The sequence below is a fragment of the Staurois parvus genome, unplaced genomic scaffold (assembly GCF_062004578.1).
Source record: "Staurois parvus isolate SC_StPar_1 unplaced genomic scaffold, SC_StPar_1.0 ptg000394l, whole genome shotgun sequence".
NCBI lineage: Eukaryota > Metazoa > Chordata > Amphibia > Anura > Ranidae > Staurois > Staurois parvus.
In genome coordinates this window covers 9,457,864-9,746,221 of record NW_028318190.1, presented here as the reverse complement: position 1 = coordinate 9,746,221, position 288,358 = coordinate 9,457,864, and the positions used below count along the sequence as shown (strand labels likewise).

Sequence of the window (288,358 nt, the reverse complement as noted above, 5' to 3'; positions counted from 1 at the left end):
GTGTTGCATGACCGCGCAATTGTCATTCAAAGTGCGACAGTGCTGAAAGCTGAAAATTGGCTTGGGCAGGAAGGGGGGTATAAGTGCCCAGTAGGCAAATGGTTAAATATGGTTTTGGTTAAAAAAAAAATTTTATCTGGACAAGTAGATTGTCATGAGGGACAAGTAGATTGGGGCACCGATTTAGTCCCTTGGACAAGTAGTTTTTGCAAATATTTCCACACCCCTGTTATTCAAATAGTTTACAGCATTTACTGTATAGAAATTCCTATTCATGATAAAGTTGTAAAGTGGACTTTTTTTTTTATATAACTGGCATTCTCAATTTCTTTGAAAACATTTTTGGGCACACAATGCTCAAAAGGATGCCTACCCCTGGTCTAGACCTACTTACCCACCTCAGGGAAATTCCTCATGTGACCACACACTGCAGTAAAGGGCCAATCGCAGTGGCCATTTACTATGTGATCAGCTGTATCCAACGACAGCTGATCACAGTTTAAAACACACTTGCCAGTTATCGGCTTTTCCTTTCCCTCAGCGCTGTCACAGTGTGAGGAGAGTAGAGCTGGTAACCGGCAAGTCTAACAGGGGACATCTACACTGCTAGTCAGGGCACTGATCAGTGCAGCCCCAACAGTGCCAACCATCAGTGAAGGAGAAAAATTACTTATTTGCAAAATTTTACCCAGTGGTAATTAACCATTAGCCGCCCGGCCTATAGCCGTTTGGCGGCGGCAAAAATGCATCAGCTTTCCGGGTGCACGCCATTTGGCGTGCTCCCGCACATGCGCAGTTTGCGCGTTCTGTCACCGGCCGTGTACCTCGGACACGGCCGATGACAGATCTGAGTACCGGCCCCCGTTGCCGGTACCATGTGACCTGCTGTGACCAATCACAGCAGGTCACATGACAGTTGTATACAATGGATGGCTTCATTCATGCCATCCATTGTATACTAGTGCCTAGCTGTGAATGGTCACAGCAGGTCACATGTCATGTGATTAGCTGTGGCCAAATCACAGCTAAGCACAAAAAAAAAAAAAAAACCAGAATGAATCGATTTCATTTAGGTAAATGCTTGCTTATAGCAAAGTAATTCTTTGCTATCAGCAAATTGTGTAAAAAAAAAAAAAAAAAACTGATCACTTCCCCAAAGTAGTACAATGTTACTATGGTAACATTGTACTACTTTGGTCATAGTAAAATATAAAAAAAAAAATCTTAAAAAAATAAAAACAAATGTAATAAAAAAAAATATATATATATATTTTTTTTTTTCATACTGTCACCAGTCAGTGTCCCTGATCACCGCCATGCCAGTTATATGATGACGCTGTACTGCACTGGTGACAGTATGTAAAAAAAAATAGTGAAAATAATTTTTTTAATTTTTTCATTTTCCGAAAAATTATGACAAAAAAATACAACTTCAAAAAACTCGCCATTCCTCTTATGAAGTATGTCCGACTGTCTACTCTGCAAAAAGGGGTCATTTGGGGGATATCTGTACTGTTCTGACATTCTTGGACCTCAAGAAATTAGATTGGCTGTCAGTACTTCAGGATTGATCAATATTCAGATCTATACCGTAGTTTGTGAACTCTATAACTTTCCTACAAACTAAATAATACATCCTAATTTGGGTTATTTTCACCAAAGACATGTAGCAGAATACATCTCGGCCTAAATTTATGAAGAACAATTATTTATTTGCAAACTTTTATAACAGAAACAAAGAAAAACGTGTTTTTTTTTCAAAATGTTTGGTCTTTTTTTGTTAATTTAGCAAAAAATAAAAACCCCAGTGGTGATTAAATACCACCAAAAGAAAGCTCTAGTTGTGTGAAGAAAAATGATAAAATTTTAGTTTGGGTACAATGTTGTATGACCGTGCAATTGTCATTCAAAGTGTGAGAGCGCTGAAACGTGAAAAATGGCCTGGGCAGGAAGGTGTAAAATCGCCCGGTATTGAAATGGTTAAACACCACCAAAAGAAAGCTCTGTCTCAAAAAAAAAAAAAAAAAAATGATAAAAAAAAGTTTTGTTCGGGTACAGTGTTGCATGACCACACAATTGTCATTCAAAGTGCGAGAGCTCCAAAAGCTGAAAATTGGCCTGGGCAGGAAAGGGGTAAAAGAGCCCAGTATTGAAGTGGTTAAAGCAACCCTTTCTTAAACAAAAAAAAAAGCCCTTAAATGCTTTACCTTTACCCAAGAAACTAAGCAAATACCTGCATCTCCTATCTACTAATACAGAACACAATATGGCATGACATGGAGCTTGACGCAAGAAACTAGTGAATACGAAGGGGTGATGAGGAGATAAGACACCCCCTGATCTGCTGGTTCCTATAATAGACTTTTACAGGAAACCCATTTATGGACATTTATAACTTAAATAGAACGCTGCAATACCCAACAGTGCCACAAAGCCCAAAATACTGCCCACGCAAATTCCAATTAATCCACTTCAGCTCCAGGCTAATTAGCCGCTGTGATTGCTTGTACAAGAGCTGACTGCCAGCTCTAAAAAAAAACAGTACCGGGGTGATGCCTACAGCTGCAGGCATCTCAGTCTTCTTTAAATCCAATTAAAGCCTCCACATTTTTACTTTCAGAGTGGCACACACACATTTTAATGCACGTTGTCATGTTAAAATATAGTTTAAAAAATAAGATTGTAAAGGACCTGTGTCTGTGTCTAAGGGCTTTGAGATTTTGTAGACAGCCTAAGTTTGAGACACATCTGAGGTCATTTCAAAATAAATGACAGGTTTATTGATTTCCATCTAAACGGCATGGGGGGACCCCACCAACTTATGACATCACTGACCGAATATAAACGTGGTCAAGGTCACCCGGTCACCCTTGCCCTTTTATTTACTTCAGTGGTAAAGGGAAAAAAGGGTGTCATTCAGTGAGAGGCAGGCAACGGGAGCAGTCGGTTGGCGACCATCATTCATTGTGAATGACATGGACACACATTGCTGGACAAGGTGGTTGATTATGGATGTACAATGGGGGACACTTCCTCATCCCCCCCCAAGAACTTGTCAAACAAATGTGTTTCTATTTATTTTTTTGCAAGCTCCAAGCAGGCTTTCATGTGTTTTGCACTGAGGAGGGGCTTCCATTTAGCCCCTCTGCCATAAAGCCCAGATCGGTGGAGAGCTGCAGTGATGGTTGTCCCACCTCCAAACAGGATTTCTGGAGCTCGGTCAAAGTGACCATTGGGTTCTTGGTCACCTTTCTTACTAAGGCCCTTCTCCCTTGATTGTGCAGTTTCGCCAGGCAACCATCTCTTGGAAGAGTCCTGCTTGTGCCATAATTCTTCAATTTGAGAATTATGGAGGCCACTGTGCTCTTGGGAATCTTCAGTGCAGCAGAACTTTTTTGTAGCCTTCCTGAGATCTATGCCTTGCAATAATTCTGTCTCTGAACTCCGCAGGCAGTGCCTTTGACCTGATTTCTTTTGCTGCGATACCGTATGCGTTGAGAAAACTACTAGTCCAGATAGCCTTAGCAAGCTGTCAGCTTATAGTTCTCAAATGAACTACCACAGTGCTGTTCGAGTTCATTGATTTGCTTGTCAGTATGTCTGCTTGCCCCTACATCCCGTAAGGGCAAGCAAATATACTGACAAGTTTGCAAGAAACATGAATCTGCTGATCGCTGGTACAATGCTTTCCAGGATCCTGCAACAAAAAATAATAAATGCACATTTTTTCACCTTCAAAAAATGTGCATTATTTGGGGAAAAATTATTCATTACTCTAGGTCTGCTAGTAAAAATCTATCTTTAGGTCATTAGGGTGTAGGCTCTGGAGTGCTAGTCTTTTTTTTTTTTTTATTATTATTATTACTACTATATGGAACATTCCACTATCTTGAGGGCAAAGTAAAAATTTGCATAACAGTGCTATAGATTATGGGGCTCCCAGGCAGGGGTCGACTGACAACTCATGGGGCCCCCGGGCAATAGGGGATCATGGGGCCCGTGTCCTCGCCAACACCCAAAAAAGCATATGAAAAAGCCAATGAAAGGTACCAAGGGCATCTCATGGGGCCCCCTACTGACACCGGGCCCACGGGCAGTGCCCGAGTGCTTGAATGGTCAGTCCGCCCCTACTCCCAGGGCATTAAAAGGAAAAAAATAAAATCAAACCACCATGAAGGTCCTTTGAGAATCCTGACTCACAGTGTAGCTGCATAGCTGCAGTTTAGGAAGATTACCTTTGGAGCTGTAAGATACTTTACCTTTTCCCCTCATCTTTGTAACAACTTTTTGTTACATTGTAGAAAAAAAGTTTAAAAAGAGGTATAAAGAGATTAGTTTTGCAAGGTACAAGAATGAAGGTGTTTGAACTATTATTGTGGATTAATGCTTATTTATTTTGCTACTGACATATTTTGTATTGCCTTTGGTTCTGTCTGGGTGTGTATGTGCATTTGTATGTCTGTATCTATAATGTACAGCAGGTAAACTAAGTATTGAACGTGTCACCATTTTTCTCAGTAAGTAGATTTCTAAAGGCGTTATTGACATAAAATTTTCACCACGTCGGTAACAACCCATGCAATCGATACATACAAAGAAACCAAAACAAATAAGTTCCGAAAGTAAGTTGTGTGTAATAAAATAGAATGACGCAGGAAAAATGTATGGCAAACGCTAACTGAAATATATTTAATACTTCGTACAAAATCCTTTGTTGGTAATGACAGCTTCAAGACGCCTCCTGTATGGAGAAACTAGCCGCATGCATTGCTCAAGTGTGATTTTGACCCATTCTTCCACACAGTCTTCAAATCTTGGAAGGTTCGTGGGCCTCTTCTATGAACTCTGATCCTTAGTTCTTTCAAAGATTTTCTAATGGATTTAAGTCAGGTGATTGGCTGGGCCATTTTAGCAGCTCTATTTTTATTTTCTTTCTTTGAAACCAATTGAGAGTTTCCTTGGCTTTGTGTTTAGGATCATTGTCTTGCTGAAATGTCCACCTTCGTTTCAGAAAATTTTTATCAAGAATGTCTTGGTACATTTTTTTATTCATCCTTCCATCAATGATATGAAGTTTGCAAGTACCATTTGCTGAAAACTGCCCCACACCATGATGTTCCCACCTCCAAACTTCACTGTTGGTATGTTGTTTTTGAGATGATGTGCAGTGCCATTTGACCTCCAAACATGGTGTGTATTATGGCATTCAAAGAGTTCAATTTTGGTCTTAATTGACCAGACAATATTCTCCCAGTATTTCACAGGCTTGTCTAAATGTTGTGCAGCAAACTTTAAACGAGCTTCAACATGCTTTTTCTTCAGCAATGGAGTCTTGTGTGGTGAGCGTGCATACAAGCCATAGCGGTTCTGTGTATTACTTATTGTTTTCTTTGAAACAATAGTACCTGCTAATTCCAGGTCCTTCTGAAGCTCTCCACAAGTAGTCCTTGGCTCTTGGAGAACTCTTCTGATCATTATTTTCACCCCTCTGTCAGAAATCTTGCAAGGAGCACCTGGGCATGGCCAGTTTATGGTGAAATTATGTTCTTTCCACTTCCGGATTATGGCCCCGACAGTGCTCACTGGAATATTCAGAACTTTAAAAATCCTTCTGTAGCCAACAGTATGTTTTGCAACAATAAGGTTGCAAAGGTCTTGAGAGAGCGCTTTGCTTTTACCCCTCATGAAATGTTTCTTGTGTGACACCTTGGTAATGAGTCAGCTGAGACTGAACAAGCTGATAATTTGAACTGACAAGGGGCAGGATTGCTTTCTAATTACTGATAGATTTCAGCTGGTGTCTTGGTTTTCTATGCCTTTTTGCACCTCCCTTTCTTCATGTGTTCAATACTTTTTTCCCTATGTCATTCCATTTTATTAGACATAGCACCTTTAGAAATATAATTACCTAGAAAAATGGTAACGTGTTTAATACTTATTTTACCCTCTGTATATATCTATGTATGTGTGCATGCATATATGTAAGTATGTATGTTTGTATGATTGTATAGTAAGATTATTGGTAATTAGGATAATATATTTGAATAATTAATTATTGTATAACTTTATACTGATGGGAAGCTAGATAATTTGTTATTAATTATGGAGAAGGGGAGTAAATAAGTTAGTACTTCTTCCCACTCCTTTTCAGATATGTAAACTAAATCATTTAATTTTGTTTACGGTTTTGTTTTTTTGTAATAATTTTTAAAAAATCTGTTTATTACTGTACGCTTACAGTGTTATTTCTTTTATTTCTACAGGTTCAAAATAAATTACTAATACAAAATTAGTTTACTGTAGACTTGCCCTTTGACAGTTAAAATATTAAACATTCAGGGCTTGTTGACACTATACATGCATGAAAACTGATGCGCAGAATTTACTTGCAGAGACATCAGTTTACATGCACGTTTCAATTAGTTTTATACACGTTGCAGATTGTGCAGAAAAAATCTCCACATGACACTAGTGTTGTGGTGTGAACAGGGCACACAGAGAACAATTGTTATCGTTTTGCCTTTTCAGAACACTTTTAGAAAAACTGACATTTCCGAACCAAGGTGTGAACAAGGCCTCAAACTGTAAGAAATACCCCAAACATTTTAGTGTGTGCTTTAAAATGTTATTTTTTGCGCTATAAGCAAAAAAAGACCGACAATGTTGAGGAAAAAAAAAATATTTTTGGACTTTTTGCTATTAAACATGTCCAGTAAAAATGTTTAAAAAGAAAAAAAAAAAAAAAAAAATCACATTTTAGGCCAAAATGTTTTCTGCTACGTCTTTGCTAAAAAACAAAATCTCAATATATGTGTAAATTAATTGGTTTATGTGAAAGTTATAGCATTTACAAATGACGGTATAGATACTGGGATTTTTAAATTTTTTTAAAATTACCTATTAGTAATGTCGGTGATCATTGACTTTTAGAGGGACTGTGGCGGGCATTCTGACACTGGGGGGAAACCAACTTGGTGTCACTGATATCCCCAGTGATCAGTGCTAAAAAACAGCACTGACACTGTACTAATGACACTGGGCAGGAAGGGGTTAATGTGAGGGGTGATCAAAGGGTTAACTGTGTGTTGGGAGTGTTTTACTGGGGGGGGGGCTTCACTGTAAGCACACTGATCAGGATGGCTGTGCACAGGCATCCCGAGCAGTATGCCCTAGCTGATAGTGAAGAAGATTGTTTGTAAACAAAACAGTCTTCCTCCCCGTTGGTGATTATCGGCAATCACCGGCCGGGACCCGGTGATTGACATCCGCAGCCGTGAATGGTGGCACGGCTCACACAAGCCCCACTACCCGGAAATGCAAAATCGCGTATATATACGTGATAATGCGCACCCGTGCTGCTGTGTAACAGTATATCTGCTATACGGCGGCAGGTAAATGGTTAAACAACTCCTAGTTCCGTCCCAGTTACATCACTTTATAAAACTGTATACTGGAATTCTGCACATAATAAAAACCGAGTACTACTTACCTTGCTTAGTGTTAAAACTTCCTCTCAATCTGGACTCTGGCTCTCTGGAAAGTGTGTCCTGGAATATCCGTTCACGGCCTGTTTCCTTAGTTGAGTATGTGTCCTCTGTTTCTCTCTCTCTAGACAATTTGAAGTCCGTTCTAATGGACTGTAGCATGGACTGCTTATTTAGCTGAGGAATGAATTCTGTAAGTCTCTGCAAGTTGCTGATATGTATTTCCCTTTGTTCAGTAGGAATTCTCCCTTCTTCCATACTCCCTTGGGAGTACAGACCAGAAGAACTGTATCCCTTCAACAAGTTATTTTGCTCTTCATCAGCATCAGGAAATGGAACTTTTGTTAGCACCTCTGAGTTCAGAAAATAGTTTTCATCTAGTAGCGATTCGTCTGGTACTCTTGGAGCCTGCTGACTGTTTGTGCTTTCTATGATCTCAGGTCTCAAGCTTTTATTAAAATTGCCATCCATACTTCTGTCTGTATTAAAAAAGAAAAACATTATTTTAGTTACATTTGAATACTATGGGGACAATTTAAGTATAAAATAAATAAATAAATTGCCACTCATCCAGCAAATCTTCATGCAAGTTCTTTAGGGATGTTTTTTCTTCTGAACAAATGTTCTTTTATTATGGGCATCAATAAAATCCTGGCCACTAGAAGGTGCTCAGTAACAGAGAGATACAATGAGGTACAATGCAACATTTCTAGACAACCCTAGGAGGAATGAACAAATACATGTAACCAATTATCTGCCAATTCCCTCTAGTGTTCTCCAGAGTGGCCACTTTGAATCTCTTGCTACAAATAAATGTGTATTTTTTAAGTTCCACAGCTCCATCTAGTGGCCATGATGTGGTATTTGCTAATGTCCAAAATAAAAACATTTGCTCAGAAAGGAATATGCCCAATTTGCACAGAAGGAAGTGTGTATGCAGATTCACTTGACAAATGGCCATACCATTTTTTTTTTACTAAAATAGACCCCTTAATGTGCGATAGTATTTGTTACATCAGCCTGCCAATACATGAATAGAAATTCAGCTGGTCCCTGCTGAAGCAGCCAAAGTTCAATCCACATATGGCCAGCTTTAGCCTTGCCAATAAGGGTACCAATTATGGGATGGACATAGGGACAGCGGGTTAGGTTACAGAGCAAGTCAGGTTGAAAAAAAAAAATACCCATGGAGTGCAGCCAATAGACAAAACTTCTCTGAAAGCACATTAAAAATGAAACAAAACAAAAATGAAACATACAAGCAATATGCTTAACGCGGTATTAAACCCAAAACTGAAAATGTAATAAATTGCAGCTCACCAATCATTAGATGTGGTGGCTGAATTAGTTTTTTGTTTTTTTTTCTGATCTGGTCAGTAACACACCTCCTGTATTCTACAGATACCATTCTGAAGGAATGAGCACAGGGGCAGATTTGTACAGCAGCATCATCGGTCAGAGAAGGGGAATGTTAGAAGTACTAGAAGATTTGAATACAGTGAAAAACTGAAGCTGAACTCCAGCTAATACTTTATAATCTGTTACAGCAAACAGTTTTTCCTGTTGGGTTAAAAGGTGTTACATAAAAAAAGCTGATCATTGTAAGCACCCCTTCCATTGTTAAATGGTTTGTCTCATCCCTGTAACTGCAAGAGAGCTTTTCTCTTGAAAAACAACAGACTCACTGGCCAGATCACCAGATGAAAATAGAAAAAAGAAAAACCTAAACAAATTAACTAATGCAGCCATCACATCTAAGAATTGGCAAGCTGTGCTTTTGGGTTTAATACTGCTTTAAATATATGACACAAGTTAGAAAAAAAAAAAAAACAAAGTAGAAAATATTTTCCTCCTGCTCAGCGGGGTATCTGTCAGCTGATCCTAACGGATGAGGCGGATAAAAGGTCTATTTCCACTCCACTTATGCAGCGTGAACACAGACACAGCCGCTTTCCTCTATAGGCAGTTGAATGTAAACAGATCACCTGTGTTTACATCTGTCACCAGATGGTGAATGGATCCCCGTCTGTTTTCAGCAGATCAGATCAAATGCAGGCGATGTAAATGGACACACATCTGTTTACAGCCGTCATCCCATAGAGGACAATGGGGGCATAATTACAATGACCACAATAGATGTGTGCCTGTCCCCCCCCCCCCCCCCCAATACTGAACCCTGAATTTATAGATAACCTGGCACTATGCATAGAAAACTAGGTCCAGATCCAAGTACCAAGACTTTCCTAAACTATCATGCCTGAAGTAGCTGCCTGTTTGCTTTATTAACCAAAAATGACGCTCACTGTTATATGCGATTGGGAAAGGAAATTTTCATCAAGTTACAAGGTTTTTGTTTTTATTGATACAGAAGGTTACAGCACAGAATATAATATAGATTCTCTTAAAATGTATCCATGGTCAAAGTTTACAAAATAAACAAAAGCCTTTGTGAGCTGCTATGTGATAATAGATCAACAATACCAGTCTTATAAAACATGTGAAAGCTGCCTACATCCTTCACATTCCCATATATACAGTCATGGCCGAAATTGTTGGCACCCTTGATATTTTTCCTGAAAATCAAGTATTTCACACAAAAAAGGTATTGCATTAACACATGTTTTGCTATACACATGTTTATTCCCTTTGTATGTATTGGAACAAATATAAAACAGAGGCAGAAAAGCAAATATGACATAATGTCACACAAAACCCCAAAAATGGGCTGGACAAAAGTATTGGCACCCTTAACTTAATATTTGGTTGCACACCCTTTGGAAAACATAACTGAAATCAGTCGCTTCCTATAACCATCAATAAGCTTCTGACACCTCTCACCCGGAATTTTGGACCACTCTTCCTTTGCAAACAGCTCCAGGTCTCTCTTATTGGAAGGACACCTTTTCCCAACAGCAATTTTAAGATCTCTCCACAGGTGTTCAATGGGATTTAGATCTGGGCTCATTGCTGGCCACTTCAGAACTCTCCAGCGCTTCTTTGCCATCCATTTCTGAGTGCTTTTTGACGTATGTTTGGGGTCATTGTCCTGCTGGAAGACCCAGGATCTTGGACGCAAACCCAGCTTTCTGACACTGGGCCCTACAGTGCGACCCAAAATCCTTTGGTAATCCTCAGATTTCATGATGCCTTGCACACAGTCAAGGCACCCAGTGCCAGAGGCAGCAAAACAACCCCAAAACATCATTGAACCTCCACCATATTTTACCGTAGGTACTGTGTTTTGTTCTTTGTAGGCCTCATTCCGTTTTCGGTAAACAGTAGAATGATGTGCTTTACCGAAAAGCTCTATCTTGGTCTCATCTGTCCACAAGACGTTTTCCCAGAAGGCTTTTGGCTTACTCAAGTACATTTTGGCAAACTGTAGTCTTGCTTTTTTATGTCTCTGTGTCAGCAGTGGGGTCCTCCTGGGTCTCCTGCCATAGCGTTTCATTTCATTTAAATGTCGACGGATAGTTCGCGCTGACACTGATGCTCCCTGAGCCTGCAGGACAGCTTGAATGTCTTTGGAACATGTTTGGGGCTGCTTATCCACCATCCGGACTATTCTGCGTTGCAATCTTTCATCAATTTTCCTCATCCGTCCACGACCAGGGAGATTAGCTACAGTGCCATGGGTTGCAAACTTCTTGATAATGTTGCGCACTGTGGACAAAGGCAAATCTAGTTCTCTGGAGATGGACTTGTAACCTTGAGATTGTTGATATTTTGCCACAATTTTGGTTCTCAGGTCCTCAGACAGTTCTCGTCTCCTCTTTCTGTTGTCCATGCTTAGTGTGGCACAGACAGACACACAATGCAAAGGTTAAGTGAACGTCTCTCCTTTTTATCTGCTTTCAGGTGTGATTTCTATATTGCCCACACCTGTTACTTGCCCCAGGTGAGTTTACAGGAGCATCACATGCTTGTAACATTCTTATTTATCCGCAGTTGTGAAAGGGTGCCAATACTTTTGTCCAGCCCATTTTTGGAGGTTTGTGTGACATTATGTCGAATTTGCTTTCTTTCCTCCCTTTTTTTGTTTTGTCCCAATACACACAAAGGGAATAAACATGTGTATAGCAAAACATGTGTTAATGCAATACGTTTCGTGAGAAATACATGATTTCCTGGAGAAATATCAAGGGTGCCAACAATTTCGGCCATGACTGTATATATATTTGTGTACACTTCAAATAAACCAAATCAGGGTTCCTCCTTATCACAGCATTGACTTCAGCCCCCTGATGACGTCACGTGACCCTGTGACGTAAAGCATAGGGGAGGGGCTGGATGACATCACGATCCAGGCTGGGGAAAGAGCCTGACCTTAATGTTGGGATCCACCCCAGAGGCTGGAGGGGCACCTTGCTCAGCCTCTCAGAAAAGCACTGAGAGCCTGAGCCAGCTGCATAAGTGAGTGCTTGGGGGGGCAGAGCAGATAGCTATAACTGACAGTCACTGCTCTCTGCTCAGAGCAGATGTTCTGACACTTTAAGCTGGCGGGGGACAGATGCAGCATCGGTAGGTAAGTATAACTGGGGCAAAAAAAAACCCATACTTTTCTTTAAAGGATAAAGCACAATTGTTGGACGTTTTTTCTCTCTATATGTTGCTGAGTGGAAGAGCATATTGGAGAGAGTCTGGAGATCACAACACAGCAGTATTAAGGAACAGTGAAGAGTCCATTCATTGAGAAGAAACAACACAGTCCACATTGGGGGACACAAGCGCTGTATGACCCTAAATAACCGTAAGGTCATAGGTGAGAACGCATCTGGTGATGGTCACACAGTAAATAAAAAGGCACAAGCACAGATGGGTGATTCACTATAAAGAAGCTATATTTGAGGAGGAAAGAGCACTAAAGTGACTGCAGTTTTGGACTTTTGGATGTTTTAATTATCTGTGTAAAGCTCAGCACATTGTTTTATTTTATGCTCAAAATGTTACCACTTAAGCTCCGGAAGGTTTTAACCCTTCATGACCAGGCTATATTTTTGCTATTCAGCACTGCGCTACTTTAACTGGTAATTGTTAAACCACCCACTGTACCCAAATGAAATTTATATAATTTTTTTCCATAGAGCTTTCTTTTGGTGGTATTTGATCACCACTGGTTTTTCTTTTATAATTTTCTTGTGTAAAAGAAAAAAACAAACATTTTGAAAAAAAAAAAAAAAATTCTACTTTCTGTTATAAAACATATCCAGAAAAAAAAAAAAAAAAAAACACACACACAAAAACCCAATTTTCTTCATAAATTTAGGCCAAAATGTATTCCACTCCATGTCTTTAGTAAAGGAAAAATCCCAAGTGTATATTAATCAGTTTGTGTAAAAGTTATTGTGTCTCCAAATTATGATATATATTTCATTAATTGATCATTCCTGATGTACTGACTGCCTATCTCATTTTTGAGGCCCTAAACTAAAGGACAGTTCAAAACTGAAGTTGTAATTCATTTTCTCACAATGTTTTGGAAAATGAAAAAAATTTAATTTTTCACAATTGTTTTTAACATACTCCCACCAGTGCAGTACTTCATCATCATATGGGATTAGAGTACCTTCTTTGGGTAGTGCCCTGTCACAAAGCTCTTTTTCCCCACCTCTAGAGAGCCACACCTGGCTGGATTTCAAGGGTTATTTTAGAAGTGGAGTGACTGATTGCCCCTGTTGTCCACGTATTGTTGGAGAAAACAAATTCACTTCAACAGTGAGTGGGAAGGGATAAAATATTATTAGGTCTATTAATTGTAATACCACCCAATTAATATATTTGGCTACTTGTGATGTCTGCTCCATACAATATGTGGGCAGACCTATTAGGAAGTTGTGTGACCGGCTCCATGGTCATGTGTATGATATTAAAGTCCCATTTTTCTAACGTTGCTCGTCACTTTCATGAATATCATGGGGGAGATCACGAAGTGTTACGTATTCAAAGTATTGAAAAAGTAGTCTGCTCAAGAAGGGGTGGTGGTACCTTTAGACTTCTGTGTAAAAGAGCTCTATTTAATCTTTCACCCGCAAACACGAATCCCTAATGGCTTCATCTTTAAATGGGACCTCACACATTTTTTTTTTTCATTGAGTGAAGTCCTGTATACATTCATGGGTCTATCTGGGTGTGTATGATTAGCTTATTGGCTTTGATATTGTGTGTGTGGCATGCATATCCCTGTGAATGTTGTCTTTACGGGTTTGACTCTTCGGAATTTTGGGTGCTTTAAAACTAGTGGTGCACCAAAATGAAAATTCTGGTGCTGAAACAGAAAATTCAGGATGCACTTGGTCGAAAACCGAAACCAAAATGTCTGCATATGTGGGGCTGGGAAGGCTAATTTTTTTTCTTTTTTTTCACTTTTAATGTGTGTGTCTCTTATTTTTTTTAACTTATTAAGTGTTCTTGCAAGAACACTTATTGTTATCTCACAAATATATTCTTATTTTTATTCTTATTATAGCCAAATTTGCCACGCTAACTCCTCCCACAGTTTTTACACTACAAAGACAAGTAATATATCAAAACGTGTGGATTGTTACAGATCGGATTGCTATTACTTTGTGGAACGTTTCACCGAATGGTTCACGAAATATCACGGTTTTTGTGGTGAAATTTTCCCATAGGAATGAATGGAGCAACTAGAGTGTGAGCTGACAAAGCTAGAGTGTGGAAGGAAAAATCAGAACATGATTTCTAAACTGCCATCACTCCCTCATTTTCAAGCCCACCTACACAAATCTTATATCAAAACGTTCAGCTAACCCTGCTGCCACTAAAAATGTTCATGGCTAAGGCATAGTCCTGATAGTTTTCACAATATCACCTTTTGTTTGCAACGCACGCCGCCCATTGACTTTCATTGAAACTTCTCTCACAGCCACCTGAAATTTGAAGGGACATTTCTAAACTGAGACTGTGCCTTCATTTTTAATATTTCAGAGACATAGTATACATACAGCTTTTCACTGTAGGATTTATAGTTTTAAAACTACAACCATTTAAAGATGGCAACCGCCAGTGAAGTGAGAAAGTTGGAGCAGTGTGTTTATAAAAGCTCCTCTCAGCTTCCTGTGAGTGAGTTGCCATAGCAACCGAAGGTGAGTCACCAGGAAGCAGAGTGACCAAAGCTACAGTGTGAGCTGCAAAATAAAAGTTGAAATGCATTTCTTCATGCTTGCCATGTGCACTGTTTACATTTGATCAATTTCTTGGTTAGGGTTGGATGCAAGAACACTTCACACAATTTCCCCAGAAATTGTACCTTTTCTAGTTATTTTATTACTATCACATAGGAGACCAATATTCCCCTATGTGATAGCATATAAGTGACAGGTCCTCTTTGCAGGGGGGCAGAGTGCGCAAGAAGGGGGCAGGAGAGGAGCAGTGTGCAGTGAGGGAGCAGTGAAAACAGACAGGCTCCGCCTCACTTGCCGCCTCTAAATGCAATTGCCGGCTTGGTTTTCTTCACTTTATAGCGCCGAGAAGGAGCTGTTATTCGTCCTGCCACTAAAGTAAACAAAGGGGTGCCAGACCCAGCCACTTTGTTTACTTTAGCGATTGGGCGAATAACAGCTCCTTCTTGGAGCTATAAAGTGAAGAAAAAAAAAACGGCAATTGCATTTAAAAAACGTCAATTTTTTTTTTACTGGTGGCAAGTAAAGGAGCCTGTCTGTATACACTGCTTCCCCACTCTCCTGCCTTCCTCCGCCCCCCCCCCCATCTGTAGTACACACAGCTCTCACAAACCCCGCAATTATTGGCACCTGTATTGGCTCACTTTTTCCAATCAATAAAATGCTGAAAGGGCTATCAAAGTTTCAGTGCATCCCTATTTAACACTGCTGTCATGTTAAGTTTTAGGTCTATAGTGCTTGTTTATTATTTCATACTTTGTCTTTTTTCATTTTTGATATAAGATTTTTTACTCTGTTTACACGATTTAGTGACAGGTACCTGTATCGTTTTTAGGCAGTGATGTAGATCAGGTAGTGGCTAACAAGAGTTAATGCAGCGGGTCCAGCTGCAATTAGTAATGGATGATTGGGCTTTACATCCCTATATAAGTAACTATAGTAGACTGTGATATTATCTCTGCTATGGGTTATGATTAAGCACTGAGGCTGGAGCAAAACACGTGAACCTTTCTTCCCCCAAGGGTCACTGCATGGCGATTTATGCTGTTTTTCATATGCAATAAAATGGACAAGTGTTTCAGTGCGGCTCTTTGGAATTTCCATTGATCAGCGCCATCATAGGACTGGTGTGGTGATCAAGTATGCTGACTGATGACTGTAAAATAATATTTTTTTGATTACATTCTTTAAACTTTTTACACACACCAAGTTATGACACTGTACTACTTTTATTTTGGGGGGGGGGGGGGGGGGGGTTGGGGTGTCTACACTTTCTGCTTATACAGTGAAGATCACTGTATAAGCAATAGTTTTAGCTATCATGAATGGGTTAATTCATGCAGTTTGCTCTTGGTTGTGAACTGGGATTAGCTACAGCTAATCATATGGTACCGGTAGCCAAGTACCATGTGATTGCTGTGGGCCAATCACAGATCACAACCAAAAGCAAGCACTTCATGAATGACAAGCAGTTTACATTGCTATCATGTGATCACCATGACCAATCATAACTATCAAATGATAAATGATTACTGGTAACAGTGATCTGCTGTATGTCATTGTGCAGCCCACCCACAGAAAAATTACTATGGGCGGTCGGTCGGCAAGTGGTTAAAAACATTAAATCCCACATTGTATTTCAATCATGTCAGTCTACTGTAACTAATCTGAACAATCTTAAAATGGAGGTTCAGTCAAACACTACCTACACTTAAATATATTCCCACCCCCATTCTAAGCCTATTCTATCTACCCTGTGGAAGGAAAGATCTGTATTTTTATCTATTTTGATGGCGCTCCGGTCACATGATCAGGTATCTGCACCGGCTTCAATGTAGAGGTGGGCCAGCCGACAACGGATGCACATAGTCACCCCATTTGTGACGTCATCTCCCACTGAAGCCAGCTGCTGGAGAGATCATGTCTAAAACTTAGTTTGTAAAGCTCCCCCCACATTTACTTTGGCATGTATCCAATATGCCCTGGGAGCAGGTACTGCGGTGTCACAGAGCCTGACTCCTGAACTACAGAGGTGCTAAAAGGAGGAGTTTCAGGAGGCGGTACAAGAATCAATGCTTGCAGACAGCAAGGTACCATGGGATATGTATTCCTTCGAAATTGAAAGCAAACAGCAGAGAAGCTGCAAAGTATGCAGGGAATCCAGGGAGTTGTGCAAAGGCCAGTAGATCCCAGAACTCACAACACGCCAGACTGGATTGGCAGAGTCTGTGAACAGCAATTTTCAGGTCTTGCCACAGATTCACATTTGGATTTAGGACTTAGCTTTGACTTTAAAACCATTCCATCATAGCTCTGGCTATATGTTTAGGGTAGTTGTCCTGCTGTTAGGTAAACCTTCGCCCCAGTCTCAAGTCTTTTGCAGACTCTCGAACAGGTTTTCTTCTAAGATTGCCCTGTATTTGGCTCCATCCATCTTCCGATCAACTCTGACCAGCTTCCCTGTCTCTGCTGAAATAAAACATACCTACAAAATGATGCTGCCACCACCATGTTTCACGGTGGGGATGGCGTGTTCAGGTGGATGTGTAGTGTTAGTTTTCCGCCACACATAGCGTTTTGATTTTAGGCCAAAAAGTAAAATTTTGGTCTCATCTGACCAAAGCACCTTCTTCCACATGTTTTCTGTGTCCCCACATGGCTTCTCTCAAACTGCAAACAGGATTTCTTATAGCTTTCTTTTAACAATGGCTTTCCTTCTACAGCTCTTCCATAAAAGCCAGATTTGTGGAGTACACGACTAATAGTTGTCCTGTGGACAGATTCTCCCACCTGAGCTGTGGATCTCTTCAGCTCCACCAGAGTTACCCTGGGCCTCTTGGCTGCTTCTCTCATTAATGCTCTCCTTGCCCGGCCTGTCAGTTTAGGTGGACAGCCATGTCTTGGTAGATCTGCAGGTGTGCCATACTCTTCATTTTCGGATGATGGATTGAACAGTGCTCCGTGAGATGTTCAAAGCTTGGGATATTGTTTTTTATAACCTAGCCCCACTTTAAAACTTATCCACAACTTTATCCCTGACCTGTCTGGTGTGTTCCTTGGCCTTCATGATGCTGTTTGTTCACTTACGTTCTCTAACAAACCTCTGAGGGCTTCACAGAACAGCTTTATTTATACTGAGATTAAAATACACACAGGTGGACTCTTTTTACTAATTAGGTAACTTCTGAAGGCAATTGATTGACTAGATTTTAGTTAGAGGTATCAGAGTAAAGGGGGCTGAATACAAATGCATGCCACACTTTTCAGATATTTATATGTAAACAATTCTGAAACCCCATTTATCATTTTCCTTCCACTTCACAATTATGTGCCACTTTGTGTTGGTCTATCACATAAAATCCCAATAAAATACATTTAGGTTTTTGGTTGTAACATGACAAAATGTGGAAAATTTCAAGGGGTATGAATACTTTCAAGGTACTGTATATTGGATTGTAAAAAAAAAACTATTGTTTGTATTATTACAATGCAGGATATTATGAAGTTAAATGCTGTGATCATTGAAGCCTTAATAAACAGTAGTACCACTCTTTAGAAAAAGTTCTTTGAAATCAAAGAACTCTTGTATTTGCATGAAAAAGCCCTTCAAGCCAATGATCTAATACCATTTCTGAAGTAAATAATTCACACAATTATTGGAAACTGGCTCAGCTGACTTTAACAGGGACTCATGAAAATAAACACCTGGGCAATTAGGCCTTGGCAAAAGTTATTTCCAGACTAGTACATTTGTTCGAAATACAGTGATTCAGTGAATAGGTTTTGCTGCCCCTAAACAAAAAGCAGGTAAATCAGAGAATACTTGAAAGAAAAATGTAATTTTACTGCACTATACTTGACAAGAAAGTCAACTCCAAATTCTCCAGCTTAAATGCAGTATTGAAGATGTGATAATCTAGTGTCACATTCATCCCATGTCTACCCCCCCACCTCTAAAGTCTTAGCCCAAAATCAGCAAGCCTATCCATGTCAGATTATCTACTCACATTCCTTCCCAAATCTGACCATATTTGGTCAAGATCACAATAAATTCTGACCAGCCCTTTTCTAAGATCTGGAACAGGGGCAAGGGGAAAAATGCAATACCTTAACAGCAAAAGCAATCAAGCAGGAAAAGGGCCACACTTTGAATTATTGAAAATAAGCACAAGGAAATATCAAAACCATTTTGCATGGTGTGGCTTAGTAATAGAATATTTTTCCATGATGTAGCTCAAGCTATTCATGTTTTTGCGTATAAAACATGTCACGTCCTTTAAAAATTACCAAGCTACACACAAAATGCAACAGCCAGAAATTTTCTACATGAAGGCTTCCTACATGCAAAACAGTATAACCAGACTGTGGCAATAAGCCAAAAACGACCATTTCATCCATCAAGCAGAAATAATATAATCCATGGCCACCATCAAAGCTTCAAGATTCTCCAAATGCATAACTTTCCTTTCTGTAGCTTGCGAAAGCCCGTGAACCACCAAATTTAACCACTTGACGACTGCCCGTAGTAATTTTACTGCAGGTGGCGGCTCAGTCACAGCTCACCATCTGAGCACCAGCCGACTCCCACTGTGATTGAACATAGTGGAATTTTGTTATCAGGTTTCAGCCAATGACTCATGGTGGAGACCTATTGATCGGAGGTGTCAAAAACACAGCCCAGAGCCCTGTGTTGACAAACAACACAGGGCTTTATACAAAGGGAGCGATCTGTGTGTTTCTTCTCTCTGCAAAGTAGGGAGAAGGAACAAACAGATTTCTAGTAAAAAGCAGCACATAATACTCACATTAACACTTGAGATGTGACCCCTTCCCAGCCAGTGTCATTAGTACAGTAACAGCATACAGTATTATCACTGATCACTGCATTAGTGTCAGTCTACCGCCCACAGAGTGTAAGTTAGTGTCAGATTGTCTGCTGCATTATCACAGTCCCACTACAAGTCACTGATCACCGTCATTACAAGTATAAAAGAATAACTAAAAATTCCAGTATATATACACACACACACACCATAGTTTGCAGATGCTATAACTTTTACAAATCCAATCGATATAAACTTATTGGGATTTTTTTCACCAAAAGACATGTAGTAGAATACATTTTGGCTTAAATATATGGAGAAATTTGATTTTTTTAAATTGTTTTATTGGATATGTTTTATAGCAGAACCTAAAAAAATATTATTTTTTTTTGCAAAGTTATCAGTCTTTACTCATTCATATAATGAAAAAAAAAATTGGTGATCAAATACCACCACAAGAAAGCTCTAGTCATGGGATAAAAATGAAATATTTCATTTGGGTACAGCATTGCAAGACCACACAATTGCCAGTTAAAGTAGCAAAGTGGAGGTGCTAAAATATTGCACAAGTGCTTAAACTAGGGCTGCAACTTATGATTATTTTCATAATCAATTAGTTGGTTGTTTCGACTAATCGGATAAAATCCTGAAAAAAGTTTGGGACATAATTTAGTTACAATGCAAAGTTAAAAAAAAAAAAAAATGTATTCCTAAATATCTACAGTATATGCTGTGGTAAATATACTGTAAATAACCAGCTATATATTTAGGGAAAACAATATCTAATCCACTCTGAGAACAAGATAGAAGAGATGTATATACTATTAGAGGTTGAATCCGATACATATCATCGAAAAATGAAAACTTTTTTTTCTTAAAATAAAGAGGACCTAAAATGCTGTTTTGCAGATTTTCAGATAGGACTGTAATTTAATATTATGCATGATAGACTCCCTTGTCATAGGCAGGTAGCTTGGGAGCATTCGTTCGATACTCTAATTCGGGGGTCAGCAACCAATAGTTCGTGATCTAACAGTAGATCTCAGCCAGGTGACTGGTAGATCAGTCAGAGCTTGCTGACCCACCATCCCAGAGCATCAGAGTGCAATGCAGAGGGACTACTTGTGAAGTTGAAGATGTAGTAGGGAGCAAGAGCTGCATAAGTTGATGTCTGCTCTGTAATGCTGGCTCCTACACCCTGTCATGGTTTGGGTTAAACAGGCAGCGGTCTGTTGCTTTCTCACCACATGCGTTACCCCTTGAACCCTGCAGTTGTGAGGCACTTGCAGAGTGGCCCCATTTACTTGAATAGGTCTCGAATGACAGGTGGTAGAACCCATTGAAAGCAACAGGGGATGTAATTCCTGCTGTGGAATGTGTATACCTTTGGCTGCTGCCTCAGCAGCTAAAGGGGGTAGGGATTGGGGCGGTAAAACCATGAATCAGCTGCAGGGTTTTATTACCTGCCAACTTTATACTGCATGTGAACAAGCCCTAAGAATGCAATTGCTGGATGCAACTAAGAGCTCATTCACAAGTGCAGCAGACACTACTGCTCCTCTGCAAAGCGATCCAAGTGTGTTTGACAGATGTGAGGAGGAGATATGTTGCCTTCTCACCACGTGATTTAAATCCACAATTGTCATGGAAAGCACACGATTGTGACGCAGTAGTAAATTAGAGATTTAAATCCAGTGTGAGGAGGTGACACTGGTCGACACTGTGCCCAATGATCTTTGAATTCTCCCATGTTGTTCAGGTAGATCTCCACCTCTCTAAGGTTGCCTACCCCTGCTCTAATTGCCAGTGGGGTCAAACTGATGTGCATTTTCGACCGCAGTGGTTGGAAAAATCGAAGGAGTAGAAAAGAAAACGCTTGTCAGTCAAACGAATTTTCAGACAGTATATGTGGGTTTTCGCTCAAAGATTACATTCATTTTAAAACTGAATGTTAAAAGGATGTGAAATTTTCAAACGACATTCATCCACTCATTAAAAGCACAAAGAATTTTTGTACAAATATTCTCCAAAAACCAATATGTGCATGGCCTGCATAAGTCATTTAGAAGCAGCAACATGCTTTTTTTTAATCACCTGTCATGATGGGGTCAAACCCCCCCCCCTCCCCCAATAGCCCTTTATAGTAAAAAAACAGCCAATAATCACTACTATAAGGGGTTAATTTACACTGTGAAACAGTGAAAGTAATTATATATTTATTAGAGATGCACTGAAATTTCAGCCGAAATAGCCGATAAGGGAGACTTGGTACTACAGATGTAAGGGGGGGGGGGGGGGGCAGGTTTGGGACTGCTAAGAAAGGCAGGAGAGGAGCAGTGTATACAGTGAATGGCTGTCACTATGGGGTTTGTTTACTAAAGCTGGACAGTCCAAAATCAGATTCCCTTCTGCATAGAAACCAATCAGCTTCTAACCTCAGCTTGTTCAATGAAGCTTTGGCAATGAAACCTGGAAGCCGATTGGTTTCTATGCAGAAGGGAGTCTGATTTTTGACTCTCCAGCTTTAGTAAATAAACCCCTATATGTCAATGCTGGTTTTAAATGTAATTACCAGCTTTTTGTTTTCTTCACTATAGCTCACAGAATTAGCTGGCACTTTCCCCCCAGCTAAAAGAAACAAAGTTTCCTTTTAGCTTCTTTCCAGAGATAAAAGAAACAAAGTTTCCTTTAGCTCTGGGGAAAGTGACAGCTTATTCTGTGAGCTACAGTGAAGAAAAAAAAGCCGGCAATTGCATTTAAAAATCGGCACCAAAATATATGACAGCCAGTGAGGGAGCCTCACTGTATACACTGCTACCTCACTGTATACCCCCTCACCCCTACAAAGAGGACCTGTCACTCATATGCTATCACATAGGGGACTATTGATCCCCTATGTGATAGCAATAAAATCATAAGTGAAAAAACAAATTATATACTGTATATAAAATTTTTTTTTTTTTTAACTTATGATTTTATTGCTATCGCATAGGGAACCAACAGTCCCCTATGTGATAGCATATTTATTTATTTATTTATCGAGTTTATATAGCGCCAAAGGGTTTGCTCAGCGCTGTACAATAGAGGGGGGACAATACATGAAACAGTACAGTAACATCAAACAGCACACAAGAGGTAAGAGGACCCTACTCTTTCGAGCTTACAATCTAGGAGGGAGGGAGTAGAGGTACAGGAGGAAATGGCTGTGGGGGATGGAGTGGTAGGAGGAGGGAAGGGCAGCGGCTGTTAGGTGAGGGTGGGGTAGGCTTCCCTGAAGAGGTGGGTTTTCAGGGAGCGCCTGAAGGTGAGGAGGGAAGGTGACAGTCTGATGGATTGGGGTAGTGAGTTCCAGAGGATGGGGGAGGACCTGGAGAAGTCTTGCAGTCGTGCGTGGGAGGAGGAGACCAGGGAGCAAGATAGAAGGAGGTCCTGTGAAGAGCGAAGGGTACGGGTAGGGTGGTACCTGGGAATCAGGTCGGTGAGGTAGTTAGGGGCAGTGTTGTGAATGGCCTTATAAGTCAGAGTGAGCAGTTTGAATTTAATGCGTTGGGCAATGGGGAGCCAGTGGAAGGAGAGGCAGAGGGGGGTGGCAGAGGTGGAGCGGCTGGTGAGGTGGATGAGTCTGGCAGCTGAGTTCAGGATTTTCTGAAGCGGGGAGAGTTTGCACTGGGGTAGGCCGGTGAGGAGGGAGTTACAGTAGTCAAGGCGTGAGATAATCAGGGAGCGTACGAGTAGTTTAGTGGTGTCCGGGGGAAGGAAGGAGCGTATCTTGGCGATGTTCCGGAGGTGGAGCCTGCATGTGTTTGTAAGTGATTTGACATGAGGTTGAAAGGAAAGGTATAAGAGCGACAGGTCCTCTTTGTAGGGGTGAGGGGCAGTATGTGCAAGAAGGGGGCAAGAGAGGAGCAGTGTATACAGGGAGGCTCCCTCACTGGCTGTCATATGTCGGTGCCAGTTTTTAAATGCAATTGCTGGACTATTGCTCCCCTATGTGACAGCAATAAAATCATAAGTTAAAAAAAAAAAAAATATATATATATATATATATATGAAAGTAGAAAAAAAATACAAAAACAAACTGGAACCTCCCCACACACGCAGACATTTTGATTTGGTTTTCGGCCACATGCATTCTGAATTTTTGGTATCAGTTTCAGCACCAGAATTTTAATTTCGGTGCACCATTAATATACACACACACATATACATACATACATATATATATACACACACACATACATACGCACTCTCAGGATGGATGCACAGGGTATTTTAACTGGGAGTCAGAATTGAAACTGTATGAAGGGAAGGGTGGAGGGGGGAGATATAAATCTTTAATATTAAAGTAGTACTAAAGGCTGAGACTTTTTGCATGGATATAATAGTTTTAATTATAACGCACAATAATGGTAAACTAAATTTTATATTTATTTGTAATGCCTTATATTACCTCCAGTCTACAAACTTGTACACCAACAGTGTACAGAACACCTCCAGGTTGCTATATTGCATTATAGTGGTGCACCGAAATGAAAATTCTGGTGCTGAAACCGATACAGAAAATTCAGAATGCATGTGGCCGAAAACCGAACTGAAACGTCTGCGTATGTGGGGGTGCTGCAAATTTATTTTGTATTTTTTTTCTACTTTCATGTATATATTTTTTTTTCTTAACTTATGAATTTATTGCTATCACATAGGGGACCAATAGTGTGTGTAAGGAGAGGAAAGGTGAGGAGCAGTGTATACAGTGAGGTAGCAGTGTATATAGAAAGGCTCCCTCACTGGCTATCACTATATGTCAGTGACAGTTTTTAAATGCAATTGCCGGCTATTTTTTTTCCTTTACCATAGCACAGAGAATGAGCTGTCACTTTCCCCTGGAGCTAAAGGAAACTTTGTTTCTTTTATCTCGAGAAATAAACTAAAAAGAAACTTTGTTTCTTTTAGCTCCGCAAAGAAACTAAAAAGAAATGTTTATTTTAGCTCAGGGAAAGTGACAGCTGATTATCTGAGCCATAGTGAAGAAAAAAACCCGCCAATTGCATTTAATAACCGCCACTGACATATAGTGACAGTCACTGTATACACTACCTACTCCTCTCCTGCCTTTCTCCGCTGCCCCCCCACCCCACATCTGCAGTACACACATTCCCCTGTATCAGCTAAGTTTTTCCTATTGGCAAAATGCAGATAGAGCTATTTTGAGCAGATATGTTTTGTTGGCCGAAACTTCGGTGCATCCCTATTGCATTACATTTCATTTTACAGAAAATTACAGCTCTTTAATGCCTTTAGTGATATTCAAGGCATTTTATTAAATAATAGACACATTCCTTCCCCCCCCATCGAATGACCCCAGAGCAAGCAGCTTGCTCGGCCCCGCCCCCTCCTCATTGGCTGTGATTGATAGTATACGAAGCCAATGGCTCACACTGCTGTCTCAGCCAATGAGGGAGGGAGAGTCCCTGCTCTTGTGCACATTGCTGGACTGTGATGGGGCTGCTGCACACAGAAGGTTTTTTACCTTCATGCATAGAATGCATGAAGGTAAAAAAAAAAACCTTGAGCCTTTACAACCACTTTAAAATTACAATATGGTTTGTGTAGCAACTGTATATGCTATATTGTTTTATTTGCCATTTTCTTCCTACGAAAGTGGAGTTATCCTTTAATCCAATTGGAATTGGTTCCAGGTAGGGGTGTACCGAAATTGCAGTGGCCAAAACGTTTCGGCCATAAACACCCCTATCGACCGATATGAGAAAAAAAAAAAAAGCACCGATACAGGTACCGAAAAACCCCGCCCCTTCTCGGTACTTCTCAGCCTTATCTGAGAAACCATCGACCGATACTGGTGCTAGGCATAGAGATTAGTGAAGGAAAGATGGCCTTCACTCATCTCTATGCCCTTGGAGGACCGGAGCGATGTCACTTCCGGTTATTTAAAATTTTTTTTTTTTTAAAGCACTAGATCAATGCTCTTTTTGATCTAATGATTTATATTGCAGAGAAGAGATGTGGGGTCTTATTGACCCCATATCTCTCCATAAAGAGGACCTGTCACTAATTACTTCTATCACAAGGGATGCATGCATTCCTTGTGATAGGAATAAAAGTGATTTTTTTTTTTTTAAAGGGACAGTGCAAAAAAAAAAAAATTTTAAAGAAAAAAAAAAGTTTAACGTGCCCCCGTTCTCGCGTGTAGTGGTGACCGCATATGTAGGCCACGCCCACATATGTAACTGATGTTCAAACCATATACATGAGGTATCACCACGAACGTCGGAGCAAGAGCAATAATTCTAGCACTAGACCTCCTCTGTAACTTTACACTGGTAACCTGTAGAAATTTTTAAAGAGTCCCTCATGGAGAAGTACCGTAGTGAGACACCATTCCATGATTGTGCGCAATTTTAAAGCGTGACATGTTGAATGTCTATTTACTCATCTTAATATCTTTCATATTTTATAAAAAAAAATGGTGTTTATATTGTGGGGTTTTTCTAATCATTAAAGTGTATTTTTTTCCAAAAAAATATATATAAATTTTTAAAAACCGACCATTTCGGTTTTCGGCCAAGTGCATCCTGAATTTTCGATTTCAGTTTCGGCACCAGAATTTTCATTTCGGTGCACCACTAGTGAAAAGGGTGGGCATAGTTGGCACTTTTGAGTGCTTACAACAGGTCCAGTGCTCATGTTACTTGTTCCAGGAGAGGGACAGGAAATTCCCGTCTTGCTGTCGGAACACAGAGCTGTATATTACATGTAGCTGAGGCTACATACAAGTTTATACAACACACATAGTCACTGCATCTATTAGTAAATAGCACGTTTGGACCAAACAAACTATTTAAACTTCACTGAAACATGGAAATCAGCTTTGAGGTGACCATACTCTGGTAGATTTTAAAAAGTGAAAAATCTCACCAGTACAGTCAGTAATGTCAAAATCTGACAAATGTGTTTCGAAACTACTTCAAAATTTTGATTGCTTTCAACATTCAGTTTCGGCATGAATGGCTGCATACATTTGTACAAGATACATTTTCAAACCGGCTTCTTCCAATTTTCTCACCACTACGGTCGGAATTGAATGTCAACTTACAATTGAAAAATCAATCAAATGTTCTGAAAATGAGAATTTTTGAATATGCTCCTTAAACTTGTACCTACAGGTAAGCCTATAATAAGGTAGGTACAGTAAATATCTGCTAAACTTGCACCGTTTAGGAGATATTTACAAAGCATGCAGCCGGTGATGTCACCGAATCATGCGCTCTGAAGGGACGGTATGCTGTACTGTCCCTTCAGAGCTCCATGCCGCAGCTTAGGGCTCTCGCACGCATGTGGGGAAGTGACGTCACTGTGGCTCTGGCAACTCATACTGCCAGAAGGAAGGCCGGGTGAAGATGGCGGCGCTGGGGAACAATGACAGTGCAGCACAGGAGGACTCCATGCACAGGCAAGCCTGTCATAATGTACTAATATGCGGTGCAGTTTACTACCGCTTTAAAGCTACATACCTTCAGAAAAAAATGCAATGCGGTTTAGGAAATTCATGGGGGTACCATTAAGGTGAAAGTAAAGCCACTTTTGTATCTTTTACCTACAGGTAAGCTTACAATAAAGCTTACCTGTAGGTAAAATGAACATCTCCTAACCCTGCACAGTTTAGGAGATATTTGCTTTGTTTGTCCGCTGGCGCATGTGCTCTGAAGGAACGGCATATCTGTGCAGCTCCTTCAGATCACTGTGCTGTGTCCCGAGAGTGACGGCCAGTCAGGCAGCCAGGACTCACGAACCCAGAAGGAAGACCAGGTGAAGACGGAATCCTCTGCAGTGGGGACACTGCACCGCTGGAGGGCTTCATTTTAAGGTAAGTCCTGAATAATGTGCTAGTATGCATTGCATTACCTTTCAGGGGATTGTTTTTTTTCTTCTCAAGCTGCAGTTTACTACCGCTTTAATCGTAATGGTACCCCCATGTGTTGGGAACAGCACTGAACTATGTGGATCCTCTGCAGCCATGTTTTCTGAAAAGGTGCAGAGAACTTTTCCCTGCATTTTCAGTGGGTACAACAGTCCATCCAAACAAATGGGCTTCTGTGCCTAAGCAAATGCAGCCATGGGGAAACCGCAGAGGTGTGGACCAATCCTTATGCTTGCCAACAGTGTCCATAAGAACCCATTTTTAAATACACAAAATATAGCAAGGTATACCTAAAACAAACTGCTCATGAAGCACAACAATGATTTATATACAAGAATAAAAAGTGGAATCACTTTCCTGTGACCTGCATTCACAGGTAGGCCGTACATACAAATTTCAATGCATGTACGGCCTAAAAGAGAAGTGCGGTATATGAAAAAAAACAAACACACCTATTACCCTGGCAGGAAGCAGCCACAGACCAATGCTGCATCTGTCCCACACCACCTCTAAGACCAAGAACTGAACAATCAAAGACCGCTGATAGATCAGTTCCCAGTCATTTGTGAGCAGAGTGGTGACCGTCAGTCAGTCACCAGCTCTCTACTCTGCTCCTCTAGAACTCACTGGAGCGCCAGGCTATGGAGGAGGGAGTGTGTGGCTGGCTCAGGCTCTCAGTGGAGCACTGAAAGAGCCAGCTGCCAGTCAGGCATCTAGGTGGATCTCGACATTACAGTCAGGATCTTTCCGGCTCAGTGATATCACACAAACTTTGTCCCTACTCCTCCTTAAAAGAATAAGTTCACCTTTGGGAAAATGTTGCATGCTCCATATGTTTTTTGGGTGGAACATGTAACATGTTGCCAATGCTGCCCCCCCCCCCCCGGTGACAAAAGTACAGAAAGAAGTTCCACGTACTAACGGTCACTTTTTAAAAACAGCCTGGTCGAGCGGGGCTGCACCCTCAGGGCCGTATCATTCATTCATAGTGTTCTGAGAATGAATGGACTACAAGTCCAAACAACCGTAGTAACTGTCGACTTGTAGTTTTCAATAAACTACCACGGCACCATGGTAGCTCATTGAATCTTCCTGTCTGCAAAATATCTGCTTGCCCATATATCCCGTACGACAAAAAGATAAACTGACAGGTCTGCAGAAGACCTGCATGGCACCAGTGATCTGCTGATGCCATGCTTTACAGCCTCCTGCAACCAAAAATAAATGCACATTTACCAGCAAAAAAAAAAATGCGCATTTATTTTTGGTCAAAAGGTGAACTTATCCTTTAAGGCCGAATTAACATCAGAGGGCTGTGGTTTGGCTGCAGTGCAATGTATGTGTGTTTTACATGCAGTTTAAGGTGCACTTCCATTGACTTCTAACAGACCAGACATTTTCTGAAAGTGCAAAGATGGATTTTGATGCACTTGCCTGAAACCGTCCAGTCTAAGACCTCATGTACACAAGCCTACCCACACCGCCGGTCGTGGAAAAACGCAAATCGCTACAAAAACAGGGTACTGCAGTTGCCGCGTTTTACGATTTCCCGTGGTCAACACATTCCTATCCTGAACGCGTTCAGGAGAGAGGGAGGTCTAACCTCACCCAAGCATGGCAGCTCCTAACATCCGGTAAAGGCCTATGTATACATGAACACACAGGCTTTTATGGAGTTGAGTTTAGAAGCTTTGGCAAAAAAATACCAAAAGCTCCTAAAGGCAAGTTTAGGAGCTGCTCGTGTACATGAAGCCCAAGAGAATTTAACAAGAATGCACCAAAACTTGCCTAAGCGGTAGCACACCGGCATAAATCTGGCCTAAAACCGGAGCAGCTGTGCATGGCAACCAATCAGCTTCTAGTTTTCATTTTCAAAGCTTAACTCAGCAATTTGAAGCTAGAAGTGGATTGGTTGGCGTGCACAGCGGCGATACATCCGACTTCTCCAAGTTTCAAAGTGCCCAGGGAGGGATGGAGAGGATCTGGAGAGGTAAGTGATCAGATGATGGTTTTATTGTTTTGTTTTCAGCACGTGTTACCTAAGTGATCACTGTATGTAGCCGGATGGCATTCTGTACACAGACAAGCAATGTGTGTACATACAATGGGTGACCTTTCAGAAAGATCCGGCCATAGTATGACAATAGAACCCCCCCACACACACAGCCTCCTATGGAGAGCTATCACTCTCGCACGCCGCCCGTACAGACAATCCCGTATCCCCCCTCCAGCCACACAGAGGTCCCGTCTAGAACAATACATGCGGTCCCAGGTCACACAGTGCGCGCCTCCCGCTCTGGGCCCCCAGTACAGGGGTGCCGGGAGCACCCATCACAGGGTACGCTCACAGACACAAACAGAGGGCCACCCCACATACAGTCTATGCATAGTACAAACCGGCTCCCGCCATTTTATCTCTTACTTCTCCCCCAGAAAACCACCAACCCCTCCCACAGCACGTTCCCTTACCCCCCGGCCAACCCGGGCTCAGTATCCCGCCGTTCCGCCATGTCGGCCCCGGACCCGTCCAACTGCAACACTCCGCAGGGGGGGTGAGAGAGGGGTGGGTCAAGACACGACCAAAATCCCACAGAGGGGGCTTTGTAGAACATACCAACACATTTGGTAGTACAGCGCACGGAAAAGAAGAGTTACAGTTACCCGTCTACGGTGATGAGCTTAACAACGCAGAACACCTAGCGACACTTCCATGGGTAAGGCACTACTGAGAAAACATCGTTACAACTGCGGGGGAAAACTCCCCATTCCATTGTGTGAATTAGTTCAATCCGTGGAGCGGGAGAAACACGCAAGCGCAGCACAGCAGGGCGGGAAATGTGCAAACACGCAGGCGTGGGGAGGAGGGTTCTGCGCGTGCGCAGTACTGGAAAAAATGGTCTAGCAGCAATGCACTCTTAAAGAGGTAGCAGCACATGACTGCTGCTTCCATTTTGTTTCTTATCTCAAGGCAGGTTTTTGGTCATTCAAAAGAGAGGCTCTTGGAAAACGAATATAAAGCCTGAAAGGAGAAAAATGACATTTGATGTGCAAATGAAAACTCATTGCATCAAATTGAAGACTACTGGATTCAATTCAGAATGTAAAAGAGCTTCTAAAGTGTAATCTGCTTTATCAGTAGAACAGTGAAATGAAACAAAGGTGTGCAAAGTGCACTGATGGGTCAGGAATAATCTTTCACACATACTATGGTAAAATGAAATTAAACATTTTGAAATGTAAACATTTATGGTGAGATATTTGCATATCATAGTTATTCTTGGTATCGTATTGCTGAGTACACCCATATGCCTTGTTATGTTTATACAATACATCAGCGAAATGTGCAGAATCACGCTTGCCATGTTGGCGCAATGGTAAATATTTTAAAATGGAAAAAAAATTATAACAAAAACCCATCACTACCCCATGACTAACAAGATGATCTTGCAAGTTTAAGGTACATACATAACTATAAGTCAATGGAGCTATTATTATTTTTATTATTATTATACAGGACTTATATAGCGCTAACAGTTTCCTCAACACTTTACAATATAACGGGAAACAATACAGTTCACTACAAGAGGGTTAAGAGGGCCCTGCTCCTTGGAGCTTACAATCTAGGAGGGAGGGGCTAGTGGTACAAAAGGTAGTAACGGTGGGGGGATGGACTGGTAGGAGGAGTAGAAGATTCCATTATTAGCTGAGGGCAGGATAGGCTTCCCTAAAGAGATAGGTTTTCAGAGATCGCCTAAAAGTGAGCTATATCAGTTTCACTTTCTCCACTGTGCTGGAAATAGACAATTCCTGGAATTCATAGTTTCGTAGACACTGGTTCTGTTGTGCCCCTCCCAGACACACCACCCTCAAGGTAGATTCTGCTCCATATCCACAGATTCTAAAATCTAAAAATTAATAAGAACCTGGATCACGTGTCAGAAAGCTTTACAAAATTGCCACAAAGCTTTACCAAATTTGGCACAGGCCTTTTTAAAAGGGCCACAACATCAAGTAAGTGTTGTAATTGTTTTAATGAATCCCCCCCAATATAATCTTAAACACCTCTGTCACTTCCAGGAGTGTCAGAGTCACTACATTCCAGATGATCCAGATAGTTGCTTCCCTTTACTGGCCCTTACATTAGCCAAGGAACTTATAGAGGTTTATTTACTAAAGCTGGAGAATGCAAAATCAGGCTCACTTCTGCATAGAAACCAATTAGCTTCCAGGTTTCATAGCCAAAACTTAATTGAACAAGCTGAGGTTAGAAGCTGATTTGTTTCTTTGCAGAAGTGAGCCTGATTTGCTCTCTCCAGCTTTAGTAAATATACCCCATAGTGTCCAGGAAAGACTTGTGTGATCTGCAGTACATTCTTTGCACCTTCAGGGTTCCCGGGTCACTGTCAAGACCTTAGCTGACAGTAGGACCACAAAATTAGCTGGGGATCTGGAATGCTAAGCCTCCAACACTTCTGAAGTCTACCTGCTACATTGTGAGAGGGTGACTTTGATATATAGGTATCTTAAATGGAAATAAACCCTCCTATCCTTTACAGCCAAGGAACTTGTCTTGGATCTAAATGTTTTGGGAAACAGTAAAATCAATGGGTTTAGTTCTGTTTTAATATAGTATGTTTTTCAGGTTAGGAATGAGGTAGTGACAAGGTCTATTTAAAGTAGAACTATAGGCAAAATTTGTTTTCATGTTGGATAGAGTAAGGGAGAACTATAACCCCATCATATATTTTTTTCTATCTCATTGTCCCATTGGAGAGATTTCCCTTCACTTTCTGTCCCATAGCCAAGCAGGAAGTGAGAGGAAATCCCTGCAAATTAAGGGAATTCCTTGGGAAACCCCATGTCACCATAACTAGTGTCCCGATTGGGATATTTCCACCCTATTACTTTTATGGGGACAACCCAAAATTTGGCATTTTCTTTGACTTTCAATTATAATGGTAAACAGGATAAAAAGAGAGGATGAATCTTCTTCACAATGGCACAGGCAGCAATAAAAAGTGACATGTTTTCTAATCTCTATCAACTCTATCCAAAACAAAAAAAAAGTTTTCCCTTTAGTTATACTTTAAGTGATATTATTTTTATTTATTAATTACTGGTACTTATATAGTGCTGTCAATTTATGCAGCACTTTACATATATATTATACATTTACATCAGTCCCTGCCCTTAAGGATCTCACAATCTAAGGTCCTTAACTCACATTCATACATACACATACTAGGGCCAATATGGACAGGAGCCAATTATATTCTTTAATTAATAATTTGAAGATTTTTTTTCCTTCCAGTTCAAGTTTTATGAGAACTTATGCTGAACACACAGCACAATTTTGAGGCCAAGCAGATGATCGTATCCTATTGACAATGGTTCTGTGAATTAATCTAAATTGTTGGTAGGTTGCGCAGTAATTTTTAGCATTAAAAGAGGTTGAACTGACTGGAATGCACCTGAAGGCTTGACTATTGTCCATTTCTATGCACCACAGCCAAGCTTCAGTACATAGAAAATTTACATCACCGGAACTGGCGTAACAAGAACCGAAAGCGCCGACCAGAACTCTCAACCTGCAGGACATCCAGTTGTCCATTCCAGTGATGAAAGTTCTGATTGTTCTGGTGCCGGTTAAAGGCAAAAATAAATGTGGAGTGGAGAGAAGTGATCCTTTCTTCCCATAAAACAAAGCGTACATTGATCTGTTTATTTATTAAGAAGTCATTAACATCAAGAAGTCATCATCTGGTGAGTGAGCACTTGTGGTTGGATTCAATGGTGGATTACAGTTTGGCACAGTGGTTGAGGAAAGAAAGAAATAAGTGGCTTAACAACAATACTGGGCATTTATTTACCCACTTGCCAACCAGTCACGTACCTGGTGCGTCACTAGTAATCAAGTGGTTGCACCGGGATGATGCCTGCAGCTCTCGATACTGTTTATTTGGTGCATCACTAGTCATCAAGTGGTTGCACCAGGATGATGCCTGCAGCTCCTGGTACCATTTATTTGGTACCATTTATTTAGAGCCAGCGGTCGGCTATCTTGTAATAAAGAGAAAAATTGGGTTATGTATTGTGGGGTTTTTTGTATTAAAATTAAAAAAGTGTATTTTTTCCCAAAAAATTGCATTAGAAAAGCACTGCGTAAATACCGCGTGACATAAGAAATTTCAAAACCCACCAATTTCTTCTCTAGGGTCTCTGCTTTAAAAATTTATAAACTTTGGGGGATTTTCTAGCGAAAAAAAAATGGTTACTATTGTAAGAATATTGTGAAAATGTGCTTGGAGCACAAACATTTTTTCACTTTGAGTTTACGTTATTTTTTTCATTTAATATAGTGCCTTGAAAAAGCATTCATAGCTCTTGAAATTTTCTACATTTTGTCATGTTACAACCAAAAACGTAAATGTATTTATTGGGATTTTATGTGATAGACCAACACAAAGTGGCACATAATTGTGAAATGGAAGGAAAATGATAAATGGTTTTCAACATTTTTTACAAATACATTTCTGAAAAGTGTGGCGTGCATTTGTATTCAGTCCCCTTTACTCTGATACCCCTAACTAAAATCTAGTTGAACCAATTGCCTTCAGAAGTCACCTAATTAGTAAATAGAGTCCACCTGTGTGTAAATTAATTTGAGTATAAATACAGCAGTTCTGTGAAGCCCTCGGAGGTTAGATAAAGAAAATGAGTGAACAAACAGCATCATGAAGGCCAAGGAACACACCAGACAGGTCAGGAATAAAGTTCAGGTGGGAGAATCAGTTCACAGGACAACTATTAGTCGTGCACTCCACAAATATGGCCTTTATGGAAGAGTGGCAAGAAGAAAGCCATTGTTGAAAGAAACCCATAAGAAGTCCGGTTTGCAGTTTGTGAGAAGCCATGTGAGGGACACAGCAAACATGTGGAAGAAGGTGCTCTGGTCAGATGAGACCAAAATTGAACATTTTGGCCTAAAAGCAAAACGCTATGTGTGGCGAAAAACTAACACTGCACATCACCCTGAACACACCATCTTCACTGTGAAACATGGTGATGGCAGAATCATGTTGTGGGGATGCTTTACTTCAGCAGGGATAGGGAAGCTGGTCAGAGTTGATGGGAAGGTGGATGGAGCCAAATACAGGGCAATCTTAGAAGAAAACCTGTTAGAGTCTGCAAATGACTTGAGACTGGGGTGAAGGTTCACCTTGCAGCAGGATAACAACACTAAACATACAGCCAGAGCTACAATGGAATGGTTTAGATCAAAGCATATACATGTGTTAGAATGGCCTAACCAAAGACCAGACCTTAATTCAATTGAGAATCCATGGAAAGACTTGAAAAGTGTTGTTCACAGATACTCTCCATCCAATCTGGCAGAGCTTTAGCTATTTTGCAAAGAAGAATGGGCAAAAATTTCACTTTATAGATGTGCAAAGCTGGTAGAGATATCCCCAAAAAGACTTGCAGCTGTAATTGCAATGAAAGGTGGTTCTCGGGGGGGATGAATACAAATGCAAGCCACACTATTCACATATTTATTTGTAAAAAATTTTGAAAACCATTTATCATTTTCCTTCCACTTCACAATTATGTGCCACTTTGTGTTGGTCTATCACATAAAATCCCAATAAAATACATTTACGTTTTTGGTTTTAACATGACAAAATGTGGAACATTTCAAGGGGTATGAATACCTTTTCAAGGCACTGTAATTGTATGAAATTGTATTTATTAGAGTTTATAGCTCCTACTTTGTTTTAATTTATAGAATGAAAAATAGGGTTTATGTCTTACTCTTTCCTGGAGTATATTACAGGACACAGGAGTATAGTTTTGGGCCATGGGTCATGAAGCTCCCTTCATGTGATTGGATACTGGCAAATAAAGCTTTAACCTCCTTGGCGGTGTTCCCGAGCGTGACTCGGGGTTAATTTTCATGTCCAGGAGCGGTAACCCCCGAGTCACGCTCGGGGTAAAGTGCAGAGGATACAGCGGACTTCCCCTACCTTCTCCCCGCGATTCCCCGCTGTGATCGCCGGTGAGAACGCTGCCCGGCATCTGACTTCCTGGTTCCTCTCTCTGCGAGCAGCCGCAGTGCAGGAGAGTGGAACTGGGAGGGAATATTAAAATTTAAAGTGACACACACACACACATACATATAAAAGAGATGATACATTGTAATCTGAGAGGATTACAATATATCACCTCAGATCACCTCAGATCTGACATTTTACTGGCATTTGTGCCCATAAAAATAAAACATGGCATCAAAAATGCCCCCATTTAGGTCCAAAGCACTTTTAGACCAACTGAGTGACATCGACAGCGACGTGGAGTAGTGGGGAGATTTGTCGTCTGACACTGACACCGATCTGGCAAGTGACAGCGGCGATGATCCTGCTCCTGACCTCAGCAATGTGCGCACTTGGTGCCCTATTGCCTGCGATACGGACCATGTAGCGCCCCCAAGATTCCCATTCATTGGATCACCTGGGATGAAGGTAGATGTTGAGCGTAACAACCCTCTGGCCTACCTGCAATTATTCCTCACTGAGGAGATAATTGAAAAAATTGTCACGGAGACCAACCGCTACCAAGAGCAGCAACCCGCTACACTGCAAGCCAGGTTTTCCAGAAACCGAAAGTGGGATCCGGTGAGCAGAGAGGACATCTGGAAATTTCTGGGACTCATCATTCTGCAGGGCGTGATAGGAAAACCGCTCCAGAAATGGTACTGGACCACCAATAAATTACTGGCCACTCCGGTTTTTGGCACCGTTATGTCCGAATATCGGTTTTCCCTCAGCATGAAGTATTTACACTTCACTAACAATGAGGAATTTGATGAGGCCACGCATCCTCAGCCCAAACTTAAAAAAATCTGGGAGGTGTACCAAAATATTGTGTTCAATTTCCAGTGGACCTACGTGCCAGATAGGGACGTCAGTGTGGATGAAAGCTTGATGGCCTACAAGGGTCGCCTAAGCTGGATCCAGTACATAGCGTCCAAAAGAGCACGGTTTGGCATCAAATTCTACATGCTCTGTGAGTCATCTCCCGGGTACATTTGGAATTCGGTCATTTACACTGGTAAAGGCACGCAATTCAACCCCAGGTACAGCGACTATGGGATGGCCACATCATCTGTCCTTACACTGCTGGAGCCGTTGCTGAACCAGGGATATTGTGTGACCACGGACAACTTTTACACGTCTCCGGAACTGTATGAGGTTTTGATAAAAAACAAGACCGATGCTTATGGTACAGTCAAGTCTAATCGACGTGGCATGCCATCTACGTTTGCCCAGAAACAACTCAAAACCGGAGAAATGGTTGCCTGGCAAAAGGGTAAGATGATGGCAATGCGATGGCGAGACAAGAAGGACGTGTGTCTCATGAGCACTGTGCATAATTTGTCCACTGGCATGGTCCACACAAGAGGTGCGAAAGATGTGCTGAAGCCGCAACTCGTGATAGACTATAATAACACCATGGGAGGTGTGGACAGAGCCGATCAGGCAATGACATTTTATCCGGCTATGCGCAAACAACAAAAAAAAATTATAAGAAGATATTCAGGCATCTTCTTGAACAATGCCTTTGGAACTCGTACATCCTTCACAGAGCAAAGAGTGACAAGCCTCTTATTCATTCTGAGTTTATCTGGAAGGTGGCTGAGCAGATTTTTATCAACTACCAAACGCCATCAGTAGCCATGAACAGATCTGGACGTCGTGCTGTTGTCAATCCAGAACGCCTGACTGGTCGCCATTTCATGGACTACATCCCGCCAACCACAAAAAAGGCAGCACCTACCAGGATGTGTGTGGTGTGCTGCTCAAGGAGAGATGGCAATGGAAAGAAAGTTTGAAAAGAAACCAGATTCCATTGCCCTGACTGTGACGTCGGATTGTGTGCAGTGCCATGTTTCAAAATTTATCACACTCAGGATGTTTACTGAATTTTCTTTGTTTGACAAATTTCATTATTTTTTATTACATTATTGAATAAAATTATATTATTTATTAGATTATAATTCATGATTTTGTGTTTCATACTTTATCACATCCAGGTTGTCTACTAGAGTCTTCTTTGCTCAGGTTTAAGTAAGTAATTACTAAGAATTGCAGGCCTACAATACATAACACCAAATTTCCATGCAAAAAAATGGTACCGCTTTTGGTACAAAATTCCTGACATAATCATACCGCCAGGGAGGTTAAGGATAGCCCTGGCATAAACCTTGCCACTTCCAGCAAGCCTTGGTTTAGTAGCAAGCAATAAGGAGTGAATCATAAGGAACAGATAAGAAGGACCTGTGTACTATAATGTTCTCCAAGAAAATTATTTTACAGATAAGATAAAAGCCTATTTTCGTACATTACACAGTATCTTAGACTTGGAGCAGCGGACAATCAAAAGCAATGCAGCTGAGGGGTGAGCAGCACAGCAAACAAGCGCCAAGAGGCCCACACAACAATGAGCCAATAGAGATCTCTGAAACACAGAGCAGCCTGAAGCACCTTATGCTTGAAAAAACATCAGAAGAGGTCTGAGGTTCCAGGTGCAGTAACAGATTTGGTAAGAAGTAAATTTCCTGACTTTCAAGAATGTAGGGATGACTAAATCAGACAGGCCCCTATTCCTCATGACCTGGGCTTCTATGGCCAAGCGACTGAGAAGCAAGATGGTGGACCTGACCCTGGGGCAGATGATATGGGTAATCCAGAAAGGTGCACAGAGAGTCTGCCAGGAGCCTGAGTATGTTCAAGTGTCATGTCCTCGTGGGCCAGTTTGGTGTAATAAGGATCGCCATCGCATCCTGCCTCACGATCCTGCAAAGCAGATGAGAAAGAAGCTTTAGTGGGGAGATTGGTGAAAATGCATAGATTGACTTGAACTAATCCCATAGAATCACCAGAGTCACCGATGACAAACCTATCCAGGGGCAGACTGACCAATTGGAAACTCTGCCACTGCTGAGGCCCCGGGGTCAGTAGGGGGCCCTATGAGATGCCCCTGGTACCTTTTTCATAGGCTTTTTTTAGTTTGGGCAAGGACACAGGGGCCCCATGATCCCCTATTGCCCGGGGGCCCCATGAGATTTCAGTCTGCCCCTGAACCTATCCAACTTGTTTTTGAATATGGATGTCAAAAGAACCAGGTCTTGAAATACTTTTTGGTTAAGGGACTTTTCACCTACATCCAGACACTGATGAGAAAGTTCGCCTACCAATTTTTTTGGAATGTGCACTGCACTCAGGATCGAAACATGGAGGTCAGGTCCAGTAGAATTAGGTTCATATTTCTTTGAGCTGCCCAACTTCTGGTTCCTCCTTGATGGTTGAGGTAGGCCACAGCAATGGCATTGTCCAACTGAATTTGGGTTAGGTAACCTTGTAGATGAGAGGCTTAGCATTGTAGAAACAACTGAATTGCCCTGAGCTCCAGGATGTTGATCAAGAGCAAGGCTTCAACCAGCGACCAAATCCATACTGAAAAGGCACCAAAGACTCCAACCTCAGCCTGACAGGTTTGGCAACCATCGTTAGAACCTGCCAAGGCATTGGGAGAAAAGACATCTCTGCTTCCAGGGTTGGTTTGTAAACCTGATTCTTCTGGTCAGGCTAATGGGATGATCCAAAGGGGTGAATACTTGCAAAATGTGAAAGAAACTCACTCTTCTATTAGTGGTCCTTTCACACTGGCGTTCAGCCTGGATCTGTCTGTCAGTTTTTCACATGGAACTAGACTGAACCATAATATAATGTATGTCTATGGGCGGATGGATGTAAAAGGACATATGTCTGTTTATAATCATTTACATACAAGTCAGTTTATGTCTGCAAAGGTCTGTGCAAGTTTATGTCCGAAAAGATCTGTGCAACTGTTGCAGTCTGTGCTCCTTTTTAATTTTATTTGTTAAGTTTGTTGGGCTGTTTTTTAAAAAATCAGCCCCAATATGTTTCTCCTCTGGGTCTCCCAGCATGTTTAAAATCCTAAACATCCATTGAATTTGACAATAGAAAAGAATGGCAGCGGGTACTCACTACACCAGCCCTGAGCAGTGTAAAATTCATGTTGGAGTTATGTCCTTCAATTGACACTTGTGCCCGGTAGGGAGATATGAATCACTAAAATGGGTGCATTTATGCTATAATGCTCACAAATCTGCATACACCTGTGCAGGGGAGCACCAAGCAATCCTAAGCATAGATACTAGAAGTGACACCATAGGTCACATAATAGTGCTACAAATGAATGCCCTGGATACTCTTTAGAGTAGGGGTATCAAACTCAATTTCATCACGGGCCACATCAGCATTATGGTTGTTCTCATGGGGTTGATTATACAGTATCAATAAGACTAGATGTCCAGAGCACCCCACCCCCCTTACATCAGATGTCAAGTGCCCCCCCACCATCAAAATTCAAGAGTCTCCAACCCTCCCTTACAACACAGGGCACCTCCTTACCTTGTACTGCTGCTGGGAAGAAGCTGGGGTGGAGCTGGGTAGCAGAAAGTGCAGGGTCTGGAGGAGGACCAGAGGAGGGCTGGACAATATACATACATACATACAGCAACAGCACCACAAACTATTATATTGCAGCTTAAAAAAAGTTTTTTTTCAGGTAATTTTAGCAGCAACACGTACTGTTTCATCACTTGGTAAATGGTTCACTTTGACCAACAGATATAAAATTGTCCAGTAGTCCACTAAGGCTGTCTCTGGTCTTGCTGATGAAAAACTGTTCTGATGCTAGCCAACTTCTTTTAAATGCCCTTTAAGAATGAAGAGACCACAAATGATACAGTGTGTAATTGGCCAGCAGCAGGGCATTTTTAAGCACTTATCTTCCTGCCCTGTTTTTAAACAGTGGATGGTAGACAGGGATTTTAAACGCATCCTGATTCTTCCACAACCTACCAAAGGCACTGCAACCCTCCCCCCTACCTCCACCCCACCGGACTGTCTCTGCCTGACTACCCCCTCTGTGTATCCCAGGCTCTGCTGTCCCGCCTGTGGAACTGGGAACAGCATGGCAGGTGTTGGCGGTTGGAACAGAGGGAGGCCAATGAGCTCGCATTCACTGTTCACGAACATAAATGCAATGTGTATTACATCACTTCCAGATTTGTGTGTCGCTTTCCCGAGTTGCTGAGGAAGAAGCTAATGGAACACAACCAGTGCTCCATTAGATTTCAGTGGAAGGCAGGGGAGGTATCAGAAGTCTAATAGACTCCTGAGGTCTTGGTAAAGAGGAAAATATCACTTAGGGCGCTCTTGGCCTGCTATGCGATAGTGTTGAAGTTCATTGTAAAAAATAAATAAAGAAAAAAAAGTAACACATGAAAAATAAAAAGCACAAAAATACATTTTTAAAGTCCCCTGCCTCCACATCCACACAGAAAAAGATAAATGAAAAAAGCGCGTGCACCTATGATTGAAAACAAGAATTGTGCTACAAGTTACATACTGCTGTGACATCATTCGGGGTTAACTCCAAACTGATAACCTATAAAGTCTTTTAAAGCCTACAGTGCCTTGAAAAAGTATTCATACATCTTGAAATTTTCCACATTTTTCATGTTACAACCAAAAACGTAAATGTATTTTATTGGGATTTTATGTGATAGACCAACACAAAGCGGCAAATAATTGTGAAGTGGAAGGAAAATAATAAACAGTTTTCAAATTTTTTTACAAATAAATATCTGAGACGTGTGGAGTGCATTTGTATTCAGCCCCCCTTAGCCAATACTTTGTAGAACCACCTCTCACTGCAGTTACAGCTGCAAGTCTTTTTGGGTATGTCTCTACCAGCTTTGTACATCTTTACTCTGATACCCCTAACTAAAATCTAGTGGAACTAATTGCCTTCAGAAGTTACCTAATTAGTTAATAGAGTCCACCTGTGTAATTTAATATCAGCATAAATACAGCTGTTCTGTGAAGCCCTCTGAGGTTTGTTAGAGAACATAAGTGAACAAACAGCATCATGAAGGCCAAGAAACACACCAGACAGGTCAGGGATAAAGTTGTGGGGAAGTGTAAAGCAGGCTTTGGTTATGAAAATATATTCCAAACTCTGAACATCTCACAGAGCTCTGTTCAATCCATCATCCGAAAATAGAAAGAGTATGGCACAACTGCAAACCTACCAAGACATGGCTGTCCACCTAAACTGTAAGATCAAGGACAGCATTAATCAGAGAAGCAGCCAAGAGGTCCATGATAACTATGGAGGAGCTGCAGAGATCCACAGCTCAAGTGGGAGAATCTGTCCACAGGACAACTATTAGACGTGCACTCCACAAATCTGGCCTTTATAGAAGAGTGGCAAGAAGAAAGCCACTGTTGAAAGAAAGCCATAAGAAGTCCCGTTTGCAGGAAGCCATGTGGGGGGACACAGCAAACATGTGGAAGAAGGTGCTCTGGTCAGATGGGACCAAAATTGAAATTTTTGGCTAAAAAGAAAAACACTATGTGTGGTGAAATACTAACTACACATCATCCTGAACACACCGTCCCCACTGTGAAACATGATGGTGGCAGTGTCATGTTATGGGGATGCTTTTCTTCAGCAGGGACAGGGAAACTGGTCAGAGTTGATGGGAAGATGGATGGAGCGAAATACAGGGCAATCTTAGAAGAAAACCTGTTATAGTCTGCAAAGGACTTGAGACTGGGGCGGAGGTTCACCTTCCAGCAGGGCAACGACCCTAACCACACAGCCAGAGCTACAATGGAATGGTTTAGATCAAAGCATATTCATGTGTTAGAATGGCCACGTCACAGTCCAGACCTAAATCCAATTGAGAATCAGTGGAAAGACTTGAAAATTGCTGTTCACAGATGCTCTCCATCCAATCTGACAGAGCTTGAGCTATTTTGCAAAGAAAAATGGACATAAATGTCACTCTCTAGATGTGCAAAGCTGATAGAGATATAACCAAAAAGACTTGCAGCTGTAATTGCAGTGAAAGGTGGTTCTACAAAGTATTGACTCAGGGGGGCTGAATACAAATGGGGGCAGAATACAAATGCATGCCACACCAATTTGTAAAAAAATTTGAAAACCATTTATCATTTTCCTTCCACTTCACAATTATGTGCCACTTTGTGTTGGTCTATCACATAAAATCCCAATAAAATAGATTTACATTTTTGGTTGTAACATGACAAAATGTGGAAAATGTCAAGGGGTATGAATACTTTTTCAAGGCATTCTATGGACGATTTTGGATACCGAAGTTTGTTGCCATTTCACAGGCATGAGCAATTTCAAGGCTTGACATGTTGGATATCTATTTAATTTTCACAACCTCGTTTTTTAATTGTACAAAATAAATGGGTAATAAATTGGATTTATGTGCACCAAAATTAACTTTAGTTTATTACTAAAAATGTGTTTGCTAAACTTGTGCGCTAATATCATGTGACAAAAAAATGCACTACTACCATATTCTCCAGTGTCTTTGTTTTCAGAAATCATATACAGTTTTGTGGTTCAACTGATCTTCAGGCCTAAAATGTGCATTTTACCAGATAGATGTGCAGGAATGGAAAATATGGCCATGGTAGATAGGTGGTTAATAAGGAATTTGGCCACAATTTACTAGAGACTAACCCCCCCCCGGTCACATCAAGCCCGATTTTGAAATCGTGCGACTTACAGTGAAATCACACAATTTCAAAGTCGGGTGAGATGCCGATTTTAGATGCGATTTGCAAGACATCTGACACAGATGTCTATGAAAATCGCACCCAAAGTAGTACATGTACTACTTTAGAAATTGGTGCGGCTCTGACCAAGTCGGAACCACACTGATTTGACCGCTGTAATTGCGGACAATAGGGTGCGACTTGGCATACAATTTGCAAGTCGCATGGCATGCAAATCCCATGCCAAGTCACACACGTTGTGACTGGGGTGAAAGTGCATGTCAAGGAGCTTTACTGCATATAGGAAGGGGTTGGACTGCGTTACATCCACCAACCTGAAGGCAGCACTGTGCCAATTCCTCAGGCTGGAAAAAAAACTATTGAGGACCTTTTTGTCCACTGCTATGATTTCCAGACAGCCATCTTGGAGAGGATGACATATCTCAGGATTTGGGTGGCTATCATGGCACAGAAGTCCTTAATTAGGAGATTCTACATCATTTTGTGTACCTGCAATGTGGGAGCCCTTTCTGTATTGGGAGAAAGCAGGAGTAGCATTGGGAGATGTACTTGTTAAGGAGGGAGAGAATAGATTCCCCATTACAGGGTGTCTCTTCTCTCAACTTCTCAGCACAGTCTCCCACCAGCAGCTGGGTATTTGTAGAGATGTTAAAGGATCGCAGTGCGATTGCAGTAACCCCACAACCCCTCTAAGTGAAGTACTCTTCTGGTATCCTGCGATCTGTAAGGCCACGTTCACACTGTTGTGGGTTTGCGGCTTGAGCGGACATGGAAGCCCATTAATCTGAATGGGCTGCTGTGCCTGCATTTCACAAAGGAAAAAGGTTCCTGCAGCATTTATAAACTGCAGCAGCTGGGAAATTGAATGGTGCGTTTGCACCATGCGATTTCCCTGCAGTTCCAACACCTGCACTGCGGTTTAAACATGTATGGGGGTGCCATTAAGAATTAATAGAGCAGCACATTTTGGCTGCAGGTGGTTGCGGGAACAGCTGTGATTTCCACACCCGCAACAACCTGCAATAGTGTGAACCAAGCCGTAGTGTGTATCACTGTTGATAAACTACCTTGTTGATGAACATTACTTTCTCTGCCTGAAGAACTGTATTGTTTGCACCATATATAAGCACTTGCCCTCCAGAGGATTTACCCCCCTTAATGACCAGGCCTCTTTTTGCTACTCGGCGCTGCACTAATTCAACTGATAATTGCGCGGTCATGCAATGCTGTATCCAAACAAAATTTACGTCCTTTTTTCACACAAGTCGAGCTTTCTTTCAGTGGTATTTGATCACCTGTGCACTTGTTTTTTTTATTGCTATATACAAAAGAAAATCGAAAATTTTGAAAAAAACTGTATTTTTTACTTTCGGCTATAAAAAATATATATTAAACTCAAAGTTAGTTATAAATTTAGACCAAAATGTATTCTGCTACATGTTTTTGGTAAACAAATCCAAAGAAACGTATATTGATTGCTTTGTGTGAAAGTTATAGCGTCTACAACCTATGGTATAGATACTGCAATTTACACCATTTTTTTGCTATACAGCGCTGCACTAGTTTAACTGACAATTTCGCGTTCATGCAATATGGTACATAAATTAAATTTATGTCCTTTTTTTCACACAAATAGAGCTTTCTTTTTGTGGTGTTTGATCACCTGTGTGCTTTTTATTTTTGGCGTTATAAACAAAAAAAATTTTGAAACAAAAATTTTTTTTGAACAGAAAAACTATATTTTCTCATTTCTGTCATAAAAAATATCCAAAAAAACTAAAATTTTGTCATAAATTTAGGCCAAAATGTATTCTGCCACATGTTTTTGGTTAAAAAGATACCCAATAAGTGTATATTGATTGCTTTGTGTGAAAGTTATAGCATCTACAAACTATGGTATAGATAATGGAATTTACACAGCTTTTACTTTCTGACTGCCCATCACATTTCTTGAGGTGCTAAAATATCAGGATAGTACAAACACCCCCAAATGACCCCTTTTCAGAAAGTAGACACCCTAAGCTATCCGCTGAGAGGCATATTGAGTCCATGGAAGATTTTTTTTTTTTCCACAAGTTTCTGGAAAATGACAAAAACATTTTTTTTTTTTACACAAAGTTGTCATTTAAATTATATATTTCTCGCACAAGCCATGGGTATATGTGGAATTACACCCCAAAATACATTCTGCTACTTCTACCGAGTATGGGGATACCACATGTGTGAGAATTTGTGGGAGCCTAGCCACATACAGGAGCCTGAAATCCAATGACCACTTTGAAAGCCTGAAGGTGCGTAACTTCCTCATTTCACTTCCTCACTACCTATCTCAGTTTTGAAGGCCCTGAAATTCCAGGATAGCACCAAACACCCCCAAATGACTCTTTTTTGGAAAGTAGACACCCCAAAGAATTTAAAAAGAGGCATGGTGAGTATTTTGCAGATTTAATTTTTTTCTCACAAGGTTTTGAAATATAACAAAAGAAAAAATATGTTTTGTTTTTGTTTTTTTCATATTATTTTCATTCTTGTTGCAACAAACAAGATCTGCAAAATACTCAACATGCTTCTTATCAAATTCCTTGTGGTGTCTACCTTCCAAAAATGGGTCATTTGGGGGGGGGGTTGGTGCTATCCTGGCATTTTACGGCCTCCACAACTGTGATAGGTCCTTTAAAAGCCTGAAGGTGCCCCCATACTCGGGAGAAGTAGCTAAATGTATTTTGGGGAGTAATTCCACATATACCCATGAGATGTGTGTCTAATAAATCATTTAAATTATAATTTTGTGTAAAAAAAAATTTTTTTTTGTCATTTTCCAAAAACTTGTAAAAAAATAAATTATTCTATTGATTCATCATGCCTCTCAGCAAATAGTTTGGGGTGTCTACTTTCCAAAAAGGGGTCGTTTTGGGGGATGGGGGTGTTTTATGTCCAGCATTAGAAGTTTATGCCACACATCACTCGCTCTTCTAACCACCTGAAGATCAAGCCTTTTCTGACACTTTTTTGTTCACATGAAAAAAAACTGTATTTTTTGCTAGGAAATTAATTTAAACACCCAAACATTATATTTTTTTAATGCAAACACCCTAGTGAATAAAATGGTGGGTGCTGCAATTTTTTATGTTACATAGTACTCTCGCAGCGATTTTTCAAACGCAATTTTTTCTAAAAAATACACTTTTTTTACTTTTAATGCACAAAAACGCAATATTACGCCAATTACTTAGTAGAGTATAAAAGAGGATGGTATGCCGAGTAAATTGTTTACAAATAAATATGTGAACAGTGTGGTGTGCATTTGAATTCAGCCCCTTTACTCTGATACCCTTAACTAAAAAAAATGGTTATTACATGTGAACAAAAAGGTGCCAGGAAAAGCCTGGTCCTTCAGTGGATATACTATAGCATGAATATTGTGAAATTGTGCTTGGAACACAAACATTTTTTTCATTTTGATTTTATCTTATTTTATTAATTTAATACAGTGCCTTGAAAAAGTATTCATACCTCTTAAAATTTTCTACATTTTGTCATGTTACAACCAAAATGTGATAGACCAACACAAAGTGGCACATAATTGTAAAATGGAAGAAAAATGATAAATGGTTTTCAAAATTGTTTACAAATAAATATATGAAAAGTGTGGCATGCATTTGTATTCAGCCCCCTTTACTCTGATACCCCTAACTAAAATCTAGTGGAACTAATTGCCTTCAGAAGTCATCTAATTAGTAAATAGAGTCCACCTGTGTGTAATTTAATCTGAGCATAAATACAGCTGTTCTGTGAAGCCCTCAGAGGTTTGTTAGAGAACATTAGTGAACAAACAGCCTCATGAAGGCCAAGAAACACACCAGACAGGTCAGGGATAAAATCGTGGAAGCAGGGTTAGGTTATAAAAAATATCCCAAGCTTTGAACATCCTCAAGTTTTTCTGTGGTTGTTTCTGGGGTATCAAACAACAAGCAAGATGGCAAACAAGCAAGATGGCAGCACTGTTCAATCCATCATCTGAAAATGGAAAGAGTATGGCACAACTGCACAGAGGCATAGCTAGGATATTTTGCGCCTGGGGACAAACTATTAAATTAGCGCCCCAGCCCCCCTCCTTGTTTAATCACAGATTATGCTCCAGATATTTTAAAATATCGATATAACAAATTTTATTCTATACGTAAAAAAATATTGCAGATAAACCTTGTTAGCTCGCCACCGTTGGTCCAGCTTTTAAGTATGACCAGAGGTGTCTTGGAAATTCGCTTTAACGAATTTCTCCTTACCGTGAGTACTCGCAGTTGGATGCGCAGAAATCCCCCATAAAGCTGTGCGAATCTCGCTTACCACGACTGCAGCCAAACTACACGATTCCTGCCCATCCAAATACTTTGGTTCTGTTGAATTTGTGGGTGATTGGAGCTCCGTTACCCTAGAATGATCACACGACACTCTAAGGCTGGTTGCAACTCACATAAGGGCCGGCTTTAGGCTCAGCTCTCTGTTTTTATTAAAAATACACACATGCCCCCCACATGAATAAAGTCAAACCCTCCCACCGAACAATACAATGGGGATTGCCTATACAGAGGATATACATCCCAATTGGAGCATAGCCTTTGCTATTATCTATCACTGGTCCTCCTCCATGAGTCTTCTGAGGTCAGCAGACTTCCTCCCCTTCCCCCCTATGAGCCATCTGAGGTCATATTTCCTGTCCTACTAGCTTCTATTGGTATGTAAAATTCTCTGCACAAGCACTCCCTAAAAATATCAGTCTGTACCTGGATGGGCCCGATACGATCTTTATTAAAACACATCCATCCCAGATACAGTTCAGATTAGTAATGGGTTGTAAGATATGCATAAGCCTACACGTGGAGTTCACACCGCTTGCGCATTGCGTTATGAAGCCCATGTGGTACCATGCTGCTGATATGTGGATACAGGCCCACGGTCTACTGACAGCAGCATTCGCATGGAATGCCGTGGTGGTATACACGCCGGTCTATAAGCGCAGATCTGCCATCTCATCCATTACCAAGCTGAGTACTGTAATACATACATTGTACATGCGCATGGCCCAATTGCAGCCTTCAGAGCTTTAATTAAGCCACACGAGAGACATATGAATAACACGAATATATGACACATTTAAAGTTCGACCAACAATACAAAATTTCCATGACATTCCCTCCTGTTTTATCATATTCTCCTCGTGTCCCTTCTTGATCTTCTTCAGCTTGATGGGTGTAGTCTCAAACTTCAAAGAGTTCCTGTAGTTGTCCCTGAGAATAAAGCTCCACGGGGTACCTGAAACAACAAGACCCGACGCAGACTCGACGCAAACAGGCTTGATTGAAGCGATGATCCTCAAGAGCGTTGGAACCTTCACTACAGGAAGGCTCTTGCAAAAACCACAAACAGACTTGTGGTATGAATAAAGCTTGTGATCCCACGGTGGTCTGGGGAGATCCAGCAATAGATTCTCAAATTGCCCCTGCAGACGGGGCCACACAAGGCTGGTCTCGACCCAGACAGTTTTCCAAATCGCAGACACAAACAATGATGAGGCTTGAAGCTTGCTTGAAGGTCTTGGAGAATGTGGTCTTCAGAGAGATAAATTAGAGGGAAGCCAGGACGTAATCTGTAGAGAAGGTGGTTGGTTGGTGAGGTCTTCCCCCGATCAGTGGTTGGAGTGGGATCCCCGGAGCGGGCATGGAGATGTGGTCGTCTGCCCGAGCTTGGCTTACACGGTCGATGAGGCAACAGGAACATCTCACCGCGGCATATAAAAGGCAGATGAAAAAGAGAAGCATCAGGATATACACTCCCACTTCCTTCAACCAAGATCCGATGGAGAACAGGAAATCTCCCAATCCTCCCAAACCCTTGAACGGATTCCAACCCTCACTAGCTATAGCTCTAGCTTTTCCCTGTAGTTCACTAACTTTGTCCATATGGGCCTGGACCTTGTCATCGGTGTCTTCTATCCAAGTACAACAATCCTCTCCGATGAACTCACAGAACCCCCCTTTGGCGGCTAAAAGATAATCGAGGGCCATCTTCTCCTGAAGCACTAAAATTCCCATCTGCCGTTGTTCTTGGGCAATTTCTCTGACAGCCTCTACGGTCTCGTTAAACATACTATCCACGATGACAGAAAAATTGTTCAGGCGCTTCATAAGTTCTATTCCCCATCCTGTCCATGAGGGGAACCAAGCCCATGCCTGGTCGCCCTCAGAGAACAGTTCCCTGCGAACTCTCCCTGCCATCCTTACCTTCTTGTGGACCATCAACTCTTCATGGTCCATCACTACATAGGATGCGGGGACTAGCTTTATGAGGGCACACGAACCTTTCGCGTTCTGGGGGAATGTTCTATAGGCTGCCGAACCACACAGAAAATAGTATGGACCTGTCAGAGCAGAGCAGGAAGAGTTCCTCGTTCGGCCTCTGGCACTGAGCAACAGTTGCACAGACTGGGGGATTGCTCCCTCAGTCTGCACATCACATCCGTCCTTCCAACACACGTGGTCTGGTCGGTCAGTGTGGTTACTCAGAAGGGAAGTCTGGTTAGTCAGATTGACAGTTATACCTCCCTCACAGGTGGTAGTCCCAACAAACTTGTTACCTGTGCCAAAGCTGATGTTAAAGCACACCTAGCTGCCTAGCTGCCCAGTTACCCATAATGGACTGGTGAGGGCCCTACAGGAGCTAGAGCTAATATTGGTGCTGAAACTGATGTTACCTGCTAAAAATGTGTCATTAAATTCTACCGACAAATGTCTACGTGGGGGCTGACCAGGGGTCCCTTGCTTTTTCATGCCGACGCGGATGTCATATAGGGCATGAACAGCGGCCATTGCGGACATGTGATGACTGGGTGGGGGCTTAGAGCATACCCAACAGTTGGTTTTGTTGGCGGTTCTGGCTAAACGTAGGTGCATTTTAAATAAAAGGTTGGGGTATCTGCCATCTTTTCCTCCGTTCACACACATGTAAGACATACAAACAAAAAGAAAAAGGAAAATGACACCCCTCATTCTCTGGTGTAGCTGAGAAGCTTCTTGCAGTGGCTTGCGTGCACCCAGTTGTCTCGTCCCTCGAGCTTGAGTGAGGTAGGTGTCGTCAGCTGGACTTGGTATGGTCCGGTGAACCGTGGCTCGAGTCCGGTTCTTTGATGTTTCTTTAGGACGACCCAATCACCTGGCTCAATAGAAAGAACACCTGTTATTGTATTTGGATCGGGGAGCGATTCGCGAACCCGATGGTGTATCTTCTGCAGCTCCCGTTGCAGAGATTGCACATAACCTGTAAGCTGTGAATGCAAAGACGACAACTGTTAAGGAAAGTACAACCCCGTTTTGGGAGGTCCCCCAAACAACACCTCGTAGGGTGACAGCCCATGTGGTTGCCGAGGGGCATTCCGGATGGAATAGGGGGCAATGGGGAGACACTCAGGCCAAGGTTTTTGGGTATCGGAAGACGTTCAACCTTACCGCTACTCTCGGGGTGATATGGGGTGTGTCGCCGCTGACTCCAGTTCCACCAAAGAGATGCAGTCGTGTCCTTTGGAAGAGAGATTAGTAGTGGACAAAGAAGACATGTTAGCAGAAGAGGTGTTAGTATTGTTAGTCGTGTTGCAAAATTCAGCACTGTCATTGCTGTCCTCCCCCCCCTTCTCATCTTCCGACACAGGAAGAAGAGAAGCTGGGTTAAGAATAGTGCATCGTTTGATAGTGAGGTTAGTAGGGGTTAGGAGGGTTTTCCCCTGAGAGGGGTACCTTGCCTTGGATGTCCTGTTTTCGCAGGACCGTTCTTGCTGCACTGGTGTCGGTGAGGCAAGGGAGGGGATATTTTAATTCCTCTAGAAAAAGATGGATCTGGGCCGACACCGATTTGTCAACTTCCTATGAGAATTCATAGGAGTTACTTACCATGGTGGTCATAGGGGCGGAGGACTCATCAGGAATGAACTGCCACCGACCTTTAGGTAATTGGGGACAGCTCCTCCTCATGTGCCCCGTTTGGTGGCACTGGAAGCACCTGGGTGGGGGCCTATCCTTCCTGTGACCCAGATCCCTTGGTTTTTCGTGTGGGGTCTGGGACATAAGAACTTTGGCCTTGTCTTGTTTTCTTCTATCCATTTCCCTCTCTATTGCCGCAAGAGTGGAAAGGATAGCAGGGATAGACATCTCATTATATTCGGGTCGGGCCAGAACCAGCCTTTCCCGAATTTTAATATTGATGCCTTCCAAAAATTTGGCCCGCAACAGAATGTGCGTCGCGGTCACCTTTACCCCTTCAGTTGGAGCATCAGGTCCAACTTCCAGATCCGCATCCAGTGCCGTCTGCTTGAGACGGCGCCAGAAGCAGGCGCTTTCCTCATTAGGACCCTGGGTGAGCTTCATCATGTCCGTAGTAGAGGTAGCACCATACATTTCTGGAAGCTTTGCCTTTAGCTGTGTACAGAACTCTTTGCCCCCTGAAGTCATCTCCTCATGCGTGGTTATAGAGCACCCTGCAATCACTGTACTGGCCACTTCCATGCCCACCTTTGCCCGTAGGATCTGTGCACAATCTGACCCGCTCATACCATAGCTGAACTGGTTTTGTCCAAACATTCGAGCAAATCCTCTCGGATTGACTCGATAGTCCGGGAGCTCAGCCAGAATAGTGCGGATCTCTGCCGGGGTGAAGGGGACATGCCAAACTACCCGTTCCCCTAAAGTCCGTTCCCCCTGTGCATTGGGAGGACCTTCAAATTGCTGCACCCTGACTGGATAGGCCTCGGTCCGGGAAGAGTGCAAGGGCTGGCCCAGCATCATCGGTGGGCTTAGATTAACCACCTCGCTTACTGCACCTTCAGGTTTGAGGTCCCTCAGATCAGGGTATAGCTGGGGGGCAGGGGTCTGATCAGTGGTTCGTAGCGCTTTGATGCAATCCGCCCTGTTTTTTTAACCGGGTGTCTATTCCCCTTGATTCACAGATAGTCTGCAAATCGGTTGTTGAGTAGGCTTCATAGTTGGAAACAGAAGGAGCTGGGGTGAAGCAGGGAGAAGGGAGAGGTAGAGGCAGAGGCTGAGGCATAGAGACAGAAGACACAGAAGGTATGTCAAGAGTGACGTCACTAACAGAAGAGACAGGTGCAGTTATACTTATCTCAGCCACTGTTGGTTGTTGGGGGACCCCAGCAGACCCTGATCCTGCCTGCCTTAGTAGAGTCAGCCCTGAAAGAGCTTCTTCCACCTCTGACACTGGATCCTCCTGTTTTATTCCCTCTGGAGGCCAGGTATACATCACCAGGTTCTTCCGGACAGACACCAGTTTATGTATGCCTTGCTTCCCTAATCGGATTGACCTGTGAAGCCATAGCTGTGCGATCTCTAGTTCTGACGCCTGCATCCGTGGTCCAAATTCAGAGATGAATTTTTCCCACCTCCATGCGTCAAATGTACCTTCCCGGGGAATTTCCCATCTGGTACCCTTCGACCATTTATTCCACCTTTTGAGGGGTTCTGTAGACTTCCCCCCCAAACTCACCTTCATCAGTTGTGCAGCTGTCCTTACCCTGAAGAGGGCTGGTTCCCCCTCTCTCTTCATGGACTGACTACTGCCCATCGTGACTAGTCACTGGTATATATCCCGCGTCCGGGTACCTGTTTACCCCCTGGAGCACTCGGTGGGATCCTACCGAGAGGCCTGATTCCACCACTTTCCCAGCACAGCGTAATTTATGTGATACTTATCGATCACCCGAAGCGCATCAAGTGGCGGTCAGACTGAGAGCACACCTCCCACTCCCACAGCGCAATTTGTGTGATCCTGACCACCCGAAGTGTTTGTGGTGACCAGGATTTCCCTGGACCGCCCACTCACACAGCGTAATTTATGTGGTTCTCATCACCCACTGTGTTTGGCAGGCCACACCGCACAATGATGAAAGTGGCTTTTCTCTCCCTGCACACAGTAGCTAACACAAGTCAAAACAAAAAGAGGGGTTCTTGGATGTTACTTAGGGGTCACTGGTTGGGCAGAAACCTGCTAACTGACCTTTAGGAAATTTGTGTAAAGAAAAAAACTTTCCTAATACACACAGAAAAACCCTTTTTCAACCTGAAAAACTGTTAAAAAGGACAAAGTGGATCCTTATGAAAAACACGGGACGTTTCACAGTAAAACAATTACACAGAGGTAAACCGAAAAACTGCGCCAAAAGTAACCTTGTTGCTGACGCAAAAATCACTCCTATCAGCACCGCTAAACGATCCACATTATACACGCAATCTTTACTGCAACCACCTAGAACCGTTTACACAAAAAGTCTGCTGGACGTGAAACACGCGACACAGCAGCTTAAAACAAACCCGCTTTACAATAAGGAACTACTTTTAACAGGAAAAACACAAGAAAAACATAATCACTATACAAGAAATCTATGTGCAAAAACCCAGACTACACCGCGCTCATTAAATGTGGAACACGTGAAGGGAAAACTCGCTTAATACACTTTAAATTGGCTGGCAATACGCAAATTTAAAGCTAAAAGCAAACAAATGAAACTGTAAAAAATTTGGATTAAAAACACAATATGGGTCAAATGCATATAGGAAACTTCATGCACATTGCATAGAGATTACTGCACATTTGGTAGCCAACAAAATGGCCACCAAACAAAAGGAGTCCATGTGGTTTGTCAAGAAGATGACCCCCCACAGAGGAGCACATGGCAGATACTAGAATGACCCCCCACAGAGGAGCACACGGCAGACTCTAGCCTCAAAATTGCCTCTTACATAAAACAGACTTTTAGACAGAACATACACTGGACAATTACACAACAATATGAAGCACACATACAACACAATTTGGGCACAATCACAGAACGGACATAAAACACCAACATATCACACTAACATGCACATGTAACAAAAAGGACCCCCTGCTGCATGCTTGCTGGGAGCAGTAGTACCACAAAACATTGTACAGATCACATACACACAGAGATCTTACAACAGTTAACAATTAACCTAAGCCTTTCAGCACTGTAATAATTACCTCACGTGGAGGGGGGTAGAGCAATCACCACAGTACCTACAGCCCACAAATACTTACCTAACACTATGCAACAACTTTTACCCACTAAAACATATACCCGTTTAATTTTTGGTTGGAAGATTTTTAAACTTGACCAAATCCAGCCAACCAAACCCACCCCCCCTGCTGCTCTCAGCAGAGACAAACCCTCGTCTTTTCACCCACAAATCAAGAGTTTAGGACAAAAAACGAGGTCCTTGTTAAGCGGTATTTCTTGTTAGCTAACAGAGAGCGAAATCAGCCACACGAACACGCAAAAAGCGATCCTCTTAATGGCAGAGAGACCTGAAATGTGCCGGCATACTTTTTGCTAGTTCATGATGGCCATTCCCCCCTCGTTCTAGGTTAGCTACGCAAGAATACGCGTTAGTATCCACCAGGCTCGCCAAACTGTCTTGGAAATTCGCTTTAACGAATTTCTCCTTACCGTGAGTACTCGCAGTTGGATGCGCAGAAATCCCCCATAAAGCTGTGCGAATCTCGCTTACCACGACTGCAGCCAAACTACACGATTCCTGCCCATCCAAATACTTTTGGTTCTGTTGAATTTGTGGGTGATTGGAGCTCCGTTACCCTAGAATGATCACACGACACTCTAAGGCTGGTTGCAACTCACATAAGGGCCGGCTTTAGGCTCAGCTCTCTGTTTTTATTAAAAATACACACATGCCCCCCACATGAATAAAGTCAAACCCTCCCACCGAACAATACAATGGGGATTGCCTATACAGAGGATATACATCCCAATTGGAGCATAGCCTTTGCTATTATCTATCACTGGTCCTCCTCCATGAGTCTTCTGAGGTCAGCAGACTTCCTCCCCTTCCCCCCTATGAGCCATCTGAGGTCATATTTCCTGTCCTACTAGCTTCTATTGGTATGTAAAATTCTCTGCACAAGCACTCCCTAAAAATATCAGTCTGTACCTGGATGGGCCCGATACGATCTTTATTAAAACACATCCATCCCAGATACAGTTCAGATTAGTAATGGGTTGTAAGATATGCATAAGCCTACACGTGGAGTTCACACCGCTTGCGCATTGCGTTATGAAGCCCATGTGGTACCATGCTGCTGATATGTGGATACAGGCCCACGGTCTACTGACAGCAGCATTCGCATGGAATGCCGTGGTGGTATACACGCCGGTCTATAAGCGCAGATCTGCCATCTCATCCATTACCAAGCTGAGTACTGTAATACATACATTGTACATGCGCATGGCCCAATTGCAGCCTTCAGAGCTTTAATTAAGCCACACGAGAGACATATGAATAACACGAATATATGACACATTTAAAGTTCGACCAACAATACAAAATTTCCATGACAGAGGCGAGTATGGCGAGCTAACAAATACAGCCCACCTGTTCATGGAACAGAAGCACTGCCGTGTCCATGTTGTAATCATAGCACGACAACAGACATTACCCAGCAGTTATGGACTGTTTTATACTAGAACAAGTACTACTAATTTAATAAACATTTTATGTACGCAGAATCCGTATCTCAGGTGGCTGCAGTGGCTGGCAGGCAGCATCATCACTGTGGATGGCAGACCTATCAGATGACACATCTGCTGCAGCCACTGCAATGATATTGTGACCGATTTATTACCCTTGTTCACTTATTATAATGTAAAGTTGTAAGGCTCATTTTGGCTCCCCTGTACCTTGGTGCCTGGGTACATATGTACCCCCCTGCCTCCCCCTAGCTATGCCTCTGCAACTGCAAACCTACCAAGACATGGGTGTCCACCTACACTGACAGGCTGGGCAAGGAGAGCATTAATCAGAGAAGCAGCCAAGAGCTCATGATAACTCTGGAGAAGCTGCAGAGATCCACAGCTGAGGTGGAAAAATCTATCCACAGGACAAGAATTAGTCATGCACTCCACAAATCCGGCCTTTATGGAAGAGTGGCAAGAAGAAAGCCATTGTTGAAAGAAAGCCATAAGAAGTCCTGTTTGCAGTTTGCAAGAAGCCATGGGGAGGACACAGCAAACATGTGGTAGAAGGTGCTGTGGTCAGATGAGACCAAAATTGTACTTTTTTGGCATAAAAGCAAAACATTATGTGTGGTGAAATACTAACAATGCACATAATCCTCAAAACACCATCCCCACTGTGAAACATGGTGGTGGCAGTGTCATGTTGTGGGGATGCTTTTCTTCAGCAGGGACAGGGAAGCTGGTCAGAGTTGATGGGAAAATGAATGGAGCCAAATATAGAGCAATCTTAGAAGAAAACCTGTTATAGTCTGCAAAAGATTTAGGATGGAGTGGAGGTTCAGCTTCCAGCAGGACAACGACCATAAACATACAGCCAGAGCTACAATGGAATGGTTTAGATCAAAGCATATTCATGTGTTAGAATGGCCACGTCAAAGTCCAGGCCTAAATCCAATTGAGAATCTGTGGCAAGACTTGAAAATTGCTGTTCACAGACACTCTCTATCCAATCTGACAGAGCTTGAGCTATTTTGCAAAGTAGAATGGGCAAAAATGTTACTCTCTAGATGTGGAAAGCTGGTAGAGACATCGCCAAAAAGACTTGCAGCTGTAATTGCAGTGAAAGGTGGTTCTACAAAGTACTGACTCAGGGGAGCTGAATGCAAATGCACGCCACACTTTTCACATATTTATTTGTAAAACATTTTGAAAACCATTTATCATTTTTCTTCCACTTCAAAATTATGTGCCACTTTGTGTTGGTCTATCACATAAAATCCCAATAATATACATTTAGGGAAACCTGGAGTTTCCTAAGGGCCTGCAATGGAATTCCTGCTCTTTGTCTCATGTGCTCTTGCTCCTGAGTGCCTGTAATCTGCCATTACTAAGTGAGGATCTTCTCCTGCGGGCTACTCATGGAATTATTGTAGACTGAGGGAGTTCAGCATGTCCAGTATGAAGAAACTGGCAGTTTTTCTGTGGTTGTTTCTGGGGCATCAAACAAGCAAGATGGCACACAATCAGCTTGCCTCTTCAGCAGAATTGGCAGCCAGAAGTGTGCAGTTAGAAGTTTATATAAGTACTATATCAGTATCCAGAGAAAATTTTCCGGTAGGGAGGTATAAGAAGAGACAATTTTAAATAAGTAAATGCTATAATAATGTTACCTAGAAGGCCAAGTAAGAGAGACAACAATAGCCACAGAAAAAACTAGACATGTGCAAGCTGGAAATTTTCATTCCGTTTCTGATGCATTTGTTCATTGAAGAATTTTATTTCATTATATGCATATAGCACTACCCTCTGAGTTTGATTTTCGTCCTCATATGCTCTGCATGGCCAGACAACATGCATGTTCCACACTTGCACTTTTAGAGTCAGAAAAACAGTCCTTTAGCTGGTTTTTATATTTTTTTTTTTATTAAGGGGTTAACAACTTGAATGGGGTCTAGGGGTATATGGGATGCCCAATGATCTGTAGAACTCGTGGACAAACTTCTTAGCAATTATGTAGTAGAAGGGTGGACTGGCAAAAAATAAAGGGTCCCATTTTTGGTGTACCTCCTCAGACCCTGGATGAATCCTCTTCTTCACCCACTGTGCTGAGGGTTTCCCTGAGCAAGGGGGTCCCAAGAGCTTGCAGTTAAGTAGTCCCAGGAGAAAACTAGTTGGGTATTGCACCTGACCGCCATCTCCAGTTATCTAGCCCAGGGGGTGTAGGAGTACTCACAGTGTTCTGTCCTGTCCTATCATTTTGGAGGGTTGGTAGCTGCTTTCAGGCCTTTATCTGGGCTGCCATCTTCCCTGCTGTTCAGGAGATCCTCTCTAGGAAACTTTACGCAGTGGAGATCCTCCGGTCCAGCAACCAGAATGTAGGTAGGCTCCCCTCCCTGGTGCCCTGTCCCAGGCTCCACACTCCAGCCTTTTTTCAATCCATCTTCCACCTGACTCTCCTTGCTACCTAGGCTCTGTCATATTTGAGGATTGCCCTGGTTACCATGGCCATCCCCCTGCCAGGGGATTGGCCAAGGTCCTCAAACATGCAGATCAGGGCTTTCTCCCCTCATCCTCCCCTGTTCCAGAAAGTTATCAGGTTTCTGGAAAGGTGGGAGGACTCTAGAAGCCCTGATTTGTAGAACCTTCCAGCCTGTCCTGAAGTGAACTCCTGCCTCACTCCCAGGCTGCTACTCAGCCTCTATCTAAAAAAAGAAAAAAACAAAAGCTATCTCACTGACCTGGAGGGAGTTACATTTGTTATGTTGAACCGAATGAATTTAATTTAATTTTCAGAATTAATTTTGTATCTTCACATTCGTTTCATTTATTTTGTTGGTTTGGGAGGAATCAAAAATTTGGTAGTTTTTTTCCAGAAGACTGCTATATATTCAATATTATCAAATTGGATGGATTTAAATCGGAAGGATTCAATATTTTCAGACGCTAGTCCAACCCACCAAAACCAATGGCATGAGCTGGTTGGACAATATCACCTAGCATCATGTGCATCCAAATTATTGAATGGAACAAAATTCGGATCCATTCGTTATCCGAATCCAAATTATCTAACATTTGAAAATTGAATTAATTTCCTTATGGGCCCAAACTACCATTGCAACATGTGATGTCATTTGAATGAAACAAATGGATTTCTTAATTTCGTTGACATTCGTTACTATGTACATTCATAGATTCGTATACATGTGAATCTCCAAAAAAAGAATCATAACGAAACATAATGTACATGTCTAGTGAAAACACTCAAGTTCTGTCCTCACTACTCATTTCCCTGTGTGTAACTCGACATGCAGCTAAACCCTCCTATTCTGCAATAAGCCAGTCTGAATCTAATCTTGAAGCTTTATTATCAAAGCAGAGTGGGGAGAAACTATTAGGAAAAATAGATAAGAACACATAATCAATATATGAAATATACAGACACAATGAAATGGTTGTGGATGGCAATAAGTCCATGCTCACCAGTGATGCTGCCTTTAGTGGATGCAAGTGTTCATCCACAACGCTACAATGGTGATTCCTCAGTTCCTAAAATGGAGTCTGAGCTCCCAAGATGCATCTCTTTCTTTTTCTTAAAATTAAGGATTTTTTTTTATTAAGCTAAACAAACTCTAGTTTCTGTGAAACAGTAAATTTATTCTGGTCTCCATTTAGTGTCCAAATGTAATACTGCAGGCAGGCGAACACTGAATTTCCCTGCTGGAGGCAGCACACATAGTGTAGATCACCCCATAATCTGTGACCTCAAAACCACTTGTGTGCTGAGCTGTGTCCTGTAGAATATAGTTTAGTGTTCATTACGTATCCAGGTAATAAACCAACAAGATATATGCAAGAAACAGGTATGTAAAGGTATACAGAATACAACTTTGTAAGTGATGTAAAATGTTGTATTGTAATGTATTATTTTGTTTCCAAGCATGTGTGGTCTTGGTCACTCGATTTTTTTTATACAAATACTATACTAATTAATTAATGAATACAATTAATTGTTAATTCTGTTATCTTATGAGAAACGTTTTGGTGCCAGTCCTTTTGGATATTTTCGCAATAACTGTAGTGATCGACTCTCGAAAGCTGTGTACTAACAATCAGGATGATCGCTCCAAATGCTTTTTTTTTTCGTTTGATTTTCTCATTATGTGTATTAGGCAATAGATATCACTCAGGTTTCTCAACAGGTTTTCCAGTTTTTTCCAAGATTGGTAATACCTGGATTGAGTCTACATTTTTCAGGAAACTAGCTTGCTGATTGTGCAGGTATGAACAGGCCATTCAGTCAAGGGGCTGTCTATGGCTCAGGGCTCCTTCCCCTGAAGACAAACTGTCAACTGAAGAGGTACTAAGGTATGTAATTAGGAAGGAGCCTGTGCACCTGAAGTGGACAGTTTGTTACAAAGCTGGATGTGACAGTATGGGGAGTCTGTGTGGAGACAGATTCAGGGAAAATGTCTGTTTTGTTGTGATGCTGAAAACCCCTGTGAGGGTAACCTTGTATGAGTTTTGAACGTTCCTATTAAAATGAAGAGGGGAAATAAGCCCTGAAACGTACTTCGTTGACAGGACTGAAGTTGATAATAAGTGTTTGAGTAATCCCCCAAAATATTTAATAGACCACGGAGTCCAGCATATCACATATCTGCATTTGTGTGCTAATATTTCACCTATATTCCCAAAACCAAACAGGTAGGCTGGCACATATACAGTAGTTACATAGCTTTACCTTGCAAGCTTCTGCTATTACCTGTTATCCATCTGTTGTTGATTTGATTAGCTATACGCCCACCCAATTCCCTGAGGCATTGCTTCTGCAACAGCTAGTGTTTCTAGTGTCAAGTCCTGTGCTTTTGTATTTCCAAGAAGAATGCTAGTGTCCTCCAGTGTTTCCTAGCAGAGAGGATTGCGAGTGTCCTCCAGTGTTTCCTAGCAGAAAAGATTGTGAGTGTCCTCCAGTGTTTCCTAGCAGAAAAGATTGTGAGTGTCCTCCAGTGTTTCCTAGCAGAAAAGATTGTGAGTATCCTCCAGTGTTTCCTAGCAGAAAAGATTGCTAATGTCCCTCAGTGTTTCCTAGCAGAGAAGATTGTGAGTGTCCTCCAGTGTTTCCTAGCAGAAAAGATTGTGAGTGTCCTCCAGTGTTTCCTAGCAGAAAAGATTGCTAATGTCCCCCAGTGTTTCCTAGCAGAGAAGATTGTGAGTGTCCTCCAGTGTTTCCTAGCAGAAAATATTGTGAGTGTCCTCCAGTGTTTCCTAGCAGAGAAGATTGCTAATGTCCCCCAGTGTTTCCTAGCAGAGAAGATTGCTAGTGTCCTCCAGTGTTTCCTAGCAGAAAAGATTGTGAGTGTCCTCCAGTGTTTCCTAGCAGAAAAGATTGCTAATGTCCCCCAGTGTTTCCTAGCAGAGAAGATTGCGAGTGTCCTCCAGTGTTTCCTATCAGAAAAGATTGTGAGTGTCCTCCAGTGTTTCCTAGCAGAGAAGATTGCTAATGTCCCCCAGTGTTTCCTAGCAGAGAAGATTGCTAGTGTCCTCCAGTGTTTCCTAGCAGAGAAGATTGCGAGTGTCCTCCAGTGTTTCCTAGCGGAGAAGATTGCGAGTGTCCTTCAGTGTTTCCTAGTGGAGAAGATTGCAAGTGTCCTCCAGTGTTTCCTAGCAGAGAAGATTGCAAGTGTCCTCCAGTGTTTCCTAGCGAAGAAGATTGCGAGTATCCTTCAGTGTTTCCTAGCGGAGAAGATTGCTAATGTCACCATGATCCCCAACCATACATGACATTCCCAATTCAAGACACAGCGTTGTCTTGCTTGAAGCATAAGCCCCCCCTATGCCACTCCTCTCCATTGCCACCATCTTTAATGGAGAACTGGAACATGTGCAGACATGCTATGAGTCTTTACCAGGTCTACGTAACCTGATAAAGACCCCACAGCATGTTTGCAGATTCTCTGAAAATGCGCAGACACACTGCTGGTCTCTGCCAATTTTCTAGCATAGACTGCGTAGAGCGTCTGCTCATGTGTTATGTCTCAAAGTGTTCCATGAGATCCCATGCATATGCAGGAAGCCTGTGGCTAGCCTGCGCTTCCACCTTAGCCTAGGCTGGGAATTAAGAAGCAAAAAAAAACATCTTTCCTTTTTTTTGGCAAATACCATTAGGGAAGGAGGGGAAAGGGGGTTGACAGGACAGCATTACCTTCCAAAAATAAATAAAGGCCTGCTCTTTAAATACTTAAAGGAGAACTACAGCCAAAGCTAATTTAACTGTACTTCTGCGGATTACAGGAGTGCAGTTTGTTCCGTGCCCCTGTAACCCATTTTCAGCCAAGGGGGGCAGAGCAGACAGTGGTGTCTGATCGCTCAGTTCTTTGCCTTAGAGCCAGCAGGAGACCAATGCTGCATCCACCTAGGTAGGTATGATTTGAAAAAAAAAAAAAAAAAGAATCCCAAACTTCTCTTTTAATCAAGTGTGACAATGTTGTTTTCTGCAATGTTTTCATTTACTTTCTGCCTACTAGCACATATGCAGTGTATGCTATATTCAAGGTATGCCCTTGGTGAAAGCTGTCTCAGTTGCTAGGGTGCATGTGTCAGCTTTCAACCAAACCTTTAAGCACCCATTTGGCTGGGGTCATAGCTGATCACATGTGGGGCACAATGGCAACTGCAAAACTATATAGAGGTTTAGATGGCACCTTGATTAGCAGACAATGATAAGAGGGTTTAGTTCTGCTTTAATATCCTCCTTCCCCGTAGAGTCACCTATGCACAGAAAGAATCAGCACTGGTTGGTAGTAACTAACACCATCTGTCCACAGTTTAGCTGTAAAGATTTCTCCAGCTGCTTTCATGCAGGATTCACTGAATCGGTTTTCTGTTCAGAGGGTAAACATATTATCACACTAAAAATTATGTGAAATAAAACCCACGCCTGGACCCAACAAAAACAAAAAAATTAATTAGTGCTGCTGTTCATCAATGAATGAACATCAAAATAAATATAAACTAAAACCACAGCGCAAAAATTAAGTTAATCATAAATTAAAACAAAACATAAACATATAAAAATATATAATATAAAAAAAAAGTCCAAAATATGAAAAATTGTCCAAAAGTCCCAAATCAATAGTGAAAAATAAAGTATAAAGTGCTCCAATCAACGAAAACAGTGTTAAAAGAACTCCAACATGCCCACACTATCCGTGACGTTCAATATAATCTGCACTCACCAAATAACATGGACTCTTAGCTGATAGGGCTTAAGAGTCAAACACGCTTTTGGGTAGGATATATCCTCCAAATAGAATCCCATGCAAGGAGAGAGAGTTCCTGCTTGATTAGCTCCAAATGACCACCCACAAGGTAGATAAATGCAAAGAGATAATAGAGACACTAACAGTGTAGTACTGCAAACAACTCTTTAATTAATTAAAACCGATGCATAATATGCACTCACATTGTACAATTGAATAAAAAGCCTTTTAAACCAGTTATTTTCATAAGAAAGATCATCTCAATCATGGCTCCCACAACAAGTGAACTGGCAGCAGTGCGTTGAGGCTCAGACCAGCTACAGTGTGTCCTCCACTACACCGATAGCTCTGGAGCGCCGTAACTAGCATGCGATCCACTCACCCGATGTGACGTGGTGAGTGCAGATGATATTGAAAGTCACGGATGGTGTTGGCACGATGGAGGAGGTCCTTTAGCACTGTTTTTTGTTGATTGGAGCACTTTATACTTTATTTTTCACTATTGATTTGGGACTTTTGGACAATTTTTCATATTTTGGACATTTTTTTATGTTTTTATATGTTTATATTTAGTTTTAATTTATGATTAACTTAATTTTTGCGCTGTGGTTTTAGTTTATATTATCACACTGAGACAGTTGGTTTCAGAGTCCAAAACTGAACAGCTACAGGGATAAACTTAGCAACCAAAAGAATCATCACTATACTACCCAACAATGGTAAAGGGACATACAACTGGAACATTGCATACTGTCAGACACCGCCTGGCGGTACCTCTAGCAAACCACAGGACAGGATTCCCCAGAGCACGGAGTCTAAGCCCCAGTCTGCTTGTTCACCAGGGCCCCTGATGGTGGGGATGGACTTGGAGCAGACAGTGACCAGGTCGCTGCCCTTGAGTACACCCGCCAGATCCGCCAGAGGTATATACTGGTAGAGAGCCTGACGTGAAGAGGCGGGCAGGCCTGAGCAGTGGTGACCGAATCTGTGCAGGACAGATGGATGGCAGAGTAGCAAGCGTGGTCAGACAGGCCGGGTCGGTAACAGTGGGGACAGCATGGTACAAGGCAGCAGGCAAAGAGTAGTCAGGTCACACGCTGCGTTCGGTAACAGGAGTTCAGATCAATAGGGATATCCAGGAGCGTAGTCAAACGAGCCAGGGGTCAGAGCAGGAGATGGTCAGGAATCAGGATCAAGCAAGGCCGGCAACAAATCAATCAGCAGATACACAGGAACAGGGTAAATAGACCATACGGCATCTAGTGTTTGTGCAGAGCTGGTTTAAATAGCGCTCCCTGCGCTGTCATTGGTGCCAGGCGCGCATCCGTGATCGCGAGTGCGCATGCGCGAGCTGTTGCTGTCGCGGGTGCCCAGGTCCTAGTGCCTGCTGATTAGGTCGCATTGGCGTTCTGCGCATGCGCAGAACTGTGCGCCGTCGCGTTTGCTGACATACTTACCTGTCAGTAATTTTCCATTCCTGCCACATGAGCATGACAAAATATATAAAAAATATAAATGATGTAGTGCTGCTTACTGAATCATATAAGCATAAACATATAACATCTGTACAAGAAAAAATATCAATATATCTTAAAAAAATGCAAAAGTGAGGCTTCAATAAATCAGTCACTCCATTCTGAGGAGAAGTCAAGTCATGCCTGCTAAAGATGAAAAGGTTGAAGCAAAAGAAACAAACAAACTCCATTGATCCACTGTGGTGGAGCTTTATTTGGGTGCAGAGTGCCATTATTTTATTTTATTTATTTCAGGTACTTATATAGCACCATCCATTTACTCAGCGCTTTACATATATATTGTACATTCACATCATTCCCTAACCCTCAAGGGGTGTACAATCTAAGGTCCCTAACTCACATTCATACATACACATACTAGGGCCAATTTAGACAGGATCCAATTAACCTACCAGCATGTCTTTGGAGTGTGGGAGGAAACCAGAGTACACAGAGGAAACCCACACATGCACAGGGAGAACATGCAAACTCCAGGCAGGAGATGCCATGGTTGGGATTTGAACCAACGACCCTAGTACTGCCAGGTGGAAGTGCTAACCATTTAGCCATTTTTCATCTTCTAATGGTCCGTCTCTTCTGGAGTATAGTCTTTACAGCTACTGGCCTGCTATGGTGAAGTTGTGATTGCACAATCTTTGAGCTGAGCACTTTATGACCATTTGGAACTTTATGGTCCACCTGGTCTGGCTTAAAGGGAGTCACAAAAAGCAAGAAGCAAATGTCCCCAACAACATATTGGATATGGTGGCTGGAAAATACCATATGATTTATAGCTCAGATACAGCTCATCCATAGTAGAAGGGGTGCTTCTGACATAAGCAGGCATTTATCTAAGAGGAGAAGAGGTGTATGGAGTATCCATAAGGAGTGGAGGAGAACAACGGAGATATATTCATATATGTTATTTGAAAGAGAACTGGAGGTGAGAGTTCGGGGAGCACTTAGGTGGCACAAGATTGCACAAAGTGAATTTTAAGCATGAGCACTTTGAATATCAGTAGTGTTGGACACTTATGTGATATATAGCTTGATATATTGAAGCCTTACTTTTGCATTTTTTTTTAAGATACATTGATATTTTCTCTTGCACCCATTGTTGACCCAAGACTTGACTTCTCCTCAGAATGGAGTGATTGATTTATTGAAGCCTTACTTTTGCATTTTTTTAAGATACATTGATATTTTCTCTTGCACAGATGTTATATATTTATGTTTATATGTTTGAGTAAGCAACGCTACATCATTTGTATTTTTTTATATATTTTGCACAATTATGTGGGAACACATATAGATGTCAGCAGCAGCATTCATTCACTGACACGTGTATGCACTTTATTTAGTTGGCGCAGGAGTTTTTTCACCATTCTGTCACACTCATAAGTAAGCTCTTCTTCCTGTTACCCAAAGAAATGATTACCTTCTAAGTTTAAGCCTCACACCACCACCTGCATTCTAGTCACAATACAAGCTGTGAACAAGGGTGGGTCTCCAATACTGCAATGCCAATGTGCCAATCATGAAAAATAGGTAAGTATGCAATTTTCAAGTTTTCCTGGCACAATTATGACAGCACACATGTGGGATGTGGAAATGAAAAAAGGAAAAGTGATGCAGAAAATATTTATTCAGACAGTTCTTCAGACTGAAGACTAGAGAAATGCTCTCTGAAACTGAAATAAAAAAGATGTTATACTTACTTGCTGTGTGCAGTGATATTGTACAGAGTGTGCAGCGCTGTAGGATGATAAGGCAAATAATACTATGATATATGAAACAACTATATATCACTAGATCAACATATAATAGTCCTTATATAGAGACTCATATAACCAGATGATCAGGAAAAAGAGTACTTAAAGTGATAAGTTCATCAAGCGATTTTAGCTGATATATATGAGAAGATATATAATACACAAGGTGATATCAGAAGCAATTGGTGCTTGGTGTGTTCCAAATCCAATATATACTTCCAGAAAATCTAGTGCAATTATGCGCTTACCACAGGAACATACAAACGCATAACGTAAGCGCATAATTGCACTAGATTTTCTGGAAGTATATACTGGATTTGGAACACACCAAGCACCAATTGCTTCTGATATCACCTTGTGTATTATATATCTTCTCATATATATCAGCTACAATCGCTTGATGAATTTATCACTTTAAGTACTCTTTTTCCTGATCATCTGGTTATATGAGTCTCTATATAAGGACTATTATATGTTGATATAGTGATATATAGTTGTTTCATATATCATAGTATTATTTGCCTTATCATCCTATATACTTTAAATATATCATCATCTACAGTACATAACGTCATCAAAATATTTACCGTAGTTAATCTGGAGAAATTACTGTGCGTAAGGGACAAGGCTGAATGCAATATTGGATGCCTGTGATCTTTGGGCCATCAGGCAGCACTGAATTAAAAACAGGCATGATTTCTGTGATGGACATCACTAAATGGGCTTAGGAATACTTCCAAAAATCAATCTCTGTGAACACAGTTTTCTGTACCATCCAAAAAAAATGCAAGTTAAAGCTCTATTGTGCAAAGAAGAAACCATATTTGAACATGATCCAGAAACACTGCCATCTTCTCTGGGCTAAAGCTAATTTAAAATGGTCTTTTGCAAAGTGTAAAAACTGTTCTGTGTCCACAAGAATCACATTTTGACATTTTTTGGCAACCATGGGCACTGTGTAATCTGGATTAAAGAGGAGAGGGACCTTCCAGTTTGTTATCAGCACTCAGTTCAAAAGCTTGCATCTATGGTATGGAGGTGCATTAGTGCATATGGAATGAGCAGTTTAAACATCTTGTAAGACACCATCAATGCTGAAAGATATATCCAGGTTTTAAAGTAGCTTATACTTAGAATTACAAAAAATGTAAAATTACATAAGAATGAAAATTCATAAATGTCCTTCAAATGGAATAATGTGTTAATAGTCCATCCGGGGGCGTATTTACCACAAGGCAAACAAGGCATTTGCCTAGGGCGGCATTATTCAGGGGGGCAGCGGCATTTTTCAGGGGGGCAGCGGCATTTTTCAGGGGGGCAGCATTGACCCCCGGAAGAAGGGTTGAAAGAAGGGACACACGCAGCATAGGGACCAGTTAGGATCCAAGAGAGGCTGTGGGCTGCATAATGGTGTACACAGAGCCTGACTCTTGTTCCTGGGGATGTCCGGAGCTGTGAAGATGAGTGTCTTCTCTCTCTCGCTGGGGTGGGGGTGGGGTGGCAAGTGTATGGGTGGTGGTGATAGTAGAAGGCTCTCTCGGGTGGGTCGGGTGGACTGGGGTGTTGTTGGTCCATGTCAGGCTCTCTTCCTGGGGGAGGGGGGTGTTGGTCAGTGTCAGGGTCTCCCCGAGAGGGGGAGCCGATTTTTGTGTTGCCTAGGGCAGCACGAAACCTAAATACACCACTGAGTCCATCACCAATGTAAACATTTATTATGTCTTTAATACTCTTCTTAACACTTCTCTTCTCAGCTAGTCATCACTCAAGTGTAATGTGCATGCTCACCTTCTATAAATAAAGGTCTAAAATGCATGTGTCATAATATCCAGGGAGATGTTCCAGACAATGAATTTCCTTCTTCTTTCCTTTCTTCTACCATAGCTCCACTCTCATGGGTATGAGAACATGTAAACAAAAAGAAACAAAATAGTGCTTTCCGTGCACTAAATATACCAAACCTTTCAGTGGTGCACTCACATTATATTAGTAAACATGTGCCAATATGCAATACTCATTCAGTGCAACTAGGCCGCTCACCTCCTCCAATGGACCTTAATATACAGTACATATAAAAAAGCATGTGCAAGTCCTTCATAAACTGTTCTCCCATCACTCCTATCCACTATTCTCATCCTTTACCACTCGACAATCAGAAACTTGACCACATAGAAACACAGAAATGGAAACAACAGTGTACTTCTGCTTAAAAACAACTTTTATTACAACTTCAAGTATTACACTCACATAAAAGAGCACCCAGAGTGCTATGCCATGTGTTCTACAGATGCAACATCTATAGGGACAATATACACATCACATCCCACAACCAGGAACATAAACTTCTTACAGACTTGTGCAGCGTGGCTCCACCCCTATACGCGCTATGCCCTCTGGGTTTTGTATTTTCTATTGTGAATAATATATGGGTTTATGAGATTTGCAAATGATTGCATGCTGTTATGTATATTTTAGACAGCATCTCAACTTTTTTGGAATTGGGGTTGTACTTTAAGAGTGTTCACTGTCAATTCCATATCCAGTCCTAACTGCAGAGACCTTAGGATGTTGGAAACTTCCAGATTCAGTGGATTGAAGGTGGCTTCACTGGTGAATATGACAAACTTGACTAACTCTTTGGCGTAGACTAGTCTGGTGGTTGCTTCTTACGTTTTCAGCAGCATTTCAATGGCTTGGGAAAACAACACCAAATCTCTGGTTTCCTTCTCTTAACCTCAATGCTGCCTTGTGCACCCTGGCGGGATGGGATGAAGGACTTGTCCGTGGGTTGATGTTGGCGCATGAAAAACATCACTGCAACATAACTATCACCCACAACTGCATCAGAGGGAACCTGGGTCTGCAAAGTGATAGTGAATGGACCACTATTACTTCTGCTGGAAGAACTGGATTCTGTACCCTGGAAAGAAAGCAATTTTCACTAAATATCCCAAATTGAGCTTCCGTATAAGAGCATTCACTTGTTTCACTGAAGGAACTCCCCCTGGCCATAACATACTTATACTTGGTGTTGGATGGAGGTACCATCAGATCTGTTTGGGGGTAACTGCATATTTGAAAGAAAAAGTCTTTCTTATTTCACGAACCATGCTTTTTTTTTCATGCTGAACATCATCTCCCAGCTCAAGGAGTCTGCCACAGAATTCTAAAGGAAGAGGATTATACGTGGCTGTGAAGTTTGTTAGACCCCTCTGTGCCCAAAGCATGATTGCATCACCTCCACCAATAGAAGGAAGCTGTGAGTGCCACTTTGACAACGAATATATGAAACTGCTGGGTAATTGTCAAAGTGTAACGTCACAGTTTTTCTGTGATGTGGGGGGATAAGTTGTCCTCAATTTATTTTTTTATTATATTTTTATTCTTGTTTCTTACAAAACCAACATAACATTTAATACGTAATTATCAATCATTTATTATAATTTTCCTAAAAGAATCACCCTCCCTCCCCCCTTCCCTCTCATATTTATTTAACTAGTAGTTTTCTCTCTCTCCAACATTAACACCATTGACTCTTCTTATCTTTATATCAATATACAGTTAGGTGCATATATATTTGGACACAGGCACAATTTTAGTTTTTTTCAGGTATTTGCCAAAACCTACTCAAGCTATAGTTATATAATGGATATGGGCTGAAAGTGCACACTCTCAGGTTTAATTTGAGGGTATGTACATCCAAATTGGATGAAAGGTTTAGGAATTACAGCTCTTAAGAGTAGCCACCCTCCTTTTTTCAAGGGACCAAAAGTAATTGGACAATTGAATCAAAAGCAAATTCATGGTCAGGTGTGGGCTACTCCAAAAATATTTAATCAATCAATCAGTCAATCAGGTAAATAGTCTGGAGTTGATTCTAAGTGTGGTATTTGCATTTGGAATCTATTGCTGTGAACCTACATCATGTGTTCAAAGGAGCTGTCCATGCAAGTGAAACAGGCCATTGTAAGGCTTCACAAACTAAACAAATCCATCAGAGAGATAGCAGCAACATTAGGAGTTGCCAAATCAACAGTTTGGTACATTCTGAGGAAAGAAAAACGCACTGTTGAGCTCAGCAACATATGGCATGGACGTCCATGGAAGACAACAGTGGAGGATGATCTCAGGATCCTCTCTCTGGTAAAGAAAAACCCATTAACAACATCCAGACAAGTGAAGTACACTCTCCAGGAGGTGGGCGTATCATAGTCAAAGTCTACAATCAAGAGAAGACTTCACGAGAGCAAACAGAGAGGGTTCACCACAAGTTGCAAACCATTCATAAGCCTGAAGAATAAAAAAGCCAGATTAGACTTTGCCAAAAAACATCTAAAAAAGCCAGACCAGTTCTGGAAAAGCATTCTTTGGACAGATGAAACTAAAATTAATCTGTACCAGAATGACTGGAAGAATAAAGTGTGGAAAAGGCTTGGAACAGCTCATGATCCAAAGCACACAATGTCATCTGTAAAACATGGTGGGGGCTGTGTGATGGCATGAGCATGCATGGCTTCCAGTGGCACTGGGTCATTGGTGTTTATTGATGATGTGGCAGAAGACAGAAGTAGCCGGATGAATTCTGCAGTGTTTAGAGATATACTGTCAGCCCAGATTCAGCCAAATGCAGCAAAGTTGATTGGACGGCGCACAGTACAGATGGACAATGATCCAAAACACACTGCAAAAGCAACCCAGGAGCTTTTGAAGGAAAATAAGTGGAATATTCTGTAATGGCCGAGTCAATCACCTGTTCTCAACCCAATTGAGCATGCATTTCACTTGCTGAAGGCAAAACTAAAGGAAGAAAGACCCACAAACAAAGAGCAACTCAAGACAGCTGTAGCTAACTACAAAGCCTGGCAAAGCATCAGAGAGGAAACCTAGTCTTTGATACTGTCCATGGGTTCCAGACTTCAGGCAGTCATTGCAGTAAAGAATTCTCAACAAAATCTTAAAAATTAACATTTTATGATTATATTCATTTGTCCAATTACTTTTGGGCCCTTGAACAAGAGGGGATGGCTACGCTTAAGAGCTGTAATTCCTGAACCCTTCCTCCTAGTCCAGGATATATGTACTGTATGTAACGAAGATGATGGAGAATTTTTTCCAGAAATATGTTTGCTTAGACTTATTAGGTGGCCCAATTAAGAGATTCTCTATTCAAGTGTATTGATTGTTCCCTTAGTCATAATAACGGTGGAAGGTTATTGGGACAACTTTATAAAGAGTCTTTTTTTTCCCCATTACATCTTCTATCATATGATCATTCTTTGGAACCTTAGGCCTAATAGATCTATTTCTTTTTCTTTTTAGAGCTTTTTCAACTTGTACTGGAAGCTATATATGCATTACTTTATATCATCTGTAGGAACCCTTGGATGTGACCGATAGACTGGAAAGGTGCTATTCCCTCATTATATCTGCGATTGTGTGATTGGTTGATGGCATTTGAGAGTTAGTAGAGTTATTTGCCCCTTTTCTTTTCATTTACTTTTAATGATATTTCCAGCTTATATGGGATTTGCTACATATGCTACTTTATATTATTTCTAGGGACTTAGACAGTAGTTATGGTAGTTACATTTGGAAACTGCCCACCCAGGCATTTGGTGTCGTAGCTTTCGGTGAGTGACTGTTTTTAATTATAGGTAATTGTTGCTATAATTATCTAAGACCCTCTCCCTTTTCTTTTCCCATTTTTCTATGAGTATACAGTGCCATGAAAAAGTATTCAAACCCCTTGAAATTTTCCACATTTTGTCAAGTTACAACAAAATTTGTAAATGTATTTTATTGGGATTTTGTGTGATAGACCAACACAAAGGGGCACATAACTGTGAAGTGGAAAGAAAATGATAAATGGTTTTCAAAATTGTTTACAAATAAATATGTGAAAAGTGTGGCATGCATTTGTATTCAGCTTTGTAGAACCACCTTTCGCTGCAATTACAGCTGTACATCTTTTTGGGTATGTCTCTACCAGCTTTGTACATCTAGAGAGTGACATTTTTGCCCATTCGTCTTTGCAAAATAGCTCAAGCTCTGTCAGATTGGATGGAGAGCATCTCTGAACAGCAATTTTCAAGTCTTGTCACAGATTCTCAATTGGATTTAGGTCTGGATTTTGACGGGCCATTCTAACACATGAATATGCTTTGATCTTAACCATTCCATTGTAGCTCTGGCTGTATGTTTAGGGTTGTTGTCTTGCTGTAAGGTGATGTCAGGGCTCTGTCCTCGACAGAGGTGTTAGGAGACCTGGCACCCCTGGTCGCAGAAGTTCACATCGGCTCAAATTTGGCGGCAAATGGCCTTTGTAAGGAAGCCCTGCACTACTTTCAGGTGCTGGTTGATCTCTGGCTCCCCAGTACCTTGTTCCTGTGCTGTGATTTCCTGTTCCTGAGCTACTGTGACCTGTGATTTCCTGTTACCGACTCGGCTTGCTCCTGGACCTGTCTTCTCTGTTTAAACCCTGACCTGACCTCAACTTGGCTAATGGATATTCTCTTTTGCTAATCTGTGTATAACCTCGGCTATCCCATCTGACTACTTCATCTCTGATCTCCACCCGGTACTGGACCTTGGCTTTGAACCAGCTATCCAGTAATCCTCTGTTCCCCGGAAGGGCTTGCATACCTCGCACAGGCACCACCTGTCTGCAGACCTCACCTCAGTGCATCAGCTGTGCTCCTGGGTGGACCACCAAGCACTCCTACAGGTGACCTGTGCCACTTTGGGCCTGACTCCTGCTGTCCCACTCTCAGGGGAGTCTGGAACTTAGCAGCAAGGGAAGCCCACTCTCCACTGGCCTCTCACACCAGGTACGTGACAGGTGAACTTCTGCCCCAGTCTCAAGTCTTTTGCAGATTCTAACAGGTTTTCTTCTTAGAGTGCCCTGTATTTAGCTCCATCCATCTTCCTATCAACTCTGACCAGCTTCCCTGTCCCTGCTGAAGAAAAGCATCCCCACAACATGATGCTATCACCACCATGTTTCACAGTGGGGATTCTGTGTTCACAGTGATGTGCAGTATTAGTTTTTCACTACACATAGCAATTTGCTTTTAGGCCAAAAAGTAAAATTATGGTCTCATCTGACCAGAGCACCTTCTTCCACGTTTGCTGTGGGGGACATGGCTTTTTGCAAACTGCAAATGGGATTTCTTGTGGCTTTCTTTCAACAATGGCTTTCTTCTTGCCATTCTTCCATAATGGGCAGATTTGTGGAGTGCACAACTAATAGTTGTCCTGTGGACAGATTCTCCCACCTGAGCTGTGGATCTTTGCAGCTCCTCCAGAGTCAGTATGGGCCTCTTGGATGCTTATCTGATTAATGCTGTCCTTGCCCGGCCTGTCAGATGGACAGCCATGTCTTGGTAGGTTTGCAGTTGTGCCATACTCTCTCCATTTTCGGATGATGGATTGAACAGTGCTCTGTGAGATGTCCAAAGCTTGGGATATTTTTTTGTAACCTAACCCTGCTTTAAACTTCTCCACAACTTTATTCTTGACCTGTCTGGTGTGTTCCTTGGCCTTCATGATGCTGTTTGTTCACTAATGTTCTCTTACAAACATCTGAGTGCTTCACAGAACAGCTGGGATTAAATTACACACAGGTAGACTCTATTTACTAATTAGGTGACTTATGAAGGCAATTGGTTCCATTAAATTTTAGTTAGGGGTATACAAATGCACGTCACACTTTTCAGATATTTATTTGTAAAAAAGTTTGAAAACCATTTATCATTTTCCTTCCACTTCACAGTTGTGTGTCACTTTGTGTTGATCTATCACATAAAATCCCAATAAAAAACATTTACGTTTTTGGTTGTAACATGACAAAATGTGGAAAAGTTCAAGGGGGTATGAATACTTTTTCAAAGCACTGTATATTTAGATCTAGTTCTCCATTCATATTTGGTATTATCTTTATTGGTTGAAAGCTGTATGGAAGAGCTTTCTCCTGCCTGACTGGTTCCCTAACTGCTCCCTACAGCCTGTATAGATGTGAGGCCCCTCTGTTTTTCTCTGTTCTGTTTACTTTTTGTAGGTATGTGTATGTTGTTGTGGTTTCTTTTGTCTTTGTTTTCCCTCCCCCACCCCTTTTTTTCCTTTTTTGTCTCCACCTTTTTGTCTATTCCCTTCCTGCTGTTGGTAAGGTTACTCCCATTTAGAAACTTTTGGGAGAAACGTTATTTTATATGTATCTTTGCATACTCTGGTTTCTCTTCATATCAAATAAATATACTGTATGTACCTATGCATGGTTGTACTATTATTGTTGTTTTTTTTTCTGATCTGTTAGGAACAAAGAAGTAATCTGTGCATATATTTTGTCATATGGGAACATGAAGCCCAGAGGAAGCCTTTTTCTTACCTCAAAACACATTGACAATGCAATTTATGACAATATTGCTCTTATTGTCAATATCTATGTGATCAATATGAATTGTAAACTTTTTCCATTTGGGTGTTTTATGCTAGTTTTGTAGATACATTATATATATATATATTATATAGGTTTTATAAATTGATAGTCTTTATCTATTACCGGTAGGTCATCCTAGATCACCCGTTATCTTTTTGTCTACTTTGTATCTAACTTTTAGGTTGGTGACAAACCAGTAAAACCTTTAACACTCTCTCTCTATATATATATACATAAATATACACACACAATTTCTTTACTGTATCTAGGGCTGATTACAAAAAGACCATTCATATTTAGGACTAGCTGGCTCTTCTTCCAGTTGATGCTCCAACCAAACATCTTCAACTCTTCAAGGTTCAAGTCAACAGACTCCTGTGTTCCAAGAGAATCTAACAACACTGAATGACTAGTAGGTCATGCAGGTTGTGGTACAACCCTTGTTGATGAAGGAATCCTTGGTGATGTTAATAGGCTGAATGGGAGAGTATTGAACTGAAAATGGATGTTGAAGACATAAAACCGTGAGGAATCTGTGCAACTGTGGATTTATTCTGATGTGCAAATAGGCATAAGAGAGACTGACTGAAAGGAATCAGTCACCAGGGTGGACAACCTGCACTATCAACTGGAACAATAGTTCCAGTTCTTCTATTACTCCCTGAACCAATTGCTGGCTTGGCTTTTTTCTTGAGGACTGTCACTGTCTACTGGATCCCTTTTCATGATGTATAAGCCTTGGCATGGTTGAATATCATACCTTCCGTTGATGGCGGTGAGCAGATAATGGAAAGTTGAAACAATGGACCACACTAAACCCCCTCTATGGAATATTCATAACAGGAGCAGGGGTGGACTATTTGGGCAGTGCCCGAGCTCAGTAGGGGGCCCGGAGAGAGGCTAATTTTTTAAACAACAATTAACGGCTTCCCGACCGCCCTATAGCAGAAATACTGCTACAGGGCGGTACGGGTGCGCAAAATCATGTGTATGTAAGTATGTAAATATATATATATATATATATATATATATATATATATACGTAATTTTGCATTTTCGGGTAGGAGGCACGTGCGATCCGTGCACGCACCCTACCCACGCCACCATTAACGACCATCAGTTTACGGGTCCTGGCCAGGGATTACCCGCAGGCGCACGGTGATTACCGAGCATCTCTGACGGGATTTTGTTTACTAACAATTCTCCTCCCTGTCAGCTCGGGCACACTGCTTTGGATGTCTGTGCACAGCACAGTCATCCAAAGCAGTGTGCTTACAATGACGCACACTGATACGTCCCCTAGTAAAACATTCCCTGCACAGAGTTAAGCCTTTTATCGCCCCTCATGTTAACCCCTTCCTGTCTAGTTCCATTAGTACAGTGTCAGTGTTTTTTTTTTAGCACTGATAACTGTACTGGTGTCATTGGGATGTCAGTGACTCCAAGTCAGTTCCCCCCAGTTTCAGAATGTCTGCCGCAGTCCCGCTACAAGTCGCTGATCGCCGCCATTACTAGTAAAAAAAAAAATAAAAAAATAAAATCTATATTGCCATTTGTAAACGCTATAACTTTCATGTAAACCAATTACTTTACACGTATTGGGATTTTTTTTTCAGCAAAGATATGTCGCAGAATACATTTTGGCCTAAATTTATGACGAAATTTGGTTTTTTTTTATTTTTTTACTTGACATGTCTAATAGCAAAAGGTCAAAAATATATATTTTTTTCTCAAAATTGTTGGTCTTTTTTATAGCGCAGAAAATAAAGGACTGCATTGTATGACTGGGTATCTCTTGCTTTCTAAACAATATGATAGTGTGACAAGAACACGCCTATCTGAAAAAGAAGGTTTCTAAAAGATCCACGCGGAGTAGTATGAATTCAAATGAATTTAACAATACTTTATTTGATCACATAGATCATGGGGAGGTTAAACATGAGCACGGTGTACATATGAAAAAAATAAAATCATGTTTAAAAACACTTAGCGTCTTCAATTTAGGGTCATCTTAGCCAACAGAGCACCATATAAGGCAGAGTAGTGTAATGATGGAATAGTTAGCCTGGATTTCCGTAGGTTTCCTGCTTAATATTTGTGTGAACCGTATATTCAGTGGGTGTGTTCCCAGTATATGTCAGGGACCTCCTGGAATGTACAAGCTGGAACACAAAAATACATGGTATGTATCTAGCAATATGGAAACCAAATCACATCCAAAATTTACCAGGCCTCCCTCCACAATAGTCAATGGATACTACTGTTACCTTCTCAGAGGTGAGACTATCATACCCGCCTCTCAAATGTAGGGACTTCCTGGATAGCCACCCCAAATGGAACAAGGTCCACAGTACCAAATGATTCTGAGGATATACATAGAAAAAGATAATAAATGTGTAGATCATGGGCATCAGGTAACCCCGAAAACAAAACACACATAGAGATGTGGATATATTACCATCAATGAGGATCAAGAAGACTCCTGTCGACTTGAACTAAGATCAGGTCCTTGATGCTTTTCCAAAAATGCATATGGGGGTGAGGGACCAGGTATACACGATGCGTGGATTTCAAACACATATAGTGTGTATATAGCATATAGCAGGCCGTAGATACCTGAATTTAATATACCCAGTAAAGGGTTTCCAAAAATTGCTCAATTTGAGAAGGTTATTTGCGGTTTTTATAAGGATGTGGCTATGTCACAGCAAAAAAATACCTGAATAGGATAGCGTATATATATATATATATATATATATATATATATATATATATATATATATATATATATATATGTAGATTCTCCTCCTGAGAGGATTTCCAAAGAATTCCCCGAGTATACAGGGTAAATTAGGCCCATACAACATGCCCTATGAACACCATGTAGGCTCTGTAAATCTCAACAGCCGTAAGCTTTTAAATAACTTGCCACCGGTGGAAGATATGTTTCCCTGAGGGATTGCCGTTTGCGAACCGCTGTGATAATAGCCCACTGGTAGTTCTCAAAAGGTCTTGGGCCTACCTAACAGGGAGCTGTGACACTGCCGTTCCTTCCCGCCTCGTGGGCGCCGCACCCTGTGAAGACGCCGAGCGTAGTGACGTCAATACGTTGACGCGTTTCGTCCGCCAATCACCGCAGACTTCGTCAGAACTGGGAGGGGACTTCAATCCTTTGCCTTATATGGTGCACTAATTGCATACCAAAAAGTCTCCACCTCGCCATCTTGTGTTGAAAGAATATCACTACATTGGGAATATCCAAAAGTGAATTAAAACATATATCTTGAATTTTAAAATGATTGCTGGATGTGGAAGAGGAGCCTAATTACTATGGATCAAATCATCCTCCAAGAGACTGATAAACAGGAGATTATTATTAGCATATTTCACTTTCACATAGGGAAACATAAAAACCAAGTCCAGCTACCAAGATTTCAAAAACAGTCCTATTGTTCTATATGCTCACCACCTAATAAGAGTAGAAAGAATTGAACAATTAGGTTCATATTTTGTCCACAGAGGCCCATATTTAGTTCATATATAAGGTATCGCAATGTAGATTATAACTCAGGGTATATAGAGAGTTCAAGGGAATTTATTTCAAAAACACCCCAAAGTTAAGTTCTGTGTTTAGTCCAGATGGGACCAGTGCCCCTAGGGTATAAATCCAGAATTTTTCTTTTTGTAGGAGGACTTTATCAAAATCACCCCGACGAGCCGAAATGTTCAGCAGAAAGATCCCTTTTACTTTTAGACCATCTGTTTTGCCCCCGTGTACTTCTTTAAAGTGTTGCGCCAATGGGTTCACTTTTTCTCCCTTTCTTACATTCCTATTTTCATTTCTAATGTCTCTCAGATGTTCACCAATCCTAGTCCTAAGGCTTCTTTTGGTTTTACCTATATAAATCTTTTTACATGGGCATTCTATCATGTATATCATTTTACTACTAGAACAGTTAATGAAGCTTCGTATTTGAAATATCCTAGAGTTATCATTGTTGAAGAACTGATTAGACTTATGTACAAATGGACAAATCTGACAATGACCACATGGAAACATACCATATACACCAGTCTTCCTAGTTAGCCAGTTTCTCTGTGGTACCCTCTGAAATTCTGATTGTACTAATATATCATTTAGATTCCGAGTTTGTTTTGCCACCATATGGGGGCTCTCTCCTACCACTTTCGCTATCTGCGGATTTTGAATTAGTAAATGCCAATGGGAGTCCAGGGCCTTCTTGACTTCATCCCATTGTTGTCCGAATTTAGTTATGAATCTTACCGGTTGGTTTTCAGTATTCGCAGCTGCCTTTGGTTTTGATTTATTAATTAGTTCCTCTCTTGATTTACCGAGGGTTCTTCTTTTTGCTCTTCTTAGGGTTCTATGTGAATAGCCCCTCTCTCTGAACCTTTTGTAGAGCTGGATAGATTCATGTCTATATTCTAATTCTTCTGTACAGTTTCTTTTTATTCTCTGGAACTGACCAATAGGGATTCCCTGTTTTAGACTCTTTGGATGGTAGCTATTAGCATGTAGAAGTGTATTGGCCGCTGTTTCCTTTCTAAATGTTTTAGTGACCAGTTTATTTTCGTGGACAGAGATTGACAAATCCAAAAACGTTATCACCTCTCTATCCACTGTATAAGTAAGTTTGATATTTCTATCATTCTTGTTCAAAAATTCCATAAAGCTTTTAAGCTCATCCATACCTTCATCCCATACCATTAGGACATCATCAATGTATCGCAACCAGGTTATTGCATATTGTTTATAGGGAGTGGAGGGATATACTAGCTCCTCTTCCCACATACCTAGATGTAGACATGCGAATGCCGGGGCCCAAGGTGCTCCCATGGAGGTACCACATATTTGCTGATAGAAGAAGCCCAGAAACTGAAAACAGTTATGGGTCAACATAAACTCAAGCAAATCCAATATAAATTCATTTTGGGCCTCCATTTCAGGAAAATATATCTCGAGAAAATGGGCCACCGCTTTTTGTCCCCAAACGTGTGGGATGGAGGTATAAAGTGATTCCACATCGATGCCCACCAGGAGTGCACCTTCTGGTACTTTTACATTTAGAATCTTTTTAAGTACATCCCCCGTATCTCTTACATAAGATTTGAGCTCCAAGACCAAGTCCTTGATCAAGTCGTCTACAAATTTACCTATTGGTTCCAAAGGGCCACCAATAGCAGATACTATAGGGCGTCCCGGTGGTTGAGAGGGATTTTTATGTATTTTTGGGATTACGTAGAAGGTGGGGATATTATATGTATCAACTGTCAACATATCACATTCCCGTTTGGTTAATAGGTTTGCTTCACGTGCCAATCCCACTTTTTTATTTAGATCAACCACCAGTTTTGGGAACGGGTTATTATGTAGTTTGCGATATGTATCCAGACTCCTCAGCTGTCTAAACACCTCCTTCTCATATTCCACACTCTCTAGTAGTACTACATTCCCCCCTTTATCACTCTTTTTAATCACAATGTTTTTAGCATTTCTAAGTTCCCTAAGGGCTATTCTTTCACCCCTAGTGAGGTTATCAGCATTCCTCATTGTCCAGTCTATTTTTCCAAGGTCATCATGTACTAGATCTAAAAAAGTACTTAGCCATTTATTTTCCCTGATATTAGGCATTCTTCTGGAAGGAGTTTTAAGTCTAGTATGTCTTTTCCACTTGTTAGAAACATCTCCCTCCCCAAATTCACTGTCTGTGGGAGTCTCATCAAGGAGACTAATGAGATCTCTTAATGCCTGTTGTTCTATCTCTGAATTCAGATCACAGGGATTTTGTTCTTCTCTAGATACATATGGAATTCTTAAAAGGATCTTTCTCAGAAACAAGTTTAAGTCTTTATAGACCTCAAACAAGTCCATTTTGTCCGTAGGAGAAAAAGTTAGACCTTTCCGCAGTAAATCATAGTGTCTTTTTTTTTTCAATACAAAGTTAGATAGATTTATTACCTTAAGGTCATTCGTTCCCCCCTCTTGGTTAGTTTTTATCTCTTGTGACTTCTGGTTCGATTTTGATTGGATGGTTTGAGGGCAATTGGGGTGTTTCTTTCTTCCTTTGTCCCATTCATTTGTTTGTTTGTTTTAGTATTCCATGGTTCTCGCCATCTGTTTTTTCCTCTAAAAAACTGACAGATCTCTTATTACTTTCATCATCATCCTCACTCATTGATGAATATCCTCTATTATTTCTAGAAAAATGTTTTTTACGTTTTGATCGACTCCTTCCTCTACTATTAGTTAGGTCAAATATCTCACCTTTCTCCCAGTCCTCTAGGTCTCTTCTAAATTTTTGTTGTTTCGTAAATTTCAGATTTTTTTGTATTTTTTCTATCTCTTTTCTAAGGAAATCATTATGTTTATCAAACTCAGGATCATTCTTCAGAGGATCAAGTGATTTTGCGCTCTCATTAATTTCATTAGAGAGTTCATTTAATTGAACCTTCTCTTCTTCCACAATTAATCGCATAATCTCTATGCCATGTTTTATACAACATTATAAAACATTTTTCTAGAAATAATAGAGGATATTCATCAATGAGTGAGGATGATGATGAAAGTAATAAGAGATCTGTCAGTTTTTTAGAGGAAAAAACAGATGGCGAGAACCATGGAATACTAAAACAAACAAACAAACAAATGAATGGGACAAAGGAAGAAAGAAACACCCCAATTGCCCTCAAACCATCCAATCAAAATCGAACCAGAAGTCACAAGAGATAAAAACTAACCAAGAGGGGGGAACGAATGACCTTAAGGTAATAAATCTATCTAACTTTGTATTGAAAAAAAAAAGACACTATGATTTACTGCGGAAAGGTCTAACTTTTTCTCCTACGGACAAAATGGACTTGTTTGAGGTCTATAAAGACTTAAACTTGTTTCTGAGAAAGATCCTTTTAAGAATTCCATATGTATCTAGAGAAGAACAAAATCCCTGTGATCTGAATTCAGAGATAGAACAACAGGCATTAAGAGATCTCATTAGTCTCCTTGATGAGACTCCCACAGACAGTGAATTTGGGGAGGGAGATGTTTCTAACAAGTGGAAAAGACATACTAGACTTAAAACTCCTTCCAGAAGAATGCCTAATATCAGGGAAAATAAATGGCTAAGTACTTTTTTAGATCTAGTACATGATGACCTTGGAAAAATAGACTGGACAATGAGGAATGCTGATAACCTCACTAGGGGTGAAAGAATAGCCCTTAGGGAACTTAGAAATGCTAAAAACATTGTGATTAAAAAGAGTGATAAAGGGGGGAATGTAGTACTACTAGAGAGTGTGGAATATGAGAAGGAGGTGTTTAGACAGCTGAGGAGTCTGGATACATATCGCAAACTACATAATAACCCGTTCCCAAAACTGGTGGTTGATCTAAATAAAAAAGTGGGATTGGCACGTGAAGCAAACCTATTAACCAAACGGGAATGTGATATGTTGACAGTTGATACATATAATATCCCCACCTTCTACGTAATCCCAAAAATACATAAAAATCCCTCTCAACCACCGGGACGCCCTATAGTATCTGCTATTGGTGGCCCTTTGGAACCAATAGGTAAATTTGTAGACGACTTGATCAAGGACTTGGTCTTGGAGCTCAAATCTTATGTAAGAGATACGGGGGATGTACTTAAAAAGATTCTAAATGTAAAAGTACCAGAAGGTGCACTCCTGGTGGGCATCGATGTGGAATCACTTTATACCTCCATCCCACACGTTTGGGGACAAAAAGCGGTGGCCCATTTTCTCGAGATATATTTTCCTGAAATGGAGGCCCAAAATGAATTTATATTGGATTTGCTTAAGTTTATGTTGACCCATAACTGTTTTCAGTTTCTGGGCTTCTTCTATCAGCAAATATGTGGTACCTCCATGGGAGCACCTTGGGCCCCGGCATTCGCATGTCTACATCTAGGTATGTGGGAAGAGGAGCTAGTATATCCCTCCACTCCCTATAAACAATATGCAATAACCTGGTTGCGATACATTGATGATGTCCTAATGGTATGGGATGGAGGTATGGATGAGCTTAAAAGCTTTATGGAATTTTTGAACAAGAATGATAGAAATATCAAACTTACTTATACAGTGGATAGAGAGGTGATAACGTTTTTGGATTTGTCAATCTCTGTCCACGAAAATAAACTGGTCACTAAAACATTTAGAAAGGAAACAGCGGCCAATACACTTCTACATGCTAATAGCTACCATCCAAAGAGTCTAAAACAGGGAATCCCTATTGGTCAGTTCCAGAGAATAAAAAGAAACTGTACAGAAGAATTAGAATATAGACATGAATCTATCCAGCTCTACAAAAGGTTCAGAGAGAGGGGCTATTCACATAGAACCCTAAGAAGAGCAAAAAGAAGAACCCTCGGTAAATCAAGAGAGGAACTAATTAATAAATCAAAACCAAAGGCAGCTGCGAATACTGAAAACCAACCGGTAAGATTCATAACTAAATTCGGACAACAATGGGATGAAGTCAAGAAGGCCCTGGACTCCCATTGGCATTTACTAATTCAAAATCCGCAGATAGCGAAAGTGGTAGGAGAGAGCCCCCATATGGTGGCAAAACAAACTCGGAATCTAAATGATATATTAGTACAATCAGAATTTCAGAGGGTACCACAGAGAAACTGGCTAACTAGGAAGACTGGTGTATATGGTATGTTTCCATGTGGTCATTGTCAGATTTGTCCATTTGTACATAAGTCTAATCAGTTCTTCAACAATGATAACTCTAGGATATTTCAAATACGAAGCTTCATTAACTGTTCTAGTAGTAAAATGATATACATGATAGAATGCCCATGTAAAAAGATTTATATAGGTAAAACCAAAAGAAGCCTTAGGACTAGGATTGGTGAACATCTGAGAGACATTAGAAATGAAAATAGGAATGTAAGAAAGGGAGAAAAAGTGAACCCATTGGCGCAACACTTTAAAGAAGTACACGGGGGCAAAACAGATGGTCTAAAAGTAAAAGGGATCTTTCTGCTGAACATTTCGGCTCGTCGGGGTGATTTTGATAAAGTCCTCCTACAAAAAGAAAAATTCTGGATTTATACCCTAGGGGCACTGGTCCCATCTGGACTAAACACAGAACTTAACTTTGGGGTGTTTTTGAAATAAATTCCCTTGAACTCTCTATATACCCTGAGTTATAATCTACATTGCGATACCTTATATATGAACTAAATATGGGCCTCTGTGGACAAAATATGAACCTAATTGTTCAATTCTTTCTACTCTTATTAGGTGGTGAGCATATAGAACAATAGGACTGTTTTTGAAATCTTGGTAGCTGGACTTGGTTTTTATGTTTCCCTATGTGAAAGTGAAATATGCTAATAATAATCTCCTGTTTATCAGTCTCTTGGAGGATGATTTGATCCATAGTAATTAGGCTCCTCTTCCACATCCAGCAATCATTTTAAAATTCAAGATATATGTTTTAATTCACTTTTGGATATTCCCAATGTAGTGATATTCTTTCAACACAAGATGGCGAGGTGGAGACTTTTTGGTATGCAATTAGTGCACCATATAAGGCAAAGGATTGAAGTCCCCTCCCAGTTCTGACGAAGTCTGCGGTGATTGGCGGACGAAACGCGTCAACGTATTGACGTCACTACGCTCGGCGTCTTCACAGGGTGCGGCGCCCACGAGGCGGGAAGGAACGGCAGTGTCACAGCTCCCTGTTAGGTAGGCCCAAGACCTTTTGAGAACTACCAGTGGGCTATTATCACAGCGGTTCGCAAACGGCAATCCCTCAGGGAAACATATCTTCCACCGGTGGCAAGTTATTTAAAAGCTTACGGCTGTTGAGATTTACAGAGCCTACATGGTGTTCATAGGGCATGTTGTATGGGCCTAATTTACCCTGTATACTCGGGGAATTCTTTGGAAATCCTCTCAGGAGGAGAATCTACATATATATATATATATATATATATATATATATACGCTATCCTATTCAGGTATTTTTTTGCTGTGACATAGCCACATCCTTATAAAAACCGCAAATAACCTTCTCAAATTGAGCAATTTTTGGAAACCCTTTACTGGGTATATTAAATTCAGGTATCTACGGCCTGCTATATGCTATATACACACTATATGTGTTTGAAATCCACGCATCGTGTATACCTGGTCCCTCACCCCCATATGCATTTTTGGAAAAGCATCAAGGACCTGATCTTAGTTCAAGTCGACAGGAGTCTTCTTGATCCTCATTGATGGTAATATATCCACATCTCTATGTGTGTTTTGTTTTCGGGGTTACCTGATGCCCATGATCTACACATTTATTATCTTTTTCTATGTATATCCTCAGAATCATTTGGTACTGTGGACCTTGTTCCATTTGGGGTGGCTATCCAGGAAGTCCCTACATTTGAGAGGCGGGTATGATAGTCTCACCTCTGAGAAGGTAACAGTAGTATCCATTGACTATTGTGGAGGGAGGCCTGGTAAATTTTGGATGTGATTTGGTTTCCATATTGCTAGATACATACCATGTATTTTTGTGTTCCAGCTTGTACATTCCAGGAGGTCCCTGACATATACTGGGAACACACCCACTGAATATACGGTTCACACAAATATTAAGCAGGAAACCTACGGAAATCCAGGCTAACTATTCCATCATTACACTACTCTGCCTTATATGGTGCTCTGTTGGCTAAGATGACCCTAAATTGAAGACGCTAAGTGTTTTTAAACATGATTTTATTTTTTTCATATGTACACCGTGCTCATGTTTAACCTCCCCATGATCTATGTGATCAAATAAAGTATTGTTAAATTCATTTGAATTCATACTACTCCGCGTGGATCTTTTAGAAACCTTCTTTTTCAGATAGGCGTGTTCTTGTCACACTATCATATTGTTTAGTATGCTGTCCCCTGGGTTTATGTATCCACATTTGTACAAGTGAGTCGGAGAGGTGCTTATGACATTAACAATTAGTGTCATTTTTGGTGGCTTGCTCTTGCTTTATTGTTGTGATATCTCTTGCTTTCAACCAGTGCAGATGAATATTTCATCAATTATTCTTTGATAAGGAACCATGGTTTGTTCCAAAGAGCTCCTGTAGGTGTGACTGAACAGAGCATAATCCTCAAGGCACAGTGCAATAAATCATTAGTCACTTCTCCTGAGTCACTGGTCAGCTTGAGTTCATGTAACACTGTCTTTCTTTTACAGCTGCTTGGATATTTTCCGACCATACTCTCACACCCTTGGTGACACAGGTCAGTGCTATTGCTGGCTTACACACACTGGCCATAGTTGTCTAGACTTAATAATCAAAATAAATTTTTCTATCTAAGGAGTCTTTAAATGAGAATACAGCATTCATCAGAAGAGTAATATGGCATGCCAGAAGCTTAACTTGAAGGTCAACCAGGGAAGCATTAGCCAAACAGCAAGTATCTTGTAGTGGACATAACCTTTAGAAGCTATTTACCAATGTGGATTTCTACTCAACCTTCCTCCATTCTTATAGCATTAGCTCAAATGCCCTCCTTTAGAGATAAAGAGGGACAAACCCCTTTTTCAACTGTGGATAGTATTTTCTGAACCTCATAGGTGCCCCTACGAGCTCCTTCCAAATGTTCACCTTAATAAAGTGCTGCATAATTGCATGGATGGTCCAGGAACTTAAAGCAAGGTGGGCAACTGAAAGGAACAAGTGAGACTCAGAACACATAAAACCACAGTAACCAGCCAAGGTAGCGCAGGAAAAGAACTGATGCCAGCAGCAAATCAAGGAAAGGTGGCTGACAAACTGAGCAGTAACAACTCAAACTATATGCTACCCCAGCCGAAGGGATTTAAATAGGGCTGCCAATGTTAAGCCCCTCCACCACTGCTTGCTTAAACATGTTCATCTATCCTGGGGAAGCACCTTCACGATACCAGAATATTTCCCCAAATACGAGGGGCATTCAAGTCAAACCGTAAATTTAATTTTACAGGTATAAAAAAGGGATGGTAGCATGGCAAGTGTGTCCTATTACTGATAGGCATGTCGCAGGCCAGTCCAGAGACCGTTAATCAAGATGGCAGACAACAGTGTTAGTGAGAGCATGGAACAGCATGTTCTGATGAAGTTTCTTGTGAGTGAAGGTGTAAAACGCGCAGATATCTACAGAAGCCTTCAAGCACAGTACAGTGATGAGACGCTCAGCCGCAGTAAGTCATTTGAATGGTGTAAACATTTCAAAGATGGTTGTACGTCTGTCAGTGACTATCCCAGCCGTGGTGGTTCCCAGCCCACAGCAGTCATCCCCGTGAACATTCAGTGCGTGGAACGCCTGATCCTGGATAAAAAATGCATAACCTGTTGTGAAATTGCACAAGAGACTAATTTTTCTGTGTGAACAGTGAACAAGATGACGAAGTGAAGCAGGCTGTCCTAGGATGGTTCGGGCGTACTCCCCGAAGTGATGTCACATCCCTGGTGTGTGCCCATCTTGGGGGAGGCAGCCACGCTGCCTTCCCAAAATAGCAGGCTGTCTCCTTCCTAAAAATATAACAAGAAGGAGGGGGTAGGAAAGGGAAGCTCCAGCTTTACCAGAAGGGAATGCAACTTGCCCAAACTTTAGAAAGGAGAACAGAAAGCACAGGAAGGTAAAATTACCTGACTTGCCTGCCTCTGCCTTTGGATAACAGGCAAATGACATCCTCCAAGGTAATCATGTACTTGACCCCCCATGACCACCAGAATAGGGATCCCCATATAGCGTAATGTTTAGGAGCTGTCCAGTGGGGTTTACCTGTATTTTTTTGAACCAGAAGACCTACTACTAATATTCCTCCCCCCCTCCCCCTTTTTGCCTTGGAATCGGTTGTGATTTATTATCACCTTTTGTTCCTATCCCAGGGTGGGGCTCCAGCCACACACACCCAATCAGACCCTGGTATCTCATCCTGGGTCAAAAATTCGGCAGCCTGTTTGGCCTCCTGACAACCCGCCATATGTATAAAAAAAAAACAAAGCAAAACAAAAAAAAAACCAGAAAACCCTCATCTACCCTCAACCCTGTCTGAGATTTATTCTTTTACTCAGGATGTTGAGGAGGTGGATGAGGGAAATCTCGCACAGAGAGGAAAAAAAAGGAAAAGGGGGGAGATGGAGAGAAACGCATGTCTGAAAGTTCAACCCCACACTCCCTCCTCTCCCCTCACCCCTCTCTGCCCCAAAGCCACCTCCCTCGCATCATTTTCCTATTACTATCTCTTTTTAGGTACTCGTCGCCATTTCTCTTTTCATAGAACAACATTCTCCTTCAACCCCTCTGACCACCCTTTAATGTCCGCTAACTGTAGTTCTAGTCTTTCACAAAAGTCTCTCATATCTTCTGGGAATCTCAGTATTGCCGATTTGCCATCCTTCCACCCGATCAAGTATGGAGGGAAACCCCAACTATAACGGACTTGTTTCTCTTCATCTGGTCCAATAGTGGTTTTAGGAGTCTTCTTGCAAGTGTCTCTGGGGATATCTGCGAAAAGTTGTACTTTATTTCTCTGAATTTTACTTCTGATAGCCCACGCAGCTTCTACCAGATGTGTTCTTTATCTTCGTAATGATGGAAATGCACTATCACGTTTCTTGGGGTATTTGATGTTACTCTTTGGGACCTGCTTATCCTATGCACTCTGTCTACTTTTAGCTGTTCAGTCTCTGCTCTCCCTATTATTGGATTAAATAATTTCTTAATCTTTTCCGGTAGATCTTCTCCTTGAGAAACCTCTGGTAAACCCTGAATCCTCAGATTGTTTCTTCTATCTCGATTTTCCTGATCCTCCAATTTATATGAGAGCACTCTCTGTTCTCATTTCTTCCATTTGCCTTTCTAATTTATGAATTATCTGATCTTGTTTCTCAAAATTTCTTTCAGTTTCTTCTACTCCTGACAGAATTTGTCCCATATCCTTATGTAATACTGCCATATCGCTCTTTATGGAACTTTCCAATTTTGCAAACATCTCTGCAATTTCTAATTTTGTGGGCATTTGCTCTTCTGATCTTTTTCCTTTTTCAATTTCCGCATCTGTGACTTCTTTAGACAGGTTCTTATCTATTGCTCCGAAAGATAATCTCATTTGATCTCCAATGTCGCTTACTTATCCTTGTCCTTCAGGGACTAAGTCCTCTGGGGCTTTTCTCCTGTAAAGACATGTACCTCTTTATTGTATTTGTATTTAGGCTCGGTTGGGGAGTTTGTGTACCTACTCCTTTAGCTGATCTGTTCTTCATCTTTTCAATGCTATTCCTTGTCTGCTGGCAGAATGATACTATCAGAGAAGTTAATCCAGCTTTTCCTGAGCCCCTTTTAGTTATAGTCCATTTGCCACTTACTGGGTGCCCCCTTAACCATTAAATACTTTTCACCATTCCACCAACCTCTGAGACCGTTTGCTTACTTCTATTGTTCTCCTCTCATCTTCCAGTAACAGTAGACAGTCATAATAACAAAGGGGATTTACCACCTTCTGCGGCAACTCACCCTCTCCGCCTTCAAGGCACTTCCTCCAACTTCACCTCCGGCACTGGGGTACTGGGTTTTGATCTTCCATGGTCTCCAGAGGTGCCTCTGGTGTCGGGGGTCATCCTCCACACAGGCCACCGCTCCACAGAACCATACTCTGTCCTCCGGTTACTCTAAGCTCCGGGACTCCCCTCATCCGACACCTAACCGGTCGCGTGGTCACTCCTGGCGTCTCACTCTCCTCTGTCGGACCTTTCCTCCCCCTCAGTTGCACAGCAGCTCACCGGTCTCCCTCTGCTCCAGGGCCTTGATTCCTAGGGACACTCCAGGCCAGGCATACAAGCCTCTCTGGTCAGGACTCCCCTCAGACGTGTGCAGGGTGAGTGGGAAGGTGCTTAGCTTATTGGCATTCTACTGCGGGTGTCAGGAGCTCCTAGCACCTACCACCTCTGAGCTCCATGTTTGCGCCCCACCCGGGGAGCTGTCCAGTGGGGACTTTTACCAGGAGAGGGACAGAACCAAGGTGGCAGACCCCAGGATATTTGTTAGCAAGGTAGAAAGAAAAAAAGGTTCATGTTGGATCCTTGAGCAGCAAAAACAGAAAAAAGAATGCAGGCAGTTGGGTGGGGCTTAAACTTATAAGGTAGTCAGCCTTATGAGGTAAGAGGTGGTGGAGCTTACCCACAAGTATGCTACCATGACTGTGCCAGGAAATTAAATGGTGTGGTGAAAAGCCGCCAGACGCAAACTTAGTGGGAATGAGTGCTTAGGGCCCACAAGATACGAAATCTGGCTTTGCCACTGTACATGGCTTTTTATAGCAAGACTTGCCTCTCCTTATTAAAGCTGAACATGTATGATCTTAATTTTATACTTACATTGGTCCAGCAAGGACCAATGTAAGTATGCATATCTTATTCCTGAAGGAATGCTGTGGAAGCTGACAATTACTGTAGTAGCTGGCACTACTACAATAATCGTTGCAATCTTCTAAGTTCTGTGTCAAGGGGCTGCCCTACTGTGCACTGCCCACTGCTCCCTTGGCACTTTTAGTGGTATTTAATAACCACTAGTCTTTATTTTATTTTTTTGCTATACAAATTAAAAAAAAAACTAAAAATTTTGAAAAAAAACAAGTTTTCCTTAGTTTCTGTTATATAATTTTGCAGATAAATAATCTTTCTTCAAAAAATGTAGGCAAAATGTATTCTGCTACATTTCTTTGGTAAAAATAACCAAAATCAATATATATTATTTAGTCTGTGTGGAAAATTATAGAGTATACAAACTATGGCATATATATATTTGAAAATTGTACTGACGGTCTATCTCATTTATTAGACAGTCCAAAGTATTTAGTAAGAGGCATAGCAAGTTTTATAAAGTTGTAATTTTTTTTTTTTAGTCACAATTATTTGTAAAACGACAAAATTATTTTTTTTTTCTACTTACTTTTTCCATACGGTCACCAGTGCAGTGCAGCATTATCATATGACTGGTGTGCAGTGATCAGGAATACTGACTGGTAACAGTATTAAACATTTTTTTTTCTTACTATATTATACATATATATCTTTTTAATATACAATCAGGGGTGAACACTGTAGCAGCAATCGTTTGAACTATCATGAATGGATTTAATTCTTAACAGCTATGATATCTCTAGTGATGCTGTGATTGTTCCACAGCTATCACATGGTACAGGGTGCTGTGAATGGCCCAAGTACCATGTGATAGCTTTGGGACAATCAGAGCATCACTAGAGATATCATAGCTGTTGTGAATTAAATTAATTAATAACAATTTTATTGACAAAGTGTTCATGGGATCGCATAACAATCAGGATTCCCCAGCCGCTCTATTCGGCTAGGTATGGGGAACTGAAATCGTTAACCGGCATGGAAGCAGAATGCTGAACGCTCCAGGGGGCCTTTTAGTGCTCATCAATGTATACGTATATTTATGCTGCTGAGCCTGGCCATGTCAACTGCCCACAGTAAAGCCCTGTACGACAGAATACAACTTTGGAAGTGATGTGATGTATTGTATTGTAATGTATTCTTTAGTTTCAAAACATGCTTGGTCTTGGTCTTCCGTTTTTTTTCAGATGATTTTTTTCTCGTTCTGGTATCGTACGAGAAAAATTTTCATGTTTGTCCCATCAGATATTGTCGCATGAACTGTACCAACGATTATCAGATTGCTCCTTGTACGGAAATTTTCATACGATTTTCTTATCATGTATATGGGCCTTAAAAGTACTTTGACCGGGCGGAAAGAGGTTAAAGCAGAACTGTGGCCAAGTATGGACATACAAATATTTACATATTCTAAGCAAGCAACAAATAAACGTTAACACAAACCCACACTGACCTCTGTAGCTTTACCAGCAATGTGGAGTAGGTAATCCTTACATTTCAAAACAAAAGGTCATTAAAGTTGGGTCTCGGCACTCAGATGTCTCCTATCTTCCTGTGCACAAGCTCACTAAAGCTGGCTTTACACCTATATGTTGTGGTAATGCACGCCACTTTGAGTGCACTCTACCTGACTAAAGCAATACATGGTAATGCACTATCGTGTGCTGTAATGCGCTGATTTGGCAAAAATCGTGCAGGTCTGAATTTAGGTCTGTTGTGGACAGCCTTAACATGTGACATAACACACATACATTAATACACCCCACTAGACCACCCAGGTGTGAATGGGGCCTTAAGATAAATGAAAGTGAAGGTGCTTTGCTGCAAAATTTGAGGACAAATTACTCCTCAGTGCTTACAGTTACATAGGTAAGCAAGAACTTTTTCTAAAGCTTATTTCCTGCTTTTTAAGAATATGTGCATTTGACTGTCCATAGACTGGCAGAGTTCTAGTTTTATTGTCCTTACTACAGCTTTCATATTGAATTGTACTGTATTCAGTACATGTACTGGTGTAGTTTTAGATGTGTGCCTACAACCAAGAAGAACCTTTTACTTTTTATGTAGTAAGATTTGTGAATATAGTTTTTAATTCAGTGTTTGACTTTATTGAACACCATTCATATTTTTGCTTCTCACATCTCTCCTTAAAACTGGTTTGCAACAAGTTATTTTCCTTTTGATGTACATTTCATTTGATGGCCAAGATTTGTGAACACATAGAAATCAATGTCAACATTTTTGGAAAATAAATGTCATTAAATAAGGGAGAAACATTTGCTGCAGATAAAGGAAAAAAACACAGCTCAAAGATCGGGCTACAGTAAATGCCCAGTGCATTTCACATTTTATCCTTCAATGCCATCAGAAAACTGGCAGAGTAGTGCATTTAAAGTGGTGTAAGTTTACCAGTGTGGCTCATTCCTGGGGGTTGTTTTCCCAAGATCATGTGCAGAAAAAAACTCATTAAATTAAAAAAAAAAAAAATGTTCAGAATAAATCCAGTAGTATTTCCCATTGAAAAAAATCAGTTCAAGTATGTTCAGCCTCAGTTCTCTCAGAAGAGCAAAATAGTTGGTAAATCTACTAAAATATCCATTTATTTAAAAGCAGTTCAAGGTAGCAGCTTTGTCCACAAAGTAAACCAGCAGTGGTGAAAAGGACAGTTCAGCAGCTTTAACTGCTGCACAAGTGAAATAAATTCCTGGGCGGAAAACAAGATTATAGCACGTCAGCTATAATAATTCCTCTCTTTGGTTTTTGTTTTTGTGAGAGGCTTGTCCATTGCGCAAAGAACCATTCTGAGGTCGGAGCAGTTTTCCCTTCTCTCGATCTGACCAGGTGTAAGCATTGTCATCACTGTCTATCTCAGATTCAGAATGCATCAAGCTTGTATTTTGAACTGGAGATTTCATTTTTATACCTGTTGAGGGAAAAAAAGGTTAAAATAGTCTAACCAAAAGCAAAGAATATTAACTATGATGATGGTTCCCTACAGTCAAATGTACATATAGACCTAAAGTAGAACAAAACTATAGATCAATACAACTAAAGTTCGCCCAAAGCATCCCTGTCCAATGCCAACACTGCAACAGGAAAAAAAACTTGATATTTCTAGGCCATTAAAAGAGTTACTGATAGTCAATGCTTGCTTCTAACACTCAAATAGCTGTAAGCAATAATTATATTTATAATCATCAAGCAAAGTGTTAAAAAAATCAATATGTTTCGCAGCAATTTATGTTGAACCAAGCCAAAAATACTTAAAGCAGAGCTCTACCCAAAAGGGGAAGTTTCACTTTAAAGACTGGTCTCCTGCTCCCCATTAGAGATTGGCACCTTTGGGGAGCGGGTACCTGAAATTGACAGGTACTCACTCCCACTTCTGCTACGATCACCTATGCAATCGGAAGTGGAAAATGTCCTCCAGTCCTCCCTCCCCGTAGTCTTCTGTGACACGTGACAGGTCCCAGAAGACTACGGGACCATTCAGAAAGCGCAGCTCTACTTGCATGTGCGCAGTGGGCACCCATCTGTGAAGCTGCAAGCTGTCACAGCCAGGTGCCCACATTGAAGATGCTGACGCTAGGAACACAGCACGGCCGGTAAAATGGGCTGCGAGGAGGATACCGCGGGATCAAGGGACAGGTGACTGTTTAAAAGTCAGCAGCTACACTTTTTGACTATTTTTTTACAGTGTGACTGGAACTCCGCTTTAACTGTTACCATTTTTTTTTTAAACTACTGTGTAATGAAGTACAGTTGTTACGCATACCTGGTAGCTATAAGGTTCCATTCACACTTGTGCAACTCCAAAGTTGTGCAGTTTCCATTGTGACTTTGATGCAACTTTGGATGGGTGTGACTTGGATGCAACTTTGGCTGTTAACATTGGCTTTGACTGTTGCACAACTGTCACATTGATAACATTAAGATGCGACTTTTGAGAATTTACATTGTAGCCTATGGCACTCAAGTCACATGGAAGTCCTATCAAAGTAGTGCAGGAACCTTTTATAAATTGCACAGATTTGAACGGCTTCCATTCAAATACTGTGACTTGTCATGCAGCTTTATGTGTCCAAAGTTGAATGACAAGTCGCTCAAGTGTGAATGGAGCATTAAATGATGATGTACTGTGAAAGAACTTTGCTTCTACTTGTTAAAATGTTTATTGGGCAGCATATATTTTCAATAAAAGATCCATGATTTAAGTATAATAGGGTTATATAGCTCTGCTCCTGTCCCGAATAAAATATTTATTTATTGTGTATCAGGAAGAAAATACAGTGAAGGAAATAAGTATTTGATCCCCTGCTGATTTTGAATGTTTGCCCACTCACAAAGAAATGATCAGTCTAAAAATTGAATGGTAGGTGTATTGTAACACTGAGAGACAAAATAGCAACAAAAATTCAAAAGAAATGCATGTCTAACAAATTATGAACTGATTTGCATGTTCATGAGGGAAATAAGTATTTGATCCCCTATCATTCAGCAGGATTCTGGCTACCAGGTGTCTTTCATTCAGGTAACAAGCTGAGATTAGAAGCAGTCTCTTAAAGTGAGTGCTGCGAATCTCATTTTGTTACCTGTATAAAAGACCCCTGACCACAGGAGCAATCAAACAATCAGATTCCAAACTCTCCACCATGGCAAAGACCAAAGAGCTGTCCAAGGATGTCAGGGACAAGATTGCAGACCTACACACGGCTGGACTGGGCTACCAAACTATCGCCAATTAGCTTGGTGAGAAGGTGACAACAGTTGGTGCAATCATTCGCAAATGGAAGAAACACAAAACAACTGTAAGTCTCCCTAGGTCTGGTGCACCACGCAAGATCTCACCTTGTGGAGTGTCAATGATCATGAGAACAGTGAGGATTCATCCCAGAACTACACATGAGGATCTTGTCAATGATCTCCAGGCAGCTGGGACCACAGTCACCAAGAAAACAATTGGTAACACACTACGCCGACAAGGATTGAAATCCTGCAGTGCCAGCAAGGTCCCGCTGCTCAAGAAAGCACATGTCCAGGCCTGTGTGAAGTTTGCCACTGAACATCTCAATGATGCAGAGGAGGACTGGTTGAAAGTGTTGTGGTCAGATGAGACCAAAATCAAGCTCTTTGGCATCAAATCAACTCGCCGTGTTTGCAGGAGGAGGAATGCTGCCTATGACCCCAAGAACACCATCCCAGCTGTCAAACATGGTGATGGAAACATTTTGCTTTTGGGTGATTTTCTGCTAAGGGGACAGGACAACTGCACCTCATCAAAGGGACGATGGACGGGGCAATCTACTGTCAAATCTTGGGCGAGAACCTTCTTCCCTCAGCCAGGGCATTGAAAATGGTTCGTGGGTGGGTGTTCCAGCATGACAATGACCAGAAAACACGCGGCCAAGGCAACAAAGGAGTGGCTCAAGAAGAAGCACATTAAGGTCCTGGAGTGGCCTAGCCAGTCTCCAGACCTTAATCCGATTGAAAATCTGTGGAGGGAGCTGAAAGTTCGAGGGTGCCTTGCATTGCTGTGTGAATACGTGCTGTGTGTTGCTGTGTGAATCTAGCAGCTACTGCTGTCAAAAAAGGCATCCTGCTCAGTGTTTATTAGCACTGCTCAGATGTGATATAGACCAATTCAATGTAATGACATGATAACCCTATAGTTTAACCTAATCAGCACAAACTAACACCTTCTTCCCCTTCTCCTGTCAACTATTATTTTCCTGCTAATGTTTTTTTTATATTTTTATTTTATCGGCTTTTAATATTTAAACGTTTTTCATTTTTGTTATTTTTTTTGGTGTCACATAAAAAAAGAGCTAAATTGAACCAAAAAAAAATGCTTTATTTAATTTTTAACTTTGAACTGCAAAGGAAAAAAAAGACCGAAAAATTAAAAAACAAAACAAAACAAAACAATACTTGCTGCTTTCTGTTATAAAACATATCCAATAAAAAAAAATAAATCACATTAGTTCATAAATTTAGGCCAAAATGTATTCTGCTACATGTCTTTGGTAAAAAAAAAAAAATATATATTAAGTATATTAATTGGTTTGTCTGAAAGTTACACGTTGTACAAATTATGATATATATATATATATATATATATATATATATATATATATATATATATATATATATATATACATATATATATATATACACAAAAGTATTGGGACACCTAAATCGACAGGTGGTGTATAAAATCAAGCACCTAGGCATGCAGACTGCTCCTACAAACATTTCTGAAAGAATGGATCGTTCTCAGGAGCTCAGTGAATTCGTGCGTGGTACAATCATAGGTTGCCTCCAGTACAATAAGTCCATCCATGAAATTTCCTCACTACTAAATATTCCACGGTCAACTGTTTGTGGTATTATAACAAAGTGGAAGCAACTGGGAACAACAGCAACTCAGCCACAAAGTGGTAGGCCACGTAAAATGACAAAGCGGGGTCAACTGTCTTCAGAATCAACTAAAGACCTCCAAACTTCATGTGGCCTTCAGATTAGCACAACAACAGTGCATAGAGAGGTTCATGGAATGGGTTTCTATGGCCAAGCAGCTGCTTCCAAGCCTTATATCACCAAGTGCAATACAAACCATCGGATGCAGTGGTGTAAAGCACGCTGCTACTGGACTCTAGAGCAGTGGAGACGTGTTCTCTGGAGTGACCAATCACGCTTCTATGTCTGGCAATCCGATGGACATATCTGGGTTTGGCAGTTGCCAGAATAGTACTTGCCTGACTGCATTGTGCCAAGTGTAAAGTTTAGAGGAGGGGGATTATGGCGTGGGGTTGTTTTTCAGGGGTTGGGCTTGGCCTTTAAGTTCCAGTGAAGGGAACTCTTAAGGCATCAGCATACCAAGACATTTTGGACAATTTCATGCTTCCAACTTTGTGGGAACAATTTGGGGATGGCCCCTTCCTGTTCCAGCATGACTGCGCACCAGTGCACAAAGCAAGTTCCATAAAGACATGAATGAGCGAGTTTGGGGTGGAGGAAATTGACTGACCTGCACAGAGTCCTGACCTCAACCCACTAGAACATATTTGGGATGAATTCGAGTGGAGACTGCGAGGCAGACCCTCTCGTCCAACATCAGTGCCTGACCTCACAAATGCTTCTGGAAGAATGGTCAAATATTCCCATAGACACACTCCTAAACCTTGTGTACAGCCTTACCAGAGGAGTTGAAGCTGTTATAGCTGCAAAGTGTGGGCCAACTCAATATTGAACCCTACGGACTAAGACTAGAATGCCATTCATGTGCATGTAAAGGCAGGCGGCCCAATACTTTTGTCAATAAAGTGTGTGTGTGTGTGTGTGTATATATATAAAAAATGGAATTTATGCAGCTATGGCACTATACTGGTAATGGCAGTCATCGGCCACTTATAGTGGGATGACTGTGATAGTGTCATGGGCTTGCTGGGAAGTACACTAACTGACACTGACATCAATAGTGACACTAATACAGTGATCAGTGCTAATACTGTACACTGTCACTGTACTAATGACACTGGATGAAAGGGGGTTAACATCAAAGGGCAATCAAAGGGTTAGTTGTGTGCCTAACAAGTTTAATGTGTGTGATTATGAGCTGCTTTTTCTAAGAGGTCAGGCTGTTTTTTTCTCCTTGCTTTGCAGGGAGAAGAAATGGCAAAATTGCAGCTCTGTGTACAGAGCCCTGTACTGTTGGTAAACACAGGCCTCTGGACTGTGATTGGACACAGCCGATCAGCAGGTCCTGGCCATAAATCATTGGCCAGGACCTGCTGACAAAATCCCACTGTGTCCAATTGCAGCACGGAATAGCAGGGGGCACGCATGCCAGCCCCAAACCCACAAGCATGCTCACAACATTTATTTACATTGCGCCTGCAACTGCTGCCCAGGGGAAGTAGTAAAAAAAAAAAAAAAAAAAGGGGTGGGAGGACAGTGAAAAAATAAAGTCTCTATTAAAAATTAGAATAAAGTTTATTTTTTGTAGTCTTCTGTATTAAAGAGTAACTAAAGTTCTGCAGTCACCAACAGAGAGAAGAAAGGCTCTTTATTGCAGAAGAGACATGCTGTGGAGCTGATTTACTAAAACTGAATAGTGTAAAATCTGGTTCAGCAGTACATGGTAGCCAATCGGCTTCTAACTTCAGTATGTCCAATTAAATTTTGATTTAAAGAAAAAAAAAAAAAAAAATCCAAAAGCTGATTGGTCTGAGCTGCACCAGTTTTTGAACTCTCCACTGTTAGTAAATCTCCCCCAATGTCTCCTCTGCAATAAGATGGCACCTGAATTTCTAAAGGCAAGTAGAGCAGCGCCAACCTCAAAATGCCCACATAAAAGAAATTCCATTTATTGCAGCTGAAATAAGGTGATTTTATATATATATATATATATATATATATATATATATATATAAATATATATTATTTATTTAATATATCAATACCTTATGATAATTTATATAATTTGTGGCCCAATTTCTTTTTATACTATGTTTACACAATGATTTTTTAACACAGCTTTTAGAGTATAATATCACTTTATTTACAGTATATAGGATTTATTTCTATTGGACATTTTGAGGTTAGCACTGCTCTACTTGCTTATTTTTGCATTCAAGGGGGTACACATTTTTTAGCAGCAGCTGGACACAGGTTTAATGTTATTTTAAATTTCCTTTTATTTAGGGATTTGATGGTGTAGCACGGGTGTTTTATCAAACTATTTAATAACATGAACCTACCCACCTGCTCGCTGTCTTCGCTGGCATGTAAACTGAGCTGCTCAGCTTACAGTAGTAGCCTGATACCTGTGCTCTACCCATCTCACACCAGCCAATGAAGATGGCTGAAGACCAGCACACAGTAGAAGATGCCAGTGCTGGTGAGGGACAAGATTATTGGAGCAAAAATGTAAGATTTGTTCTGCTTTAAGTTTAAAATTACTAGTTTTTTCCTTGTGTATTTTTATAAAAGTGTACACACCTCAGCTAGGCTACTTTAACTAGTATTGAAAAGGTAATACATTAAACAAAAATTTCCAACATAATATTACCATAGCAAAATGGATTCTTCCAGGGACTGCTTCAGTACTAATTGATATAAACAACAGTCTATTCAGTGATGGTGGGAATATCATTACTTTACGTGTATTTAAACTCAAGAAAAAAAACAAACAAAAACTCAATAAATTCCAGCTTGCCAGTCCTTGGGTGTGGTGGCTGCATTAATTTTATTTATTTTTTCAGGTTTTTATTCCTTTATTTTCACCTGGTGATCCCGTCATTACCACACTTCCTGTCCTGAAAAATGCTCACTCACTACACTGTAGCTATGGAGGAGCAGCATTTCACCCTAGGTTTGGAAATACAGAACGCTTTCCCTTCTCCTCATCCATAGTAGGAAGGTGTTAATGTGGAGAAGACTCCAGATTGGGCAAATTGGCAACAAGCCTGCAGCCACCACGGGCAAAGGTGTTATGGCTGAGAAACGGTGCTAGAGTGCTGTTTTTAAAAAAATGTTTGGTTATGGGTGGTTAAGAACAATCTCTGTTGGTATTAGCTTGCTCAAAGACCACTGCAGTAACTTTTTGGGTCATTTAAATACATTATTACCAGTTTTGATGCTTGACTTTAGCTCCAAACTCTCTTGGTCATCCGTGGCTTCAAGAATTTTATACCTGCTCTTCCTCTTTGGTTTTCCTTTTTTTCTGCAAGGAAAAGCATAAATAGGGATAGCATTATAAGCATGGACAGATTTCAGTTGAATTTCCTCTATGACCTTATATCCCTGTGGATGTCCAGCTTGATTTAATGTAGTTCTAAAGTCTGAAAGTTTTTTACCTTCATGCATTCTAAGCATGAAGGTAAAAATCCTTCAGTGCGCAGATTCCCCCTCAGCCCTGCTAATACTTATTTGACCCTGATCCAGCGATGTGTAGGACAGCAGCATCTCTCCCTCCTCATTGACTAAGACACAGCAGCGGGAGTCATTGGCTACTACTGCTGTCAGTCACAGACAGTGAGAAGGGAGCGGGAGGCCAAGCTGTTCTCTGTGTGTCTATAAGGCAGCTCAGGAGCGAACACGCACAAGTGCTCCCAGAGCAAGCAGTTTCCTCTGGGGGCACTCTGCAGGCGAGGGGGGAATCAGGAGCGCTGGCGAGAAGAGGTGGATTGGGGCTGTTCTGTGCAAAACCATTACACAGTGCAGTTAAGTATGACATGTTTGTTTCCTTTTAATTGCACTTAAAGTTTTAAAATATAAACTTTAAAAAAATGTACATATGATAATTTCTAATTTCCTCCAAGTAGTGACAGTCTGTTCCTCCTTTTCATTGTAAAAACCTGAGCAATTTTCAATACAACAGGCTTCACAAACAAGCTAACAGGTGTTATATGTTGCTTTATAAGACTTGAATGGCTGAACTCATGCAGTGGCTTGCTGTAATACGGACAAAAAATATATTTTGAAGAATAACACTCGTAAGAACATTCACAGACTACATTTACAGGATAGGTTATAATTTCCCCTTGCTTGATTTTGTGTCTGATGAAATAAAAGCCTGCATTAAAGGATAAGTTCACCTTTCAGGGTGTAACACTCCTTGATTGTAAGCTTGAAAGAGTAGGGCCCTCTTACCCCTCGTATGCTGTCTGTTTTTGTTGTACCATGCCATGTATTGTCCCCCTATTGTACAGCGCTGAGCAAACCCTTTGGCGCTATATAAACTCGATGTAATAATAATAATAATAACACAAAACATGTTATAATCAGACTGCCCCCCGCTTTGACAGTCAGCGGGGGTACTTCTCCCCCTTCACTAGCTGTCAAATTTTTAAAAAAGGTGGCCGTGCTGGACTCTGCCAGCCTGTCCATGTCACTTGTTCACTGTATTCTGTGAATGAGAAACTATAAGTCCAGACAGCCTTAGCGGTTGTAGGCTTGCAGTTCTCACGGCACTTTGGTAGTTCATTGAGTCTTCCTGTCAGTATATCTGCTTGCCCATACATCCTGTACTGAGAGATCTGCAGGAGACCTGCATGGCGCCAGAGATCTGCTGATCGCTGGTGCAATGCTTTACAGGCTCCCCAATAAATAAATAAATAAATAAATGCACATTTTTTTTAACCTGCAAAAAAAAATGCTTTTATTATTTTTTGTATAAAGGAGAACTTATCCTTTGAAGAAAAGTAAAATGGAAGTTTTGTCTCCCCGAAACAGTGAGATGTTATTTTCTTTAAAGTTTTTTTTTTTTTTTTTTTTTAAGATCAACCTATAAACTTTGATAATGATGTGCTCGATAAACTAATTGTTGTTAGTTTTAAAAAACTGAAAATAAGTATCCATATATTTGCTCACTGAAACCAATCTGATGTTAAGTTTATTTTTTTCCCTGCCACACACAAAAAAAATAACAGAAAAATATTGTGCTTGCACCCCATTTCTCAGCCTATAATTTCATTTGTGATGATTCATAGTGAATCATTATATTTTTAATAATCACAAGACCACTTTTTACCTTTTACAGCAACACACCATGCACCACGTTAGCAGTCCCAATGCCACAACACAGAGGAAGCTTGTGATAATGACGTATAGCACGCTCCAGTCTGCAATATTTAAGATATTAAATAATGAATAACTAAAGAATAAAGATGTTGGTAACACAATAAATAAACAAATGAAGTTATCCAAACAACATAAATGGTTAACATGAAAAAGAAATATTGTGCAAAAGAAAAACAGTGTGATGGGTTAACAGACAGTTATGTAAGGTGGTGGTGGAAGAAAAAGGGGACGTCCTAAATGAATATGACATTGTCATTATAGAGACCATTGAATCAGCGCTACCAAAGTGCTCTAAGCAAAGCAGCCAAAATAATGCACCTGCACTACCTTTGGATAGCGCAACACACCACAATACACAGAGCTTTCATGTATGTGCTTTGTGGTGCTATGTAGTGCAAGTGCTTTGAAGCATCGGCCTCAAAGTATATGGGCATCGGGGTGTTACTTAGCATGAATGGTAATGGAAGAGATTCAGTATGTGTCTAAATCCAAATAGCTTCCATATGTATAACACATGAGGAGCTAAAGGGGGTACAAATACCTTAAAGCAGAGCTCCATCCAGGTGATCTGAAGCATAAGTTGTCCTCCCTCCCCGTAATCTTCTGGGACACATGACAGGTCCCAAAAGACTACGGGACCATTCACAAAGCGCAGCGCTACTCGCACATGTGCAGTGTGCACCCGGCTGTGAAGCCGCATGCTGTCACAGCCGGGTGCCCACGCTGAAGAAGCTAGCGCCACACATATGCTATACACCCTTACATATTTATAAAGTTTGCATAATAATAAGGATCCCTTATTTGCATATATTGCAATACCTGTTCAAGCTGGTCAACTGCTCCAAAGTGATTCCTCCCTGGCTAGTCTAAGAATCCCTATTTTATGCAAAGGTTTGCTAGGAATACTAAATATAAGGGTGTATTAGCAGTGTGCAGAGGGTTAATTCAGAATTTTCAGAATTAATGGCGACGCACCACGCAATGCTTTTAAAAACAGGTTTTAAAATTATTTTCCACAAGGATAGATGTGAAACCAGCCTAAATAAGTTGTAGGCGATCAGAACTTGCTACGGTCCATCCAGAAATTGGTAATTGCTTTTGTGTGGACTTTATCTGTAATATTTAAAAGCCATTTCAAAGAGAAGTCAGCCATTTAAAGAAAAATTGCTATCACCTTGAAAATCAACATTGACAATACAGATTGTTCCAGGTATGAGAGAGTATGTGAGCTCTTCTCATGTTACAGTGCACCAGAATGGCAGGCAATCACTAGGCCTAAGGCAGTGGCAGTAATGTCACCATTGCCTTTAGAGCCAGAGACCAGTCAACACTGGGTATTACAGTTTTGGCTGCAAGGGGCAATGTGATTATCAGTGGGTTGGGGTCTCTTTGTAAACACACTGTAACTTTGCCCTCAATGGGTAAGGTGGCAGTGGGATTACTTTACTTAAACTGGAGAGTACAAAATCTGGTGCAGCTCTGTATAAAAACCAATGTCAAAGCTTAAATGAACAAGCTGAAGTTAGAAGCTGATTGACTACCATGCAGATCTGCACCAGACTGTGCAATCAGCTTCTAACTCCAGCTTGTTCAGTTAAGTTTTGACATTAAAAAATGGAAGCTGATTGTTTTTTACGCAGCACTACACCAGATTTTATACTCTCCGGTGCTAGTAAATCAACCCCATAGTTCTTTAACCACATCCCGCAACGGGTTGGCTTTAATGCTGGGTGGATCTGGTGCGGGCAAATGCACTGCATTTGTGACCTGTGTTGGGGGTGTCATTAACTTATTATTGACAAAGCCCAATACAGTTGCGCTGTGTTAAAGAATGAATAAAGTGATTCAAGTGTAATAAATAATGTCCATAAATATTTGTAATAAAATCCAACACAAGTGCTGTGTGAATACTAATACATTAAAAAAGTCCACATCAAGTGTATATATATATAGTGTCCATCAAATCTTTTGTGAGACCCAACGATGTGTACCAGTGAGCCCACCAGCTCAAGCACACCCAGCCTCTTACCAAATTGTCAGACCCCAAATTATGGGAAGTCTAGCATAGCGTGAAGCTGCGTGGGAACTTCGCTGAAATCTTCCTCTCCTGCTTTGTAATTAAGCTTGGCAAGAAAAAGATAAGCCTCTAATTTTGTAGTACCATTATATATTATTTATTAAGTATCAACCAGAAAACCACTTACAAACATCTTCAGATAAACGCATAAAACAATACAAACACAGCTGGTGCTGACTCCTGCCTAGCATGAGTGAAGTCAGCACAAGCTCCACATCACCCTGATGTACGTTTCGTCCAAATATATGTTGTCAAGGGGATCAGCTTAAAGTGGTTCTAAAGCCTTAAGGTTTTTCACCCTAATGCATTAAAAGCATTAGGGTGAAAAACCTTCTGTGCTGCAGGATCCCTCCCCTATACTAACCTAAGCTCGATCCGCTCCAGTGATGTGCACAAGAGCAGCGGCTCTTGACGCTGTCTCCCTCCTCCCTGGGCAGATCAATCTGTCAATCAAATGCTGTGCCGTGCCAGCGAGGGGGGGCCAAGTTGCCTGCTCTGTGTCAATGGATGCAGACAGAGTGGCTTGGGAGTAAGCCTGCACAGGTGCCCCCATGGAAAGCTGCTTTCCATGGGGAGACCCGCCAAAAAGGAGGAGTCTGGAGTGCCGGCGGGTGAACCCAAAAGAGGAGGATCCAGGCTGCTCTGTGCAATACTATTGCACAGAGCAGGTAAGTATACCATATTTATTATTATGGTAAATAAATTAATAAAACCCCAAAAAATAAAGGTTTAATTTTGCTTTCATTGCGACGCAGGAGAGGAAGATTACAGCGAAATTTAAATTTCTATCAGAGGTCACGTGTGTGTTTCTGTGCTGGATGATCCATGGTGCAAGACCCACGTAGCTTCACACTGTTAGACCTTCTACATTTTGGGGTCTGACAGAGAGGCTGTGTGTGCATGAGGTGGTGGGCTCACTGGTACACATCATCCGATTTCACAAAAGATCTGGTGGACACTACAGTGTTTATTTATATATATATTCACTTTGACGCTTGTTTTTCATTTATTAGTATTCACACAGCACTTGTGTTGGATTCTATTACAAATATTTATGTACGTTATTTATTACACTTGAATCACTTTATTCATTCTTTTACACAGTGTAACTGTGTTGGGATTTGTATATTGTGCATTTGTATTTTTATGCTTCTGAGTACAACTGTGATATTTTTATTTTTTATTTAGTACTGAGCGCAGTTTCTTTTTGTTTAGTTTGATCTTATTATTGATACCAGGTGCAGATTGTAACAGTAGTGTGTTTTGAATGTGGTACGGGAAAAGCACATGGAACGTGGATTTCCTGCACCAAGTTTCAATGTGAACGGGCCATAAATACACTGACAGTTTTATTTTAACTCACTTGCTGATGCTTCAAGTGTATGTTCCCACAATTTAAAACTGTCAGGGCTCATTCACATGTGCTTCAATACCCTGTGTTTATGCATCATTTATTCAGCATTTTTAAAGCCTCATAACCACCCGTCAATGGCTGTTATGAATATTACAATAGCACCACACAGTGTTGTTCACACAGGAGTAGAGCATTGTGTTAAAAATTAAGCAGCATGACGCTTTTATGAGGCATCACCACATGTCAGCCGCCTCCATTGGTTGCAATGGTAATGACCTGTAACCTCACTTTAAACACACCTATAGCATTTATGGAGCGGTGATGAAGCATTAATGAAGTGTTAACTGAGTACTGGGGGGACAGACACTGGAGGTTCCTGTAACCCAGAATGCACTGGGAAATAATAGAGAACTAGGACAAAACAGCCCGACGCTTCCTGTTTGTACAGAACAGCCGTGTGGTAACACCATTGGCCTCTGTATGCACGCAAAAGCATCAAGCCAGCCAGCAATACTTGATATCATTTTCTCTACATCACGTCTCCTTTATATATTTCCCACTATAAAAGCAACACTTTCATCGGCATTTATCAAGCATTCTTGAATTTTTCAACGCTTCATTGATACAATGAAAACAGATCAAAATTATTTCATAAATGCTATAGGCGCATTAATGAGCATTGCTTCATTCTGTGTAATCAACACACGTGTACAAGCCCATAGCGTATAACTGATGGCTACGTATAATTCTATTTTTACACACACTTTAAATTACATTCACACTTTAATTTATGTAATTCACATTTTTTAAGTGGTAAAAAAACAGGAAAAAATACACACAAAATACTTTATGAAACTTACCACAGTTGCTTTCTCCATCACCAAACTGTCGACGAATAAAATTCTCCATCCAAAAAGGGTCACAGACACAGCGCTTGGTAACAGAGTTGCAGTGACCATGCATAGAACAATTTAACTGGCAAGCTAGGGAAGAAACACACAGTGAGTATCTGCTAGGTTTACTGCCTGTAGACAGCAAACACATCTGGATCAAGACAATCGTTGCAGCAATGTTTTTTTTTTTCATTAAGGAAAGGGAACTAGTGATGAAAAAATAAAACACATATACTGCAATAACAAACTTACGGCCACCATTCATACATCCCTTGGGAATGCACAGTGCTTCTTTTTAGCTCCTAGTGAAAATCTTTAGGAGTCTTAAGAAATTGCAAATTTTTTTATTATTATTATACAGGATTTATATAGCGCCAACACTTTGCACAGCGCTTTACAAAATGAAGGTAGGCATTACAGTTACAATACAATTTGGTACAAGAGGGCCCTGCTCGTTAGAGCGTACAATCTAGGAGGAAGGGTTGAGTGATACAAAAGGTAATAGCAATGGGGGATGAGCTAATGGAGGAAATAAATAGCAGTTTACTAATTAGAAGCAGGATAGGCTTCTTTAAAGAGAAAGGTTTTTAGGGATTGTCTAAAGGTGGATAGATTAGGAGATAGCCAGACAGATTTGGGTAGGGAGTTCCATAGGATAGGAGAAGCTTGGGAGAAGTTCTGGGGGCGAGCATGGGAGGAGGTGACACGGGCACTAGAGAGCAGAAGGTCTTGGGAGGATTGAAGAGAGAGGTTTGGTTGATATTTTGAGATCAGGTTGGTGATATGGCTGGGGGCAGAGTTGTGGATGGCTTTGTAAGTTGTTGTTAGTATTTTGAATTTTATTCATTGGGTGAGTGGAAGCCAGTGGAGGGAATGGCAGAGAGGGGTAGCAGACACTGAACATTTGGTAAGGTGGATGAGCCTGGCAGCAGTATTCATGATGGACTGGAGGGGATTGGCCTATGTAAAGGTAAGCCAATGAGGAGGGAGTTGCAGTAGTCAAGGTGGGAGATCACCAGGGAGTGAATTAGAAGCTTTGTGGTGTCATTGGTTAAAAAGGGGCGTATTTTGGAGATGTTGCAGAGGTTGAGGTGGCATGATTTGGACAAGGATTGGATGTAGGCCTGAAAGGATAGTTCAGAATCCAGGGTTGCAGGGATGGGTTGATAGTGGTGCTATTGATCCTGACCAAGAAATCAGGGGAAGAGGCACGTGGGGAAGGAAATATTATGAGCTCAGTTTTGGATAGATTGAGTTTTAGGACTCCAGTCTGATATGTCTGTTAGTAAATCAGTGAGAATTTGGATATAGTTTATCTGTGACATTTGGCTATACTGTAGTTTAAGATTTTAAATACTGGTACAAAGATCCCAGGAGACCAGCTGTCTATACCACTACGCAGTACTAACTCTGTTAAAGCCTAGCTCCAGGAAAATTTTAAATTATCACTTGCAGTGGGGCTGCAAGGGTTATTAGCTTGTTTTGTTTAGTTTGTTGTTTTGTTTAGGAGATAGGATAAACACTTTTATTTGCCTGATCCTCTGTACCCTCAGCAGATGGTGCTCCCCCAAGCTCTATCGGTGGTCCCTCAGGGTCAAGGCTATGGACCCTGCTTTGTCTCCAGTCAGTGTCCCTGATCACTGGCACGCCAGTTATATGATGACGCTGTACTGCATTGGTGACAGTATGTAAAAAAAAAATTCTGAAAATAATTTTTTTAATTTCTGAAAATTTATGACCAAAAAATTACAACTTCAAAAAACTCGCCATGCCTCTTATGAAATACATAGGACTGTCTACTTTGCAAAAAAAAAAAAAGGTCATTTGGGGGATATCTGTACTGTTCTGACATTTTTGGGCCTCAAGAGGCTGTCGGTACTTCAGGATTGATCAATATTCAGATATATACCATAGTTTTTGAACTCTATAACTTTCCTACAGACTAAATAATAAATACTTGGGTTATTTTCAGCCAATGAAATGTAGCAGAATACATCTTGGCCTAAATTTATGAAGAACAATTATTTATTTGCAAAAACAAAGAAAAATGTGTTTTTTTTCTTCAAAATTTATGATTTGTTTTGTTAATTTAGCAAAAAATAAAAACCCCAGTGGTGATTAGATACCACCAAAAGAAAGCTCTAGTTGTGTGAACAAAATGATAAAAATTTAGTTTGGGTACAGTGTTGCATGACCACGCAATTGTTCAAAGTGTGAGAGTGCTGAAACCTGAAAATTGGCCTGGGCAGGAAGGAAGGTATTGAAGTGGTTTATATGATGTATTGTATTTGAAAATGATGCTTCATTTTCTAATAAAATGGAAGATGAAACCTCATTGATTTGTCTTAATAAGACAGCCACAGAATGCTATGAGCATACATTTTCACAAGTAACAGTGGAAATACTAGAACAGATTTTAAAAATTGGAAGGCTTTAAAGCTGAACTCTAGACAGCTAGAAAATAGCCGTTTAAACCAGCTATACATTCATTAAACATATTCATGCTTCCACACTAGAGCCATTATTTGTGCTTTCATGTACCATAAAATTAGCATGCCCCAGAATATTATATTATATATATTCTGAACAGAATAGCCTTGTAGAATAAAATTATGTTAGTTTAAATTTTTTATGCTGCATTGTCTATGTGCAACTGCTTAAAAATATACTGAAATTATTTTAGTGCACACAAACACAGTTTAAAGCAACACTATATATCCTATTTCTCCACAAATAATCCACAGACATCCACGATTTAGTGGCCCTGTAATCTTATTTTCATGAAATAATTTCTTACTGTGTTTTTCTGTTTCTTTGTAACATCCTCTGTGAGCTCCATAATCTCTTCTTTTCCCACCTCACTTCCATGTGTTTGGAACCAGCACTGCATGTTAGTTGTGGCCATTTGCACTGCTCTATGCACACTACAAAGTTCATAGAGTTCACAGTCCCTAATCCATCTTGGAAGTGAGCAAGAGAAAGCTACTACATGCAGTGAGACCATGGAGATTGAATGTGGCCACCCTCTAACAGGAAGACAGATCACAGCAGCAAGAAAAAAAAAAGAAAAAAGAAAAGGGAATTTGGAAATTTGAAAGAGGCTGAGAGTAACAGAACATTCTTTTTTTGCATTAATAAAATTATACTAGAACCACATTTTTTTGTTACTAAACCATAGTTTTTAGTATCACTTTAATCTCCAAATTTTGTTTTACAAAATAAAAGATGATGCCACAGCATGCCACCTTGTAACGCAAAGGAAGTCAGGTAAATAGGTACCAAATATGTAAAATCTCAAAATTTATTGTGCCCATGAAATGGTGAAAATGACGGTACTTAAAATTATCAGTAAATTACATTTTGAATGTCTTTACAGCTCATCAGTTTGGAGATGATGTAGAATTTTTGCTCTCACTCTGGTGTGATTGATGATGGTGCAACTGTTTACATGCACTCTGTGTGTGTTTACGCTCGTATGTGTGCATGTGTGGGGCGATTAGGGTACTTTTGATTTTATTTTATTGTATTTTAATATTTTTAATTTTGTTTATTTTTTTAATTTTAACTATGTGGTAGCACTGGGCAAGTGACAGGTACTCTTTACAGAGACATCTAATAGAACCCTAATGCCCCCCCTTGCCCTCCAGTCCAGTTGATCAAGCACAGACTGTAGTCTGGTTTTCTAGCCAGGAATATGTCATTTGTGAAACCAAAATGCTTACAGCCTTGTGCTTCCTGGTTCACATGGATGTTCCTTGATCTCTTCCCATTCACCATCCTGACGTCATCTTTTGGGGATCCCGGGAGGAGTGGGAACTTTCAGGAACCACAGAGCTGAAGCATTTCCAGTACTAAGATGGCCACCTCCACACAGAGACACAGTGCAGAACAAGAAAAGATAGACAGTAATGGGGAAAGACAAACTGCAGAAAAACCTCAAGCAATACAAGTAATTAATGCTTTGTCCTCTTTTTGGGGCACAGGTTCCACAATTCAGGTCGTCTTTAAGATGGGTATATTTGGTTAAATGGGAACCAAAATATTAGTTCAGCAACAAAATAATTAAAGTGTAACTCCACCTTTGTTGAAAAAAAAAATAATCCCCTCTGGGTAATCAATGTACATTGCAGGGAATTTAAAGCCTAAGTACCAGAGTGCAGTAGTGAGTGGATTACTACTAGAAGATGACAAATCAACATAAGGGACATATCAGACTAACTGTAGGTTATGCCTCTCATGCTAGTTGTTCTGTTTTTGGCTGCAATTAGGTGTTAAAATATTTTTGTAGAAGATTCCTACCTTTCTCTGTTCTGAAGAAATAGCAGTTTGTTTCACCAGGCTGATTGCAGACTAATTCTGAATTGGAGGATCTGGGTAACAGGAATTGCCTGGTGCACCCTCACTGTACTAATGATGAAAGCTTCAGTGTCTGCAACTCTTTAAAAGTATTTAACCTTTTCCCGCCCGGCCTATGGCCAGATGAGCACCTTGCCGTTCCGGGTCCTTTTGGGCATGCGCAGTTTGCGCATCCGCAGAGCCTGCGCATCCGCAGAGCCTGCGCAGCGGCGCGATCTGTCACCGGCCGTGTACCTCGGACACGGTCGATGACAGATCTGAGTACTGGCCCTGTTGCCGGTACCATGTGACCTGCTGTTACCAACCACAGCAGGTCACATGACAGTTGTATACAATGGATGGTTTCATTCATGCCATCCATTGTATACTAGTGTGTCTAGCTGTGAATGGTCACAGCGATCACAGGCACAAGCTGGGCCAATCACAGCCCAGCTGTGTCATGTGATTGGCCGTGGTCAAATCACAGCTAAACACAAAAAAAAAAAAATAAACCCTGAATGAATCGATGTCATTCAGGTAAATGCTTGTTTATAGCAAAGTAATTCTTTGCTGTAAGCAAATAGTGTAAAAAAAAAAAAAAAAAAAAAAAATAATGATCACTTCCCCAAAGTAGTACAATGTTACTATGGTAACATTGTACTACTTTGGTCATAGTGAAATATGAAAAAAAAATCTTAAAAAAAGAGAAAAAAAAATGTAATAAATTAAAAAACAAATTATAATTTGTTTTCATACTGTCACCAGTCAGTGTCCCTGATCACCACCATGCCAGTTATATAACGCTGTACTGCACTGGTGACAGTATGTAAAAAAAATAGTGAACATAATTTTTTACATTTTCTGAAAAATTATGACCAAAAAATTATAAGTTCAAAAAACTCGCCATGCCTCTTATAAAATACGTTGGACTGTCTACTTTGCAAAAAGGGGTCATTTGGGGGATATCTGTACTGTTCTGACATTCTTGGGCCTCAATAAATTAGATTGGCTGTCAGTACTTCAGGATTAATCAATTTTCAGATATATCCCATAGTTTGTGAACTCTATAACTTTCCTACAAACTAAATAATAAATACTAATTTGGGTTATTTTCACCAAAGACATGTAGCAGAATACATATTGGCCTAAATTTATGAAGAACAATTATTTATTTGCAAACTTTTATAACAGAAACAAAGAAAAATGTGTTTTTTTTTATATAAATTTTCATTTTTTTGTTATTTTAGCAAAAAATAAAAACCCCAGTGATTAAATACCACCAAAAGAAAGCTCTAGTTGTGTGAAGAAAATGATAACATTTTAGTTTGGGTACAGTGTTGTATGACCGCGCAATTGTCATTCAAAGTGTGAGAGCGCTGAAACCTGAAAATTGGCCTGGGCAGGAAGGGGGTAAAAGTGCCCTGTATGGAAGAGGTTAAAGTGTTATTAAACCCCGAACCCTGGCATTTACTATATCTGGCCTCTCATAGTACACAGAACATAGAAACCTCATTAGCAATACACACTAAGCTGAGCATGTGAAGAAGGGCTACGGGTTCAGTCTGTTTTATCAGCATGGACATTTGAACAAGAGGAGGGGCAGAGAGATCAGGATCAAACAGCCTTTTTACACAATGCAGAGGATTAACCCCTTAGGTTCCATAGTGAGTATAACAAGCTTTACCGCATATACAGACTGATTTTACTTTTGTGGGTTTAGTAACACTTTAACCTTTAGGGAGTATACAACCAAAGCTAAAATTCCTTTTGCAGGGGTTGCCTAAAATGTGTCTTGTATCTTAGAGCAGACATCTGGGGAAATCAATCAGTCAATGACACAAACAGGAAATTACATTTCTGGGGAAGTGCTGTGCACCAACTGTGTACAGAACACCTCCTGGTTGCTGCATTGCTTGAGTGCCACAGAAAACTACAGTGACTGCAGGCTGAAAAGAAAAGGTAGTTTTTAATACCATGAAATTAAAATATGACTTGTGTTGCAATTGTATATGCTTTATTATTTTTTCTTACTTGCTATATTTTTTCCATAAAGTGGAGTTACCCTTTAATATAAGTAATATGAAAATATTAGTTATTTGGTTTTCACGAAAAGTCAAGAAAAAAAAAAAGGAATGCAGTTGAGTGTAGTCCATCACACACTTACTGAAAGTGTCAATCTCAAGTGCTCTAAAGATCAGGAAATCACTCTGCTGCTTGCGAAGTTCATTGCGAAGAGTACAGGCAACCTGGTAACCTTTCATGACCAAGTGAGGAGGCTGGTTCTTGACATAAAAGACTACCTTCGTGCTGTAATAGGAGGAAAAAATACTGCATCAAAAACACCACTTCAAAATGTAAACAATGTAATAGTATTGCAAGAAGAAAACAGATAGAATCCAGGAAACTTCAACTTCAGGAATTCAGTCACTAGGCTAGACCTAAATAGCAAAAGACTCATCTAGTTTCTTTTACAAACTGGTTTACTCAAGGCTAACCTCTTTTCTGTGTAGAGTTGGATGTTTTGCACAGTAATGTCAGAGTCCAGAACCCCAAGAAGAACTCCAATCTGTCTCATAAACATTCCTTTCTGTCGCTCAGTCAGCTGGCTGACACTCACATCCAGAATCATTTCAACCAAGTTGTTCTTCATTGGGTCTGAAAGTAGAAATAAAATGGGGAGAGGCTGTTACCAGGCAATGTGGTTATGGTGTATCCAAACCCTTACAATGAACTTCTCCTATTTGCTCCATTTTGGTTTCCTAAATATACCATTGAAAGTGAGGTGTTCAACAAGGCCACAAATATAATATTGATCCTGACAGAAATTGTGTCAGCTGATAACTTCCTGTGCTCTCTGCCTGTGCTGCACTCTTATCAATTACATTGCTTCTAGTTTTCTATGTGGACTGCAGTTCACCACTCCCCTATGGTATAGACAAGAGGGGGGTGCTTTTAAGTCCTGACAATGCTTTTCCTCCATAGATATAGTATTGTATTGTCATCCTAGGACAGGAAGTGTGCTATTGGCAAAAGAACGAGGTGAAATTCAGAGGAAAAAAAGTGCCTGAAAATGGAAACTAACTCAGTAATCACATCTAAGGACTGGTAAGCTGCAATATATTACATTTTTGTTTTTAAAGCAGAGTTCCACCCAAAAGGGGAAGCTCCGCCTGTCTGCATCTCCCCCCTCCGCTGCCACATTTTGGCACATTTTTTTTTGGGGGGGGGGGGAATCAAAACCAGGTACCCACTTCCAGTTCTGGGTCAGTTTGCTACATTTTTGTTTTTAAAGCAGAGTTCCACCCAAAAGAGGAAGCTCCGCCTGTCTGCATCTCCCCCCTCTGCTGCCACATTTTGGCACATTTTTTGGGGGGGGGAATCAAAACCAGGTACCCGCTTCCCGTTCCGGGTCAGTTTGCTACGGCAAACTGACCCAAAAGTTTGGCACCCCCACCCTTCCCCCCGCAGCATTCTGGGACACTTCACAGGTCCCAGAAGACTGCGGCCCATTCACAAAGCACAGAGCGCTTCACGCATGTGCAGTAGGAAACTGGCTGTGAAGGCTTCACTGCGGTTTCCCTTACTCAAGATGGTGGCGCCAGCACCCGATAGCAGATTGAAGAATCATCTTGGGTGAGGACACTGTCGGATGCATGGACTGGTAAGTGCCTTAATATTAAAAGTCAGCAGCTCCAATATCTGTAGCTGCTGACTTTTAATTTTTTTTTTTTTTGGGGGGGGGGGATCCTCTAAGTTTAGATATAATGTAAAGGTTATTTGTTTTCTGTAATGCCATCTAATGAGGAGAAGTGTTTAATAATCAAGTGTTCATCGGTCTCAGAACTATAACTCTAAAGCCCAGAAAAGAGATGCAAACAAAAGATTTGAGTTACAATGTATGTAAATCTTAAAGTATATGTAAATCCTGAACTTGTAAAACAACCCATTCAGTTTACATAGAAAAAAGGCAAAACAATTGTGATATACAAAAAACAAAATAGTGATCACATTCTTCTTAGCTGCATAAGGAGTTAGGGGAGGAGAAACAGCATCACAATGAACTTCTGAAAAGCTGTTCAGGGGTGTGTGAGCAGAAGTCTGACCATTGGAGGAGAGCAGGTTCAGTTCCCAGCACAGCTAGAGAACTGATCATGGTATGTTCTCATGCCTATCATGGTCAGCTTTTAATAGGAAAGAGGGACTGCCAGGAACACCAGGGATTTCACACAGAGGAAGGAATACAAAGAGAACAGGATGCTTTTTCAGTACATGGCACAGCAGGCATATATTAGAAATAGGAAATGTTGGGTTTATATATTCCTTAAAGTTTCCTTCATACTGGCACTGTCAAACCTGTGTTTATATGCGTTTAGAAGACATTTCATGTAATGATTATTCTGTGGTACTATTCACACTGTGTGTGTACATGTAGTCATTTTAGCTGCAATTAAAATAGCATTATGTACATCCAGGATTTGACACAATTAAAGCGGAGTTCCACCCAGAAGGAGAAGTTCCGCTTTAAAGATTGGTCCCCCGCTCCCCATTAAGGATTTGCACCTTTGGGGAGTGGGGGGGGGGGGGAACAGGCACCCGCTCCCACTTCCGCTGCGATCGCCTAGGTGATCGGAAACGGAACTTGTCCTCCTTTCCTCCCTCCCCAAAGTCTGGTGAGACACGTGACAGGTCCCGAAGGGCCATTTAGGAAGTGCAGTGCTACTCGCACATGCGCAGTGGGCAACCGACTGTGAAGCCGCAAGCTGTCACAGCCGGGTGCCCACACTGAAGATGCCGGCGCCTGGAATACAGGATGGCCGGTGAAATGGGCTGTGGCGGGGGCAACGCGGGATTGTGGGACAGGTGAGTGGCTTTTTTTTAAAAAGTCAGTAGCTACAGTTTTTGTAGCTGCTGACTTATTTTTTTTAAAGAGTGAGTGGAACTCCACTTTAAACACATGTAAATGCATCTGAACCTGCTTTAAAGCAAGAACACCTAAACACCGGAAAAAGGTGATCTAGGAGGCATAAACATTGTTTATACTTCCTAGATGACTTCTTCTGCATTTATAAAATCTAAATGTGGGAGTACCAATGTGAATGAGATCTAACAATGAACTTCCCTTATTTGTTACCTTTTGGTTAATTGAGTTTACTATTAAAAGCCAGATGCACATCCCTAGAAATCGAGCATTCCTGGCCTTCTTGCCCACCAGTGCATGCACAGTCTGTTCTCTTTTACGCTGAAATCTGCTGAGCTGCAAGATAGCTGACTGCACATGTGTGAATGGGGAGGGAGGCTAGGAGTGCTCCTTAGTGGATTACCAAGGGCCGTGCATCTGATGCTGGCTGTGTCCTGCCATCTGCAAGACAGACTGGAGAGGACACTGGTGTCAGCAGATGAAAAGGTGTGCAATGTATTTGGAGAATGAAGCACAGCATCAGGGACACTGTGGTGAATGGGGACCTTTTTGGAAACGTGTGAAAAAGTGAACTTACCTTTTAAATCAGAAAGATAAATTAATTAAATGGTAAGATAGGCACATATATTAAATACAAAAACACATACAGGGCCATCTTAATAGCATCATGGGCCCCTAGGCGAAATAATGCACTGGTACCGCTACCAGCCTGCCCCAATTCACCTACCTACTCTTAAGAATGAAAGTATACGTAGTTGATAGAATTAAACATATATTTATTAGTACTTTCAGTAAAATCAAATTTAAGTAGCAGGGGAAGTTGTCATTCCAATTGTAGATTTAGCCCAGTAACAGGCTTCTGTGCAGCAGAGATCCTGGGATGCTGCCCAGGACACAGCCATCCCAGGACAGCTTAGTAAAAAGCATGACTGTCCCAGCAAAATCGGGGACAGTTGGCAAGTATGGTGTAATGCAGGATATCCATGGGGTCCCCTATGCACCCGGGACCACTGAGCAGTGGCCAGGGGTGCACATGCATTAAGACGGCCATGAACACATAACCTGTCTTCGGTTGGGCAAAATGCATCAGAAGATAGGGAGATATTAAGAGTGCAGCAGGGGCGGACTGACAACTCATGGAGCCCCCGGGCAATAGGGGATCATGGGGCCCCTGTGTCCTCGCCCACACTTAAACCACACCCAAAAAAAAATATGAAAGGTGCCAGGGGGCCCCCTACCGATCCTAGGCCCTCAGGCAGTGCCCGAATGGTCAGTCCGCCTCTTGAGTACAACTACATTATTTCTCTCAAGTGGTGGAATAGACATTGAGTACTGGTGGGCTCCTCATCAACCAACACCTGAGTGTTGGAGGGAAAGAGGGAAAAGTTGGTCTGACTTGGAGTGGTGTCCACTCACTTACCTTAAGATTGTGGTTCCAAGCCCAAGACTACCAAAATGGAAAGACTTCCATTTAAACAGGAGCTCCAAAACAGCTAATTATACAGTCAGGTCCATAAATATTGGGACATCGATACAATTCTAACATTTTTGGCTCTATACACCACCACAATGGATTTGAAATGAAACGAACAAGATGTGCTTTAACTGCAGACTGTCAGCTTTAATTTGAGGGTATTTACATCCAAATCAGGTGAACGGTTTAGGAATTACAACAGTTTGCATATGTGCCTCCCACTTGTTAAAGGACCAAAAAAAATGGGACAATTGGCGTCTCAGCTGTTCCATGGCCAGGTGTGTGTTATTCCCTCATTATCCCAATTACAATGAGCAGATAAAAGGTCCAGAGTTCATTTCAAGTGTGCTATTTGCATTTGGAATCTGTTGCTGTCAACCCTCAAGATGAGTTCCAAAGAGCTGTCACTATCAGTGAAGCAAGCCATCATTAGGCTGAAAAAAACAATACAAACCCATCAGAGAGATAGCAAAAACATTAGGCGTGGCCAAAACAACTGTTTGGAACATTCTTAAAAAGAAGGAACGCACCGGTGAGCTCAGCAACACCAAACGACCCGGAAGACCACGGAAAACAACTGTGGTGGATGACCGAAGAATTCTTTCCCTTGTGAAGAAAACACCCTTTCACAACAGTTGGCCAGATCAAGAACACTCTCCAGGAAGTAGGTGTATGTGTGTCAAAGTCAACAATCAAGAGAAGACTTCACCAGAGTGAATACAGAGGGTTCACCACAAGATGGAAACCATTGGTGAGCCTCAAAAACAGGAAGACCAGATTAGAGTTTGCCAAACGACATCTAAAAAAGCCTTCACAGTTCTGGAACAACATCCTATGGACAGATGAGACCAAGATCAACTTGTACCAGAGTGATGGGAAGAGAAGAGTATGGAGAAGGAAAGGAATTGCTCATGATAATAAGCATACCACCTTATCAGTGAAGCATGGTGGTGGTAGTGTCTTGGCGTGGGCATGTATGGCTGCCAATGGAACTGGTTCTCTTGTATTTATTGATGATGTGACTGCTGACAAAAGCAGCAGGATGAATTCTGAAGTGTTTTGGGCAATATTATATGCTCATATTCAGCCAAATGCTTCAGAACTCATTGGACACCGCTTCACAGTGCAGATGGACAATGACCCAAAGCATACTGCAAAAGCAACCAAAGAGTTTTTTAAGGGAAAGAAGTGGAATGTTATGCAATGGCCAAGTCAATCACCTGACCTGAATCTGATTGAGCATGCATTTCACTTGCTGAAGACACAACTGAAGAGAAAATGCCCCAAGAACAAGCAGGAACTGAAGACAGTTGCAGTAGAGGCCTGGCAGAGCATCACAAGGGATGAAACCCAGCGTCTGGTGATGTCTATGCGTTCCACACTTCAGGCTGTAATTGACTGCAAAGGATTTGCAACCAAGTATTAAAAAGTGAAAGTTTGATTTATGATTATTATTCTGTCCCATTACTTTTGGTCCCTTAACAAGTGGGAGGCACATATGCAAACTGTTGTAATTCCTACACCGTTCACCTGATTTGGATGTAAATACCCTCAAATTAAAGCTGATAGTCTGCAGTTAAAGCACATCTTGTTCGTTTCATTTCAAATCCATTGTGGTGGTGTATAGAGCCAAAAATGTTAGAATTATGTCGATGTCCCAATATTTATGGACCTGACTGTATATTATTTAAAAGGATTTGTAATTCTGTTCAGTTGCTGATTTCTGCACAGCTACCTATTTGACAACCCTCGTTTCAGATTCAGCTTTGCAGGTACCAGTGCCACCTTTCCACCTCCAGCCTACTCATTGAATGATAAAAGCAATATCATTGCTTTAGCACAATAAGCAAGCAGATTATACAGAAATGTGATCATTACAGCTGGCAGAGGTGTCTGACTCATAAGACTGGCTGAAAAGAATGACAATTTCTTTGGAAAATGAAACAGTTAACACATTGGAATTCCACAAATGTACTGTATATAATCGTTTTTTCTGAATTTCTACTTTAATAGGATGATACCTAGTCCCTTTTGAAGCCTTTTCTACATTTTCACAGCTGTTACTGTAAAATAGCCTAACCTCTTTTCCTCCAGGTGCACAGAGAGCTCCCATATTTCTTGCAACTACCGTAAAGTGAACAACTGTGTACCAGATGATTACACCCCAATATTTTCTCTCTTCTCAGGAAGTTTCCTTTCTCTGAACTTTTTCCAGTTTTGCAACATCCCTTTTGTCAACTGGTACCCAAAACTGAACTGTATATTCAAACTATGATCTTTGTAATGCTTTGCTTTTTGCAAAGCATTACAAAGCATTTAATAAAAAAAAAATGCATTTTTTTTTTATTAAATAGAAGTTAAAAAAATATATATTTTAAAAGTATTATAAATAATTCTCTGTTCAGAGCAATCTGAAAAAAGCACTGCAACTAGTTATCTTTAAACAAATTTTACTGAATTTTTTTCCATTACATATCACATGGACGGTGAGCTGTATACACATTTACATCTTCAATGATATGAAAATATATAGGTATATTAACTTAAGGGTAGAGGCTGTAAGTGCAACTAGTTTCTGCCATATGATCAATACTCAAATTAAAGTATTGTACTGTGTTGGCTACTGATTGATACAGAAGTTTAAGTGATAGCCTTTATTGACTAACTTAGGTTATAAAAGATGTAAGCTATCAGGGTGCCTTAGATCTTCTAACTAGGGTTTATATAATTCTGAAAATAGATATGAAACCCACATGTTTACACACAGGAGAAATTAAATATAAAAAAGAAAAAAGTCAATTTTAAACGCCAATTACTCTGATAACACTGATCTCTATAGCCTAACCCTTTACAATAGTTGTTACCATTCAAGTTTGTTAGGAAAAATGTTTAAATATTTTTTAAATATTTACATTTTAATGCACCTCCTTGTAGCTTTTATAAAAAATGTGGGTCTCAGAACTATTTCCAGAATTGTATAACTTATAAGATTGAAAAAGGAATCCAAGACAAACCAAAATCTTGCATCTTTGAAGAGTTAAGTTAGCCAGTAAAGGCTATCACTTAAAGTAGAACTATAGGCATTTTTTTTCTCATTTTGGATAGATTGAGGGAGGGTTATAACCTCAGATTTTTCCCCCATCTCTGTCCCATTGCAGAGATTTCCCTTCACTTCCTGTCCCATATTTAAACAAAGTGAAAGGAAATCCCTGTAAAATTAAGGGAATTCCTTGGGAGCCCCAAGGTCACAAGAACTAGTGTCCCCATTGGAAGATTTCCCCTCTATTGCTTTTCTAGGGACAAGCCCAAATGTGGGTTTTCTTTTACTTTCACTTTCAATGATAATGGTAAACAGGACAAATACAGAGGGAGAATCTCCTTAACAGGGGCACAGACAGCAATAAAAACCTGACAAGTACTCTAACCCCTCTCCACTCTATGCAAAACTATAAAAGAAAAGTTTTGCCATTATTTATACTTTAAACAGCAAACTTTCTGCAAAGTACGATCAATATATTACACAAATTATTATAATATAATAATTATATATAATATATAAATATAATATATATATTATATTTATATCTTATATATATAATATAAAAATATATATATAATACACAAATTATTTAGTGGAAGGATAAATTGACATGGAACGTGGCTTACACTTTGACTTCCTTATGTTTGTCACTTACCTGGTTTCACCTCTAGAGTGGCTCTGTCACTATTGCTCTCTCCTTTTGCATCAGTCACCTTCAAGTGAAAGGTATAAGTCCCTTCAACTAGGTTAGAGAGGAACAGGACTGCATGGTGATCAGAGTTATTCAACACCTCCTGAAGGGAAAAAGAAACTTAGTGAGCAGTTGTCACCTCACCCACAAACCAAACACAATGTCATCTTTTCCACTGTCTGTAAGTAATCATCTCCCAGGCTTCGCTTAACACTTTTAAAAGACAAATTAAATAATGGTGAGACAGGAAACAAGCACTTCTAGGTGTGACTTACAAACAGTCTACTAGGTTGCAGAAATATACTGTAAACAGCCTGCTTTGTAAAGCTTTCCACACACATGTAATAAAGTAGGGTTGCACCGACCAGGTTTTTTAAGAACGAGTACAAGTTCCGATAATTTTTTATCAGGTGCACACCAATACCAATTACCGCAACCGATGTTTGTGAAGCGCAGTGAGATCTGAGCCCATACAAAATGAAAGGGCTCAAACTGCAAAGAATCGCACGTGATTTGAACAGGAATGAAATTCCTCTCCAAATCATGTGTGGTTTCCTGCACTGCTCCTGTGTGAACCCAGGCTGTTGTCACTATGTAAAGCCTTGGTTCACACAGGAGCAGTGTGGGAAACTGACCTATCTGATTCCTATACTGACTGAATTATCGGTTGTTAAGGATTTCAATTATCGGTTGTTAAGGATCATAATTGCTGGTATTCTTCTGTTTACATTTTAGCTGTTAGCGGGGGAATCCTGCTTGAAGTTGAAAGAACTGAGCCAAGTCATGCAAATGCTTAACATCGGCACCAATACTGTTGCAACCCTATAATAAAGTAATAAATAATTATGTAACATATTAAATAATTTATTCATCACAATGTGCAAGCTAGAGCACAATATAAACTATAGCACAGTTTATATATTGGAATGCAGCAAATTTCACCAACTTTTTTTTTGTGAAATAAAAATCATTTTTATTGTAAACATGAAAATTAAATGAAGAATCTGACCAATCTCACAAAATTAATTTCTTACTAGACAAAATGTTATGTTCTTTTGTTACAGACAAATGTCTATGAAAATCAGGTGGAAGACGTGGTCTCACCAGTGCACTGTTGGCCCCTGATTTTGTTTATAGACACTGAAGCTTTTTTTTTTTTTTTCTAGGAAAAGAAGAAACTTTTTAAGCTGTTCATTTTTTTTGTCCTACCCTCTCCATCTTGTATTTGGCAAGACGTACTGAGTGTTGGATGTGTGGCCCCCGTAACTCAAGAAAAAGTACTTGGCTTCTTTCCTTATTTATGCAGTCACAGACCAATCTCTCACTCTTACCTTTTGTGAATTTCCGGGGCATGCATCCAACGCTCTGTGGGGGGAGATTTACAAAACTGGAGCAATCAGAATCTGGTGCAGCTGTGCATGGTAGCTAATCAGCTTCTAACTTCAGGTTGTTCAATTAAGCTTTGGCAATAAAACCTGGAAGCTGATTGGTATGCAGAGCTGCAGCAGATTTTGCACTCTCCAGTTTTAATAAATCAACCCCTCTATGTACAGCCAAATGAAGGATGGGGAGGGAAGACAATTAAATGAGTAGATTCAAAAGCAAGCATTCTTTTAAAAAGGGGAGCACTGCTCAGTAATGTATACTGTAATACTTAGGGGTGATTTTGCCAAAAGTCAGTAAAGATGAACTAATCCTTTAGAGAATGAGTTTCTCCCTTCAGGGAACATACCAGAGCAGCCTCAGGGACCATACTCACCTACAGCTTACCATACACTTTACAATATGACCCTACAATCTTTGTACAACAATCAACATTAGATTTACCAAAACGAATATAAGGACCTGGAGAAGAGACTCTGATGACTTGTGAAAGGAGGAGGTAGAGGAGAATCGTGCTGCTCAGTGTCAGTGAATGCACATAGAGGATGGCACAAGTGACTGGCAGCCTTTAAATCTTCCTATTGATTTGGCATTGCATTTATGCCATGGAGTGAGTTGCATATGAGTGGGTAGCAGCGGAAAATCTCTGGTGAACTGTTGGGATCCCTTACCATCGATATACTCTCATACGCTGCTTGACCGCTTGATTAGTGGTCATCCTTTCTGGTAAGAGGCTCTGTGTGTGGACAGTGGAGGATTTATTTCTCTTCTGGGGCACTGTTGTCTTCATGGATATGGGTCATATATAATTCCCAGCTGCACATTATGGACTTACTCTGAGGACTGTACCTGACTATTTTTGTATATAGCTATGATATGTTTGAATTAGTGTGAATTAGCGCTGTATATTGTTTCATAATATTTATTGTTTGCTGCCCGCACATTTAACAGCTGCTGTTTCACTATATATACACGTTGCACCTAGCACAGGTTGTTACTGATTTTATTTTAATAAATAATAAGGACCTACCAAATCTATACAATGAACCTGTAATGATGGTTGTAACGTAATGAGGTCCACTTTAAGTCCACCCAATAGCAGATTTACTGCTACAGGGTGGACGTTCATGTATAGCAATGTCATTTTGTACTTCCGCCACGGGGGGGGGGGGGGGGGGCGGGCGTGCCGCTGGAGTGCCACTTCTGCTGTGACTGGACACAGCAGAAGCCGATCAATAGGTGCCGGCACCCATTGATCGCAGAGGAGACAAGGCAGAGCTGTGTTCTGTCAGCAGCGATCTGCTAGATTTTATTCAGGGGATAAAATCTAGCAGATTGCCTGGTAAAAACAGCACATAGTAAACAAATAAACACTGGCTAGGCACACAATTAACCCTTTGATCACCCTAGATGTTTAACCCCTTCCCTGCCAATGTCAATAATACAGTGAGAGTGTTTATTTTTAGAACTGACCACTGTATTAGTGTCACTGGTTCCCACAAAGTGTCAGACCGTCCTCCGCAACACTGCAGTCCCGCTATAAGTCACTGATCGCCGGCATTACTAGTATAAAAAGAAATCCAAGGAGCAGGGCCCTCCTAACCCTCTTGTTTTGAACTGTATTGTTGCTGTATTGCCTCCAGTTATATTGTAAAGCGCTGAGCAAACTGTTGGCGCTATATAAATCCTGTATAATAATAAATAATAATTACAGTAAATATATCGCCATTTGTAGATGCCATATGTTACGCCAAAAACGTGGCTTTGTCAGAGCAATCTCTCTGACAAAGCCATTTTTTGGCGTAGCGTGTAAAGGTGTGAAGATAGTGACACAGTGATTGCCAGCGGAGTTCGTATGGACGCTTAGCACAGGAGGGGAACAGAGCGTGCCCGCTTGCACTTGAGGAGTACCTGCATGACAGTTGTGGAACTTTATGTCTATCGTCTGCAGTGCACCAGGGAGATGCATCTCTCTTGTGTGTTTTTTATTATTATTTTAATAAATTGGATTTTATACAGTACACACTATGCGCATATATATATATATATATATATATATATATATATATATATACACACACACATCGGTGGATCCCGTGAGCCAGTGAAAGGTGTAACCCACCAGGAGGAGAATTCCCCACAACCTAGGGATATAAAGGGTTAAAGGTGCTTATAGACTGGAAATTGCAGTAGGTCAAATTATTGAGGTGAGAGGCTGAAGGTGGCGGTGATTCACAAGGTGGTGTCATAATACCCAGTTTCTTTCCGCGCACCCAGATTGGACTGATACTTTATATGAAGAATACTGAATAAGGACTTGATATATTATTAAGTACTCCTAATTGATTTACCTTTCCTTTCATTTATGTGTAGCGCTGTCCCTTATTTAATGTTACAAATATCTATATATGCAGTGTACACATATTGGGATACAACAGCAACCATTTTCCTTATTAAATTTCATTAGATTGCGCAAGGGCTTTATACCAATAATATACTTACAAAATTATGACTTTTTATTATGAATTAACAGTGCTGTCACTGATGAAAATTTTAGCAGGATGGCATTTACATTTGTGATAGGAAATTGTTGCTTGTTATCAGTGTGCAGTAGTGTTTAAAAAAAAAAAAAAAAAAACATGCTTACATTTTACATTTATTGGTTTGTAGGAAACCATTCCTATAAATATTACAGAAGCTATTTATCCACTTGCACTACTTACCCCAGCTGCTGGGCTGGCCTCATCTCTCTCCCACTGGTAGGTAACAATGCCTTTATCGTCTGAAGATTTGGAACCATCCAGCTCTGCTGTGTTAGTTGGGAGAGTAATAACAACATTTCCTGCAATCTTTGCCACAGGCGGCTTGTTGATTTCTGTATTTAGAAGAAATATCAAATAAGTCTTACAATTAAATACTTTACAGGAATCTTCCAGGATGAACACCCTTCATTATTATTATATAGGATTTATATAGCGCCAACAGTTTGCACAGCGCTTTACAAAATGAAGGTAGACATTACAGTTACAATACAGTTTGGTACAAGAGGAAACAGAGGGCCCTGCTCGTTAGAGCTTACAATCTAGGAGGAAGGGTTGAGTGATACAAAAGGTAATAGCTGTGGGGGGATGAGCTGATGGAGGAAATAAAAGGAGATTTACTAGGTAGAAGCAGGATAGGCTTCTTTAAAGAGAAAGGTTTTCAGGGATCGTCTAAAGGTGGGTAGATTAGGAGATAACCGGACAGATTGGGGTAGGGGGTTCCATAGGATGGGAGAAGTCCTCGAGGCGAGCATGGGAGGTGACACAGGAACTAGAGAGCAGTAGGTCTTGGGAGGATCAAAGAGAGTGGTTTGGTTGATATTTTGAGACCAGGTTGCTGATGTAGCTGGGGGCAGAGTTGTGGATGGCTTTGTAAGTTGTTGTTAGTATTTTGAACCAGGGAGTGAATTAGGAGCTTTGTGGTATCATTGGCTAAAAAGGGGCATATTCTGGAAATGTTGCGGAGGTTGAGGTGGCATGATTTGGACAGGGATAGGATGTGGGCCTGAAAGGATAGTTCAGAATCCAGGGTTACCCCTAGCATCCTGGCATACAGAGACGGGTTGACAGTGGTGCTATTGATCCTGCCTGAGAAATCAGAAGAGGCATGTGGGGGAGGAAATATTATGAGCTCAGTTTTGGATAGATTGAATTTTAGGAAGTGGTGTGACATCCACTCTGATATGTCTGTTAGTAAATCAGTGATACGTGAGGAAACTGATGGGGTGAGGAGTAGAGAGAGAGATTTGTGTGTCATCAGCATAGAAATGGTATTGGAAACCATGGGAAGTGATCAGCTGTCCCAAGGAAGAAATGTAGATCGAGAATAGGAGAGGTCCAAAGACAGAAGCTTGGAGGGCCCCAGCAGTATGAGTAGTAGGAGAGGAGGAAGTAGAGTTGTAAGTGACACTGAAGGTGCGGTGAGATAGGCAAGATCTGAACCAACGGAGAATACAGTCTCAGAGACCAAGTAAAAGAGTTTTTTGAGGTGGAGGGGGTGGTCAACTGTGTCAAAGGCAGCAGAGAGGTCCAAGAGTAAGAGTACAAAATAATGAACCTTGGTTTTAGCGGTAAGTCGTTTGTGAGTTTTAGGAGAGCAGTTTCTGTGGAGTGTTGTGGGCGAAATCCAGACTGAAGGGAATCGAGAAGGTTATTTTCAATAAGGTGGCAGCTCAGCTGGTTGTAGACTAGACGTTCAAGGAGTTTGGAGGCAAAAGGGAGTAAAGAGATGGGTCTTAGTCCTTCATGTGAGAGAATTGCTTCTGCCTATCTAGAGGGGTTAGAAATTCATATTTAAAATATCCTATCTAACTATGCATGGAACATATGTTGTAAGTTCATATCTAGTTTCAAGGCTTTGACAATCTCAACCCAATATAGTGCATTGGCCACTGCATTCTTTAAAACAGCACTGTGAGTGTATTTGGTAGTCAAGCATATAGCTGGAGCAGACTATATTTTATCCCACTCTGGGGTTGAAGTGCTTTCCCCTAGATCAGTTTCCCGTTTAGCATTTAAGGGAGTTTTGAGTTACTGTGGGTACTGAGCTCTTTATAGAGGGAGGATATAGAGCAAGCAGAATGTGGGTCATTGATGCAATAGTCATCAAACTTGGGACAGAAGGAGGAGGAAAGTATCTTTATTCTGTATAAAGAAGTTCATGTTGAGTTTGATTTGGAGATACTGAAATATCTCTGAGAGGAAAGCCCCATTTCTTGCACTGGTTTTTGAAGGGTTTAAGGCCAGTAAAAGTAAGGAGCTGGTAAAAAATATCTGATGCCTGTGTTGGCCCATATGCCAAAGGCCTGCAGGTTCCTGTAACCTGGGGGATGGGGGAACAAGGGACCAGTGTATGCAGGAAATATAGATTTCTACAGTATTTTACCATATGCCATAGTCTTCTGGAGTGGTGCAATGTTAGGTCTGATATAGTTAGAAGAGCATTTGAAAGAAATCCACATATAAATCCACAATAAATTGGGATGGAGGAGCAATAGACAATATCTAACTAAGCTCACAGGGGTATTTCCTGTGTTGTATTTAGGGGGACTAGAGAGTCTATTTATGCTGTCAGTAATATTTGTCTATGGTTAGCACACCAAGGCCTCCTGAAAGCTTGGGACAACTTGCTAATCTTGGCCTGGTCGAATTCTATAGACATTTTAGTATTTTCTCTTATATACTGAGCATAATATTACTGGATATTGTAATTGGAAATTGGCGGGTAGCTCATTGTGATTGCATGGATCATGCTACATATAGCAATGATTTGTTTCAGCATATTAAATGTACAGCAGGTAAAAACTAATGTGTTTGGGTAAAAATGTACAAAAAAACCAAAAAAACAAATACAGTCCAATTCATAAAGCTAGAACACCAAAATACAGATTCTTAAGTGTAAAAAGTGACAATTCTGTTCAACTGAGTTCATTGTGATTTCAAAATTCAACATTGTACCAAATAAAAGCCTTATATATTTGTATAAAACAATGTAATATAAAAAGGTAGGTAAATTAGTTGCAGAGTTCTTGATAAGTTGACTGATGCACAGCGACACTGCTAAATGTGGTCTGGACATCTAATCATTAATGCCATCTGGCTAGCAAGGTGTTAAAACCTTGTGAATGGAGCCTACAGTCATATATTTGCATCCATAAATCCTATATATATATATTAGCACCAGTAAGTATTCACTGTTACATTTTTGGCACAAATCAGATTTCTTTTATTGCAACTACCTCACCATCTAAGTAAGATACCTGGGGAGAAATTTACAATGCAAATTAAATACGATCACACAAATCAACCTCCAAAGCAAAGTGAAAATAATCTAAATGTTCTCTTTAAATGTCTTCAATCCAAGTTTCTTAATCAAGTCTCCACTAAGCTCAGACTATGCACACCAAGTCATTACTTCTAGATCAGAATATGTAAATACTCTTTAAAGCTTCACTCCATGGAAAATAAATTTACCCTTGCAGCAGGGCCCCCCTGTACTGAAAGGTTCAAATGCTCATTTTTGTCTAGGGTGAACAGAAAAAGCAGTTTTACCTACTTTATCCCTCGTTTCTCCAGCAGCCTCAATGCTTCTCCTCTCTGTGATGCTCTAGGTTGTGGAAGGCCCCTTAGCATACTTACAAATGCAGAGCAGTCCTGAATTTTACATGAGGAGGTCAGAGAGCCTGCAAACGGAGCGGAGAAGAATGGCTTGGGGGGGGGGGGGGGGTCTGGTACTACAGTTGAGAGGAAATCTTCAGGAACAAGGGATAAGGTAGACAAATACCCCCTAGAAAAATGTCAGCATTAAACCTCTGCAGTGCAGGGATAATCCCAACACACAGTTAACTTTTAATTTGTATTGTAGTTAAAAACATGCCTTCATTCACTTTAGTAGCTATAGGCATTGTTAAAAAATCCATCTTCTAATTTTACAATGGAGGAAAGAGGCAAAGCACAATGTCCCCATGCTGATGAGGACAACAGCCTCTTCACAACTGTCCTGGTAGTTGTCAGGGCCTGTGGGTGGGTGGGGGGGGGGGGGGAGCACCACAGTAATAATAAGGGGGCCTCAAAATGCTGCTCCTCATGTGAATGAGTAAGGGGTACATAGTAAAAATGTAGTATAAAGACAGACACAGTGTTTGACAGTTTTCTTCAGTTCAGCGATGTAGATTCAGTCATGATTGCTCCATGCCTGCCAAAAGCCAACACACATCTGGTACTGTCACTTCCCTCCACCAGCTGAGAGCTCCGATCCCTGCTACTAAACTAAAAACAAAGGAGTGGGGTCGCCCAGGTGACATATTTTTTTTTTTTTTTCAGAAGGCAATGGATGTCAGGCGACACGATGGGCATGGATCTATGTCACTGGATGACATAAATGACGATGTTAATTGTGGAACATTTTTATGTATTTTCTTTTTTAACTAAAGGACTTGTCAAAAACTGTGTGTCTTTACATTTTTGGGGGAATGTGTAGGGGCTTCTTCTCATTATTTATGGAGGCCTCCAGACTCCAATAAAACCCACACAACCACTGGGCCAGGGCTGTTGGGAAAAGGCCCTTGTTCTCATCAACATGGGGACAAGATGCTTTGTTAGGTTGTTCCCCTGCTGGCAAGATAACCCTCCTTGTGTTGAGGGCATGTGGCTTGGTATGGATACAGAGGTTCATGCAGTCTGACATGCCACGAAAGGGTGGAACATCAGGTTTTGTGTTTTTGTTTTGTTTTTTTTTATATGGATTTACCAGACCATAAGGGTGCGATATACAATTTAGGAGGAGGGCCCTCACACCATTGTTTTTTGTGCGTGTTCCCTCTTATAATTAATACCAGACCTGAAGAGCCTGGTATGAATATCAAGGAGAATCCCCACCTCGTTAAATTTTTTTTTAACTATCCCTGACTCCTTTGTTTACAAACTACTATATTACTATATACACTGAACAGCCTGCAAGTCCAATGTTTGGAGAAACACCCAAACAAGCAAAGTTCAGTTCAAATCGGGAACTTATTTCCATTTGTGATCTCCAAGGATCTTCGAATGAATTATTTCACAGTACAGGCAACTAGAGAGGCTAGTGAGGGCTATTTTTTTAAGTTATTTTACTGCATGTAAGAATATATAAGTACTTTAAACTTAGTAACACTGCAACTGGCCACTGGAATGCACATTATAGGAAATCAACTCTAAAAACCTGGAGCACTTTCCTTATCTTGCATCATGTCAGCGAGTCTTAATTCAATACAGCAATCATACTGGTAAGAAACCCTTCTCCCACCAGACAGACACTGCTTCTTATGTCTACTGTGCTAAGGGATTAGGTATGTAATTTCACCTTAGTTGGAGAAGCACAGGGATTGCTCTGGGAACTGAACAACTGGTTGTAAAATGTTTAAACTTAGGAGACTGGAAATAAAAGGTTAACAGAGATAAAATGCTAAAGATTATAGTCAAGAAAAAGAGAAAATAAAACAAATAATTTTACCAGAAGCAAAAAACTGACCATTGCCAGAAGCAGATTGGCAGGGCTAGATTTTTTTACATAGTTGCATAGTTCAAGGTAAATTGCAGATGCTGTCTAGATTGTTCATGAAGTCCTCTGCTTCACAAAACTATCATCTAAACAATTCAGTACATGACAACTTTATCTCATGAGAACCTTAAGACTAATTATAAAACACATATTATAAGCTTTAGATAAAACTAATATAGTTCATAATAAACAGTAGGCCTTAAGAGAGCAAACCGTTGATGTCAAGGGAAAGGATGGACTGTGGTCAACAAAATTAACTCCAATCATCAAATCACTTGATTGACTCAAGAGTTGTGAACTCTCTCTACTTTCTGTCTCTTCTAAATAGACAGGATCATCTTTCTTGTAGGTTAAGGTGTCATCATAGAACATGAAAATCAGTTTTTTTACATCTCTTTTGATAAAAATAAAAGTAATCCCTATGTGACCCCAGATGTTCATAATAAATATAAATGCCACACACTGTATTCAATTTTAAATCCTTGAGTCATTCTGTGATCAGTAAATACTCACCCTCCTTCACAATTACACTAACAGTTGCCTGATCTTGCAAGCCTCGGTCATCTTTAACAGTCAACGTAAACTCATATTTTCCAACTTGCAGACCAGTAACCGTAGCAATGCTGCTATTGTTGATTTCAATTTTCACACCTTCCGGTCCCCTGAAAAAAAAAAAAAGAGTTTACTACATTCTGGTGCACAATCAAAGAATGCTACAGTTAAATATTGCATACGTAGGTTGAAAAAAACAAAAACAAAAATACAGTTGCATGGAGCGTTTCAGGAGTTCAGCTATTAATAACACTTTTAATATTAAATATCAAGAAAGCCTCAATTACCTGAAACCTATTTCTTTAACAATTCACTGTGGAAACTTCAAGTTTGCTACAATGTGGATACGGTAACTTACAGTTTATCAATAACATAGTGCAAAGAACAATGGATTCTAAAGTTTAATATATGCCATGGATTGTCCTGTGTGCATGCAGATTTTTTTATCTTCTATTTTAGTTACTAGTTTTTAATCAAAAGACAACTGTAACATAAAGCATTCAAAAAGACTACAGAAATAGCTGCAAATCCATACTGTATGAGAAAAAAAAATAGGAAAGGAATTGGGTGCAATTCTGGTATCAAACCAGACTGTTATTGGTATGAGTTATATTGGCAGCTCATACCAATGTCAGCACATATTTACTAAGGAACATATCCAACTCAAACATCATACAGCACTCAAACCTGAGTGTGGTGCATCAATCTGATGAATGGTGCCATCAAACAACATGAAAATACAACCAGGGTACCTTAATCTTTCTCCAACAATATTTTTTATTGCTCACGTTAGGCTACACATAGTTGGGCTGATTTTTTTCCTGAAAATGACAGGTGGGAAAAATCTGTTTGAAGTTCCAAGATACGCCCGAATTAATCCTACAACTTGTGCAACAGAATGATATGAAAGCAAAAAAATTAGGCAGGTGCACAGAGGTTTTTTTCAACTAGTTTCAAATGCTCATTCTTGCAAACAAAAGATACCCTTGAAGAGCCTATTGCTTAAAATGTATGTATGTAAACCCCAACAACAAACTTATTTGCATTTTGGTCTGTGAAATGTACCAACAAAAGTATTTGTTCTAACTGCTCGATAAGTAAAAAAAACCCCAAAACACAACTATTGATCCCCCCGTAAATCAGTGTTATCTCAGTCTTATTTTTCTGTCCAGGTTATTTTTGTTAATCACAGAACAACTCCAATCGCGGTCTGCAGTCTGAACATACTTCCTCTGTCTTGGAGTAACAATGTTGCTTCTCTATAGATACAGTCCAGTGAGTGTGTTTCGCTATCCTAGAAAATGAAGTGTGTTACTGTCAGGATCATTAGATGAAGATAAAGGAAACAGCCAGGAAAAGAGAAAACTAATGTACTCAACATATCTGGTAAGAGTGGTAAGCTACAATATATTACATATTTGTTTTTGTGTTTGATAAATTTTAAGCTTCATACTGGGTATTAGATTAGGTCTTCTGTGGTCAAGCATAAATGTCAGAGCTCTACTGCCTACTGAGGCTTTTGTTATTTTAGGCACTTGTTGGGTCTGGTCAGGTTCACTTAAATTCCAGGGCTGTGCTTGACATAGACCTGTCTTAGCTTTGATTACATATAGGCAAAATACAAACTTTGTTTTTTCCCAGAGATAAGAGGCAATCTTCTGATCATCAGTGCTACGGCTTCCATCGAGAGTTGTACTGTCCACTGGAAGAGTAAGCTCTTTGTCTGGGCCAGCATCAGCCTGAGGAGGCTTGTTATTTTCTGTCAAAGAGAAAATCGTATGAAAAATAAAAAAGTAATAATTTATCTAATTTCACCTTTTTTGTTAGTTATTTTATATAATAGAATTCTTACCAGGCTGAACAATCACTGTCACCTCACTGGTAGACTGCTGGCCTGCAGAGTCTGTCACTGTCAGCTGAAAGGTATAATCTCCTTCTTGAAGAGCTGACAGCTGAAGAGTTGATGTTCTGACTCCCTGCAAAGTTAGAGAAAAGCAGATACAATTATTACTCAATGCCATGAAAGTGAAGACCCAATGGCTGGGTCTCCAAATTAGCAGCAACATGTCACCACATATGTGCCATGGGAGTAACCAGGGGTGTATTTACCATAAGGCAAACAAGGCACTTGCCTAGGGTGGCATTTTTCAGGGGGGCAGCACTTCCCCCCAGAAGAAGGGAACCAGGTGGGATCTGAGAGAGGCTGCGGGCTGCTTGATGGTGTATGTACAGCCTCACTCTCGTTCCCGGGGATGTATTTTTCTCTATCATCGGAGGGGAGGGGGTAGTAAAGGCTCTCCCAGATGGGGGGCATGGGTGTTGTTAGTCATTGTTAGGCTCTGTCCACGGGAGGGGGAAAGGGTGGTGGTGTTGGTCAGTGTCCGTGGGGGCAGACGATTTTTGTGTTGCCTAGGGCAGCAGAAAACCTAAATACACCACTGGGAGTAACCATGTTTAAAGCTGAAGTTTGGTGAAAAAAAAAAACAGCAGCAGTGACTACTTACCATGAATGAAGTGTGTCCTGTTTGCTGGTGGCTGCTGCGTTAGGTGAAATCTCAAGTCCTTTGCCCCCCCAAAATTGGCATCAAATAGATATGATGAAGTATGTATAGATGGATTAGTAAATATCAGGGACACTAAATCGGTTACTGGTTAGAATCTCTTCCCAGGACTCATCATCACCAGGAACCTAACCAGCCTCTAACAAAATCATAATAATATAAGCTTGGGTTCATGCTGAGGAGCCCTGGAAGACTGTACAGAATTCCAAAATCATTTATTTGGAAGAAGTTCTAACCATAGTGGCAGCAAGCAAAGGTAACAATGGCCCACACGTCTATGCTGACTGTATCGAAAAAGTATAGAATATGGCAAACTGAATTCCCGTTTTAAATTTGAAAAGAAATTGATTTTCTCGCCAGTTAAGATCTGAGTTAAAACAGTAATGCCATGTCTACATCAGAGCACAGGATGTGGTACCATAGAAAGATCAGGCAAAAGTCGATTCTGCCAAAGTGGAGTGCGACTTCGGAATACCTAGTTCTGACACAGCTAGACAGTGAGTTAACATCAGGTTGGAAGAATGTAGGCCTCTGTAACCTTTAAGCCCGCAATAACAGCAGGAAGGTCTACTGGAGGGGTTGTACATAGACCGGGGAGGAGGGGTGGTCTTCAGCAGGCCTCCCAAATCCTTATGATGTTTCAGACTTGACCAGTAAAATGGGTTTCAACCAGGTAGAGGTTTTACAGCAAAGGCTTGCAGGAGGGGAGATAGGGGAAATTCCTGTCTAGTGCCCCTGGTAGGTGGAAAAACTTTGGATGTCCACCCATTTAAACATCTTGATCTTTTAAAGCAGCCTACATGTATATGTATGAGTCTCTCACCTGCATCTCCATTACTTTTCCTTTGCTGTTAGGACTCAAGGACCATTCATAGCTGACAATACCATGATCATCAGTGCTTAGGTTTCCATATAACACAATAGAGTTTTTGGGAAGTGTGATGACTTGGTTGGCACCAACATTTGCCACTGGAGGGTAATCAACGGCTTTGTTTACAGTAAGGTTTGCAGTAGTAGAATTCTTGGCCCCATCAGAATCTTCAACAGTTAACCTAAGAAAAAAAAACAAAAAAAAAAACATTTTGCTGTTAATATATTAACATTTCATCTTGCTGTATTGCTAGCTCAATGCAACATGCTAGCTGTATTGTTAGTTAAAAAAAAGCATTAGAAAATATTTTTTTCTACAGGATTATTATATATGTATATTATACTATAATAATATATATTATATACTGTATATATTACAGCAGCTATGTGAAAATATGGCCCCCCTCCTCCTCCACTATACCATTTTTACCACTGATATTTTTTGCTTTTCTCCTCTTAAACATTAATTCATGTATGTTGAACCGATTTATGAAAACTCTGGCATTTTTTAATTGACCTTCGTTAAAAAAAAATGTCCAAACTATTGACATATACTCTAAGCAGAGGGTTGTTTGCTCAGCTACATATTGCTGGCATATTTAATTGATATACAGTATCTACAGTCATGGCCGAAATTGTTGGCACCCTTGATATTTTTCCTGAAAATCAAGTATTTCACACAAAAAAGGTATTGCATTAACACATGTTTTGCTATACACATGTTTATTCCCTTTGTATGTATTGGAACAAATATAAAACAGAGGCAGAAAAGCAAATATGACATAATGTCACACAAAACCCCAAAAATGGGCTGGACAAAAGTATTGGCACCCTTAACTTAATATTTGGTTGCACACCCTTTGGAAAACATAACTGAAATCAGTCGCTTCCTATAACCATCAATAAGCTTCTGACACCTCTCACCCGGAATTTTGGACCACTCTTCCTTTGCAAACAGCTCCAGGTCTCTCTTATTGGAAGGACACCTTTTCCCAACAGCAATTTTAAGATCTCTCCACAGGTGTTCAATGGGATTTAGATCTGGGCTCATTGCTGGCCACTTCAGAACTCTCCAGCGCTTCTTTGCCATCCATTTCTGAGTGCTTTTTGACGTATGTTTGGGGTCATTGTCCTGCTGGAAGACCCAGGATCTTGGACGCAAACCCAGCTTTCTGACACTGGGCCCTACAGTGCGACCCAAAATCCTTTGGTAATCCTCAGATTTCATGATGCCTTGCACACAGTCAAGGCACCCAGTGCCAGAGGCAGCAAAACAACCCCAAAACATCATTGAACCTCCACCATATTTTACCGTAGGTACTGTGTTTTGTTCTTTGTAGGCCTCATTCCGTTTTCGGTAAACAGTAGAATGATGTGCTTTACCGAAAAGCTCTATCTTGGTCTCATCTGTCCACAAGACGTTTTCCCAGAAGGCTTTTGGCTTACTCAAGTACATTTTGGCAAACTGTAGTCTTGCTTTTTTATGTCTCTGTGTCAGCAGTGGGGTCCTCCTGGGTCTCCTGCCATAGCGTTTCATTTCATTTAAATGTCGACGGATAGTTCGCGCTGACACTGATGCTCCCTGAGCCTGCAGGACAGCTTGAATGTCTTTGGAACATGTTTGGGGCTGCTTATCCACCATCCGGACTATTCTGCGTTGCAATCTTTCATCAATTTTCCTCATCCGTCCACGACCAGGGAGATTAGCTACAGTGCCATGGGTTGCAAACTTCTTGATAATGTTGCGCACTGTGGACAAAGGCAAATCTAGTTCTCTGGAGATGGACTTGTAACCTTGAGATTGTTGATATTTTGCCACAATTTTGGTTCTCAGGTCCTCAGACAGTTCTCGTCTCCTCTTTCTGTTGTCCATGCTTAGTGTGGCACAGACAGACACACAATGCAAAGGTTAAGTGAACGTCTCTCCTTTTTATCTGCTTTCAGGTGTGATTTCTATATTGCCCACACCTGTTACTTGCCCCAGGTGAGTTTACAGGAGCATCACATGCTTGTAACATTCTTATTTATCCGCAGTTGTGAAAGGGTGCCAATACTTTTGTCCAGCCCATTTTTGGAGGTTTGTGTGACATTATGTCGAATTTGCTTTCTTTCCTCCCTTTTTTTGTTTTGTCCCAATACACACAAAGGGAATAAACATGTGTATAGCAAAACATGTGTTAATGCAATACGTTTCGTGAGAAATACATGATTTCCTGGAGAAATATCAAGGGTGCCAACAATTTCGGCCATGACTGTATGTTTGGAGGAAAGCCTTCTTGGTCATTTTTACATGGCAGACTTTTCAAACTGGTCTTTTGACTTAAGATAAAAAAAGTTTTATAGAAAAAAACTTGCCATCATTACTACTGCAACAGTGCAGTCAAAAATATAGTCTTGTCTACATTGTGTATGATCACTGTTTTATTCCCAAGCTCTTAAGCCATGTGAGATCAAACAAACACATACCTATTTACTGCAGCCAGAGGTGGGTTACTGCGGATATCTAACCAGCATGCTAGGAATACTGCAATATTATTTTCTTGGTAATGCCAAGAAGATAAAGAAGATTGTGTGAGGTAGAGACTTACCATACTATATATATATAGCATGGGTACTATCAAAGAATAAATGGTGAGCACAAGACAAAAAAAAAGGAAAAAATAAAGCAGCTAGCACAATGTGGCAAACCCTCTGTCTCCACCAAAACAAAACACTATAATATCAATGTGCAGCGCTAATAAAAATGTGTGTTATAATCAACGATGACCAGTGTGATCATAAAAAAGAAAGGAAACATCATAAAAAAGAAACAGAGAATAGTGAATACTCCAATGAAGAAACAAAATATACGATATAAATATCATAATAGTCCCAAAAATAGTAATGTGATCAAATCAACAAAATGTAGTGACTTCCGCATTACACCTCCACCATAATGCACTCATCAGAAGTAAGTAGCCCAGAGCCCGGAGACAGTACTCAACTGACTAGGTGGATCCCCTTGAGAACGTGCGTGTTCACGAAATGCGTCAAAGAGGAGCCTACGCGCTGACGTCACGCCGCCGTGTCAACGTGATGATCCGGCGGCCATCTTTGTAAGCGCTTTTTATCCACTGATGATTTTATGCTCCACATGGTTGCTATCTTTTTAATAAAACATGCTACACTATATGATACTGTCTCCGGGCTCGGTCTATGAGCTTGCCCTCTATGAGGAATCCCTTTCCTTGGTTCACTGGGGGCTGGAGATGGAGACTTGGCTACTCTACTTTTGATTGTTCATTTGGTGCATAACTGGCTTCTGGAGAGATCCCACCTTCAACCGGGTCACCGGCAGGAAGAACAAGCAGGAACACCCCTTAGTGTCATTCCACTCTGGACTAGCTTGCTACTTACTTCTGATGAGTGCATTATGGTGGAGGTGCAGTGCAGAAGTCACTACATTTTGTTGATTTGATCACATCACTATTTTTGGGACTATTATGATATTTAGAGGACTTATTTAATTTTCATTTGTTATTTGTTATACCGTATATTTTGTTTCTTCATTGGGGTATTCACTATTCTCTATTTCTTTTTTATGATGTTTCCTTTCTCTTTTACAATCACACTGGTCATCATTGATTATAACACACATATTTATTAGCGCTGCTCATTGATATTATAGCGTGGGTACTGTTTTACCAATTTTACTCACTTTACAAAGCTCAGTGTGCAAAGCTGATTATGCATTAGAACAGTATTCTTCATGCAGTTCTAGTCAACATGTCGCGGGCCAGTCCAAGGACCGTTAATCACCTTGATTAATGGTCTTTGGACTGGCCCGCGACATGTTGACTAGAACTGCATGAAGAATACTGTTCTAATGCATAATCAGATTTGCACACACTGAGCTTTGTAAAGTGAGTAAAATCTTGGCAGACAAGTGTTCAGTGTGTGTATGGAACAACGTGGGGTGATGAAGTTACTTGTGAATAAAGGTGTAAAACCCATGGATATCTACAGAAGACTTCAAACATAGTACAGTGATGAGAGGCTTAGCCGTAGTAAAACATTTGAATGGTGTACATGTTTTAAAGGTGGTGGTACATCTGTCAGTGATGATCCCGACCATGTTGGTTCCCAGCCCATAGCAGTCATTCCTGTGAACATTCAGCTAGTGGAACACCTGAACCTAGATAATGGACGCGTAACCTGTTGTAAAATTGAGAGACTAATCTTTCTCAGGTCAGCATTAATGATGCAGTGAAGTAGACTGTCTTAGGATGGTTCAGGAGTACTGACAAATCTCTCTATGCCGAAGCTTTCCAGGCATTAGTTAAACACTGGGATAAGTGTATAAATGTAGTAGGGGAGTATGTCCTTGAAATTTGTTCTTTTATTATATAAACTCAAAAGTCCCAGTTTGACTTGACTGCCCCTCTCATACACATACAACACACACACACACATACACTATATTGCCAAAAGTATTGGGACACCCCTCCAAGTCATTGGATTCGGGTGTTCCAATTACCTCCATGGCCACAGATGTATAAAATCAAGCACCTAGGCATGCAGACTGCTTCTACAAACATTTGTGAAAGAATGGGCCGCTCTCAGGAGCTCAGTGAATTCAAGTGTGGTACTGTGATAGGTTGCCACCTGTGCAATAAGTCCATCCATGAAATTTCTTTGCTACTAAATATTCCACGGTCAACGGTTAGTGGTATTATAACAAAGTGGAAGAAACTGGGAGCAGCAACTCAGCCAGGAAGTGGTAGGCCATGTAAAATGACAGAGCAGGGTCAGTGCATGCTGAAGCGCACAGTGCACAGAAGTCACCAACTGTCTGCAGAGTCAATAGCTAAACACCTCCAAACTTTGTGTGGCCTTCAGATTAGCACAACAACAATGCATAGAGACCTTCATGGAATGGGTTTCCATGGCCGAGCAGCTGCATCCAACCCTTACATCACCAAGTGCAATGCAAAGCGTCAGATGCAGTTGTGTAAAGCACGCTGCCACTGGACTCTAGAGCAGTGGAGACGTGTTCTCTGGAGTGATGAATCACGCCTCTCTGTCTGGCAATCTGATGGAAGTGTCTGGGTTTGGTGGTTGCCAGGAGAAATTTACTTGCCTGACTGCATTGTGCCAAGAGTAAAGTTTGGTGGAGGGAGGGTTATGCTGTGGGGTTGTTTTTCAGGGGTTGGGCTTGGTCCCTTAGTTCCAGTAAAGGGAACTCTTAAGGCGTCAGCATACCAGGTCATTTTGTACAATTTCATGCTCCCAACCCAATAAGACTGCTGTAATAAAATCAAAAGGTGCTTCAACGAAGTTTAAGGGTGTGCACACTTATGCAACCACATTATTTTAGTTTTTTATGTTTACTTCCTCCCCCTAAAAGATTTCAGTTTTTAAATTGAGTTGTATAGTTTATAGGTCACATTAAAGATGGAAAAAGTTCTGAAATGATTTATCTTTGTCTCATTTTTTTTACATCACAGAGACCTGACATTTTAACAGGGGTGTGTAGACTTTTTATATCCACTGTCTATCTATCTATCTATCTATCTATCTATCTATCTATCTATCTATCTATCTATAAATATATATATATATATATATATATATATATATATACACACACACACATACACACAGTGTCAAAGAAGTGCAGGAGTCAAGCCTGGGACTCCCAATTATTTAAAAGAAAAAAAACAAAAAGGAGGTGTCAGGTGAAAAGATTCTTACCTAAAGGTATAATTTCCAGGAACAAGATTAGTGAGTTTCAGTATCTCAGTGTCTCCTGTAATTTTCTCCTCCCTTAGTGGACCCTTTAGCTCCTCCCAGTGGTAGCTAACAATTTTTTCATCATCTGTACTCTCTGAGGACAATAACAAAAAAGAAACAGAATAAATTATCAACATAACATATAAAGTATGAGATTGTACATACATGTCAATACCATGTGTTTATGAGGCATTTATTCTGCATTGTTAAAGCCTCATTACTGCCCTTCAATGACTGTCATGAATATTACAATGACACCACACAGTGTTTTTCACACAGGAGCTGTAATGTTGTGCTGTGTTAAAAACTAAGCAGCATGGCGCTTTCATAAGGCATTGACGCTTGTCAGTTGCCTTCATTGATTCAAATGGTAATGCTCTATAACAGCACTCTGAGCATTTATGACATGTTAACCACTTGCCCTCCTGAGGATTTACCCCCCCCCCCTTCCTGACCAGGCCATTTTTTGCGTTACAGCGCTGCGTTACTTTAACTGACAATTGCACGGTCATGCAACGCTGCACCCAAATGAAATTTACATCCTCTTTTCCCACTAATTGAGCTTTCTTTCAATGGTATTTGTTTGCCTGTGCGGTTTTTATTTTTTGCGCTATACACAAAAAAAAAGACTGAAAATTTTGAAAAAAAACCCAATTTTTTTGGATTTTTTGAGATTTTGAGAAAAAACAATATTTTTGACTTTTTGCTATTAATCATGTACAGTAAAAAAATTTTAAAAATCAAATTTCATCATAAATTTAGGCCAAAATGTATTCTGCTACATGTCTTTGCTAAAAAAAATCCCAATACGTGTAAATTAAATGGCTTACGTAAAAGTTATAGCGTATACAAATGGTGGTATAGATACTGGAATTTTTTTTTTTAATTTTTAATAGTAACGGCGGTGATCAGCGAATTATAGTGGGACCGCAGCAGGCATTCTGACACTGGGGGGAACTGAATTGGTGTCACTGACATCCCCAGTGACACTAATACAGTAATCAGAGCTAAAAAAAAAAACCAAACACTGACACTGTACTAATGGCACTGAGGGGCGATCAAAGGGTTAACTGTATGCGGGGAGTGTTTTACATAGGGGGCCGTGTCAGTGTGCTTCACTGTAAGAACACTGCCATCCAAAGCAGTCTGCCCGAGCTGACAGGGAGGAGAACTGTTAGTAAACAAAACAGTTCTCCCCCCAATCAGAGATTGTCAGAAATCACCAGGCGCCGGGGAGTAATTACCGGCTGGGACCGTGATTGACAGCTGCGGGCGCGAATGGTGGCACGGGTAGGGCGTGTGCGCCCCCTACCTGGGGAAGCAAAATCACACATATATATATGTGTGTGTGTGTGTGTGTGATTTTGCGCACCCGTGCTGCCCTGTAGCAGTATTTCTGCTATAGGGCAGAAGGGAAGGGGTTAATGAAGCATTTATGAAATGTTAGCTGGGCACTGCAGGAGAGGAAGTGGAGACTCCTGTACTTCAGGATGCACTGGGAAGTAGTAGAGAACTAGGGCAGAGCAGCTCCAGCCACTTCCTGTTTGTACATAACAGCTGTGTAGTAATAGCGCATTCTTCTGTGTGCAGGCAAAAGCATCAATCCAGCCAGCAGCACTGACAGGGCCAGGCAGGAGCAGAGGCATTGGGCATGCTTCTTGTTTTAGCAAAGTTGAGCTGGACCAAGCCAAGTTTCAAAGAGTTCAAAATATATAAATCCATCTTGCAGAGAGTTCACAAAAATGTCTGCTCACACACCAGAACCTTGCCTCAAATTAGATCATTTTTTCTACATCACTTCCCTTTAAGCACTTCACACCAGAAAAGCAACACTTTCATGGGCATTTATAAAGCATTCTTGAAGCGTTTTCAATGCTTTATAGACACAACGAAAACATATTCTAAACATTTCATGAATGATATAGGAGCATTATGAGCATCACTTCGTTCTTCATAATTAATGCACATGTGAACCAGTCCTATGTGTTACGTACCCAACACACATACCACATTCTAATTTCTTATACATGATCTCTTAGACCAGGGTTTCTCAACTAGGGTTCCTCCAGAGGTTCCTAGAGCAATCAGCAATTTCTGCCTCTTAGATAAGTTCCCACTGACCCCATTGATCTTTTTAGCTATCTGTAAGGGGGTAATTCTTCCCAATGACCACAAGTGTAAGGAACATTCTTCCCACTGATCATCACACTAATGTATCATGAGTTGTAGATATCAAGATATGAAAACTTAGCGAGCGCATATAAAAGCAGCTGCATGCACCAAAAAAGGAACCACAAACCTTTCTATGTCAAGCAAAATTGGAAAAATAGTGCAGCGCTAAGACAAATAACGTACCAATACACTTGTAAAACACAAAAAAAAAAAAAATATATATATATATATACACCATATAATATATAAAATCCTGTATAATAAAATCATGTGATGACAAGCCCCTCTATTTATGGAGAATGCTGGTAAGTGAGGCCAAAATAAATGAAAATGTGATGAAAATGTGACAGCTCTGTTATCCCAGTATGAACTCCTATAGGGTATCCGGTGAAAGAAATGGTAAGATTGCCCACTCATCGGAAGCGCAATCTATATGCGCATATAGAAATCCAAGCGGACGGAGGTCTCGTGAAGATACAGCCTGGTACAAGGTGGTAATGATGTCCCTCAGAAGGTCCCTGTAATGGGTTGTGAGTAAACAGGTCTGATTTAAGATTTCCCTCCTGTGGTCCAAATAGATCACCTGGGATCCTGGGCTGTACACGCCCGGCTCTGACCGATCCAGTCCCGGAGGAATCCCCCGTTATAGATCCCAATGACAGGTGACACCCACCCTCCGGTCCCCGGTCCAGCCTTCTGCCGATCTCACCCTCCGACACAGCCTGACCTGCGCTCACCCTGCCAAGTTCTACAAGTGGGGTTGTAAAGCCTATTGGGATTGTAAAGATCTATTCGGACCAAAGGAGGGAAATCTTGGACCAGACCTGTTTACTCTCAACCCATTAGAGGGACCTTCTGAGGGACATCATTACCACCTCGTACCAGGCTGTATCTTCACGAGACCTCCGTCCGCTTGGATTTCTATATGCGCATATAGATTGCGCTTCCGGTGAGTGGGCAATCTTACCATTTCTTTCACCGGATACCCTATTGGTTTCATACTGGGATAACAGAGCTGTCACATTTTCATCACATTTTCATTTATTTTGGACTCACTTACCAGCATTTTCCATAAATAGAGGGGCTTGTCATCACATGATTTTATTATACAGGGTTTTATATATTATATGGTATATATATATATATATATATATATATACACATATACATACACATATATAGATAATAGATATATATATTTCTTGTGTTTTACAAGTGTATTGGTACATTATTTGTCTTAGTGCTGCACTATTTTTCCAATTTTGCATGAGTTGTAGATATAGTTTTTTTTAAACAGGGGTTCCCTGAGACCAGAAAGTTATTATTCTCTGTGTTGAAAAAAGGATGAAAAAGCTGTCTTAGACAATTCCTGCACATTACTAAACCCACATTATACAGTCTTGAAATTTTGCTCATCTATATACTGTTAAAAGAAAATTTCATATTGTTTATAATAAACATACTGTATCTAACCTAAATTAGACGTTTATGCAATCAGGTTGCAAAATATGTGAAGAATATGGCAGTGTCTTTTTGTCATGTGTTTGCGATTGAAATTACCCTGTGTCAGCAGCATGCTGGAGAACGAGACCACTGTTCTCACAGAATGCAGCAGTCCATGTCTCTAGTGGTCCGATTTGCCCCTGCACAGTGCTCCATTCAATAATTCTGATCTGGTAGCATAAGCAATGTTGATTGGAGCACTGTGTGGTGGGGTGTGATGGACTACTGGAAACCTGGACTGATATGCAGACACAATTTTTGTCTACTTTAATGCAGAGCAAAACCCATTACCTCATCATACATTCACAGGGTGGGTCTGATGCAAACAACATGTTAGCTTACTAGTGGTAAGAAAAACTCAACACATTGACTCAATTTATTCTAAATACGAGGGGTTTTATATAAAATTTTGATTAAAAACCTATTAGTCTTCAAACTCAAGAAATGTGCATTAACAAAGAAAGGCATGGAAGGCTGTATATTATGTTTTTACTCACGGCTGCCATCTATGACAGTAGAGGTGGTGGGCAATGAGATTTCTTGGTAGCGAGGAGATACGATGGCTACCGGAGGCTGATTTACTCGTGGCTCTGTAAGAATAACAGTCACAAATATTTCAAACATATCCTATTTGTTCACCACTAACAAGTTAAGAAATTATAACTGGACACTCACCAGGCTTGACGGTAACATTCACAAACCCCTCTCCATGTGCATTTTCACCTTCTACAATTACCTTGAACTCGTATAAACCCGCTGTAAGCTTGTGAAGAAGAAAAAGAAAAAATAATAGTAATATATGAGCAGAAACATTGCATTCACATACCTCATTTGGACCAGAAACAATGAGATGCAAGCTGTCATGAGCAAAGGCTGACAATCACACAGTTGTGATGTGTACACATAGATATTGTTAGACACAGATTAGGACATATGAAGACTTAATAAAAAAGGCCAGACACATCAGTGTAAAATGAGTCTGTATCAATGAAACGAAAGGCCACATCCCCTCTTTGGAAATCTCATTCACGTTTTTGAGTAGATGATTGGCAGTAGTTGTATGACAATCTGACATGTCAAATTGTGGCTAATGCTTGTAATTTAAGGCCTTGTTCACTCAGGTGTACTATAGCATGTGAAATGAAGCAAAAATCTCTGATGAAGAAGGGTCTACCTTTGAAACACGTCAGCCTCACTTTGAAAGTCTACCATCGTGACAGGACTTACATTGGCTCTACACTCCCCAGTTCCTTTGAGGATCTGTAATGCTTGTTTTACATCCTTGTTTGTGAGTATATCTATATTTTATTAAATAAAATCAATGAATTTTGAGGTAATGTGCAAGGTTGGTGCACTCTTTTTGCTTCACTTCACAGTATCAGTCGAGCTTCCCCAGCCTTGTTGTAGAGCTGCACATCCTTCTATGCACTGGTGCAATTGTTTTGAGGTTCCTCGATTCCTCCACCTCTGGTTTGAGTCGTAGAGAGCAGGAGGCATTATCTTTATATCGTATAGCGTGTGCTTGTGTGAGGGCTGATGGCAGACATTTTGTGCATCCCTGTGCAGGTAGTCCCATTCATGCCATTTGGGACGCAGAAGCTGAAATTACACAGCCACTGCTCCCAACCTGACAGCTGTGGGAGTGAGGGTGTTCTGCCTCAAAATGCAGAAAGTGTGCATCCAGTGCCAAGCACCCAAACCCACATGGCTGTCAAATTGGGAGGAGTGGATGTTTGTGCAGTCACTGTGTCCCACTTGACATGAATGGGACTGCCTGTGCATCAACATGCAGGCAAGCATGGCCCTTACACAAGCAAATGTTATAGTATGCCTATGCTGACAAGGCCTTAGACTGTGCGGCTTATAAATTACAAGAAATAGTGTAAGCATGTTACAGAAGGAGAGCATTTTTAGTGTAAGAAAACCATGCACTATGATATACCTAAGGGAATATTTGGCTGTCACTGAACAGAAGTCTAATCTGCATGTACAGCGAAGTCCATATACAGCCAGGTCCATAAATATTGGGACATTGACACAATTCTAACATTTTTGGCTCTATACACCACCACAATGGATTTGAAATGAAATGAACAAAGTGTGCTTTAACTGCAGACTGTCAGCTTTAATTTGAGGGTATTTACATCCAAATCAGGTGAACAGTGTAGGAATTACAACAGTTTGCATATGTGCCTCCCACTTGTTAAGGGACCAAAAGTAATGGGACAATTGGCTTCTCAGCTGTTCCATGGCCAGGTGTGTGTTATTCCCTCATTATCCCAATTACAATGAGCAGATAAAAGGTCCAGAGTTCATTTCAAGTGTGCTATTTGCATTTGGAATCTGTTGCTGTCAACTCTCAAGATGAGATCCAAAGAGCTGTCACTATCAGTGAAGCAAGCCATTATTAGGCAGAAAAAACAAAACAAACCCATCAGAGAGATAGCAAAAACATTAGGCGTGGCCAAAACAACTGTTTGGAACATTCTTAAAAAGAAGGAACGCACCGGTGAGCTCAGCAACACCAAACGACCCGGAAGACCACGGAAAACAACTGTGGTGGATGACCGAAGAATTCTTTCCCTGGTGAAGAAAACACCCTTCACAACAGTTGGCCAGATCAAGAACACTCTCCAGGAGGTAGGTGTATGTGTGTCAAAGTCAACAATCAAGAGAAGACTTCACCAGAGTGAATACAGAGGGTTCACCACAAGATGTAAACCATTGGTGAGCCTCAAAAACAGGAAGGCCAGATTAGAGTTTGCCAAACGACATCTAAAAAAGCCTTCACAGTTCTGGAACAACATCCTATGGACAGATGAGACCAAGATCAACTTGTACCAGAGTGATGGGAAGAGAAGAGTATGGAGAAGGAAAGGAACTGCTCATGATCCTAAGCATACCACCTCATCAGTGAAGCATGGTGGTGGTAGTATCATGGCGTGGGCATGTATGGCTGCCAATGGAACTGGTTCTCTTGTATTTATTGATGATGTGACTGCGGACAAAAGCAGCAGGATGAATTCTGAAGTGTTTCGGGCAATATTATCTGCTCATGTTCAGCCAAATGCTTCAGAACTCATTGGACGCCGCTTCACAGTGCAGATGGACAATGACCCAAAGCATACTGCAAAAGCAACCACAGAGTTTTTTAAGGGAAAGAAGTGGAATGTTATGCAATGGCCAAGCCAATCACCTGACCTGAATACGATTGAGCATGCATTTCACTTGCTGAAGACAAAACTGAAGGGAAAATGCCCCAAGAACAAGCAGGAACTGAAGACAGTTGTAGTAGAGGCCTGGCGGAGCATCACCAGGGATGATACCCAGCGTCTGGTGATGTCTATGCGTTCCAGACTTCAGGTTGTAATTGACTGCAAAGGATTTGCAACCAAGTATTAAAAAGTGAAAGTTTGATTTATGATTATTATTCTGTCCCATTACTTTTGGTCCCTTAACAAGTGGGAGGCACATATGCAAACTGTTGTAATTCCTACACCATTCACCTGATTTGGATGTAAATACCCTCAAATTAAAGCTGACAGTCTGCAGTTAAAGCACATCTTGTTCATTTAATTTCAAATCCATTGTGGTGGTGTATAGAGCCAAAAATGTTAGAATTGTGTCGATGTCCCAATATTTATGGACCTGACTGTATATTTGGACACAGGCACAATTTTCATACTTTTGTCCACCAGAATAAATTAAAATGAAACAATCCAAATGAATTTGAAGTACAGACTTTCAGCTTTAATTGAAGGGGTTGAACATAAATATCAAGTACAAATTTTAGGAACTGCAACCATTTTTATACACAATCCCTCCAATTTCAGGGGCTCAAATGTAATTGGACAAATGAATATAATCATAAATAAAATGTTCATTTTTAATAATTTGTTGAGAATCCTTTACTGGCAACGACTGCCTGAAGTCTGGAACCCATGGGCATTACCAAAGACTGGGTTTCCGCCTTTTTGATGCTTTGCCAGGCTCTAACTGCAGCTGTCTTCAGTTGTTCTTTGTTTGTGGGTCTTTCTGCCTTTAGTTTTGCCTTCAGCAAGTGAAATCCATGCTCAATTGGGTTGAGATCAGGTGATTAACTCAGCCATTGCAGAATATTCCACTTCTTTTCCATCTAAAGCTCCTGGGTTGCTTTTGCAGTGTGTTTTGAATCATTGTCCATCTGTACTGTGAAGCACTGGCCAATTAACTTTGCTGCATTTGGCTGAATCTGGGCTGACAGTATATCTCTAAACACTGCAGAATTCATCCAGATGCTTCTGTCTTATCATCAATAAACACCAATGACCCAGTGCCATTGGAAGCCATACATGCCCATGCCATCACACTGCCTCCACCATGTTTTACAGATGATGTTGTGTGCTTTGGATCATGGGCTGTTTCAAGCCTTCTCCACACTTTTTTCTTCCCGTCATTCTGGTACAGATTAATCTTAGTTTCATCTGTCCAAAGAATGCTTTTCCAGAACTGGTCTGGCTTTTTTTTTTTTTTAAATATTTATTAATAAATTTTCACAGAAATAACAATAAACATTTTCATCTCAATCATCATAGATATACGATTATTTCTTATTATTTCAATTACCCCCCTCTTAAAACCTTGACCCCTCCCCCCCCCACTCTGCATTTCCTTGACTTGTATCCAAAGCAAGCATATCCTACCCAGTTTTTCTCTATAACGTTCTACTTTTCACTTTCTCATACTTTTTACAAAATTTTCCCATTTCGCGAGATATATCTCCAGCTTATCTTCCTGTATATAATATGTCCCCTCCATCTCCCTAGTGCAGTTTACTCTCTCTATCCTCTCCTCCTCTTTCGGTATTTCTTTTTTCTTCCAATATTTGGGGATCAGGCTTTTTGCTGCGTTCAAATAGTACCCTAAACCTAATTTCTTATATTTACTAACTGATATCTCTGAACTGTGTAACAGGCACATCCCAGGATCTAACCCGATGTTCATGTCAATGATGTTCTTTATTAAATATATTATTTTTTTCCAGAATATTTGAATCTTTGGACATTCCCACCAAATATGATAAACTGTCCCCACTTCCCCACACTCTTGCCAACACCACTGTGATTTCTCCGCACTTATCTTACCCTCCACACTCGGAACAATGTGCCATCTTGTCAAACATTTATAGTTTAATTCTACATCCCTCAAGCTTACATTTCCGTGAACTAATCTATTTATTTTCTTCTGTTTTCCTTCATCTAATACCACCCCCATATCTCTTTCCCAATTCACAATGTGCAATGGTTTAGTGTTTGTGTCTAGATCTGTGAGAATTCCATATACTTTAGCTATTCCATGTTTCCCATCACCCCGTGAATCCAACAACCTTTCAAACAAATTCCAATCCTTTTTCGTTCTCAGGGGTTATGGGAGGTTTCCCCAAAAACGTTTTAATTGATAATAACGCCACTCATCTAGCCTAGTGAAGATATTTCCCTTTTCCTTCTCTTTAAAGGTCTTCAGTTTCCCATCCTCCATTATATCTCTGAGTTGGACATCCTCCTTTATAAACCATCTACCTGTTATCTCTTCTCTACCTGGTGGAAAAAATTCTGTGTTTCTTAGTGGCATAAGTATAGAATTAAATTCCCATTTCATATATTTGTGTATTTTATCCCATTCCCTTAATACATTTACAGTGTACAAACTTAAATCCTCCTTCAATCCTCTATATTGTGTCGGTAGCCATATTATTCTATTCAAATTGGTTCCACTAAGTGTATTCTCAATTTTTACCCAACTTTTCCCCTCTAAATTGAACGTCCAATCAAAAATTCTCCCTAATAATACTGCTTTATAATATCTCTTTAGTTTGTGGGTCTTTCTGCCTTTAGTTTTGCCTTCAGCAAGTGAAATCCATGCTCAATTGGGTTGAGATCAGGTGATTAACTCAGCCATTGCAGAATATTCCACTTCTTTTCCATCTAAAGCTCCTGGGTTGCTTTTGCAGTGTGTTTTGAATCATTGTCCATCTGTATTGTGAAGCACTGGCCAATTACTTTGCCGCATTTGGCTGAATCTGGGCTGACAGTATATCTCTAAACACTGCAGAATTCATCCAGATGCTTCTGTCTTATCATCAATAAACACCAATGACCCAGTGCCACTGGAAGCCATACATGCCCATGCCATCACACTGCCTCCACCATGTTTTACAGATGATGTTGTGTGCTTTGGATCATGGGCTGTTCCAAGCCTTCTCCACACTTTTTTCTTCCCGTCATTCTGGTACAGATTAATCTTAGTTTCATCTGTCCAAAGAATGCTTTTCCAGAACTGGTCTGGCTTTTTAGATTTTTCTTGGCAAAGTCTAATCTGGCTTTTCTATTCTTCAGGGTTATGAATGGTTTGCACCTTGTGGTGAACCCTCTGTATTTGCTCTTGTGAAGTCTTCTCTTGATTGTAGACTTTGACACTGATACGCCCACCTCCTGGAAAGTGTTCTTCACTTGTCTGGATGTTGTGAATGTGTTTCTCTTTACCATAGAGAGGATCCTGCGATCACCCGCCACTGTTGTCTTCTGTGGACGTCCATACCTTTTTATATTGCAGAGCTCACCAGTGCGTTCTTCTTTCCTCAGAATGTAACAAACTGTTCATTTGGCCACTCCTAATGTTGCTGCTAACTCTCTGATGGATTTGTTTCATTATTGAAGCCTTACAATGACCTGTTTCACTTGCATGGACAGGAACTTTGAACACATGATGTAGTTCACAGCAATAGATTCCTAATGCAAATGCCACACTTAGAATCAGACCTTTTACCTGCTTAATTGATGAAGAAATAAGGAAGGAGTAGCCCATACCTGGCCATGAAACAGCTTTTGATTCAATTGTCCAATTACTTTTGGTCCCTTGAAAAAGAGGGCTGGATACTCTTAACAGCTGTAATTCCTAAATCCTTCCTCCAATTTGGATCTACATACCCTCCAATTAAACCTGAGAGTGTGCACTTTCAGCCCATATCCATTATATAACTATAGCTTGAATTTGTTTTGGTACATACCTGAAAAAAACTAAAATTGTGCCTGTGTCCAAATATATATGGACCTAACTGTATAAAGTGCTAAATTTTAACATCTGTCCTCACCTTTGACAACTTGAGTGACTGTGTATGCTTCCCCTCCATTTCTCCGCTGTAATCTGTAGGATGAGTAATCAGCCTCCAATCATATGTATATACTTTTCCTATATATAAATGGAAAAAAAAAATGTAATTATTAAAAAAATAAATACAAGGTAATATTTTGGTATCCTTTTGAATTTAATTAAATTAAATACTTTCATTAACTTCTGTTGCAATGGGTAAGCAACCAATATGCATATCTCATACCCAACACATACTGTACCTAATATACAAAATGTTGGCTGATAACACAACCCTTACAGGATATGTGAAAGCACGGGTGCCGAGTTCTTTAACCTAGAGGAGACATGTGGAAGTAACTGGCAGAGCAAAGTAGTTCCAAGGACTAGATAATCATGTAGTCATCCATAAAACATACCAGAATGACTAGCAATTTTAAGAATTCATTCAAGTGTTGTTCTCCACTGTATATGTCATTTTAGGAGGATTTGAAAACATATTCATGCAACACAGCTGCAACTATGTGTCTGTACACTAGTGACTTTGTTCTAAAAGCAGTGTGGTCCCCAATTTAATACAATAACTGCACTTGTTAAAGTTTGCCACACTCCATAGGATTAGAAGAATAACATTCTGTGTACACAAGTAGCACATATTGCAATGGATCACCGGTCAGTGCAATAAATCTGTTTTTGGCATTCAAAACAAAATACAAAAAAATTAGCCATCCATGTAAATGTATTCATGTAAAATCTAGAACATAGATTTCATTAATATATTTTAATGCAGAAACAGATTTCAATGCAGTATTAGGTGTTTGTAAGTATACAGCAGTTGTTAAGACGCTTTTTTTCCCACCACTGGAAGGGACCACATATGGAAATATTCACTGGGAATCAGTCAGGGTGCTGTGTCCATGCACACCCATCATCAATGCATCATTATAATTGTCACGAGGCACAGAATGGAAGGACACACCATTTTTCCTGTTTTAACTCAACTATGACATGCTAATGAGCAAACAGAACTCAACGTTCTGCAGATTTAAAGTTAGTTTAACTTTTAAAAAAAAATTAAAAGGTGAACGAACACCCAAAAGCCTCCCCAAACCCCTGTCCTCCACTGCACTTAACTCTGTATGTGATTTAGTTTTACTGTCCATGCAGCCTGATGCAGTAGTCCTGGGGTGTGAAAACCATGCTGTTCTTCCTCTTCTTTCCCTGGGGCTGCCAGGACGGATCAAAGCGGCTTGGATTGGTTTGGACTGGTCAACCTAGTCACGTGCCAGTGCTAACCAATCAGATCCACTCTCATCCATCCCTGAAAGGTGAAGTAACCTTTTTTTTCATACAGAAAAACGTCACCAGAAGGGGTTCTAACCTCTTGCAACTCTACTTCAAACCCAAAAAGAGAAACTCTGGCTTTAGATACACTTTAATTATTCTACGTTTAATTATATTCTAATATACCCAATTACTGTTAAAGGCATGGTGACTCCATCAGGTGCATTTCCAATGAAAGATTTTATAGTGTATTTCAAATTTAAAAATAAATTACCCATCTATCAGTGAGATGAAGTATGTACACCTTTAGCATTCCTTTTGTATGCAAAAGAGGATACCCTTTTTTGTGCCTTTACAGTGGTCAGTTGCCTGAAGCTTGACCATTCAGTTTTATACACAGAACTATTGCATATATGATAGCACCATGCTGTCAGATTTTACTAGCAGATGATCAAAGGACTACTACAGAAAAAAAATGGAAATTCCCTTTGCATCATGGAACATGACAAAAGTTTCATTCTGAAGTCAACATAGCTTACCACAATGAGAACAACATCTCCAAGGGGAGGCACAATGGTGGTAACACCATATAATAGTAATGTTTTTCACCAGCATGGACCATGAGACTGGTCAGGGTTAAGGCAATATGGATGGAGCAAAATTCAATGCAATTCTAGGAAAACAAGTTTTAGTCTGCAAGACACTTTAGACAAAGGTGAAGGTTCACCTTCATGCAGGACAATGTCTGTGAACAAAGTTACAATGGAATGGTTTAAATCTTAAAATCGTAAAGTCTTTGAATAACCAATTTAAAGAACAGCCCTCATCAATCCAAATGACAATATGTGAGAAGCCTTGAAAATTGCTATTGTGCAACAACCCCCATCTAATCTGACAGAATGAGAGCAATTTATCCAAGATTTAACTGGTGAAAAATTGCAAGATTTAGATATGCCAAACTGATAAACTCTTGTAGTAACGATCATATAAATCATATAATAACAATCCCAATTAAAATTATTTTTATTTAGGCCCGTAATCCCACAAAAAGTTTGTGAAAAGGTTCAATGAGGTGCATACTTGCAAAGTTTATTACCAGTACTTGTCTATAAATATTTTCCATGTGTTTTCAATTATCTAGAATACTTAGTAATATCCACAAAGTTATGATAATTTTACTGAAAGATGCAAAATGCCCTCCAAACTCCCCAGAAATACTACTCAGGGTTGACCTACTACTGGTTTGTTAACTTCTAGCCTATAGCAACTGATTAGTTGTTTTTGTTTTTGATTAAAAACATGTCATGTAATTTTGGACCTGCACTGAAAAAAATGATAGCTGAAACCTGGCTGATTACAAAGGGTAATACCATTTCCTCTCCAGTTGTATAGATAACCATGAACACCAAGAAACAGTTTTGCTTGCAAAATACCTGCATTACAACTATATTCCTTCACGTGCAAAGGAAACCAGTTTTTCCTTTTTTGTTCTATATTACAAAATGTTACTTTAGAAGAAAAATGTATAGTCTCCTCTACATAATCCCTTAGGCCACAATCAATATCAGTTAACAAGTTTTAGCTACTACAATTTAAAGATGCCTTGAACTGCTGTTAAGGAGATGAACTAAATGTAATTTATCCAGTTAATATATTAGTAGAACCAGTATAACCAAAAAAAAGGAAAAAAAAAAAAAAGCAACTGTAGCATTTATCAATCAAATCAGAGAAATCCCATTAAATCAAGGAGAACTAAGGAACAAATTGTACTATGATTCTTTTGTACTGAAAAAACACCCGATGAACAAACTTCATGGATATGTATTTTAAGCATTCAGGAGCTTATCAGAATTGGTGTTCGAGAAAAAAAGCACAGAGCTAACTTTCTATCCAAGAAATTTCATTGAAAAATACCACACAAGCAGAACGATTGAAGGAATAACATTATGAACAAGTCAAATGCTATTATGGGCCAAGTAGATATTATTTTATATAGTACATAGTATGTTATTTAAGTGTCTGGATACACCTCACTCAAATAAGGCAAATAAGAACTGTATGCATTTTAACTGCATCAGAGTTTAACCTGCATCAATTGGCACTTGACTAAACAGGCTGCAAAATACAGTGCGTTCATAAAGTATTCAGACCCCCTTCACTTTTTTCAATTTTGTTATGTTTCAGCCTGATACTACAGTTGTTTAAATTAATTTTTCTCATCAACTTACACTCAGCACCCCATAATGACAAAGTGAAAAACCGAATTTTATGTTCTATGAAAAAGGAAAAACTGAAATATCACATTGGTTTAAGTATTCAGACCCTTTGCAACAACACTTGAAATTTAGCTCAGGTGCCTCCCATTTCTCTTGATCATTGCCGAGATGTTTCTACACCTTGATTGTAGTCCACCTGGGGTAAATTAAACTGACCGGACAGGATTTGAAATGGCACACACCTCCCTATAAAAAGGCCTCACAGCTGACAATGCATACTGTATCAGAGCAAAAGCCATGAGGTGAAAAGGAACTCCCTGCAGAGCTCAGATACGGTATTATTGCAAGGCACAGTACTGGGGTAGGCTACATAAAAATTTCTGTTGCACTAAAGGTTCCCAAGAGCACAATGGCCTTCATAATTCTCAAATGGAAGAAGTTTGGTACAACCAACTCTTCCAAGAGCTGGTTGCCCGGCCAAACTGAGCAAGGGGGGGGGGGGGGGGGGGTGGCAGGCGCAGCACCCTTTGGTGCCTAGTGCGCTGTGGCATTAGAAAAATTATGCAATTGCTGTTTCTTTGTTTAATTAGACTGACTTTACACTGTAATTCCTCCAATGCCGCTCTATGGATGGAGTAGGTTTAAAGAGCACACCGAATACTTTAGTTAACTTCTTTAATAACTTCAATCTTCTTCATATAACTGCTTACAATGGCTTGTTTCATTTATCATACAGTAGCTTATTTCTTTATATTACAGTGGTTTGATTTGATAGCTTGATAAATTTGTTAGATTCGGTAAATTTGTAAGTTCGATTCGATTCGATAAGTTCGGTGGAACTACAAGTAAACACACACAACAATTTCAACACACAGATCCACCTGCACTGCCAAACAATAGAGGAACACACAAGTGCATTAAATACCTATTTGGCCTTCTCTGCCTCCATAAAGCTTTTCTGATTGGAACTGTCTGTTTCCTCCTCTGTCTGGTGAGCATGTGTCTCTAGAAAATCCTAGCAGGGAGTTTTACACAGGCATAGATGTGAAACTGGCTGGGATTGGTTAAGGCTCTGTACAGTGTGAGGCTGTCTGTGATTGGCTCACCTTATACTAACTCTTAAAGGCATATTTTCCTTTTCTGCTTCTGCTAACACAATGAATATATAAATGTCATATAACAATCAAAGACATAAATTACAGCAATGATTCTGCTTTTGGCTTTAACATATGCACATATATACTGTACTAAGGTTATTGGCAGGTTTGGTATACACATATATGTGAACCATATTAACAACCTAGGACTGGTCTTAGCTGGCCAGCTACAGGGGGGCATTAGTAAGAGAGGTGACCAAGACCCCGATGGTCACTCTGACTGAGCTCCAGAGATCCTGTGTGGAGATGGGACAGAGTTTCAGAAGGACAACCATCACTGCAGCCCTCCACTGATCTGGGATTTATGGCATAGTGGACAGACAGAAACCTCTCCTAAACACATGAAAGCCTGCTTCGAATTTGCAAAAAAGCACCTGAAGGACTCTCAGACTGTGAGGAACAAGATTCTCTGGTCTAATGAAACCAAGATTGAACTGTTTGGCTTCAATACTAAATGTTATGTCTGGAGGAAATCAGGCACCGCTCATCACCTGCCGAATACCATCCCAACAGTGAAGCATGGTGGTATCAGCAGGGACTGGGAGACTGGTCAGGTTTGAGAGAAAGTTGAATGGTTGAATGAAGCAAAGTACTCAATGAAAACCTGTTTCTCAGCGCTCTGGACCTCAGACTGGACTGAAGGTTCACCTTCTAACATGACAACAATTCTAAGCACACAGACAACACAGGAGTGGCTTAGGGACAACTCTGTGACTGTCCTAGAGTGGCCCTGCCAGATCCTTGACTGGTACCTTATTGAACATCTTTGGAGAGACCTAAAAAAGGCTGTCTGATGGTCCTTATCCAACCTGACTGAGCTTGAGAGGATTTGCAAAGAACAATTGCAGAGAATGCTGCCAAAGGTGCTTCAACAAAGCAGAGTCTGAATGCTTAAGTACAAGTGACATTTCCGTTTCTTGTTTTTAATTATTATTATTATATGATTTTATACGGGATTTATATTAATAATAAATTAATAAATTTGAAATGAGACATTTCTAAAATCCTGTTTTAACTTTGTCGTTATGGGGTATTGAGTGTACATTAATGAGAAATAAATTAATTTAAACAACTGTAATATCAGGCTGCCATATAATAAGTGAAGGGGGTCTGAATACTTTACGAAGTATGGCAGACTGGGGTGACCACCATACTTTCAGTACTAGCATATTCAAAATCATTGAGACAGATCCTCAGTGCAGTTGAGCTCCCTCCTGCCAATGCAGCTGTCACACAGACCAAGGAGTTTTGTGGCTGGGTGAGTGGATCCTGATGGGAATTCCCTATCAGGTCCACTCTCCTTGTGACTGACAGCAGACAGTTGGTAAATGCCTTAGCCAGTAAGCAGCCTGCTATTGCCCATGGGATCCGGCCACTACCTGCTATTAATCACAAGGTATAACAAGACTTGTTGCGGAATTAGACTCTCAGCTTCATCAGACTCTGCCCACATCACTGGTCACTAGCAGCTTATTGGCTGTGACGCTGACAATGTCCTGAACAACCACTGGCACAGCAGCATACAGAGCCATATGCTCTGTCTCTGCACGCCAACTTGGCCACTGTAGAATGAAAAAAACCCCCAAAAAACAACCAAGGTGGATAGAGGAATTCTGCCTGCGAAGACATTGTACTGACAGTGGGGGACTTGCCGCTGTTAGAATACACTGATCAGCAGCTCAGTTCCTGCTGAACCGGTCAAATTTCAATTAATCTACAGTCAGCTTAAGAGTTGGTCTTAAAATGGGAGTAAAGGCAAAACCTAACTCTAAACCTACTCTAAGCCAAATCTATCCAGCCCTGTAAAGAAAACCCACTATACTTACCTGTTCTGCAGCTGCTCCGGTCCGGTCTCCAGCAGCGCCCTCTGTGTGCTGGTAACAGCCGACAACAGCTGAGAAATGCCTGAGAAGTGACGTCACCCACTTACCAAGTTACTATGGGGCTTCCATTGTTGGCTGCCTCTCCTGCACACTCCTATGCGCTTAAGCTGCAGCTGACAGCTCAGCGTGGGACTAGACCAGAGTGACTGCAGAACAGGTCAGTATATTGATTTTTTCTTTATAAGGCTAGATAGATTAGGCTTAGAATGTGGCTGAGAGTAGGTTTAGAGTTAGTTAGGATTTGCTTTTACTTCCACTTTAATTACCTCCAGTTTTGTTATCTCCAATTGTTATCTACAAACTGGAAGTAATTCGATTTGAATGTAGTGCAGCCATAATGACACTTTGTAAAAGTAGCACTACGAGGAGCTACCTGAATCTACCTTCACATCTTGGGAAAGCCACCAAACTGGTTGCAGGGATTTTTGATTCTGGCGCAGGTTATTTTAAAAAGGGGTCATACCGCCTGGAAAGCATTGTTAGTATTTTATTAAATTTCCCTGTGTGTGATTGAATTCTCACTATTTAAAGCTGAATTCCAGGAATTTAGACACTTTGTAATATATGCTGGCTTACTATGAATTCCTATGAGAAGTTCAACTAGGTCAGGGGTAGACAACCTGTGGCTCTCTAGCTGTTGTGGAACTACATTTCCCATGAGGCATTGCAACATTACAAAACTGACAGTTACAGCTATGACTTGCAGAGGCATGATGGAACTTGTAGTTCTGCAACAGCTGGAGAGCCGCAGCTTGCCTACCCCTGAACTAGGTGCATGTTCCTTCCCAGTCTTATCTCTTATTTACAATTGACAGTTTTATGGAGCCCAAGCAGTAAATCTATCCTCTACTACCTGAGCTCTGATGCTGGACCGTATCCTAGGGAAAGCTATTGTGCCCCCTCCTGCCCTATCACAGAGCGTTTTGTGTTATGTAAACCTATTCACAGAACACAAAGCCTTCTGTGAATTGGCAGCAGAGGGGAGGCCCAGGAAAATGTACTCCCAAGCTACCATAAAACTGTCAGATCTATATGAAGTAGATAAATCCAGGGACTGACTTAACCACTAGTATGCCTGCACATATTACAAAGTGGCTGAATTCCTGGAGTTCAGGTGTCATACATGAGGGAAGGGGTCAACATGCAACAGATTTTAGAAATACTGGAGTATGTTGAGGCACAGCTCCCCGCAAACACAAAAAGACCATTAAATCTAGGGATGTGTTAATTTAAAAAAGCAACTGAACAGCACAGTAGGACTGGGAGAGGAGTAGTCAGCAATGTTAGTCAAGCAAGCTTTACTGCATGGCACATTACAGGCAATCTGAAATTTCATACAGATTCTGTATAAGATAGCAGTTAGACATACAGACAAAATTTAACTGCCAAAATATCTTCAATACAGATTACTAAATTCAAATTTGAAGTAGCTCATGTGAATGAGATCTGGGCCCCATCACCCATTGAAGCACAAGCTCAGAGATGATAGAACTCAACACCATTAGCCTAAGGGCTCATTCGCAAAAGTGCATTGCAGCCACATGCAGTAAAGTAAGTGGCTTACCGCAATACATGACAATGTAGCATGCATATGTCAAAGTAAATAGAATGGCAATTAACTATAGGAAGGCACCTGTGCTTCTCAGCAACGCACCACAACCATTCACAATGATATGCCTTGTAGTGCACTGCAAAAACAAATGCGGCAAGCCTTAAATTTTCCTGCATTGAGGTGTGTTACAATCCATTTATTTTGAATAGAATGCCCAACTGGCCACACTGCAGTGTGCCTCAATGCATAGCACAAAACCCTGTGTGCACATGTGATCAGGTGTAAATGGATCCTTAAAATGTCACAAAACAACAGAAAGTTGAAGCACCAGAAAAAGAAACACCTTAAAATAGCTTTGAATATTTTTGGCTGGACACACAGTAGCTAAATATGCATATTTGAGCCAAAGAAGAAGGTAAAGAATAATAATACAGTCCATCCCCCACAGTTATTACCTTTTGTACCACTAGCCCCTCCCTCTTAGATTGTAAGCTCCAAGGAGCAGGGCCCTCCGAACCCTCTTGTATTGAACTGTATTGTTGCTGTATGGTCTCCCATTATATATTGTAAAGCAATGAGCAAACTGTTGGTGCTATATAAATCATGTATAATAATAATAATAATAAAGAAGTACTCATCGGACACTCCAAGCAACAGCTTGTCTCATGAGGAAACAATCATATGCTGCATATGTCTACATATACAGTACATACATACATACATACATACACACATACACACTGAAATTACCTTCAGGAGGTTCTGGAACAACAAATGCATTCAGCTGGACTTCGTTTTTTGGTAAGGTGGTTTCAGCACTGCCCCCAGCAGAAACCACAAGCTTGATTGTGACTGCAAAGTAACACACATATGTTCAATTGAGATCTTTACATTTACAATCTAAATTCTTAAACAACACATAAAGGACAAGTTTTCTCTGTTATAGCCAAGATCGAAAAGAATTTGGTCACATGATCACTGCTAAAAGGCAGTACCAGAGTTTAGACTGACTGCTCCTCCCCTTTGGCAGAGATCATGCGACTAAAAAAATTAGCCAGGTAACCAGCACTGAAGAGATCTGAGGTCGCATTTTCTCCAGGAGAAACAAGCAGTTCACCCCTTCTATATAGCTGGCCATAGATTAGCTTTTTTTTGTTCAGTTGGGGATTATACAAAAAAAACCGAACAGATTCCACCATCCACACAAAGGAACATTGTATTCTTAGAGCAGTACTTAGTGCTGTCAGAATACACTGATCAGTGGCTACAGCTGTTAATCAACAATGTTAATTAGTCAGAAGTTGAACATGGATGGCCACACACTGAACGAAATTCAGCTGGTCCCTGCTGAAATATCCCATCTATGGCCACCTTTAACCTGGGTACACGCGGTCCGAATATCGGCCTGTTCAGCAGGAAGCGACCATTCAGACCATGTGTACAGCTGTCCTTCCAACAGAAGCCAGTCAAAGAACCTTTTGTCGAACTCACATGCTAGAAAACCAGCAACCGATCATTGGTGTGTTCTGGCAGGCACAGCGGGAGAGATCACTGCACCAACATGGCATAGTTAGTACAGCGATCTCTCTGTTTTTTTTTTGTTCAGCCCGAATGTGTGTACCAACCTTTACTCCTCTGTATTTATCCATCCTAGTAAAACTGTTTACATAGATTTAGTTAACATTTGACAATAGGTGCAATTTAAACTAGACGCTACCTCAGATCAGCTGGACTACCACAATCTTGTGACATGGAATGTTAAAAACAAACAGAACTGTTTAATAAAGAGTAAATAAAACATCAAAGATAAAGATTACAATGGAATATCAACCAGCAGTTATTTGAGTTGGCATAACGCAAAACAAACATTTCCACTCAACAATGGCAGCAATGTACTACAAGTTGAATGCAGGCTCATAGTGCTAATATAATTTTGGCAAAAAATCTACAGTTTTGCCTTGAACAGTGCTTTATGTCAGCCAAGAATCTTATTCTTGTAAGTTCCCCATGGCAGCAACAAGCCTTCTGGTATATTCATATTATAGAACACCTTCAAATGCAAAGCTTTATAGCAGAAGTCTGGACAGTAAAATTATCCGCAGGGTGCCCAGTGCAATTTTATAATGTGGATTGTATTTTAATTTAAATTTTAATTATTAAAAAATATTTTCTAGGTACCTTTTATCTGGATTCCCATGCTACTGGCATCCTCATTGGTGAAAAATGTGATGGCCTCTCAGGAGGCAGTGAGGCGACTGGTGTTGTAATATGTATAAGCCTAACAGTATAGTCTGGTCACTAAAAACTAAAGGTGAGTACACACGGATCGAAATTCAGTAGTAGGGACTGGCCGAATTTCGATCCTTGAAGTCAATCGGTTGATCAACTTCTGTCGAACTGGACTGTCGGAAAACTTTCAGTGGCTGCAGAGATGATCAGTGTACATTTACAGTGGAGGAGTCCCCGCTGTCAGAATACAATAGCACAGTGTGTGTGTATGTGTGTGGGAGGGGTTGACAGGGGCATGTATGAGTGTTATGTCCAGCACAAAAAACACAAAGGTGTTCAGCACACCTATTGGGGCTTGTTTACACTAGCTTCAAAACATGGCATTGGACATGCTTTTTTAAAGTAGTCTGAAAACCAGTCAAAGCACCTGTCACTACATAAAATAGCCTACAGTCTTGTTTATATGTTGTGTTTGCTTTTCTTCAAAAATAATACCCCATGTCGCTTTAGTGGTGCTTCAAATCATCTTCAAAGCCCCCATAGAAATCTATGGCAAAGCCACTTACAGCTTTTAAGAGGCTTTTATTCAGTTTTAGCTTCGCTTTCTTTTGGGGGTATTGCAGGTATGAGATATCAACACACACAGAGCATCTGCCAAGCTTCAGTAAAGCTTCAAAAAAGCACAACCAAAGCATCATCGAAACACCACAAAAGAATCATCAAAGAAGTATTTATTTATTTATTTCAGGTATCAAATGACGATCTGACATAGATGGGGTGCCACAGTCTACATTGGAGCCTACCATACCATTGGCATGGGCATAATAACTGACAAGCAATGCCCCAATCACTCCTCGGAGCCTAAACCTTGCACACAATGAGAATATCAGACAAATTATCGGCATTTTTTTTTTTTTGCATGCTTATCTCATATCGAAAATTAAGAGGTTACTAAAGTTCTGAAAATTCTCATATGACAGAATACAACTTCGTTAGTGATGTGATTATTTATTACAGGTACTTATATAGTACCATCAATGTACGCAGCGCTTTACATATATATTGTACATTCACATCAGTCCCTGCTCTCAAGGGGTGTACAATCTAAGGTCCCTAACCTACATTCATACACACACGTATTAGGGCCAATTTTAGACAAGAGCCAATTAACCTACCAGCATGTCTTTGGAGTGTGGGAGGAAACCGGAGTACCCGAAGGAAACCCACGCAGTCAAAGGGAGAACATGCAAACTCCAGGCAGGTGGTGTCGTGGTTGGGATTTGAACCAACGACCCCAGTACTGCCAGGCGCAAGTGCTAACCATTTAGCCACTGTGCTGCCCATAAGTATCAAAAACACATAAAAAATCATGTTGAAGCTGTACGTGCTTTAATATGTGTTGAAGTCGAAGCAAGTGTAAACGAACCCTTGTTTTGCTTCTGAAAGTAGTTACCTCGTGCATTAAACAATTATAACTTATATATCCTGCTTCGCTAGATATATGTACAAGGCTTATAAATACATCTACAGTATATAATAGGGATACCATCCTCTTGTAAACAACATATTTATCATTTTAATAAACTGACCTAAACTATTAGGATATTTTAAACAATGCTTGCACCACTTGTTATTTCATTTAGGTAATTATATATATATATATATATATATATATCTATATATATATATATATATATATATATATATATATATATATAGTAATACTGCATTCAATTTTTTTTCTGATAATGCGCTGCTCAAAAAAAGTAAAGGAACGCTTTGAAACCATCAGATCTCAATGGGGAAAAATATCATGCTGAATATCTATACTGATATGGACTGGGTAATGTGTTAGGAACACAAGGATGCCCCATCGTTTGATGGAAATGAAAATTATCAACCTACAGAGGACTGAATTCAAAGACACCCCGAAAATCAAAGTGAAAAAATGAAAAAGCACAATAATTATTTTGCTGAAATTTCATTGCAACAACTCAAAATGCTACTCAGTAGTTTGTATGGCCCCATGTGCTTGTATGCATGCCTGACAACGTCGGTGCATGCTCCTAATGAGACGACGGATGGTGTCCTGGTGTATTTCCTTCTAGATCTGGACCAAGGCATCAATGAGCTCCTGGTCAGTCTGAGGTACAACCTGGTGGCGTCGGATGGACCGAAACATTACATGATATCCCAGAGGTGTTCTATTGGAATCAGGTCAGGTGAGCGTGGGGGCCATTCAGCGGTATCAATTTCTTCATCCTCCAGGAACTGCCTGCATACTCTCACCACATGAGGCAGGGCATTGTCATGCACCAGGAAGAACCCAGGACCCACTGTACCAGCATAGGGTCTGACAATGGATCCAAGGATTTCATCCCGATACCGAATGGCAGTCAGGGTGCCATTGTCCAGCCTATAGAGGTCTGTGCGTCCCTCCATGGATATGCCTCCCAAGACCATCACTGACCCACCACCAAAACGGTCATGCTGAATGATGTTATAGGCAGCATAATGTTCTCCACGGCTTTTCCAGACCCTTTCACGTCTGTCACATATGCTGAGGGTGAACCAGCTCCCATCTCTATGGTACCGGGCAGTGAGCACAGGGCCTACTAGAGAACGTCAGGCCCTCAGGCCACCCTCATGAAGTCTGTTTCTGATTGTGTGGTCAGAGACATTCACACCAGTGGCCTGCTAGAGGTAATTTTGAAGGGCTCTGGCAGTGCTCATCCTGTTCCTTCTTGCACAAAGGAGCAGATACCAGTCCTGCTGATGGGTTAAGGACCTTCTACTCCCTGTCCACCTTTCCTAGAGTAACTGCCTGTCTCCTGGAATCTCCTCCGTGCTCTTGAGACTGTGCTGGGAGACACAGCAAACCGTCTGGCAATGGCACGTACTGATGTGCCATCCTGGAGGAGCTGGACTGCCTGTGCAACCTCTGTAAGGTCCAGGTATTGCCTCATGCTACCAGTAGTGACACTGACCCTAGCCAAATGCAAAACTAGTGAAAAACAGTCAGAAAAGATGAGTAAGGAAAAACATGTCAGTGGCCTCCACCCGTAAAACCATTCCTGTTTTGGGGGTCATCTCATTGTTGCCCATCTAGTGCACCTGTTAATTTCATTAACACCAAAGCAGCTGAAAACTGATTAACAACTCCTTTTCTAAGTTTAATTGACTTGATGCTATACTCTGATTAAAAAGTGTTCCTTTAATTTCATTGAGCGGTGTATATATTCATATATATTCCTCAAACGTTAATCTCATAGGGCATGTAAAAAACCAAAAGACCAAAACCACTCAATTTGGTAGAAGAAATGCATTAAGGGCTCTCATGTGTAAAAATTAGGCAGGAAGGAAATACAAAAGAAAGCGAACATATGTACTTGTTCTTTTTAAGTTTGATTTGAGTTTGGCAAAAGGATAATGTAAGGTCAGGGGAATTGCTTTGTTTGAATAAAGGGTACAAAAAAAAGTATTTCACAAAGAAGACAATGAATTACAGGACATCAAAGAGCTGAAACAATAAAAAAGGATCCTGAATATTAATTATTAGCTATAGGGTTGCCTTCTGGCCTGGTATATAGGAACACAGGTTATTTCTCAGGAAGAATGGAATGAACCAGAGCTACTGGCTTCTCCTATCCAGTTAAATTCAATGCAGAGGAAGGCCCTGTAGACACATAAGATTTCTAGCCTCCTGTAGCGCTATGCCTCTGAATAAATTGCTTTGAAGCTGCTGAACATGCTTTTCCAGACAAGTCCACTTGTTGCTGCAACACAGATGCTGGAATAAAAACTTAGAAATGCTCAAAAACCACTGGTGTTAAATAGTAGTTTTACATCTTCTGAATTGAATACATCAATGAGGTTAACATGCAACTGGATTTCAGAAATACTTAGCCCGGATTCACATTTGTGTGGGCCGGTTTTGACAGTTTGATTTCAGCCCCCTCCAATGCGACTTTGTTCAGCTATTCCAGTGCAAAGTGTATAACAATGGAAATTGCACCTGAACCAGGCTCAAAATCATACCGGACTCTTTTTGAAATACGCAATGACCGGCCCGCACATGGTTGAAAAGGCTGCAGGTTCACATGTCATCCAATTGATATATACACTATACTGCCAAAAGTATTGGGACAACCCTCCAAATCATTGAATTCAGGTGTTCCAATCACCTCCATGGCCAAAGGTGTATAAAATTAAGCACCTAGGCATGCAGACTGCTTAAAGTTGAAGTTGCTGGGCATAGAATTGTCAGCCAAACAATGGCTGCATCCACAGAGATGCAGCCACTGCAATACAATAGGTGTCAGGAGAGATTTATCAATGCATGCTGTTTAGTGTGGATGGGGCAATCAAATGATTTCTCTCATTCAAAGCTGAACTAGAAAAATCTTACAGTCTATGGCCAGCTTTACAGATGCAAAATAGCAGTGAGATGTGAAGTGTTGCCACAAGGACAGGCAGTGAGGAAAACATTATTTAAAGAGCAATAGGAAAAAAATACCCTTGCTGCTGCTCCTTTTGCAACAAAAGCTGGCCATACATGGATAGAACATAGTTTGAAAAAAGGTTCAATAAGCTAGATCGTTCAACTTTAGAAATGTTAGCAGGCCTATTTCAATTCTTGAAATACCGGTACAAAGTTTTTGCGGAAAGAACGACCCATCATGACGGAATTTTGTTGTGTAATCAAATTATTTTCTAAACATTAGTAGTGGAATCGACTGAATTTGAAAAAACGTACAGTGTATGTACGTACGAAAATGTTATCCTGGAATCCTGTGATCGATCAACAAAAAATTTACAATTTATGTTGTTAATAATCAATAATATGTCGACAAATGTGGAAAACAATTCAATACAATGCTGGCGTTACCACACAGGCTTTCGACAGATCTTTATAAAGAAAGCTAACATTTTTTCAAACGATTTTCTATGTATGGCCAGCTTAACCCTTTTCTTTCTTCAGAAAGGAAAGGAATAGGGTCCCTGTCAGGTTTATTGGTGTCTAAGTCTTCCTGCCCCATTGATGTCTGTTAATGCTTTTGTCCCAGTGTCACAAAATCTGGCAGATATTCTAACTATGTTGTGTTGGGACTTTTGCATCCACATTTCTTTGAAGAATTTTGATTAAAAAAGCAGAAGACACAAAAGTCTATTTCAGGAAATAGCATTTAGAAACAACATTTACACTGAAGATGTCAAAGTTAACCAAAACCACTATCAAGGAAGCACTCAAAAAAAAAAAAAAAAAAAAAAAAAAAAAAAAAAAAATCGACAAACTGTATACAGTATATGCAAAAATAAAATTTACCTGGTGTTGTAGTTCTGGTAGTTGTAGGAACTGGAGTTGGATGTGAACTTGTATTGCTTGGTATTAAGAATGGTGCTGATGTGACTGTGTCTGGATTTTCTTCACCAGTGTCTTGCAATGCTTCAGATGGCAGTGAACTAGTGGTATTGACACTGGCAGATGGCCTTGTTGTAAGGGGACTCTCAGGTAATGACAATGTGCTCGGCATTAATGACGGTGTGTGTAGCTAGAATGACATCAAGATATGCATATAAAGTATCATGTTTTCAATGTATATACATAAAACAGCATAGCTGATCAAAATGTCACAAAATGAAAATATGAAATAATATTTCCTATATTATGAAAAGAGATTAAATGTTTGATATCTTATGTGGCCCCAACCGTCAATCATTTTTGGATACTTGCATACCCCATGATCCCCATTATAAAACAAATAATTATAATGTAATTAAAAGAGATCAATAACAATCTTACGTATAAATACTGGACAATAAAGTCTAATTTTAAAAAAATAACAAAAATGGTTTAACCCAAAAATACTGTAACATATTGTAAAATACTAGAGGAATACAATAGATTATGAAGGTCTATAATCTATATCACTCGTGTTTTATCCCATTTAAAATTAAAGAAAAAAAAAGTAAACTTGGCAAAAACAATAAGACGTTCAATATTCTTGTACTTCCAAGTGATATTTTGTACTACAGGTGCATCTTAATAAATTACAATATCATCAAAAAGTTAATTTTTTCCAGTAATTCAATTCAAAAAGCGAAACTCATATACTGTATAGATTCATTACACACAGAGTGATATATTTCAAGCATTTCTTTCTTTTAATTAGACCATTCAGTGAAGGTGGGCCCTCATACCCTTGCTGCTGGCCCTTACTCAGAAAGAAATCAAATACCGCTGGTCCTTCCCTTTCCATCTTGCCTTCTCTTTCCAGAACAAGGCTTATAGCTTCTCATCCTTCCAGGAGGGGAAATGTCTCCTACTGCAGCTGGGAATCATCACTCAGGATCCCTCTTCTTCTTCTCTATATCGCAGTGGTTCCGGTTCCTCTAAAACGCAGTTTGCCACCACGTCTGATTTCACCTTTGTGGCAAGGATCCGAGTCTAGAAGAACCAGGGACTCCCCTTCACCCGTGATGCCCTGCAAGCAACTCAACGTATTTTCCACTTTATCCATGTGTTGGAATGGGATATTTTTGATATCAGAGGACTTCTGTGGGACTCATGTTGACAATTATAAACCTTCTTCTGTTAACTGCAAGTTATAGATCAATCATATTGATTGGGTTTCCCAGTTTTTGTTCTGCTGAGGTTTGTCTCCTGGGCCCGGGGGGCCCTAGGTTTCTTTGTGGGTTTCTGGGGTCCGGAGGATTAAGGGGGCGCTCCTCCTGGGGCCAGCCTGCTAAGGTGGCGGTGGGGGTCTCCGGAGGTGGTAAGGCTGGCCAGTCCTCTTCAGTTTTCTGAATGGAGCGTTATTTAGTAATAGTTGTGGCTTCTATGGTGGCTGATAGGCTGGTCTGGGGTGGCAGGCTGCCCCACCTGATTCATTGTGCCTTGTGTGACACTGTCCAACAGACAAGACATACCTGTGCTAAGATCCCAACAGCTAGTACATTGCTAGTACATTTGAGCACATACCTGTGATCAAATCCCTATAACTAGTACATTGCCAATATTGGGGAAAAGACAAATTGGGGGGAGTGCTCTCCCCCACTTTGTCTTTTCCCCTATATTGGCAATGTGTCCACAGTAGCATTTGCATAGGCAGAGCAGAGTAGGACTGGCCATAGAGGGATTACTTTGACGCAGTTGGCCAGCTTAAACATGTATTGCAATATGTGTGAACTAAATATTCCTATTTTTTATTCCAAAGTTTGCTGGAAAGGGTATATACTAGTGTGCAGAGGGCTCCTTCAGAATTTCTTGTGTGACACTGTGGCTCAGGAAGTGGTCCATTGTTAGATGGACCATGATTTTTCAGGGTACAGTCAGTGGTCTTCCCCACTTGCCTTACATTGTCTGGTTGTATTTCTTTATGTTCTTCATATCCTTTTCTCATTCCGCTTCTTTTCTTTCCCTTGTATCCGGAGTTGAGGTGCCTGTTCCCCCAAGGATTCTCACTGAGGTTCGGAGTTATTTCTGGTCCAGCGGTCTCCAGTACGGGAGCTTCTCTGTTAAAGTTAGAAACTATCAGAATATGTGGATTCCTATGTATTCATTATCATCCATTCTCTTTTACTAGTCTATTTTGATACTAATGATAATTATATGTTTTGTTCTGTCGAAACTTCAATAAAAATCTATTGAAAGTAAAATAAAAACCTGGGAGAGTGCCTCTCTGCATGGAAAGGTTTTATTGCCAAAGCTTAAAGTGATACTAAACCGAGACCCCTGCATTCACTATAGCTGGTCTCCCACAGTACACAGAACATGGAAGTGCAATTATTTTAGTAAATATAAACTGCTAAATACCTTTTCTCATCAGCAGTTAGAGCAGTCTTATGACTTCAACAGAGCACTAGTTAAAGTTTGTAGGAGGAGTTTTCTTTCTGCTCTAGGAGGATGTGAAACCCTTCACCTCTGTCTGGACAGTGCTGATTGGCCCTGTGCTGATCACATGCACTCTCCCAAGAAAAAAAAACCAAAAACCTCTCTAGCAATGCACACCAAACTGAGCATGTGCATGTGACTATGGATTGTCTGTATCAGATGGTCATTTCAACAAGATGAGTGGCAGAGAAGAAAGGACCAATCAGCCTTTTTACACAATGCAGAGGATTACCCCTTAGGTTCCACAGTGAGTATAACAAGCATGCTTTACTGTATACACAGACTGATTTTATTGTTGTGGGTTTAAGAACACTTTAATTGAACAAGCTGAACTTAGAAGCTAATTGGCTACCATGCACAGCTGCACCAGATTTTGCACTATTAATTTTTAGTAAAGCAACCCCTTAAAGTCAACTTGTCACAAACCTGGATAACTCATTTGGCATATTACAATACGCATACAGTGTACAAGCAGAGGTTACCTTAACCACTTTAATATAGCGCACTTTTCGCCAATTTTCAGATTTCAGCAATGTCACACTTTGAATGACAATTGTGCAGTCTTGCAACACTGTACCCAAAATACATTTTTAGCATTTTGTTCACACAAATAGAGCTTTGTTTTGGTGGTATTTGATCACCACTGGGTTTTTAATTTTTTGCCAAATAAACAAAAAAGACCAAAAATTGTGAAACAAAATGCGTTTTTCTTTGTTTTGTTATAAAATTTTGCAAATAAATTTTCTTCATAAATTTAGGTCAAAATGTATTCTGGTACATTTCTTTGGGGAAAAATAACCCAAATCAGTGTATATTATTTAGTCTGTAGGAAAGTTATAGAGTTCACAAACTATGGTATATATCTTAAAAATCGATCAATTCTGCTGTACTGATGGTCTAATTTCTTAAAGCCCAAAAATGTCAGGACAGTACAAATATTAGTGGTGCACTGAAATTAAAATTCTGAGGCTGAAACCGAAACCAGTTTTAAAAATGTATATATTGAAAAAAAACACTTTAATGATATAATGAAAAAAACAAAACAATATATACCCCAATGCTTTTGTAAAATATGAAAGATGATGTTACGCCGAGTAAATAGATACCCAACATGCCATGCTTTAAAATTGCGCAGGCTTGTGGAATGGCGTCAAACTATGGTACTTAAAAATCTCCATGACTGACGCTTCAAAACTTTCTACAGGTTACCAGTGTAAAGTTACAGAAGAGGTCTAGTACTAGAATTATTGCTCTTGCTCTGACATTCGTGGCGATACCTCACATGGTTTGAACACCGTTTACATGTGTGGGCGTGGCCTATGTATGTGTTCACCATTCACGGGGGGATGGGGATTTTTTTTATGTTTTTACAATGTCCCTTTAAAAAAAAAAAATTTAACCACTTTTGTTCCCATCACAAGAAATGCATGCATACCTTGTGATAGAAATAATTAGTGACAGGTCCTCTTTATGAAGAGATATGGGGTGAATACGACTCCACATCTCTCCTTTACAATGTAAAGCATTAGATAAAAAAAAGCATTGATCTAGTGCTTTTTTTAAAAAAAAAAATGGCCTTGTTTACAAGGCACTGGAAGTGCCATCGCTCCAGTCCTCCAAGGGCCATCTTTCCTTCACTTATCTCTATGCCCAGCGCCGGGATCGTTCAGTGGTTTCTCAGGTAAGTCTGAGAACTACCAAACGACGGCTGGTGGCGGGGTTATTTTCGGCACCTGTATCAGTGCTTATTTTCATATTGGCCATATAGGGGTGTTTCCGGCCGAAACGTTTCAGCCACCGAAATTTCGGTGCACCCCAAACAAACATCCCCCAAATTACCCCTTTTTGGAAAGTAGATAGTCTGAGGTATTTTGTAAGAGGCATGGTGAGTTTTTTGATGTTGTAATTTTTTGTCATATTTTGTGGAAAATTATGAAATAAAAAAAAAAAAAAACCAAAGATTTTCACAATATATATTTTTTGTTACCAATGCAGTACAGTGTCATCATATAATTGGTGTGCTGGTGATCAGGGACACTGATTGGTGACAGTATGAAAAAAAGCAAATTTTTTTTTTTTATAATTTTTTAAAATATTTTATTAATTTTTTTAATGATTTTTTTTTCTAACATATTGTGACCAGAGTAATATATTGTTGCCATAGTAACATTGTACTACTCTGGGGAAGTGATCAGTAGTTTTTTTTTTTTTTTTTTTACACATTATGATTGCTTATAGAAATGAATGTCATTGCTGTAAACAAGCATTTTACTGGATTCATTCAGTTTGTTTTGTTGTGATTGGCTACAGCTAATTAGATGACACAGATGGGCTATGATTGTCCCAGTCTGTACCATATGATCACTGTGACCTATCTCAGCTAGCAGCACAATTGTATACAATGGATGGCATGAAAGAAAGCAATTGTCATGTGACCTGTTGTGATTGCCAGAAGGTCATATGACCTCCACCCATATCAAAGAAAGGCCTGTCTAGCCATCATTTCACTACAGGCGGGACTGAAACTGGTTAAAGTGTTACTAAACACAGGCCCCTGCATTCACTATATCTGATCTCCCACAGTACACACAACATGGTAATGCAATTATTTTAGTGAATATAAACTGCTAAATACCTTTTCTCATCAGCAGTTACAGCAGTCTTGTGACTTCTCTCAGCCGCCAACTCCCGCTGTGTTGTATGCAGCGGAAGTTAGTCAGCAGGTCCTGGCCAATGATTCATGGCTGGGACCTGCTGATCATCTGTGTCCAATCACAGCCCAGAGCCCTGTGTTGACAATCACCACAGGGCTCTGTATAGAGGGAACAATCTCTTTCTCTTTTCCCTGCAAAGCAGGGAAAAGAAACAGAGAGATATTTAGTAAAAATCAGCACACAATACACACACATTACCCCTTCCCAGCCAATGTCATTAATACAGTGACAGAGTATAGTATTTCATTGGTGATGTCAGTGGCAGTTAGTCAGTTCCCCCCAGTGTTAGTGTCAGATTGCCCACCGCACTAACACAGTCCCACTATCAGCTGCTGCTCACCACTATTAGTAGTATAAAAAAATAAACAAATAAATAGAAATTCCACACTTATTGGGACTTTTTTTTTTAATAAAGACATGTAGAAGAATACATTTTGGCCTAAATTTATGAAGAAATTTGATTTTTTTTTTAATTTTTATTGGATATGTTTTATAGCAGAAAGTAAAAAAAAATACATATTTTTTTTACATTTCTGGTCTATTTTCATGTATATATTAAAAAATAAAAAACCCCAAGTGGTGATCAAAGACTGCCAAAGAAACTCTATTTGTGGAAAAACATTATATAAATTTCGTTTGTGTACAACTTTGCATGACCATGCAATTACCAGTTAAAGTAATGAAGTGCCGAATAGCAAGAAAATGGCTTGGTCAACGGGGTAAAACCTTCGAGAGCTCAAGTAGTTACAGAACACTGTATCACTGTTGTCTAGCATTAGTACAAAAAAGTAGGCTAGTCATAATAACAGACCTATCTCATATACAGTGTATATAAAGTCTACACACCCCTGTTAAAATGTGAGGTTTCTGTGGTGTAAAAAAATGACAACATAAATCATTTCAAAACTTTTTCAACCTTTAATGTGATCTATAAACTGTACAATTCAATTGAAAAAACAAACTGAAATTTTTTCGGGGGGGAAGTAGACAAAAAAAACTAAAATAATGTGGTTGCATAAGTGTGAAAACCCTCTTATAACTGGGGATGTAGTTGTGTTCAGAACCAAGCAATCACGTTCAAATTCATGTTAAATAGGAGTCAGTACACACCTGCCAACATTTAAAGTGCCTCTGAACAACCCCAAATAAAATTTAGCTGTTCTAGTAGGTCTTTCCTAACATTTTCTTAGTCGCATCCTACAGCAAAAGCCATGGTCCGCACAGAGCTTCCAAAGCATCAGAGGGATCTCATTGTTAAAAAGGTATCAGTCAGGAGACTGGAACACAGTGAAGACAGTCCGAATCAAGTAGAGAAAGTATGGCGCAACAGTGACGTTACCAAGAACTGGACGTCCCTCCAAAATTGATGAAAAGACGAGAAGAAAACTTGTCTAAGAGACTGCCAAGAGGCCTACAGCAACATTAACCACTTGTGCTCCTGAGGATTTACACCACTTTTTGACCAGGCCTTTATTTGCTATTTGGCGCTGCACTATTTCTTCTGGTAATTACGCGGTCATGCAATGCTGTACGTAAATGAAATTTCTGTCCTTTATTTCACACAAATAGAGCTTTCTTTTGGTGGTATTTGATGACCTGTGCTCTTTTTATTTTTTGCGCTATAAACAAAAAAAAGACCGAAAATTTAAAAAAAAAAAAACAATATTTTTTACTTTCGGTTATAAAAAAATATATAGTAAACTCAAAGTTAGTCATAAATTTCGGTCAAGATGTATTCTGCTACATGTCTTTGGTAAAAAAAATCCCAATAAGTGTATATGGATTGCTTTGTGTGAAAGTCATGGCGTCTACAAACTGTTCTAGATACTGCAATTTACACCATTTTTTGCTATACAGCGCTGCACTAGTTTAACAGACAATTGCGCAGTCATGCAATACTGTACACAAATGAAATTTATGTTCCCTTTTTCACACAAGTAGAGCTTTCTTTGATCACCTGTGCGGTTTTTATTTTTCACGCTATAAACAAAAAAAGACCAAACAGTTTGAAAATGTTATTTTCTCATTTCCGTCATAAAAAATATCCAAAAAACTCAAATGTGCTTGGTGTATCTGCTGTTTACATACTGGCACGGGGTCAACGCTCGCGCATGCAGGAGTGTGCACGCATGGGGGGGGGGGGTAATTTTTTTTTCACTGTCCCTTTAATTTTTTTTTCTTTTTGATCACTTTTAATGCTATCACAGGGAATGCAAATATCCCCTATAACTTCAATGCCCTTACATTATCTAATCTCACCAAGATCGGTGTGATCAGATGCTTTCTCAATTTACAAATGGCGCTGTTTATATCCTGCGAAACTGAAGTGATGAAATGCTCGTAGCTTCCAATTCTCAGGTTCCCCTGATGGCATGGGACTACCCGAGAAGGCCGTGGAAGGCAGCGGGGGGGGGGGGGCATCTACTCCCGCTGCTTGCAAAAGCAATCCTGAAGCTAATTAGCCACTAGGATTACTTTTACATGAAAGCTGATTGCCGGCTGCAAAAAACGATACCAGGATGATGCCTGCAGCTGCAGGCATCATCCTGGTATAACCACTCAAAGTCCAGTGATGTACCAGTACATTGCTGGTCCTTGTTGGGTGTATATGCTATGTTCTTTTTTTTATGCAGCCTGTGGGCTGAATGAAAAAAAGAGAAGAAATCTCTGCCAGAAAAAAAGTGTGTGGTATGCCCACCATTAGAATATACTGCCCTGCATCCACCCACTTCTAATGGTGGGCACACCATGAAATGTGCCAAAAAAATATATATGCTGAAGCATAGGGGCCATCCACCCACTGGCCACCATGATACGGCATATATGGTCTTTTTTAACTGCGAATGAAAAATATCATCCAACAACACTGCCCACACTGACTTATGCATATTCTGAGAGCAAGATCCTGTTGCTGTCAGAACAAACAGGTCGGAGCTGCAGCTGAATGGCATTCCTACAAAGAAAACAGCAATGGTTAACAATAAAACAGTAAAAATCGTAACAGTAGAACAGTAACAACAACAAAAACTATAACTATTTTTGGTCTTTAAAATTTTTTCTTGACCCCATATCTGGCAAGCTTGCTGGAGAGAAATTGTATGAATACAAGGCGGCCAGAAAAATTAATGAGGGGCTCATCAACGCAGATGTTTTGCTGGAGAGTATAGACATCTGCAAATTTTTGGTTTAGGTGATTTACGAGGGGCCGCATTTTCTGGAGCCGCTCAAATTCAGGGTCACCCCAAGGATGACAGAGTGTGTTGTCGTTGAAATGCATAAAACGCATTATGCTCTCATATCTATGCCTGGCCATGGCAGCAGAGAACATAGGCATATGATGAATCAGGTCTGTGGACCAATACAACCGCAATTAATTTTTTTTTAGCAATGCCCATGTTGAGGGTTAGGCCCAAATAAACTTTAAATTCAGAAACCGTAATGGGTTTCCATGCGAATGGTCTGGCAAGGTTTGAATTTGGGTTGGCGGCAATAAACTGTTGTGCATATAAATTGCTTTGATCCACAATCAATACAGATCTTTCATGACGAACAGCTCCAAAAAATCAAGGGGGTATTTAAATTTGCTGTTTCCACCTGAATTCTGGGTTGGGCAGTGAATGGGGAAGTACAGGTGCTGCAGAATTTGTTGGCTTCCAATCGGGATTTGCAAGCACATCCGGAAGCATACTAGGGGCTCTACGGGCCTCTGCGTGAATTCTTGGTGGCTGTGAGACACTACTTGTGCTCGCCACTGCATCAGCTTGTACTGCACTTATGGGACTCACCACATCACCAAGTAATACTGCAGTGCTGGTATGTGAAAGGCCAGGATGTACTAGGCCGCTGGTGCTCGCCAGTTCACCAAAAGGTAGAGCAGCACTAGTACTGGCACTCTGCTGCATATGTGAGTCATCATGTGATTGTAACATCTCAGCAACCTGGGAACGGGGTTGGGTACGCCTGATCTTAGCAGGGACCTCTTCTCCATCGTCTAAGCGATCTGTCAGGGTGCCACTGCTGTCTATAGGTTTGTATTCTGGGGCTGACTGTGTCAGTTAGTCTTCCCCTTTTCGCTCTCATCTGACATGCTCGGAATCCCCGATCAAGGGGTTAAATGTGTCCTAAAGTGTGCTAACTGTAAAAGTGTGCTCACTCTGTCTTGATTCTTCTCTCTCTGGGATGGAATGTGCCCAGAGAGAGAAGATTGTATTATTTCCTGTACCTGTTTAAGTGTAAGCACAGGAAGATCCCTGATAGGGCAAGGATCAATCATCCAATTTAGGCCGACCATCACTGGCCTAAATCGGATGATTGATCACGTGCAGGTCAGCGGGGGCGTGTGTGCGCCCCACGAAAACCGCGGGAGCGCGTATCATGTATATATACATGATCTCCAGTATTCTTCATATGTCTAGGCTATGGGGTAGAGTGGCAAGATGGAAGCCTTTTCTTATGAAAAAAAACATCCGAACCTGGCTATATTTTACAAAAACACATCTGAAGTCTCTCAAAAGCATGTGGGAAAATGTGTCCTGGTCTGATGAAACCAAGGTTGAACTTTTTGGCCATAATTCCAAAAGATATGTTTGGCGCAAAAACAACACTGCACATCACCAAAAGAACACCATACCCACAGTGAAGCATGGTGGGGGCAACATCATGCTTTGGGGCTCTTTTTCTTTGACTGGAACTGGAGCCTTAGTCAAGGTAGGGGGAATTATGAACAGTTCCAAATACACGTCAATATTGGCACAAAACCTTCAGGCTTCTGCTAGGAAGCTGAACATGAAAAGGAACTTCATCTTTCAGCATGACAATGACCCAAAACATACATCCAAATCAACAAAGGAATGGCTTCACCAGAAGAAGATTACAGTTTTGAAACAGCCCAGCCAGAGCCCAGAGCTGAATCCCATGGAAAATCTGTGGGGTGATCTGAAGAGGGCTGTGCACAGGAGATGCCCTTGCAATCTGACAGATTTAGAGTGTTTTTGCAAGGAAGAGTGGACAAATATTGCGAACTCAAGATGTGCCATGCTGATAGACTCATACCAAAAAAAGACTGAGTTCTGTCATAAATCAAAAGGTGCCTCAACAAAGTATTAGTTTAGGGGTGTGCACATTTACGCAACCATATTATTTTAGTTTTTTTTATTTTTACTTCCCTCCACCAAAGAAATTTCAGTTTGTTGTTCAAATGGGTTGTACAGTTTATAGGTTACATTAAAGGTGGAAAAAGTTCTGAAATTATTTATCTTTGTCTCATTTTTTTTTATATCACAGACATTTTAAACAGGGGTGTGTAGACTTTTTATATCAACTGTAGGATTTCAAATCTCGCAAACCTTAGACGCCTGTGGGGGGAAAGTAAAAAAATAAAAAAAAACTGTACAGATCATAGACACTTTAAAGGCTACATTCACACTGGCACTTCTGCTTTTAGCATGTATAGACACGTAGGTTATCTGTGAAGTATAAACAACTTTTATGCTTTCAAGATCACGTTTTCCCATGTTTAGATGTTTCTGTGAGTTCAGCCACTTTTACATGTATTTAAAGTTTCTAATCGGATTCTAGATGCACAGATTTCTATTTTCTCTAAATCTAGCTAAGCTCACCACACCTTATCGTGGGTAAACACCAAGTTTGAACAACAACATTAAAAACTCTCTACCTGTATTGATATACTCACACGCCCTCTCAACCCATCCCCTCTCATACAGCTACCCCCTCATCCCCCCTCTCCCTCGACATAACCCGCAGGGACTTTGTCGCTGCTCAAACTCCCTCCAACTCCGTTCCCCCTCACTCAGCTACCCCCTCATCACCCCTCTCCCACGGCCCCACCACTGCTCTGACACCCACTTCCACCCCACCCTACATTCCTCATACTGAAGCCCCCCCAACACTCCGCACCTTTGACCTTACTACCATCGAGGAAGTCTCCAAGATCCTCTCTGATGCCCGCCTCACCACCTGCCCCCTCGACCCTATCCCCTCACAACTCCTACGACCTCCCTCCCCCTCTGAAACATGCACACATCACCCCCATACTTAAAAAGCCCTCCCTGGACCCCAATGACCCGAACAACCTCAGACCCATCTCCCTGCTCCCATTTACATCTAAACTCCTTGAGCGCCTAGTCTACACCCACCTAAGCTCTCACCTCAGCGACAACAACCTCCTCGATCCCCTACAGTCTGGCTTCTGTCCCCTACACTCCACCGAAACTGCCTTACTCAAACTCTCCAATGACCTGCTAACCGCCAAAGCTAATGGCCACTATTCAGTGTTCCTACTCCTTGACCTCTCTGCGGCCTTCGACACAGTTGACCACCCCCTCCTCTTCAAAAAACTACACTCCCTCGGCCTCAGAGATTCTGCTCTCTCCTGGCTCTCATCCTACCTGTCACAACGCTCTTTCAGCGTTACCTATAATGCTACCACCTCCCCCTCACTCCCCCTCTCTGTTGGGGTCCCTCAAGGCTCCGTCCTCGAGCCCCTTCTCTACTCCATCTACACCTCCTCCCTTGGCCAACTCATACACTCTCACGGCTTCAACTACCACCTCTATGCCGACGACACACAAATCTATCTCTCAACCCCCCACCTCACCCCCTCTGTCTCCGCCCGAATTACACACCTACTGAGCGACATATCAGACTGGATGTTGCTCCACTTCCTTAAACTGAACCTCTCCAAAACCGAGTTTCTTGTCTTCCCCCCAGCCCGGACACCACCCCCCATTGACTTCTCCGTCACATCCAACAATGCCACTATCAGGCCCGCCCCACAGGCCAGAGTACTTGGTGTTATTCTGGACTCCAACCTATCCTTCCAGCCCCAAGTCCAATCTTTAACAAACTCGTGCAGACTCCACCTCTACAAGATCGCCAAAATACGCACGTTCCTAACCCCAGAAACCGCTAAACAGCTCATCCACTCCCTCATCATATTACGACTCGGCTACTGCAACTCCCTCCTCACTGGCCTGCCTCGCTGCTGGCTATCCCCGCTTCAGTCGATCCTGAATACGGCTGCCAGACTCATTCACCTTTCCAACCGCTCCATTTCCGCCACCCCCCTCTGCCAATCCCTCCACTGGCTTCCGATTGCGCAACGGCTCAAATTCAAAATCCTAACACTGACGTACAAGCTGTCCACCATACTGCCCCGTACTACATCACTGACCTAATATCCAAGTACCGCCCAGCACGCACACTGTGCTCCTCACAAGACCTCCTTCTCTCTAGTTCCCTGGTCTCCTCCTCCCATGCCCTCCTCCAGGACTTCTCCAGGGTGTCACCCATCCTCTGGAACTCCCTGCCCCAACCCATCAGATTATCACCTACTCTCCTCTAGGCGCACCCTGAAAACCCATCTCTTCAGGGAAGCCTATCCCACCCCCTGCTAACTTGCCGACCTCCTCCACTCTTCCTACCACTCCATCCCCCACAGCTATCTCCTCCTGTGCCACCATCCCCTCCCTCCTAGATTGTAATGTACAGCGCTGAGCGAACCATTGGTGCTTTATAAATACTGTATAATAATAATAATAATAATAATGCACCTTTAAAGCTGTCCTAAAAACACAAATAATGCAGAAAGTTATAAGCTCACAAAATTTCTGGCAGGGTCAACAGCTATTTTTTTGCACTTATCAAACAGATAAAACAAAACACTTCCAAATGTATTCTTAACAAACCAAAGTGAGCAAATAAGAAAAGTTAATTTATAGGGTTTACCTGCATTTTAAGGGAATACTTGTACTTACAAATTGTGCCATAGGTTTTAGGTCTGTTTTGATCAGGTTATCATTAGAATCACAAACACACACATCTCAATTATGGAACATTTTGTCTAGCAAACAATTTTACTGTAAATTAATTGAAAATACAGAATTATAGTTCATTGCTAAACTAATCTGACTCCTGAACGTCAGCTTACCAGCACCCTTATAGTTTGCACAATAACAACAGTGGCCACAGGCTGAGCACTGTGTTCTCCATACTCTTACTAGTTCATATGTAAAGTTGGCCATACATAAAATGAAATGTGGCTTGTTCAGCAGGGACTGGCTCAATCTATGGTTGGTCCCATTCAAGAGGAGTCAACCTAGTGAGTAACTCTAGAATATTTTTGTTGGAAAATTTGTGTTCAACTGCTCGTGAAGCCAATTGGCTGCAGTTTCCGATCAGTTTATTCTGGTAGCAGAGAAGTCCCACCATCAGAATACAGTACAGAAATGGGAAGAATTCTGGGATAGGCAAAAAAACACCCATTAGTACACCTCCCTACACAAAACGCTAAACAGTTGAAGGAGAAGTTCACCTTTTGTAACATGTTACATGTTAAATTCATATTCAGGGTGTAACGTGCAACATGTTAAAATGGAACTGGCCCACGCACCCCCCATCCCCTTTGTGACAGCTACTGGGGGATCTTCCCGATAGCTGTCACAATGTTAAAAACATGCATCCGGCAGCATCACTCATTCATACTATTCAATGAATGGGAAAACTACAAGTTCCGACAGCCTTTGCAGTTGTCAATGAACTACCACAGCGCCGTGGTAGTTCATTGAGCCTTCCTGTCAGTAAGTATCTGCTTGCCCGCACGGGATGTACAAGTAAGCAGATATACTGACAGTTTAGGGGGAGACCTGCATGGCATTGTTTTAGTCTCCAGAAACAAAAAATAATACATTCACATTTTTTATCTGCAAAAAAATGTGCATGAATAATTTTTTGTTAAAAGGTGAATTAACTCTAAAAATGTTTAAAATCCTTACCATTTAGGGAAAAAAAAAGTCTTATTGAATTTTCATTACCTCATCTCTGTGATTCAAAAGATAACACTATCTGCTCTGCCAAGGTGGAGGTGTAACAACAGGGATTACATCATATCTCCTTTCTTTCCCTCTCTGCAGTAAAGAGAACCTACAGTCCCCATCAACCACAGGTGAATGTGGGCAGGTACACTAGGCCTGTACATGTCGAATGTGTGAGAGTCTTGGTCCGCCCACCACTGCAAAGTGGGGTGAATTACATCACTGCTTCCTGGAGAAAGAACTACAGGAGGGATGTGCCAAGACCAGTGGCTGGGGGAATAGAAAGCATATCAGCTACTGGTCTTACAAGCAGTAAACCAACGAGAATTAATGGTTTGATTTAAAAATGAATAGGCTATTTCAGAGCAACTACCGAGTGAACCAGAAATGCACCGAAATGAAAATTCTGGTGCCGAAACCGAAAAATCAGTTTTTAAAAATGTATACATTTTTGGGGAAAAAATACACTTTACTAAATTATAAAGAACAAAAACACAATATATACCCCAATTTTTTTGTAAAATATGATAGATGATGTGTACGCTGAGTAAATAGATACCCAACATATCATGCTTTAAAATTGTGCACGCTCGTGGAATGGCACTAAACTACGATACTTAAAAATCTCCATAGGTGATGCTTTAAAAATTTCTACAGGTTACCAGTTTAATGTTACAGAGAAGGTCTAGTGCCAGAATTACTGCTCTTGCTCTGACGTTTGTGGCGATACTTCACATGTGTGGTTTGAACACCGTTTACATATGTTATTACTTTTTTTACACTGTTCCTCTAAAATTTTTTTAGCACTTTTATTCCTTTTTTTTTTTTTTTTTAATTTAAATATTTATTAATTTTTCACATTATTACAAAATTTCCATAAGAAGAGACACAATACATATAAATATCAATACATTTCTACTCTGTCCCTTCTATTTACCTCTTTTATTTCCCTTCCCTCCCAACCCACCATTTCCCCCCTTCCCCCCCTCCCTCCCCTCTGCAAGATCTCCAGTCTCTCTAGGCCCAGTAACTTCGAATAGCTTCCTAGTTTAGAGTTTTCTATATTTCTCTTTCAATCCCGATTTTTCCCATTTTTCCCATCGTGAATAGTATATTTTCATCCTGTCTTCCTGCATATGATAAGATTTTTCCATTCTGCTAATCTGGTTTACCCTATTGATCCAATCCTCCTCCGTTGGTACCTCTGTCTTCCGCCAAAACTTGGGGATCAACCCTTTTGCTGCACTTAAGTAGTACCATACACCTGATTCTCTATATTTATTTACTGTTGTCTCAACACTATGTAGGAGACACATGGTTGGGTCTAATCCTATGTCATTTCCAGTTATTATTTCTATTAATTTGACTATTGTCTTCCAGAAAACCTGAATTTTTGGACATTGCCACCATATGTGAAACACCGTGCCCTCTTCCCCACATCCTCTCCAACACATTTTTGAATTCTCCCCCCTCATCCTGTGCTCAGTGCTCGGTGTAATATGCCATCGTGTCAAACATTTATAGTTAATCTCAACGTCTCTCATACTAACACTCTCGTGAACTAATCTAAATATCTTATTCTGTTGATCTTCATCTATCCCCACCCCCATATCTCTTTCCCAATTTGTTATGAAAATTAACTTTGTGTCTGTGTCTAGTTCTGTAAGTATTCTATACATTTTTGTAACACCGTGTTTCCCATCTCTACGTGTTTCTAATAGCCTTTCAAACATATTCCACTCCTTTTTTAATCTCAAGGGTTTTGGGAGAGTTCCTATAAAACATTTTAATTGATGATATTTCCACTCATCTATTTTAGTAAACATATCTCCTCCCATCTCTTTTAATTCTTTAAATGTTCTCAATTCCCCCTCTACCAATATGTCTCTCAATTGGATATCTTCCTTTTTAAACCATCTCCCTGATATCTCATCTTTTCCTGGGGGGAAAAACTCCGTGTTTGCAAGAGGCATTAATATAGAGTTGAATTCCCATTTCATGTGTTTATGTAAATTATCCCATATCCTTAAGACAATTAAGGTGTAAGTGCTTGTGCCCTCTTTAATTCTTCTATAATGTGCTGGAACCCATATCATCCTACTCAAATTAATTCCACTCAGATCATTTTCCATTTTTACCCAACTTTTCCCCTTGTGATTAAAAGTCCAGTCATAAATTCTTGCTAACATTACTGCTTTGTAATATCTCTTGACATCAGGTAGTCCCATCCCCCCTTTTTCTTTAGTCCTACTTAGTGTTTCATATGATACTCTTGGTTTTTTATTCCTCCATATATATCTTGTTAACATTTTTCTCATTATCTTAAAAAACGCCTCTGGGAGTTTGATCGGGATCATTTGAAATCTATAGAGTATTTTAGGTATAATTACCATTTTAATTAGGTTCATACGTCCTAACCATGATGGATTTCCTCCTTCTAATCTTTTTAGTTCGTCCTTAATCTCATTTATCAGAGAAATATAATTTAATCTATACAGTTGTTTATATGAGGTAGCAAGTTTTATTCCTAGGTATTTTATATCTTTTTCTCTCCAAATAAAGGGGAATTCTTTTTGTAGCTTTTCTTTTTCGCTCTTTGGTATATTAATGTTCAAAATCTCAGTTTTTGTTGGGTTAATTTTTAGATTAGATAGTTCACCATATTCCTTCAGGATCTTCATTATATTTGGTAGTGTTATTCGGGGGTTGCCTACATAAAACAGTAGGTTGTCCGCAAAGGCCGCTACTTTATGTTCTATATTTTCTATCTGGATTCCCTTTACCGCTCCACTATTCCTTATTATTGATAGCAGGGGTTCCAATGTCAATACATACAGCAAGGGGGACAATGGGCATCCTTGCCTTGTTCCATTGGACATCCCAATGGATTCCGACCTTTCCCCATTTACCGTGATAATTGCGGTGGGCTCCTTATATAGTTTACCTATCCATTCACGCATTCTCTCTCCAATCCCCAACACTTCCAAGTTGTCCATCATAAAGCCCCAGTCCACTCTATCAAACGCCTTTTCAGCATCAATTAACAAGAGCACTACCGGGGCTTTCCCTTTTCTACTTTTCTGGATAAGCATCAGAGTTCTCAAGCCATTATCTCTACCCTCTCTCCCCTGAACAAAGCCCACCTGGTCTCCATGAATCCATTCGGGCATTAGATCTTTCAGCCTGTTTGCTAGGACCTTTGCGTACAACTTAGTATCAGTGTTTAATAATGAAATTGGTCTGTAGCTAGAGCACTGAGAGGGATCTTTTCCCTCCTTATGGAGGAGAACTACATGGGCCTGAAGGGATTCCCTCCTCCCCTCCATCCCACCTCCCAAGTCATTCATATATTTCATTAACTTTGGTAACAGTACTTCACTACATTTTTTATAGTACTTAACTGTAACCATCCTATAACCATCCGGGCCTGGGCTTTTCCCTCCTCCTGTACTTCTTAATGCTGCTTCTATTTCTTCCTGAGAAATTTCTGCATCCAAGGAGTTCAGTTGTGTTTCACTAAGCTTTGGCAATCCCGCATTTTTTAAATATGTCCTCCTTTTTTCATTAATACCTTCCCTAATTTCTTTTGGTGATCCTTGGTGGCTGATGTTATACAACTTTCTATAATACTCCGTGAATACTTTAATAATTTCTTTAGTTGAGTGGACCATCTCCCCCTTAGGGCTTTTTATCTTTTCTATATAATTCCTGTTCTTCTTATTCAGGGCTCTCATTAAGTATTTTCCTGGTCTATCACCCCATCTATATCTTTCACTTAATACTTTATTATATACTCTTCTCCTCTCCTCTTCCATCAATCTCTCTAATTCGTCTTTTTTTTCCTTTAACTTCTGTCTTGTTTCTATTGTTATTTTTTTCTTGTGTATCTGCTCCAATTCCAGGATTTCCTTTAACCTCCCTGGCGGTATGATTCCTTCCGATTTTTTGTGCTGAAAGCGGTACCATTTTTTCGCATGGAAATAGTTTTTTATTGTAGGCTGTAATTTTTAGGAAAATTTCCCCACAAATCATTATCACTCAATTCTGTAAGTGGTTCTGATTTACTATCGCTGTTCTCTAGCTGGTCTAAAACCGCTTTTGACGTAAAGGGACGCTTTTTGGACGCCATGGACTTTTCTAAGTTTCCAGGCAGAAAGAACAGACAAAATGCAGGCAGGGCGCCAGACAAAGCGCTAGGGACAAAATGTATGTGAAATGGGATGAAACAGCAATGTTTTACTATTTAAAATTGAAAAAAAAAAATGACATTTTTTAAATTTTTTAAATTTCCCGCCGCAGGCGGCGCCCGTACGTCCCGACGTCACGGGGACCGGAACACAGAAGCCGGATGCCAGCATCGGCCGGAGGAGATGGCCGGGGACGCTGCAGGGGACACATCGTGGGAACGAAAGGACAAGGTAAGTGCTGCAGGGACCCCCCAGAGCAGTGCCGCATGGTAAGCCCGAGTGTAGCTCGGGGTTACCGCTTGTGGTATAGAAATTTTACCCCGAGCTACACTCGGGAAAACCGCCAGGGAGGTTAAGAGTCCACTAACCCTCTCTGTTCTTTCTTTTTTCTTCCTTGCTCCCATCGCAATCAGGATTCCTCTTATATATACCTTATGACTTTCCCATACTGTAGCTGTCGATACTTCCTCTGTTTCATTCTCCTGGAAATATACCTTAATCTCTTCCCTGATCTTCTGCACAATATCCTCATCCAAGAGAAGAGCCTCATTTAACCTCCATCCTAAACCTCCCGTCCACCTTTTTCCCCATCCTATTTTTATTACGACTGGGGCATGGTCCGAAAAAGTTCTTGTCTCTATTTCTATTTTAACCAGCATTTCAATGAGTTGATGATCTATTAGAATGTAATCCAGTCTCGAGTATATCTCATGTGCATTAGAGAAGAAGGTATAGTCTCTGTCCTTCATATGCATTATTCTCCAGGTGTCCACCAGCTGGTACTCGTGGATCACCTTCCTCAAAGCTCTCAGGGACCTACCCCCTTCTCTCTGCACAAGGGAGGTTGCATCCATTTGTGGGTCCATACAGAGATTTAAATCTCCTGCTATTATCAAACGCCCTTTTTTAAAATCTATCAATTTTTTTAGCAAACCCTTCAGAAAGATCTCAGGTTTCTTGTTGGGGCAATATATATTGGCTAGTGTGCATTCAATTCCCTGTAGTTTACCTTTCAAAAACAGGAATCTCCCTTCCGGGTCAGTCCTTCTATCTTCCAACTCAAATCTCATATTTTTTGCCAATCCTATTGCCACCCCCTTTGCTCTTTTAATTGGAGAGTCAGCGTAATACCATGTAGGATAATATTTGGATTTTAGTTTCACATTAGATTCTATCTCAAAATGTGTCTCCTGCAAAAATACCACTGACGTTGCCCTATGATGTAACTCTTTAAACAACTTAAATCTTTTCCCAGGGCGATTCAACCCATTCACATTATATGTTATAAACTGTATTTCTTCCATCCTTCTTGATTTTATTTATCTCTCTTCTAATTCGTCTCCTCATATTAGGACCGAATGACTTGCAGAATATTAGCCCCACTCCCCCACCCCCGCCCCCCCTCTCTTACTTTTCCCCTACCCATTTTTAGGCTTATAAACTGCCTACAAATCATTTGTGGAACTGATTCCACAGTTGATTTAAAATATTGGGCGTAGACTCCGCCCATGGACGGCTCACCTTTCCTCCGACCTCCCTAGCACCCCTTTCTCTATCTACAAGGCTCTGCAATAACCTTTACTTCCCCACCTCAACCGGAGCCTCCAGAGGGACTTCCACCTCAAAAAAGGGGGATACTAGGGGGGCAAGGGAACAAGAGAGAGAAAAAGAAAAGCGTATTTTTTTTCTCACTTCTCCCTCCCCCCTCTCCCCAACCCCAGAGCCTCTCTCCCCCTCCCCCCGACCCGCTGCCAATCCTCCCCTCCCGTATCATCCGAGTCTCCTTTTTCTTCTTCTTCTTCCCACCAAGTTATCTCCATTCTTTGCAGATCCAGTCTATCACAAAAATCTCTCAGTTCCTCCGGGAATCTCAGGTATGCTGTTACCCCATTTTTCCAGCCAATTAGAGATGCTGAAGTACTCCATCTATATTGCACGTTCTGTTTTCTCATTTGCTCTAACAGGGGTCTCAGGGATCTCCTTCTCCATAGAGTCTCTGGTGTTAAATCCGCAAAAACTTGAACAGTCAAATCTCCATATTTAATTAACGATCTTCCCTTGATCTTCTTCCAAATCTCATTTTTGACCCCAAATTTCTGGAACTGTACAACTATATCTCTCGGTCTTTCCCTCTCAGTATCTTGTTTGAACTTTCCTATTCTGAAAACTCCATCCAGTTCAATCACTTCTGTTTCAGGTCTGTCTCTTATGGAGTTTAAGATTTTTTTAACTAGTTCATGTAATGTTTCCCCTTTTGCTGCCTCTGGAATTCCTCTCACCCTAAGGTTAGACCTTCTTTCTTTATTTTCTCGAATTTCCATCCTGTAGAACAGTTTTTTCTGGGTTTTCTCCAAATGGGTTATTTTTTTCCTTAGCTTATCTATGGTTTGGGCCTGGGTTTTAACTTTCTCCTCTGTTTCTTCCATTCTCGTTAGCAGATGCCTTAAATCGTTCCGAATTACTGTCATTTCATGTTTTATCGTTTTCTCCAAACTTTGGAACATTTCTATCATCTCCTTCTTATTCGGTATTTGTAGTTCACCATCAAGTTCTTTTTGTCCCAAGCCATCCGCTATTTGTTGGCTACAACTGCTGTTCATACCCAGTGATAGTCTCGGGCTGTTTCCTGAGCTAGTGTCCATTTCCCCTTTGGCCCTTGCGCCTTGGGCCCTTTCTGGCGTAATGTTTCCATGTGATGTAAATTTCTTTATCGTGCCTGATTGAGACCCTTTGAGCCCTGCTCCCTTAGGACCTTTATTCTTCATATCCTCTATAAGTCTTTTGTCTTCTATATTCTCTAGATGGGGTTATACCTCTCCTCTATGGTTTGTAATCCAGACAGGTTTACTGAGTTTACTTGTGCTCTCCTAGGGGAACGTGGGTCTCTTCTCTTCTGAACCCATGGGATCCTCCCCTCTCCTCCTTAACCCCTTGTTCCCCACTGTCACTCAGGAGTCCACTATACAATACAATAGGCCCCCAGCAGGTCTCACTCACCCTTCTCTTCCCCGGATGGTGGCTCCAAGCTTGGGTGGAGGGTCTTCACAGCAGCTCTGTCCTGGGGGGGATTCCTCTGGGCTTCCAACTCTGTACCTCGGTTTTTTTTTTTTGTTTGTTTTTTTGCCCCTGGGCTTCGTCCCAGGGATGCAGGGTGGGTCTCCTGGCGCTCCCGGGCTCCCTGACCCAGAATCGAAGAGTCAGCTGGCCGGGGGCCCCAGGCAGCAATAGACCGGGGGCTACAGACAGTAGCCAGCCGGGGATTTTGGGCAGTAGTTAGCCGGGGGTTGAGGGCAGCAGAGAGCCGGTAACTGTAAGCCGGCGTCTCTCCGTCAAATCAGGCGGCCAGCCGGCTTTCTCCTTCTCCTCTCCCAGAGAGCCTCCGCGGCCGGTCACACACCCCCGCCACGTCACTTCGCTCTCCAGCCGTCCGGGTCCCTCTCTCACCAAGGACCGGAGAGGCCGGCCCGTCACTGCGACCCCCGTCTGGCTCCCATCTCCGGCTCTCCGGACTCCACTGCACGGCCCTCCAGACTCCGGTGAGTCGGCTCCTAAGGGTCACCAGGGAGGTCGGGGAGCGGTACCTAGCCGAAGGCTAGTGCCGCTCACTCCCCACAGCCGCCATGACCAGGCTCCTTCCTCAGCACTTCGGAAGCTCAGGTAGATGTTAGCACTTTTATTCCTATCACAAGGAATGCAAACATCCCTTGTGATAGAAATAAGCAGTGACAGGTCCTCTTTATGGAGAGATCTGGGGTCAAGAAGACCCCACATCTCTCCTCTACAATGTAAAGCATTAAAAAAAAAAGGCCATGTTTACATGGCGCCAGAACCAGGAATGATGTAATGACGTTGCTCTGGTCCTCCAAGGGCATAGAGATGAGTGGAGGCCATCTTTCCTTCACTGATCTCTATGTCCAGTCGCCGGGATCGTTGGAATGGGTTTCCAGGTAAGCCTGAGACCCACCGGGCGGTGGCGGCTATTTTCGGCACCTCTGTCGGTGCCTATTTTCATATCGGCCAAAGGCCGATGAGGGTATTTTCGGACAAAACATTTCAGCCGCCAAAATTTCGGGGCATCCCTAATGACATGTTCAGTGAAGGTAGGAAATCAGCAACAAGGACACGTAAATAAGTTTTTGCTGAAGTTCTGCCTTAAGGTGTCCACTATTCCAGTTGTTTGGAGCACTGCAACCAGCTGTATTTCATTGGGAGCTCTCTGCATTTGCTCCTCATAGCTCCATATCACTTCATAATGGTCCTTATGGCAGCACCAACTGCAAACATTTGCAGCTAGGAATGTCAGAGGGGATTCTTCAGAGGAGGGATTCTTCATCAGCCTACCAGCATACCAACAATTTAACAGAACTTTACTGAATATTATTCTACATAACAGAATAATGAACAGTGAATATGTACAAGGACAATTTATTCTCTGCCTCACAGTTCAACAATTAACAACTTTGCAAGTCTCATTGAAAGTAGGACATTTCTATCCACAAAACATGACCTATTGGAATCCAAAAACTGTCTTGGGAAACATTACTATATGCATTTGTATGATGTACCAGTAATGGTTGTAAGAATGTTCTAAGATATGTTCTCTGCAGTAGTTAGTGAGCATCTGCTCACTTTACAAAGGTTCAGTATCCATTGTATATGTATTACTGCCTATTTAAAGTGGACCTGATCTGAAAAAAAATCAAGATCTTTTATGTTAAAGAGAACATCCAGAGAGGTTAATTGTGCCTAAGCAGTACCCTGAAAATATAAAGTTTTGTCTGGAATTTCTCCTGAAAATCTGTAGTGTACTACCGGATATGTGAGTACGCTTAGGCACTCCTGTTCCTACCCAACTAGCTGGATATCTGCTGCATGAGAGGCACTGTCGCATATCACTACTACGAGATTTGCAGTGAACATTGGTCCTGTCACTACTGTGCATCTTGATGGAGAGGAATCTGTACTGCATGCATCTCCCTGCTCCATTGGGGGGCAGCTCTGACAAAACTCTACCTCTATCAAATACATTTTTAGGACTTTATAGGCACAGCACTGAATGTCAAAACAATGATACAATCTTAATTAATGCACAATTAAAAATTGCCTAAAATCACATTTAAAGAAAAACATAGTAGCATCCTGCACCCTTATGTCAGTTATGGTGGTGGCCCCACAGTGTGGTAAAAGTGCATGCTATACAAGTTAGTGGTATAGATGTAATTGTCCTGGGGTTGCCACCAATCATTCACATAGAGCTCTCCACATTTCCTCCGGAGCAGAAGGTGCAAAGACTGGACGGCTACAAGGAACGTCAGTGATAAGAGATCCCAAAGATGGTATGCCACAAGAGCCAGCCAGGCTCCCCCAACCGAAGGGATTGAGTTCAACTGTACATTTGAAAAGAGGTGATGCCTCAGTCCTAGTGTACAAAGCCTTTAAAGAAGGTATTTTAGTGTATTCATTCAACAATCGCTATAAATTCACTGAATATGATGTAAAGATCATCAGAAACATGTTAATTGCACTTAAAAAATAGCAAACTGGGGATCCATATACACAGGCATCCATAGTTCAAGGGTACACACTCACATTTACTCCTCCGTACACCTGTGCAGCATAGGTAACACCAAGGTCCCTGAGCTGAGTCCACGTGTATAGAGTGTACTTTTACCACAGTGTAAGGCCACCACCATAACTGACATAAAGGTGCAGGATGTTATGGGTTTTTTTAAAATGTGATTTTAATCAATTTTTAATTGCGCATTAATAAAATTTTTTTTTTTTTTTATGATATTCAGTATTGTGCCTATAAAGTTCATGAGCTGCAGTCCAACGTTTGTTTTTTTCATTTGAACTGATTTAGGGATGGGGCACTTTGCTATCTGCTAGTGTAACGTTGAATCGTTTTTTTTTCCCACCCTCAGCTGTTTTGTTCCCATAAATTGAATCAATTGGATTTTACAGAAAGTCAAAAATCCTGTTCATCCTAATCATTCATTAAAGCCTAATTCCATGTTTTAGTACACTTTAAATAGTTTGTCTGAACCAAAACTAGTCCAAATGAATGGTTTCCTTCAAAAACACATGCAGTGGCCGTCTGTAGCCTCAGGTCCAATTCGGGGTGAATGCCCATTTTTGCTATGGGATCAGTAAATACATTTAAGTAGAAACTCTGAAATCTCTCTTCTTTTCCAGGAACAGCAGCAATGACAACATGGGAGAGGAGCTGGCCCAGGGCAGCAGGGTCTGCTAATTATTGCAGGAACATTGGCAGAAACAGCATAACGTGGGAAAGAGGTAGAGTTTAAAAGTCTACTTTGTAGCCACTGGGTATTACTTCCCTCACTCATACGCCCAATATGATTTGGGTCCAGATGGTTTCAAAGGCTAACAGATGTCCCCTGACTTTGGAGGGAGGGGGCATCTTTTCATTGTTAGGAGGAGTTGCTTGCAGGTTTAGAAGGTTATGCTTAGAGGCCTGGGATGAACAAAAGGAACTCTGCTTATTTCCAGAGGTGGGAGACTTGCCAGCTTGAGCATAGCTTTCTTTTGCAGGAGTAAAAGGGTACACTTTCCTCCAGTGACACCTTTAGGACAGATGTCTAGGGAAGCATCAAAAGGCATGTTTTCCATTATTGGGAATATGCTAAAAGCATTTTTGCACTGTTCGAATTGTTGCAAAACTAAAGGATTAGTTAAAATTGTGTCAGGAGTCTTAGGCATACCCTTGGTCCTAAACCCAAAGGTCATGCAAATAGCCATGACAGAAATGGCACGTTGAAAAGTTGGGCCAGGGTCAGTCTTTCATCAGCAGGGTATGTAAACACCATAATGTCCTCAACAGGAATTTTTAGGGTTAAGACACAAAATGGCCAGGTCCACAGCACGAAGTGTCCAATTCTTGACAAATGCCTACTTGCCTAAATGCCTAGCAATACTCTTGGCAGGGGAAAATACTTTGACAGGAGATTACCAGTCACCATATAAGTAGCAAAGGCACTTGGAAGGTTTTCACTGATTGGGAACTTTTAGCAGATACCAGATTGGTAATATTAGAGAATTCAGATGCAGGCAGCTCCAGTTCTAAATATTACATGTGCTACATCAATAAAAACCATGATGGCGTCCTTAAGACTATGTATTCTATCAGCAGACTGAACTTCCTCAGGCACCAGATCATCAAAGAGAAATAGGTTACACTCATCATCATCCTCACAGCTGATGTGTAGAAGCAGCTGTGGTTATAGCAGGGACAGACTCTGGGGAAGAAGGTGTAGAAGTTTTCTTGCGGCCCTGCGTTCTGGGTCAGCAATTGTGGCAGTGACTTTTTTTTTACCAAACTCTGACAAAATCCACAGAAAATGTCTCCCTGGATAATGGCAGAGGAGGGAGCAAAGTCAGACGGAGCCAGGGTGGACCCTGAATATGTGGACTCAAGCGCCATGTTCAAAAGAGGAATGCTGCAAGCTACCCCAGAGATGTTAATGGATTTTGAGAGCCGGAAAGACCTGTAGGTCTGAAGCCCTTGTGCTTATGATCAACCATTCTTCTAGTATGGATATAGAGCTATGCCACCTGGGGTACTCACAAAAACCCAGCTGCCGAAGCAAGGAGAGGTTACATGATCTTCTGTGACCAAGTCACTGTAGGGTGCAGCAAGGAGGACTGACCATTGGATCCTTGTGAGGAGCCAGCGGTGCTTCAACTCAGGCCGAAGCATATGGCTTGGGTGCAGGCGCACTAACCTGGCACACACAACAAAAAAATAAAAAAAAGGTTGCAGTCGTGTTTTTCAAAGTGAAGCTTCAGCACTACACTCCCAGGCGCCTGCAACACAGTAAAGACTGTAGCAGAGCAAGCCTCACAGAGAGCTTGTGACACAGAATTGTTGCAGCACAAGTGCTGCAAGCATTAACTCCTAATGGGATCACCTCAGAAAGCAGTGTACACCCACTCGGCTCCCTAGAAAAAAAGGGAGCAGCACTTAGCACAGCGGTGGTCATATGCGCTTGATATAACTCCTCCACTCCATCAATTTTATACCAAGAGAACAAAAAAGCAGAACTCCAATAGTGTATTACCGTTTATTAAAACTTCACACAAATATGCAGAAATGCACTTACATTAAAAACATTCAAACCAGCTTTGCTCAAGGTGCCGGGACTCTCCTGCATTCCACGGACTGGAAGCTGGCACCTGTAAGTGATGCAAAGTTTCGTCAGTGAAGCTAGTTTTGTCAGCATGACGTCATCAGGACCGCTCCTCCTGGAGGAGGAAGGAGATATGGGGACCCAGTAGATATACTGAGAGGAGATATGGAAGAGCTAGTTTCGTCAGCATGACGTCATCAGGACCGCTCTTCCTGGAGGAGGAAGGAGATATGGGGACCCAGGAGATATACTGAGAGGAGATATTGAAGAGCTAAAAGAAACGGTGGAAGTTATATCAAGTGCATATGACTCCACTGTAAAAAGGGAGTCTTGGGAATTCTGGTGAGTGCGGAATAATACAGGGGGGAGCACGAGTGTCACAAGGAGGAACGCAGCACCGATTTATCATTCTAAGAGCACTTTAAGTGGACTGCACAAAAGAGCACTTTTTTCAAGGAGTTGTATACTGAGATTACATAAACTGTGGATGTCACAAATATTTAGAATTGCACAGACTTTGAACAGGAACACATACTGTGTTTCAGTAGAGAGAGGTGTTTTATATTACATTGTACACCATTTGCACTATAACAGCACTTTTTTCTAGGATTTGCATATTGGGATTGCATATACTGTGGATGTCACAAATATTTATATAGTGTACAGAACACAGGGAGGTGTTCTATAGTGCTATAGATCAGTTACATTTATTTTGAGGAGGATGCACATGTAATGCACATATATATTTTAAGTTTGAAAACGATGCACTTATAAATGGAGGGAGGTGTTTTATAGCACTTTACAGCCCTAGCACTTTACCATTTAGAACTTATCCTAAAGTATTGAGTAGCGCCACACTAAAAGTTTGTAGTAAAAAAAAAAATATATATATATGCTTTTCAGAGGAGAAAAGATGTCCATTCCCTTAGAACACTAGCAAAAACTGAAGCATGATGGGAGTGTGAGGGGTATAATGCCTGACTGACTGTTTTTGTCAGTGTCTATTCTCTTACAGGCGAAAGTATAACCCATGCAACGCAGAATTACTTCAGACCCTGTGTCCCTTAACGAACGATTAAGAAATGAAGTTTAGGATTGATTTAACCTTTAAGTATGAATATACATAAACATTTCCATTTCCACGGCCTTACCTCTGTTTCTTTGTTCCCAGCTGTGTTATTCGGTATAATTCTGTGGTCTTTTTTTGAAAGAGAATCTTGCTCTAATGCAGAATTAATTGGGACTGGCTCCTCTTTTTGGTGATTTTGATCACTGAGCTCAGCTTCCTGTCTTTTAACTCGTAAAAGAGCCCCTCTTTTCAGTCTTGGCCCATGTGATTCTTCAGGACGATATTCTTCCTGGCTTAGAATATCTGGCATACGATGAAATTGTAAAGTCCAGGAGGTGGGTTCCTTGTCTAAGAAAACTAACAGAGAGTCTCTGGAGTCCATCTTACTTGGTTGACAGTGATGTGGAGTCCTACAGTCAGCAAGGATGCAGGTTTCTTTCAACAACCAGAACACATTGCATGAGTGACTCTGGTAGCATAAATCATTGCACGAGTGCACAGAGTGAGGGCCATTTGCCACCATAAGGAAATCACTATTTTGCTTAGTCCGTAGGCCAAAACCAAAGTGAATCCTTCCTTGCTGAGTCACAGAATTGGTTTGTGCAGCATCTTTGAAAGAAAAGAAAAAAACATTTGTTTTGATTTAAAAAAAGAAAAAAGAGAATTTTATATATTTTTTTAACATTTTGATTTGCAGTTGTAATAAAGAAATGTCTTGAATTTACATTAATGCCTTGCACCCTTTTGACAACACTATATAAAATACATATTCTACTCAATGACAATGCATCACCTGTTGTAATAGGATGGGATGTACATACAGTCATGGTCAAAAATATTGGCACCCCTGCATTTCTGTCAGATCATGCACCACTTCGCCCGGAAAATTGTTGCAATTACAAATGTTTAGACATTCTCATGTTTCTTTCTTTTGTTTGTATTGGTACGACACAAAAAAGTGGAGAAACAAAAAGCCAAATCTGGCACATTCCCCACAAAACCCCAAAATAGGCTAGACGAAATTATTATACCTTCTCAAATTGTAATTTGTAATTAAACTCACCTGTATCAATTAACAGGTGCTAACTATATAGAAATCATACCAGTTAAAATGGTGAAAAAATTGACTCAACTTGTCATTTGTATGTCTCTGTGTGCCGCATGAAGAAGAGAGAGCAGCAAAGAATTGTCTGAGGATTTGAGAACAAAAATAGTGGAAAAGCATGGACAAACTCAAGGTTACAAGTCCGTCTCCGGAGAGCTTAATGTTCTTGTGTCCTCTGTGCGCAACATTGTCAAGACGTTTACAGCCAATGGCACTGTAGCTAATCTCCCTGGTCATGGATGAAAGTTTCAATGCTGCTGCAATGGCAATAATGCGATCCCATAAACAAATGCATATGCGCAGCTGACACAATGAGGGACTGCGGCAAAAAGGGCCCTTTAAAAGCTCAAGGCTGTAACTATAAAAACCTTAAAGCCCAATTTTGCTAAAATCAAAAAGATCAAAATCAGTACAAAGGAACTTACAGTTAGTACAATGTGTTCCTTGTGCCGATTTCCCTTTTAAGAGAAATCTTCCTCCATCCTACCCCACCATAATCTACTGGTTTGGCGGGGGATTCCTACAACTAAAGGGCTGTTAGGAGAATTCATCAAAAATTCATGAAAAAAGCTTGACTTGACCCTGCCCCAAACATCCCCCTGCCCCTTCCTGCCAGATCCAACATTCATAGAAGCCATACTACAGCTTCTATTAATGACACAGGATCTATAAATGGAGGGAGCAGAGCTATCATCTGCCCATCACCTATTCGTATATCCTGTGTTGACGAGAGCTCCTAATAGCCTTTTAGTTGTATTAACCCCTGCTGGTCTAAAGCAGCCTATATATCATACAAGGTTCTTTCGTTCCACCAAGGGAGGAAGGAAAGAAAACTGCTGGATTCTCCCATCAACACAGTGCTGATAGGGGAATCCCATTAATGGATCGAATCTCAGCCAGTCCCTACTGAACTGGTTGCAATTTAAGCCATCTATGGTTGGCTTGAAAGTTTATGGTGGGGTTAGGACAGAGGCTGATTTCTCCTAAAAGCAGAAGATTCGACACAAACTAAGTTAAAGCTATGTCCCTTGTTCTGATTGTTATGTTTTTGATTTTAATTATTAATCTTAGGCTTTAAAAGGTAGAATTCAAGCCTAACACTAACTAGCAACTAGTCTTAAAAAAGTTGACAGAATATATGACAGAATAAGGGTCATTTGGAAAAGCAGCACTAAGTACAGGCCTGTTCTACTAAACATAGCTAGTGAGATGGAGGATTAGAAATTCCTCTCTTGTATCTCCATTGTACCTTCATGTTAATAGGTCAATTAACTTTTACAAAAAGATCCTTCATTTAGCGATTACTGACTGTCACATGCAGCCATAATTGTCTCATCTGTAACTGTACAGTTCCCACATGTAGACCGATATAGCCCTTTTTTTTTTCTCTTTTTACACTGGTGTCAATTTTTCAGGATTTTCAAATGTGGTAAAATGCAAGATCATGAACAATAAATTGTTTTCAAGATGACCTTTTAACACCAATGTGTTATATTGCAGTAAATTATTAAAAAGTCCTGCATTCAAGGACATGTGCAAGTCAGGCTGAATTTTCACATATTTAGTCAATTCATTAAAATACCTGATGCAACACATATCAACTTGTGTCAATGCCCAGCAACCGAACACACTTCTGGCGTGAACCTAGCCTGAATATTAGTAAGAAGTCACCAACTCCATTTTTGGCCTATATTTTTTTGAGCTCTGGCTAACCCTGTAGGCTGCAATGTTGACATCACTGGGGCTTTACTCAGCACCATCTCTCTGTCACTATATATCAGACTTGGCAGTCTACACATCAGAGAGGTCTGCCACTCCTCCCCCCTCCCCGGGGGTGGCTCTGACCTGATTACACTTCATATGCCAAGGATGGTAATGCGAGGTGGCAGGGAATGTGTGCCTAGAATTTCGGATGTTCTATGTGGCTGGAAAATGTTAACCCTCCAAAAGCTATATCAAATGATCAAGTAGAAATAACTAGGACATGTTTTACCCTTCTTTGGCTAAAGACTACTAAATATCTAAAACTAAACTGCATTCAAAACAGGATATGAGTTTATCACTTACACTGCTTGTCAGCAGGGTTATCATACAAAGCATTGTCGCTGCTAGCCAATGCATTGTTGTATCTTGTAATAAGGTAGTCAACCGTACCTTCGAAGGACATCCCTGTGTATGATAACATTTATTATTAAAAATGACAGACTGTCCTAGGCTAAGGAAACATAACTAAAAATGGTGTATTACCTTAATAGCAGTGTTGGCTTTACTGACTGCACTCACAGCAATTATAGGTATACCTGCAAATCTGGGGACAGCCATATTTGCTCAATACTTATTTGTCTCTTCTTTCTGCTGTGCAGCACTGCATAATGATTTTAATTTACTTCTCCTTATGCCAATGCAAGTCTAAAGGGACAATAAAGGATCAGATAACTGCATATGCCACGTTTGTGGTAAACATTTGTTCTTTGATCACAGAGGGGTGGGTCCTGTGACCCTCAATAGGACTTTAAGAAAAAAGGATTTTATGGTGAGCAGTAAAGTCCTATTTTCTTTCTCCTCCACTGAAGTCCCTCACCTTTAGAAAGTCCAAACGCAATCCAACTGGATATCACCAAAGCAAACAGGAAGCATGGCACACCAAGAATCCCCCAATACCCAAAATGAATGGTTGGTTTGGAGTCCAGAGTTTACAGAAATGTTACCAAACAGAACACACTTACTAAATAGCATGCTTTTGTGGAAGCCTCACTCTGGGTATTCCTTGAAGCAATAGACTGTAACACCCTATGAATGGACAATTTACTCAGACTCCCCCCTGAAGAAAGAGCATCACTACAGAATATTAACAACAATCCACTCATCTAAAGTTTGGGGTGCAATAAAATACTTAGAAGGCATGATGTCTACCGACCTTCCTCTCATGACACAATTGGCTGGGAGCCTTTAGATGCTGGGTCAGCTCACTTTGAGAAAGTCACATAACCTACTACATTAAGAACTCTTTAGATACCTACAAGTCAAACATTTAATTGCCCGAACAGTCCAGACTCTTGTCTATAAATTAAACCTGACACCAATTGAACGTGTAAAGATGAGCCTACTCCCCAAGTGTGAGTTTCTTGCTATACAACTTAATGCTTAGTAACCCTAGCCTTGCTCCCAAAATGTATACGCTATTGAAATAAACCACAGCGTGTTATTTAGATGATACGTAGTACCCAGTCATCTCACTTACATTGGCCCTGGCAGCTCACCATAGTCCGCTGTGTGATAAGACACCTAGCTAAAAGGTGGGAAGTCTCACTTTCATCATTCATTGTGTGCGTTGCTAGTAAAACAAAGTCAAGTCAGCGCTTACTGAGCTTCAAAGAGGGCAAATTGTTGGTGCCCACTTAGCTTGTACCTATGTGTCAATTTGTTTTCTGTGTCACGAGGTACAGTATAAAGGTTATGACGGCATTTACAGTTACCGGGAAGAAAGTTGTCTGATAAGCAGAAAGGTGGACATGGTCAATTGACCGAAAGAGACAAAAGAACTGCTGAAAAAGTGACTGCAGAGCGATTTAATGTTACATCACTTCCGCTTTCTACGCTAAACATGTCGACACATTCATACCTTCAAATCATGTAGTGTTTTCATAGTTTGTCTAACCCCTGTACATTGAGAGGACACGCAGGCCTCCACCCTGCACTTTCTTTAAGTTTAGTAATTAGATAAGTTACCAGATATCATCTCACTAGCCCACAGTCGTAAATACCTCAGCTGGAGCACTCAGGGAATACAAATTGCTTTGTTGCTCCTTGGGCATCAAGTCGAACCCATTAAGAGTCTGTGGTGTGTCATAAACGGTCTTCCCCAGGGCTAATGGGTATCAAAAAGCCATTCAGGCCTGGGGTGACCTTTCCAAAACCCCTGCCTCACTAACAATTTCCAAAAAATCTATACACAATACATAAAATCAGGTAGGACCAAGACACATTTATAGTATGTATATATTTGAATGGAGAAGATAATACAGAACAAATTGAGGTCATACATGACTAAGCTATAGTATACAGAAGGTGAGGTAGCAGTCTCCTACCTACCTGGGTGACAGGTCTATCCAAGAGACCCCGTGTTTAATATCTCTGGACACAAAATTCAATGCTGGACAATAACATACCTGTTTCCAGATTGCAACCTGCACATGTTTGAAGATATTAATATTGGCATAAAGCAGTTTAAGGAATGCAACGGTACAGTTGTAAAACACATTGACATCCCATGGCCACTACTCAGCTGCTCAATTGATCAGATTATTTCTGTCAACACCCTCCTCACCAACAAGAAAAGGGAGTGGGCCTTGTAGTTGACAGTTTTTGTTTAACATCAAACCAAGAAACAATGAGAGCCAATATACCACCTTGCTTCTCGATGGGAGTCTTCTGAACTAGGCCTTAATCAGTATTGTTAGTTTTTTTTAACTCTTTTGTTTTGCAGTTGCCTTATTGATTCTTTATTCTCTTTGTAATACCTTTTTCTGTAAATAGGTTATTTGCACCATTTTTTAACTTTTTATTATTAAACAATATTTTGAAAGGTGTTAAATTGTGTCTAAAGCCCTAACACAGAGTTCAGAAAATGCCTGTCTCATAAGCAGCGAAACTACCTGGTTTAACCTCTGAATATAGCTGTCTGTGGGGACGGCATGTGTTACAGACATTTAATCTAAAATCATAATTGAGTTTACTAATCGTGTGTCAACGATTACTACTTTTCAATAAAAAGTAGATGGTGGCAGTTTAAACAGTTAATTGTTTAGTTAACTAAACCCATTGACAATCACTCTCAGTCTGTTAGCACTTAGATTGTAGTCCTGCAAGCTGGAAAATCTTTGTGCAGGGTGAGGCTGAGAGTGTCATTGTTGCGTATCAGTGGCAGCGAGGTGTGAGATTGACCAGTAATTTGTCACAAGTCGGTGAGGAGCAGTTGTCTCACCCACGTTTGTCAAAGAGCCGGATAGCTGCAATCATGGAAACGAGCTCTAGCAGTAATGTAGAGAATAATCCTAAATCAAAGAAAAGTGAAGAGCAATGTTTTAAGTGATTGTAAAGGTCCCAATTTTTATTTTTTTTATTAAAATAACAAACATTTCATACTTACCTGCTATGTGCAATGGTTTTGCACAGAGCTGCCCCGATCCTCCTTTTCTCAGGTCTCCCACTGGCGCCCCTGGCCCCCCCCCCCTTACTGAGTGACCGCAGAGCAAGCTGCTTTCTCTGAGGACACTCGTGCGTGCTGACTCCTGAGTTGCCACTGTGTGTCTATGAGACACACAGAGCACAGCTCGGCCCTGCCTCCTCTTCACTGGCTGTGATGCATAGAATACATGAAGGTAAAAAAACCTTAAGGCTTTAGAACCAAGTTTAGTTTTTTTTTTTAATTTTGCGTTGACTTTCACCATGAAATATGTCCTCATTAAAAATGTATCATACTTTTTCTTTTGGAAAAAGGAAAACTATTGTTATAATATTTAAGTCTTAATAAATATTTAAGATTAAAAACTTAGGGCCCTTTTACACTGATGTACTTTTGATGCGTTCCCTTTGACTTACAATGGAAGGTGTCTTTTTGGTGCACTTTTGAAAACTGCATCAAGTTCACCATGCAGGATTTTTCAAAGAGCAGCACACCTGCAGTGTGAATGGCAACATAAGATGTAATGGGGAATGGTTTTCATGTGCTTTTGTCACCCTAAAAAAAGCGTGGCAAACGTGCACCAGTGTGAAAGAGGCGTTAGGTTACATTCAAATCTCTGCAATTTTTATGTGTTGCAGTAAGCTATATTTTGAACAAATTTTATAAATATCACCATTCATCTCTATAGAAGTTTTGCTAAAAACCACAGCACAAGCACCAAGCAGGATTCTTGCATTAAAAACGTGGAAGTGCTACTGTACTTTTGAGACAAAATTGTGGTAGTCTGACATGGTTCTCACCAATGACATCCTGTTATCTCCTACCCTGCTCTGCAATGTATTTTAAATTGTATATTTTGTAAAATATATATTTGCAAGCACAAATAAACCTTTTTGAAAAGAAAAAAAAAAAGATAAAAATTCTAAATGCAGTGATTTCCTAATTTCAACTCTTACAGAAACCTTTTCCTGGAAATATAAGAGAATTACCTGTGCTGGGGAAAAGAACACTCAGGCATGTCAACGAGCAGAACAAGTGTAGTATAGCTGTACAGGTCACCCGCCTCCCTATGAGGCATTTCAATGTCCATAAAGAATCAAGGGACAACAGGCCTTTGAGATACTTCTCCATGTTTTTGTCGGAAGTCTTGTGTCTGAGACAGGAGAAACACAAAGAGACAAATCAGCCAAGATAATATGAAACCAGGTCATGAAAAGCTTGATTAATATTGCATTTCCATGTTACTGCCAACAGCTCCCTTTTCTGGCTTTTCAACATGACATATATAAATCCAAAAGTGGACATAGCAAGCCATATAACTGGCTAAACTGCAAAATAAAAACTAAGTTCCATGGGCATCAGTGAGTTAACTATTGCCTACTGAGAAACGTCACCTCTCTTGAGTCATTCGGGAAAGGAACAGCTGGTTATTATGGAGAGATTTCCCAGGTGAACATAGATCATGTAAAACACACAACTCAAGTCTAACAGGATGTACTTTTCTTCTTCTTCTTTCCAGATAAACATATAAACTACAAAAGCTACTGTCCTCGCCTTCCATGAAACACGACAGTGCAACACTATTTAAAACTTGAATAAAGGTTTTGAAATAATTTTTTTTGACTGATGAAGAACGGTACAAATGAAAAAAAAAATGGATTAGTATTAAAGATAAACAGGTATGGTACAAGTTTTAAACATTGCTCCAAAACTTTTTCTTAATCTGGCAGTCATGCCTGTTTAAACTAATTCCTCAAACTAAAATTAAAAGCACCCTGCAGAAGAAGATAAATACTTACCTTTCAGGAGAATAGTGTGTTAAATCTTTGATCGCTTGCAAAATTATGATTGCTACTGGTATCTGACACTTATGGAAATGACAGATATGGTCATCGTCTCCCATCCTCCCTTTTCTTGCAACAGGACACAGTAGTGACCTAGTAGCCAGCAGGAAAACTGCCCCACACTGGAGGACCAGGTATCTGTCATGCCTTGAAATGTCTGATATCAGAGCTGGCCTTAAAAACAGATCTACACAATACCTGAGCAACACAAAACAAAAACACTATTTAAATAATTTTTAGTTTTAAAGCAATCTCCCCCATCCATCCATGTCTCTATGCTTTATTTTGCTGAGAAATATTTGAAAAACACTCCCTAGTATTTCTGCCCATGGCCATTTTGAGTAAGGGCACATGATTCATGTAGCATTTACTTCCTAGAATTCATCTTCCCTTAGCTCAGGCATGCAGGCAGGAGAGTGTAATTAGCTAAAAAAGCCCATCTTCCCCTCCTGGGCAGTATGATAAGTAACTGAAAAAATTGATTAAAAAATAAATAAGGTTTAAAAACAAGTAAATATGATTGATTGAGTTACTCTGTTGGTAGCAATATCGCTCTACCTACCTATCTTGCTCACGTACTTAATTTCTTTTCTCTTTTTTTTTTGCCTTACATGATTGTACCTTTTGGAATGAATATTACAGATGTGCCTTGTTTCTGCTGTACATTCTAATTGATGCTGTAATGCTGTTTTTGCAGTCTATTTCTTAAAAAATAAAAATGTTTGTAAACAAACAAAACGAAAAAAAAACAAGTAAACACAATATACCTTCCTATCTATTTACTAATACCAGCAGCATGAGTATTAGAAATAGTCATTGTTGATTGAAAGAGAGTGAAGTTCCACAATAACTTTGCATTGTGATGCAGCTGTAACACATGTAACCTGATCACCAACTGCATCTCATGGTACCTACCACTGGCCACTATATAACCACTGCATCCTGTTGTGACTTAGGGGTTGGCAAGAGACCAGGTATCTGACACACCCAAAATCCCCAGACAGCAGCAGCATCCACAGTGTCTGAGAAGATAGCGGAAACTGATCACAGATAGAAGGGAGAAAGTCATAGCCAGCAGGGGCCAGTGAATTGTCAGGAAGACCAGATTGTATACATGATGGAGAGAGACAGCAGAATATTGAGGAGATCAGACAGAGAATGCACACAAAGTAAGGTATGAAATGCTATTCCTCCATTCTTTGGACAAAAATATTTCATACAAAATAATATATAACTCCGCTCCAGAGTGTATGCTAAAACAAAATAAAAAAAGCTGCCAACCCAATGTGACTAAAAAAATCACTAACTTTGCCAAACGTCTATAGGGGGTATAATATGAAAGTGCGAACCTCGGAATATCTGAATGTGTTGCTATATTAGACTGCATTATACAATTCTATTACTCGTATAGCAGTATAATATAGCAACACAATCAGAGGTTAGCACTTTCATATAGCGCCCCCTATTGAGGTTTGGTAAAGAAATATTTCATACCCTTGCTCTATCTGCACCATCTACACACAGAAGGTGGAGAGGGCTTGGTGCAAACAGGAATTGAGCACATTAGTAAAATATCAGGTGACATTTCACTTGTGCATAGATAGTTTACTTACGACAGTGGCTGGTGATGACGTTTCTCTTTCCCTGGGTCCTATCTCTCAAGTATGACATAATAAAATCTGTGACCGGAAGGACCTTGTGAGAGAACACAAGGGCATGATTGAGACTTATAGAAGCCAGCCAACAACAAATGTCAGAAATAAGCGAGTTTTCATCGAAGGGCTCATGTACACTGCAGCTGATAAACTCACGTTTAGGAACTTTCCTGCGTTTTTTTCAGCAGCCCCTGAACTCTCCCTAATGTTTTCCTATGTGTCCATGTACACATCTTCGTTTACAGTGGTTTATAGGCTGTTGAGCTTACAGTCGTTTTTTTGAACACAGAAAACTTGCGTTCAGGAGTAGATATTATTATTATTATACAGTATTTATATAGCGCCAATAGGTATGCTCAGCGCTGTACAGTAGCAGGGGGGACAGAACATGAGACAAGACAGTAACAATACAATACACGAGGGGTTCGAGGGCCCTGCTCTTTCGAGCTTACAATCTAGGAGGGAGGGGAAGGTGGCACAGGAGGATACATATCAGTGTTTGAAACGCCAAACGCTTGTAAACGTGGCTAACCGCGTTTATAAGCTTTTGTGTTTGAAATTTTTTTTAACTCTTCCAATTCCAGATGCTGTCCAGAACCTTTTTTCATTATGAAAATTGCATGCACGAAAAAAGCGTTTTCCCGGTACTCAAATGGACCTGGTACACCATACTTTGAGGTTTCGCATGAAAGAAAATATATTAGACACTGCTGCAATAATTTCTGCACAGAAATGAGCTGGAACACATCCAAACACCACAAAAAAAAAAGACAGCTAATCTCAACAAATACTGCTGTCTCTGCTTCTGCTCTCTCTATTTCTCTCAAAATGTCTGAAATAGTTAATTTTTTACTGTTTTTCAGTGGGCATTTTGGAAGGTCTCCTGAGGTTATCTTTAAAAAATGCTTCTAAACGCAAACACTCGTAAACGCACATAAACGCAAACGCAGCTAAACAGACATTTTTTAACCTACGTTTTCCAGCAGTCAGTTTCCATCGTTCAGAAGTGTCCCGTGTACATGAAGCCTAAGAGGCAGGGATCTCCAAACTATGGCCCTCCAGCTGTTGAAGTACTACAAGTCCCATCATGTGTATGCCTCTGGGAGACTTGCCTGTGGCTGTCAGAGTCTTGCAAGGCCTCATGGGACTTGCAGTTCATCCACACCAGGAGGGCCATAGTTTGGAGACCCCTGATCTATGGGGAAAGGTGCTTCCCTAGTATAGTGCCAGTTTGGGGAAGGGGGCTTCCAAGGGAATGTGTACAGGGCCACAGTAGGACAGGGAAGCTGATCCAATGGGGGAGATTAACTAAAACTGGAGCACTCAGAATCGAGTGCAGCTCTGCATGGTAGTCAATCAGCTTCTAATTTCAGCTTGTCAATAAAACCTGGAAGCTGATTGGTTTCTCTGCAGAGCTGAACCAGATTTTGCATGCTCCAGTTTTAGTAAATCTCCCCCTTGTGTCCTGAGTAGAGATATTAGAATACAAAGTACTTAGGAGTACTGGTGAAGAGAAAGGCAGCAAACGCCATAGCACCTATTAAAAAACTAAAGAGTATGGGCTCTTTCACAGGAATGTTCTGATCGTGTCCGCCTGCCCCTTTTTCAGGAGGACCCGATCAGAACCTCGATTCTTCTCTATGGAGCGGCGGGTGTAAACAGACATGTGTCTGTTTACACCCGCCGACATCCAATCCGATCTGCCAAAAAGGGATGGATGGGGATCCAATTCCCCTTCCGTCTGTCGGATCAGATGAAAACGGACAGGCGGTTCTCATATTCATCCGACCGCAGAGCTGTCATCCGCTTGCCCAGCGGGGATCAGTGGAGAGATCCCCCGCTGAGCAAGCGGATCCACTAGACAGGTCCGTCCCATGTGAAAGAGCCCTTACTACTTGAGTTGCAGTTTAAAACAAGTGGAGTTTTGAAGAATTGTTTAAATTATTTTTCTGCTGCTTCTTTTTTCTCTCACTGTTACCATTTGTCCACCATTAATTTTGTGGTCAATCCTATTGGATTCTTTCATCAAGCGCCATATACTTTTCCAAACGAATGATTTCTCCATCTGTAAGCAACCTTTTTGCATGCATCCTTTTACTACATATACAGGATCCTCAATCATAATGTGAGAGGAGCCTCCCAGAAAAATATTTATGCCATGGTGCTGTCAAATTTTCTAATCAAAAGATGCCAAAAAAAAGCACACCTCTGGGACAATAAAATTATCCTGAGACCTGAGCAGCTGAGATAAAGGTCTCATCCAGAAATTAGATAGGTTATGGAATCCACAGATTAGCTGACATAAATCTACATCAGATCTACATGGATGTGCCCCCTGCACATTTTCACTAGGACAGTTAAAGCAGAACTAAACCCATCAATTTAGCGTTTTCCCAAAACATTTACATTCAAGGCACTTTGTGAATGATAACTGTCAGTAGCTTGTGTTCTCAACCAAATTGTCAAGCCATCAAATGGCTGTGGCATAGGTGAAGTCATGTGCAGCACCATGGCAACTGCAGATCAAACAGAAACTAAGGTGGCAGCTTTCTTGGCTGTAAAAGATAGGAGGGGTTAGTTCCACTTGAAAAGTGGTTGTAACCCCTTACATTTACCCAGTGAAGGGACAGGTGATATACAGGAGATGAAACAAATCCTCCTACATAAGTTGTACCTGTTTATCTGCAGACCTCTGTTCTCTACATATGTTCAAAGCACAGAATTTATACAGCTTGTCTGACTGTCAGAAAGCAGGAGGCAGAGAGTTAAAGTTACACTCTTCAGTTCTCAGTGAAGAGAGCGGATTGGAGGGAAGGGACACACCCCCTTCACACAACACACAGGAACAGAGCTGAGGCTTTCAATCACAAGCTGTGTTCTGGAGATCACTCTCCTGTCACCGTTTTTCTCTTGGTGTCAGAAAAACTTGTCAGAAATTGCTCATGCTAATAGCAGAGGAAGAAAGCAGCAGACAGAAATGACACTTAGTGTTCTGGATTGAGAAAAAGTACACACGATTGAGGGATATACTTTGTTCATATTCCAGGTCTGAGGTTTACAACCACTTTAAGGTATGCTTAATATAGAATACTGTATATTGTATGATCATTATTAATGTCTAGGAAAACATTTGCTAGAAATTCAAAATACAACGGTAGACTGACCGGTCTAGAGTTTTGCTGTAATGGAGACATTAATTTAAAAAAAAAGACTTAAAGTGTTACTAAACCCAGGCCTCTGCATCCTCTATATCTGGTCTCCCACAGTACACAGAACATGGAAATGCAATTATTTTAGTAAATATAAACTACTAAATACCTTTTCTCATCAGAAGTTAGAGAGGTCTTGTGACTTCTATCAGTGTCCAGTCCAGCACTAGGTAAAGCTTGTAGGAGGAGTTTTATTTCTGCTCTAGGAGGATGAACAACTTCTGTCTGGACAGTGCTGATTAACCCTGTGCTGATCACATGTACTCTCCCAAGAAAAAACTCTCTAGCAATGCACACCAAACTGAGCATGTGCAAATGACTACGGTTCAGTCTGCTGATCAGGAGATAAGAGGTGGTCACTTGAAAAAGGGGAGGAACAGAGAAGAAAGGATCAAACATCCTTTTTACACAATGCAGAAGATTAACCCCTTAGATTCCACAGTGAGTATAACAAGCATGCTTTACTGCATATACAGCCTGATTTTACTGTTGTGGGTTTAGTAACACTTTAAGGTCTGCCAATATCCCTTGAGGCTGCCATCATTTAACTAGCCCTCAGAATAACTAAATAACTTTGCCCTGGGTGAGTGTCACCCAGAATCTCAACACCACACACATTTGGTCCTTTGCAGTGGCAAATCAGAAGGAACAGGATTTTAGGCAGATCCTGCTTGATCTTTGGGAAACCTCACATCAGGACAAAAGTATTTATGTAGTGGAAACCTCACTGGGGACCATTGGACCTAAAGCCTGTTTTTGAACTGATGTCCTCTTTATAAGCAACAGCTGTTCCATTTGGTTAACACAAAGACCAACAAATACTACATTGGCATACCAGTTCTAAAATAAAAAAGGTGCAGTGAACTATTACCAAGAATGCCACTGGACGATAGGAAATGTAGAAATTGATTAGGACATTTGTAGCCATTTTGACTATTGCAACAAACAGACTAAATAGACTTATGTCGAGAAATGAAACAAAGTACAATTCGCACCAGTCAGTACATTGTGTCTGCTGGTACAGCAGTTCCTATACATAGCAGATACACACAGGACAACAGATCATCTGTCCAAGGAGAAAGAGATCTGTGCCAGACAGCTTGGCATCAGTTCCAGTCTGCTGGTTTTATTCTCGTTGACTCTGCTAACTTTGGAATATGTTCAGCACACAAACCTGAGTAAGGCTAGAAAATTAGTCTTTAAATATGTGCAAAAACAAAGTTTTCGCTTTAATATATAAAATGGATCTAATTCATTAAAAAATGACCTACTGAAAACACAGTGTGCGCAAATAGTTGGCACTGGTAACTTGAGGTAAGCTTGTGACCTGAACACCACAACATACAAGAGTATTGGATGACAGCTTACATGTACAGTCACCAACAGGGGCGCACTGACCATTCGTGCACTCAGGCACTGCCCGAGGGCCCAGGGTCGGTAGGGGGCCCCATGAGATGCCCCTAGTTTCTTTTAGGCTTTTTTGGGTGTGGTTTGAGTGTGGGTGAGGACACAGGGGCCCCATAATCCCCTATTGCCCGGGGGCCCCATGAGTTGTCAGTCTGCCCCTGGTCACCAAGTATTCCTTTCACATTTTACCAAAAATGGAAAAAAAACCCCCCCCATATTTTATTATTTATTTTATCGAGTTTATATAGCGCCAAAGGGTTTGCTCAGCGCTGTACAATAGAGGGGGGGACAATACATGAAACAGTACAGTAACAACAAACAGCACACGAGGGGTAAGAGGGCCCTACTCTTTCGAGCTTACAATCTAGGAGGGAGGGGATACAACATGAGGGATTCATCCCCGGTTACATTTAAAGCAGTATTAAACCCCAAACCAAAAATGTAATAAATTGCAGCTTACCAATCATCAGATGTGGTGGCTGCATTAGTTTTCTTTTTTTTAAGGCTTTTTTCCCCTCTGTTTTCATCTGGTGATATAGCCAGCAAGGCTCCATGCACACTGGGCTTAGAAAAAAAGAAAGCCAGTTCCCATGGCATAAAACCCCCCCCCCCCCCCCCCCCACTGAAATAGAGTGTTCTGTACACAGTTTAGATGAGTGTAGGAGAGTTTTGCTGTTTTTTTTTCTGCCAGAAACCTCCAATCAAAAACGCAGACCAGAAGGGTTTTATTTTCTTGCCTCTAAATGTTGAGCTTAAAATATGCCTCTAATCGTCTTAATGTGCATGGACACAAAGGATAACACTGAGCTGCTTCTACAGGCAAAACACAAAACTCCTGTAGAAGCAGCAATTTTTAAGCCAGTGTGCATGAAGCCTAACACATCTCCTGTATTATTCAGACACCACTCTGGATGAATGATTTCGGGAGGCAGATCTGGACAGCAGCATTGTCAGTATGGGGAGAGGGGAGTGTTAGAAGTACTAATAGAACAAAACACAGTAACAAATTGAAGCCAAACTCCAGCTAATACTTTATAATCAGTCACAGCAGCAGACTTTACATAAATGAATAAAATCTGATCATTTTAAAGCAGCCCTGCAGTATTAAATGGTCTGTTTTCACACATATTCGGTGAGGTATATCGCATCTGATTCGCACAGAAACCGCATCGCATTCCTGTGCAAATCACATGCAAATTGTGTGTGGTGCGATTGGAGCAATACATTTTGTATGGCTCAAATTGCACCAAAAAGGTGCAGGACCCTTTTTTTGGTTGTTACTAGAATCAGATCAAATACAGGTATTCACACCCATGCAATCCGATTCTGCTCATCGCACTGCATTTTGCAGACCGATTTCGGGGTGTTGTTAACTTAACATATTATTATTATTATAATACAGTATTTAAAAAACGCCAATAGTTTGCTCAGCGCTGTACATTACAAAGGGGGACAGAATATGTGACAGAACAATACCAATACAATGCAAAACATGAGGGGACTGAGGGCCCTGCTCTTTCGAGCTTACAATCTAGGAGGGAGGGGATGGTGGCACAGGAGGAGATAGCTGTGGGGGATGGAGTGGTAGTAAGAGTGGAGGAGGTCGGCAAGTTAGCAGGGGGTGGGGTAGGCTTCCCTGAAGAGATGGGTTTTCAGGGTGCGCCTAAAGGAGAGGAGAGTAGGTGATAATCTGATGGGTTGGGGCAGGGAGTTCCAGAGGATGGGTGACACCCTGGAGAAGTCCTGGAGACGGGCATGGGAGGAGGAGACCAGGGAACTAGAGAGAAGGAGGTCTTGTGAGGAGCAGAGTGTGCGTGCTGGGCGGTACTTGGATATTAGGTCAGTGATGTAGTTCGGGGCAGTATGGTGGACAGCTTTGTACGTCAGTGTTAGGATTTTGAATTTGATCCGTTGCGCAATCAGAAGCCAGTGGAGGGATTGGCAGAGGGGGGTGGCGGAGATGAAGCGGTTGGAAAGGTGAATGAGTCTGGCAGCCGTATTCAGGATGGACTGAAGCGGGGATAGTCAGCGGCGAGGCAGGCCAGTGAGGAGGGAGTTGCAGTAGTCGAGTCGTGATATGATGAGGGAGTGGATGAGCTGTTTAGTGGTTTCTGGGGTTAGGAACGTGCGGATTTTGGCGATGTTGCGGAGGTGGAGTCTGCACGAGTTTGTATACACATACATATACACACACGCAGCGGTTTGCATGAACGGGGTGCATTCGTGATGTGGAATTTGCACAGAAAACAATGCGAATTCTGCACTGCATCACTGTGAACCCAGGCTGAAACTGCAAGACAGCCTGTTCTACTGAAAAACAACATACTGGTCAGATCAGTATCAGATCAGTAAGTATAAAAAAAGGAAACAAATGCAGCTACCGCATCTAAGCTGCAATATAATAAATGTTTACTTTTGAGTTTAATACTGCTTTAAACGAGTAATTACAATAGCAATGCCCAAGAGACAGTTGCATTTATTCATCCTCTTTTCATTTTGGGAGTAACTTGCAAGTAAGGCCTCATTTACACTATGCTGCATGACCAGGGGCGGACTGACAACTCATGGGGTCCCCGGGCAATAGGGGATCATGGGGCCCCTATGTCCTCGCCCACACTCAAAAAAAGCCTATAAAAAAAAAGGTACCAAGGGCATTTCATGGGGCCCCCTACTGACCCCGGGCCCTCGGGCAGTGCCCGAGTGATCGAATGGTCAGTCCGCCCCTGTGCATGACATTAGGCATATTCACATTTTTTTGCATTCTGTCACACTACATGAATAGGGCAGCCCAATCATTTCAATGGGCTGCCCTACATGCGGCAAAGTAGCTCATGAACCTTCTTATGCTTTGCACGTTTTTTTCACACACAAAACCATGGATCTGTGTGCCATTAATAATGAATGGCACCACAAGTGTGGAACATATTTGTTGCTCATTTCTGTGACCTCCTCCTAAAAATGCTAGCTGCCTGGCTGTTCCTGGCCTCAGTAATTTCACAGTGAAGTCTGAATTCCTAATATGGGTACCTGTTCTGCTGTATGTCAGTGATTCAGCAATGACTGATACATTTGTATCAGAATTACAGCCAAGTACAAAAGAAAGTACAGGTCACTTTGGCAGACTCAATACATTTTTCAAAGTTCCCTTTGAACCTATAATTAAACAAATAAAACATCCAGTGTACACGTTATAGTATGATTAACCACTTCCCCTCCGCCCTATAGCAGAAATACTGCTACAGGGCGGCAGGGGTGCGCAAAATCACGTATATATACATGTGATTTTGCATTTCCGGGTAGGGACCCTATCCACGTGGCCATTCGTAGCATCGGCTGTCAATCACTGGGTCCCGGACGGTTTTTACTTGCCAACACCTGGTGATCATCGAATATCTCTGATGGGGGAGAGACCTGTATGTCAACAATACAAATCTCTTCCCTGTCAGCTCCTGCACACTGCTTTGTATGGCTCTGCATAGCAGTGTGCTTACAGTGGAAATCACACATGCCATACTGTGAAACAGCACACAGTTAACCCGTAGATCGCCCCATGTCAACCCTTTCCTGCCCAGTGCCATTAGTACAGAGTCAGTGCTTTTTATTAGCACTGATCACTATATTGGTGTCAGTGGGGATGTCAGTGACACCAAAATCAATTCCCCACAGTGTCAGATTGCCCACCACAGTCCTGCTATAAGTCGCTGATCGCTGCCATTACTAGTAAAAAAAAAAAAACCAAAAAACGCCAGTATATATACCGCCATTTGTAAATGCTATAACTTTCACATAAATCAATTAATTTACACGTACTAGGATTTTTTTTGTAGCAAAGACATGTAGCAGAATACATTTTGGCCTAAATTTATAACGAAATTTCTTTTTTCAAATTTTTTTTATTGGACATGCTTAATAGCAAAAAGTCAAAAATATAGTTTTTTTTTCTCAAAATTGTCGTTTTTGTTTATAGCGCAAACAATAAAAAATGCACAGGCGATCAAATACCACCGAAAGAAAGCTCTATTTGTAGGAAAAAAAGGACATAAATTTGATTTGGGTGCAGCGTTGCATGACCGGGCAATTGTCAGTCAAAATAACACAGCGCCGTATCGCAAAAAATGGCTTGGTCAAGAAGGGGGGGGGGGGGTATATCCTCTAGAGGGCAACTGGTCAATGTGTGTTAAAGCTGTGTGTATAAAATATTAAGGGGTGTTCACATTAAATACTAACCTTTCACATGCCTAGAAGCTGTCATCCCTGGATACAAACATTTAGGAGACTGTACAGCCCACTTAACTAGTTGCCGACCGCAGATAGCCGAATGACGTCTAAACTGCGGCCGGCCAGTTCTGAGTGGACGTCATATGACGTCCTCCCAGAACGCGCTCTCCTGCGCGCCCCAGGGGGCGCGCACCCGGTGATCTCCGTGATCGCTGTGTCCTACGGACACAGCTGATCACGTGATGTGGTAAAAGGCCAATCATACCGGCCTTTTACCACGTGATCAGCGGTGTCCAATGACACGCTGATCACAGGGAAATGCAAGTGCCGGTTCTCGGCTGCACTTTCCTTACGCTGTCAGATCGTGAGGAAAGTACTGCCGAGAACCGGCAGTTGTCAGAGCGGGGATCGGCACCGATCATCAGGGCACTGATGATCAGTGCCCTGATGATCGGTGCCCAGCAATGCCACCCGCAAGTTCCACCCACCTGTGCCCAGCAGTGTGCCCACTAGCTCCGCCCACCTGTGCCCAGCAGTGCACCCACCTGTGCCCAGCAGTGCACCCACCTGTGCCACTGCAGTGTCACACACCTGTGCCCAGAAGTGCCACCCACCTGTGCCCACCCACCTGTGCCCACCAGTGCCACCCACCTGTGCCCACCCACCAGTGCTGCCCACCAGTGCCACCCACCAGTGCCGCCCAGCAGTGCTGCCAGTCAGTGCCACCAGTCAGTGCCCAGGGGTTGTGCCAGTCAGTGCCGCCAGTCAGTGCCCAGCAGTGATGCCAGTCAGTGCCGTCTATCAGTACCCATCATCAGTGTCGCCTATCAGTGCTGCATATTAGTGCCGCCTATCCGTGACACCTCATTAGTGCTGTCTATCAGTGCCGCCTATCCGTGCCACCTCATTAGTACTGCCTATCAGTGCCCTTTAGTGCTGCCTATCAGTGCCGCCTATCAGTGCCCATCAGTGCTGCCTCATCAACGCACATCAGTGAAGGACAAAAAATACCTGTTTGAAAAATTTTATAATAGAAACAAAGAAACTTTTTTTTTTTTTCAAATTTTTTGCACTTTTTTTTAATTTATAGCGCAAAAAGTAAAGCGCCCAGTGGCGATTAAATACCACCAAAAGAAAGCTCTATTTGTGAGAAAAAAATGATCAAAATTTCATATGGGTACAATGTTGCATGACCGCGCAATTGTCAATCAAAGTACGGCAGCGCTGAAAGCTGAAAATTGGCCTGGTAAATAAGGGGGTATAAGTGCCTGGTAGGCAAGTGGTTAATAAATAAAAAAAAATGCTAAAACCATAAAGACATTGCAAAAAAAAATTTGCACTTGCCAAGGATTCATAATTGGCCATGAACAATCACATGTAGTGTTGTGTTATAGTTCTCAATAGTCTATGATAAAAGGTACAGCATCTTCTTCATAGAGGTGACAATTTTTTAAAGTTTTTTAAAGTTTGAAATATATACTCTGACATTTTTGGAAAAAATAATCATTTTTAGACTAAGAAGCAAATCAATTGCTGGGAAAATGGCATATATTAGACATACATTTACCAATTTTTCACATTGCATTCCTATTGGCTTGTAAACAAAACTAAACAAATAGCAAAATGAATCAGTATGTGGTGTATTTATAAAAACGTTTGCATGGCTATTTGTCCATCAAAACTGTGGGTACAGTAATTGAGCAGGAATGAGTCAAAATCAAATGTTCTCCTATTTCTTTGACAAATCGAATGTTATTTATTCATAAAAAGCAGAGTGCTCTGGAAAAATACTGCATCATGGCCACTTGATGGAGCTGGGGATCATAGGAAAAAAAAGTTTGTATTTCTGGCACATTGCATGGTTTAAGTTTTTCTTTTTTTGTAAGCACTTTTATTTCAAAGTGACTTTTAATTCTGTTCTATTAAAGTGGGACTAAGCTCTCCTATTCTTAACAGCCAAGGAATCTGCCATCTTAGCCATATATGTGATCAGTTATGACACTTTTGGTGGCTTCACTGTTTAGTTGAGAGCGCAAGCATTCGAATTTAGCCCTCTTTATTAATATTGTTTACAATCATCAACGAAAGTGAAAAAAATCCCAAATTTTGGGGATTTGCCCAGAACGGGAGAAGTGGGGATATTTTCCAATAGGGATACTAGTTCTGCTGACCCTGGTGACAACCAGGGATTTCCTCACTTTAAAGGGATTCTCTCTGACTTCCTGTTTGACTATGGGATAGGAAGTGAAGGTAAATCTCCCTAATGGGACACAGATGGCAAAAATAAACCTTACCAAGGGTTATAAGCCTACCTTACACTATCCAAAATGAAAAAAAGTTTTACCTTTAGATCTATTTTAACTGTATTTAACTATGTCCCACCAAACCTATAATAAAATAATGGCCGAGCGAGAGCACATCATATGACGTCCTCCCAGGACCAGGCTATGCTGTGGCATGATCTGTCACCTGGTTTATCCACTGGATGACAAATCAGTGTACTGGGACGCTACCGGTACCATGTGATCGCTGTGACCAATCACAGCAGGTCACATGGCATTTGTACACAATGAATGGCTTTCATTCACAGACATTCATTGTGTACTATTGTGTTGATCTCTGTTACTGGCTACAGTGATAAAGACACATGGTAAAGAAAGGGCCAATCCACAGTGAAACTGTACCATGTGATAGCCATGGCCAATCACAGCTTCACAGAACACCCTGAATGAATGGATGCCATTCATAAAAATATTATGCTGTACTCCACTGGTAACAGAATGTAATAAAAAAAAAAAAAATAGATAAAAAAAAATGTTTTTAATTTTAAGTTTTCCAAAAAATTGTGAAAAAAATGACAACTTCAAAAAACTCACACCTCTTACCTTGGACTGTCTGCTTCCCAAAAAGGGGTCATTTGGGAAATATTTGTACTGTCCTGGCATTTTAGGGCCCCAAGAGATGAGGTAGGCCATCGGTACATCAGGATTTCAATATTTTTATTAAGAAAATTTTGTTTTTAAGAATATAACAAGCTCAAAATACGCCCTTGCAGGGACAGAGCAGAACAATAACACATAAACAGAGACATCCTGCTGACTTGTACTAGTCAAATAACGAAATGTCCAATGACATCTAGAAGAGACGGCAAAAAGCTGAACCAAATAGCAGCAGTAATCCAACATAATATAGAAAAAAGAAAAGAAAAGAAAAAAGGTTAGAAGAAAAGAAAAAGAGAATAAAACAAAAGGGAATCAGAAAAAAAACATGAAAAAAAGGGAAACTAGAAGGATCACGGATCCGGGGCTAGCAAAAGCAGCGACTATAGGAGGCCATAACTAGTAGGAGGCAGAGATGGCAAGGAATAATGTATCCAGGGTTCCCAAACCTTAAGGAATCTCGGATGAGAGTCATGAAGAATGCTAGACATCTGTTCATTGAACAACATAGCATTCATCCGGGTCTTCACCCCCTGGAAGACAACTGAAGGGGTTCTCCAAGCTTGAGCTATAGCACATTTGGCCAAAATAAAAAGGTAGGATGCCAATTTCTGCTGAGACCTAGACAGACCCAAAATTGGGCAATGCAGGAGGGCCACCCTTGCATCCCTACGGACCGTAATATGAAATAGTGTTTGCAGCAAACCAAAAACCCTAGAACAGAAGCCTATCAATCGCGGGCACGACCACCAAATGTGAAGGATGTCCCCGCGTAGACCACAGTTCCGGAAACACCTATCTCTGCCAGTCGGATCAAAGTGAGCAGTCAGAACCGGGACCCAGTGCCACCGCAGGAGAACTTTATAGGCTGCCTCAAGAGTGACTGTATTTAATGAACATTTCGCCACCATCCCCCAGGCCCTACGCCACTCCTCCGCCGCAATCGAGACACCCAGATCTCGCTCCCAATGAGATACATAAGACAGGTGTGATGAGGATGACCTACTGTTAAGGGAGACATAAATTACAGAAATGAGACCAGGGGACCCTGGGGAATGCTGACAGAAATGCTCAAAGGGCATCAGGATTGATTTTCAAATATATATACCAAAATTTGTAAACTCTAACTTTCCTGCAGACTAAATAATATACACTTATCTAGGTTATTTTCACCAAAGAAATGTAGCAGTATACATTTTGGCCTAAAGTTATGAAGAAAGATTATTAATTTGCAAATTTTAAACAGAAATAAGGAAAACAGTTTTGTTTTTTCAATTTTATTTGGCAAAAAAAACAGCAATGATTAAATAATCACCGAAAAAAACCTCTATTTGTGTAAAAAAATTAAAATTTTAAATTTATTTTGGGAACAGTCCTACATGACTGAGCAATTGTCATTCAAGATGTGATAGCGCTGAAAGCTGAAAACTAGCCTGGGCAGGAAGGTGATAATAGTGACCGGTACAAATGTGGTTAATAATCAACTGCATCATATCTGACATATGAACTAATATTTGTAACGTATGACTCTCTTTAGGAGCAAGAGTCCACACTACAAAAACAGTTGGAAGCTATAGATTCAAGGCCGTCCCTTCAAGTTCCATTTATCTGAAGAGTAACAATATTTTCTTTTCTACGCAGAATCCATCACATCAAGAAAAAACATTTAGGGTTCCTCCATAGACCTTTCTGTGTTTTAATCATTTCATCCTGTGGTGTAAAAACATACAATAGAAATGCAGCACGTAATCATTTCTAAACATTCTCTACATTGTTTGCATTATACTAGGAAAATACATAGACGTGAGTGGTCAGATAGTGAAAAGCATACGTTACACCTAGATGTATGAAATCCTTGCAGTCAGATTCTACAAGCCCCTCACATGTGTTTCTGGCTGGGACTGCAGCTTGTCATTCTGTACAAAGTCCTTCTCTAACAGAAACAGAAACCTTGGGGATTTGTTCTCAGGGAATGAAAAAATAAAAATTAAAGCCAGGGCCCCAACATAAGGTACCATGCACACAGACCTCAAATACATGCGTCTACAGCTCATTTGTAAATGCATTCGCAGGGGGGCATGTAGCGGCACATAGCTGCATACAACTGTCTTCACCCATTAATGTCTTAGGATGGCTGTACATAGCATCAGAGACTCCCAGGCACCAAAATATGCCCATTTGTTTACACCATACAAGCAAATGTACCCGTGAGTATGAGCCCCAAGGCTGTGCTATGACTGAATGCATCTAGACACTGCTGAACATCCAGTCAAGTTGTGTTTATGCAAACAAGAATTTTGTGCATTCTGCGACGGTTTAGCCTGTTTTCATCAACTATATACGTCTAAATGCAAGAACAACTGGATGCATGGATCTATGAAGTTTGTCGATACTTCCCAGATCATTTCTATTGCATAAAACGCAGAAGGTCTGTGTGCATGAGGCCTCGTTGTTGTGATTCACACAGCCACTGGCAACTTAAAAAAAAAAAATTCAATGGCACCCCCCCTCCCCCTCGGGCTCAGATCACACGCTGTAAGACATTACAGACACTGCTGCTGCTCCAGGGAGAAGAGCAGGATTTACACACAGATCTTCTAGCATAGAGCAGGGGACTCGGTCTCCTTCTGCCTGTCACTGTGGTGTCCGAACCGGCAGCATACTTTTGCTGCGGCACCCCTAAGGACTACGTGCGGCATGCCAGGTTGCCATGGCACCCCAGTTGAGGAGGCTGTGATATACTTTCCTATCTGTTTACTAGGGCTAGCAGCATAAGGATTAAAAATAGTCAATGTTGATTGAGAGACTGAAATACCACTTTAACCTCCCTAGCGGTCGGATTATGTCCATATTTCTGTGCTCAAAGCGGTACATTTTTTTGCATGGAAATATGTATTTTTTTTATTGTAGGCCTGTAATTTTTAGGAATAAATCACTAAAATCTGTCCGAACAAGAGTCTACTAAACATTCCGGGTAGGATAAAACTTGAAACACAAAATCATAAATTATAATGTAATAAATAATCATAAAAATAATATAATAATAAATTTAATTCAATAATATAATCAAACTAAAAACACTGAAATTTGAAACAGAGCACCAAGTTCACACATCGCTGAGCAAAGTCGCAAAATCGTTTTCAGTGTCTGATGACGAATTTCCCCACGAATCATTATCACTCAATTCTGCAAGTAGTTCTGATTTACTATCGCTGTTCTCTAGCTGGTCTAAAACCACTTTGGACCTAAAGGGATGCTTTTTGGACCACATGGACTTTTCTAAGTTTCCAGGCAGAAAGAACAGTAAAAATGCAGGCAGGGCACAGGACAAAGCAGTAGGGACAAAATGTATGTGAAATGGTTTGATACAGTAATGTTTTACTATGTCAAATTTGTTTATTAGAAAATGACAGTTTCAAAAAATTTTTAGATTTGCCGCCGGTTCCGGCCCCTGTATGTCCTGACGCTCGCAGGGACCGGAACACGGAAGCCAGCATCGGCCGGAGGAGATGGCTGGGGATGCTGCGCGGGAGCGAAGAACAAGGTAAGCGCTGCAGGGAATCCCTGAGCAGCGCCGCATGGTAAGCCCGAGTGTAGCTCGGGGTTAACGCTTTTGGTACTGAAACTTTACCCCAAACTACACTCGGGAATACTGCCAGGGAGGTTAATCATCAAAAAGAAGGAAACAAGTTTATGGTGAGGAGCCAAAAGGAACCAAAAAGCTATGCACACTGGTAAGAGTGCTGCGGGAGTAGTACTTGCATCACACGCAGTATCAAAAAGTCATTATCACCCTCACATGACTTTATCATTTTCAGAAATGTTACCTACCTTCATGCAATAGGCAAAATATTTGCCATTCTGCAAACCGTAAATGAGGATTTGTTAAATTTGCAAACATGGACTTTTGAAAAAAGAAATAAGGATGTGGCTATGTTCTAATTTTCACACTAATGACTGAAGACGATGGCATGCAGAGGAACGACAAAGATGTCTTACACTGGATGCTGTTTATATTCTCTTTCTTGTAACCCTACTAAAAATCAAACAGATAATTTATTCCCAAAGAAAAGGCCTAAAGTGGAGAAAAAACCTAACTACAACTATTCTTAAACATGTTCCGTACCCCCCCTCCTATCTATCCTGCCTAACTTGTGTAAAAAAAAAATAAATCTGTGTACTGTATTTTTAATCCACTCCAGTCTGGTCACATGCTCCTGATATGCAGCACTCAACAATGGTCCTGATTTCTGGGAAAGGTCATGTCAACTATCGGCTCCCATAGCCCGGCCATTGTCAGCATGCCCTCTTCTCTTGTGCAGCATCTGCTCAGTAATTCTGGGGAGCTGGGAAAGCAGGACCATGTGGTTGGACCAGATTAAAAATTAGTAATTATGCAGATCTTTTTTATACAGGTAAAGCAGGATAGGATGGGAGGACGGGGGGAAGGAACATTTGCAATTCTTTTTTTGGTTGACTCCTCCTGTGCATCAGCTGAAATTCAAGCCATGGGTGGTCATGCCTACACCACCTGGCTGGACAAATTTTGAATGAGAATTCAAAGGAGCTGGAAGAAAAAAAAAAGTCAGTTGAACAGCATCTGTAGCCAATCAGCTGCAATCACTGTTTAGGTATCTGACATTTGCAGGTGCTGGCTATAAGAATACAATACCTGGCGGGAGAGTTGTCCATCCTTGCTGATAAGTGAGGATGGAGGTAAATTTGGGCAGCACAGTGGCTAAATGGTTAGCACTTCCGCCTGGCAGTACTAGGGTAGATGGTTTGAATCCCAACCACGGCACCACCTGCCTGGAGTTTGCATGTTCTCCCTGTGCCTGTGTGGGTTTCCTCCATGTACTCCGGTTTCATCCCACACTCCAAAGACATGCTGGTAGGTGAATTAGCTCCTGTCTAAATTGGCCCTAGTATGTGTATGTATGAATGTAAGTTACAGACCTTAGATTGTACGCCCCTTGAGGGTTAGGAACTGATGTGACTGTACAATATATATGTAAAGCGCTGCGTACATTAATGGCGCTATACAAGTACCTGAAATAAATAAATGAATATTTTTGATTTTTTTTTTGTCAGCCCACATTGTTGCAACCAAGTTATTGCACTTTGTGTTCTGCATTACATTTGGAAATAATTTTAAATAATTATGCCACAAGCAGCAGAACCAAATTGATGGTATTTACCAGGGCATGTGTCAGCCATTCAGTCTTCCTAGAACAGAGCATTGTCTATTCAGACTGATACCAAGCGGACACTTCAATATGCCATCAGCTGTAGGACAGCTTGAATGTTTATTTGTAGTTACACCATGAACAAAAAATAGTATTCTTAGCTTCCTTATGTCAGTATTTATTACTCTCATTGCTAGTGATCTTTCTAAGGTTAATTAAAATGGCTGGTCATGAAAACATTTTGCAGGTTTCCATATAAAACAAAGACATGGCCAGGTGCAGCGAGGCCAGTGCAGGCTCAGTTACAATTCACTGGTCGACAGTAAAGAGGTGCTAAAAGAAGCTGTCCAAGATAAGCATGGTGTACAGCAGATAAGTGGAGGCAGTTTTGGTGTTGCTATGAAATAAATATTTGCCAGGTCGTGGAAAAAAATACAATACAAGACAAAAGGTGACTGTGTTTCCTAGGGGAAAAAATGAAACACGTATCAAAGTTGATTTAAACAAAAAAAACAACCACACAATAGATTTAAAGTGGTATTAAACCCAAAAACAAAAAGAAGTTATATTGCAGTTTACCATTCCTCAGGTGTGCTGGTGCATTAGTTTTCTTTTTTAAACTTTTTATTGTTTATTTTCACCTGGGGAAACAGTAACACATTTATTGTCTTAAACTAGTTCTAAAGGCAGAAGATTTTTTACTGTAATATATTCTATGCATTAAGGTAAAAAACCTTCTGGGTGCAGCTCCCTCATACTTACCTGAGCCCCATGTAGATCCAGCGATGTGCATGAGTCATGGCTCTCCTGGGTCCTTCTCTCCTCACTGGCTCTTGCAGTAGTGGGAGCCATTGGCTCCTGCAGCTGTCAATGACAGCCAGTGAGCCAAAGAGGGGAGAGAAGGAGGTGGAGTCCAGTCACGCTGTGTGTGTGAATGGACAATGTCCATTCACAGGAGCGTGGCTCAGGAGTGAGCCTGCTCGAGTGTCCCCATAGCAAGAGGCTTGCTATGGGGGGCACTTGGCAGGAGGCAGGAGTCAGGACCGCTGGCAGGAGACCCAAAAAAAAAAAAGTATCAGGGCTGCTCTGTGCAAAACCATTACACAAAGCAGGTAAGTATAACATGTTTGCTATTATTTTTGTAATTACAAGATTTAGAATTACTTTAAAGTGTCTCCACTCTGCATACAGGAGCAACAGAGAAACCTTTGGACACCAGCACTGTCAGTCTGGGTAGAGGGTAGTGTTAGCTGGAGTTCAGCTTCAGTTTGTTAGTGTATCTAAATCTGGTAGTCTAACACTTTATAAGCAGTTACAGCAATATTTTTTTTCCTTTGGGATGAAGGTTTTACATGAATAAATAACAGCTGAACATTTTAAGCAACCCTGTCAGTGGTAAAATGGCTTGTTCCAACCCTCTAAATGCCACTTTTGCTGGATAGCTCAGTCTGTTAAAGCAGAACTCCAGGCAAACACTTTTACATGTTGATTTCCTACCTTCACGGAATATGTCATCCATCTTCTGGTTCAGTTGCTCTGAAATAACCTATTTATTTTCAAACCAAGCCGTTAATTCTCTTTGGTTTCCTGTTTGTAAGGTGGCTGCTATGCCACCTATTCCTCTAGTCATTGGTCTTGGCAAATCCTCAGTATTTCTTTCTCCAGGAAGTCATGATGTAATTCCGCCCCACTTGCAACGGTGGGCGGACCCAGACTCTCAAACACATTCAGCATGTACAGGCCTAGTGTATCCGCCCACATTCACTACAATTCCCTGTGGTTGATGGGAACTGTGGTTTCCTTTTACTGCAGAGAGAGGAGAGGATATGATGCAATCCCTCTTCCTTGACAGAGCAGATGCTGTTATCTTTTGAATTACAGAGATGAGGTCATGAAAAATAAATTAGACTTTTCTCCTAGATGGTAAGGATTTTCAAACTTTTAACTGTTTAGTGTAGGGAGGTGTACTAATGGGTGATTTTTTGCCTGTCCTAGATTTCTTCTTTAAAGGGAGTTCAAGAATAACAGACTTATTGGCAGGATCAGGTGATAATAAAGGGAAAAAAAGTCTATATAAAGAAAACCAATTCAGCCACCTCATTTAAGGATTGGCAAAAAGTTTCTTTTGACATGTAATCTCATCAGTCAACTACTTTGTGAACAGGAACAGTTGTGTGAAGATTTGTGTCACAAAGATCTAAAAGTTAGAAATTTATAAACAAAATGACTTGGGACAAAACAGATACAAAGTTAAACTTACAATTGAATTTGTCATGACACAAACAAGAAAGATGCCTCTTCAGTATCAGATACATCAGTATCTCTAAACATGATGTAGACCTGTACGAAACCAAAGTCTGCCATATTAAAGTATCATTACTCTGCAATTATCATCTGAACCTAGGAACATTTCATATACCTACTAAGGTTTTGGTTCACCTAACAACTACGTGTACATTAAGAATAATGTATCTGTAGGTAAGTGACAGCAGATAACGCCAGGTCCCTGCAGGTCAGTCACGCTGTGACAAGAAAATTTGACAGTCATCCATGGTGGAAAGGCTGGATATGTTCCCTCTTCCTCAATACTGACCCATCATTGTTAAAGCGGAGTTCCACTCACTCTGTAAAAAAATAAAAGTCAGCAGTTACAAAAACTGTAGCTGCTGATTTTTAAAAAAAAGCCACTCACCTGCCCCATGATCCCGCGTTGCCCCCGCCGCAGCCCGTTTCACCGTATTCACTGTACTCCAGGTGCCGGCATCTTCAGTGTGGGCACCCGGCTGTGACAGATTGCGGCTTCACAACCGGGTGCCCACTGCGCATGTGCAAGTAGTGCTGCACTTCCTGAATGGCACCATCGTCTTCTGGGACCTGCCACGTGTCCCACAAGACCTCGGGGAGGGAGGGTAGGAGGATAACTTTTGTTTCTGATCGCCTAGGTGATCGCAGCGGAAGTGGGAGGGGGTGCCTGTCAAATTGGGGTACCCACCCCCCCGCTCCCCAAAGGTGCCAATCCTTAATGGGGAGCGGGGGACCAATCTTTAAAGCGAAACTTCCCCTTTTGGGTGGAACTCTGCTTTAACAAGCTGCTTTACCAGCCGGTAAAGTGATATAAGAAGCAAGAGGAAGCATACCAGTCACTTGATCACAGGAGATAGTTACATTTGCATATCCTAAAGCATTCAGCAGGAACACTGAACTTACACACAGACAACCTTGAATTATCTGTCATCACATACCCATATTTTATTTTTAAATGCGATCTTTTGAAAGACCATGATTTTGAAACATGCTACATTTTCCATCAGCCAGAAAAATGCCTCATTAAGAAAGCAAAGGTGTTTTAAAAGCTTAAAACCTTAACCCGAATCTTAAAAACGCTAATGCCCAGCCTAACACCTATGATTTCTAACCTGTGTAAGAAAAAAAAACTGTATATACTTACAGCCCACTCCAGTCCATGTGATCTCCCTCTCCTGTGTCAGCCAGCGGCCAGCTGTAGGGGAGAGCAGAGAGTGCTTGACAGCTGCTGGTAAAGCCTGGAGCAGTGAAGTCACCCATAGGCTTCAATGGCCCATCTGTTGTCAGTGCTTCATGTCCCCTACAGCCACTGCTGGCTGACACAGGGGAGCTGGATTACATGACAGGACCAGAGTGGCATGAAAATAGGTAAGTACATGCATTTGTTCTTACACTAAAGAGGAACTTCAGCCTTTCTGATCCCCCCCCCCCCCACACATTTTTCCTCCCTGCTTACCTTTCACTGTTATGCAGAGTTAGGATACTCACCTGGCCAGCAGATCCAATGTTGAGCTGCTAGGATCCTCCTTTCTGGAGCCCACTGCATGGGTCTGGGGCAGCCATGTTGCCTGTCATAGCTGCCGGCTCTTCAGGGTGCAGGTGCCTCTAGATCCACCCCCCTTCTCCTTACAGAATGGGACTGTGCATCATGCATCCCAGGAGGCACAGGGGCCAACGAGTCACTTGCCTAGGCAAATGCCAGAAGTTGGGGGGCAGGCCAAGCACAAAAAGAAAAAGAACCCGATATCAGCGCTCCGGAGGGGGGGGTCAGATGGAAAGGAGGAAAGTGCTGCGGGAGGGTGAAGGTCCGCTTTAACAAGCAGGAAGGGGGTCATACCCAGAAACTGACACGTTGGTATGTAAGGAGAGGAATCAAAAAGAACAGGTACATCCAACAATAGAAAACGGTCTAAGTATGAATGAACATACAAATCGTAGAGGAATACCCTCACACAAGGTGCTTCTGTGTTTTCAACCAGGTTAACTAGTAGGAGAAAGGAGCGAGAATGGACTGGACTCTTGCAAAGGAGGAAAGAAAGGAAAAAGACACTCAAAGAGGGACGAGGAAAGAAAAAGAAAAAAAAAAGGGGGGGGGGGGGGAGGAGAGGAGAAAGGAAGGGTGGGGAAAGGTAATGTGGTGCAAAGCCTCTCACGTGGAGCTATCTCGTCAGATAGATCAGTAAAGGGTGAGCCTCCAGTCAGAAGCAGACATTAGGGACTGGCATTCTGTGGAGAGAGTGACATCAGTCTAATAGAACCTTAGTTAGCAGCATTGTTCCTCTTAATGGTTGACTGCAGCCACTAATTCTTCCATCCGATGTGTTTCCTCAATCTTGGCAAACCACAGGCAAAGTGGTGGAACTGTGGACTGTTTCCTACATAATGTAATACATGACAATAAGTAACTGTCCAAAAATGTCTTTTTTTGTGGATATTGGGGCTAAATGTAGGAGGAGCTGTATATCTGTCAATCGAGCCCTCATCCTTCTGACACCTCTAACACATCGAGGGAGTATTTTTAAGATTGGTTAGGGTTAACCAGGAACTCTACTTTAAGTTAGCCATTAAAGCGCACCTCATAAACTACAAACGCTCTCTGCAGTGAACAATGGCTTACAGGGTAGAACACTCTGCCACTTCTAAATTATGGGATAACATCAGCCAAATCAATCTTTTAACAGCAGACTCTCCAAAATAATCAAAGTGTAAATGAGACATGAAGAGAAGCTCAGAGGCGACTTACTGCATTATCTCACAATAAAATGAACGGACAGGAAGTCCCCAGCAGCATGTCAAACATAATCTAGTAGTTTAGAACAGTCCTATATAAGACAACTTCGGATTTACTGTTCTTTTATGCAAGCTGAAGACAATGATAGTGTAGTTCCTGATGACTTATATCAACACAAACAACATTCATGTTATTAGGAAGACATTGCCATGAACTAACCTGCATAGATCTGGTTACTAACAATTAAAAGGAGCATTTTCTTCAAACTGAATGTCTATAGTAAGACCATGTTAAACATACCTGAGAAGAATGCTGCCCTTTATATTAAGCTTTGTGACTCCTACTACGTTATATGAAACCAATCCAATAAACTAATCTTTTCATCTGCCTGGCAAGGATGGAAGGCTTAAGAGGTCTTGCAAGAGCTGAAACCTGAAGCTGAGATATTCTCATCCTGTGCTTTCTGCACTGAGCGCAATTCTCTTTTCCAACATACAACAGTCTATTCTTCCTATTAGATTTTGCCCTTCTGCCGGGCTAAGACTGGGAAACATGACTGCTTGATATAAACTTTTACAACACAATAATCCTTCCCTGTATGGAGCCTGAATGATTGTGTTGTAGGAGGGTCATGTCTGCTGGGAGAGATAGAATGTCATCATATTATTATAAAAGGGCTTTTTTTCCTCAGATAACAGGTGCAGAAACTCCCCCCTCTTCTGAGCCACCTTTTGTCTCCACCCCCTACCCACCTCCCAGTACCACCCCTTTTAGAGAATACAGAACCAAGTATCATTTTATGGTGCCAAGTAAGTTGTATGGAATTTGTTAATGATAACAGGAAAAGCAGTAAAATAGATCCCCCCAGCAGCAACAGACCCTCCCCAGCAACAATGGACACCTGCAACAAGATACCACCCCAGCAAAAACAAATCTCCCAGCAGCCAGCATTAAAGGAATCTCCAGCAGTCAGCAACAATAGACCTCTCCCTCAACAGTAGATCCCTTCCAGCAACATTATCCCCCCCCACAAGCAACAATAGACCTCCACAAAAAAGCAGACTACCTTAAAAACATAGATCTCACCCAGCAACATAAGATCTCCCAGCAGCCAGCATTAAAGGACTCTCCAGCAGCCAACAATAGACCCTTCCCTCAACAGTAGATCCCTTCCAGCAACAATTGACCCCGGCAACATAAGCCCCACCCACACAAGCAACAATAGATCCCCCCCAAAAAAGACCACCATAAAAACATAGATCCCACCCAGCAACAATAGATCTCCCAGCAGCCAGCATTAAAGGACTCTCCAGCAGCCAACAATAGACCCTTCCCTCAACAGTAGATCCCTTCCAGCAACAATTGACCCCGGCAACATAAGCCCCACCCACACAAGCAACAATAGATCCCCCCCAAAAAAGACCACCATAAAAACATAGATCCTACCCAGCAACAATAGATCTCCCAGCAGCCAGCATTAAAGGACTCTCCAGCAGCCAACAATAGACCCTTCCCTCAACAGTAGATCCCTTCCAGCAAAAATTGGCCCCAGCAACATAAGCCCCCCACAAGCAACAATAGACATCCCCCCAAAAAAAAACAAACCACCATAAAAACATAGATCCCACCCAGCAACAATAGATCTCCCAGCAGCCAGCATTAAAGGACTCTCCAGCAGCCAACAACAATAGACCCTTCCCTCAATAGTAGATCCCTTCCAGCAAAAATTGACCCCAGCAACATAACCCCCCCCCCACAAGCAACAATAGACATCCCCCCAAAAAAACAGACCACCATAAAAACATAGATCCCACCCAGCAACAATAGATCCCCCAGCAGACAGCATCAATAGACCCTTCAGCATACCCCAGGGCCACATGCCACTACATGTATTCAGTGCTGGAGGTGCCGAAAGTGCGTTCCTGCTAAAAAAAGCTTCAATTATTATACATGATTTATATAGTGCCAACAGTTTTCACAGCACTTTACAAAATTAAGGGAGGCATTATGGTTACAATACAATTTGGTACAAGAGAAATCAGAGGGCCCTGCTCGTTAGAGCTTACAATCTAAGATCATATAATAAGAAAAGAATAGGTCTTCAGATAGATTGCTTTGTAGGCAGTATAGGGAGATCATCTGAAGTGCACTAAATAAAGTATGAGCATGCCAGATGAACAAAGGCTCATTACAGGGTCATTTGCCATGTACAGACAGCTAAACAAAGGATTCATCTAGGCTGATGCCAGTGCTATGCAAAGCATAACTTTTTTTAACCTTCAGTGCAATTTCAAATTCCTTGCATTCAGGAAGACTAAATCGTAATTTAAATAAACTGTATATAAATAGGATTCAACCATAGAAAGTTCAGACATTTTGCTGGTATATTCCTAGTATCCCAGCTTGTGTTGGTTGCTACATATTCCAACAATTCAGCAGGGAGTGGATTACAGCATTGCTTGGCAAAAAGTTAAAAAGTGTATGTATAGTCAAAACTTTAGTTTCGGATAGCGTAGGGAAGGGTTAAAGTGTAAGTTCATCTTTACAGAAAATCTGTAAAGTGACCTTACACTGGACTCCTTCTCGATCCCGCTGTACCAGACTGACGTGATCCACCTCTGTCAGACAACGACAATCTGCTTTGAAATCCCCGCGGCTTAATCACTGCTCCGTATTGCTCATTCAGTACGGACTACAGAGACGGTGCTGACCAATCAGAATCCGTCTAACTTGTATTTTCAGCACAGTAAGGAGAGGAGATTAAGCTGCGGGGATTTGAAATCCCCTGAACGGTGAACTGGCTTTTCGGTGTCTGACAGCAGGGGATCATGGCAGTGTAGTATAGCAGGACTGGGGAACGGGGAGGGGGTCCAGTGTAAGGTCACTTTACAGATTTTCTGTAAGGTGAACTTACACTTTACCCCTTCCCTGTATGGTGAACTTACACTTTACCCCTTCCCTGTAAGGTGAACTTACACTTTACCCCTTCCCTGTATGGTGAACTTACACTTTACCCCTTCCCTGTATGGTGAACTTACACTTTACCCCTTCCCTGTATGGTGAACTTACACTTTACCCCTTCCCTGTATGGTGAACTTACACTTTACCCCTTCCCTGTATGGTGAACTTACACTTTACCCCTTCCCTGTAAGGTGAACTTACACTTTACCCCTTCCCTGTAAGGTGAACTTACACTTTACCCCTTCCCTGTATGGTGAACTTACACTTTAAAGTTAGGAACCGGAAATTGGAGGAAATCTCCCAAAGTGAGCAGAATGTTTGCCACATCTGTGCTGCGTTTTTACCGCATTTACGGTGTGTTTTCTTATAGGACATGTGACACAATAAGTATTAATGCCTTTCTGATAGGGAGGGTGCAGCATTTGTCTGGCCAGAGGCCGGGCTAAGAAAAGCCCACAATGCTTGTATCCTTGCAGTAACAATCATGTGGGACAGGGGTATAACTCAGGCACTGCATGACATTGTGCCACAAGGTATTTTGGTGTTACCTTAGGGGCCACACATTGCTCTCGGGGTAAGCGGTGTCATGCATGACGAGATGGTTCGGGGGACTTTGCTCCGCACAACTTATAGGCATCATACCGCAAAGTGAATGTATTTATTGTGTGATTGGAACTGTATCATAATGTAGTGTATTTATGCCCTGTGTCACAGTACAGAGTGGAATGTGCCCTGATAAAAGTATCTTGTTTCTATATATTGTATATAAAATAAAGTATATTTTTTCTAAAAAGAAAAAAAAAAAAAACACACATCACCAGTCCAGGGATGCCAGAAATTCTCACTGTAGGGGAACTCACATTCAGTGTATTATGACACTGTGGTCGCATGCACTTCTGCATGCTATTTTTCACACCTTCCTCCAGGGCTGGACCTTTTGGCTGAAACAGGAGGAATTTGTATACTGGCTGGAAAGTCTGCCACTGTTATCATACACTGGCACAAAGCACTTATCCTTCATCCCTATACCTTTTTATGTTTATTTGCATTTTGCACAGCACAATGACACTTTACTCACCCCCCACTAGTAGGGTGTAGGTCCATGGACTTGCCTATGGGGTTGTGCACATGGCCTTATGGTCAGGTTCTCCCCCTCCCATGGGGTCTCCCTTCAGGGGAGCCTCACCTAGTACTTGGTTAGACCTTTCTTTGGCAGGTTTACAAAAGAAAGGGGTCCACCTGGTTGTGGTCGGTTGGACTGCGAATACTCCAATCCTTGTCAGGAGTCTTGTTCCCCGGGGAATGAGGGCTAGGGTCTTTCTTCTTTGGAGGAGGACCATGTGTACGCCCTTTGCATTTTTTTGAGGGTTTCACTTTTGTGTGCTCAACTCTTTTGTACCTAATGTTAGTTTTAGGTATACGCACTGCACTATGAAGTTAAAAAAAAAATAAATAAATAATTGTAAGCCTTTCTAAAAGAGCCAAGCCAGCATCCAGTTTTGAACCATCCTCACCATTTTGTTTTTTTTTCTCTACACCAGAACGTGATCCTTCCCTCATTATCATCCATAAAAACTGAGCTATCGTTTGTTGATGGTCCTATTTGTTCATTAATCCTGAGAAATCAGGGTGCATTCAGGTTTCTTCAGGAGTGAACTGGCAAATTGCCTAAAAACTGCATAAAAGCCAGAGGTTGTATCAAGCTTGCCTTCTATTGACACAAAGCCTCAGGTTTTCATTGTGCACCATTACAACCTTCCAGCTACTGGCATCCTAACAATCAATGATGTCAACGGTTGATAAGAAGGACATCGGGCACCAGCACAGCATCCTTGTTTACCTCTCCCCTGCCCCTCTACATCAGCACTGGGGTCACATTAGCTGAATGAGGCAGAGAAACTGAGGAAGCAGAGAAACATTGGAATGCTAGTCAGTACCAATGTGCAAATGTGTATTTGCTTTGGAACAATAAATCAACTCTAACATTGGGTGTCCTACAGGTGTGTATGTTGCTGTGCTATGTAAAACTATTAATTTAGTTTTTTACATTTTATAAGAGGTTGCCTTGAGATTGTTCATAATTTTAAAGGATGCCTTGGCTGAAAAAGGTTGAGAAACACGAAGCTAGTCAGTCTTCAAACAAAACTTTAAGACTAAAAAAACATATATTAGTGCCAATGCACCCACCAACACAAGCTTATCAACAAACCCAACATCTACTAAAACCTTTAAAAATATATCCAATTTCCTTCCACGTTTAAATTCCATAGTAAGGCTCTGTTCACAGTTGTGATCTAGGAACGCATGAACAAGAGTCAAGATCAAGCGTGTTCCTGCAGTACACAAACATCTTTTTTCCAAGCACACTTGCTAAAGTATCATGTCATAAAACACTTGAGAACACCAAAACTTTTTGTTTTGTTGCAGCGCAAATAAAAAAAAGGTTGTACACTTCTTTGGTGTGCTTTAGATGTGATATTTATTTATTTAATTTATTTCAGGTACTTATATAGTGCCGCCAATTTACGCAGCGCTTTACAGACATATTTATTGTACATTCACATCAGTCCCTAACCCTCAAGAGGAGTACAACCTGAGGCGCCCAACTTACATTCAAACAGTTAGGTTCATATATATTTGGACAATTGAATCAAAAGCTGTTTCACTGCCCGGTGTGGGCTACTCCATTATTTCTTCATCAATTAAGCAGGTAAAAAGGTCTGGAGTTGATTCCAAGTGTGGTATTTGCATTTGGAATCTATTGCAGAGAACCTACATCATGCGTTCAAAGGAGATGTCCATGCAAGTGAAACAGGCCATTGTAAGGCTTCAAGGTGGTGGGGGGCATTTACTGGAACTGATCGCCTGCAATTCTCCCCTGAATGACCTGAAAGTCAGTGGGAAGGAGAGGAGGAGAAGCAGGCATTCAACTGCTGAAGGAGGGAACTACAAGGGATTGGTTCCAGAAAATACCTCACTGAATACCCTCTCCTTACCAGGATCCCTTTCCCCTTGACTGTCAGCTGCCCAGGCTCCCCTGTTGAACTGATGAGACCTGGGTCCCTTAGAAGAGGGCCAGTGGTACCCCCTTATCGGCAGCCCTGCTTACAGGTTTGAAAGCATAATACCCTGTTGTCCCTGGGCCCTAGCAGTTAATTACTAGTCCTAGGGATATATGTGACATCGCTGCTGTGAATGAACAAACAGGCATGTTCAAAGATGACGATCATGTTAAGAAAAATAGTATTGTGCATATCCAGCAATGCACTGCTATCATTGAAAACTGAACATTTACACAGCTCATAAGGCATGATCATTTTCATTATATCAAAATAATATAAACACACTTTGTGTCAAATGCAATAAAATCAGTTGTAAAGTACCTTCTACATAGACCTCTTAATTCAAAATCAACATGTACTGAACACAACACTGCAAACTCAAGGTTCAGCAGCCCAATAAATAACTGGATGGTAACCAAGTCAGATCCTGGACAGAATCTGAAACTAGTCTACTTGTGTACAGTTTCAGCTTTTGAAGAGCAGAGTTGACTTTAGTGTTTGGATTCACTATGTGGAACACTGAGTTTCCACCTCCTTTCTTATGTACACACTCTTTTAAAATTTTCTTTCATACGTGACTGCATATTAGGTGAATGTGAGCATTTGCAAACCCAAGTACAGTGCACACTAATAACCCAGGTAAATCATACATATAAAAAAATCCTCTTACAACACCCTAAGGACTCATGCGCATGGGCGTACTGGGGCATACAATGTAAAAGATGGGGGTGTATTTCAGTGCCTGGGAGCCACAGGTGTTGCATACAGCAATCTGTACAATTAAATTACTGGATACGGTTGTATGCAGGTCCAAGCGTAAATGTGTGTCCACATACTGACCTAAAACCCCTGGATGCAACACATGAGGATTCTGGGTGCTAAAAAACAGCCATATTTTACATTATAGGACCTAATACACTGTGTGCATCAGCCTTTAAATAATTGAAAAATATTAAGGCATTATTGTCAGGCTTAGGTCTTATATTTTATTAAAGCATAGATGTTTACAATAGAAGGAATTAAAACCCCTGTCTAGCTTTTATGGTTGTCTTTGTTCCCACTGGGGGAATTCACAATTGTCACAAAAACTGCAAAGGAAATTTAGACTCCTCATCAGAACCAGTAAATTTTATAACAGGGAAACTTTTGTGGTGACAGCCAAGAGTGTATTTATTTCGCTTTGAGCATATTTTCCCACTTCCTGTTGTGTCTACAGAACAGGAAGTGTAATTTCTTGAATGGGACACAGAAAACAGTCTTAAAAAAAAAAGAAACCTGATGGATTTAAATCATTCCCTGTTCTTTCCAAAATTAAAATGCTTTAAATTCCAGTATAAAAATAAATCTACTTGTTTGTTCAACTTTGGCTATCTAACCAAAATAAGAAGTACTAAATATAAGTTAGCTTTAACCCACAAAATATAATCCCAAAGGAGAGTGTCAGCAAATCTTTTCCACATCATCAAGTGCCATTTTTACAAGCATCAGAAAACTGGCGTGCCAGTGAATTATAGAGTGCCGTAGCCTTAGCTTTTTTTTTTCTCTTTTATTAAATGCACTCATGGGTGTATCTCTATTGCCAAGTTGTTAAGCTTGTTAATTATTGTACACAGCTCTACAACAAGACAAAAGATCTCAGATCAGCCCCAATTTCTGCACTTTTGAGCTGGTCATGCATAGATTGAAATTCAGCCAGTTCAACAGGAACCAGCCAAATTTTGATCCGTGTATGGTCGTTCCCGTTCATGAGAAATCGATCTATTGATTGCTCATTCGGATGTAGAGCTGATCAATGTTTTCTGAAGGCTGTAGCTTCCTGCTGTGAGAATACAGTGACACAGCGGGGAGGATTCCCATATCCACATCAAATGTGTGGATGGGGTAGTTAGTTCAGGTTTTTCATTCAGCAAGCTAGGTGAATGAAAAAAATTGAACCACGTATTGCTAGCTTTAGTCATGTCAGATCTTAATGCACTTGATATCATTTGATATGATCCGTTTTCCCCACCCACTGATGACAGCCAGCAGATTCCCCCATGTGTCTCACCTTGGCATGTGCATCACAGGTTGCCCCCTACTATCCCAAAGCAATGAAATATTTCTTAATGTGGCACAGTGGATAAGTGGCTAGCACTTCCGCCTAGCATTACTAGGGTCATCGGTTCGAATACCAGCCACGGCACTACCTGCCTGTAGTTTGCATGTTCTCTCTGTGCCTGTATTGGTTTCCTCCCACACTGCAAAAACATGCAGGTAGGTAATTGGCTCCTGTCTAAACTGGTCCTAGTACAGTTGTGGCCAAAATTATTCAACCCCCACTGAAATTGAGTGTTTTGGCCAGTTTGACATTGCTTTTGATCATTCAGTCATCTTGCTTACATTTACATTAAAGAGGCACTTGTAGGTCAGACAAATATAACATAACAGTTATAATGAAATAACCACAAATGTCTTTTCTGTGCTCACAGCATTATCAGTTTTATTCAACCCCCAAGTGACATTCAATCTTAGTACTTAGTACAGCATCCTTTTACAGTTATAACAGCTTTTAAACGTGAAGCATAGCTTGACACAAGTGTCTTGCAGCGATCTACGGGTATCTTCGCCCATTCTTCATGGGCAAAGGCCTCCAGTTCAGTCACATTCTTAGGCTTGCGCACTGCAACTGCTTTCTTTAAGTCCCACCAGAGGTTCTCAATCGGATTTAAGTCTGGTGACTGCGATGGCCACTCCAAAATGTTCCAGCCTTTCCTCTGCAACCATGCTCTAGTGGACTTGGAGGTATGCTTGGGATCATTGTCCTGTTGAAAGGTCCAACGTCTCCCAAGCCTCAGGTGTGTGACGGACTGCATCACGTTTCCATCCAATATCTCCTGGTACTGAAGAGAATTCATGGTACCTTGCACACGCTGAAGCTTCCCTGTACCTGCAGAAGCAAAACAGCCCCAAAGCATGATTGACCCTCCACCATGCTTCACAGTAGGCAAGGTGTTCTTTTCATCATAGGCCTTGTTCTTCCTCCTCCAAACATAGCGTTGATCCATGGGCCCAAACAGTTCTAATTTTGTTTCATCAGTCCACAGAACACTATCCCACAACTTTTGTGGTTTGTCCACATGGCTTTTGGCATACTGCAGTCGACTCTTCTTATTCTTTGGAGACAGCAAGGGGGTACGCCTGGGAGTTCTGGCACGGAGGCCTTCATTACGCAGTGTGCGTCTTATTGTCTGGGCTGAAACTTCTGTACCCACATCTGACAAATCTTTTCTCAGTTCCTCAGCAGTCACACGGGGACTTCTCTCCACTCTACGCTTCAGGTAGCGCACAGCAGTCGAAGTCAGCATCTTCTTTCTGCCACGACCAGGTAGCGTTTCAACAGTGCCCTTTGCCTTGAATTTGCGAATGATGCTTCCTAAGGTGTCTCTTGGTATGTTTAACATCTTTGCAATCTTCTTATAGCCATTGCCCTTCCTGTGAAGAGAAATCACCTCTTCTCTTGTCTTCCTGGACCATTCTCTTGCCTTCACCATGTTTGTAACCACACCAGTAAATGTCTAGAAGGAGCTGAGTATCACAGTCATTTTAAAGCTGCCTAATTGGTGCTTATTATGCTTGATTGCTGCTCGGTGACATCCACAGGTGTTTTCAATACCTGATGGAAAGCACCTGTATGAACCTCTGTTCTTCAGAGTGGTAGTCTTTAAGGGGTTGAATAATTGTGGCAATGAAGAAACCACATAAGAACCATTTACTACTGTATTACATAAACAATTGATGTCATTTTAGTTGCATTTGGGTAGTTACAACGTCCTTGTAGGATTTGATTCTGAATACAATTCCAAATGTACACTATAGTCCCTAAACCCCTTTACAGCATTGGGGGTTGAATAATTTTGGCCACAACTGTACATATGTAAGAATGTGAGTTATGGACCTTAGATCCTTGAGGGCAGGGACTGATGTCAATGTACAGTATACTGTATATGTAAAGTGCTGCATAAACTGACAACGCTATATAAGAACATGTAATAAATGTAGCAATCATTTCAAATAAACAATATTTCCTAGGCAAACAACCACAGCTTATTAGATGATGTAGTAAGTAACATTGTCAGTGGCAGTACACACTAACCCAAATCATGTCAGCTCGGATGGTCTCAGATACAAAGCTCCAGAAGAGGCAGCTGCACCATAACTATCCCCTGGTGAGGAGATGCCAGGGTGGGGCTAATTCCAGATGCTCTTTTGCCTTCTCGAGCCGTATGTCACTTTTGCATTCCCCAGAGAAAGTCCTGAATGCTGTAACAGAGAAAAGAACACATAAGTCATCTCCTTCCATTCAAAAGAAGCAGCCACAGAGTAATGTGTGTCATGCAGCACCTCATCATACAAAATATGGATCCTAAAAAGGACACAGCTTGGCAATCTTTCATTACAGGAACAGTCATCACACACCTGTCCCAAAGACACTTGTCTTCTTTGGTGCCGGAGAATAAAAAAAAAAAACAAAAAAAAAAAACAACAGGCAGGATTTCTTGTCCATCCAGATACAGGACAAAACCTGATTAGGCAGCCTTTAGGATCCCGAGGGCCTGTTTATATGAACAATACAGCTGACAGTGCCTTCTACACATTCCAGGTCAGGCTTAGAGATAAACCACCTCTTATCACCAGCACACAACAGGTGCAAGATACACACAGACACAGAGTGGATAGAAAAAGTCTACACACCCCTGTTCAAATGTTTCTGTGATGTAAAAAAATTAGATAAAGATAAATAATTTCAGAAAGGTTTCCACCTTTAATGTGACCTGTAAACCGCACAACTCAGTTGAAAAACAAACTGAAATCTTTTGGGGAGGAAGGGAGTAAACATAAATAAACTAAAATAATGTGGTTCATAAGTGTGCACACTTATAACTGGGGATGTAGCGGTGTTCAGAATTGAGCAATCACATTCAAAAACATGTCAAATAGGAGTCAGTACACACCTGCCATCTTTTAACCATTTCCATACCGGACATTTTTACACCTTCCTGCCCAGGCCAGTTTTTAGGTTTCAGCGCTCTCACACTTTGAATGACAATTGCGCGGTCATACAACATTGTACCCAAACTAAAATTTTATCATTTTCTTCACACAACTAGAGCTTTCTTTTGGTGGTATTTAATCACCACTGGAGTTTTTATTTTTTGCTAAATTAACAAAAAAACTGAAAATTTTGAAAAAAAAACAAAACACGTTTTTCTTTGTTTCTGTTATAAAAGTTTGCAAATAAATAATTGTTCTTCATAAATTTAGGCCGAGATGTATTCTGCTACTTGTCTTTGGTGAAAATAACCCAAATTAGGATGTATTTTTTAGTTTGTAGGAAAGTTATAGAGTTCACAAACTATGGTATAGATCTGAATATTGATCAGTCCTGAAGTACTGACAGCCAATCTAATTTCTTGAGGTCCAAGAATGTCAGAACAGTACAGATATCCCCAAATGACCCCTTTTTGCAGAGTAGACAGTCCGACGTATTTTATAAGAGGCATGGTGAGTTTTTTGAAGTTGTATTTTTTTTGTCAATTTTTCTGAAAATGAAAAAATGAAAAATTATTTTCACTATTTTTTTTTTTTACATACTGTCACCAGTGCAGTACATCATCATCATATAACTGGCATGGCAGTGATCAGGGACACTGACTGGTGACAGTATGAAAAAAAAAATTATATATATATATATATATATATATATATATATATATATATATATTTTGTTTATTTTTAATTTATTAAATTTTTTTTTTCATATTTCACTATGTCCAAAGTAGTACAATGTTACCATAGTAACATTGTACTACTTTGGGGAAGTGATCAGTATTTTTTTTTTTTTTTTCTTTACACAATTTGCAAGCATTTACCTGAATGACATCGATTCATTCAAGGTTTTTTTTTTTTTTTTGTGCTTAGCTGTGATTTGGCCACAGCTAATCTCATGACATGTACATGTGATCGCTGTGACCATTACTAGCTAGACACTAGTATACAATGGATGGCATGAATGAAGTCATCCATTGTATACAACTGTCATGTGACCTGCTGTGATTGGTCAGAGCAGGTCACATGGTACCGGCAACGGGGTCGGTACTCAGATCTGTCATCGGCCATGTCCGAGGTACATGGCCGGTGACAGATCGTGCCGCTGCACGGCTCTGCAAGCGCGAGAACTGCGCATGTGCGGGAGGACGCCATATGGTGTCCACCCAGAAATCGACAGCCTTTTCCCGGCCGCCAAACGGCTATTGGCCAGGAGGCTATTGGTTAAAGTACCTCTGATTAACCCCAGATAAAATTAATCTGTTCTAGTAGGTCTTTCCTGATATTTTCTTAGTCGCATCCTATAGCAAAAGCCATGGTACACAGAGAGTTTCCAAAGCATCAGAGGGCTCTCATTATTAAAAGGTATTAGTCGGGAGAAGGGTACAAAAGAATTCCCAAGGCATTAGATATACCATGGAACACATTGAAGAGAGTCATCATAAAGTGGAGAAACTATGGCACAACAGTGATATTACCAAGAACTGGACGTCCATCCAAAATTGATGAAAAGATGAGAAGAAAACTGGTCTGGGAGGCTGCCAAGAGGCATACAAGAACATTAAATGAGCTGCAGGAATATCTGGCAAGTACTGGTTGTGTGATACATTTGACAACAATCTCCCATATTCTTCATACAGTCAGGTCCATAAATATTGGGACATCGACACAATTCTAACATTTTTGGCTCTATACACCACCACAATGCATTTGAAATGAAATGAACAAGATGTGCTTTAACTGCAGTCTGTCAGCTTTAATTTGAGGGTATTTACATCCAAATCAGGTGAACGGTGTAGGAATTACAACAGTTTGCATATGTGCCTCCCACTTGTTAAGGGACCAAAAGTAATGGGACAATTGGCTTCTCAGCTGTTCCATGGCCAGGTGTGTGTTATTCCCTCATTATCCCAATTACAATGAGCAGATAAAAGGTCCAGAGTTCATTTCAAGTGTGTTATTTGCATTTGGAATCTGTTGCTGTCAATTCTCAAGATGAGATCCAAAGAGCTGTCACTATCAGTGAAGCCATCATTAGGCTGAAAAAACAAAACAAACCCATCAGAGAGATAGCAAAAACATTAGGCGTGGCCAAAACAACTGTTTGGACATTCTCAAAAAGAAGGAACGCACCGGTGAGCTCAGCAACACCAAAAGACCCGGAAGACCACGGAAAACAACTGTGGTGGATGAGCGAAGAATTCTTTCCCTGGTGAAGAAAACACCCTTCACAACAGTTGGCCAGATCAAGAACACTCTCCAGGAGGTAGGTGTATGTGTGTCAAAGTCACCAATCAAGAGAAGACTTCACCAGAGTGAATACAGAGGGTTCACCACAAGATGGAATCCATTGGTGAGCCTCAAAAACAGGAAGGCCAGATTAGAGTTTGCCAAACGACATGTAAAAAAGCCTTCACAGTTCTGGAACAACATCCTATGGACAGATGAGACCAAGATCAACTTGTACCAGAGTGATGGGAAGAGAAGAGTATGGAGAAGGAAAGGAACTGCTCATGATCCTAAGCATACCACCTCATCAGTGAAGCATGGTGGTGGTAGTGTCATGGCGTGGGCATGTATGGCTGCCAATGGAACTGCTTCTCTTGTATTTATTGATGATGTGACTGCTGACAGAAGCAGCCGGATGAATTGTGAAGTGTTTCGGGAATATTATCGGCTCATATTCAGCCAAATGCTTCAGAACTCATTGGACGCTTCACAGTGCAGATGGACAATGACCCAAAGCAGACTGCAAAAGCAACCAAAGAAGTGGAATGTTCTGCAATGGCCAAGTCCATCACCTGACCTGAATCCGATTGAGCATGCATTTCACTTGCTGAAGACAAAACTGAAGGTAAAATGCCCCAAGAACAAGCAGGAACTGAAGACAGTTGCAGTAGAGGCCTGGCAGAGCATCACCAGGGATGAAACCCAGCGTCTGGTGATGTCTATGCGTTCCACACTTCAGGCTGTCATTGACTGCAAAGGATTTGCAACCAAGTATTAAAAAGTGAAAGTTTGATTTATGATTATTATTCTGTCCCATTACTTTTGGTCCCTTAACAAGTGGGAGGCACATATGCAAACTGTTGTAATTCCTACACCGTTCACCTGATTTGGATGTAAATACCCTCAAATTAAAGCTGACAGTCTGCAGTTAAAGCACATCTTGTTTGTTTCATTTCAAATCCATTGTGGTGGTGTATAGAGCCAAAAATGTTAGAATTGTGTCGATGTCCCAATATTTATGGACCTGACTGTATGTCTGGGCTATGGGGTAGAGTGGCAAAACAAAAGCCTTTTCTTACGAAGAAAAACATCCAAGCCTGGCTAAAGTTTGCAAGAACACATCTGAAGTCTCCCAAAAGTGTTATGGTCTGATGAAACCAAGGTTGAACTTTTTGGCCATAATCCCAAAAGATATGTTTGGTGCAAAAACACTGCACATCACCAAAAGAACACCATACACACAGTGAAGCATGGTGGTGGCAGCATCATGCTTTGGGGCTGTTTTTCTTCAGCTGGAACTGGGGCCTTAGTCAAGGTAGAGGGAATTATGAACAGTTCCAAATACCAGTCAATATTGGTACAAAACCTTCAGGCTTCTGCTAGAAAGCTGAACATGAAGAGGAACTTCAGCTTTCAGCATAACGACCTAAAGCATACATCAAAATCAACACAGGAATGGCTTCACCAGAAGAAGATTAAAGTTTTGGAATGGCCCAGCCAGAGCCCAGACCAGAATCTGATTGAAAATCTGTGGGGTGATCTGAAGAGGGCTGTGCACAGGCGATGCCATCGCAATCTGACAGATTTGGAGTGTTTTTGCAAGGAAGAGTGAGCAAATATTGCCAAGTCAAGATGTCCCATGCTGATAGACTCATACCCAAAATGACTGAGTGCTGTCATAAAATCAAAAGGTGCTTCAACAAAGTATTAGTTTAAGGGTGTGCACACTTATGCAACCATATTATTTTAGTTTTTTATGTTTACTTCCCTCCATCTAAAAGGTTTCAGTATGTTTTTCAACTGAGTTGTACAGCTTATAGGTTACATTAAAGGTGGAAAAAGTTCTGAAATTATTTATCTTTGTCTCTTTACATCACAGAAACCTGTTATTTTAACAGGGGCGTGTAAACTTTTTATATCCACTGTACATACACACACACACTATATATATATATATATATATATATATATAGTTGCAAGAAAAAGTATGTGAACCCCTTGGGATTACATGGAGTTTTGCATGAATTGGGCATAAAATGTGCTCTGAACATCATCTAAGTCACAACAATAGAAGAACACAGTCTGCTGAACATAATACTACACAAACATTAGATGTTGCCATGGTTTAATTGCACATAACATGTAAACATTCCCAGTGCAGGGAGGAAAAAGTATGTGAGGCCCTAGCTTAATGACTTCTCCCAGAGCTAATTGGAGCCAGGAGTGAGCCAACCTTGACTCCAATCAGTGTGATGATATTGGATGTGTTGCTGACAGCTGTCCTGCCCTTAAAAAACACACACCTGTTTTGTGTTTACTGGTTTCAAGAAGCACTGTCTGATGTGAACCATCCCTCGCAGAAAAGAGCTCTCAGAAGACCTACGATCAAGAATTGTTGACTTGCATGAAGCTGGAAAGGGTTACAAAAGTATCTCCAAAAGCTTTGATGTTCATGTGTCCACGGTAAGACAGACTGTCTACAAATGGAGAAAGTTTAGCACTGTTGCTACTCTCCCTAGGCGTGGTCGTCCTGTAAAAATGACTGCAAGAGCACAGCGCAGAATGCTGCATGAGGTAAAGAAGAATCCCAGAGTGTCAGATAAAGACCTACAGAAATCTCTGGCACATTCTAACATTTTTGTTGACACATCTATAATAAGGAAAACATTAAACAAGAATGGAGTACATGGGAGGACACCACGGAGGAAGCCATTGCTGTCCTAAAAGAATATTGCAGCACGTTTGAAGTTTGAAAAAGAGCACCTGGATGTTCCACAGCACTACTGGCAAAATATACTGTGGACAGATGAAATCAAGATTGAGTTGTTTGGGAAGAACACACAACACTATGTGTGGAGAAAAAAAGGCACAGCACACCAACATCAAAACCTCATCCCCACTGTAAAACATGGTGGAGGGAGCATCATGGTTTGGGGCTGCTTTACTGCCTCAGGGCCTGGACGGATTGTTGTCATTGATGGGAAAATGAATTCCAGAGTTTATCAAGACATTTTGCAGGAAACCGTACGACCATCTTTCCGCCAACTGAAGCTCCTCAGAGGATGGGTGATGCAACAGGACAATGACCCAAAGCATACAAGTAATTCAACAAAACAATGGCTGCAACAGCACAGAATACGCCTTCTGGAGTGGCCCAGTCAGAGTCCTGACCTCAACCCAATTGAAATGCTGTGGCATGACCTTAAGAGAGCGATTCACACCAGACATCCCAAGAATATTGCTACACTGAAACAGTTTTGTGAAGAGGAGTGGTCCAAAATTACTCCAAATCATTGTGCACGTCTGATCTGCAACTACAGGAAACGTTTGTTTGAGGTTATTGCTGCCAAAGGAGGGTCAACCAGTTATTAAGTCCAAAGGTTCACATACTTTTTCCTCCCTGCACTGTGAATGTTTACATGTTATGTGCAATTAAACCATGGCAACATCTAATGTTTGTGTAGTATTATGTTCAGCAGACTGTGTTCTTCTATTGTTGTGACTTAGATGATGTTCAGAGCACATTTAATGCCCAATTCATGCAAAACTCCACGTAATTCCAAGGGGTTCACATACTTTTTCTTGCAACTGTATATATATATACACACATGCATATATACACACACAATCTATATACATACACCCACACAAATATATATATATACTTGAACACACACTGTGTATATATATACATATACACACACACACACACACATATATAAAAACACATACACACAATATACAGTACACCCCTCACAGTTTTGTAAATATTTTATTCCATCTTTTCATGTGACAACACTGAAGAAATGACACTTTGCTACAATGTAAAGTAGTGAGTGGACAGCTTGTATAACAGTGTAATTTGCTGTCCCCTCAAAATAATTCAACACACAACTATTACAGTCTAAACCGCTGGCAACAAAAGTGAGTACACCCCTAAGTGAAAATGTCCAAATTGGGCCCAATTAACCATTTTCCCTCCCAGGTGTCATGTGACTCGTTAGTGTTACAAGGTCTCAGGTGTGAATGGGGAGCAGGTGTGTTAAATTTGGTTTAATCACTCTCATACTGGTCACTGGAAGTTCAACATGGCACCTCATGGCAAAGAACTCTCTGAGGATCTGAAAAAAAGAATTGTTGCTCCACATAAAGATGGCCTAGCCCTAGGCTATAAGAAGATTGCCAAGACCCTGAAACTGAGCTGCAGCACGGTGGCCAAGACCATACAGTGGTTTAACAGGACAGGTTCCACTCAGAACAGGCCTCGTCATGGTCGATCAAAGAAGTTGAGTGCACATGCTCAGCGTCATATCCAGAGGTAGTCTTTGGGAAATAGACGTATGAGTGCTGCCAGCATTGCTGCACAGGTTGAAGGGGTGGGGGGTCAGCCTGTCAGTACTCAGACCATACGCCGCACACTGCATCAAATTGGTCTGCATGGCTGTCATCCAAAAAGAAAGCCTCCTCTAAAGATGATGCACAAGAAAGCTCGCAAACAGTTTGCTGAAGAAAAGCAGACTAAGGACATGGATTACTGGAACCATGTCCTGTGGTCTGATGAGACCAAGATAAACTGATTTGGGTCAGATGGTGTCAAGCGTGTGTGGTGGCAACCAGGTGAGGAGTACAAAGACAAGTGTGTCTTGCCTACAGTCAAGCATGGTGGTGGGAGTGTCATGGTTTGGGGCTGCATGAGTGCTGCCGGCACTGGGGAGCTACAGTTCATTGAGGGAACCATGAATATCAACATGTACTGTGACATACTGAAGCAGAGCATGATCTCCTCCCTTCAGAGACTGGGCCGCAAGGCAGTATTCCAACATAATGACCCCAAACACACCTCCAAGACTACCACTGCCTTGCTAAAGAAGCTGAGGGTAAAGATGATGCACTGGCCAAGCATGTCTCCAGACCTAAACTCCATTGAGCATCTGTGGGGCATCCTCAAACCGAAGGTGGAGGAGCACAAGGTCTCCAACATCCACCAGCTCTGTGATGTCATCATGGAGGAGTGGAAGAGAACTCCAGTGGCAACCTGCGAAGCTCTGGTGAACTCCATGCCCAAGAGGGTTAAGGCAGTGCTGGAAAATAATGGTGGCCACACAAAATATTGACACTTTGGGCCCAATTTGGACATTTTCACTTAGGGATGTACTCACTTTTGTTCCCAGCGGTTTAGACATTAATGGCTGTGTGTTGAGTTATTTTGAGGGGACAGCAAATTTATACTGTTATACAAGCTGTACACTCACTACTTTACATTGTAGCAAAGTGTCATTTCTTCAGTGTTGATGAAAAGATGAATATATAATAAAATATTTCCAAAAATGTGAGGGGTGTACTCACTTCTGGGAGATACTGTGCATATTATATATATATATATATATATATATATATATATATATACACACACACACACACACACACACACACACACACACACACACACACATATACACACACATACAATATATGTATATTACACACACAATATATACATACATACATACATACACACACTATATATACATACATACATCATATACAGTCAGGTCCATAAATATTGGGACATCGACACAATTCTAACATTTTTGGCTCTATACACCACAATGGATTTGAAATGAAACAAACTAGATGTGCTTTAACTGCAGACTGTCAGCTTTAATTTGAGGGTATTTACATCCAAATCAGGTGAACGGTGTAGGAATTACAACAGTTTGCATATGTGCCTCCCATTTGTTAAGGGACCAAAAGTAATGGGACAATTGGCTTCTCAGCTGTTCCATGGCCAGGTGTGTGTTATTCCCTCATTATCCCAATTACAGTGAGCAGATAAAAGGTCCAGAGTTCATTTCACGTGTGCTATTTGCATTTGGAATCTGTTGCTGTCAACTCTCAAGATGAGATCCAAAGAGCTGTCACTATCAGTGAAGCAAGCCATCATTAGGCTGAAAAAACAAAACAAACCCATCAGAGAGATAGCAAAAACATTAGGCGTGGCCAAAACAACTGTTTGAAACATCCTTAAAAAGAGAGAATGCACTGGTGAGCTCAGCAACACCAAAAGACCCGGAAGACCACAGAAAACAACTGTGGTGGATGACCGAAGAATTCTTTCCCTGGTGAAGAAAACACCCTTCACAACAGTTGGCCAGATCAAGAACACTCTCCAGGAGGTAGGTGTATGTGTGTCAAAGTCAACAATCAAGAGAAGACTTCACCAGAGTGAATACAGAGGGTTTACCACAAGATGGAAACCATTGGTGAGCCTCAAAAACAGGAAGGCCAGATTAGAGTTTGCCAAACGACATCTAAAAAAGCCTTCAAAGTTCTGGAACAACATCCTATGGACAGATGAGACCAAGATCAACTTGTACCAGAGTGATGGGAAGAGAAGAGTATGGAGAAGGAAAGGAACTGCTCATGATCCTAAGCATACCACCTCATCAGTGAAGCATGGTGGTGGTAGTGTCATGGCGTGGGCATGTATGGCTGCCAATGGAACTGCTTCTCTTGTATTTATTGATGATGTGACTGCTGACAAAAGCAGCAGGATGAATTCTGAAGTGTTTCGGGAATATTATCTGCTCATATTCAGCCAAATGCTTCAGAACTCATTGGACGCCGCTTCACAGTGCAGACGGACAATGACCCAAAGCATACTGCAAAAGCAACCAAAGAGTTTTTTAAGTGAAAGAAGTGGAATGTTATGCAATGGCCAAGTCAATCACCTGACCTGAATCCGATTGAGCATGCATTTCACTTGCTGAAGACAAAACTGAAGGGAAAATGCCCCAAGAACAAGCAGGAACTGAAGACAGTTGCAGTAGAGGCCTGGCAGAGCATCACCAGGGATGAAACCCAGCGTCTGGTGATGTCTATGTGTTCCAGACTTCAGGCTGTAATTGACTGCAAAGGATTTGCAACCAAGAATTAAAAAGTGAAAGTTTAATTTATGATTATTATTCTGTCCCATTACTTTTGGTCCCTTAACAAGTGGGAGGCACATATGCAAACTGTTGTAATTCCTACAGCGTTCAGCTGATTTGGATGTAAATACCCTCAAATTAAAGCTGACAGTCTGCAGTTAAAGCACATCTTGTTCATTTCATTTCAAATCCATTGTGGTGGTGTATAGAGCCAAAAATGTTAGAATTGTGTCCATGTCCCAATATTTATGGACCTGACTGTATATTTATTATGTATGTATATTGTGTTTGTATGTACAGTATATGTGTGTGTGTGTGTATATATATATATATATATAGTGTGTGTGTGTGTGTATATATAGTATGTGTGTATATATATATATATATATATATATATATATATATATATATATATATACACACACATAAACACACACAATATTTTTTCTATACAAGCACACACAGCTGTCACAATTCTCCATACACAGGACATTACAGATAAATGTACCCTATTCTAACAGTGATCACCTCAGACAAATGCCATTGTCCTGACTAACCTTCACCTCAGAAGAAATAGAAGTATGTCCAGCCTGCAGACATTAAACAGCCCCCTATGAGACAGATAAAAAGTGTCTCCCATTCCCCCCTGCACAGCCGTGTACACAGAACAGGACACATGATGTGGGAACAACGTACAGACACACATACCTGCAGCGTGGCTCTTACATGTCAGCATTACAGAGAACAGCCTGGGCACCTTCCTCCCTGTACCTGTCGCTGTCCCCGGACCTAAACCCCGAGCCCCTCCCCCAGTCCCCAACCCACATCCCTCCTCCCGGAAGCGCTAGCTTACCCGGATGCCAGCCCCCCCTTCTCAGCATGGCGTCTATTACCATGGTAGCAGGACCTGGTCTAGGCCCCAAGGCTGTGTAAGAGGGGAGGCCGCTCATTGGCTGGGAGGCGGAAGCTGTGGGGTAGGCGGGGTGTTCGGAGAAAGGAAAGTGTGTGAGGTGAGAAGAGTGTGCCCGGTGTTCGCTCTGTAGTGGGGTTATACTAGAGAAGGCCGAGCAGGGAGCCTGAGGAAGAGCTGGAAGGTGAAGTATACTGTTTACACTCAGCACATACGAAGCCTAATAGGCAGCTAGATATAGGTGAGAAGAAAAGGAGACCTGTACACAGCATTCATATAGGAATCCCCCTGCCTGTCACGCTGCCTGCTCCTTCCAAATTCACTTCATGACCCACACAAGTGAGCAAAGCAGGTTTCTGACTGAAAGTCCTGTTACATTGTCAGCGGGTTTTAGCTGCTAGCGAACTTCACTCTCAATGAACATGGCTATCTGTAATCCTTATGATGCTAGTATTAATACATAGATAGGAAAGTAGATCATAATTACTAGTTATACATTTTTTCAGATACTTCCTGGTTTCCAGGACTAGGCAAATGATGTCACACATCCCAGGAGTAGTGTTGCCAACCCCCCAAGTAAAATTTACTGACCAGACACCCCAAATTTACAAACAACACCAATTTTATTTCACTGGCAAATATCCTAAAATGTACTGACAGCCACATTTAAGTATATAACGTGGCTGTTTTGAAGTGTTACTAAACCCACAACAGTAAAATCAGTCTGTATATGCAGTAAAGTATGCTTGTTATACTCACTGTGGAACCTAAGGGGTTAACCCTCCGCATTGTGTAAAAATGCTGTTTGATCCTGTCTTCTCTGATTCTCACCTTTTACTGTCTCCAATCCATCTGCTGATAGAACAGAGCCTTGAGGCAAGCTGCACGCGCTCAGTTTGGTGTGTATTGCTAGTCCTAGAATGTAAGCTCCAAGGAGCAGAGCCCTCCTATCCCTCTTGTATTGAACTGTATTGTTGCTGTATTGTCTCCCATTATATTGTAAAGTGCTGAGCAAACTGTTGGCGCTATATAAATCCTGTATAATAATAATAGAGAAGTTTTTATTTGTAATCTTTGGGAGGATGAATGTGAGCAGCACAGGGCCAATCAGCACTGTCCAGACAGAGGGTCAGGGATCATGCAGCCTCATGGGATAGTCAGGGAGAATGAAAACGTAGGTATTTACCTCATATGTCCATATGTGCACTGTGTAATAAAGCATAATTTTTTTGAATTACTTTGAGTATCGCTTTCTGTCCATAATGTAACCGCTTTTCTGTGAATCCCTTTTCACATTCTTTTGTTTTTGCTGTTCGTTTTTTTGGTTACTGGGCAGATAATGTACGTTTAGCGATACGTGTTATTTATAAGCCCCTTATTTCCTAATTGTACCAGAATGAAAACTCCTCCTACAAGCTTTAACCAGTGCTCTGCTGGACACTGATAGAAGTCACAAGACTGCACTAACTTCTGATGAGAAAAGATATATTTAGCAGTTTATATTTACTAAAATAATTGCATTTCCATGTTTTGTCTACTGTGGAAGATCAGATATAGTGATTGCAAGGCCGTGGGGTTAGTAACACTTTAACATCTTGGCGCCGGCCACACGCAAATGTGCGGCCTTGTGGCATCTGGGCCTTGACACCGAGCGGCCACACATTTGCGTGCAATTAAGAAAAACATACGTGCTGAGTGCGCCCTCTCAGCACATATGTCCGGTACTCACGGAAAGGTCCCGATCTCCTCTTTTGATTTGGACCTTTCCTGATCATGTGCCTGCCGTGACAGCGAATCACGGCGGTCACATGACCCTAAAGCCTCTCGGCTTCTGAAACCCTTAAAGGGCCGGGAGGCGCCGGCTCAATGGGGTCAAAGTGCAAATATCAATATTTAAGCTATAAACATGTAGCTAGTGCTATTAGCAAAGATATATCAAAAAACATTTCTCCATTTTAAATGAAGGTTATATTAACCACTTGCCCTCCATAGGATTTACTCCACCCCCCCCTCCCTTCTTGACTGGGCCATTATTTGCGATACTGTGCTGCGTTGCTTTAGCTGACAATTGTGTGGTCATGCAATGCTACTCCCAAATTAAATTTACATCCTTTCCCCCCCCCCCCCAAAAAAAAAGAGCTTTCTTTCGATGGTATTTGATCTCGTGTTTGTTTTTTTTTATTTGTTTGCGCTATTAAAAAAAAAGACAATTTTGAGAAAGTAACAATATTTTTGACTTTTTGCTATTAAACATGTCCAGTAAAAAAATAAAATTTCATTATAAATTTAGGGCAAAATGTATCCTGTTACATGTCTTTGCTAAAAAAAAATCCCAATATGTGTAAATTAATTAGCTTATGTGAAAGTTTATAGCATTTGCAAAGGACGGTGTATATATACTGGGATTTTTTTTTCTTTCTTTTTTTTTTTTTACTAGTAATGGCAGAAATCAGCGACTTATAGTGGGACTGCGGTGGGCATTCTTACACTGGGGGGAACTGATTTGGTGTCACTGACATCCTCAGTGACACCAATACAGTGATTAGTGCTAATAAAAAGCACTAACACTGTACTAATGGCACTGGGCAGGAAGGGGTTAACATCTGGGGCAATCAAAGGGCTAACTGTGTGCTGTTTCACACTATGTGCTGTGTGTGTGCTTCACTGTAAGCACACTGATTTGTATGGCTCTGCTATGCAGAGCCATACAAAGCAGTGTGCAGGAGCTGATGGGTGAGAACTGTATTGCTTACATACAGTTCTCTCCCCCAGTTGGTATTACTTGGCGATCACCTGGTGCTGGCGAGTAATCACCAGTTGGGACCTGATGATCCACAGCTGAGGCCGCAAATGGCAGCCGCGCAGACACCCCTACCTGGAACTGAAAAATCACATTTATATATATATATATATATATATATATATATATATATATATATATATATATATATATATATATATATATATATAAAAATACACATACACAGTGAAGGAAATAAGTATTTGATCCCCTGCTGATTTTAAATGTTTGCCCACTCACAAAATATTATCAGTCTAAAAATCGAATGGTAGGTGTATTGTAACAGTGAGAGACAGAATAGCAACACAAAATTCAAAATAATTGCATGTCTAAAAAATTATACATTGATTTGCATGTTCATGAGGGAAATAAGTATTTGATCCCATATCATTCGCAAATGGAAGAAACACAAAACAACTGTCAGTCTCCCTAGGTCCCTAGGGGATCAGAAAAGAACTGTCAAAAGTCCTGCGTAACAAGGTAATGGAACTTTATAAAGATGGAAAAGGACATAAAAAGATGTCCAAATCTTGAATATTCCAATCAGTACTGTTAAATCACCTATTAAGAAATGGAAAGTTCAGAGATCTCTTGATAAAAAGCCAAGATCAGGTAGACCAAGAAAGATTGCAGCCATAACTGACAGAATAATTGTCTGGGATTAAAAGAAAAACCCACAGGCAACCTCAAGAAAAATAGGCTGCTCTGGAAAAAGATGGTGTGGTTGTTTTTAAGATGTAAAATACAGTTATACTTGAACAAAAATGAGCTGTTTGGTTGAGGTGACAGAAGCTTTTACTGCACCAATGCCACAAAAAAACCCAGTTACAATATGCCTGACAACACCTTGACACTCCTAACCAGGCCTTTTTGTGTCATTGATGCAGTAAAGGCTTCTTTCTGGCACCTCGACCATGCAGCTCATTTTTGTTCGAGTGTCATCATATTGTGCTCCTTCGAAACAACCACACTGTCTTTTTCCAGAGCAGCCTGTATTTTTCTTGTGGTTACCTATGGGTTTCCCTTTGTATCCTGAACAATTCTTCTGGCAGTTGTGGCTGCAATCTTTCTTGGTCTACCTGACCTTGGCTTGGTATCAAGAGATCCCCGAACATTCCACTTCTTAATAGGTGATTTAACAGTACTGATTGGCATATTCAAGGCTTTGGACATCTTTTTATGTCCTTTTCCATCTTTATAAAGTTCCATTACCTTGTTACACAGGACTTTTGACAGTAGTTTTTTTTTAACCAGTTCCCAACTGCGCTGTAGCCGAAGCACGGCTACAACGCCGTTGGCTAGTTCTGGGACGACGTCCATGGATGTCGTTCCAGAACACGCCCCCAGCGGTGCACTGCCGGTGATCGCATCTGCCGGTGATCTCATCACGTGATACAGTAAAATGCCAATCACGGCGGCCTTTTACCATGTGATCAGCTGTGTCCAATGACAAATCACTGGGTAAATACATGACAGTGTTCGGCTGCACTTTCCTCATGCTGTCACAACATGAGGAAAGTACCGCTGAGAACCGGTAATTGTCAGCGAAGGGATCTGCAATAATCAGTGCCCTGCAGTGCCGTCCACCTGTGCCCTGCAGTTTTGCCCACCACTGCCACCCACCTGAGCCCATCAGTGCTGCCTATCAGTGCCCATCAGTGCTGCCTCATCAATGCACATCAGTGATGGCAAAAATGTACCTGTTCACGCGTAGGCGCCCCAGTGTTTGCTTTTACATTTATATGTGCGTATATGTGGGGGGGGCTTAATTTTTTTTTGGGGGGGGGTGTTATGTGCTTGGGTTTAACTTTAATTTTTTTTACAATTAACCATTTGCCTACTGGGCACTTCTACCCCCTTCCTGCCCAGGCCAAAAATGGTTTGGATACACAGAATATAACTGGTTACTGACATTTGTACAGTGAGGAACAGAAGTTCCACTCATTAAACTAACTTAGTAGCACCTGTCTGAGCTCTTTAAAGACACCTGTCCACCCCACAGTCAGTCAGATGCCAACTACTACCATGGGCAAGACCAAAGAGCTGTCAAATGACACCAGAGACAAAATTGTGGACCTCCACAAGGCTGGAAAGGGCTACAGGGACAATTGCCAAGCAGCTTGGTGAAACTAGATCAACTGTTGGAGCAATTGTTAGAAAATGGAAGAGGCTAAAGACGACTGTCAGTCTCCCTCAGACTGGGGCTTCATGCAAGATCTCACCTCGTGGGGTATCACTGATGATAAGAAAGGTGAGGAAGCAGCCCAGAACTACAAGGGAGGAGCTGGTCAATGATATGAAGAGAGCTGGGACCACAGTTTCAAAGGTCACTGTCGGTAGAACACTACGCCGTCATGGTTTCAAATCATGCATTGCACGGAAGGTTCCCCTGCTCAAGTCATCTCATGTCCAGGCCCGTCTGAAGTTTGCCAATGACCATCTGGATGATCCAGAGGAGGCATGGGAGAAAGTCATGTGGTCAGATGAGACCAAAGTAGAACTTTTTGGTCAAAACTTCACTCGTCGTGTTTGGAGGAAAATGAAGGATGAGTTGCATCCCAAAAACACCATCCCTACTGTTAAGCATGGGGGTGGTAACATCATGCTTTTCTGCGAAGGGGACAGGACAACTGCACTGTATTAAGGAGAGGATGAATGGGGCCATTCAGTCAGAGCATTGAAGATGGGTCATGGCTGGGTCTTTCAACATGACAATGACCCGAAGCACACAGCCAGGATAACCAAGGAGTGGCCCCGTAAGAAGCATATCAAGGTTCTGGAGTGGCCTAGCCAGTCTCCAGACCTAAATCCAATAGAACATCTTTGGAGGGAGCTGAAACTCCGTGTTGCTCAGCGACAGCCCCGAAACCTGACAGATCTAGAGGAGATCTGTGTGGAGGAGTGGGCCAAAATCCCTGTTGCAGTGTGTGCAAACCTGGTCAAGAACTACAGGAAACGTTTGACCTCTGTAACTGCAAACAAAGGCTTCTGTACCAAATATTAACACTGATTTTCTCAGGTGTTCAAATACTTATGTTCAGCAGTGCAAGACAAATAAATTCTTTAAAAATCATACAATGTGATTTCCTGAATTTTTTAATTTGTTTTTAAAATTCTGTCTCTCAGAGTGGGAATGCACCTACAATGTGAATTTCAGACACCTCCATGATTTCTAAGTGGGAGAACTTGCAAAATCGCAGGGTGTTCAAATACTTCTGTTCCTCACTGTAGGAAAAGTTAATCCAGGGAATATCCAATTGCCTCTCAGGGGATCAGGAAGGAATTTGTTTTCCCAGCAGGAGCAAATTGGATCAAGCTTTTGCTGTTTTTGTTTGTTTTTTTTTGCCTTTTTCTGGATCAACTGTGGGTGTAGGATTATAACTTTTAATTTATTTATTTTCTTTTAATGGTTGAACTGGATGGACTTTTGTCTTTTTTTCAGCCAGGATAACTATGTAACTAAATGATATGGAGGACAAAATCAAGGACTTTCAAAACCCGCTCGATGTGTCAATTACACTACACGAAATAATGGAGAGAATTCAACAACTGCAATTTAAAAAAGCCAGCGGAATGGGTAGAATCCTGCCAGAGATCATTAAACACGGCTCCCCAGATATACATGCCGCAATATGTAAAGTGTTCAATCTGGTCCTGAGTGCTGGTTACTACAGCATAAAAGTGAACGGGAAATAATAGAACACTTTTGGCAGGCCTGTGGATTCATTTGTTATTGTAATTTTGTAGTTCTTCCTACAGTGGAGGTGTACTTCATGTTATTGCACAATACATGACGCCATATTGATTACATAAGATTTTGTTGTCACTATACACTTTCATAGTGTCTATGTTATATAGTACAGGGATGTTGAATTTATATCGCCTGGCTCCCGGGACATGTAGTACCGAGCAGGTAGTTTTTTTTTACTTTCAGCCCTGCTGCGGGTAAGCAGCAGGGCTCACCTGTCAGGTGGAAGCATTCCACACAGTCCCAACTTTTTCCCTATGTGATGGAAAAAAAAAGTTTTTTTTTTTTAACCAGTTCCCAATTGCGCTATAGCGGAAGGACGGCTACAGCGCAGTTGTCTAGTTCTGGGACAGCGTCCATTGACGTCATTCCAGAACACGCCCCCCCCTGCACGCCCCCAGCGGCACACACCCGGCGCTGCCAGTGATCACTGTGTCCCACAGACACATTTGATCACGTGATATGGTAAATGGCCAATCACAGCGGTCTTTTATCATGTAATCCAATGACACAGCAGATCACTGGGTAAATACAGTTGACGATTATCGGCTGCACTTTCTTCACGCTGTTACAGCGTGAGAAAAGTGCTGCCGAGAAACGGCAATTGTCAGCAAAGGGGTCGGCACTGAAGATCAGTGCCACCCATCAGTACCGCCGATCAGTGCTGCCTATCCGTGCCACCTCCATCAGTGCCCATCAATGCTGCCTACCAGTGTAGCCTTATCAATGCACATCAGTGATGGAGAAAAATTACCTGTTTGCAAAATTTTATAATAGAAACAAAGAAATACTTTTTTTTCTCTTCACATTTTTTTCTTTTTTTTTTGTTTATAATGCAAAAAATAAAACACACAGCAGCGATTTAATACCACCAAAAGAAAGTGCTCTTTGTGTGAAAAAAATGATAAAAATTTAATTTGGGTACAATGTTGCATGACCGTGCAATTGTCATTCAAAGTGCGACAGCGCTGAAAGCTGAAAATTGGCCTGGGCGGTAGGGGGTAGAAGTGCCCAGTAGGCAAGTGGTTAATTGTAAAAAATGAAAGTTACACCCAAGCACATAACATCCCCCCCCCAAAAAAAAATTGAGCTGCCCCCCCCACACACATATATGCATGTACAAACGTAAAAGCACACGCTGGGGTGCCTATGCATGAACAGGTAAATTTTCTCCATCACTGATGTGCGTTGGTGAGGCTGCACTGATAGGCAGCACTGATGGGTGGCACATATGGGCGGCACTACAGGGCACAGGTGGGTGGCACTGTTGAGCAGCACTGCTGGGCACTGATCATCAGGGCACTGATAAGTGCCGATCCCTTCGCTGACAATTGCCGGTTCTCAGCAGTACTTTCCTCATGCTGTGACAGCATGAGGAAAGTGCAGCCAAATACCGTAAACTGTATTTACCCAGTGATCTGCTGTCTTATTGGACACAGCTGATCACGTGGTAAAAGGCCGCCGTGATTAGCCGTCTACCGTATCACGTGATGAGATGTGTCCACAGGACACAGCGATCGCCGGGTGCGCACCGCTGGGGGCATTTTCTGGAATGACGTCCATGGACATTATCCCAGAACTAGACAACCGCTCTGTAGCCGTTCCTCAGCTATAGCGCGGTTGGGAACTGGTTGAAAAAAACTACTTTTTTTCATCACATAGGGGAGAGGCTGGCACTGTGTGGAATGCTTCTACCTGAAAGGTGATCCCTGCTGCTTGCCCGCAGCAGGGCTGAAAGTAAAAAAACTACCTGCCCGGCTGGAGCTACATGTCCCAGGCGTCGACGATGTGAATTCAACATCCCTGTACTATATAACATAGACACTTTGAAAGTGTAGCTGAAAACTGGCGTGGGCAGGAAGGGGGTGGAAGTGCCCAGTAGGCAAGTGGTTAATTGTAAAAAATGAAAGTTACACCCAAGCACATAACATCCCCCCCAAAAAAAATTGAGTCCCCCCCCCCCCCCCCCACACACATATACGCACTTACAAACGTAAAAGCACACCTTGGGGCGCCTACGCATGAAAACGTCAATTGCGATACACATGTTACATATCGCCACGCACGCCAGAATGAGAGCAATAATTCTAGCACCAGATCTCATCCGTAACACTATACTAATGACCTATAAGGAGCTTTAAAAGTGTCACCTATAGAAAATATAGGGTGCTGAAGTTCGTCGCCATTTCACGAGCGCACACAAATTTAAGGTTTGACAAGTTAGATATCTATTTACTCTGTGCAGCCTCATCTTTTATATTTTACAGAAAAATAGGGTCATTTATTGCTTTTTTTTTCAGCCCTAAAATCAACTAACTTGTATTTATTACTGAAATTTTGCAGTAATATCACTCGACATAAAAAAATTGGAACTACCATTATTTTATTCTCTAGGGTCTCTGATTTTAGAAAATATATAATGTTTGAGGGTTTTGTGTCATCTTCAGGCCTAAAGTGTTTTTTTTTAATCTTGTGCAAAAAAATGCAAAAACGGCTCTGGCAGCGAAAGGGTTTAAGGATAAGCCCAACACTCCCCTTTCCTGACAAGCACCCAATCAGTGCTCACTACACTGCATGGTGTCTCTCTGCTCCCTGCTAGTCCACAAGTGCGGTGCTGGGGAGAGGCAGGGAGGGGAGGAGGAGATAAACAGCACAATATTAAACATTTAAGTCATCATAAAACCCCTTTTTGTTTTTTAAAACATTACTAATATCACCTCCATTTTGGTTAAAATTGTGTTTTGTTTTGTTTTTATCTGGACAAGTAGATTGTCATGAGGGATAGTCTGATAGTAGTATAAACCAGGGGGCAGATAGGTCACTCGTGATACTTCCCTTCATCACGTTATGTGCAGGGTTATAGGTGGTATTGTGGTCTGTAGATGTGGTACCATTATTTGTGATCTCTCTGAACTTTATACTTGTTATAATAAAGTACTGCATATTTTTAAAAAACTCAATATATATCCTTTATAAACCTTCATAACTAAACATGAGGTAGCAAGTCCATTTGTGTATATTTATGTTATTGCTGCAGACTCAGTCTATTGAAGTAGTGATCGGCATAAAATTATTATTATTACAGGTACTTATATAGCGCCGTCAATTTACGTAGCGCTTTACAGATATATAGTACATTCACATCAGTCCTTAACCCTCAAGGGGTGTACAATCTGAGGTCCCTAACTCACATTCATATATATACATACTAGGGTCAATTTAGACAGGAGCCAATTAACCTACCAGCATGTCTTTGGAGTGTGGGAGGAAACTGGAGTACCCGGAGGAAACCCGCACAGGGAGAACATGCAAACTCCAGGCAGGTGGCACCATCGCTCGGCTTCGAACTAACAACCCTAGTACTGCCAGGCAGAAGTGCTAACCCTTTATAACATAACTCACATCAGCATCACAATTACACCGCATAGTCCTGGAGTGAAGTCAGACTTCAAACATTGAGCAGGGCACCTGACATTTGTAAATAGGCATGTTTGTTTACCCAGCTTCTTTCTGCCTCAAGGTGCATTTAACTGCAGGTGAATAGGAAGCTTGAGTATACAGAATGCTTGCATAGGTGCCATACCAACATTCAGATGTGGGGAAAGTGTGTATGTATTTCAGGTATGTGTGGCATCAGGGGCAGAAATGTCTAGGTAAATACAAGAGTCTATTGTCCAGGTGTCCATAGGTATCGCTCCTATGTAGATTATTATGTAGTATACAAGTTATTACTGTATCTGGCTGGGGAAAGAGATATTGTGTGCATATGCAAGAGTACACCATCTGCTTGTCATTTTGATATCGTTCTAAGGCAGTTTATTTACTTTCATCTATGCATTGCTATAACAGAGTTGTAATTAAATCAATATATTCCATATATTCTGTCTGATACTAACTGGCTTGCTAGGAAGACAACAGAAACATCCCAAGACTCTAGTAAAAAAGATGGTCTACAGCTAATCACATTGTCCAGGTAGCCAGGTACTATGTGATTGCTGTGGGCTAATCACAAGTCACAACCGTAAGCAAGCTGTTCACTCATGAAACCCATTTGTGACAGTTTGTTTAGATTGTTATCATGTGATCATTATGAATGCCCCTAGCAATCACATGATAGCGAGCACTGTGATCTGCTGTGTGGACACAGTGGTCACAGGAGTGCGCTGCTGCATGCCCGGGGGCACACTAGGGCCCATATGCAACTGCCATCGTACAGGTACGTGACTGTGCCTGTACATATCACCCGCCCACAGCAAAATTATTGTGGGCAGATCGCCAAGAGGTTAAAAAATTGGAACTTCACTCATGTCTCTGCACAGCAGCGTTGTATATTGCAGGGCGTTGACATGTGGTGCCATCCAGTGTGCTGTGGAAAAATATACACACACTGCACATCACAACAGCATTGTGGCGTAAACGGGACACGTAGAAAACATTTCAGTGTTCCTTGCACTGACTGGCATCTTTATCCAGGCTTATTTTCCCCCTGGTAAGTTGGACATAATTCTTATTTTTCAGCTTCCTTTAAACAGACCAAGCTTCCCAGCAAACATTGTTAGAGTGTTGAAACAAACCATTCTTACAATGATCAGCTTTTATTCGTTTATGTAAAACCTTTATTCCAAAAGGAAAAAAGTGTTTGCTGTAACTGCTTAAAGTGTTAGCTGGAGTTAGGCTTTAATTTGTTAGTCAAGCCAATATAAATTTGCAAGTGCATCTAATACTACACTGTCCACAGGTTGACAATGCTTCTGACCACAGGTGGTTCCATTGCACCTTCATGAAGGGAGCCACCTTAAGGCAAGAATTGCATTATTGACTGAATCACCAGTTGAAAATAAAGGAAAAATACCTAAAAAAAAAAAAAAAAAAACATGCAGTCACCACATCTAAACATTGGTAAGCTGCAGTATGTTCATTTGTGTTTGTTTTGGTTTTAGATATGTTTTAAATATCATTCTCCATGAATATGGACTGGAATTGTTAGATTCTTCCTGTAAGACTACTAATCACTTCCTTCCAAATAAAAAAAAAAAAAAGGTAGCAGCCTTTCACCCTCTACTTCTAGGGTTAGAATCTCAGAAAGTTATTGTTCAAGTACCTGACTTAGGCTGGCCATACATTATACAATTTTCTTTGGAAAATTGCTTTAGACTTGCCAAAAACCATATAATAGGAGGTCAAACCTGAACAACACTTTCAATTGTATCCAATTAGGCAGGCCCTTGTACTACATAGTTTAAGATAAATCTAAAGGAAATTGGGCAGAAATTGGACAGAAAATTGTATAGTGTATGGCCAGCCCTAAAGCAAGGTCAGAGATTTTATTCCCATATATTGCATACAAAGATACAGAAAGGAGATCTAATAAGTGAAGTTTAAGCTTTGCCTTTTGGTTCTTTTTTAATTACTAGTTTAATTAGAGGCCATCAGATAGCTGTCTCTTATTCATTTGGATGTGAACCTTGTGTTTCCTGTTTTAGAGCCACTTGTGTGCACTCCTTGAAGATGTTGGCAAATTACGTTTCTTTGTAACTTTTTTAGCCACTCAAGTGGAAAAATCTTGAGGTGTTTCAAGCAATTTTAAAGTTTTATTTTCCATACTTCCAGATAATTTGCATTATGACGGCAAGATCAGAACCCTCTACAGATAAAAAACCTGTGAATTCTGCCTTGGAAAGATGTTTGGAAGTTCTTAAAGCAGAAAATAGTGACAGTGGGCAGTTTGCTGCACTTCTGTTGGTAAGACCTAATAAAGATTTGTTTTAGACGTATATGACTGTCAGTCGTTCAATTGATGGGTTATTGTCCAATGCCAGGAGGCCCTTGTATGATTGATTTTCCTTCATTTTGTATAATATACATGAAATGTGATAACTCCAATGCAAAGAGTTATAAAAGATTCTTCAAAGAATATGTAAACCCAGCATTTCATATTTTTTATATGTGCCTACTATACCACATACTTGTATGAAAAAGTATCCTGTTCTCTTTGTATTGCTTCCTTTTGTGTGAAATCCCTGGTGTTCCTGCTAGTCCCTGTGCTTTCCTATTAAAAACTGACCACACGGGCGTGCTTTTGTTGCTTCTGACTTAAACTGTTTCTAAATTAATAAAAATATTGAAAAAAACAAAACAAAAACTGACCACATTAAGCAGGAGAACACAGCATAGTCAGTTTTCTATCCTGTCTGTCCTCCAGTGATTAGACTTGTCCTGACATGATTATCCCCTGTACAGCTTTCACTGGGAAGTTCAGTGTATGCTGTTTCAACTCTCCCTGCTCTTATGCAGCTGAGAACAGAGGGAATATGATGAGTTATAAAAAAAAAAAGGGGAAAAAGGGTATTTATAATGGTTTTTTTTTTTTTTTTTTTTTTTTTTTTTGTGTTTTTTTATATCTGTACACAACATAAATAAATGTTTTGCCTTTCGTTTCTATTTAAAACTTAATGGGTTGTTTTACAATCACTTTATTTTTATCTTTTTATATTCTTTATAGGTTTGTTTTACTGCTTTGTATCTCAATAGTAATGGGAATGGTTTTTATTTATTTTTAGGTGACAAAGTGTGCCAAAGCTTCAGATTTGAATGATGGAACTAGGCGCAGAATCTTTGATGCAGTTGGTTTCTCCTTCCCAAACCGGCTTCTTTTCTCAAAATCTTCACCCGATGGGTGTCCTGAGTACATGCTTCGAAGTCTTGGCTTGACCCTGTTGGCTTGTTTTTGCAGTGACCTCTCTCTGGCCAATCATCCTCAGGTTCTTAATAAAATTCCAATTCTCAATGAAACTGTAAGTGCATCGAGCCAACAAGAATCCAAAAATGATTCTTCCATGGCAGAGGATGCCTATCAGTGCCTCATGGGCATTATGGCTGCTCCTGGAGGGATTAAACACTTGGTATCTGGAGGCACCATATCTTCTTTATGTCAAGCTTATTTGAATCACAGTCAAGGTTGGGAAAATGCTCTTAACGTTTTAACCACTTTGCTCACCTCTATGCCAGAAAAATCCTGGAAGAAAAGTCGAAAAGAACTTCAACTCCTATTGGTTAAGCTAAGTGAAGAATTTAATAAAGAAGAGGACATTCGTAAGTTCCACCTAGCAGAACTTCTTCCTGTGTTCCTACCTCCTTCACCCATTTTGACTGAGACTTCTTGGGGTAAAGACTGCTTAGAACATCTTTGTATGGGTTTATTTAAAGTCCTTAGAAGTAAGCTTATTGTTTCCCAGAGAGACCCGGCATTAAAGCTTGGAGCTTTACTTTCTCAAGTTTATGCTTCCTCTTGGATTTTCATTGAAGGAAAAGAGAAGGGAAGATTTTTCTGTTTACTGGTAAACTTGGCTTGTGTTGAGATTAGGATGGCACTGGAGGATCCTAATCCACTCAGTTCTAGGCAAGCTGTTGCTTCAGCTTGTTATTCCTTGATTGAGGTGGGCATTCAGGAGTGTGCAAAAGAAGAGGCACATCCCATGCTAACAGAGGACCAGAAGTTGCAGCTCCTTCAAGTTATACAAGAGGCTTGTGGAGCAGTGATGTACTACTTGCAGCAGGTATTTCGTGGTGTTATCAACTTTTGCATAGTCTTTAAAGAAGAACTCCAGCTTTCCTGTCACTCTAAATACTTTGAATCAGTTTGGTAAAACAAATTCTTACTATGCCAGAACAGTATGGTGCTGGGGCCTCTGTAATACACTGTATTGCATTTTCTACATATAGTAAGTGCTGTTTTCTTCCTGGAGAGGTGCTAGCATCTTCCCCTGCTATTTTGAAATGGAGAGTTACTTGCATGGAACCTCAGCCCATCAGGAACAGACTTGTATTTTTTTTTTTAAGATCATAACATCACTCACCCGCCTCTCCACCTTGGCCAGACTAAGATTGTATAAGATGGTTTGTGTAATGGTCATGACTGCTTTACAAATCATCTTTGTAGTAGGAGAGCAGCACTTTTTCACATACTTGTTATAGGCTAGGTTTTCATCAATTTTTTTAAGCTTAGTTGCACTACTAAATGTGATTGATTAGTGATAAATCACTAAACAGATAAAACACATTATTTGGTGTAAGAAACACAAGTAGCATATAGTACAGCAGTTCTCAACCTGTGGGTCGTGACCCTTTCACAGGGGTTGCCTAAGACCATCAGAAAACACATATTTCCGGTGGTCTTAGGAACTGAGACACTGCTCCTCTATCCGTCTCCAGGTGGGTCCGCCCACATGCAGATACGCCCACATTTCCCTGGACTGCGATGTGTGGGCAGGATGACATGCCGCCCCTGTAATCTGGCCACACCCCCGGGGTCACTCATCAGCTCCGCCTCCTCGCTGGTGATTGGCCGCCGGGACTGTAGCTCAGGAGATGCACACAGGCGGCCAATCACTGGCGAGGAGGTGGAGCTTGGAGAGGAAGAGCTGAGCGGCAGCGCAAAGATCAAAGAAGATCAAGTGAGGGAGCTTCTGGAGCGAGTAAAGAGGAGGAGAGCAGCCAGAGAAGGAAGACAGCTGACCGGTAAGTGTCTGTACTGTGCAGATGGTGCTGCTGATGGGAGAGGGATGGAGTGAGCCCAGGCTGCAGCAGGGGTCAGCAAGGTAAGTATCATTGGTGTCAGTGGGAGGAATAGTGCCCCATCATTGGTGTCACTAATACCAATGATGGGGCACTATTCCTCCCACTGATACCAATGATGGGGCACTATTTCCCCCCACTGACATCAATGATGGGGTACTATTCCCCCCCCCCCCCCCCCCCACACTGACACCACACTGATACCAACGATGTGGCACTATTCCTCCCACTAATACCAACGATGGGACACTATTCCTCCCACTGACATCAGTGATGTGGCACTACTCCTCCCACTGATACCAATGATGTGGCACTACTCCTCCCACTGATACCAATGATGTGGCACTACTCCTCCCTCTGAAAAATGACAGCTATGAAGTAGCAACAAAAATAATTTTATGGTTGGGGGTCACCACAACATGAGGAACTGTATTAAAGGGTCGCGGCATTAGGAAGGTTGAGAATCACTGATATAGTAGATCATTGTGTGATCAAGCACCAATAGCATCTACAGTGAAGGAAATAAGTATTTGATCCCCTGCTGATTTTGAATGTTTGCCCACTCACAAAGAAATGATCAGTCTAAAAATCGAATGGTAGATGTATTGTAACACCGAGAGAATAGCAACCAAAAATTCAGAAGAAATGCATGTCTAACAAATTATGCACTGATTTGCATGTTCATGAGGGAAATAAGTATTTGATCCCCTTCACAAAACATGACTTAGTACTTGGTGGCAAATCCCTTGTTGGCAATCACAGAGGTCAGATGTTTCCTGTAGTTAAGAGCTGGTTCACACCATGCCAACATCTGAATTGAACAGGAAAGAGCTGTGCGTTCCTTTTCAATTCACATGCAGTTCTGTGCTGTGCAATTTGAGCCTATTCATTTTGAAAGTGGCTGAAACACTGCATCAAAAGTAGCGCATGTACTAGTTTTTAAAACGCACTGCATCCTGATTCCATGGTACAAAAGTACCATGCGATCAGGTACTGGCAAACACACCGCATTTGTGATCTGTGTTTGGGGTATCGCGCATTCCTGTGCGATTCAGATGCAGGCATGTGAACTGAACCTAAGAGAGTATGTTGAATTACTGATGCAAAATTTTTCCTTTTTTTTTTTTTTTTTCTTTTTTCCCTGAAAACTTATTTGATGCCATACAATATTCTTTCCGTGGTCATAATAGTATATTGTACATGCTTTTATAGACTCTGACAGGTTAGCCATCTTGCATTCATTGTACACTACAGAGCTAACAGTGTGTTTTAACCTTTTCCACAAAAGGTGTTTCTTCTGTGCTTCAGATTAATTCTGTCAAAATAATGCTGACTATTATCAGATAAAAAAAAGTGATATAGTTGATATTTACTTCATTTGAAGCCTCACATTGGCTCTTTTAGGTTGGATGGGAGAAAGTTGAAGATCCATTTGTGCTGGCTTCTGTAAGACTACTTGGAGCATGGCTGGCAGAGGAAACCTACTGTCTTAAGGAAGAGGTCATTCAGCTACTTCCTTTCTTGATACATTATATGAGGACTTTGTTTCAACGGGGAGCTACCTGTAGAGCTCAACCTAAGGAAGTGTCTCAGGTGGCATTACTGTGCAGCAACTGGGGAGCAGTATGGCCAGGAGATGCCATAAGGTATGAGGTGTGTGTGCGTGTGTATACTCATGCAAGAAAGCAGTCTCCATTACTTTTTGATATTGGAAATTTGTATCCAATATGTGTGCCTAAAATAATGGCAAATAAATAATTACAAATTCTGTAACCGAGAGTTGCTAAATTGACATGTATGTTTAGACTAGGGGTGCACCAAAATGAAAATTCTGGTGCCAAAACCGAAAATTCAGGATGCAGTTGGCCGAAAACTGACACCGGCAGCGGGCCGGTGTAGTGATCTGTCATCGACTGTGTCGAGGTTTCTGCTTGGCCGTTATTGTACAATAGGCCAGTTGGGAAGAAGTTAAAGGGTGTCCGGTGCGCAGAATGCGCACAGGATGGGTCTCAGGTGACACCCATCCCATGCACAGACTGGGCCACCTGACACCTTTCTTATACACAGACTTCACCACCTGACACCTTTCCTATACACAGACTGCGCCACCTGATCCCTTTCCCATACACAGACTGCACTACTTGACACTTTTCCCACACACAGCCTGCGCCCTCTGACACCCATCCTATGTGCACCCGACACCCATCCCATGCGCAGCCTGCGCACCTGACGTACAGCATTTGTACGCAGGCTGTGCATGGGATGGGTGTCAGGACCCATTATGTATAGCCTGCGGCCCCTGAAACCAGTTCCATGCATAGCCTGCTCCCCTCACATATAGTAAACTTAAAAGTAGCATAGCTCAGTCCATCAAGTGGCATGGCCACTAACACTGGGCATGCGCTAAGGCATCACTGCGCAGCTCCCTCGTGTAGGAGGAGGGGTCAGCGCATCCCACATCTCTCCCCAGTCAGAACGTTGCAGGGCAGAACCAAAATACAGTGGCACCTACTTTCTCAATCTCCTCTCCTCTACTGCACTGGCCAAAGGATATTTTCGACGCCTGTATCAGTTTATTTTTTTATATCAGCAAATTGCTGATAGGACTCATTTCGGCCGAAGCAATTCAGCAACCACAATTTCACTGCATCCCTGCTTTAGACCCTTTTTTTTTTTTTTTTTTTCCTTTTGTTTAATGCTACTTTCAGGTCACTTGTTTAGCTAGCATTGCAGCCTATTCAAGCATTGCTTTTGGGCAGTAGTATGAGCAAATTATCTTGAACGTTGGATTAGTGAAGTATATACTGTACGTAAATCTCTTTAACCGACCAGTGATTTTAATTTTTTTTTCTTCTATAAAAAGATAGCAAGAGAACACTCTCTTCACAAACCATTTTAGATTTTTTTTTTTTTTTAATTGCAGTTGCCTTTTTTAATTTAAGTCTGCAAAATGATTTTCCTAAAACTGACACATGAAGTTATTGCCTTCTTGGAACAAAGTTGTGTATACGTTTGTGTACAGATGGCAGCCTGATCTGGTTTTGAGCATTTGATTGGCTTTCTGTTTTACACTTCGTTCTGTGTGTAACTTGAAGAGAAATGTCAGGTTTTCCCTCTTTAAAATCAGTTTATTTTCTGACTAGAGAATATTTTTTGTAGACTTTTTAGCATGTCTTGTTGCAAGACAGACTGCTCAAGTGGTGACAATGAAGGCAGGTCTTCCTATTTAGCTATTTGAGAGAGGTCAAAGTAAGTTTTATAATAAGGTCTTATTAGCTGAAGTGAATGAATGTTTGGCTGTTATGTAATTGGCAAAATTGTTTTCTGATCTTCTTATATGTCCTTCTAATTGCCATTTGGCTTACTTGCTAGGTTCCTGCTTCCTGCTATGTGCCATCTAAGTGCAGAAGAATTACCACGAAGGATACTGATCTCTGAGGGGGTCCCTGCATTGTTATGTGACTACTACAAATATCAATGGGAGGTGTTCTCATTGAAAGATGATCTGTCAGCAGAAGCAAGAATTGAGGCTGAACTGAGCATGCAAAGCTGCTGTGGTGTCTTCCTTAACTTGGCGGTGACTGAGCCAGCACTTGTTGGGTATGTTTTGCTGTATTTTTTTAATTATTTTTTGGGTGAGTGTGGTGTTTGGTTTTGTCTTTTTTTTTTTTTGTTTTTTTTTTTGTATGAGCGTCTCAAATCTGTGACCTTTTTTTTTTAGGTTTCAAATTTTTCAGGTGATTTAGTTTTTGCATGCCCTTCTATAATGTTTTTGTTAGAGTTGGTTTTACTGATATACACTCTTTCTCTTTACCGATTTGTAATCTTGGTTCTGGCCTTTAAGACTGCCTGAAAGATGTCTTTGGGTTAAATGCTTAGTGAAAGCAGATGGAATCTTGGGCTTACGTGTCTCAGAAATGCTTGATATTTAACTTTATACCAGTCAGCAGGATTGCATTATTTATGAACTATTCATCATTATTATTCCCTTTATCCTCACATAGTTGACACATCCTTCAATATTCCAGTTTGACCCCATTGTGTGCAGCTCTAATTTATAGTCTAAAACACCCTGAATGAAACTGTATTCTACTTCCAGTGTACCTGGATGTTTTCAGTACATAGTTGCACTTAATGCACGATGTTGCAAGGATGCATGCTCTGCTGGGGATAAACAAGTCCTTGCTAATGTGAGAAATTGACCTAAAATGTTGTATATTACTAAAATATGTTTTAGAGAATTACTCAAGAGCAGGTATTGATTAAGTTAAAGTAATAATAAACACTGTTTAATTTACATTATCCCTTCTCTATATGTATATTGATAATGGCCCTGTATTTATTTTGATTTAAAGCGGAACTACAACGTGTGCACAATTATTAAGCAAATTAGTATTTTGACTAAACCATCATTTTTATGCATATTGTCCAACTCCAAGCTGTATAAACTTGAATGCTTTTTGGATTTTTAGCATAGCAGGTGATGTGTATTTGTTTAATGAGGGAGGGTGTGGCCTAAGGAGATAAACACCTTATATCAAGGTGTACATAATTATTAGGCAGCTTCTTTTCCTCAGGTAAAATGGGCCAAAAAAGAGATTTAACTGACTCTGAAAAGCCAAAAATTGTAAAAAGTCTTCCAAAGTGCTAAGATATTGACGCGTGATCACAGAGCCATCAAATGTTTTGCTGCAAATAGTCAACAGGGTCACAAGAAACATGGAAAAAAAGACACAAGTTAACTGCCAAGATTTGAAAAGAATCAAACATGAAGCTACCAGGAACCAATTATCCTCCAGTGCTGTCATATTCCAGAACTGCAAACTACCTGGGGTGCCCAGAAGGTGTACAAGGTGTTCAGTGCTCAGAGACATGGCCAAGGTAAGGAATGCTGAAACCCGACCACCATTGAACTAGACACAGAAGATGAAATGTCTAGACTGGGCCAAGAAATATCTGAAGACAGATTTTTCAAAGGTTTTGTGGACTGATGAGATAAGAGTGACTCTTGATGGACCAGATGGGTGGGCCTGTGGCTAGATAAGTAATGGGCACAGAACTCTACTTCGACTCAGATGCCAGCAAGGTGGAGGTGGGGTACTGTTATGGGCTGGTATTATTAAATATGAGCTGGATGGACCTTTTCGGGTTGAAGATGGACTCAAAATCAACTCCCAAGCTTACTGCCAATTTTTTGGAAGACACTTTCTTCAAGTAGTGGTACAGGGAAAAAGTCTGCATCTTTCAAGAACACCATGATATTTATGCAGGACAAAGCTCCATCGCATGCATCAAAGTACTTCGCTGTGTGGCTAACCAGTAAAGGCCTTAAAGATGAAAGAATAATGACATGGCCCCCTTCCTCACCCTGACCTAAACTCTGTTGAGAACTTTATGGTGAAGGAAAACAGTACACCTCTCTGAACAGTGTCTGGGAGGCTGTGGTGGCTGCTGCACAAAAAGTTGATAGTCAATAGATCAAGAAACTGACAGACTCCATTAATGGAAGGCTTATGACTGTTATTGAAAAGAAGGGTGACTATATTGTTCACAGATTTATTTTATCTTTTTTTTAAATGTCAGAAATTTTTATTTGTAAATTGTGAGTTGTTTATTTTCATCTCTTAAAGTGAGAATAACAAACAAGTGAGATAGGGAAATTTTCATTTAGTTGCTTAATAATTCTGTACTCTAATAGTTGCCCAATAATTGTGCACACATAGATATTCTCCTAAGAAAGCCATAACCTCACTGTAGTTCAATAATGAAGTTATTCCTCAAAAATACAACTTGCCTAATAATTGTGCACACAGTGTATATTTGCATTGAATGCAGTCATGCTCTGTCCCCTGAACTCCCTGTCTGGGTATTGATCACCAGCTGCTGTCATTGGCTGGGCAGAGATGGCAACATGTGCGCGGGAGTTCCATGGCCCTGAAAGCACCACTCCGCTTAAAAAAATCGATTAAAAAATCGACTGAGCCAGGAGAAAAATTACTGGACGAACAGTGAGTGCATCTGATCGGATGCAGTCACTATTTGACCATTCAGGCAGCTGGCAGTGGACATTCCTCCATCCACACTATTCGAGTGTATGATAGTGGCCCTAGGATCGACATGTATTTGTTAAATGGACTGTTTGCATAAATGACAGACAAACCAGAAAAGCCCAACTCTAACACTGTTTAAGCATTTACTACAGCAGCTGGCTTTATTTTTCTTTTGGGAGAAAAGGTATTGGCCATTAACAAAAAAAAAAGCTAACAATTGTAAGCATCTCTACCAGTGTAATGTTTTTATTCCAAACCTGAAACTGCAACATTTACTCAACAACTTGTTAGAGGAAAAATAAAGCATCTACTGACGGGATCAACATTTATTAAAACCTTGTTAAGGCAAAACTTCTGTATTAACACTGCTGACAGACTGTATCATTTGTGTTTTGCCCTGCCATGAAGGTCCTTGTTCATCTACTGTGAGAAATACCATACTGTGCTGCATAATTTTTCATTTGTGTGTGTTAGTGTTTTTGTTTAGGGGTTTTTTGTTTTTTGAGAATAGTTATTTTTTTCTGTTACCTTTTCCTTCTCTTGTACTAGCCAGGAAAGCTGCTTTGTGTCTTTGTTGAAGCTTTTGGTGCAGTCTCTTCCTGTCCTGCTACTAAATGGAGGACACATGACTTTGGCAGCAAATATTTCTACTTTGGGACTGATGATAAGCAGGTTATTGGCTAAAACTCCAGGTATGTTTATTTACTAATGCATGCTTCTTCTCTTGTTCTCTTGTGCAGTTTATCTAAACAGATGTTGGTTGAGATAGGGATTGTCAAGCCCAGTAAGAGTATTGTATATTAGCATAATTGTGGACTTGCAGACAAGTGCATGCCCAGCCCTGAAACCCTAAAATTCGGTGAGGGCAATTTATCAAAACTGGAAAACACAGAATCTAGAACAGCTGTTCTCCTCATCTTCAGCCAAGGAAGCTGCCATTTTAGCCTCTGTTCGATCTGCAGCTGCCATGGTGCCGCACATATGATCAAGTATGACACCAGCCATTTGATGGTTTGACAGTTTGGTTGACCGCACAAATGTGACAGTTAGCTTTCCTGGCTTGCCAGAAATGTAACTGTTTTTTTTAAAGGAGAAGTACAGCCAAAGCTCATTGGCTGTACTTCTACTGTGAATCAAAGGAGTGCAGTTTATTCTGCACTCCTTTGACGTAGGTAAGCATAACTTCTAGAAAAAAAGCTTAAACTTCTCTTTTTAAGTATGGGTTTAGCTCCACTTTAAATTAACTGAAGCTAGAAGATGGATAAATGTGCATAACAGCTTTCCCACAGAAATGTAGTAATATTTGGTATGAACCATTCAGAAGCCAGCACACCTGCATACTGAATTACATTGGAAAACTGTTCAATAGAGATGGATGTGCAGGTTTAACACATTTAGACACTGATGCTATTATACAGGATCTATGAAGCACCAACAGATTGCACAGTGCTTTACAAACTGAAGTGGGACTGTACATTTACAATACTATTCAGTGCAAGTGGGAAAAGTGGACCCTGCTCGTGAGAGCTTACAATATAAAAGGGTCAAGTGATACAAAAGGAAATAATTGTGATGAGCTGATGAATAAAGTAAAAGTACAGTTTACTAGGTGGAGGTTGGATAGGCCTGCCTGAAGAGATGAGTTTTCAGGAATCTCCTAAAGGTGGAGAGAGTAAGGGGATAGCTGGCCAGATTGGGGTAAGGTGTTTCAGAGGATGAGAGAGGCTCAGGAAAAATCCTGAAGGCAAGCTTGGGAAGAGGTGACAAGGTAGCTCAGGCGTAGGAGGGCTTGGGAAGAGTGACAAGGACGTTTTAGTTGATATTTTGTAACAAGGCTGATGTTTTATCTTAAGTCAGAGTTATGGATGGCTTTGTGTTTTTTGATTTTTTTTTTTTTCCAATTTGTTAGGCAAGACGTAGCCAGTGGGGTTTGGCAGGGAAGGTTAGTGGGCACTGAGTAGTTAATGAAACGGATGATTACAAAGCAATATTGTGGCATCTGTAAAATCAAGCTTATGGGTATATCATAAATCAACCAAATATAAGTGATGACGGCCTTTTACAGGCAGTGATAGCAGCTGCCCCTAATTGGTGAATAAACACTAAAATGTACCGAATAGTGAATAGATAGGCGCTTACTCAATACAACATATGTCAAATAATAACAAAGTGCTCTCCCAACACCATATGAGTGATATGTTGGTATAGAATAACTTAAAGTCCAAAAAATTTAACCTAGGGAGTGAATAACAGTCCTATGAAGCCGGCTTGTGGTGTCAGTGTGACAAGCCACATACACAGCATGCTCACATTTTCCCTGCACATTCATGCTGTATACGCATCAGGCTGAATGTTGGAAGATTCTGGCTTACAAGGAGAAGCTATCTGGAGCAGTATCCATCTTAAGGGCATTGGAGATTTATCTTGGGAAGAGCCTAGAACTGGGAACCCATTCATTATTCATTTGTCCAGGGTCATATGACCATCTATTTGGGGGGTCTATGTCCTCTGTTCCTTGGAGAGCCATCTACATGAAGGAGACCAGGAGGTCCATCCTATAAAAGCCTGCAGTTGCTTGACCTTAGAGCGTTATTTGACCACTGTGACAGGGGTCAATAAGTTCTGAGGAATTCACCTGTCGCACACGTGGTGGAAAAGGAATTTTTTTGTACTCCGGGATACCCTCATATGGGACTGTTATTCACTCCCTATGTTCAATTTTTTGGACTTTAAGTTATTCTGTACCAACATATCACTCATATAGTGTTGGGTGTTATTATTTGACATATGTTGTATTGAGTAAGCACCTATCTATTCACTATTTGGTACAATGAAATGAATGAGTCTGGCAGTGGCATTCATGATGGACTGAAGGGGGGAATAGTCTATATAAAGGTAGCCATCGAGGAGGAAGTTGAAGTTGAAGTAGTCATGGCGAGAGATAATCAGGTAGTGAATTAGTAGCTTTTTGGTGTCGTTGGTTAAGAAGGGATGTATTTTGGAGACGTTACAGCGGTTAAGGTGGCAAGATTTGGACAGTGCTTGAACATGGGGCCAATGGCAGCGGTCCACGATTAAGCCTAGCACCCTGGAATAATGGGAGGAACTAATAATTGTACCAATAATCTCGATGGAGCTGCCAAGGAAGAGAGAACAAGGGGATTGAGTCTGAGAAAGTGGTGTGACATCCATACTGATATGTCGGTTAGTAAATGTGATGTGCAAGGACACCGATGAAGTGAGCAGAGGTGTAGAGAGATAGTAGATTTGGGTGTCAACATAGAAATGGTATCAGCTGATCCAGGGGGGAGGTGTAGATAGGGAATAGGTCCTGGGGACAGAATCTTGATGGACACCTATGGAAAGAGGAAGAAGAGAAGATGAGGTAGAGTTGTAAGCGACACTAAGGGTGCAGTGAGATAGGTAAGAGGAGAGCAAAGTTGCAAAGGACAATGAAGTGGAATTTCAGGATGAGTGGGTGGTCAACTGTATCAAAGGCAGAAGAGAAGTCTAAAGCAGGGTATACACAGTTTATTTATTTTCATTTAACCTGTGGGTTTAATGGGGAAAAAAACGCACATGCACAGAAATGATGTGCGTATTGACCGAGTCAACCAGCTTCTTTTGAGCAGACCAGGGCTGCACATGTACCGAAATTCGGCCAGTTCCTGCCCGAACCAGCTGAATTTCGCTACTTGTATACCCAGCTTAAGAGTACAAAGAAGTTATCTTTTGATTTTAGCAGATAGTAAGTTGTTGGTGAATTTTGGGAGGGTATGTTTTGCAATCTATTGGGCAATGAGTGCGTTAGTAGAGGTAGTGGAGGATGAAGTAGAGCGTGAATGGATATTAAAAAAAAATTATATAAAAAGTTATGAGTAGTTCATTTGGGAAGAATACAATACAACTATTTAATTACATTTGGAAAGATGGTTAGCATGTCCCTAATTTTTAATACAGCTGGTTGAACGGAAAAAGAAAAAAATGCCCAATGTATGGGCTAACCTCTCGAAGAAGTTAGGCCGGTCCCTGCTGAATTGGCTGAATTTCGATCCATCTATGGCTAGCTTTATTCTAAGCATGTAGCAGATAGTCCCCTTTAGGCTTTTAGCAAAGAGCAGTAGGCTGCATTTAGCTTAATGGTAATGGCAAATACAATTAAAGTTTTGTACAGGTATGGGAGCTTTATAAGTAATAGGTGGTAATAGTAGCTAAGCAAGCCATAGATTATGTAATTTTCTTTCCTTCGGGCACGGGAGAAAAATTACTTGATTCCCCTTCTTGGAGAGTTTGCATATACACATTCCATGGTAAGTTTGTTTTCAGCCCTGGTTAACACCAGTACGACTTGTCATGCAACTTGACAGTTCAAAGTCGCATGACAAGTCGCTCCCCATTTGTAACAATGGAACAGTTCAAATTGCTGCGACTCTGAAAAAGGTTCCTGTACTGTTTCTGTTCGACTTCATTGGAACTTGCATTGACATCTGTTAAATGAAGCCGCACGTGAAATCGCATTAATAGTTGGCATTGAATTTGTGCTGAAATAGTGTGATTTCAAAGACACACAGGTGTGAATCAGTGCTTAAACTGTTTTTAGCCATTTTAGAGGAAAATGTTCAGATAGTGGTCTGTCAAGTGAAGCTCCATAGACATTTGGTGAGTCAGCAAGGCAATGACACAAAACCCAGTATTAAATCAGAAGGTGATTTGGATCTGGAATGGACAAGTCTCACTCCAGATCTCAACCTGTTTGAGATGCTTTGGTATGACCCAAAGAGAACTTGAAATATACTGACAGACTGAAGCAGTTTAATGAGAGAAGCTGTTGTAAAATTTGCAAGTCTGAGCAGCAGCTACAGTTAGCATACAATATAGTGGATTGTGGATCCATCCATGTTTTGTTTCATAGTTATATGCAAGGTTCCCTTATTCAGGTTTTAATTTTTTTTGTTTTTTTGAGGGATTTTTGTAACTGTCTTTTGCAAGTTAAAAAGTGAGGTTTTTTTTCGTTTCCAATTTTTTTTATTGAAGTTTCGACAGTGTAAGAAAGGAACAAAATTACAAAACTTCATCAACTGTTCGCATTTTCAAAGAAGTGCTTTGTAACCGAGAGAAACACAATAGTAGTAATGAGTTCCGCATAGTGTAACACAGTTGAGAGTCAAGTTAGGCATTTTTTTTTAAAAGCTGTTTTTTTAAGACAAATAAATGTAGTATAATAAAAGAAAATAAGCTTAAAATATTTTTTTTTCTCTCAGCTTTGCAGGAGGACGCTTCTAGAAATTTCTTCAAGGCTGCCATTCAGTTCTTAAGCTGCTCTCACGTTGCATCCAATGACCCAGACACAGGAAAATATCACATTATGCTTTGTGAGGAGTATTCTGATGCTTGGGCAGATATATCTGAGTTGTGGTTCCTTGGAGTACAAGCATTCTCTGCCTGCCTTCCTTTGTTGCACTGGTTGTCTCCATTAGTACTAGAGTCTGGCTGGTTGGACAGTGTGCTATCTCTTTTGAGCCAGGTTTCACCAGAGTCTGTCGACTTAGAAGTAGTGACTGTGCTGCAGGCTCTTTTCACAGAGCTGGCTCAGAGCAACGTGTCTTGCAGGGAACTCATTCTGCAGCAAGGAGGGGTGGAGCTGGCCAATTTATATGGCATGGCTGCTCTGGAACAATGCTTGTCTGAGATACAGTGAAAAAATCCTTGTGCAACAGTATCTTTTTCTTGTAATTCATATTCTATAAATATTGGAATTCTTGCCTTTCATAGCAATGTATAGCACTTGTAAAAATTATAGTGAAAAATGAATTCAGTTCAAAATCAAAGTGTTTATCTAGCCATAAACGTTCTAATAAATAAGATATTATAGATTGGAGGAAGGATTATTACTGTTATCTGGGGCTCTGTTAGAGAGGTTTACCCTCACTTCTGTCCTGCTCAAAGCAGTTTCCTGACACCTTAAGTAAGGGTACATTTGCAAAAGAGGCACAGAGAGAAATAAAAAGCTAACAGGGGTCCTAGCCTTCCTCTTCTCCATTGCAGAAAGCATTTTCTTAAATTTCATGTTTAATGTAATGTCCTATGTTTATTGGCCTAGCTGGCCCCAATCAAACTATTGCATTATCTGTATGTAGCTGAAGCTTTGAAAGAATGAATGCAAAGCTTTCTCTGATTAGCTGAGGCAGAGATTGTGCTGTCATTTGCCCACCTCTCCACCTCAGCCAAACAGAGGAAGCTTTGTATTCATTCAGAGAATACAAGGCGTCTTGTGAATGGTTGAGCGTCGCTCAGCCCAACTCTATTTTGTTCCAGGAGTGGGATGGGAAGGCTACATACAGTTAACAAAGCACACTCAGCAAGCGCACGTTGGAGCAGTAAATAGTTAAGTTGGGCTAGCTTTGGGCCTCATGTAGGTGGCAGTATAACCCAAAGATTAGCTTTCCTGTGTCCCTCAATGGACTCTTAAGAAAGAGTCTTCCTAAGGAGAGATGAATGCCGCTCCAACCAGTCCACATGGATTGAATAGAGAGTGTTTGTGTTGGCCTCAGCCCTCACTCCAGTCATGCCCTCTGACGCATTTTGCCGCGCCCGTCGGGTCTTGGTCAGAGCTCAGGTTCTGTGACCAAGACCCAATGGGTGGGGCGAAACGTGTCAATGGCATGGCTGGAGCAAGGGCTGAGGCCAACACAGACACACTCTATTCAATCCATGTGGGCTGGTTTGAGCGGAGTCCATCTCTCCTTGTAAACCTACACCCCTGGATAAGTGTTAAGTATCCCTTCGCTTCTTCTTTGCTAAAATGCTGCCAGCTGGACAGGAAGTGAATGTAAATATCTTTTAACAGAGCTTTGGATAGCCATAAAAACCTGACCATGATTCTAATCCATACCCTCTCAATCAAGAACTAAGAAAAATGGTTTTGGCTAGACATTCATTTTAAGAATAATTTTATAGCGTGTTCATTTAGACTTCCTTGCACTGCGGTATAGGAATCCGAATTGCATGCATAGTTCAACATGTAAGGCAGCAGGGTCAGTGATATAGGTGAACAGGCTGTGCAGTATCAATGCACAGTGATACGGCAGGCCATATTCCTACTATACACAGTGCAAAGTGATTTGCCCATGTCTGTGTTGAGATTTTGGCTCAAAACATTTGATATTTACTAAGCTGTAGGAAGCTGACATATGAACATTTAATTGTGCAGTATTTTTTGTTTTAATTAAAACTGTGTAAAGGCCCTTGCATAAGGAGGGACTAAACAGTGGAGATGCATAATACCCTTTGAACAGCCATTACTCTCTGGACTAATGTTGGCCATATTGGTACATCCCCTTATTTTTAATTGTGTGTTTTTTGGGGTTTTTTTTACAGGATAAGATTTTATGTTTGTCTTGTCGACTTATCAAATTACCAATATTACCAAGTAAAGAACATACAATGTATTATTTATACAATTAAATCATATTACATTAAACAAATCTGAATGCTCTTCCTTATTGCATTGATTTTTGTGTTTCTGGCTGATCAAACTGGCAGCATTTGATGTATCCCAAAAAAACGGTGACATGTCCTGCTGAACATTTGACTTCTTTCAAACGTCCACCTGCAATGAACGCTTGAAATGGCATGTTTGGCATTTGCTCAGTTTCCTTTAACCAATTAACATTTTCTCAACCATCTTAGATGGTGCACAGTGGGAGGGGCATATACTAAACCCCCATACACATGCAACCTATCTAACTGGTTTCTAGTTTAAAATCAGAGGACTTAATTGAAAGTATTTGCAGATTTTTGTATAAGATATATGGCATTGTCAAGGATTCTCTATAAAGTGCTGTAACCTTCCAATCAATTATTACAACAGTGGGATGTGTATAACCATCATAATTGTACTGAAAGCAAACTGATCTTGGGTATTCCAACACACCCTGCGGTGCATGCCCCATTAAAAAAAAGGCCAGCAAAACACACCTGAAGACTTTTTATGTGCATGCATTCAGTGCAACAAACACAAAAAGGATTAACTGCTGATTCATTTTAAAACCTATATGGTCAGTACAGATCTTCTTTTTGGAATGGCAGTGCGTGTGCTGGGGAATTCTGTTGTTGTGCACTTGGTGAATACCTCTCTCTCTGTGTGCTATCCATGTAAATTTTCATTCATTGAGTAGCTGACATTTTTTTTGTGCATTAAAACATCTTGTTTAGGTGGTTCTTGTTAATTTTTTGTTGTGTGTATGCCTAACTTACTTTGAGAAGGTAATAGAAATGGAATGTATTCAGTCATGCACCTGGCATGTGCCACGATGAATGGAAAGATGTTTTCATATCTTTTCTATGGACATTGTTACAATAGACAGTGAGCCCTGGAGTGGCTTGTTATCAATAGGGAATCGTTTGTAAGTTATCTATTATAATTTTGGTAAGTATCAGATATGTATTCTAAATTCTGAAGCCAGAATGTACATATACTGCGGCAGGACGGCACTGCTGCGCGAAATCACGTGTATATATGCACGTGATTTCGCATATCTGGTAGGGGGGCGCGCGTGAGGCGCGTGACTACCCTACCCGTGCTGCCGATCACGGCCGTGGGTGTCAATCACCGGGTCCCAGCCGGAGCCCGGTGATTACCAGCAATCACTGACAGAGTACGGCTGCAGCCCTCCTCCCTGTCAGTTTCCAGCATACTGTTCCGGAGAGCAGAGTGCAGCTTTCTGGATCAGTGTGTTACTGTAAAGAACACCCCAACCCCTAGTGAAACACTCCCCTCACACAGTTAACCCTTTTACTGCTTTCAAAAGTTAACCTCTTCCTCCCCAGTGCCATTAGTACAGTGTAAGTGTTGTTTTTTTTTTTTTGCACTGAGGATGTCAGTGACCCCAAGTCTGTTCCCCCCAGTGTCAGAATGTCCGCCGCAGTCCCGCCATAAGTCGCTGATCGCCGCCATTAATAGTATATAAAAAAAATGTCAGTATATATACTGCCATTTGTAAATGCTATAACTTTCACATAAACCAATTCATTTACACGTATTGGAATTTTTTTTTAGCAAAGACATGTTGCAGAATACATTTTGGCTGAAATTTATGGCGAAATTTTGTTTTTACATTTTTTTACTGGACATGTTTTATAGCAAAAAGTCCAAAATATTGTTTTTTTTTTTTTTAAAATTGTGGGGTTTTTTTTGTTTTGTTTTTCTTTTATATTGCAAAAAATTTAAACCGCACATGCGATCAAATACCACCGAAAGAAAGCTTGATTTGTGGGAAAAAAATTACGTAAATTTCATTTGGGTGCAGCTTTGCATAACCGCAGAATTGTCAGTTAAAGTAACGCAGCAACGTAACCCTGCCAAAAACGTCTCACGTGTGGTACCCCCATACTCAGGAGAAGTAGCAGAATGTATTTTGTGGAGTAATTCCACATATACCCATGGTATGTGTGAGCAATAAATCATTTAAGTGACAATTTTGTGTAAAAAAAAAAAAAATAATAAAAAATTTTTTTTGTCATTTTCCCACAAATTTGTGGAAAAAAAATAAGTCTTCCATGGACTCAATATGCTTCTCAGCAGATAGCTTAGGGTGTCTACTTTCCAAAAAGGGGTCATTTGGGGTGTTTGTACTATCCTTATATTTTAGCACCACAAGAAATGTGATAAGCAGTCAGAAAGTACACCCTGTTCCAAATTATTATGCAAATGATATTTTTTTCATTTACCTAAATAATTGATGTAAATAACAGTCAGCATAATTCTCATGTTATCAACTATTAAGAGTACAATTCAAATTTTACTGAACAAACCTCCTAATGATAACAGTATTTTTTTTAAACAAACTTACAATGCACTGTTCCAAATTATTACACACAGTAAGTTTGAAAACACTTTATAGGTTGTAAAGAACTGAAAATTGTCATTTGTTGTTTTTGCAGCATATTTACTGAAATCAAAAGCTATTTCAATCAAAATTTTAACAACATTTTAACTTTTTAAACATTTTAACAGGTCACGTTACATTTTAACATAGGACCCCTTATTTGGTAGCAGCTTCACAAGTCTTGCATCCATTGAACTTGTGAGTTTTTGGACAGTTTTTGCTTGAATTTGTTTGCAAGATGTCAGAATAACCTCCCAGAGCTGCTGTTTGGATGTAAACTGCCTCCCACCCTCATAGATCTTTTGCTTGAGGATGCTCCAATGGTTCACAATAGGATTGAGGTAAGGGGAGGATGGAGGCCACACCATGACTTTCTCTCCTTTTATCCCCATAGCAGCCATTGATGCAGAGGTATTATTTGCAGCATGAGATGGTGCATTGTCATGCATGAAGATGATTTTATTACGGAAAGCATAGTTCTTCCTTCTGTACCAGGGAAGAAAGTGGTCAGTCATAAACTCCACATACTTTGCATAGGTCATCTTTACACCTTTGGGGACCCTAAAGGGGCCAACCAGCTCTGTTCCCATGATTCCGGCCCAAAACATGACTCCACCACCGCCTTGCTGACGTCGCAGCCTTGTTGGAACAGGGTGGCCGTCCACCAACCATCCACTACTCCATCCATCTGGACCATCCAGGGTTGCACGGCACTCATCAGTGAACAGGACTGTTTGAATATTATTCTTCATGTATTTTTCTGCCCAATGCAGTTGTTTCTGCTTGTGAGCATTGGTTAGTGGTGGCTGAATAGAAGGTTTATGCACAGTTGCAAGACTCTGGAGGACTCTACACCTTGATGTCTGTGGGACTCCATAGGCACCAGCAGCTTCAAATATCTGTTTGCTGCTATGTAATGGTATTTTAGCAGCTGCTCTCTTGATCCGATGCATGGATCTGGCAGAAATCTTCCTCAATGTGCCTTTATCTGCACGAACCCGTCTGCTCTGAATCAGCCACAAATCTCTTAATAGTGCGATGATCACGTTTAAGTTTTCGTGAAATATCTAATGTTTTCATACCTCGTCCAAGGCATTGAACTATTTTCGGCAGCAGAGAGATCCTTTTTCTTCCCCATATTGCTTGAAAATGGTGTTCTGCTTAATAATGTGGAACACCCTTTTTTTTTAGTAGTTTTCCCTTAAATTGGGCTCACCGGCCAATCTAATTATCACAGGTGTCTGAGATTGTTTTCAGTGATCAAAAGAGCCCTGACACATAATGCCATCCATGAGTTACAATGAAAAACAAAATGTTTAATCTTTGTGACACTTAAATAGAATTTGCATAATAATTTGGAACAGGGTGTAAAAGCTGTGTAAATGCCATTATCTATACCATAGTTTGTAGATGCTATAACTTTCATACAAAGCAATCAACGTACACTTATTGGGATTTTTTTAACCAAAAACGTAGCAAAATACATTTTGGCCTAAATTTATGACAAAATTTTAGGTTTTTTTGGATATTTTTTATGACCAAAATGCGAAAATACTGTTTTTTCAAACAAAAAGTTTTTTTTCTTCAAAATGTTTTTTGTTTATAGCGGCAAAAATAAAAAGCACACAGGTGAACAAATACCACCAAAAGAAAGCACTATTTGTGTGAAAAAAGGACATAAACTTAATTTAATGCATGACCGCACAATTGTCCATTAAACTTGTACAGCGCTGTATAGCAAATGAATGGTGTAAATTGCAGCATCTATACCATAGTTTGTAGACACTATAACTTTCACACAAAGCAATCAATATACACTTATTAGGATTTTTTCTACCAAAAGCATGTAGCAGAATACATTTTGGCCTAAATTTATAACTAACTTTGAGTTTACTATATATTTTTTATAGCGAAAGTAAAAAATAGTTTTTCTTCAAAATGTTCGGTCTTTTTTTTTGTTTATAGCTCAAAAAAGCGCACAGGTGATCAAATACCACCGAAAGAAAGCTCTATTTGTGTGAAAAAAAGGACGTAAATTTTGTTTGGGTGCAGCGTTTCATGACCACGCAATTATCCGTTGAATTGGTGCAGCGCCGAGTAGCAAAAAGAGGCCTGGTCATTAACCTCCCTAGCGGTCTGATTATGTCCATATTTCTGTGCTCAAAGCGGTAAATTTTTTTGCATGGAAATATGTATTTTTTTTTTTATTGTAGGCCTGTCATTTTTAGGAATAACTCACTGAAATCTGTCTGAACAAGAGTCTAGTAAACATCCCGGATAGGATAAAACTTGAAACACGAAATCATAAATTATAATTTAATAAATAATCATAAAAAATAATATAATAAATTTAATTCAATAATATAATCAAACCAAAAACACTGAAATTTGAAATATAGCACCAAGTTCGCAAATCACTGAGCAAAGTCACAAAATCGTTTTCAGTGTCTGATGACGAAACTTCCCCGCGAATCATCACTCAATTCTGCAAATGGTTCTAATTTACTATCGCTGTTCTCTAGCTGGACTAAAACCGCTTTTGACCTAAAGGGACGCTTTTTGGACGCCATGGACATTTCTCAGTTTCCCGGCAGAAAGAACAGTAAAAATGCAGGCAGGGCACAGGACAAAGCACTCGGGACAAACTGTATGTGAAATGGTTTGATACAGTAATGTTTTACTATGTGATTTTAGTGAATGTCACTTTTTGTCATTTTCAAATTTCCCGACGTTCCGTCCCCCATACGTCCCGCCGCTCGCAGGGGACGGAACCCAGATGACAGATGCCGGCATCTACCGGATTGCATTGCCGGGGACACTGCAGGAGGGACATCGCGGGAGCGCAGGACAAGGTAAGTGATCGAGGGATCCCAGAGCAGGGGTTACCGCTTGTGGTACTGAAACTTTACCCTGAGCTACGCTCGGGAATACCACCAGGGCGGTTAAGGGGGGTAAATCCTTTGGAGGGCAAGTGGTTAAACACTGTATGATCACCAGTACTTAGTGTAGGCTGTGCTTCGTTGTCCAAAAACAGTCATTAAAGCTGCAGTCATAGGTACAGTAAGTAAGGGCTCGTTCACACTTGACTTTATTTCTGCTCGCTCCATAGGACGCACAGACGTGTCCCCCCATTTTTTTTTGGGGGGGGGGAAGTGCGTCTAATGGAGTGAAAAATACGGTAGTTGCAAAATGTTCTTCCAGCTATTCTTTGTTAGTACCACTTACTTTGCCAGCTTTTTGTTGCCCCGTCCCAATTTTTTTGGAGACGTGTTGCTGCCATCAATTTTAAAATTACCTTATTTGTTTTTTAAAATAGTACATTTTCTCAGATTAAATATTTCATGTGTTTTCTATTGTCTACTGTGAATAAAATGAGTTTATAGGATTTGCATATCATTGCATTGTTTTTATGTAGATTTTTTATTTTTTTTTTTTTTAATTGATGCATTCTAACTTTTTGTGTGTGTTTTGTATATATATATATTTTAAAAATGTTTAAAATTTATTTCAGGTACTTATATAGCGCCGTCAATTTACGCAGCGTTTTATACACACACACACACACACACATACATATATATCTCAAATCCTGATTGTGAGCGCATTTTTTCACATGTGTGGTGATCACAGGATGACACTGAATGAAAAACTGTTTGGATGAATATTTATGAATGCTTTGATTTCTGTGGATGTTTTTATTGGTCTTATCATATAATGTTGGAGCATGTACGTTTTGTGACAATTTTTGGTGGAGTGTGTGTGTGGTTGTTTTTTTGAATCATGTTATACTGATTTATTTATTGCAAATGTTTTTAGTTGAGATCTTTTTTTTTGGTACATAAATATTTACATTTTGATTTCATCACTACATAGTGATGTAGTAATTTATTATATAAGTTAGTCTTGAGGTATATGTGATACTTTTTTGGTGTTGGCTAGCTGTACAAAGCGGTTTATTGCTGGTGTTGGGTAGCTGTGTGGGGAAATATTTGATATATTACGTTTAGCATACTAACCATTCTGTATACTTGTGGTTGGACTAGCATATTTTAAATGAGTCCCCAACAATCTGGATCTTTAACCACTTGCCTACCGGGCACTTTTACCCCCTTCCTGCCCAGGCCAAGTTTCAGCTTTCAGCGCTGTCACACTTTGAATTACATTTGCACAGTTATGCAACACTGTACCCGTATGACATTTTTATCATTTCCTTGAGACAGTTTTTTTTGGTGGTATTTAATCACCACTGGGTTTTATATTTTTTGATAAACCAAAAACAACTGAAAATTTTGAAAAAAAAAAAGTTTTTTTTCTTAGTTTGTTATAAAATTTTGTAAATGAGTAATTTTTCTCCTTCACTGATGTGTACTAATGAGGCTGCAGTGATGGGCAATGATAGGAGGCATTGGTAGGTGGCACTGATGGGCATTCACAGACATCACTGATGGGCACTGAAAGGCAGTACTCATATATGGCACTGACTGGCACTGATAGGCGGCACTGACTGGCACTGATAGGTGGCACTGAATGGAACTGTTGGTGGCACTGACTTGCACTGATAGGCAGCACTGACTGGCACTGATAGTTGGCACTGAAAGGCAGCTCAGATGGGCAGTGATATGTGGCATTGATGTGCACTGGTAGGCACTAATATGTGGCATTGATGTGCACTGATGGGCACTGACAGGTGGCATTGATGGGCAATGATAGGTGGCACTGATGGGGCTACACTGATCATCAGGGCACTGATCATCAGTGTAGATGTCCCCTCTGAGGAATGCTGATTACTGGCTCTCCTCTCCTCACGAGCTGTCAGCGTTTTCTTATTTAAATGCAATCAGCTGTGATCGGACACAGCTGATCACGACAGACCCAAAGTCACCGACTCTTTCCACTGATTGGTGATCCGCTGTGTCCCGCGGGTGCGCATGTGCGGTTAGAGTGGGATGACATCCTCCCAAAACAAGAGAACCGCCTTGCGCTCGTGATTTCCTTATATGGCAGACGGGAGGCGGTTAAAGTGATTTTATTATTTTACCCCTTTTACATGCATTTTCTGATCATAGTGTCCTTCATGCACGAAAGTACATTATCTTTTTACCAGACTTCTAGTATTCAGATTTTCATTTGACAAAGCTTAATTGAACAAGCTGATTGGCTACCATGCACGGCTGCACCAGATTTTCTGCGCTCTAGTTTTAGTAATTCAATCCCAAAGTGCCATTCTGGGATAAATTGGTACTGTTTGCTTATCTCAATCAGTAGGATTCATCAAATGCAAATAACTTTAATGATGAATTGTGGCTATAGAGTTTAAAAAAATTGTGTGTGTGTGATATGCTTGACAAATCCCATGGCAGCTAGAAATTGCGTCCTGGCACCTGGGTTCACACATTGCCTCCATTTGACTTCACTGTGAAGTCACGCCCCATAGACTTCAATGGGAGTGATTTACTAAAACTGTAGAGTGCAAAATCTGGTGCAGCTCTGCATCAAAACCAATCAACTTCCAGGTTTTTTTTTTTTCTCAAAGTTTAATTGAACAAGCAGAAGTTAGAAGCTTGTTGACTACAATACAGAGCTGCACCAGATTTTGCACTCTCCAGTTTTAGTAAATCAACCACCGGATGTTCAGTATAATAGACAGACTGGGACCTAAACTGTAATACTGCAACAAAACAACAATAAGCATGCTAAAACAACTTGGTTAAACAGAGTGTTGCCCCTTACATCTTGCTTGCCTAAGGAAAGTTCTGTCAGAAATTCTGTACCGCTTATAAATGTTTCAAAAGTTTGACATACATTGCCATCTAGTGACACAGTGAAAATGCACAAAGGGAATGGCGAGGTGGTGCTTTAGGCTCCTTTCAGTTTACGATTCTTAGAGAGAGACAGCAAAATAAACAGTTCAACTGTTGTCCTCTCTCTTTGCAATCCCCGTAGGCCTCTTGCCCATGCCAGGAAAAAACGACAGACTTTTTACTGATGTGAGAAGTAAATGGAGAGTACTAGAGAGTTGGAGCTGCTTGCACTAAAAAGGGGAGTAACAAACCCAAAATGTAAATTAATCAGAACAGCGCAGCGCATAAAGCATATAAAAAAAAGTGCAAATAATATTTAATTACCAATAAATAATATAAATAAAAATATACAAATAATGCTAATTAAAGTGCCAAGTGTGGTGACATAACAAAACTCCTTCTGCTGACAGTCCTATAAAGATCTCTAATTCCAAAAAGTGCTCCTCTCCTGTGCAAGATCCTCCATCACCATGCACATGCTGATCAGTAGCCTGTAGCCCAACAAATGGGGAACCTCCATCTTTCTGTCCTCAATATCAATGATAATGCAACCAGGAGCTTAGAGGGAGTAGCTCACCACACAGGGGCCAGAGGATCATATATAGTGTAGTATTTAATAAATCTAAAATTGTTACATGAAAATCAAACGCTAACAGTCTTCCTTGTGGAAAATAAGACAATCGCAGCTGGGTCTACAAAGATGGCCGCCGATCTAGGACAGATCCAAGTGGTGGCGTGACATCAGTGCCTAGTCTCCACCTGTTCTGATTTTTTTACTGATATGAGCACAAATGCATTGTTGTCTGTGGAACAATGCAAACAGCTGTGTATGGATCAGTAATACAGTGGTCAGTACAGAGTGTAAAATTTAAAATTTTATGTTTTGAGTACAGTAATTTACTCACATACTTGTATATGTTTGTATGCACACATATTGCAACAGTGGCAATAAAAGAGGATGAAGAATTTTGCACATCACAGAGCATTTTTCTCTGGATCTTTCTGTCGACAAGATCCTGAGTATAAACATGAGTAAATTATTACATCCATGTGCAAGAGGCCATAATCGGTTTCAAAGATTTTATCCAAATAAAAATGATAAAGTGACACTTTAACACCTTCATGACCGAAAGGCTATAAGTCTTCTATGACTAAGCCCGTGGGAGGGACGTGGCTTGGGAGAAGACAGATTCTTCACACGAGGATTGGGCTTATTTATCCTTTTTTGACAGCCAATTTTCAGTCGGCTGGGTAAGCCTTGTTGGACAGTGGCACTTGAAACTGGAGTCACCAGGTTGTCGCATGATTCCACTTGGAGCAGCACTGTTTCCTTTTTTTGATGGTCTGAATTTTAGACCACAGGCTATGTAGCTGCTTTCACGTGTTTGGACAATGGCAAACAAAGCTGTAAGGACAGTCATATTACTTCCCTCACTCCCAGCAAGCCTGTTTTATGCTAGTTTCTTTAGATGAGCTGGCATCATCTTTGAGAGGAGTAAACCCTTTCATTGCTTCATTTATTCCTTTAATATTTTATCATAAAGACTCTTCTAGCAAGTTTACTAGCTGCTACATAATCATTGTGGCTACCACCTTGCACCTTTCTGCATTAAGTTCCATTCACACTTGCGAAACTTAAAAATCGTGCGATTTTTCATTGCATATTTACAGTGCGAGTTGATGCGACTTTGACTCTACTTTGATGCGACTTTGGCTTTGATTAAGGATGATTGTGCTGTGCAAAGCCGCACACAAGTCGCATGTATATAATTTAGGTGCAGCTTTCATGGGACTTTGGAGGGTTTACATTAAAGTCTATGGCCCTTGCATGAAAGTTGGACTGAAGTAGTGCAGGAACTACTTTCAAGTCGCTGTAACTTGAAGTTACACAGATATGAATAGTTCTTATTGGGAAACATGGAATGTGACTTTTTATGTGACTTTGGACCCCAAAGGTGCATGATAAGTCACACAAGTGTGAATGGGCTCTTAGGTTGACTCCTCGGCTGTACCCAGGAGATGCAGGGCTAGCCTGTAAAGTTATTTTGTGCACTGGATCCTGCATTAGGTGCTCACTAAAGCATGTAGTGCAATGAGTTGGCCACATGGTACAATACAGGTCTAGGGCCATGGTCAATCCGCTGAACCCTGTGCCTGAAGACCCCTTATGGGGTTTGCCCACCAGGAGGACAAAGATCTGGATGGAGCTTAGTTCTTAACATACATTTCTGGTTGCTGAGAGGACTGCAGGACTGTGAGGTAGGTCAGTCCACAGTTGTCTACTATGAGGTGCCAGATTGGATTTTTTTTTTCTGTTGCAGCTTGGAGCAGGTCTATTTTTGCCTTTTTTAAATTTGGATATCAAGCACTCCTGAGCAGTTTGGGGCCACGATGCCACCTGTGCAATTTCCCATGGAGACTCGCTGTACCCGCAGTCAGGTGTTCCGCTTCTTCCTACCTCTTCTCTGCCATACAGCACCGCAAACCTTGGACTTTTCTGGGCTCTACTGCCTATAGTGACTGGTCACAGAAGGTCTTAGCCCTTTCTGCTCTGCAGTGTAGGTCGTGAAAATCCTTTGTGAAGCATTCCTTACATGGTAGATCATAGACCTTGCCTGCTCTCACTCAGCTAATGGCTCAGGGGGTGGCTTGTAGCATCTCTGCCAAGGTTCTGATTCTGTTAGTTCTGACTTCTGTTCCCAATCTGAGGCACTGCTCTCTTCAGAGGCCTTCTTAGCTACTTCTGGCACACCCTACTCTTTATCCCGGGAGGAGTTTTCAATCAGCATATTTAAATGTATGGATATTTTTTTGACCCTTGTGGAGACCTCATACAGCAGGGGCTGCAAGCAGGCTTAATCACTCCAGCCATAGTCCGTCTCTCACTTTTCTCTCATAGCTTCTGTGCTACATGAAGAGGAGGAAGAAGGGGGGGTCCTTCCTCATCAGGCTCTGAGAATTCAGTATGGGAGAAGGCACAATCCAGTGATCTCTCCTAAGCTCAAGGACACTATTTCTATTGAGACAGTACACATTTTGCCTTGGTGCAATCTGCACCAGCCTAGGTTCCTTAACAATGCCCCAGCCAGCCAAAATGTTCCCTGTACACTTGATACTTTAGACTGTATTGTATGGTGACTGTACTCTTCCTAAGAGAAAAAAAGAAGTTTCCCCTCTCAAGAGCTTGGCTCTGCAATACCATATTGAGGGATCCTAAAGTAATAGGCATTCTCAGCCATGGACCCACCCACTTCCTTAACAAAACCTTAATGGTCCCTGTTGAGGCTGTCCCTTTTTTCAAGGACCCTGTGGATAAAAGGTCAAAAGCCCTCTTCAAGGCCTTATTCTCTTTGTTTGGTCCTGCAATGCAACCCACCCCTACATCCATGTCTGCGAGACTGTAGCTGTCTGGTCCAACAACCTGACTCAGGACCCTGGATCTATTCTTATGGATCTGTCTGTCCTTGAACATCTGGAGGTTGTGACCTTACACTACTGCATTGACAGATTAGCAAATGCCTTCATCAGATATCCAGGATGAGTCTCCTTTTGGTGTATATGCGAAGGATCGTTAGGCTCAGGTGTTGGTCTGCAGAACTTCCATAAGTGCCTCGTGGGGATGACCATTGAAAGGGGAATGCCTCCTTGGTGACTGCTTGCACAGCCACATCAAGTAGGTTGCAGTGGGTCAGAGTACCCTCCTACCCCAGAAGAAGAAGGCAAGCCTATTGCTCCTGAGACTAAGAAGCTTTTGTATTGTTTCTCATTGACTTTGAGGTCCAAACCTGACTTTCTTTTCCGCTATAAGACCTGGACCTTCAAACCTACCAGGTCCGTGAACAAGCCCCTATTACAATGAGGCGCTTCACCCACTTTTCAGAGTTGGAGGGGGGGGGGGAGATGTTTGTCAGCCTTCATCACCATCTGGGCCCAGAACGTTTTGGACTCTTGAGTCCAGAACATCATATCCAGGGTATACAAAACCAGACTGATCTTTATGCTACTCACCAACAACTCCTCTTGCAGGGGGTAATTGCCCCTGGCCCAGAAGAGGAAGAGAATCGGGTTCTACTCCTCAAACCTGTTCAATGTCCACAAGGCTAAAAGAGACATTTGCCCCAATTTTAGTTCTGAGGAATCTCAACAGGTTCAATCAGTTTGAAAAATATCTGTATGGAATTTGCCAGGTCCATTATCGCTTCCTTTCAGCCAGTGTACATTCTGACCTCTGTGGATGTCATGGATGCCTACTTTGTTCACAGTCCTCTGCAGGGTTTTCCTTCCTCTGGACAAGTGCTGGCTCTCTGCTCCCAGAATCGGACCCTATGACCAGGAGACGCCCCACCATTCACTTCGGCATGAAGGTCTTGGGCCTAATGGTAGCCTTCTTCAAGGTTGATACCATATGCCTAATTTCTCTCAAGATCATTGCCTCTTAACATTCTGGCTGCATGCAACAAGCAGACCTGTCCCTGGACTATTTCATTACCCTAGCCAGCTGGATCGCTACACTCTGTCAGACCTGTGCTTTATGGACAATTTCAGACGTAAGGTGCTTCTCTGCATTCTGAGTTGTTTTTTTTTTTTTTAGCTGTTTTTTGACCCCTTGTCATGTGGACCTGTTGACGTTTATATGCTGTGCTGCTCAGTTGGATTACTTTTGGGCATCCCATGCTCTAGGTCTTTGATCTTGTATTCTGTAATGTACATTTAAGAAAACAGGATCATTGATTTACCTGTAAAGTCTTTTTCTTGGAACACAATACAGAACACATGTGCCTCCCCTCTGTTTCTTATGATTTTCTCCTGATTTCTTGCTAAAACATTGAGGCTTGCTGGGAACGAGAGGGTTCATATTAGGGCTTTCCTTACAGCTTTGTTTGTCAGTGTCCAGTTAGCAGAAGGGAACTGCCTAACC

The 288,358-nt window shown here is 41.0% G+C and overlaps 3 protein-coding genes across 6 annotated transcripts in view; 1 reads left to right on the top strand and 2 right to left on the bottom strand.

Annotated features, from left to right (window-relative positions):
• The window catches only part of ZMYM4 (zinc finger MYM-type containing 4), a 127,626-nt gene extending 97,454 nt beyond the window's left edge, over positions 1-30,172 (bottom strand). For 2 of the 3 annotated variants that reach the window (XM_089686331.1, XM_089686333.1), the window contains exons 1-2: positions 29,852-29,938; positions 7,490-7,963 (exon numbers count right to left, since the gene is read on the bottom strand). In XM_089686331.1, the coding sequence (XP_089542457.1) occupies positions 7,490-7,955 (466 nt within the window). In that variant the 5' untranslated portion in view covers positions 7,956-7,963; positions 29,852-29,938. Of the gene's footprint in view, positions 1-7,489; positions 7,964-29,851; positions 29,939-30,043 lie in introns of those variants that run through there. The other variant, XM_089686332.1, reaches the window with a different exon arrangement.
• Positions 30,173-92,155: 61,983 nt separating this feature from the next.
• Positions 92,156-246,476, bottom strand: KIAA0319L (KIAA0319 like). Its single transcript, XM_089686330.1, has 22 exons — positions 246,379-246,476; positions 235,560-235,726; positions 200,901-201,064; positions 193,704-194,230; positions 166,103-166,328; positions 159,298-159,399; positions 150,460-150,557; positions 144,006-144,093; positions 143,828-143,920; positions 139,617-139,749; positions 133,837-134,065; positions 132,305-132,428; positions 132,079-132,211; positions 130,414-130,562; positions 124,545-124,696; positions 120,403-120,541; positions 112,811-112,970; positions 112,480-112,622; positions 105,948-106,070; positions 101,607-101,697; positions 99,703-99,797; positions 92,156-92,996 (listed from the first exon to the last, which is right to left on the bottom strand). The coding sequence occupies exons 3-22, from the start codon at positions 201,040-201,042 to the stop codon at positions 92,809-92,811; spliced, it is 3,135 nt and encodes a 1,044-aa protein (XP_089542456.1). The 5' UTR covers positions 201,043-201,064; positions 235,560-235,726; positions 246,379-246,476; the 3' UTR covers positions 92,156-92,808.
• Positions 246,477-246,578: 102 nt separating this feature from the next.
• On the top strand, positions 246,579-275,980 carry NCDN (neurochondrin). 2 transcript variants are annotated; one of them, XM_089686326.1, is made up of 7 exons: positions 246,579-246,764; positions 258,739-258,870; positions 259,689-260,684; positions 263,107-263,348; positions 265,075-265,302; positions 268,302-268,444; positions 273,014-275,980. In XM_089686326.1, exons 2-7 carry the CDS (start codon positions 258,751-258,753, stop codon positions 273,448-273,450), a joined length of 2,166 nt encoding a protein of 721 aa, XP_089542452.1. In that variant the 5' UTR covers positions 246,579-246,764; positions 258,739-258,750; the 3' UTR covers positions 273,451-275,980. The 2 variants fall into 2 exon arrangements, with proteins under 2 accessions (XP_089542452.1, XP_089542453.1); XM_089686327.1 differs by lacking the exon at positions 246,579-246,764 and adding an exon at positions 257,473-257,617.
• The last annotated feature ends 12,378 nt before the right edge of the window (positions 275,981-288,358 follow it).

Coding starts and splice junctions, on each gene's coding strand:
- NCDN (XM_089686326.1), top strand. CDS start 258,751: ATGACGGCAAGATCAGAACCCTCTACAGATAAAAAACCTGTGAATTCT. Junction 258,871..259,688: donor AGTTTGCTGCACTTCTGTTG/GTAAGACCTAAT, acceptor ATTTATTTTTAG/GTGACAAAGTGTGCCAAAGC. Junction 263,349..265,074: donor TGGCCAGGAGATGCCATAAG/GTATGAGGTGTG, acceptor CTTACTTGCTAG/GTTCCTGCTTCCTGCTATGT.
- KIAA0319L (XM_089686330.1), bottom strand. CDS start 201,042: ATGGAGAAGTATCTCAAAGGCCTGTTGTCCCTTGATTCTTTATGGACA. Junction 132,212..132,304: donor GACAGTGATTGTTCAGCCTG/GTAAGAATTCTA, acceptor TCTCTTTGACAG/AAAATAACAAGCCTCCTCAG. Junction 99,798..101,606: donor ATGGTGTGTTGCTGTAAAAG/GTAAAAAGTGGT, acceptor TTTTCCTTGCAG/AAAAAAAGGAAAACCAAAGA.